Source organism: Hyperoodon ampullatus (assembly GCF_949752795.1).
Source record: "Hyperoodon ampullatus genome assembly, chromosome: 20".
In the NCBI taxonomy this organism is placed as follows: domain Eukaryota; kingdom Metazoa; phylum Chordata; class Mammalia; order Artiodactyla; family Ziphiidae; genus Hyperoodon; species Hyperoodon ampullatus.
Genome location: NC_136933.1, coordinates 24,746,970 through 25,035,327, shown reverse-complemented (window position 1 = coordinate 25,035,327; position 288,358 = coordinate 24,746,970). Strand labels below are relative to the sequence as shown.

General features: G+C 44.0%; 3 protein-coding genes across 3 annotated transcripts; 1 reads left to right on the top strand and 2 right to left on the bottom strand.

Moving 5' to 3' along the window:
• The first annotated feature begins 98,445 nt into the window (after positions 1-98,445).
• WWC2 (WW and C2 domain containing 2) lies at positions 98,446-243,234 on the top strand. Its single transcript, XM_079726726.1, has 23 exons — positions 98,446-98,824; positions 184,132-184,241; positions 187,916-188,119; positions 188,860-188,936; positions 193,676-193,755; positions 198,618-198,747; positions 201,808-201,954; positions 202,990-203,063; positions 205,924-206,166; positions 211,637-211,726; positions 212,868-213,487; positions 216,675-216,804; positions 217,518-217,598; positions 217,692-217,778; positions 220,505-220,697; positions 222,168-222,332; positions 225,695-225,816; positions 227,869-228,067; positions 229,895-230,059; positions 231,623-231,715; positions 234,684-234,926; positions 239,805-239,932; positions 243,018-243,234. The coding sequence occupies exons 1-23, from the start codon at positions 98,694-98,696 to the stop codon at positions 243,082-243,084; spliced, it is 3,579 nt and encodes a 1,192-aa protein (XP_079582852.1). The 5' UTR covers positions 98,446-98,693; the 3' UTR covers positions 243,085-243,234.
• Positions 243,235-243,490: 256 nt separating this feature from the next.
• LOC307068593 (claudin-22-like) lies at positions 243,491-247,817 on the bottom strand (the record flags this gene model as incomplete). Its single annotated transcript, XM_079726546.1, is given in 3 exon segments — positions 243,491-243,596; positions 247,103-247,724; positions 247,727-247,817. Coding segments are annotated over 3 exon segments (819 nt in total).
• Positions 247,818-249,697: 1,880 nt separating this feature from the next.
• LOC307068667 (putative claudin-24) lies at positions 249,698-250,489 on the bottom strand (the record flags this gene model as incomplete). The annotated part of the gene is made up of 1 exon (XM_079726661.1): positions 249,698-250,489. The coding sequence occupies exon 1, from the start codon at positions 250,358-250,360 to the stop codon at positions 249,698-249,700; it is 663 nt and encodes a 220-aa protein (XP_079582787.1). The 5' UTR covers positions 250,361-250,489.
• Positions 250,490-288,358: the final 37,869 nt, after the last annotated feature.

Sequence of the window (288,358 nt, the reverse complement as noted above, 5' to 3'; positions counted from 1 at the left end):
AAATAGAATTACCATATGACTCTGCAATCCCACTACTGGGCATATATCCAGAGAAAACAATAATTCAAAAAGACAATGCACCCCAATGTTCATTGCAGCACTATTTACAATAGCCAGGTCATGGAAGCAACCTAAATGCCCATCAACAGACAAATGGATAAAGAAGATGTGGTACATATATACAATGGAATATTAGCCATAAAAAGGAATGAATTGGGTCATTTGTAGAGACGTGGATGGACCTAGAGACTGTCATACAGAGTGAAGTAAGTCAGAAAGAGAAAAACAAATATCGTATATTAACACATATATGTGGAATCTAGGAAAATGGTACAGAACTGGTTTGCAAAGCAGAAATAGAGACACAGATGTAGAGAACAAACGTGTGGACACCAAGGGGGGAAAGCGACTGGGGGTGGTGGGTGGGATGAATTAGGAGATTGGGATTGACATATAAACACTAATACATATAAAATAGATAAATAATAGATAAAGAATGTTTTAAGTTAATATCTATCTATTTATTTTGGAAAATTTGAAGTTCATGCTGGCTAGAATTTGGCAAGATCATATCCCAACTATTCGTGCTACAGAGATTGTTCCAAAAGAAGACACACTTCTGATTTTCCCAGAACTGGGAAAGGAAAATCAAAACGGAGTCAGTATTGCTGAGAGAGTTCTCTAAAATGGAGCCGGAAGACCCTTAAGGAAGTGTGACCTAATGCATCTCTCAGCCTGGATGGAATCTCATCTTTTGACCTGATGAAGTCATCCAGAACATCTGCCAGAAACTCATGACAGCCTATCTACGTGTTGCACCCCTACCCTAAAACAACTTGTGATTCCCAAGGACAAATATTTTCTGACTCTCATCAGCATTAATTACAATTCTCACCAGGCAAGTTTTAACAACCTGTGGCTTTTTGTCTTTATAAGCCCCTGACTCTTGCTGTTCTCCTGAACACTCCTCTGGGGTTACCAAGTCTGTGTCTCCTGAATTGCAATTCTTAAGACCCCCCCAAAATAAACTCTTTTGTTGTTTGCAGCCTCCTGCATTATTTTTTGGTTGATAGAACAAATACCATCTTCTCCAAGTTTAACATTTATTTCATATTAACATGTGAACCAAAATCAATTTAAATTTTGGAAGATATCTTTTTCTTAGGCAGTAGAACTGGAACTACCCTGGGTTTCATATAGAGGAGGGGGAGCAGCTCTGCTCACTGCTCCTCCAGGTCTCTAGGGCTGAGCTCATGTCCCCCGAGCTCAGCTTACCCCTCTAATTGCATTGAAGAGCTCTTTCTGTAAATGCCTCTGTACCTAAAACTAGAGCTCAAGAATTCCCAGGTTTAAGCAGTCATGAGCAGTTTCTCTTTTTCTCAGCATTCCCTCTTCTGCTGTCCCGGGTAGTCTTTTCCCATAATATGCACAGATGCATGTCCCCAAACCTAGGAGGTGGGAACTCAGGCTATATAATATGGGAAAGGGGAGATACAGGGAGCTTGGAGGACTGGTAGTTAATCCCTGGACCCTAAGTGAGACACCTCTATGCATCTCCTGATCACTTTCTGAGTGTCACTTAGTTGGACAGAGGCCTTGGGACAGTTCTGTGGATCCCAGGTAGCCTCATGCCCTTAAGTCTCTTAGGGTATTTCCTATAGATGTTGGTACTTACTTCACTTTGCCAGCCATACATTGAATTTAGAAAAAAAAAAAGTATTTTTTTTCTTTTCTTTAGAAGGAGACTGCCTAAGTAAGCAGATTCCTGTAGAATGAGATAAAGTCCAGGAGGGCAAAGTTGGGAATGAAAAGGAGGTTCCAGTAAAAAGGCCATGTGTGGACAAGACAGTAAAGCAGACCAGCATGTGTCCCATAAAGGAAATGCTGGTGCTTCTGTTCAAGGGAAATATGAGTAACACTGAAATGACCCCTCTGGCCATACCTGATGAGATTTGAGCCATGTTAAGAGCTGGTCCTTATCTTGTCAGCCATGCTTTCACAAGGTTCACTCATAAGGATCCCTGGTACACTTGTCAAACACGCAGAGTCCTGGTGTCCATCACTGACTAGAGAGGAAGGGCCACTGATGAATTCTCATTTCCACATTCTGCAGGGGATTAATAACCTTTGAGAACGGTGTCTGGTGTTTCTCAAGCCTCACAAATGCACGTGTGGTGTGCATGCAGTTTTTCCCACACCAACGACCGATACTCTGACACCAACTGGATGTCCTACCTTATTCATTGGGCTGGAAAAAAATCTCTGGGTTTTGAAAAACCCATAGTGTGTGTGTCAGTATAGAATTGCATGGAATACTTCTACCCCAAAGCCACCCCATGAACTGTTTACCACCTGTGTAGTTTTGCCTTTTCCAGAATGTTGTGTAAATTGGTCACACTGTGTAGCCTCTTCAGAGTGGATTCTTTCACTTGGCAATACATACATAAAATTCATCCATGTCTTTGCATGGGTTGATGGTCCATTCCTTGCTGTTGCTGCATAGTACTCAACTGCATGGATAAGGATGAAAAATACTTTTCCCTATACCTTTCTAGGTTCTTGGCTTAGGCCCTCCTGTAATAAGTGAGAAAAAACAGAAGTTTAATAGCGTGTATACTTCTTGTATACTTGGGAGATACCCAGGAAAACGGAGTCACTCTCTGAAATGGCCCAAGCCATCACCTTAAGTGCCATCTTCAGCTAAAAACAGAAGAAAGATGTTGGGGGAAGGGGGTACCCAGTTAAGGAAGGTTATTGGGCAAAGCACAAGGTGAGGCCCCAGAGTGGGGTCTGAACCCACCACCCACCCAGGGTGACTGCCCACACCCAGCAGGTTCCACATGTCCCCTCTGAGGGGACCAGCTCACAGAGCCTCCTCTTAGGGGGATTCACTTTGCAAAACCTTCCCTTCAGCAGATTCACGTTACAAAACCTTTTAACAGGATTCGTCTCACAATCCTTTTTTTTGGGCAGGGCAGTCACGTGGGAGGCTTGTCACCCTGAAGTGGGTTCAGTCTCACGTCACCAGGCCAGCTTTCCTGGGTCACACTCACCACCTGCTTGTCCACTCCCAGCTTAGGCCCAGAAATGCCCCCTCGGTTCCCACCCCACGGCTCCACCTGGGCACTCACTCCTATCCTGCCTGGTCCTTCCCTTCCGTGTCCCCTGCAGGGTCACCAGGAGCTTCCACCTGCCCCAGGCAGGCTGTCTGTTCTGTCCTGGGGAGGCCTCTGTGGTGTCAGGTGGAAGAAACAAGAGGTACCCATGGGGCTTCCCTCATGCAGCACAGTGGCCAGCACCCGCCTACTGACCTCATCACTCTGGATGGGCCCAGGCAGGGGCTCAGGGGGCCCGCAGTAGCTCTTTGTTCTCATCTCACCCCAGCACCACCCACGGGGGAGTTGCTAAGCAGCTGTGCTGCCTGCAAAGAGAGGACGCTCATTCACATGCCCCTCCCAGCCCATGGGACTCTCTCGTGGGCAGGCCCTTCCCAGAATATGGAGCTCACCTGGGCAGGCACCCTGGCAGGGCTCAGCACACAGGAACTGTGCCCATAGCCCTTGTTGCAGAGCACAACCAGCCTGAGCACCTCAGAGCAGGATATGAACTAACAAACCGCAGCTCCTGGACAGGTCTGTGACCCTGGGCTTCACTCTGTGCGGCCTCCCTCTACCGGGTCTTCCAGAGGCTTCCACTGCAGCCAGGGCACCAGGCCTCTGTCTCCACCCACCACCCCTCCTCTCTCTGACTTCCAGATTCCTCTTGTGTGGAGAGGGTCTTCTTGAAGTTGTTTCCTACTCATGGGCCAGTTAAAATGATTAGAAAACAAGCCAGAGCTGCAGGCCCTTGTGTATCCTGACTCTCAGGACCCTACACCTGTTCCTTGGACCTGGCCGGTACAGCAAGGCCCATTTTCTGCAACTATGAGCCCCTGATGGGTGAGGATTGGCTGGCCTGGGCAGCCTGACCCGGCCGGCCAGCCAGCCCTTCCCAGGTGTGCCTGGGTTGAGGTCAATATAACCACCCCCACCCCACCCCTCCAGGCAGCAAGATTCCCTGCAGCTGTGCCTGACGCCATACTTTCTTCATCAGCAGTCGCGGGACTGGGCTGGTGGGAGGGAGTGAGCGACCATGGCCTTGTGGGTGTCCCAGCCTAAGTGGGGCTCTGCTGGACTGTATAGGAGTTGCCAGGCTGCCACCTGCTAAGGAAGAAGGTGTGTCGCCCATACATGCTGTTGAAATTTCTCCCCAGGCAGAGGTTAGGAAGCAAGAAAAAAAGAAGTAGGAGCCAGGACAGGAGGGGTAACTCAGGTAGGTAAATGTAAAGCTTCCCAAAGAGCATCTGGGCCAGGACCATCCCACATGGCCTGCAGGAGCCAATTCAGCAAGCGTGCTGTCCCTGGTGTGGCTCCAAGCCCTTTCCTCCAGCCTGTAAGGTCCTTGCACATATTTAGGTTTGCTTCCCTGGGAAGGGTGGATAAAACTCAGGAGCAGCTGGCCTGGGGTTCAACTAATGTTTACTCAGAGATGCCTCCACAGGGCTCACGAGCTTTCCAATGAGGACCCTCCTTGTGGGGACTGCTGGCTGCATGTGAGAAAATTCCCCACCTCCAACCATCTTCAGAATTGTTCATCGGTGTAGTAAGTGTCCTGTTTGGGTTTTCATCTGTATAACGGGCGGGTTCTTAATTAGCAACGTGAATGGTGACATTAAATAGCCTCAGTCAGGGTTGAGATACCTTCCCCCACATGTACAGGTGTAAGGACCTGGGAGGCCGTGGGCAGCTGGCACCCTTAGGGATGGGCTTCCGACTGACCCCTCAACATTCTGGTGTCCAGCCACTGCTTTAGGATTTCTGGGGGCCCAATGCTGACTCTGAGGATTCTGCAATCCAGCCTCTGTCTGCCTTTAGTGAGACCCACACTTCCAGGATCCTACCAAGCAGTGTCTGTGTGACTGTTCTGTGGCTTCTGTAACAAATGACCACAATGTACCCTAAACCTTACCCGTTCACTAACCCTAACCCTAGCCCTAAACCGAACCTAAACCACAACCTTACACATAACCCTAACCCGTACCATAATCCTAACCCATACACTAACACGAACCTGTGCCATAACACGTACCCTAACCCTAACCCGTACCCTAATCCTAACCCGTGCCCTAACCCATACCCTGACCCTAACACGTTTCCGTACACTCACCTGTACCCTAAAACTTACCCGTTCGCTAACCCTAACCCTAGCCTTAAACCTAACCATAAACCCAACCCTACCCCTTACCCTAACCCGTACCCTAATCCTAACCCGTACACTAACACTAAACCGTGCCCTAACACGTACCCTGACCCTAACACGTTTCCATACCCTCACCTGTACCCTAAACCTTACCCGTTCGCTAACCCTAACCCTAGCCTTAAACATGACCATAAACCCAACCCTACCCCTTAGGGTAACCCGTTCCATAATCCTAACCTGTACACTAACACTAACTCGTGCCCTAACACATACCCTGACCCTAACAGGTTTCCGTGACCTCACCTGTACGCTAAACCTTACCCGTTCCCTAACCCTAAACCTAGCCCTAAACGTAACCCAAACGCCTACCCTACCCCTTACCATAACCCGTACACTAACACTAACCCGTGCCCTAACATGTACCCTGACACTAACACGTATCCATACTCTCATCTGTACCCTAAACCTTAACCGTTCACTAACCCTAACCCTAACGCTAAACCTAACCATAAACCCAACCCTAACCCTTACCCTAAACTGTACCCTAACCCTAACCCGTACACTAACACTAATCCATGCCCTAACATGTACCTGGACCCTAACACGTTTCTGTACCATCACCTGTACCCTAAACCTTACCCGTTTGCTAACCCTAACCCTAGTCCTAAACCTATCCCTAACCCCAACCCTACCCCGTACCCTAACCCATACCCTCCTAACACGTACACTAACACTAACCCGTGCCCTAACACGTACCCCGACCCTAACACGTTTCTGTACCCTCACCTGTACCCTAAACCTTACCCGTTTGCTAACACTAACCCTAGCCCTAAACCTAACCCTAACCCCTACCCTACCCCTTACCCTAACTCGTACCCTAATCCTAACACATACACTAACACTAACCCGTGCACTAACATGTACCCGGACCCTAACACTTTTCCATACGCTCACCTGTACCCTAAACCTTACCCGTTCACTAACCCTAACCCTAGCCTGAAACCTAACCATAACCCCAACCCTACACATTACCCTAACCCGTACCCTAATCCTAACCTGTACACTAACACTAACCCCTGGTGTAACACGTACCCTGACCCTAACATGTTTCCGTACCCTCACCTGTACCCTAATTCTTACGCGTGCGCTAACCCTAACCCTAGCCCTAAACCTAACTCCAACCCTACCCCTTACCCTAATGCATACAGTAAAACTCATCCGAGCCCTAATACATACCCTGACCCTAACACGTTTCCGTACCCTCACCTGTACCCTAAAACTTACCCGTTCGCTAACCCTAACCCTAGAAATAAACCTAAACCCAACCCCAACCATACCCCTTACCCTAACCTATACCCTAATCCTAACCTGTACACTAACACGAATCTGTGCCCTAGCATGTACCCTGACACTAACACGTTTCCGTAACCTCACCTGTACCCTAAACCTTACCCGTTCACTAACCCTAACCCTAGCCTGAAACCTAACCATAAACCCAACCCTAACCCTTACCCAAAACCGTACCCTAATCCTAACCAGTACACTAACACTAACCCGTGCCCTAACACGTACCCTGAACCTAACACGTTTCCGTACCGTCACCTGTACCCTAAACCTTACCTGTTTGCTAACCCTAACCCTAGCCCTAAACCTAGCACTAACCCCAACCGTACCGGTTACCCTAACCCATACAAAAACACTCACCCGAGCCCTAACACGTACCCTGACCCTAACGCGTTTCCGTACGCTCACCTGTACCCTAATCCTTATCCGTTTGCTAACACTAACCCTAGCCCTAAACCTAACCCTAACAACAACCCTACCCCTTACCCTAACCCATTCCCTAATCCTAACCCATACACTAACACTAACCAGTGCCCTAACACATACCCTGACCGAACCATGTTTCCCGACACTCACCTGTACCCTAAATCTTACCCATTTGCTAAACCTAACCCTAGCCCTAAACCTAAGCTAAACCCCAACCATACCCCTTACCCTAACCTGTACCCTAATCCTAACCCATACACTAACACGAATCTGTGCCCTAACACGTACTCTGACACTAACACGTTTCCGTAACCTCACCTGTACCCTAAACCTTACCTGTTCACTAACCCTAACCCTAGCCTTAAACCTAACCATAAACCAAACCCTACACCTTACCCTAACCCGTACCATAATCCTAACCCGTACACTAATACTAACCTGTGCCCTGACACATAGCCTGACCCTATCAGGTTTCTGGACACTCACCTGTACCCTAAACCTTACCTGTTTGCTAACCCTAACCCTAGCCCAAAATCTAAGCATAACCCAAACCCTACACCTTACCCTAACCCGTACCATAATGCTAACCCATACACTAACAGTAACCCATGCCCTAACACGCACCCTGACCCCAAAACGTTTCTGTACCCTCACCTGTATCCTAAACCTTACCTGTTTTCTAACACTAAACCTAGCCCTAAACCTAACCCTAACCACAACCCTACCCCTTACCCTTACTCGTACACTAATCCTAACCCATACACTAACACTAACCCATGCCCTAACACGTACCCGGACCCTAACACTTTTACATACGCTCACCTGTACCCTAAACCTTACCCGTTCACTAACCCTAACCCTAGACCTAAACCTAACCATAACACCAACCCTACACATTACCCTAACCCCTACCCTAATCCTAACCTGTACACTAAAACTAACCCCTGGCATAACACGTACCCTGACCCTAACACGTTTCCATACCCTCACCTGTACCCTAATTCTTACCCATGCGCTAACCCTAACCCTAGCCTTAAACCTAAACCTAACCCCAACCCTACCCCTTACCGTAACCCAACCCTAATCCTAAGATGTACACTAACACTAACTTGTGCCCTAACACGTACCCTGACCCTAACACGTTTCCATACCATCACCTGTACCCTAAAACTTACCAGTTCACTAACCCTAACCCTAGCCCTAAACATAACCCTAACACCAACCCTATCCCTTACCCTAACATGTACCGTAATCCTAAACCATACACTAACACTAACCCATGCCCTAACACGTACCCTGACCCTAACATGTTTCCGTACCCTCACCTGGACCCTAAAGCTTACCCGTTCGCTAAACCTAACCCTAGCCCTAAACCAATCCCTAACCCCAACCCTACACCTTACCCTAACGTGTAACCTAATCCTAAACCGTACACTAACACTAACCTGTGCCCTAACACGTACCCTGACCCTAACACATTTCCGTACACTCACCTGTACCCTAAAACTTACCTGTTCGCTAAACCTAACTCTAGCCCTAAACCTAACCATAACGCCAATCCTACACCTTAACCTAACCCGTTTCGTAATCCTAATCCATACACAAATACTAACCCATGTCCTAACACGTACCCTGACCCTAACACATTTCCGTACCCCCACCTGTACCCTAAACCTTACCCGTTTGCTAACCCTAACCCTAGCCCTAACCCTAGCCCTAACCCCAACCCTACCCCTTATCCTAATGCATACAGTAAGACTCATCCGAGCCCTAACACGTACCCTGACACTAACACGTTTCCGTACACTCACCTGTACCCTAAACCTTACCCGTTTGCTAACACTAACCCTAGCCCTAAACCTAACCCTAACCCAAACCCTGCACCTTACCCTAACCCGTACCCTAATTCTAACCCGTACATTGCCACTAAACCGTGCCCTAACATGTACCCTGACCCTAACACGTTTCCGTACCCTCACTTATATCCCAACATACCTGTTGGCTAACCCTAATCCTAGCCCTAAACCTTACCCTAACCCCAACCCTACACCTTACCCTAACCCCAACCCTACACCTTACCCTAATGCGTACCCTAATCCTAACCCGTACACTAACCCATGCCCTAACACGTACCCTGACCCTAACATGTTTCCATACACTCACCTGTACCCTAAACATGAACCATACGCTAAACCTAACCCTAGACCTAAACCTAACCCCAACCCTACCCCTTACCCTAACGCGTACCCTAATCCTAACCCGTACACTAACACTAATCCATGCCCTAACACGTACTCTGACCCTAAAACGTTTCCTTACACTCACCTGTACCCTAAACCTTACCCATTCGCTAACCCTACACCTAGCCTTAAACCTAACCATAAACCCAACCCTACCCCTTAGGGTAACCCGTACCATAATCCTAACCCATAGACTAACACTAACTCGTGCCCTAACACGTACCATGACCCTAACAGGTTTCTGGACCCTCACCTGTACCCTAAACCTTACCCGTTCGCTAACCCTAACCCTAGCCCTAAAACTAACCCTAACCCCAACCCTACCCCTTGTCCTAACCCGTACCATAATGCTAACCCGTACACTAACACTAACCCGTGCCCTAACATGTAACCTGACCCTAACACCTTTCTGTACCGTCACCTGTACCCTAAACCTTACCCGTTTGCTAACCCTAAACCTAGCCCTAAACCTAGCATGAACCCCAACCGTATCCATTACCCTAACCCATACAGTAACACTCACCCGAGCCCTAACATGTACCCTGACCCTAACACGTTTCCGTACCCTCACCTGTACCCTAAACCTTACCCGCTTCCTAACCCTAACCCTAGCCCTAAACCTAACCCTAAACCCAACCCTAACCCTTGCCCTAATCCGTACCCTAATCCTAACCCGTACCCTAATCCTAACCCGTACGCTAACACTAACTGGTGCCCTAACACTTCCCATGACCCTAACAAGTTTCCATACCCTCATCTGTGCCCTAAAACTTACCAGTTCGCTAACCCTAACCCTAGCCCTAAACATAAACCTAACCCAAAGCCTGCACCTTACCCTAACCCGTACCCTAATTCTAACCCATACACTGACACTAACCCGTGCCCTAACACGTACCCTGACCCTAACACGTATCCGTACACTCACCTGTACCGTAAACTTTAATCGTTCGCTAAAGTTAACCATAGCCCTAAACCTAACATGAACCCCAACACTACCCCTTACCCTAACCCGTACCCTAATCCTAACCCTTACACTGACACTAACCTGTGCCCTAACACGTACCCTGTCCCAAACATGTTTCCATACCCTCACCTGTACCCTACACCTTACCCGTTCACTAACCCTAACCCTAGCCCTAAACCTAAACCTAACCACAACCCTACCCCTTACCCTAACCCACACACTAACACTAAAACCTGCCCTAACACATACCCTGACCCTAACAAGTTTCCGTACCCTCACCTATACCCTAAACGTTGCCCGTTCCCTAACCCTAACAGTAGAACTAAACCTAACCCTTACCACAACCCTAACCCTTACCCTAACATGTACCCTAATCTTAACCAGTACACTAACACTAACCCATGCCCTTACACGTACCCTGACCCTAAGACATTTCCATACCCTCACCTTTACTCTAAATCTTACCCGTTCCCTAACCCTAACCCTAGCCTTAAACCTAACTGTAAACCCAACCCTACCCCTTACCGTAACCTGTACACTAACACTAACCCGTGCCCTTACACGTACCTGACACTAACACGTTTCCATACCCTCATCTGTACCCTAAACCTTTCCCGTTCGCTAATCCTTACCCTAGCCCTAAACCTAACCCTAAACCCAAGCCTAACCCTTACCCTAAACCGTACCCTAATCCTAACACGTACACTTACACTAACCCGTGCCCTAACACGCACCCTGACCCCAACACCTTTCTGTACCGTCAAGTGTACCCTAAACCTTCCCCATTTGCTAACCCTAACCCTAGCCCTAAACCTAGCACTAACCCCAACCGTACCCATTACCCTAACCCATACAGTAACACTCACCCGAGCCCTAACACGTACCCTGACCCTGACACGTTTCCGGACACTCACCTGTATCCTAAATCTTACCCGTTCGCTAACCCTAACCGTAGCCCTAAACCTAACCCCAACCCTACCCCTTGCCCTAACCGTGCCCTAATCCTAAACCATACACTAACACTAACCTGTGCCCTAACATGTACCCTGACCCTAAAACGTTCCCGAACCCTCACCTGTACTCTAAACCTTACCCGTATGCTAACACTAACCCTAGCCCTAAACCTAACCCTAACCCTACCCCTTATCGTAACCCGTACCCTAATCCTAACCCACACACTAATACTAACCCATGCCCTAACACGTACCCTGACCCTAACAGGTTTCCGTACCCTCAAGTGTACCCTAAACCTTAACCGTTCGCTAACCCTAACACTAACCCTAACACTAACCCTAACACTTACCCTAACCCGTACCCTAATCCTAACCCATACACTAACACTATCCCATACCCTAATACATACCCTGACCTTAACACCTTTCCGTACCCTCACCTGTACCCTAAACCTTACCCGTTCGCTAACCCTAACCCTAACACTAACCCTTACCCTAATCCTAACCCGTACACTAACACTAATCTGTACCCTAACATGTACCCTAACCCTAACACGTTTTTGTACCATAACCTGTACCCTAAACCTTACCTGTTCTCTAACCGTAACCCTAACCCATACCCTAACCCTAACCCGTAACCTAATTGTAACCCGTACCCTAACACTATCCCTAATCCTAACTCTTAGCCTAACATGTACCCTAATCCTATCCTGTACCCTAATCCTAACACTTACCATAAGCCATACCCTAACCCATACCCTAAATGCTAGTCCTTACCCCTAATTTTTTTTGTATTTTCAACAATATTTTTCTGGGGTTAAAACTAATTAGTAGAACAACAAAATAAAACAGAAAGTAACCTGAGTGTCCTTCAAAAAGCTAAGTATGAAATCCTTGTTACATCTGTTCTATGGACTGTTATGTAGCTTATAAAATGTTTTAGAGCTAAATCTGTTTTTCTACAATGAGAAACGTGATGTTCCAATTGTATAGAACACCTGGATAAAATGAGAACGCTACACATTATGCTGGTTTCAGGGAGTGGGAAAGGATGCCAAGTGGTAAAATATTATCTTTTCCTTTAATCTTTTTAAAGTTCACTTGTTACAAAGAACTTGAATTATATAACTGTACTTTTAAAAAGTAACAATGTTAATTTAAAAGAAAAATATATATATTGTGTTTAATTACATTTCATAGAATTATTATCCATGAATCATAATTCTGTCAGTACATCAGTATAGAGATTTTTTCTTAATATTTAGTTGAGAACCATTTCCTTCTGTTTTAGAGAAAAATTCTGTAAACTCATTTCCCGTAATGGCACTTTTCCCCAAACAAAGGTTTAACAAGGGAGATGCAAGCAGAATTATCATGGAAACACAAAGCAATACAACAGCAACAAAAAATTTCTAACTTCCAATAACAGCTCAATTTAGAACAGGGTTTATATCTTCAGAACAAAAGCATCCCTCCTTGACTTTCTAACCAGTAAAAATCTGCCTATTCTACAGAAAAACTGTGATGTTATTCCCATAAAATTACCGTTTACTGCTTCTGCCTCCATTAGATTTCCTAAGCACTACTATTTTAATGTACAGGTAAAAAACAAAATCCTAATGTGATTTATTTATAATGTGTATTCTTTGTCTTATCCTAGTGTCTAAAGTCTTCTCCATGGCTGGACCCCAAATAATATTCCTTTACGTGCTAAGTGATATCTGGAGAGTCGGAGAGGTTTAATAAATACCCTAACCCTAAAGCATTCCCTAACCCTAAGTCTAAACAAACCCGTATCCTAATCCTAACCCATACCCTAACACTAACCTATACCCTAACCCTAAACCTAACCCTTACCCTAATCCATACCCTAATCCTAACCTGTACCCTAACATTAACCCATACCCTAACACATACCATAACCCTAACCCGTATCAATACACTAAACTGTACCCTAACCCTAAACCATACCCTAACCCTAACCCAAAACCATACCCTAACCCATAACCTAATCCAAACCCATACCCTAATACTAACCTGTACCCTAACCCTAAACTGTATCCATACCCTAAACTGCATCCTAACCCTAACCTGTACCCTCACCCTTACCCTAACCCATACCCTAACCCTAACCCGTAACCTAACACTAACCCATACCCTAACACGTACCGTAACCCTAACCTGTAGCCATACCCTAAACTGTACCCCCATCCCGTACCCTAACCCGTAACCTAATCCAAACCTGTACTCTAACACTAACCCATACCCTATAACCTGTATCCATACCCTAAACTGTACCCTAACCTGTACCCTCACCCTAACCCATACCCTAACCCGTACAGTAACCCGTACCCTAATCCTAACCCGTACACTAACCCTAACCCGTATCTATCCCATACACTAACACGTACCCTATCCCATACCCTAACCCGTACCCTAACCCATACCCATACCCATACCCTTACCTGTACCCTAATCCTAACCTGTACCCTAAACCTAACCCTAACCCTAGAGAGTGGGAGAAGTTTAATAAATACCCTTATCCTAATGCATACCCTAACTCTAATACGTACCCTAACCCTAACCATACCCATACCCTTACCTTTACCCTAACCCTAACCTGTACCCTAACCCTAACCCTAGAGAGTGGGAGAGATTTAATAAATACCCTTATCCTAATGCATACCCTAACCCTAACCCATACCCTAACCCAACCCTAAACTGTACCTGTAGCCTAACCCATACCTGTTCCCTAACCTGTAACCGTACCCTAACCTCTACCCTAACACGTACCCTAACCAATACCGTACCCTAACTATAACCCTAACCCATAACCTAACCTGTACACTAACCCTATCCTGTACCCTAATCTGTACCCTAACCCTAACCCTTACCCTAACCCATACACTAACCTTTACCCTAAACCCTAATCCTTACCCCTAACTTAATTTTTTTTTATATTTTAAAATATATTTTTCAGGTGTTAAAGAAATTAGCGGAACAACAAAATAAAACAGAAAGCAACCTGAGTGTCCCTCAAAAAGCTAAGTCTTAAATGCTTGGTACTTCTGTTCTATGGACTGTTATGTAGCCTATAAAAAGTTTGAGAGCTAAATCTGTTTTTCTACAGTGAGAAACATGATGTTCCAGATGTAAGGAACACCTGGATCAAATGAGAAAGCTACACATTATGCTGGTCGTTTCAGGGAGTGGGAAAGGATGGCAAGTGGTAAAATATTTTCTTTTCCTTTTATCTTTTTAAATTTCACTTGTTACAAAGAACTTGAATTATAATTGTACTGTAGAAAAGTAACAATGTAAAGTTAAAAGAAAAATATATATGTTTAATTACATTTCATAGAATTATTATCCCTGAATCATAATTCTGTTAGTACATCAGTACAGAGATTATATCTTAATATCTAGGTGAGAACCATTTCCTTCTGTTTTTGAGAATAATTCTGTAAACTCATTTCCAGTAATGGACTCTTCCCCAAATCAAATGTTTAACAACGGAGATGCAAGCAGAGTAATAATGAAAACACAAAGCAATACAACAGCAACAAAAAATTTCTAACTTCCAATAACAGCTCAATTTAGAACAGGGTTTATATCTTCAGAACAAAAGCATTCCTCCTTGAATTTCTAACCAGTCAAAATCTGTGTATTCTACACAAAATCTGTGATGTTATTCCCATAAAACTTCCCTTTACTGCTTCTGCCTCCAATAGATTTCCTAAGCACTAGTGTTTTAATGTATAGGTTAAAAAAAGAATCCTAATGTGATTTATTTATAATGTGTGTATTCTTAATCTTATCCTAGTGTCTAAAATCTTCTCGATGGCTGGATGCCGAATAATATTCCTTTACGTGCTAAGTAGTATCTAGAGAGTGGGAGAGGTTTAATAAATACCCTAACCCTAATGCATACCCTAACCCTAACCTGTACTCTAACCCTAACCCGTACCCTACCCTAACCCGTATCCTAACCCTAACCCGTACCCTAACCCTAACCCTAACCCATATCCTAACCCTAAGCCATACCCGCACCCTATCCCGTACCTGTACCCGTACCCTAACCCATACCCTAACCCTAACCCATACCCTAACCTGTACCCTAACCCTAACCCGGACCCTAACCCTAACCTTGACCTGATGCTGGTGCTAACAATAGCTAAGTGTCTTGACACAACCAATAGATAATGTCCTGAATTGTACCTTACTGAGGCCCTGACCATGTCCTAACTAAAGCCCTGACACTGCTCCTAACGGAGGTCCTGAAACTGGTCCTCACTAAGGCCCTGACACTGGTCCTAAATAGAGGATGAGGAAGTCAATAACTAAGGCCCTGACACTATCCTTAGCTAATATCTTGATGCTGTTGATAAATAATGTGCTGAAGCTATCCCTACAATACTGATGCTATCCTTAAGTAAGCACCGACACTGTCCCTAACAAAGGCCTTGATGCTAGTCTAACTCAGACCCTGATACTAGGCCTAACTCAAGCCCTGACACTAGTCCTAACTCACTCCCTGACACTGTCCCTAACCCAGGCCCTGACACTGGTCCTAAGGCCCTGACACTGTCCCTAACATAGGCCCTGCTGTTGTCAAGAACTAAGGTCCTGACACTAACCATGGCTAATGTCATGATGCATCCCTTACCAAGGCCCTGACACTGTCCCTACCTCAGGCTCTGAAGCTGTTCCTTACTAAGGCCCTGATTCTGGTCCTAACCAAGGACCTGGTGCTCTCACTAAGATCTATGCTATCCCCTAGGTCATTTCCTGACAATGTCCCTAGCTAATGTCCTGACTCTGAGCCTAACAAAACCCCCGATGTCCGTAACTAAAGCCTTGAGAGTATTCCTAACTAAGGCCCTGAGGCTGTCTCTATCTAAACTCATGATCATAGTCTTAACTAGAGTCTGATGCTGTCCCTAACATAGACACTGATGCTGTCACTAACTAAGATCGGGACACTATCCCTACTTAATTTCCTGATGCAATCTCTAAGGCACTGACACTGTATCTAACTAAGGCCCTGACACTGGTCCTAACTAACACCCTGATCCCATCTTTCAATAGTGGACTCACTGTTTCCCTGACTATGCCCTGACATTGGTGCTAGCAAAGGCCCTGATGCTGTCCCTAGCTAAAGCCATGATGCTTGTCCTAACTAAGGCCCTCATGCTCTCAATAACTAAGGTCCTGACATTGTCCCTAGCTAATGTCTTGACTCAGCCTAACAGAGGCCCTGACACTGTCTCTAACTAAGGCCCTGACGCTGGTCCTAACACTCTGATTCTGTCTCTCAGTAGTGGACTCACTGTTTCCCTAACTATGCCCTGACACGGGCACTAACAAAGGCCCTGAGAGTATTCCTAACTAAGGCCCTAACAGTGTCTGTAACTAAGGACATGACAGTGGTCCTAACTAAGGTCCTGAGGTTGTCTCTAACAATGGCACTGACACTGTCCCTAACTAAGGCCCTGATGCTCTCCCTAGATAAGACCCTGACACTGGTCCTAACTAAGGCTATGACACTGTCAGTAACTAAGGTCCTAATGCTTGTTCTAACTAAGCCCTGACGCTGTCCCTAACAAAGGCCCTGACACTGTCCCTAACTCAACCCCAGATGCTGGCCATAACTCTGGCCCTTCTGCTATCCCTAACTCAGGCCCTAATTCTTTCCCTAACTAAGGCCCTGACACTGTCAACAATTAAGGCCCTGACTCTGTCTGTAAATAAAGCCCTGATGCTAGTCCTAACTCAGGCTTTTCTGCTGTCCCTAACTCAGTCACTGTCGCTGATCCTAAGGCCCAGAATCTGGTTCTAACTAATGCTTTGATGCTCCCAATAACTAAGGTCCTGATACTATCCCTAGCTCATTTCCTGACACTGTTCCTAGCTAATGTCCTGATACTGATCCTAACAAAAGCCCTAAAGCCATACCTAAATAAGGCCCTGCCACTCTTCCTAAACAGGACCTAAATGTGGTTCTGAAGCCCTGAGTCTGTCTCTAACTAAGGCCCTGATGCTTTACCTAAGTAAGGTCCTGATGCTGTCCCTAATAAAGGCCCTCAGGCTGTCTCTAATAAGGACCATGCTACTGTCACTAACTAAGGCTCTGACGCTGGTCCTAATTCCCGGACGCTGTCCCTAACTCAGGCCCTAACGCTGGTCCTAAATCAGGCCCTGACACTGGTCTTAACTAAGGCCCTGATGTTCTCAGTAACTCTGGTCCTGACATTATTCCTATCTCATTTCCTGATGCCCAATCTAGATAATGTGTTAACTCTGATCCTTATTAAAGCTCTGACGCTGTCCCTAACTAATGCCCTGATGCTGTTCCTAAATAACGCTCTGACGCTAGTCCTAAGTCCCTAACCCTGTCCCTAACTCAGGCCCTGACCCTGGTCCTAACTAAGGCTGTAATGCTCTCAATAACTCTGGTCCTGACACTATTCTTAACTCATTTCCTGATGCTGACCCTAGATAATGTCCTAACTCTGATCCTAAATAAGACCCTGATGCTGTCCCTAACTAAGGCCCTGAAGCTGTCCCTAATTAAGGGTCTGACTCTATCCCTAATTGAAGGCCTCACGTTGTCTCTAATGAGGACCCTGATGCTGTCCCTAACTAAGGCTCTGATGCTAGTCCTAAGTCCCTGACCCTGTCACTAAGAACGTGCCCTGATGATGGTTCTAAGTAAGTTCTGATGCTGGTCTTAACTGCGGTCCTGAGGCTGTCCCTAACAAAGGCCCTGACTCTGGTCTTATAAGGCCCTGATGCTGTCCCAAACATGGGGCCTGCTGCAGTCAATAACTAAACCCATCACTACCCTTAGCTAATGTCCTGACCCAACTCTTACCAAGGTCTTGACACTGTCCCTAAGAAAGCCCTGAGGCTGTCCCTAACTCAGGCCCTGAGATTTTCCATAACTAATGTGCTAATGCTGTCGCCAACTAAGGCACTGACACTGTCCCTAACGTAAACCCTGAGCTCTCAATCACTAAGGTTCACACACTACAAGTAGTTAATGTCCAGATGCTGTCCCTAATTAAGGCCCTGACGCTGGTCCTAAATAAGGCTCTGATGCTCTCAGTAACTAAGGTCTTGACACTATCCCAAGCTCATTTCCTGACACTGTCCCTAGGCTATAAACTAAACCAGTCCATAGCTCCTGCCCTGCGTCTTATGCTAACTAAAGCCTTGATGCTGTCCCTAACTAAGGCCCTGACATTAGTCCTACCTCAGGCTGCGACACTGTCCCTAAGTAAGGCCATGAAGCTGTCCCTAACGTCAGCTTTGTTGCCGTCAATAATTAATGTCCTGGCACTAACTTGAGCTAATATCCGGACCAATCTCTTACCAAGGTCCTGACATTGTCCCTTTCTAAGCCCTGATGCTGCCCCTAAGAGAGGCCCTGGGCTATCCCTAACTCAGTAAGAGATGCTGTACCTAAATCATACCCTGAAATGTCTTTCAGACCCTGACGCTGCTCTTAACTCATGCCCTGACGCTGTCCATAACTAAGGCCCCAACACTTGTTATAACTCATCCCCGAGGCTAGGCCTCACTCAGGCCCTGACATTGTCCCTAAATAAGGTCCTGATGCGGTCCCTAACTAAAGCCCTGACACTACTCCTAAGTCCCTGACACTGTCCTTAACTAAGGCCCTGCTGCCGTCAATATCTAAAGTCCTGACACTATCCGGAGCTAATATCCTGACCAATGTCTTACCAAGGTCCTGAAACTGTCCCAAAGTAAGCCCTGACACTGTCCCTATGTGAGGCCCTGAGACTGTCCCTAACACAGGCCCTGATAATGTCTTTAACGAAGACCCTAATGCTGATCCTACAGAGGCCCTTATGCTGCTCCTAAGCCTTGCCCTGGCACTGTCCCTAGCTAAGGCCCTGACACTGGTCCTATATAAGGCCCTGATGCTCTCAGTAACTAAGGTCTTCAAATTATCCCTTGCTCATTTCCTGACATTATCCCTAGCCAGTAACCTGACTCGGTCCCTAGCTAATGTCCTGTCTCTTATCCTACCTGAAGCCCTAATGCTGTCCCTAACTAAGGCCCTGACTTGTCCTAACTAAGGCCCCGACACTGTCTCTAAGGCCCGGAAGCTGTCCCTAATATAGGCCCTGCTGCCAGTAATAACTAAAGTCCTGACACTATCCTAAGCTAATATACTGACCCATCTCTAACCAAGGTCCTGACACTGTCCCTAAGTCAGCCCTGACGCTGTCCCTAAATAAAGCCCCGAGGCTGTCCCTAACACAGGCCCTGAAGCTACCCCTGAGGCCTTGATGCTGTGACTCACTCAGGCCCTGATCATGTCTTGAACTAAGACCCTAATGCTGATCCTACAAAGGCACTGATGCTGCTCCTGCATCCTGCCCTAACACTGTCCCTAGCAAAGGCCCTGACATTAGGCATCACTCAGGCCCTGTCGCTCTCCCTAAGTCAGGCTCAGGAGCTGTCCCTACCTGAAGCCCTCATGCTGGTCCTAAATAAGGCCCTGATACTCTCAATAACTAACGACTAGACACTATACCTAAGTCATTTCCTGACATTATCCCTGGATATTAACTTGACCCTGTCCATAGCTAATGTCGTGCCTCTTATGCTAACTAAAGCCCTGATACTGTACATAACTAATGCCCTGAAATTAGTGCCAAGGCTGTGACACTGTCCCTAACTGAGGCCTGGGTGCTCATCCTAAGTCAGGCCCTGATACTGTCTCTAACTAAGGCCCTGACACTACACATAACTCGGGCCCTGATACTGTCCCTAAGGCCCTGACACCACTCCTAATTCAGGCCCTGACACTGGCCCTAAACTAAGGCCTTGACACAATTCCTAACTCGGGCCCTGATACTGTCCCTAACTAAGGTCCTGACACTGTCCCTAACTAAGGCTCAGACACTACTCATAACTCAGGCCCTGACACGATACCTAACAAAAGCTCTGATGCTAGTCCTAACTAAGGTCTTAACACTACTCCTAAATCAGGCCCTGACACTGTCCCTAAGGCCATGACTCTAAACCTAACTCAGGTTCTGACACTGTCCCTAACTAAGGCCCTGACACTGTACCTAACCAACGCTCTGATGCTAATCCTAACTAAGGCCGTGAAACGGTCCCTAACTAAGGCCTTGACACTACTCATAACTCGGGACCTGATACTGTCCCTAGAGAGGGGAAAGATGGTGGAAGAGTAAGACGCGGGTATCACCTTCCTCCCCACAGATACATCAGAAATACATGTACATGTGGAACACCTCCTACAGAACACCTACTGAACGCTGGCAGAAGACCTCAGACCTCCCAAAAGGCAAGAAACTCCCCACGTACCTGGGTAGGGCAAAAGAAAAAAGAATAAACAGAGACAAAAGGATAGGGACGGGACCCGCACCAGTGGGAGGGAGCTGTGAAGGGGGAAAGGTTTCCACACACTAGGAGCCCCTTCGCGGGCGGAGACTGCGGGTGGCGGAGCGGGGGGAGCTTCGAAGCCGCGGAGGAGAGCGCAGCAATGGGGGTACGGAGGGCAAAGCGGAGAGATTCCCGCACAGAGGATCGGTGCTGACCGGCACTCACCAGCCCGAGAGGCTTGTCTGCTCCGCCAGGGCGGGCGGGGCTGGGAGCTGAGGCTCGGGCTTCGGTCAGAGCGCAGGGAGAGGACTGGGGTTGGCGGCGTGAACAAAGCCTGCAGGGGCTAGTGCACCACGGCTGGCTGGGAGGGAGTCCGGGAAAAGTCTGGACCTGCCGAAGAGGCAAGAGACTTTTTCTTCCCTCTTGGTTTCCTGGTGCGCGAGGAGAGGGGATTAACAGCGCTGCTTAAAGGAGCTCCAGAGAGGGGCGCGAGCCGAGGCTATCAGCGTGGACCCCAGAGGTGGGCATGATACGCTAAGGCTGCTGCTGCAGCCTCTAACATGTTTTTTTAATGGATCTCCCCCCAGAATAGTTATGATTTAAATTATTTACCGCAATAAAGTTCAGGAATGACATTATTAGAATGAGCTGTAAGACACCGGATGCCCCCCACAATGATCTATTACTTGGAGGATTTAAAATTCTAATGAGAAAACACTCACTCTCCTCTCCCTCTTGGGCATCAGCACAAGGCGGGAATCAGCTGCATTCTTTATTTATCCCTCTAATTTTCCAGAACCTTTCCTTCAAGGAGAAATCTCTGGGCTCTGCGGGAACTGTGAGTGGTGACCATCAGGTAAATCTGAGACTGAAACGCAAGAGGAAAAGAGATAGAGGAGGAGATGAGAATCGGTGATGGGGAGAAGCAGGGGCATCCCCGTTCAATCGCAGGCCGAGAGTCTGGGTTAATCTCCAACGAAGCTAAGGACCACCAGGATCTGACCCCACTGGACTTGTCACCTGGTGTGGGGACTAGGGGCAGCCAAACCACCATGGCCACTTCCAGAGAAACCAAGAAGGTGGGAGGGCACCCCTGAGAGCCAGATTGAAAATGGCCATGCTGTGAAATAATAAGATGCCCTTTTCAGAAAAGTGAGACTGTTCTCTTGGTTCTCAAAGACTCGCAAATACTCGCAAATACTCTGTGTCCTTCTGGAGGCATCCTGAAGCCTTCAGCCTTTGAGGGTTGTAATGGGAGTGAACCTGGGCTCAAAAACAGCACTCACTCCTTGAGGGTGCTGAGGATGACCAGTGTCCACCCCTTGGGTGCTGTGGGGCCTGAAATCCCCTTATCACCTAGGACGGGAGGGGCCACACAGACACTCCACTGGACCACCAGGGGCTTGGCTGTTGGGCTACAGTCCTTTATCATATACATGGTTTGCAAGCATCTTGTGCCATTTTGGATGGTGGATTACCTTATTCCTTGCTCCTTTTATACACAACTGTTTTTCATTTTGAGGAAGTCCAATTCATCTATTTTGTCTCTTGTTGCTTGTGCTTTTGGTAGTAGATCTAAGAAATCATGACCAAATCCAAGGTCATGAAGATTTACTCTCATGTTTTCTTCTACGAGTTTTATAATTTTGGTTCTTGCATCTAGGCCTTTGGTCCATTTTGCATTGATTTTGTATACGGGGTGGGGGGAGGTAAGGGTCCAACTTTATTCTTCTCCATATGGGTATCCAGTTGTTCCAGAGCCTGTGCTGACTCTTTGCAAGAAAATACCTGCAAATGATGTGACCAACAAGAGCCTAATTCTAAAATATACAAACAGCTCATACAACTCAAAAAAGAAAAACAATCAAAAAATAGGCAGAAGGTCTAAATAGACATTTCTCCAAAAACATACAGATGGCCAATAGGCACATGAAAAGATGCTCCACATCGCTAATTATTAGAGAATGCAAATCAAAACTACAGTGAGTTATCACCTCATAGTGGTCAGAATGACCATCATTAAAATGTCTATAAATAAATGCTGGAAGGGGTGTGGAGAAAAGGGAACCCTCCCACACTACTGGTGGAAATGTAAATTGATGCAGCCACTATGAAGAACAGTATGGAGGTTCCTCAAAAACTAAAAATAGAACTACCATATGAACCAGCAATCTCACTCCTGGACACGTATCCAGACAAAACTATATTCGAAAAGATACATGCACCCCAGCATTCACAGCAGCCCTATTCACAATAGTCAAGACATGGAAGCAACCTGAATGTCCCTCAACAGATGAATGGATATAGAAGATGTGGTACATATATACAATGGAATATTACTCAGCCATAAAACAGAATGAAATAATGCCATTTGCAGCTACATGGATGAACCTAGAGATTATCATACAAAGTGAAGTAAGTCAGACAGAGAATGACAAATACTATATGATATCACTTATATGTGGATTATAAAATGAGACCCAAATGAACCTATCTACAGAACAAAAACAGACTCACAAATATAGAAAACAGACTTGTGGTTGTCAAGGGGAAGACAGGGGAGAGGGATGGATTGGGAGTTTGGGATTAGTAGATGCAAATTATTATATATAGGATGGATAAACAAGGTCTTACTGTACAGCACAGGGAACTATATTCAATACCCTGTAATAAACCATAATGGAAAAGAATATGAAAAATATGTATATATGTATGTATATATATATATGAATCACTTTGCTGCACAGCAGAAATTAACGCAACATTGTAGGTCAACTATACTTCAGTATCAATTAGTCTGAAGGCACTTTTATAAATTAGGTCTTGTTTCTCTTGTCCTTTCATCCTGGGACAAATGTATAACAGAAACTAACCTGGATTACTCCGGGATGAACTCATATCACACAGAACTTTAATTGTTGAACAAACCATTAACACCAGTTATACCATGGGATATCCTGATCCAATATGAAGTTTGTAAACCTTGTATCAAGCCTGCAGAGTCCACTAAATTTGGAAATTCAAACTGAAATGAAGACAACTATCCCATGACTTCTCTACAACTAGTTATACAACATCAATTGGAAACCATATACAATCAAATGAATGTAGAAAGAAACAACTATAGCCATCCTTTCTTTTCCTTTTAGATGAAGACGGTATTTAAGGTGATGTCTTGGGCCATTTCAGGGTGTTACTCAATTTCCTGGGTATTTTCCATGCACACAGGAGGTACACATGTTAGTTAACTTGTTTGTACAACTATATGAAGGTAGTTAATACCACAGAACTGTATACGTAAAATGAATTAAATGCTAAAGTCATGTTTTGTATTTTTAATGACAATGAAAAAAAGTGTAGTGCTGATATTTGTTACAAAAATGAACATTAAAAACATTCTTAGTGAAAAAAGCCATATAGAAAAGGCGACTTAGATCCCATACTCATCTTGTCTGCTTCAAATCCATCAAGGTTGTCCAAATGAGGGGGAAACTCAGTAATGGTTCCAGAAAAAGAAAACTGGATCAGGATGGAAAAAGACATTTTCATACAGTTGGGACAACAGGTGAAAGTTGAAGTGGGGCTGAGTATTAAATTATAATGTGGACATCAGGATTTCCTCATTTAGGGGTTATGTGCTGGTTCCTTGGGCAAAGCACACTGAGCATTTTGTGTGAAGTGGCAAATGTGAGTACTTCTGGCCATTATTGAAACTTTTCTGTACATTTTAAATTACTGGAAAGTAAATTACTTTTCTAGACAACCATGTCAGTATCATGCCAGAAAATCAGATAATACAGACATCAAATTTTGTTATAGAGGCTAAGACTTACCCAGACCAAGTTCAACCAAAGTTGTGATACTTATTTCCCTTGTAGGAGTCCACATGGTATTAAGAGGCACCGTGGGAAGAGTATATTAGTAGCTACTATGTCTTGGTTCCTGTGGATTACCTGGGATGCAGTAGAAACAGTGAGATTTTAGTATTGCAATTTTTCACATTACTGCAAAAAATATGTTAAAAATAAATTCAGTAAAGCTGCAAAATATGGAATCAATATACACAAATCAGTTTTGTTTTTATACACTAATAATGAACGACCAGCAAGAAAAATTAAGAAAACAATCCCGTTTACAATTCCATCAAAAAGAACAAACTATTTTGGAATAAATTTAACCAAGGACATGAAAGACCTATACTCAGAAAACTATAAAGCATTGACAAAGAAATTGAAGACACAATAGAAAACAATATTCCATGCTCATGCATCAGAAAAAATACTATTATTAAAATGTTTATTCTACCCAAAGCCATCAAACAACAGTGCAAGGAAAACTAGACACCAGACTCCAAAGAAAGACAATGGTCACCATCTACACTGCACATAAAACTAACTAAAAGAGCACAGTATTCCACATTAAACCCTTTCTCTCCTGAGTCCCCTGAAGATGCACCCCACCCACCCAGCAGTCAGCTGCACAGGAAGATTCTCCACACTTACTCATTTTTTCCTCTTGTGGAGTCTCCTCACCAGTGGTTCCTGAGAAAACCCAGCTCCTGTCAGTGTGGACAATGCCTCATGGTCCAGAAACCTAAGCCCTGGCAGGAGATAAAGCTCCTGTCTGCTTGTCACAGAGCAAAGTCTGTGGGCAGGGTGCACCTGTGCCCCCAGAGTCAGACAGGTGGGTTCGGCGCCCCCTGTGGGACGTCAGAGAAGTGCCAGGAGCGCCACACACAAATTCAGAGGCCTCATTCGGAAGGCAGTTCTGCTGTATATACTAAGTTTGGAAATCCAAACTGAAATGGAGCCAAGTATCTCACTGTATCTTCTCAAAAGACTGTTAAGGAACAATTAATTACAAACCATATGTAATGAAATGAATGTAGACACAACTTTACAACTTAAACCAAAATTCACTCAAAATTACCCATAGACAAACTTAAATTACCAAACTATAAAAATCCTAGGGAAAAAAAAAAAGAAAATCTACATTACTTTGTGTCTGGTGACCTTATTAAGAAAACCGAAAGACAAACCACAAACTGCAAGAAACTATTTCCAAAACACATATCTGATAAAGGATTTGTACTCAAATTATGCCAACAACGCCATTAAAATTTGGTAAAGATTGAAACACACATCTGGCCCAAGAAGATAAATAGGCAGTAAATAAGCACACAAGAATATACTCAAGATGCTGGTGGAATGCATGTACAGCCAACTCTGGAAGACAGTTTGGCAGTTTTTTCCAAATCTAAAAAGTCTCACCTTAAGATCCAAGAAGTGTACCTCTTGTATTTAGACAACTACTTTGAAAAACTGTGTTCAAACCAAAACCAGCATCAAGTAATGCACAGCAGCTCTATTCATAATGGCTAAAAACTTAAAGGTATCAGGATGTCCTTCTGTAGATGAATTCATAAGCAAATTAGGACACATACATGTCAAGGGGAGCAGAATACACCACCCCAAAATATGCTCATTTGACAAAAGGATTATTTTGGACTGATTAATTTAGGAAACAGCAGACCCAGGAGAATCTTTCAAAACCAAGCAGAAAATGCCCTTGTATGAGGTAAATTTACATTTATTAAGGATATCTCCATTTGTAAGGGTATGTCCCTCTCTGGACCAGGAATTGAATGATGACTAAATATCAAGAAAAGCTTGTTGGGACTTCCCTGCTGGTCCAGTGGTTAAGACTCCATGCTCCCAGTGCAGGGGACCAGGGTTCAATCCCTGGTCAGGGAACTAGACCCCGCATGCTGCAATTAAGAGCCCGCATTCCACAGCTAAAGATTCCACAGGCCTCAACTAAGACCCGGCACAGCCAAATAAATGTTTAAAAAAAAAAAAAAAAAAGCTTGTCAATGAAAGAGGCCTGGATGTAAATCTCTGTAACAACCATACCCTTGTTTACTGTGCTTTGCCTAATAACATCCCTTAAATGGCTTCCTCCATTCCCTAACATCTTTCTTTTGTTCTCAGCAGAAGATAGCATTTAAGGTAACAGCTTGAGCCATTTCAGGGAGTGACTCAGTTTTCCTGGGTATCTTTCAACTATACAGGAGGTATGCATGGTATATATTAAACTTCAGATAGTTTTCTCCAGTTCGTCTCTTTTTCATTACAAGGGAGATCTCAATAAAGAACATAGAAGGGTAGAGGGAAAACTATTTTTCCTCTCATATACATGCAATGCAATAGTATTCAGTGATATAAAGGAATGGACCATCAACCCACGCAAAAAAAAAATAGATGCATATAACACTTACATTGCTAAGTGAAAGAATCCAGTCTGAAGTGATACACACTGTATGACGTCATTTATATGACATTCTAGAAAAGGCAAAACTGACATGGTAAACAGTTTACGGAATATGTGGTTGAAATAGTCCATATGATACTTTAGTGGCAAATACCTGTCACTATGCATTTGTCTACACCCACAGATTTTTACAACCCAACAAGTAATTTACAACCTATTCAAACTTAGCTACTTAGGATATGGGAGTGTCAAAGGCTGGAATACAGAATGTAACAAAGAATCTAACTGATTCAGAAATGTATGAAAAAACTCACTGTTGGTAGTGGGACAAATGGGCTGACCTAAGTTAACTTTCGAAATGTACAGAATCTGTAGGCCAAAGACAAAGCGTGCCATACATACACAGTGGACTCTAAGTTCTTTCCCATGAGGGGTAGTAGCTAACTGTACTGAAACTACTATATCAGTAACCGAATGGAACAAGCACTGAATTTAATAAATGACAAATGGTGGAAGCCAGGTTTCTTACCACTGGAGTGGGATGTTACAGTCAAACAAAGGGAGAAGGTTACAGTATCCATGTCATAACAGATCCGGTTGGAGAAATCAGTATAAACTATCTTTAGCCTACACATAGTTCCACATGGAAATCTTTATAATTATGTGTCTATGCATAGGCTAGGATACATGCATATATTTATATGCACTGTCAGCTGAGCATATTTAGCTCCCACATGTAAGTTTTTAATACCATTCTCTAATAAAAGGAACAAGGGCTCTTCGAAGAAAGGGCTGATGCTAGCACTGAGACAGTAAATATATGAAGCAGGATAATCTTAAAATATCAGAAAGTAAAGGAGTACCAAAAATTTTAAAAACCCACAAAAGAAAAATTATGTAAAATGAAAACAGGAGCAAATGGAAAAAGCTCTCAACAGCCAAAGCAAGAATTAACTAAGCAGTCTAATAATGTAGTGCTGGATTATAACCAAAAGTTTACAATAATTATTCACGTGTCCAAACTGGTAAAAATAAATTACATAGTTTTTGATGAATGGTGTTAAATAGAAATCTCCTATGCAGAAAGCTTCTAAACAATTCATATAGACACTCAGCTGTCCATCAAGGATGTGAAGCTAACCCCTCTCTCCTCAAGTGTGGGTCCAGCATTGTGACTTCCTCCTAAATAAGACACACAGGATGGACATGGGAAAAAATTAACCTCACTGTGGGAAAACTTGACAAACACTACCTCAGCTAGGTGACCAAAGTTAAGAATATAAGTGAGAAGTGCCCTTAAGAGCCTGTCCTCTTGATATATAGTGAAGAGGAAGCACTTCACCTCTGTGATCTGCTTTTTCAAAGCCAAGTCTAACCACGACAAAAACACCAAGCAAATCCCAGTGCCCGCCAGTCTATAAAATACCTGACCAGTCCTCCTCCACATTGTCAAGGTCATGGAAACAAGGAGAGTTTGAGAAACTGTCAAAGCCCAGAAGAGACTAAACAGATATGATGACCCCATGTCCTTTGAGATCCTGGAACAAGGAAAGGTATAACAAAAGGAACATGAATAGGGACTTCAGTTAATAATAGAGTAGCAATATTTGTTCATTATGTCATGATTCTGTAGAAAATTAGACAGGAAAAATTAAACATCAAATAAGAGAAACCTACTGTAACAAACTGGAAGTCTAGAGGAAACGGGTGATTTTTTTGTAAAAACACATTACCAAAATGAACACTAAATTAAGGAAAATAGAAAAAGACCAATTAATCACTGAGGAACCTCTTCCCCATACTAGTTATCCTATCACTGTTCCAGGGTTTCCCTCTCCGAGGACAGGGAAGGAACAGGGACAGAGCTGTCTGGCAGCTCCCCTAGTATATGACCCACCCAGTGTCTTCATCTCCCCCAGTCACACCTACCCAGGGAGGACATCTGAGGAAGGATCGGGGATTATTGATCCAGATGTGTCAACTACGACTTCTTCTATTCCCTGCAACTGGACACACTTACTGAAGTAAAATAAATTAGTATTTATTGTAAGGGTAGAAATAAATTAATACTTGCAAGTGGCAAGTTGAAGAATGGGTTTGGACCTGGCAGGTCCAGTGGCTCACACTGTCTCAGTGTGACCTTGCTTCTCTCCAAATCTTTGTCCCGCTCAGTGCCTTTGGGGGACCCCATTCACAGGCACAGGCTCTCTCACTGCCCTTGGACCAACAGCAATTCTAGGCTGACAACCACTCACCATCCATTTTCCGAGAAAGAGTTCCTCCTTTTCTTGGATTCCAAGAAAGTCATGGCTTTAAATGCCTTTGATCTGGCTTGGGTGGCATTCTCATCCTTGACCCAACACCAGAAGATGGAAAATGGGACTGGCTAGATGTGGGTTGTAAACCCTTCTTCGAGCTGGGTGGAACATGGGGTCATCCTTCTGCAACTGTTTGGACTGGAAGCTGGTGAGATGTAATTCCCAAAGGAAAATGAGGCACTTGGGCATGAGAACAGATGCTGGCTGGGAGAAAGCCACAGATTCTAAGTCAATGCCAGCTCACTGCACAGCACAGAGTCTGACACAAAAGGAAGAAAGGGGTTCACTTAGGGTCAGGGGCTGCAGCTACTCATCCAGCGCTCTTACTGTCCTCCCAAGACTGCAAGAAGCTCTTTCACTTGCTGAAAAGGCAGGATCATTGGTGGTGGTAAACTCAAGTCTCTCTCCTTGGGCATCAGGCCCTCACATCTCAGAGGCTGGCCCAGAACAGCCCATGTGCCCTCAGAAGACCCACAGACCTCATTCCTGCCCCTGAGAGGTAGGAGCCCTTGAGTTATGCCATCTCCCTGGCCATATTAATTGCCCATCCCTGAAAAACAATACTGCTCCTTTTCCAGTTTCTTCTCTCTCCTTTACTAAGTGAAGAAACCAAATTCTAGGGTGGTAAGGAAACTCTTGTGCAATGAAGTAACGGGAGGCTCAAGAATTATTCCATGCCACGGAACCCATAATTGGCAGGTTTTCCAGAGGCCACGTGGATGCATATGGCTCTCCAAGACAATGCAGTCTCAGTGTGAACCTCCCATTGGGAGGCCCAGTTACTCCCATAACTTTGATTCTTAATGAATATGAATGTCAAAATTTCTAACAACTGAAAAGACAAAGGATTGCAGGGCCATGGTCTGCTGTATGGTTGTCGTGTCAGGGACACACTCCAATGTTTAGAGGATTATTACTTCTCTTGGCAGCCTATGAGCCTGTGAGCGGGAGGCCTTTTTCTCAACCACATGGATGTGGGTAGTTGAAACTTCTCAAAGGAATGTCTACACTTCCCAGGTAGCTGTTGAATTGCCCAGCATCATGGTCAGCTCCGTAACTGTACATGAGGGCCTGACAATGCCCAGGCTGGACTGAGCTAGAGGACCACAGATGCCTGCCTGGATAGTCAGAGGTCAAAGACTGTCCTGCCTGAGACTTGATCATCTATTCATGCCCACTCAAATGGGACAAAGGATGCCTCCAGTGCCAGGAGGACCCCACCAGCCCTTAAGAAGGCAGCATCTGGGGGCTAGCAGGTCACTGCACCCAGTCCTGTATAAATCCACACGTGTCCGCTGAGTGCCCTCCTGTCTGGGCTGTGCTGGAACCTGGGGCTGCCCAGGCAGAGTAGGGCCAGCATCACCCTTCCCAGGTAGGAGGGCAGAAGGAAACCATGCATGACTTCTGACACCCACCCCAATCCTTGACAGAGGGTGAGTTGGATAAAAAACAGTCCGAGACACGAACAGACATTTCATTCTTCTCTCAGAGCCCAGGACTGGGGGAAGGGAGGCCAGAAAAACAGTTATTGACCTCAGCTCCCTGACTCCTGTTTGACCCTGGGCAAGTCCTATCCATTCTGGAGGCTTCAGAGAGAAGGAGAGGGGAGGGCAATGAGGGCCAATTGTGCTTAAACCTAACTCTACCCTTTACCCTAAGAACCCTAACCTCTAACCTTAACCCCCTAACAACCCTAGCCCCAGACCCCTAGACCCTCACCCCCGACCCCTAAACTCTAAGCCCCAACCCTGACTCTTTATCCACAACCCTCTACCATGACTCTCCAACAATGACCCATAACCCTAAACCGTGGCCCCTGAACCCTCACACTGACTCAACCCCAGGCCTAAAGCCTGGCCTAGTGGGTACCGAGGGATGACTGTATGAACTTCTCATATAAACCAAGGAATTAAAGCTTCCTGACCATGAATGTAGCAATGGTTTCTTAGATTTGACAGTAAAGCATAAGAAATGAAAGAAAAAAATAGATAAATTGGATTTCCTCAAAATTACAAACCTTTGTGCATCAAAAGAGGCTATCCAGAAAATAAAAAGACAGCCCACAGAATGGAAGACAATATTGGCACATTTTATATATGATAAGACTCTTTACCTAGAATATACCCAGAACTTTTACACTTCATCAACAAAGAGACAAACAATAAAATTTTTGAAACAGACAAATGACTTGCATAGACTGCTCTCCAGGCAAGACATACAAATGGTCAACAAGGACATGAAAAAATGTCAAACATCAGTAGTCATGATGAAAATGTAAATTAAAGCCACAATGTGATGCTCCTTCACACACACTAGAATAAAAATAAATTTTAAAATATAAAAATAACAAAGGTTGGCCACAATGTAGAGAAATTGGAACTCTTAAAAGTTACTTGTGGAGATGTACAATGGTGTGGTCTATGTGAACAAAACTTTAGCATTTACTCAAAAATATAAAATATAATTACCATGTGGTTCAACAGCTCCACTCCTAGATATATACCCCAAAAAATGGAAAACAGTTGCTCAAACAAAAACTTGTACACCAATTATTCATAGCAGCACTGTTCACAATAGCCCAAGGTAGAAAAGATTTAAATGTCCATCAGCAGGTAAACGGATAAGCAAAATAAGGTAGATCCATAAGTTGCATTATTCTGTCATATAAAGGAATAAAGTAAAATTATACAGCCGCTGTGGAAAACTGTATGGTGGCTCCTCAAAAACATGGAAAATGTATGATCCCTTGATTCCGCTCCAGGGTGTACACCCAAAATATTAGAAAGCAAGGACTGGAACAGACATTTGTACCCCATATTCATAGCAACATTATTCACAATAGCCAAAAGGTGGAAGCAACACAACACATCCTTCAACAGATGAATGGATAAGTACAGTGTAGTATATACACAGTGGAATATGATTCAACCTTTAAAACTAAGGTAATTCTCACACATGCTACAATATGGATGAACCTTGAAGTCATTATGCTAAGTGAAACAAGCCAGACACAAAAAGGACAAACGTTCTATAATTCCACTAGTATGAGGTATCCAAGTAAGTCAAATTCAAAGACAAAGTAGAATAAGGTTGCCAGGGGTTGAGATGAGTTCGTGTTTAATGGCTACGGTTTCACACGGGGAAAACAAAGTTCTGGAGATGGATGGTGAGGATATTTTTACAACAATGTGAATGTAGTTAATGCCACGGAACTGTATACTTAAAAAGGTTTAAATGGGGCTTCCCTCGTGGCACAGTGGTTAAGAATCCGCCCACCAATACAGGGGACACGGGTTCAAGCACTGGTCCTGGAAGATCCCACATGCCGTGGAGCAACTAAGACCGTGCACCACAACTACTGAGCCTGCGCTCTAGAGCCTGCAAGCCACAACTACTGAAGCCCGTGTGCCTAGAGCCCGTGCTCCGCAACAAGAAAAGCCACCGCAATGAGAAGCCTGCACACGGCAACGAAGAGTAGCCCCTGCTCGCCGCAACTAGAGAAAGCCTGCACACAGCAACAAAGACCCGACACAGGCAAAAAATAAAAAACAAATTTTTTAAAAAAGCTTTAAAAATGGTTTAAATGGTAAATGTTATGTGTTTTTAATCACAATGGAAAAAATGAATGAAATAATGATCAATGTTACAATGTGGATAAACACTGAAAACATCTTAAGTGAAAGGAGCCATACAGAAAAACCACCCAGATCATGCTCATCTTGCACACTTTAAATCCAACAAGGTTTTTAAAGTGAGGAAAAGCCCCAGTGATGGTTCCAAGAAACGAAAACTGGATTCGAATGGAAAAATACATTTCCACAAAGCTGGGGCAGCTGGTGAAAGTTGAAGCAGGTCTGTGGATAGGATTATAATGTGGAAACCATCATTATTCCTCATTTTGGGGTTATGTGCTGGTTCCCTGGGAGAGTGGTCCTCCCGCTCTCACAGGGTAAAACAAACTGGAGTATTTTGTGAATGTGGAAAACTTTATACTGCTATTTAAAGTTTTTTATACACTTGAAATTTACTAGAAAATAAAGTACTTATCAAAACAACCATGTCATACCAAGCCAGAAATACAGACATCAAACTTTGTTATAGAGGCCAAGCCCTACCCAGATTCAGTTCACCCAGAGTGGTGATGCTAATCACCCTTGTAGGAGTCCATGTGCTACAAGAGGAACCGTGGGAAGATTATATAGGGAGCCACTATGTCTTGGGTGCTGTGGATGACCTGGATGTAGTTGAAACAGTGGGATTTCTGAATTCTAGTTTTCCACATTCAACCACCAAAAAACTGTTACAACTAAAAAATGAATTCACTAAAGCTGCAGGATACAAAAAAAATCAACGCACAAAAATCATTTGTGATTCTATACACTGATAATGAACCATCAGAAAAAGAATTTTTTAAAAAATCCCACTTACAATTGCATCCAAAAAGATAATTTGGAGTAAATTTAACCAAGGACGTGAAGGACCTGCACACTGAAAACTGGAAGACACTGATAAAGGAAACTGAACAGACAAAAATAAATGGAAAGATACCCCGTGCTCATGGGTAAAAAGAATATTGTGAAAATATGCATTCTAAGGTGGGACTTCCCTGGCGGTCCAGGGGTTGGGACTCTGCGCTCCCACTGCAGGGGGTGCAGGTTCCATCCCTGGTTGGGGAACTAAGATCCCGCATCCTGCATGCCATATGGTGTGGCCCAAAAATTTTTTTAATTTTAAAAAAAATGCATTCTAGCCAAATTAATGTACACATTCAACGCAATTCCTACCAAAAGTCCAATGACATTTTCCATAGAAACAGAACAAACAATCTTAAGATGTGTGTGGAACCACAAGGACCCAGAAGAGCCAAAGCGATCCTGAGGAAGGAGAACGGGCTGGAGGCATCTCGCTCCCTGACTTCACACTTCATTAGGAAGCTCCAGTCCCAAAAAAGTGTGGAATTGGCACAAAAACAGGCACGCGGACCAGAGGAACAGAGCAGAGAGCCCGGGAATCAACCTACAAGTATGTGATCAGTTAATTCACAAGAAAGGAGCCAAGAACATACACCAGGGAAAGGACAGTCCCCTCAATAAACGGTGCTGGGAAAACCGGATGCCACATGACAAAGAACACTACACTCTGTCTACACCACACACAAAAGGGGCCAAAAACCCAGTTTTCCATATCAAGCCCTTCCTCTCCTGGGTCCTCTGAAGACAGACCCCCTCAGCGGTCAGCCACGCACGGGAAACTTCTCCCCACTTTTCCTCACCTTCTCCCTCAGTGGCATCACCTCCCGGCAGGTCCTGAGGAGACCAGGCTCCTGTCAGCATGAACTGGACCCCCCAGTGTCCCAAAGCTGAAGCCCAGTGGGTCCTGAGGAGACCCGGCTGCTGTGAGTGTGGACTCGACCCCGGGTTGTCCCAAAGCCCGGCCGTCAGCGTGGACTCAGCCCCACGTGTTCCAGAAGCCAAAGCCCCAGCGGGTCCTGAGGAGACAGGGCTCCTCTCAGCATGAACATGACAGCATGATCTGAACAGACATCCTGCCAAAAAAGATGCACAGATAGTAAAAGTCATACAGAAACAAGCTCAACATCATATACCATTAGGGAATCACAAATTAAAATCATGAGATATCACAGCACACCTATTAGGACTGCTAAGCTCCAAAAATAGGACAATTGCTAGAGGGTGAGGAACAAAAGGAACTCTCCCTCATCGCTGGGGGGATGCGTGTGCAGCCACTTTGTAAGACAATATGGCAGTTTTTTCCAAAGGTAAACAAGTCTCATGTTGGGATCCAACAATCATGCTTACAGTATTTAGGCAACTGCTTTGAAAATCTATGTCCAAATGCAAACAAGCATGCAATTACGCACAGCAGCACTTTCATAATGGCTAAAAACTTGAAGAAATCAGGATATCCTTCAAAAGATGAATGCATAAGCAAATTGGGGTACATCCATGTCAAGGCAAGAAGAATATGCCACCCCAAAATATGTCCCTCTGGCATAAGGATTATTGGTCTGCTTTAAAAAAAAGGGGGGGGCTTCCCTGGTGGCTCAGTGGTTAAGAGTCCGCCTGCCAATGCAGGGAACACGGGTTTGAGCCCTGGTCCGGGAAGATCCCACATGCCGCTGAGCAACTAAGCCTGTGCGTCACAACTATTGAGCCTGCGCTCTAGAGCCCGCGAGCCACAACTACTGAGCCCGTGTGCCACAACTGCTGAAGCTTGCATGCCTAGAGCCTGTGCTCCACAAGTAAAGCCACCACAATGAGAAGCCCACGCACCACAATGAAGAGTAGTCCCTGCTCGCCACAACCAGAGAAAAGCCTGCACGCAGCAAAGAAGACCAAATGTAGCCAAAAATAAAATAATGAATTAAAAAAAATCTCAGAAAACTGAGATTGCCGTTTTATGAGGGACATTTACAATAGAGAAATCTCCATTTATAAGGGTATGTCCCTCTTTGCACCAAAAATAGAAGGATAATTAAATCTTAAGTAACTGTTTTCAATGGAGAAGTCCTGACTTAAATGTGCAAACAATCATACCCTTGTTTACTGTGCTTTGCATGATAACCTGCCATAACTGGTCTTCCCCCCTTCCCCAGCATCTTTCTTCTGTTTTTAGCTGAAGACGGTATTTAAGGGGATGGTTTTGGTCATTTCAGGGAGCGACTCAGTTTTCCGTGGCATCCCCCCTGTATTCAGAAGGTATACACGTTATTAAACTGCTTTTCTCCTGGTAATCTGTCTTTTATTACAGGGGTAGGGGGGCCTCAACCAAGAACCTAGAAAAGTAGAGGGAAAATTGTTTTTCCTCCCATCCACATGCAGTGGAATACTACTCAGCAGAAAGGAATGCACCATCAACCTATGGAAAGACATGGATATATCCTCAGTATATACTGCTAAGTGAAAGAATCCAGTCTGCGGAGGCTGCACACAGTATCACCCCATTGACGACATTCTGGGAAAGGCAAAGCTACATAGATGATAAGCAGATCATGGGGTGGGGTTTTGAAGTAGTTCATGTGATACTCTAGGATGGATACCTGTCACTATGCAGTTGTCTAAGCCAACAGATGTGTATAGCCCAAGGGGCCAATCATAATCTATTCAAATTTAGTTATTTAGAATGTAGGAGTGTTGCAGGATGGAATACATAATGTGACAGAGTCTAACTGTATTAGAAATATATGAAAACAACTCACTGTAGGGGATGGGATAAAAGGTGCTGACCTTAGTTACCTTTGGAAGTGAATGGAATCTGTAGACTAAAGGCAAAATGGACCGTATATAAACAGTGGGCTTTATTTTACGAAGTTCTTTCCAGGGTGTAGTAGCTAACAATTCTGAAACCTCTGCACATGTAACCTGGAAAGGAGCAATGCAGATAAATGGCAGATGGTGGGAGCCAGGCTCCTTGCTGTGGGAGTGGGAAGTTACAAGTAAGGAAGGGGAGAGCCTCTGCCCTCGTAATCCTGGATCTGGGCTTCCTGGGAGGATGCTGACTGGCCAGGGGAAACGCACAGATCTTCACGCTGCAAAGACCCTGTAGACATAGGAACTTCCCACCCCATCTTTCCACCCATACCTGCTGGAAACACTCAGCCCTCCATAATCAGTCAATTGCAGCACTTAAGACATTCTCACCCCCAGGCAGATAAAGGAGCATGAGGGTCTTGCTTACCCCTAAGCTGTCCCAGAATCCAGGCCCTGGGGGTGAATCCAGGATGGGGGTTCCTGGGCCTCTGACCAGCAGGTGAGAGGAAGGAGGAAGACCAGTCCTGAGGACAGAGGTTCCCTCAAGTCTGTGAGCCCAGGAGCCCCGATGGGATTCATTTCCAGTGAGGACATGGGTGGGGCCTGCAGTGGTTCTGTGTTCCCCCTGGGCCCCTTTGATGAAGCCATGGCAGCACTGGGCCCAGACGTCTCCTGGCGGTGTCTCAAACTCTGACACGGCGGTTTTACAAAGGAACAAGAGAATGGAGCTGAGCCCCTGACGGCCACTCCTTTCTGGCTCTGAGTTGCTTCCAACAGGACCGCAGTCACCTGCATGTAGTCTGCTGTGACCCATCTGCCCCCACTTTGCCTTTCCTCTCCCTCCCTGCGATGATTCCAGTGACATTCCCAGCCTGGACCCCTCTCCCAGGCCAGACGCCTCTGTCCAGCCACTGCATCCCCATCTCACCTTGGGGGCTAACAGGCCCCTCAGAGGACTGTGATACTGAAGCTCTCCACACCCGGGAGCAGCCCCACCTTCCCAGGCTGCTGAGCCCAGGCACCGGGTGTAACCAAGCAGGACCCTATGGGGCCTTTCCAGGACAGAGCCCTCCCCCACATCCTCTGCTGTAGGTCCTCTCTGAAGTACCTGGATAATAGTATCTGATGCATGCTTCCTGAGTTGTGTTACAGATGCTAAAACCACCACCAAGTGGAAGAAATTAACTACTTGATGATCATGAACCGGTAGCCCCGGAGCTTCTGGTGCCCAAGAATTTACAACGTTAACTGCCCTGTTACCTCACCATCAACCAGAGAATTGTGCACCAGCTGATCACATACCCTGCGACCGCCCTCCTTCACTTGGCCTTTAAAATTGCTTTGCTGAAATCCTTCAGGGAGTTTGGGGTTTTAGAGCACAGGCCACCTGGCCTCCTTGTATTGGCACTTGTACAATTAGAGCTGCACTTTCCTTCACCACACCCGGTGTCAGTAGACTGGCTTTACTGCACTCGGGCAAGCGGACCCACGTTTTGTTCGGTAACACTGGGGTCTCCCAGGCTCCCACCCTCCTTGTGCCCCACTGACTGTCATCTGCTCCTCCAGAGTCTTGTTGCAGCACAAATAGAAATGAAGTTTTCCCTCCCCTGAGAACAAGGAAAACAAAGGGGACAGTGAACAGGCTAGAGAAGAAACATAACCTGGCCTAAAAGAGTTCGTCACTCCTTGTTTTACTTTATCACTCATTTGTAGTAACAAGATTTGTACTTTACAAAACTAACCTCACTCCCTGACACTATGTAATTTACCTTTGGCACCCATCACCCCTGCCTCTGTGTGAGTTACATCCCCGGCCTCTCACTCCCTCACCTTATTATGTCCAGCACTTACATTCTATATGCCCCTCATAACAAATCACCCCCTATAGTTTTTCATTTCAGAAACAAGGTCACCGGTTGATAAACCAGAGGCAAACGGACGCAATTACCAGACTGTGGGACCCCAATTACCGGGCAGCCTGACACCAACTATGACTGTTTTGAAATAATGCAAAGGAAAGGAGGAATGCAAGACCTTCACTACTTTGATCCTCATCCTATACCCCGGACTGCGAGAGCCCCACATATAAAATCTTCCCTGATTCTCAAGGAGGGGTGCCCAGTTCTTGAGGCGCTAGCCGGCTATGTCTTCCCTGCTGCCTGGCAGAAAAATAAAGCCATCTCTCTCTTCCTCCAAAATCCCTGTCTCCGTATTTCTGTTCGGCCTCGGCGCACAGGGAAGCTGATATTTCGACAACAGCCAGTTCCCACACTAATTCCCCTCTACGCCCACAGCCCTGGCCCAAGCCTGATCTTGTGCCTGGTTCCTCCATCAGGCCCTGGCAAAGCTCCCTCCCCGCACGGTGCGTCTCACATCCCACCCCAACATGGTCTTTCTGAAGCATAAACGAGACTGTGACTCTCTCCCACCTGTAATCCCCCAAATGTTTCCCCACTTTTGCTAGGTACCTGCCGGGAGAGACATCTGCCAAGGCCCTGAGAGTCCCCGGCATCCCCACTAGGCTGCTGGCTCCTGAGTTCCCTGACAGTGAGCACCTCAGCAGGCCAGGAGACACGGCAGGAAACCCCAGAACTGCTCACCTCAGGAGGGGACTGGCACTGCCACTGCCTGATCAAAGAGAGCAGAGAAGGGTTTCCCAGCTGGGACACAAACTCTGCACAAGTGGCCTCTCCTTGAGCCATTACATCACCTCGTGTGACTTGAGGGAAGGAAGGACCGAGGTACACTTGGCTCCTAAGGAGGATGACACAGGCTCAGTCATTTCCCCCAAATTCACATGCTGAATCCCTAACCCCCAGGATCCCAGGATGTGGCTGTATTTGGAGATGGGATTTTTAAAGAGGTGATTAAGGTAAAAATGACGTCACTAAGGGTGGATCCTAATCCAATAGGATTGATGTCCTACAAGAAGAGATTAGGACACAGGCACAGGGGGAGACCATGTGAGGACCTGGGGAAAAGATGGCTGTCTAAGCACCAAGTAGAGAGGCCTCAGGAGAAGCCAGCCTGCAGACACCTTGATCTCAGACAGCATCCAGGACTGGGAGATAGGTCTGTTATTCAAGCTGCCCATTCTGTGGTATTTGTTACGACGGCCCCGAGCAGACTGGCACGCAGGGTAACTCAGGGCTCTCTCAGGTAACTCTCCATCCCCCTGTACGTGAGTTACAGGAGCCCCAGGAACTGAGGAGGGGGTCCCTGATGGGAGGCACAAGATAGAAGATGCTAGGCATTAACATGACTGCATTCATGTTAAACGTGCCTGAAGTCCATTCACGCAAGATGGTTTCATCCTGCATGTACGCCCACATCGGCGCCTTCAGTCTGAACTGCAGATCTTTGGCTTCACCAGCTCCACTGAGGTCATTAGCTTCACCTGCTGTGTACCGTCTCCTATAGGATTTCCAGAACCACAAAGTATCGAAGCTTCACAGGACCCAGAGTCTGTGCGCTAGCATCCAGGTGACCCTCACAGGAGAGCCGTGCAGCTGCCCATCAGAACCCATTTCCCTTTTTCCTGTTCACGGCTACCCTGCACCTCCCAGCCTTCACACCCCTTACAGCTGGGGCACAGTGTCTCGTGTTACCAAGGGGAAGGGGTGGAGGTGGTGAGGGCCTTGGCCAGCCTGCATCCTAGGATGGAGTGCATGATGCCCACCTGGTCACCCACCCTGCTGGTTGGAGCCCTCACCTGGAAGCAAGGAGGAGAAACAAGGGGAACAGAGCCTGGGACCTGACACCCACATGCCCTGGACGCTCACGAGAAGGGGACAGAGACATCTTGAGCTTCAGCCCAGTTTTGGGAGACACTTTGTTCCAGCAACAAACTTTGCCTTAAAAGCCAAGGTGCTTTACAAACCCCTCCCCAGCTGTCACAGAAAGTCAGGCTTAATCTCATCACACTTTTCTCAAACCCCAGCTCATGCTGAGACCACCTCTCAGGTGATGGTGCTTCAGAGCAGCCACTTTAAAAGATCCCTGGAGTTCAGCTCTCCCAGCCCTGCCTTCAGTTTAAGGGAGAAGTTTCCTTGACAAACCTGCTCAGTTTCCTTGACAACCAAGCTTCACAATCTCCCAAACTCTTCTCCTTCAAACATTCCTATTCTAGGCTTGATGAGCCTAAAGTGACAGTACTGTCATTATGTGCCAGAGAGTGACTCCTCCAAGCCCGTAGTTACCGGTTACGTGATGCTATTGATGATGAAATCCCAGAAGAGCCAGCTTTGCAACATAACCATTAATGGACTCGGCACTGGGTCCCTTTCCACGGGCAGAGTGGAGTGGCTGTTTCCACGGGCCCCGTGGTGGGGGCGCTCACCTATTGCAGCCAGGACTTCATCCTTTCCAGGTGATTCCAGGGTCCTCACTCTCCCCAGACCCCCACCCACATGGCTGCCGTCTGTGCCAGTCTATATGGGACCTTGGTAATCTCCTAAAATGAGGGTTATTTTATACACAGGTAATGGGTTGAATGCTGGCCCCAAAAGATGTGCCCCCCAAGAACACATGAACAGGACCATATCTGGGAAAAGGGTCTTTGTATATGTAGTTAAAGATCTAGAGGTGAGGTCATCTTGGGTTAGGGTGGCCCTCAATCCAATTGACAAAGTCCTTATAAGAGACAAAAGAGGAGAAACACAGACATAGAGGAGAAGCCACGTGAAGACACAGGCAGAGATGGTAGGGATGAAGCCTTATGCCTGGGGACGCCTGGAGCCCCCAGAAGCTGGAAAAGGCAGGAAGAACCCTATCCTGGAGCCTTTGGAGAGACTTCCGTCCTGCAACACCTTAATCTCAGATGTCTGGTCTCTAGGACTGGGGGAGAATGAATTCCTGTTGTTTTAAACCACCCAACTTGTGGTCATTTGTTACAGAAGCCACAGAACAGTCACACAGACCCTACTCTGTAGGATCCTGGAAGTGCGGGTCTCATTAAAGGCTGACAGAGGTTGGATTGCAGAACCCTTAGAGTCAGCACTGGGCCCCAGAAATCCTAAAGCAGTGGCTGGACACCAGAATGTTGAGGGGTCAGAAGCCCATTCCTAAGGGTGCCGGCTGCACACGGCCTCCCCAGGTTTTTACGCCTGTACCTGTTGGGGATGAGTATTTCCATTCTGAATCAGGACTTCTGATGTCACCCTTCACGTTGCTAATTAAGAACCCACTGGTTACACAGATGAAAACCCTATCATAACACTTGCTCAAGTGGTAAACAATTCTGAAGTTGGTCAGAGGTGGGGAATCGTCTCCCATGCAGCGCCCCCCGCAAGGAGCGTCCTCACTGCAAAGCCGGGGGACCGTGCCGAGGTGTCTCTGAGTAAACGCGAGCTGAGCCCCAGGCCAGCCGTGTGCAAGGACTTGAAAGCCTAGAGGAAGGGCCGTGGAGCCACACCAGCGACAGCACGCAGGCCGACTTGGTGCCTGCAGGCCAGCCAGGATGGTCCTGGCCCCGGGCGCTCTTATGGAAGCTTTCCATTTCCCTGCCTGAGGTACCCCTCCTGTCCCGGCCCCCACTGCTTTTTTCCTTCCTCACCTCTACCAGGGCAGAAATTCCAGCGGCAGGTATGGGTGACACATCCTCTTCTTTAGCAGGCAGCAGACTGGCAACTCCTGCAGAAAGTCCAGCAGAGCCCCACTCACGCCGGGCCACCCACAAAGCCGTGGCCGCTCCCTCCCTCCCAGCAGCCCAGCCCAGAGACTGCTGACGCGGCAGAGAATATGGCGTCGAGCACAGCTGCAGGTACTTGCTGCCTGGAGGGGTGTTTATATAGACCTCAACCCAGGCACACCTGGGGAGGGCTGGCCGGCCGGGTCAGGCTGCCCAGGTCAGCCAATCCTTGCCCATCAGGAACTCAGAGCTGCAGAAAATTTTCCTTGCTGCACCGGCCAGGTCCAAGGAACAGGTATTGGGTCCTGAGGGTCAGGAAAGACACGGGGCTGCAACTCTGCTTGTTTTCTCAACATTTTGTTTGGTCCATGAGTGGGAGATAACTTCAAGACCCTCTCCTAATGAGAAGAAGCCAGGAGTAAGGGAGAGGAGGGGTGGTGGGTGGAGACAGAGGCCTGGTGCCCCAGCTGCAGTGGAAGCCTCTGGAAGACCCAGTGGAAGGAGGCCGCACAGAGTGAAGCCCAGGGTCACAGATCTGTGCAGGAGCTGCCGTTTGTTAGTTCAGGTCCTGCTCTGAGGTGCTCAGGGTCAGCTCTGACCAACAGGTGGGCTGGGGGTGCTCTGAAATGAGGGCTACGTGCATGGTTCCTGTGTGCCCAGCCTTGCTGGGTGCCTGCCCAGGTGACCTCCATACCCTGGGAGGGGCCTGACCATGAGAGCCCCGGGGGCTGCTGGGTACCTGCTCAGGTGAGCTCCATATCCTGGAAGGGGCCTGACCACGAGAGCCCCGTGTGCTGGGAGGGGGGCGTATGTATGAGCGTCCTCTCTGTGCAGCCGGCACAGAAGTTGCTTAGCAACTTCCCTGTGGGCAGTGCTGGGATGAAATGAGAACCAGGAGATGCCACGGACCCCTTGAACCCCCATCCGTATAGAGTGATGAGGTCAGTAGGCGGGTGCTGGCCACTGTGCTGCATGAGGGAGACCCCACAGGTACTTCTTGTGTCTTCCACCTGACACCACGGAGGCCTCCCCAGGACAGAGCAGACAGCCTACCTGGGGCAGGTGGGAGCCTCTGGTGACCCTGCAGGGGACATGAGAGGGATGGACCAGGCAGGAGGGGGTGGGAGCCCAGGCAGAGCCATGGGGCTCGGGGCCGAGGGGGCCTTTTTGGGTCTGAGCTGAGAGTGGAGGTGCAGGTGGTGAGTGTGATCCAGGAAAGCTGCCCTGGTGACGTGAGGCTGAGCCTGCTTCAGAGTGAAAAGCCTTCCAGATAATCCCAAAACAGGATAGTGAGACGGATCCTGTTAGAAGAAGGTAAGTGAATCCCCCCAGCAGGAGGCTCTGTGAGCTGGTCCCGGGAGGGGGCGGAAGGGAACAGGTGTGGAAGCTGCGGAGAGTGGACAGTCCCCCTGGGCGGGCGGCGGGTGCAGTCCCCACTCCGTGGTCCCACGTCTGTGCTTCCGTCTGGATTACTTGGCTTCTCGGAGCCTCCGCTTCCTAGTCTGCTCGTGGGGTGATGATGCTGAGTGAGATTCTCCGACTCTTTTTCACTGTCTGCCTCTCGAGCCTGTGAGAAATGGAATATTTCTTGCCATCTCAGTAAACAAAGGAGGTCACAGTCATCAGCCCTTGCAGCCCTCCAGTGTGAGCCGCGGGCCCTGAGGAGCTCAGGATATGCAAATACAGAATGCAGGCCCCAGAGCGCTGAGGTGCGTATGAAAGGAAGGAATTCAGGGAGCCCAGACTCTGGCATCTTCGCCTCCAAAGAAAAGCGCTGCATTCCTCACGTTGGGAGAGCCGGGTTTCCTTAGTTAACAATCACCTGCTGATGGTCCCCATTACCTGCGCCAGTCCCCTGCCCTGTCAGGGAGGAAGGAGCGCAGAGGGACTCGCCTGAATAAGGGGCCTGCGAGCCTCGGGAGCAGTGTTGAGCCGCTTTCCCCGCAGTCGGGAGGAGGCGCGCTGACGCTGCGGCCGGACCCTGCGCCTCGCTTGCCCCGTTTCCCCTCAGGACGCTCAGGCCGACCCCCTCCGACCCCCTCCCCACGCCCCCCCAGGCCCCACGAGCCAGGCCGAGGGCAGGGACGAGAGGAGGGACCGAAATTCCCCGGACCAGACGCTGGGGGCCGCCCTTTCTGCACAGCAGCGGCGGGTGGCATCGAACCCCTGCCCCTCAGAAGCTGGTCTTGCGCTGCCACCCGGGCACCGGACCAGGCGGAGGGTCGGCGCCCACTTATCCGGCCCGCCGTCCCCACGACTGTCGCGGCTTCGGCCGTCGGGGCCCCTCCAGAGCCGGCAGCGTCAGTGAGGCCGGCCTCCCCTCGGGCTCCGGGGCAGTTCCGTGACGGCGGGGGGAAGAGACCCCGAGCCGGGATTTCCAGGTCCTCGGAAACGCGGGCTCCGTTCAGGCAGAGGAGGGTGGAAATTCCAGAGAATTAAGCAACTCAGCCCCACCCCAGTGGCCCCCAACGGGAGACTGAGAAAGTATTCTGTTCCACACTGGCTCCCAGTGGGATTAAGCTCTGCAGCCACAGTGGTGATCAGCCTGATGCTCCACCCGACACAGGCTGCCTTCCTGCCCTGTCTCACTCCGCTCTCCTACCCGGGTAGGAGCTTCCAAATAACGACTTGCTTCGCACCTTGTCTTCGTTTTTTCCCCACCCTCACAGATTACTTATTAATAACAAAAGAAATCTGGCAGACCCCACCCTAAGTGAACAAATTTAGCATCGCCAATAATGGGACAAAACTGATTCAGTTGGAAGTACCCCACGTCACGTATGAAATATTCTCGACAAAAATCTTCCAGCTCAATTCAATCATAAGAAACAATCACACTATTACAGGTTGAAGTGTTTCCCTCAAAATTCATATGTTGAGGCCCTAACCCCCAGTACCTCACAATGTGACCTTATTTGGAAATAGGGTCTTTGCAGATATAATTAGTTAGATCAAAATAAGGTCATACTGGAGTAGGGTGGACCCTAAATCCAACAAGTGGTGTCCTGATAAGAATACCATGTGAAGACACAACGGCAGAGATTGGAGTTATTTTACCCAAGGCCAAGGAACACCAAGAGCCCCCAGAAGCTGGCAGAAGCAAGAAAGCATTCTCCCCTCGAGCCTTTGGAGGGAGTGTGGCCCTGTCAACTCCTGGATCTTGGACTTCTAGCCTCTAGAACTGTGAATCAACAAATTTCTGTTGTTTCAAGCCACCTGGTTTGTGGTACTTTATTACAGTAGCCCTAGTAAACTGCTGGCACCCAAATTCAGATTGTAGGATAGTCTACAAGACAACTAGTTTGATTCTTTAAACATATCCATGTCATAAACAGCACCAACACAAAAAAATAGGTGGGGACTGTTCTAGGTTGAAGGAGACTAAGGAGACATGATAATTAAATGTAGTGTGTGACTCTTGATTAGATCCTGGCTATTAAAGGGACAACTGGGGAGATCTAAATATGGATAGATGAGATTACTATACCAATATGTATGCTTCTTGGGTTTGCTAATGCTGCTGTAGTTATACAGGAGATTTCCTCATTCTTAGGAATATGTGTCATGATGACTACAACTTATTTTCAAATGGTTCCAAGAAAACTATTTTTAAAAAAGTCCCCACATACAGACTGATCAAGCAAATGTGGCTAAACAACTGGTGATTCTAGATGAAAGGTAAATAAATACACTACTCTTTCAACTTTTCTTTAGTTTTGTAAATTTTCAAGATAATACGTTGAAGGAACTAGTATATTTTTTGTGGGTGGTGGTTTATGTCAACCACCATAAACTTTCACAGATATGATGCTTACACTTATTTTCTAACAAATTAACTAGTTGTGAAAAACTGGTTGACTTTTGTTCAATCCACATCTTGTTTAAGTGGGTGGCTATATGGGATATAAGAATGCATCCCCGGGACTTCCCTGGTGGTCCAGTGGTTGGGACTCCACGCTTCCACTGCAGGGGGCACGGGTTCGATCCCTGGTCAGGGAACTGAGATCCTGCATGCTGCATGGCTAAAAAAAAAAAAAAAAAAAAAGAATGCATCCCCTTTGAGAAACCAGAAGGAAACTGAGCAGATCTTCTAAAACTTATACCCCTTTGGGAAGTGTGTACCATTTCCTGCTCATATATGCCATCCTGCCTCTTAGGCAATCTAGACTCTAGATATGTCATTGGGCAGACATCCCATAAAACCGACACACACCCATACACACACATGCAAGCACCACATCTAGCAAGTAATTTTTTGAATTTCAACTAACTTGTATTTCAGCCCTGAAAGACTAGTATCCCAGTTTTAGATTTCAACATTCTTTTTGAGGTTATTATAAAATGCTGTGACCTTAACTCATGGAATAAACCTTTTAAAATGTGTTTTTCTCATTCAATTATTTAGATTCAACGTTTAGGTGACAGTGTTGAGAACTCTGAATATGTTTCCATCATATTCAAAGTACTTCTATTCTCTGGACACCTCAGGGTAATTTCTGACATTATGACAAATATAAAAACCCGAATGGCTGAATTTGTGAGTGCAAAGTAGTTATATTATGGCATTATAAAGAATCTGTGAAAAGGATCCTTTCAGTCATATATTAGAGTTCATTTCTAGAACATGGAATTTCATTTTTACACCGGGGAATCTCAGAAATAGCTGCTCTATATGGTTCCAGGCTTTGCTTCAAGCACAATAAGAAACAACGCCTCTGGCATAACCATAAGAATACAAGAGTGAAGATGTACTGGTCTGGTCATAATTGTTAGCTGTAATGTCTGTAATTTGACCATGTATATTTTAAGTAATTTATTTAAACATAATATTTTTATACTTAGTATCTAATATGAATAGAATATAAATTTCAATTGGTCAAAAAATGACCAATGAGGGTGAGTCAGGTACAGCCTCTGTCTTCCTAGTCACTGTTGACTGTTTCCACTTTTGGAAACTCCTCCTTCACTGGCTTCCATGATACACATTCTCTTTGTTTTCTTCTGACCTCTCTGTTTACTCAAGTTTATTCTTCCTTTGATGGTTCCTCTTCCTCCAATCACTGCTTAAATATTATCTTTCCCTGGAGACTTTACCTGTTTCTCTCTTCATTCTACACATTCTCTCTGAGGATCCTACACATGGTTCCACCTACCACTGACGACACCCAAATATTTCCTTTGAGCCAACATTGCTCTTCAGAGCTTCAAAATCAAGTATGTTTCTTCCTGCTGGACATCTCTGCTTATATGACCCATAGGTACTCAAGCACAGCATGTCCAAAACTCATATTACCTGTCCCCCCGCTACGTTCCTCCTTCTGCACCCCCATGCTCAGCAAGTGATATCTTTTTCACACACAAAACTTTGGGATTATCTGAGACTTTTCTCTCTTCCTTGCCCCAAAATTAATTGTTCATTATGTCTATTGAAACTATAGCGTAAATATCTTTTAGATCTCTTATTCTCCATCTTCACTTTCAATGACTTGACTGATGACTCAATATTTCTGTAATATTCCAAAATCATCTCCCTTTTTTGCAACTATTTGTGAATCTACTCCTTACATTATTGTCAGAAGGACTTTCTTAATATGCAAATAATATCACGTCCCCTCACTGCTCACAGTCCTTTAATACCTCCCCTTTATTCTCAGGGAACATCCAAACTCCTTAGAGTCCCCTACATAGCTCTTTCTGATCTTGATTTTTGCCCATTCATACCTGTTATGTCACGATAATGAACTGTATTTAATTTCCAAATTTTGCTCTGCTGTCTCACACCTCTTTGCCCCTGCACACACTGCTTTCTTTCTCTGCAATGACTTTCTTCCATTTGCTTTCCTAGCTGACTCCTACTGTCCTTGAAAGAGTGAGCTGAAGCATCAGCTCATCTGGGAAGACTGTCCCAGTCTGATTAGGTACTTCTCTATGTGTTGACATGCTATTCTGTTTATACGTCTATCATGCAATATAATATAGTGATATTAGTTTATCTTCTTGTCTGTGTCCTTCACTGGATCATGAAATTCCTAAAGTCAGAGTCTGTCTTTTTTATTTTTATTTTTTTATTTTTTTGTGGTACGCAGGCCTCTCACTGTTGTGGCCTCTCCCGTTGCAGAGCACAGGCTCCGGACGTGCAGGCCCAGTGGCCATGGCTCATGGGCCCAGCCGCTCCACGGCATGTGGGATCCTCCTGGACCGGGGCATGAACCCGTGTCCCCTTCATTGGCAGGCGGACTCTCAACCACTGCGCCACCAGGGAAGCCCTTTATTTTTATTTTTTAATAAATTTATTTATTTATTTTTGGCTGCGTTGGGTCTTTGTTGCCCCACGCAGGCTTTCTTTAGTTGCAGCGAGCGGGGGCTACTCTTTGTTGTGGTGCATGTGCTTCTCATTGCGGTGGCTTCTCTTGTTGTGAAGCACGGGCTCTAGGCATGTGGGCTTCAGAAGTTGTGGCACGAGGGCTCAGTAGTTGTGGCGCACAGGCTTAGTTGCTCTGTGGCATGTGGAATCTTCCTGGACCAGGGCTGGAACCTGTGTTCCCTGCACTGGCAGGTGGACTCCTAACCACTGCACCACAAGGGAAGCCCCCAGACTCTGTCTTTTTAATCTCTGTATCTGCATGGCCTGGGATATAACATTTGCAAACAAATATTTATTAAATGGAAATCTATGTTAAAAACTTGCATCAAAGAAGAATTTCAGTGCACTGAGTGATTCAAGTGTTACAGTTAATACTGAAGTTGAACATTGGGGGTGAGATCCACAAACACTAGTTTTTCTCAGTGTCAAGTGACCAGAGATTTGTTGCCATAGAAAGGAAAAAGTAAGTTTTAAAATGATCTACTGGAATTTGCTATAATGGTTGTAAATTATCTAATGACATTACAGTAGAACCATTGATAACAAGATATTGTTCTGTTTTTCTAAGTTCTCAATATATTTTTACTTATATGAGAAACCTAACTATTTTTCAACACTCTGGATGTCACTTAAGCTTTCTACTTTGCATTCAGTTGAACTGCAGCTAGCTGGAGATTTAGAGAGGAAACACTCTTTCATCATTTATATAACAAGTGCTGCAGGTTCTACAATCTTTATGAGATTCATGTGAACCACTGATTTGTGACAACATCAGTTGACATTTTATAGATCATCAGAGTCTTCCTCAAGGCAGAAATTTACAGTCTTGTTTCTAATAGCCAATAGTCACAGAAGTATTCATGTAGCTGCTAACACTGATATTCTTGAGCCTCACTGTACAACTTCATTGTACTGTATTATCTTTGACAGTACTTCCTTCACCTATTTTCAATCATTCTTGGTTATGAAGCTATACAATTAAGAACACATGAGTATTAGAATCTTCTTTTAACTTCTTCCTTGACTGTGTTTTTCCAACAGAGAAATGAAATGATTCAGCTAATATGGAGACTTTCTTAAACCCTCCATTTCTTTTTATTCTCAGTCTGCTTCTTTCCAAGGAAAAGAGATACTTTGTTCTTCAGTATGGAGGAAAAAGAATCTTTACTCCTCTGGAATTCCATATTAGGAGCTAGAATCCTATTGAGAGTATAGTCTATAGCATTTCCTTTTGTTGAAAAAATATGGAGGAGGGACTTCCCTGGAGGTCCAGGTCGTTTGGACGTGGCACTTTCACTGCCGAGCGCCCGGTTTCAATCCCTGGTTGGGGAACTAAGATCCCACAAGCTGCGCAGCGTGGCCAAAAACAAACAAACAAAATAAACAGGAGTTGTTTTTTTGTTTTTTGTTTTTTGTTTTTAATATGGGGGAAAGTTACACAGGAATCCCCAGTATCCAAAGGTCAGGAGATACAATGATGTGGTAATGTGCAATCACAGTTCAGCACCACGGACAGTGGAACAGCACTCCACTGCCCCCTCTCTGATCTTTAAAAATATTCTGCCTACATGTAATTACCCAAAATGAGTTGCACTAAATGTTCCTTTGGGATGGCAGAAGAATTTCCATTTATAATTATTTTTATCTAAAAAAGTTTAAAGTTAAGCTTACTTAATATTAAGTATATGTAGAGATAGGAGTACACATGTATAATTTATAAATATATATATATACTATATATATATATATATTAGGAGTGCATGCTCAAAATACTTTTACTGATATGTATACAATCAAATGAGTTCTGAGATTACTACTAGAGATGATGGGGCACGACTGAAAATTTTGGCCGGGGAAATGACATGATGAAAGGAGAATCTGGGGAAAAACCATCTAAAAGCAGTATAGGGGTTAGATTGGAAAGAGTAAATGTTGAAGTTAGAAAGACTAGTTAGGAGGCTATTGCAAGAATCTAAATATCAACTAGGGTGGTGCCAAGGGGGAAGCAGAAAGCCATACTTGCAAGAGATGTTGTAAAAGAAGAATCTTAAGTATTAGGAATGAAAAAATGTCAAAGAATAAGTGGAAATTTTGAGCTAGGCTGGCTGGGAAGAAGCAAGGGGAATCAGTTATGAGACATGAACCACACTGTAATTGCCACTGACAAAAAGGCCCACATAAATAATGCAGAATCTACAGTATTATCTTCTTGAACAGGATAGTTAAGATCCTGAAAAAGCCCATAGTAGGAGATACATAGTTGAATAACTTAAAACCTTATAGGAAAAAAACAGAATTGTGGGGCAAGGATTGTACCCAAACTTGTGAAAGCTGTATGAATTTTTATGTTCAGAAAAATAAAATAATAAATACTGAGACCCTTCTGAGTAGTTTTGTATCCACAAAATAAGTAATCAATATTAGTTAAGAAACAGCAATCAGTTAAGGAAATATCAATAAAATGTACATATATATGTAACTGGTAATAATAATTACTATAAGTTATTTTCATTTGCCAGCTATAATATACTGGGAACTTTTCAGGTACTTCCTCTCCCATTTTCAAGACGTGCCTTGAAATTTGTTTTTATTTTTTGTCGGACAAATGCATAATAAAAAAATTCTTTTTTGCTGTTGAGTCTTATCCTCCAAATTTCTTTCTGATTTTTGACTTGGATATGTTGCTTTCTGTTTCTTGGACCCCACTGTGACTCCAAAGATACAAAGTAATTGGGATGTTTAAGGTATAAAATCTTTGGGTGTCATTCAAATCACCTTAACCTTGGCTCTGCCCATGATAAAGTAGGGCTAAACTACCTGACACCAGTGCACCTTAGACTTCTCCCACAGAACCTCTGCTAGCCTTTGTGCAACTAGAAAAAGTCCTCCCTTTGTGTAGATGCAGCCCTGAAAATCACTGTGTGCATTTCAGTCTCCATTCTCACCATTGGCCAGACACCAATGTACAGTGCACAATTTCTGTTGTTATAAGCCACTCGGTCTGTGATATTCTGTTACAGCAGTCCTAGAAAATGAATTCATGCACTATCACCTCTCTCTCATCTCACACCTATGGCCAGTTCACCAGAAGAAAATATGGGCTGGCTCAAAGATGAGTCAACAGGCTATGTTGAAGTGAGCTAAAGCAGACAGCTGCTGCCCTGCAGATCCACTCAGAGATGCCCTTGAAAGGCAGCGATTACACTGGGCAAAGCAATGAGCACTGTACCTAGTGATCCCTCTGTATCGAGAGAGAAGTGGTCGAAGGTAAGTATATTTGTGGACTCTAGGGCAGTGGTGAAAAATTTTGTCACATTGGTTATGGGCATCAGAGGGGTAGGTTTGGAAGGGGACAAGGAGGTCTAGGGAAGAAACATATGGATGAACCTATGGAAGTGGACACAAGGTGTGAGGCTCTTTCCATTGCGCAGTAATGCCTATCAGAGAGCTTCTGCCACATACAGGGCATTAACCAGCCAGACAGATGGTATGGCTCACCCAGCTGATGTTGTTAGCCAGCCTCTATCCTTGCCACCCCAGTGCTTGCAAAAGGTTCATGAACAAAACAGCCAGGTAGCACAGATGGAGACTGTTATGGAATTTGCTCTAGCTGTTCCCTCTTCCTGGAAGAGTCTTTTGCAGATTTCTCTGTCCTTCAAGTCCTGGACAAATCTTCCCTTCTCAGTGAGACACACCTGCAGAGGCAGTGATGTGTGAAGCTAGCGAAGTTTCAGTCGCCGGACACATCACTCACACAAGCCTCCGCGAGGGCTGGAAGTTGCTGGTAGTCGAGTGTGGAGAACAGGGCACGGGTTTACAGTTAGGAAGCATTTCTTTTTTTTTTTTTTCTTTTTTTGCGGTACGCGGGCCTCTCACTGTTGTGGCCTCTCCCGTTGCGGAGCACAGGCTCCGGACGCGCAGGCTCAGCGGCCACGGCCCACGGGCCCAGCCGCTCCGCGGCATGTGGGATCCTCCCGGACAGGGGCACGAACCGGTGTCCCCCGCATCGGCAGGCAGACTCTCAACCACTGCGCCACCAGGGAAGCCCAGGAAGCATTTCTATGTAAACATTTCTGATAAATGGTTTAATCAGAAGATAGGGACCTACAACTCTGATGTGACTAATTTCCTATAATCTTTTCTCATTCCACAAATCTTCACTTTGGAGCCTAAGTTTTTAATTCCCAATTTTGCATTTAGTTCTTAAGGAGGAAGCCCCCCAAACTTCACAAGCTTTGGGTACCACAAAACCTGGCTGTCCCTGCCTCTTCCAACCACTCTGTTTTACTGCTTTAGTGCCCTTTCCTTCACGGTGATCTCATTTACCCTGCTTTAATTTTTCTTTTCTTTTTCCCATAGCTCTCATCACCTTTGAACATACTATTTGATTTACTGCTTGTTGTTTATGCTTTGAGCCCCCTCATTAAAATGTAAGCTCCAAGGAGGCAGGGGTCTTAGCGTTATTCCTGGACTCCATGTCCTAATGCAGTGCTTTACACATAGCAGATACTCAACAAATATTAGTGGAGGAGAAGACAGAAGGGAGGGAGAGAGACATGGAGGAAGGGAGCAAGGAGGGAGAAAGGCAGAAAGGAAGGAGTGAAGGAGGAAGCAAAGGCATAAGGTGGAAACCATTAAGAGTCACAGCTTCAGAAACAGCAAGAGCTGAGGTAGGATTGAGACGGCACGGGACGACCACAGAGCCCTGACCAGCCGAGAGGACAGACCACAAGCTCGTCAGCCACAGGTGTCAACAGTGACTGCCAGCAGTGCGCAGGCAGCAGGCGATGGGGACTTCAACCCCCAAACCAGCAAAGGCTCAGAGGACAGCGCAGGACCTGAACTTGAGGACCTGAGGCCTCCTCTCCTGACCACCAAGAGGACACTGAAGCTTGTCTCTATACCTAACATCTGGAGGAGGAAAAAGCAAGGGGGAAAAACTCTGAACCCCTGAGCAGTTACCTGGAGGAGTGTATTTGAACAGGAAGAGAAAGCATTCATTGGCAAGTCCTTCCTCCTTCTCTCCCAGAAGCCTGCTATACACATAGGCTGGAAGTTTGAAACAAGATTATAACAATTATAGGAATAAACCATGTATTCTTGGCATGTCTGAGTTGTAGTATATAGCCTTTTAAAGACTAGGAAAAACTAGTGACACAAGTACACAGAATAACTGGTAGTGTTTCAATATGCTTTATTCTAAAGGTCTGAGAGTGTCCACAAAAAGGAGAGTATCCATCAATATTTTGGTCAGTTTTATAAAACAAGTCTTTCGGGCTTCCCTGGTGGTGCAGTGGTTGGGAGTCTGCCTGCCAATGCAGGGGACACGGGTTCGTGCCCCGGTCCGGGAGGATCCCACATGCCGCGGAGCGGCTAGGCCCGTGAGCCATGGCTGCTGAGCCTGCGCGTCCGGAGCCTGTGCTCCGCAATGGGAGAGGCCACAACAGTTAGAGGCCTGCGTACCGAAAAAAAAAAAAAAAATAAAGAGAAACAAGTCTTTCTTAGTATTTTTCCTTGCATGTGTACTTACTTTTGACTAATGACAGCATATACTCAAATAAGAGACACCTGGTGGTTTTTACTGTGTGCTACTTTGAGAAAATCTTGTTTTAGATGAGTTACTATATCATTTATAGCATTTTTGTCACGCAAGCTTCTGGCATGTAGCTTCTACTATATTAAAACTTAGATTAAATTAATTGGGTTTTAAATAATTTGTAAAACAAATTAATGGAACAAATAGTACCTCTACTACACCTTTTATTTAGTCACATTTATATTCCAGTCACAAGATAAGGGATACATACTATGTACACAGACACACACACAGAGTCTTAGCCTTCGATGCGGAAAATCATCCTCTTTGGCAAAAGAATACATTTATCTGGAATTTAAAGAAGCTAAAAATAAAAAATATTTGTTTTTCTGGAATAAATAAAAACCAACATTGCCTTAGGCATTCCCTTCCAGACATGGCGAGAAGCCTTTTCAGTCAGACAAGGGCTAATTGATCAATAGAAAATGCCAGTGAAGCTCACTGTAATGGGATTCTAGCCATCTGTAATTTCCATTCCCAGAACCCTTGGTGGTAAATGGAAATGTCTACAGATTGTCAGCTCACAGCAGTGAGAGGCCTGCATACCACAAAAAAAAAAAAAAAAAAAGCTACTCTAATTAAGATAGTGTGGTTTTAGTATAAAGATAAACATTAGATCAATGTTACAGATATAGAGTCCAAAAACAGCCATATATACATATTATATAATATATACATATTATATATATATATAATATATATATATATATATATATATACAATCAACAGATTTTTGACAAATATGCCAAGGTAGTTCAATGAGGGAAGAAAACAATCTTTTCAACAAATGGTGTTGGAATAGCTAATTATCTACATGGAAAACAAGATAAGACTCAATCCTTCCCTCACAACACACAAAAATTAGCTCTAAATGAATCATAGACCTAATTGTAAAAGCTAAAATTACAAATTTTCCGGAAGAAAACAGGAGACAAACTTTATAATCTGGGGGTAGGCAGAGCTTTTGTAGCCAGGACACAAAATACGCTAAACAGAAAAGAAAAGTTGACAAATTGGACTTTATGAAAACTTTAAAATTCTGTACTTCAAAAGACACAGCTAAGAAGATGACTGCAGACTGGGGGAAAATATTTTTGATATATTTATATGACAATGAGATTATACACAGAATATATAAAGACCTCCTACAATTGACAAGACTGAAAAAAAGATAGCAGTAAGATTAATAAAAGAAAGACAGGGGGAGACAACTAAACTAATCAAGAATTAATGTGTGGACATATTAAATGAGGCCGGAGACAGTAAACAAGATATAAACAAATTTGGGCCAATTAATTTGAAAACCTAGAGGAAATGGATACATCATTTTATGGGCTGAATTGCGTTCATTTGCTGAAGTCCTAACACCCAATACTTTGGAATGTGACTGGATCTAAAGTAGGATCTTTAAAGAAGTAAGTATAAATGGGATCTTCAGGATGGGCCCTAAACCAGTTAGACTGGTGTCCTTATAAGAAGAGGATGTTAGGACGCAGACAGACACAGAGGATAGACCATGTGAAGACACAGGGAGACGACAGCCATCTACGAGCTAAGGAGAGAGGTCTCAGAAGAAAACAACCCTGTCCACACTTTGATCTTGGGACTTCCAGCCTCCAGAACAGTGAGAAAATAAATTTCTGTTGTTAAAGCCACCTACTCGGTGGTACTTAGTTATGGCAGTTCTAGCAAACTATAACACATCCCTAGAAAAAGTCTCAACCATTAATAAAACTAAATTTATAGTTTAAAAATCTTGTCACAAAGAAAACAGCAGCCTCAAATGACTACTTCTAGTTCTACCAAATATTCAAATATTATATTCTATTCAGATAATTTCTCTTCCAGAGAATAGAAAAAGAGGTTGTAAAACTAGCCTGACATACATATAAAAGCTTTAAATAAAATGTAGACAAATCAAATATAGTGATATATAAAAAATACAGTACCTGATTATCTTATTGGGTTGATCCTAAGAATTCAAGGCCAATTAATGTAATTCACAATAATGTAGCTTTAAATCAGAAAAACAAAATAATGGAGAAAAATCATTTGATAACATTCAATGTTCTTCATAATAAAAATCCAGCAAGCTGAGAAAACAACTTCCTTAACCTTGATAAAACACACCCTCATAAAAAGAAAAAAAACACCTGAGAAAATACCATATTCAATTATGAAATATTAAAAACACTCCCTTTAAGATCAGAAACTAACATGAATACCTGCCATCACTCTTTCTCTTTAAGATCGTTTTGAAGGGGGCTTCCCTGGTGGCGCAGTGGTTGAGAGTCCGCCTGACGATGCAGGGGACATGGGTTCATGCCCCGGTCCTGGAGGATCCCACAAGCCGCGGAGTGGCTAGGCCCGTGAGCCGTGGCCGCTGAGCCTGCGTGTCCGGAGCCTGTGCTCCGCAACGGGAAAGGCCACGGCGGTGGGAGGCCTGCATACTGCAAAAAAAAACAAACAAAAAAGATTGTTTTGAAGGCCTAGCCATGTGGGAAGAAAAGCAGAAAAAACAGGAAAATATAGAAGGATTGGGCAGAAAGAAACAAGACTGTTATTACTTGCAAGACGATACAACTGTCTACATAGAAAACTCCAAATAATCTATAGATAAATTACCATAATTAATAACAGGATACAGCATGTTTGCTGGACAGTATCAATCTACAAAAGCCAATATATTTTAACACATTGGTAACAATCAGTTAAAATACCATTTACAATAGTAAGAAAAATATAAAGTACCTAGGAAGAAATCTTACAGAGGATGTATAAGACTTGAGGGGCTATGTTTTAACAAGATCTTTAGGGGATTTGAACACACATTGAAGTTTGAGAAGAACTCTTTAGTACAGTGGTTTTTACCCTTAGCTATATGCAGTATAATAGAATCAAAACTATTATATTATATTATATTATATTATATTAGAATAATTCCCCATTCTAATGTGTAAGCAGCACTGGCATCAGTATGGTTCAAAAGCCCCTCAGGTGATGCTAATGTTTAATGAGGGCTATAAACCACTCCTCCAGGGGAAAACAGTAGGAGGTACTGGAGGAAGGACATGTGGGCACTAGAAATGTTCTATTTTTCCTTTGGGTGATAGATTCTTTGGAACACTGGTCTTTGTCATACATATGTCTTTTATATTCTTTGCTGTATTTTAGATTTCAGTGTAACACAAATACCCCCTTACCAGTAGTGGCAGTGCAAAAGTTTCATTATTTAATCATATCATGATCTCTCTAATGCTGTGACACAGTCATTTGCTGATTTTCCTAATCATCGCAATTTGAGACTGCTTGAAATCCTACCACTCGTCACACAAAGTTAAGCAACATCAGAAACAAAACACAAACATCTGTGCCTACCATTTAGAACAAATGAACCCCTCGCAGAATCAGAGGACCCGGATGGCACATTTCACAGGATCAGCCTTTTCTAACATAAGCTTGGCCAAGATTTTAGCTAATAAGAAAGTATACTTTAAGTTGGTATTGTCTTTCTTGCAAATCAAAAATTCCCATCAATGGGTTTTCCCAATGGCCCTAGAAATTTTGGTCAGCCTTCAAGCACTGTTATACCAAGAACTATGATAAACATATAGTTTGAACTTGGAACTCTAGGCCCAATATTCAAATCACTTTTTCATGAAAACCTGAGAAATCATATTTATCTCACAGTAGCCTTTGAGAGGAAAATAACCTATGACTCTGTACAGACATAAAATCTTATTTTCTGCACTTAATTTTATTTCAACTGCAGGGAAATTGGTATCTTCGTACAGTCAATTACAGACACTCACTGGACCTGCCCAGCCTTTGGGAGGCCCCCAATGTCTTTCTCTTTCCAAGGGTGCTTTTCAGACCTCATAATGTTGAGAGAGGTGAAACCACGGAAACTCACAAGTGCTAAGCAAATAAGCAAAACCAAAAACACCCAGTGGAGCTGCTGAAATGTTGCTAGATGTTCAGTAACTGGGAACAAAAAGTGAAGAATTATTTCAGGTTTTTTGAAAATTACTGGATTCATTAAAGGGGCCAGATTAAAAAGGAGTCATCAGTGTTTAACAATAGCATAGTATCAAGGTAACTGTTACTTCACAGGATTACAAAGCTCTAAGTAATTTAGAGAACACTGAACTCAAATGTCCTTAGGGAAGCTATGTGTCTGAGAGGCTAAAGGTATTTTTCAATATCACACATTATTTATGGCAAGATTAGGATTAGCACCCAGGTCTCCCAAATCTTCCTGTACTGCCACTACTCCAAGGTCTCAGGGAACTCTGCACTGGTGAACTGAATTCAGAACACATAGGAGTTCTTATGTGGCTGCAAGTCCCACGTCCCAAGTGGAGAACAGCCACCCTGGGTTAGTGACATCTACTTTGTTACTGTCTTTGGCTTGACATTAAGGACTGCACGCTTGATCTCACTGAAATAATGTCTCATGGGAAACAATGCTCACTGGGTATCTCTCACCTGCTACCTGACTGTCCAGATACCTACTGTTTGGAGACTATAAACGGCAACCAATGCCACCGTGGAAACTATAACCTATTTCGAACTATTCAGTGTACAGAACCAATTTCATATAATGCCCAATAAAAAAGCCACATAGGTTTAAGGTACAAAAAATATGGGGAGGGGGGAGAAAAACAGCATGGTAGTTCCTCAGAAAATTAAACATAGAATTGCCATGTGATCTAGCTTTCCACTTCTGGGTATACAAAAGAATTGAAAGCAGAGACTCAAACAGATACTTATACACCCATGTTCATAGCAGCATTATTCACAATAGCCAAAAGATGGAAACAATCCAGATGCCCGTCAACAGATGACTGGATAAATAAAATGTGGTCTATACATACAATGGAATATCAGTCACTCTTAAAAAGGAATGCAATTCTGATACATGCTACAACATGGAAGAACCCGGCAGGCACTGTGCTAAGTGAAGTAAGTCAGACGCAAAAGGACACATGTTGTATGATTCCACTTTGATGAGTTACCTAGATTAGTCAAATGTATAGAAATTCAAAGAGTAGTGGTTATCAGGGGCCGGGGGTTATGAGGTTATGGGAAGAATGGGGAGTTGGTACTTAATGGGTACAGAGTTTCAGTTGAAGAAAACAAAAAGTTCTGGAGACGGATGGTAGAGATGGTTGTACAACAATAGGAATGTACTTGATGCCACTGAACTGTACACTTAAAAATGGTAAACTTTACGTTATGTATATTTTGCCACCATAAAAAAGGGGGGGATTTCTACTTCACATTTGGAGTTGGTGCAGAGGAAGACATTAGTGAAACAATACATTATTAGCAAGAGCCCACTTCTAAAGAAACAGGGTATTTCACTAAACCCTTAATTGTGTTTGCTCCTTCTCAAAAGATCAGAAAGAACTGATGTTGAAATTTAAAGCATTCCTTCCACCACAGTGGAAGAATATTGCAAGGAAAGCACTGTTATCTTGATCTCTGTACCTGAACAAATCTTCTTCTCATGTTTGTTGTCACACTTTGATGTGTGCCCCCCAGCCAGCAAGCTACCCTGTTTGGCTATGGAAACTCCCCGTCTTGCCCTCGACCTCGGGGGTGACCTGGTGCGTTAGTGACTCCTGGCTGAGGTAAATGATACGGCACGGTAATAACGGCACTGTCAGATCTTCCCCTTTTATCCACCTCCGTTCACTGTGAAGTGTCTCTCCCCCACTCCCTCCTACCAGGTATCAAAAAACACAGATAAAGGGGAAGGGAGTTATCTGACGCATCGTGTGCCCCCTGTAAGATATCCAATCATTTATGGTCACTGGAGACATTTTCTTTTAAGTGTGTTAGTGAGTGACCTAAATGTATAGTTTTCCTCCTACCCTTGACAGAGTCTTCCTTTGTCTTGCACTTAAAAATCTTAAACAGTCCTTTCCCTTCCTCAAGACAAAGACAGAAGTTTGTGAAACCACGTCGTACCCCATCACAATGCAGAGAAGGCGCAGGCACTGGAGCCCTGTTCTTTAGTTTTCATATTGCACCATTTTTTTTAACTGATCCTAGGACTACAGCTAATGTCATTTTTGAAATGACGGTTGAGCAGGACCATAATGCAGAGGATGCCTGCCATAAATGCTGCTCTGTCAAGGACAGGGAAGTGACACAAAAGAATTCCATCTTTGCAGCCACTTCCGCTGTCCCCTGTAGGAGTGAGAGGGTAAACCCCTGAGCTCACAGGGGAAAAGCTTCAAATCCCACTTGGGTGGAGGAATCTTTAGGTGGACCTAAAGATACATTTCATTCTCTGAAAAGCCTTCCACCTACCTCACCCTTGGAGCCCACTACACCAAAGCAGTTGGAGAGCTCCACATGTGGCCTGATCCAGAGGTTCTGTGAACTGGATGGATGTGAGGGTCTTTGAATCTTTGCCCCAGTGAGTGTTCCCACTTCAGGCGTCCCCACGCGGCTTAAGGAAAGGAGCACCTGTTCATCTCCTCCAAGACATTTTGCCATTGCTGTGTGGGATGAATCCACCAGCAACGTTCTCAACAAGAGCTAAAGAGTGAAAGGTCTGGGTTGCATCTAGCACCAGACTCTCTGTACAGCCATGGCCTGTGCCTCCTCTGGACTTCCATGTTCAGAAGGGGGAGAAAGAGCTGGAGGACCCCGGGGCTCCAGATCACTCCCCTGTGGAGGCTCCAGACCATCAAGTGCACAACAGCCGGTCTAACAGCCACCCATGCCTCTACTCTTTCCCTTTGCCCCGTGTTCACAACCCTTTTCATCATTATCATAAGGAGTTTTTTAGACATTTTTTTCCTAATCATTCCCCTCCATGAAATTTTAATAGTATAGGTATACTAGATATCTATTTCTGTACTATATGTATACTCGTACTTTATAATAACTATGAGGTTATTGTTCCCAAAAACCAACTGCTGCATCCTTGGGGGCAACATGGTCCCTGTTGAAGATGCACGCCCTCACTCCTTTGGAGAGCCAGTTGGACTAGATGTGACTTGAAGACAGAGCTGTGATGTGGCATCTCCCTGTGGCCGGTCTGGCAGATTGGCCAAGCGAGCCAGCTCTGGAGTGAAACTCACCAGGATCTGCAAGCAAGTGCCACCCTTCCCTAGTGAGAACAGCTGGCTGAATTTAGGAAATTCCCATATTTTCTCAAGGCTCAGACTCCTCATCTATAGAATGGGGATCTTTTCTACCTTCAGAGCTGTAGTGAGAATTACAGGATGAAATATGTATCAATATTACAGCAGCGAGCGCCCATCACGTTAAATGCTTAGCAAATCTTGAGCTTTCCTCTCTCCCTATTCCCTTTAGTTTCTGTCAAAAATAGAATATTCTGGTTTATGAGAGCTTTCTGTTCTTTAATAGGATTTTATTCCCTTTTCTGGAGATATACTAGATTGGAAGCTAATTTGCAAATGAATGTAACATGTGTTGCTGCTACAGCTGGTGTGTAAATGTTAACGATCAAGAGTGAAGTAAGACAGGGGGTTTCCCTGGTGGCGCAGTGGTTGAGAGTCTGCCTGCCGATGCAGGAGATACGGGTTCATGCCCCGGTCTGGGAGGATCCCACATGCCGCGGAGCGGCTGGGCCCGTGAACCGTGGCCGCTGAGCCTGCGCGTCCAGAGCCTGTGCTCCGCAACAGGAGAGGCCACAACAGTGAGAGGCCCGCGTACCGCAAAAAAAAAAAAAAAAAAGGGAAGAAGATCGTTTTTTATGGATGGGCTCCTCTTACACCTTTCCTTTTATTATGTAGACAGTTTCCGAGACAGGTTTGTTGATGCTACTGTGAGTTACAGATTCACTTTGAACATTTAAAGTACAAAATGGTTCACAGAAATTAAATGTTTCTGCACTAGAGAGGCAGACTGCCAACAGTTTACAAGAATAGGTTCCGGACTTCCTTGGTGGCGCAGTGGTTAAGAATCTGCCTGCCAATGCCGGGGACACAGGTTCAAGCCCTGGTCCAGGAAGATCCCACATGCCGTGGAACAACTAAGCCCATGCGCCTCAACTACTGAGCCTGCGCTCTAGAGCCCCGGAGCCACAACTACTGAGACTGCGCGCATAGAGCCTGTGCTCCGCAACAAGAGAAGCCACCACAATGAGAAGCCCGCGCACCATAACAAAGAGTAGCCCCCACTCGCCGCAACTAGACAAAGCCCGCAAGCAGCAACGAAGACCCAACGCAGACAAAAATAAATAAATTAGAAAAAAAAAAAAAAGAATAGGTTCCGGCAAACCCCTTTCCCAAGACCCTATGAACCAGGTGTTCCTTGTGTGGAATATTTATTATAAACTCCTGACACACTGGAGATGTCAATTGCTCTTCAGAAGACCTGTTCTTTAGCACTAAGTTATGTACAGTGGCTGTCCCCAAGGGTCTAATTTTATCCTTTCACAGGTCAGACATACACGCACTCACGTTTCTAAAAAAAAACAAAGTCTCTGGAAAAGACTCTTTTTTAAAAATTTTATTTTATTTGTTTATTTTTGGCCGTGTTGGATCTTTGTTGCTGTGCGCGGGCTTTCTCTAGTTGCGGTGAGTGGAGAGCTACTCTTCGTTGCAATGCGCGGGCTCAGTAGTTGTGGCGCACGGGCTTAGTTGCTCCGTGGCACGTGGGATCTTCCCAGACCAGGGCTCGAACTTGTGTCCCCCGCATTGACAGGCGGATGGAAAAGACTCTTGTTGGGCTCAATTCTCTCCATATAGCCAAGGAAGGAGAAATAGCAATAGAAAGAGAAAGAAAAACCAACCCTCCCTCCCCGCCATTGATGTGCCTCTGCTCTGATCAAGAGAAAGAAAAGACTTTTCTAGTTCATGAAAGTCAGTATCTTAGAAAGGTCTGGGCGGCTCAAGGGGAAAATCACCATGGCAAAACATTACAGGCTCCATCTTCACGTTTCTCACAATGAGTAAAATGCCATCATGCTTTTTATTGACGCTTTGAGCCATATAACAGATACAAACGTAGAGTTTAACACAAGCACAAGTGTAACAATGACCCAAGTCAAGAAACAGCAAATGATGGTTGTCAGAGAGCAGCTCCTTCGCCATCATTTCCTGGTCGACCCCCCCAACCCCTTCCTCCCTATGCAGGTCACGCTCTCATTATTTCCCCCCAAATACGCATTCCCAACAATACAAAATAGCTTTGCCTATTTATGAACATCATATGGACTTTTAAATAAAATCATGATGTTTATATTCTTTTGTGACATGTTTCCCCCTTAGCATTGGTTCGTCCAGGTTGTCATGTGTAACTGTAATTCATTCATTAGCGTTGCAATATAGTAATCGCCCTCTGACTCTACCAGGATTTACTTCCTTATTCTATTGTTGATCCATCATATTTTATGGCGATAACCTCCTCCAGATCCTTGATGTTGACCATGTGCTTCCCAACTCCTCACCCCAGGGGACAGCATCCAGCTCTTTAGATGCTGTGGGCATGGCATGGATTATTTTGGTCTTTCACACTCAAGAGAATCTGAAGTTGTTTATATTTTATTTGAAGTTCTTGGAATGCAAAAAGTTGCTCGGTTACTAGTGAATAATATTTTTCAAGGTTGTTTTTCACCAGAAATCACAGCATTCATCTCAGATAAGGCACATGGTGAGTGGCCAGCAACTTCTTGTGGGTGATAATACTGATGACGCCTGCCTGGTTGGTCACCAGAAACACTTTCAAGCAGAGTTTTGAGTTAGATATTTGTTAAGCACATCTTTCCTTTCCACGCTGAACTGAAATTATTTAGGTTAAAAGAAATTCACCTGATACTTTTTAATTTTTTATGTATTTATGTATGTATGTATTATTTTTATTTTATTTTTATTTTTTGCTGCACCTTGCAGCTTGCGGGATCTCAGTTCCCCAACCAGGTTCTGAACCCAGGCCACAGCAGGGAAAGCCCTGAACCCTAACCACTAGGCCACCAGGGAACTCCCCACCCGACACTTTTTAACAACCGAAAAATGGTGAACGTAGCAGCGTCATGAAGAGGAATGAAGGAAAAATCAGGCTCCAGATCCACTTTGAAGCCCCGTCTGCTGGTGGTCTGTTTAGCTCTGTCACCTTCCCCCACAATGCCCGGCAGCTTGTGTGATGTCACTTGCTGCCAACTCCAAATCCACCAGGGCCAACGGACAGGAGAAATCTTACAGCTAATTTGGTGGGAGGCTGTGAGGTTTCCAGCAAACCATTAGCTGCTTTTTCCACAGTATTGTCTGATTGAATAATCTATAGCAGTAAAGTGCTTTTAACTCTTTCTTTTCCTTCTTTTTTTTTTTTTTTTTTTTTTTTTTTTTTTTTTTTTTGTGGTACGCGGGCCTCTCACTGTTGTGGCCTCTCCCGTTGCGGAGCACAGGCTCCGGATGCGCAGGCTCAGCAGCCATGGCTCACGGGCCCAGCCGCTCCGCGGCATATGGGATCCTCCCAGACCGGGGCACGAACCCGTATCCCCTGCATCGGCAGGCGGACTCTCAACCACTGCGCCACCAGGGAGGCCCTCTTTTCCTTCTTAACTATGAAATATATCAAATATAAATGATACCTAAAATATCTGTACAGTTCAAGAGAGTAATAAGGCAAACATCCGTATATAACCTGAACCAAGAAACAGAATGTAGGCGGCACCCAAAAGTCCCTCCCTCATCCCCTCCTGTCCCCAGTAGAAACGATTGCCATTTATTTTGACGTTTCTAAGAATCATTTCCTTGCTTTTTTTTTTTTGCAGTTTTACCATCTATGAAAGCATAGTTTTGCCTGTTTTGAATTTTAGGTAAGTGGAATTTTATTGTATGTATTATTTTGTGACCTGCTTCTTTTTTTTAATTGTGGTAAAATACACATAGTATAAAATTTACCACCTTAACCATATTTACGTGTACAGCTTGTGGCATTAAGTACAGTCACATTATTATGCTATCATCACCACTGTCCATCCACAGAACTCTTTTTGTCTCACAAAGTGAAACTCTGTACCTGTTACACAATAATTCCTCATTCCCCACAGGCTCCTAGCAACCACCATTCTACTTCTGTCTCTATGAATTTTACTAATCTAGGTACCTCAGATAAGGGGAGTCATACAATAGTTGTCCTTTATTGACTGGCTTATTTCGCTTAGCATAATGTCCTCAAGGTCTCCATGCTGTAGCATGTAGCAGAATTTCATTACTTTTTAAAGCTGAAAAACTTTCCATTGTATATATGTATACTGCATTTTGATTACCTATCTACCCATTGATGGATACTTGGGTTCTTCCACATTTTGGCTGTTGTGAATAATGCTGCTATGAACATGGATGGACAAATATCTCTTCGAGTCCTTGCTTTCAATATTTTTGAGTATATATACAAAAGAGGAATTGCTGGATCACACGGTAGTTCTAGTTTTAATTGTTTGAGGCACTGCCACGCTGTCTTCCACAGCAGTAGCACTGCTTTACATTCCCACCAACAGTGCACAAAGGTTCCAATCTCTCCACATTCTCATCAACACTTGTTATTTTCTGTTGGTTTTTTTTAAAATAGTGGCCATACTGCTGGATGTAAGGTAGCATCTCACTAGTGTTGATTTGCACTAAAGATTAATAATGTTGAGCATTTTTTTCATGTGCCTCTTGCCATTTGTGTATCTTTTTTGGATAAATGTTTATTCAAGTCCTTTCTCCATGTTTTAATTGGGTTGCTTGTTTTTTTGTTGTTGTGTTGCAGAAGTTCTTTATATAGATTGGATATTAACCCCTTATCAGATATATAATTTGCAAATGTTTCTCCCATTCTGTAGGTTGGTATTTTTTCTCTCTAATTTTGTTATTTGATGCACAGAAGTCTTTAATTTTGATCTAATTTTTTGTCTTTGTTTTTGGTAACATATCCAAGAAATCTTTGTCAAGTCCAGAGTTCAAGAAGCTTTCCCCCTATGTTTTCTTCGAAGAGTTTTATAGTTTTAGATCTTAGTTTTATAGTTTTAGGTCTTTGATTCATTTTGAGTTAATTTTTGTGTATGGTGTAAGGTAATACACCTGTCCTTTTCTCATTGAATGGTTGTCGACAATCACTTGACTGTACATATAAGGGTTTATTCCTTGGCTGTCTATTCTATTCCATTGGTCTATATCTCTGTCTTTCTGCCAGTACTAAACTTTTGTGATTACTAGAGGTTTTTAGTAAGTTTTGAAACCAGGATGTGTGAGACCTCCAACTTTTTCTTCTTTTTCAAGATTATTTTGAGTATTCAGGGTCCCTTGGGATTCCATATGAATTTTAGGATATGACCTGCTTCTTTTGTCAAATGTCAAATGCTTGTGAGTTTCTCCTGGGTTGCACATAGTGGTAGTTCATTTGTTTCTAAGGCCACCTTTATCCAGTCTACTGTTGTTGGACATTTGGGTCCTTTCCATTAGGGCTACCAAGAACAAGGCTGCTATGCACGTTCTTACACAAATCTCCTGGCACAGATATGTAACAGTTTCTCTAGGATGAATGCCTAGGCATGGAATTAGTGAGTCACATGGTATGTTCATATTCAACTTTACAGAGTAGCGTCAAACTATTTCCTAAAGGGTTGATACCTATTTACGCTCCCACTAACAGTATGTAAGAAATCCCACTGCTCCACATCTTCTTATATTTACCAAATTTTGTTTATTACAGCAAAAATATTAGAAGCAATTTAAATATCTATCAATGGGCAGTTGGCTAGATAAATTATGATAGTTATAGAGTGGGATATTTTTCAACCATTAAAAATGACAAGGACAGCTAAGCTTTATCAAGCTAGGCACTTTACATACATCATCTAATTTGTTCCTTACAATAGCTCCATGAAGTAAATATTATTATTCTACCCTTGTTACAGGAGAAGAAACTGAGACACAAAGATAAAAAATTGCTCGCCCAATTTCACGTAGCTCATAAATAGAGGCCAGGATTCATCCCAAGGCAAACTGACTCCATAATTGTTATAAAATGGTCCAAAATAAAATTTTAAAATCTAACAAAAGTAATCAAGAAAACCAGAAATAAGCAAATCCCTTTAGTCTTCAGGCTACCTAAACTTTATACGCAATTCTGTGGATTTCTTTTCACTGAAGCTCACAAAAAGAAATACAAATTTTCCTCCATGGCCACTCTTTGAGGCACAATCAAAAGGGTTATGTCATTCGAAGAGTTACTAAAAGTCAAAATAACACTGGAAATATATTTCTCATGCCTAACAACAGGGCCATTCAAAATCCTTTTTGTTTGCCAAATACTCAAAATGTAATACATTTATGCTTTGTCAATCAGCTCCAACATGTAAGTAGTTTTTAGAAACTGTAAGAGGACTTTCCTGGTGGTGCAGTGATTGGGAATCTGCCTGCCAATGCAGGGGACATGGGTTCAAGCCCTGGCCCAGGAAGATCCCACATGCCACGGAGCAACTAAGCCCGTGCGCCACAACTACTGAGCCTGCACTGTAGAGCCTGCGAGCCACAACTACCGAAGCCCGCGCACCTAGAGCCCGTGCTCCACAACAAGAGAAGCCACTGCAATGAGAAGCCCACACACCGCAACGAAGAGTAGACCCCGCTCACCACAACTAGAGAAAGCCCGCGCGCAGCAACGAAGACCCAACTCAGCCAAAAAAAAAAAAAAAAAAAAAAAAACGAAATTGGAAGAGCCGCCAGCTCCTGTTTTAGAAATCCTCTCTGTCTGCCAATATCCCTTCCTTCTCACCCCGTCGTCTCCTCTTCTCAGCTGATGGCCTCATGTCCTGCTTCATAAAGACAGGCAATAGCCACCATGTGGGCACCACCCCACCTTCCTGTCCCCTAAAGTCGAAGCTCCCCGATCTGCTGCCCTCCCCTCCTCCTTCCACAGCAGAGAGCATCTCCCCCTGTAGCAAAGGTCCCCCCCACCCGCCGTGCTCTCCACCCATCACTTGCCGCTCCCTCAGGAAGCCCCATGCACCGATGATGCCCTCTCCTTCCAATTCTTCTCCATTCAGCCTCTCCCATAAGCGTATAGTCCTGCTCCGGTAGCTCCCACCTTAACAAACAGATAGACAGAGGATGAACTGGACGTCCGGTTAAGACAGTGCAGCGTGTTCGTGCTCTGACGCACTCTTTTTCTCAAAACGTATAGTGATGAGAGAGAAAATATAAAAACAAAAACCAGAAATGCAAACTGAGCTCAAAAACAAGCAAACATCACTATGGACCCAAAACAGAACAGAACTGCAAAGCAATAGGCCAGCTGGGCTCCAGATCCAGATGTGGGTGATGAGGTGGAAGGATGCTAAGCCAGGCCAAGGGCTAAGCCAGGCTCGGGGCTGAAGCTGCAACACCGCCGGCTCCTGGAAGGAGGTGGAAGCAAATTGTTCCTGAACCTTCTATCAACCACATCTTTTTTTTTTTTTAATTTAAAGAAGATGTTGGGGGTAGGAGTTTATTAATTAATTTTATTTATTTTTGCTGTGTTGGGTCTTCGTTTCTGTGCGAGGGCTTTCTCTAGTTGTGGCAAGTGGGGGCCACTCTTCATCGTGGTGTGTGGGCCTCTCACTATCGCGGCCTCTCTCGTTGCGGAGCACAGGCTCCAGATGCACAGGCTCAGTAGTTGTGGCTCACGGGCCCAGTTGCTCCGCGGCATGTGGGATCCTCCCAGACCAGGGCTCGAACCCATGTCCCCTTGCATTAGCAGGCAGATTCTCAACCACTGCGCCACCAGGGAAGCCCTCAACCACATCTTTTATTTGCTGTGTACTGATGATTTTGACCTCTGGGGCCTGGCTGACCTTGGCGAGACTGCCCCCCACCCAAAGGTTAGACAAATCCTAAAGATGGTAAACATCTCTACCAGGACCCAGTAACGTGCTAGGGACTTTCTCAAGGAGCATATAATTCTCTGCTAGGAATGGCACGGCCCTGCTCTGGAATCCCAGGGGCCTGCCCTGTGATTCTCCCACTGGGGCTTGCAGCAAGCTGCACACCGCATCTTTTCTTACCACTGACACCTCCAACTCCACAGGGTCTGCTGCATCATATGGCCCAAGTAAGGCTGCTTGCACCACCAGAGCCTGAACATGTGCCAGAGCCCTTTCTGCTCCACTCAAAGCTGGCAGCCTTCACGCCATCCAGTAGATGGAGGCGACAGTCTTCTCAGCTGTGGAATGCACTGCTTCCAGAACCCAAGGGTATCCCACCGGGGCAGTGCTTCCTTCCCTGTAAGGATGTTATTTTAGAGGAGAGGTCCCAGGATGTGCCAGGTCTCTGAGCTCTAAAGTCTTCTGTCCAACGGCAGGGTTCTGAGTCTTCACAGGATTCACTTCCCACCCTCTAGAGTATGTGTGTCTCACAGAGACTTCTTGGTCATCCTGTCTCATTGAAGTGAGACCATCCGTCCATCCCAGCATCTCCTGACTCTACCGTTGGCCTGGGTACCTCAGGCCTTTCCACTTAGCTGCATACTGGTCATCCCTTTCTCCAGGCTTCCAGGAGCCACCCCAGCAAGGAACTCTCCCCATCCCCTGGGGTCCTTGCCAGGATATTAAATCCCATCTCCCAAGAAATTACTTATCCAGTCCCACATTCCACTAGTCTTGATTGAGCATCTTTAAAATTTAATTCCAGGGCTACCCCCCTGGCTCCTGCCAGCAGATGCTGGATGCTTCCTGTCATTCTTTTGCTGTATGGTCTCTTTCCTCCCTTATCATGCCCAGTGCATCTTCAGCTGGGTTGCACTGGGATGTAACCCTAGTGATCAGTCTGGCTGCCAGGAGAAGAGGTGGGGACACCCAAGAGGGGACAACCGTTGCCTCATAGGCAAGGTCTCTGCAGTGTCTTCCCATCTAGCACAAGTGCTAACTCTGACTGGGGAAGGGTGGGCACCTCTGTAAGCCTGGAGGATCGAGGCGGCTGGTGGTCACAGAGCTGACACGCACAGGGCAGCCATTCAGGTGACCCCATCGTATGTTTCAGAGTCTCAGGTTTTCCCCAACGGCGCTCAAATTTTTGCGTTACAGGCCTGCCTTGGCCAAGCCTGCAGACGTCTCTAACAGCTGTCTTCAGCCTACTTGAGTGCCTGCCTCATTGCTGTAGCCCTGGCACTGGGGCATTTTTTCACATCACCACTGGTGAAATCGTTCGTAATTAAGCCTCCACCCTGTGCCAAGACGCTTCGTGCCCCACCGACCAACTGGGTTGGCGTCCTCCTGGTCCACTTAGCAGTGCATGGGGCAATCTCAAATGCACATTTCTCATCTACTGTCTTGGGTTATTCCTGGTACCACTTGGGCTAGTTGGGGTGCTCCAGGAAGCAGACACCAAGACAAGACTAGACATGCAAGAATTTATGAGGGGAAATGCCCGTGAAGGAAAATGAAGAGGCATAAAGGGAAGGGCGGGGGCTTAGGGACCCACCACACTGCAGTTCAGGCCCCTGTGAAGGAGACAGAGAAGGATGGAAGGGTAGGTGGGAGAGTCTTAAACTGCAATGCAGTGCTAAGAAAGTTCAGTAAGGCTGGAGGGGAGTGCTTGAGCCAAAGTCACCTGTCAAAGGAGTCTCGTGTCTCCTATAAACAGGTTTTCCTCCGGGTCCTTGCTGTGCCTGGACATGTCCTCTGCATGAATGTGGTCATGGGTACCAGAGCACAGCAGCTAGTGCCATCAGCTATTTATGCTCTTAATCGCCAGATATCTGAGAGGTGCATGTTCATGGCCACAAGAGAGACACCTCAGACACTGGGATGCCCAGGCATATGCTATGAAGCGACTGCTTTTATGCATTAAGGAGTAAAAAACTAGCTTGAAAATATCTCCAGGAAACCAGAAACTAGAAACATTACATTAACAAAGAAACAAATAGAACTTCTAAAATTGAAAAACTCTGTAACTGAAATTAATTAGTCAAAAAGAGTTTAACAGCAGGCTAGATAGAGCTAAAGAGAACATTACTGAACTGGATGTTGATGTTGGTCAGAAGAAATTATCTAGAACACAGCACAGAAGACAAAAAATACAGAAGAGAGGATTAAAGGCATAGAAGATAGAAGAGGAGGGTCTGAGATACATTTACTGAGAGTCTAGAGAGGATGAAATAAATAAGTAAAAGACCATATTTAAAAGGATAATAACTAATGACTAATAAAAGAGACAAATCCACAGATTTAAGAAGTTCATCAAATCATAAGCAGGAAAAAAGAAAATCCACATCTAGACACATCAAAGGAAACTAAAACAAAGCAAAAAAAATTTCTGAAAAACCCTAAAACAATATCAATTATTTTAAAATCCAAAGAGAAAGACCTTAAAACCAGCCAGAGGGGGAAACATGAATTACCTTGGAAAGAGTTATAGTCAGACTGAGACCTAAGTCCTTAACAGCAACAAAGGAAGCTTAAAGGATGAGATTTTTCAACGTGCTAAGAGACCATAATTGTCAGCCTAGAATTATTTCAGGGAGGAGGACAAATAAAGACATTTTCATTCAAACAAAACAGAGAGTTCACCACAGCAGAAACTCACTAAAGGAAATTCTAAGGGATATACTTTTAAATTTATTTTATTTATTTATTTTTGGCTGCGTTGGGTTTTCGTTGCCGCGCACGGGCTTTCTCTAGTTGCGGCGAGCGGGGGCTACTCTTCCTTGCGGTGCACGGGCTTCTCATTGCGGTGGCTTCTCTTATTGCGGACGGAGCACGGGCTCTAGGCACACGGGCTTTAGTAGTTGTGGCATGCGGGCTCAGTAGTTGTGGCGCACGGGCTTCGTTACTCCGCGGCATGTGGGATCTTCCCTTAACAGGGCTCGAACCCGTGTTCCATGCATTGGCTGGTGGTTTCTTAACAGCTGCACCAACAAGGAAGTCCAGGGATATACTTTTATTTTATTTTATTTTATTAATTAATTAATTAATTTATTTTTTTTTTGCGGTACGCGGGCCTCTCCCTATTGTGGCCTCTCCCATTGCGGAGCACAGGCTCCGGACACGCAGGCTCAGCGGCCATGGCTCACGGGCCCAGCCGCTCCGCGGCATGTGGGATCTTCCCGGACCGGGGCACGAACCCGTGTCCCCTGCATCAGCAGGCGGACTCCCAACCACTGCGCCACCAGGGAACCCCCAGGGATATACTTTTAAAAAGGAAAATAATCCCATTTGGAGGGCCAGAGATGAGGAAGGAATGAATAGCAAAGGAAACCATAAATGTTTGGATAAATTTAATAAACACTGGGCTTCCCTGGTGGCGCAGTGGTTGAGAGTCCGCCTGCTGATGCAGGGGACACGGGTTCGTGCCCCGATCCGCGAAGATCCCACGTGCCGCGGAGCGGCTGGGCCCGTGAGCCGTGGCCGCTGAGCCTGCGCGTCCGGAGCCTGTGCTCCCCAACGGGAGAGGCCACAACAGTGAAAGGCCTGCGTACTGCAAAACAAACAAACAAACAAACAAAAAATTTAATAAACACTTACTGTATAAACCAATAATAATGATGACTTTGGGGATTTAAAAATTGATACAAAGGTAATTGGTATAATCTCTATGGAGGGAAACTTGGCAGTATCTATCAAAATTACAAATGTACATGCCCTTTGATTTAGCAATCCCACCAAGAATTCTAGGAATTTATTTGAAGGTTACATAGTTCTTATTATAATTAGTCTTCCCAAATGTTTTGATTACAATAAGACTATTTCAGATATGTGCACACTTAGTGGAACTAACAGAATCCTGAAATTGTGTGATTCTTCCCAAATTCTTTGATTCTTACTGGCTCTGTGTTTACCCCCACTGGATTTATAGCAACTTCTATTTCTGAATGTTTTACAATCGAATCACAATTTAAATGCATTCAGGAGATCATGTTACTTAGAGATTCCGTGATAAGTTAATCTATGAAGTTACAAATCTTTTTAATATTACAAACAAAATAGCCCCTAATTTATGTTTTTTAATTGCAGAAAAGTCTCTTGTTGAAGCGGACTACATTTCAAAAGCTTTTAGCTACTTGTTTGAGTTCAAATGAATTTTTCCTAAAAGCAATTTTATCAGTGATGATTATGCTTACAAACAATCTCAAGCAAGCTGATATAACCCACAATTAGCTGAAAATAGAAAAAGGAAATTTTACTATGGCTAGAAAATAGAAAATCGATGAAAAGAATTAGAAATATTTTTCTTCAATGTTGGTGCCTCAGGAAAAATGAGTAAAAATAGTGTAGATGCAATTAGACGGGAAGACAAAAAGCGTCTTTTGTGAAACTCTGGGACCTTTTGAAGCCTTTAGAAGTCTGTGGAAAACTTATAAATTGTATGATTTCCTTTTTCCTTGGAACAATGTCTAACAGCATAACATTTTCGCTTTAAGTCATGGTTAGTGTCATTGGTGGTGCCCAAATGGAAGCTAAGAAAGAAGAAGAGAGCTAACCATTTCTAAAGGAACAGAGAAAGAACTGAGAGAGGATAGGGGGACAGAGAGGGTAAAAGAGAATGAGTCCGTTCCCAAGAACACAATTGCATGAGATTAAATAAACTAAATTGTAAATAGTAAAAAAGGAAAAATAGACAGGGACAGGCATGTCCCCCGAGGAATGATCACAATCCCTGGCCCTCATGTAAGCTCAATAAATGTTTACTGAACACAGCAGACCTGGACTGAACTGAATGGAGGATGCCCGGGAGTGAACAGCTTGGGGGTAAATGTTAGTTACCCCTGTTGACCACCAGGTGGCAGCAGCATCTCATAACCTCTCCGGTGTCCCAGGAAAAACCCGGAGGGCAGGAAGAGGGGTCCGTCTACAGGTTCTGAATTGTGTGTATGAAAGTTCATCAGTCAAGTGTTCATAATTGGGGAAGAACCTATATGACCTTTCTCAAGTCAGGTGAAGTGCACTGGAGTAATTATTGATGGAATTTTGGCCCCAAACTCCCTATCTAACTTAACCTAAAGTCATTGTTCTTCAAAAATTTGCACCGCCCCCCCAAAAAAACTACATGTGTACATTTCTAACCATTAATATCAAGTTTAAAACACATGGACTGGGTGACTTAGCAATAGTTTTGATGACCGACCTTCAGAAAGAACTATTGCTACAAGATGTTACCTTTTCAGTGGCAGCTGTGAACTGACCTATTTCTCCAAAATACAATTATTCCAAGCTCCATTATTTCAGACTGATTCATATATGAATATTCCTCTGGGTATTACTAAAATAAAAATCAAGTGAAACAGATTAAAAACTATATTTAATGATCCCCAAAGAACCCCTTTTTTAAAAAACCTTCTCTCTGCCCATGCTAGAGAATGATACCAAGATAGTTTAAAAGTTTAAAGCAAGCTAAGCAGAAAGAAAAACAAAATGTTCTTAGAACGTGTTGACGAAGATTTGGATAAATCCTTAAGAAGACAGAAAACATAACTGAGAGATAACGTGTTTTTCTTTTTCTCTTTTTTTTCCCCTCATTTTTTTCTTTTTTCTCATTTATCTAAGCACTGACTGCTAGATTGGGATCACTTTTCATGAATTCTCCTTTCTCCGTGTGCACACTGAAGGTTCACGCCTCTCTTCTCCTTCTGTACTCCCTGGCTGACGATCCATCCTTCAGCACAGTTCTGTTTATCTCCTGGGGGAAAACTCCAAAATTCTAGCCCTCACACAGATCTCCCTTTCCCTGCCAAGACTCTATCCTTTATCTGCTGAACACCTGCTACTGGGAATCTGTGAATCTTGGATTGCCCCATGAACAAGACTGAACTGAGGTTTCATTTCCTTTCCCTTACTAGGCAGGATTTCACATATGAATTCTAACATTTATGCAAGGGTCCTTCAGAACATTTATGCAAGGCTCACTGGAAATGCATTTGATTGCAATGGACTTGAGTCTTGGACTCTTGACACTTTCCAAGGAGTGCTTCTGGGCCTTGACCATTTGCAGTAGTGGGTGCAGGGCCATGGTATCCTTGAAGTTTTATACATCGACCTAGGATGAATGATGAATGCATACACCCAAATTATTATCCTCAGGTCTACAGTTTAATGTGGATAAATGTGATGAGGGCAAAACCACAACGAGATATCACCTCAGGCCTGTTAGGACGGCCATCATAAAGAAGCCAAGAGGACCGATGTGGGCGAGGATGAGGAGAAATGGGAACCCTTGTGCACCGTTGGAAAGATTGTAAATTGGTGCAGCCACTAACAGTATGGAGGCTCTTCAAAACGTTAAAAATATAACTACCACATGATCCAGCAATTCCACTTCTAGGAATATATCTGAAGTAAATGAAGACACTATGTCAAAGAGATATCTGAACCCCCAGGTTCACTGCAGCATTATTTGTAAGTGGCCATTTACAGATGAATAGAGAAAGAAGTTGTGGTATGTGTGTGTGTGTGTATATATACACACACACACACATATACATGTATTTCAGCCATAAAAAACAAGGATTTGCAGCAGCATGGATAGACCTTGAGGGTATTATGCTAAGTGAAATAAGTCAGACAGAGAAAGACAAATACTGCATCATCTCCCTTATATGTGGAATCTAAAAGACAAAACAGGGCTTCCCTGGTGGCGCAGTGGTTGGGAGTCCGCCTGCCGATGCAGGGGACGTGGGTTCGTGCCCCGGTCCGGGAACATCCCGCATGCCACGGAGCGGCTGGGCCCGTGGGCCATGGCCGCTGGGCCTGCGTGTCCGGAGCCTGTGCTCCATGGCGGAAGAGACCACGGCGGTGAGAGGCCCGAGTACCACAAAACAAAACAAAACAAAACAAAACAAACAAACAAAAAAAAAAACATAAAAGACAAAACAAAACAAAAAACCCAACAACCTCATAAGAAAAGAAATCTGACTTGTGGTTACCAGAGGCGGAGGGTAGGGGAAGGGGAAATTAGAGGAAGGTGGTCAAAGGAACAAATTTCCATTCATAAGGTAAGTAAGTACTAGAGATGTCATGTACAACATGATGACTACTGTGTGATACGTAGGGAAGCTGAGACAGTAAACCCTAAGAGTTCTCATCACAAGGAGAAATTTTTTTTCTTTTTCTTTTTTTTTTTTGTATCTACATGAGATGATGCAAGATACCTAAACTTTCTCCGATGATTGTTTCTCAACGCATGTAAGTCAAATCATTAAGCTGTACACCTTAAACATATATAATGATGTGTGTCAATTATATTTCAATCAAAGTGGAAAACGACAACAATAACAAAAGGTGTGATGGGAGTCCATGAAATTAAAAATAGCATTTATAAAAAATATCAGAATTCCCCTTTGTTCCATTTACCATGTAGGGCCTACTTTGAAGGGAAGTCTTGTAATATACAGAAGACAAGGGCAATATATTTGCAGAATACAAACGCTTGCTTTCTGCAGGTTCGACAACCTACACTGATTCTGAAGTAGTCTGATATGGCAGCAGTGTAAAGTATATTTGCTGATTTTGTGGATATTTTTTAAAATATCCTTTAAAGTTGAAAAGGAAGGCTATTTAATAGATCATAGAAAATCATGAATGCCAATGGAAGTAATTTGGGCTTTATTTGTTAAATTAGGCAACAAAGGGCCACTAAGATATCTTGAGAAGAAAATACTAGCATTTGTGTTTTAGGAAAATAACTCCTTGAAGGATGTAGATCCACAGCTGAAGTCAGGGGAAGTGAGGAGTAATTGCAAAATACTGGGCGACTGCTGATGAGTCCTGGATTTGTGAAGTGACTGGGACAGGTGAGAAGCGTGGAAAACTTTGTGGGAATTGAGTTTATGGGACCTGGGGATAAGGGAGTGGTGAGGGAAGGAAATAAGTGATGGTTGGGTGGTTTCATATTTTGGGTCTCTAAGAAGATAATGAAGTCATTAAGGGAGGGGGCAGGGCAAAAGAGGAGGAAAAAGTATGAAAAGACAGTGGGTTTGGCTGGAGGATTTACTAGTAAGACACGGCCGTGAAGATGTCTAACAGGCATCTGAAGAGTCTGTGTAAATCTCGGGAAGAGTGAAGCTAGAGCTATAGACTTGGAATTCTTCTGTGTGAAGGCCAGAGGTGGAGCCGGGAAAATGGATCATCACCTTGTGAGAAAACGTAGAAAGAAAGAGAAGGGTGCTGAGAAGGAACCTGGGGAGCATTTCTATTCTGGGGTGCAGAGATGGCAGAGGAGCCAGTGGGGAGCAATGAGTAGCCAATGAGTTCAAGGACAGGAAACCCAAGACCGCAGCCAGTTTCAAGGACAAAGCTTGAGACTGGGCTGTGGATTCGTTTGCTAAGGCTGCCATAACAAAGCACCAAAACATTAGTATTTACCACAGACCAAGTGGCTTAAACGACAGAAATTTATTTTCTGAAGTCTGCAAGTCCAAGATTAAGGCGTGGACAGCGTTGTTTTCTCCTGAAGCCCTCTCTCCTTGGCTTGTAGAAAGCCACCTTCTCCCTGTGTCTGCACAGGGTCCCTCCTCTGTGTGTGCCTGCGTCCTAATCTCCTCTTCTTATAAAGACACATTGGGTTAGGGCTCACCCCCATGAGCACACTTCACCTTAATTTTCTCTTTAAAGGATCTACTACTTTCAAATACAGTCACATTCCGAGACACTGGAGGCTAGGACTTCAGCATATGAACTGGAGCGGGACACGATCCAGCCCATAACAGGCTGGGAGAACTGAACATTGCTCACTGGCCAACTAAGGGATATGGATTGTAATGGCCAGAGTTAACCCTTACTGAGCACAAACTACACGTTGGGCCACATCGGGAGCATCTCACATGTGTTAACTCATTTTAGACTCATAACCACCCTATGAGGAAGGTGATAGTATAATCATCACCTCTTTCTCCAGAGCAAGACACAGAAGTACCGAGAGGTAACTTGCCCAAGGTCACACAGCTGGTAGAGCCCCTCAGCTCAGTTTCTATGCAGTGGATTTTGGTCAATGATTTCTTAGTTTACTATCAGCAGCATAGATCTGCAGAAGTAGTGATGTTTCTGAACACTAAGTAAAACAGAAGCATTTTCCCATCAGCTGACACTGATTGCAGGCTTTCTTTGGAGTGAGGTGAATTCTGGTGGCTAAATGCAGCAGTTTGAGGAGAAAGGAAAAGAAACGATAACTAACAGATGGTTCTGATCAAAATGCCTCTGATTGAAAAGCTCAAAGAAAGTAACCCTATTATGACTTCAAATGTATTACATCTATTATGACTTCACACTTATTTAAATTGTGCTTCTTACTGGTGGGGCTGCAATCCAAGAAAGTACTGTAAAATGCGGGGAGCAAATATTCAACATTGCACTTATATGTCTACAAATAAGGGTATTTAAAAATTGTGGTATGTGCAAACTGCTTTTAATCCTGGATTTTCTAGTGATTTGGACTTTATTGGTTTTTAATCAGAGAAAACTGGGTCAACTCTTTTTGACTCCAGATTAGACTATAATGTGGGAAGGCCGAGGAGAAAGAAACACGCACTAAGATACACACACATACACAGTCAAACATGTACACTTGGAAGTAAAGAAGTGAGAGGAGAAGAAATAAAATCAGGTCACTAAAAGAGAAATGCAAATCAAAACTACAATGAGGTACCACCTCACTTTGGTCAGAATGGCCGTCACTCAAAAGTCTACAAATAACAGATGCTGGAGAGGGTGTGGAGAAAAGGGAACCCTCCTGCACTGCTGGTGCGAATGTAAGTTGGTGCAGCCACTGTGGAGCATAGTATGCAGGTTCCTCAGAAAACTAAAAATTGAATTACCATATGATCCAGCAATCCCACTCCTGGGCATATACCCAGACAAAACTATAATTCAGAAAGATACATGCACCCCTATGTTCATAGCAGCACTATTCACAATAGCTAAGACATGGAAACAACCTAAATGTCCATCGCCAGATGAATGCATGAAGAAGATGTGGTACATGTAAACAATGGGATACTACTCAGCCATAAAAAAGAATGAAATAATGCCATTTGCAGCAACATGGATGGACCATACTAAGTGAAGTAAGACAGAAAGAGGAAGCCAAATACCATATGATATCACTTATATGTGGAATCTAAAATATGAGCCTATCTATGAAACAGAAACAGAATCATGAACATAGAGAAGAGACTGGTGGTTGCCAAGGGGGAGGGCGTTGGGGGAGGGATGGAGTGGCAGGTTGGGGTCAGCACATGTGAGCTATTATATACAGAATGGATAGACAATAGGGTCCTACTGTAAAGCACAGGGAACTATATTCAATATCCTGTGATAAACCATAGTGGAAAAGAATATGAAAAAAAGAATGTATATATATATATATATATATATATATATGTATAAGTGAATTAGTTTGCTGTAAGCAGAAATTAACACAACATTGTAAATCAACTATACTTCAATTTAAAAAAAGGAAAAACATCAGGTTACTAAAATTAAATTTCAAGCAGCACCCACCAGTGAGGGTTCCTAAGAGAAGGTGGTAGCCTGTCACTTTAATCTAGGAGAGAGATTCCCCAGGCAATGGCTCAAAAGATGGGAAATGGCTCTAGAAATGTCTCGGACACAAGTCCCTTCTTAGACCCCTCTCCAGAAGAGCTGCCTAAACAGAGAAGGCAAAAGAGCCTGGATGAAATTGCCTGAGGGTGAAAGTCTTCTGCGAAGACCAAGACCTACCGCCCCTGTTGAATGCCTGACCCATCACTGGCACAACAAACCCTTTACTATACCAGATCTCAGCACTACCTGCAGAAGGGTGTTGCTGCTGCTCTAGCCCTCCTTGCTTCTTTGAACCACAGTCACGTTCCATTGGGAGCATCTGATGGGCTGAGCCCAGTTCAGTACCCCATTGGGAACGTCTGACTGGCTGAGCTAAGTTAACGTACCGCCTGTACTTCCCTCCTGGTTCCCCTAGCGGAAGGCAGAATTCCCTGCCTTCCATCAAGGCTCCCAGAGTGGGGCTGCATCCAAGCTTAGGAAGAGGGTTCAGAGGTTGGGAAAAAAGAAAGTCCACTACAATTTTTAAACACTTGTTGGAGACACTGACAAGTTTGAAATCATGAGATGTCTAAATTAGAAACCTAAAAATTCTTAACGTATTCAGTAAGGACCAAGTCCTTTAAAACATACTTTCTTTCCAAGGTAATGCAAATTACTTTTTGGGGTAAGGAGTTAAATGCGGAGGGATGGCAAAGAGAGACAAGACTGTTAGAGGCCAGAGAAGAAAAAGTGAACCAACTCTGGTGCTGCCCTGTTGTCTCAATGCTCCCTGCAGTTTCCTGAGGTGGGTGCTTGAGTCCCCACGTCACAAAAGAAAATCTGAGCTCAGAGTAAAGTGGTTGTTAGGGTCACCCAGCTAATATGTGGTGCAGCCAGGAATGCAGCCAAGATCTTCCTGACCCCCCAACATTCGGGCTTTTCCCCAAGGCTACTGTAGCTTCATCTAGTGCTCCTAGGAGAAGCTACTGGGCGTATGTACACACACACACACACACACAAAACACAGTCAGAAAAAGAAGAGAAAAAAGAATACACACATGTGCCTCCGTATTTACGCACATGTCCATTATCTCCATGTTCACTGAAAGAGAAAGTAAAAAGGGACAAGACAGCAGATTCTGAAACGATAGTCAAACTCTCTAGGTATATCATTCCATATACCAGGGTCACCCATCCTGTTCCTCTTCCTGGACACTTTCAGAAACTTACAGCCCAGGGAGTGACTGATTCTTAATGAAGCCAGGGTAGCAAAGGCATTCACACGCCAGGAATCCTTGAATGGAGCCAAGAACAGGACTTAATCAAATAGGTAGAAGGCTGCTTCACCTGTTTGTAGGGAGAGTCTTGTAGCTTGCACCTTGGACTTTTCAAAAGAGGCCAAGAGTGCTCTCTGCTAAAAAGAAAAGTCCCCTTTCTCAACACACTTTTTTTTGTCACTTGTCAACACACTTTTTTTCTTTTTTTTTTTTTTGCATTGAGAAACCAGAGCAAAACATAGAAGTGAACTTTGTAGCTGTTTAACTCAAAAACCAAAGACCAGCCAGACTGTTTAGAAGCCAACAGTGATCAGATGACCATGACTTTTAGCTGCGTGTTTGCAAACACACGCATATATTGCTTTGTGTATATTCACATGCAAAATCACTATAGTACACACAACCTTTCTACAGTTCAACGTTAACCAGTACTGGCCCTGTGATACATTTTTCGGCCTTCACGGAGTTAAACAGAAATCCATCAGGGGGTTTAGCTAATATGTGGCTGTACAGAATATATTTAAGTCAAGAAATTCTCAATATAACATTTCTCTGGGCATTGAGCCCAAATTAGTTTCATGGAGCTTCATCTCCCATATTTATTTTTAAGTAAATGCTTTATAAATTATTATTCTATTATCCATGATATAAACTTTGAAGCATCAATATATAAGAGTGAAAAAGCAGAAGGCTGTGCAACTTACAACCACAATGGCAGAAAAACGGACTTTTCATGCCAGCTACAAAATAAGAGCCAAAAGAGTCAGGAGAATTTTCTGGGCTTTATGGCAGCTCAGAGTCCATCTGTTTCATCTGCTATTTGGCTGTGAGAACGGTTGGACTTTATTTCCTCTACATCACACTGAACTTTTTTTTTTTCCACTAAAAGCATCTTTATAATGGAAAAAATAAAAAAACATTAGTAGAAAGCTTTAGCCATCTAAAAGGTAACCTTAACTTAGTCCATCTCCTAGCATCACAATTTTGAATCAGCTTATCTTTTTAAAAAAATCTTTATTGGAGTATAATTGCTTTACATTGTGTTAGTTTCTGCTGTATAACAAAGTGAATCAGCTATACGTATACATATATCCCCATATCCCCTCCCTCTTGTGTCTCCCTCCCTCCCTCCCTATCCCACCCTTCCTATCCCACCCTTCTAGGTGGTCACAAAGCACCAAGCTGATCTCCCTGTGCTATGCGGCTGCTTCCCACTAGCTAGCTATTTTACATTTGGTAGTGTATATATGTCCATGCCACTCTCTCACTTCGTCCCAGCTTACCCTTCCCCATCCCCGTGTCCTCAAGTCCATTCTCTACATCTGAGTCTTTATTCCAGTCCTGCCCCTAGGTTCTTCAGAACCTTTTTTTTTTTCTTTTTTAGATTCCATATATATGTGTTAGCATATGGTATTTGTCTTTCTCTTTCTGACTTACTTCACTCTGTATGACAGTCTCTAGGTCCATCCACCTCACTACAAATAACTTAATTTCGTTTCTTTTTATGGCTGAGTAGTATTCCATTGTATATATGTGCCACATCTTCTTTATCCATTCATCTGTCAATGAACACTTAGGTTGATTCCATGTCCTGGCTATTGTAAATAGAGCTGCAATGAACATTGTGGTACATGACTGTTTTTGAATTATGGTTTTCTCAGGGTATATGCCCAGTAGTGGGATTGCTGGGTCATATGGTAGTTTTATTTTTAGTTTTTTGAGGAACCTCCATACTGTTCTCCATAGTGGCTGTATCAATTTACATTCCCACCAACAGTGCAGGAGGGTTCCCTTTTCTCCACACCCTTTCCAGCATTTATTGTTTGTAGATTTTTTGATGATGGCCATTCTGACTGGTGTGAGGGGATACCTCATTGTAGTTTTGATTTGCATTTCTCTAATGATTAGTGATGTTGAGCATTCTTTCATGTGTTTGCTGGCAGTCTGTATATCTTCTTTGGAGAAATGTCTATTTAGGTCTTCTGCCCATTTTTGGATTGGGTTGTTTGTTTTTTTGATATTGAGCTGCATGAGCTGCTTGTAAATTTTGGAGATTAATTGTTTGTCAGTAGCTTCGTTTGCAAATATTTTCTCCCATTCTGAGGGTTGTCTTTTCATCTTGTTTATGGTTTCCTTTGCCGTGCAAAAGCTTTTAAGTTTCATTAGGTCCCATTTGTTTATTTTTGTTTTTATTTCCATTTCTCTAGGAGGTGGGTCAAAAGGGATCTTGCTGTGATTTATGTCACAGAGTGTTAAACAAACAAAAACTTTTAGCCAAAGATTGGGCACAGATGTGTTGCATTATGTATTGAAATAGGCTTTATGTGCACCTCCTTTATATATCTTAAATAATTTATTGTATTTGGTCTTTAGAATCCTATTTCTTTGAGCATTTAACCTCCCAGTTCAATGTCTAGCACAAAATAGTGATTCAAGAATACTGGATGTTTGAAAGGCATAATCAGTCCACATAAACTGGAAAAGCAAGCAAAATTGTTTATAATTAGTACTACTTAAAGATTTTTGTCTGGTGTTTAAAAAAATTCTAATCATTCTTTTTTTTAAATAACATCTTTATTGGAGTATAACTGCTTTACAGTAATCACCCTTGTTTGTACTAAAAAATGTTATTTCATGGGGTTTGATTGTATCATACAATAAAGGTTGTTACATACGAAATATACAATATTTCAAAACAGCCCATATGACATATATTTCTTGGTATTCATAGATTACTAGCCAACGTTGTGTGAATTGAATTAAATAAAATTCCTATCAAGTTGGAATCATAGATCTGGAAGAAATCTCAAGACAGCAAACAGTGCAGCCTCCTCCCATATAGGTAGACCAACCAACCTCCTGTAAAAGGCAATGATGGTCTTTGCACATTTAGAGATATCTCCATAAAGACACCCTCTAGAAGGGCTGCCAATGTGGTGAATCACTGAAGGGAGGGGAGACTCCAACAGGGAGGCTGATTGCCCACGGCCGTCTTCAAGGCTGTTGGGTAGGTTGGACTTGCCCCCAACACGGTCTCATTGGAGGAAGCCTGTCCTTGCTCCTTTTGTGGGGGAATTTTTGCCTTATCCTAATCAGCCTGGGGTCACTGCCTGGAACCTACGTTTATTGAATGGGGGAAACCAGGTTTGGCCCAGTGGACCAAGCTGTCCAGTGTAAGGCAGCAACTAGGGAATGAGGGCAACTGCCAACCTAGACTTCAGCACCTAAGACTAATGAGGTTGACTGCAAAGGTGTGTGCCTTTGAAGTCCTCTTACAATCTAGGTTGGAATACCACGGCAGCATACAGCAGACACAGCATACAGTGGTGACAGCTAAAGCACATGCACACCAGCAGCCAGCGTGTCTTCCCAGGCAGAACTGGCTCTTGGGTGAATTCAGTTTGCAAGCCAAGAGCCATCTAGAGGCATGTCCCTCTATAGAACACTGAGTCACCCTGCTCATCGTGCCAATTGTGTTAGAATATACCTGTGGGATTTTAACTCATGGAGGTGACTAAGTGAACACGGAGAGGCTAATGCCATTGAAAGAATTTGTTACTTACATTTTCCAAAAGAAGGGAACACACTACAGCACACGGGGCCACATGGGGAAGCATTAGGTTTGGTCAGGGCAGAAGCAGGAGCATGGGGAGAGCACAGGCTACAGAATTTACTGGGGTTTCCCTGGGAAAGGCAAAGCTTAGGGTTAGTCTGAATAATTCTAGCATGGGCTTTGTTTTTAATTTATTTATTTATGTATTTACTTTTGGCTGCGTTGGGTCTTTGTTGCTGCACGTGGGCTTTCTCTAGTTGTGGTGAGCAGGCGCTACTCTTCGTGGGCTTCTTATTGCAGTGGCTTCTCTTGTTGCGGAGCACGGGCTCTACGCACGTGGGCTTCAGTAGTTGTGGCGCACGGGCTTAGTTGCTCCGTGGCATGTGGGATCTTCCCGGGCCAGGGATTGAACCCATGTCCCGTGCATTGGCAGGCGGATTCTTAACCACTGCACCACCAGGGAAGTCCTTTAGTATGGGCTTTGAAGCCTAGGGGATGTCCTTGGTTGTCTGGTACCTGGCCCTGGGTTGATATAGAGCTGGGGAAATATTGCCTTGGTGTGTGAGAATTAAATAAAAGAGGTGGTGGTGGGGCTTCCCTGGTGGCGCAGTGGTTGAGAGTCCGCCTGCCGATGCACAGAACACGGGTTCGTGCCCCAGTCCAGGAAGATCCCACATGCCGCGGAGCAGCTGGGCCCGTGAGCCATGGCCGCTGAGCCTGCGCGTCTGGAGCCTGTGCTCCGCAACGGGAGAGGCCACAACAGTGAGAGGCCCACGTACCGGAAAAAAAAAAAAAAAAAAAAAGAAGTGGTGGGGGATATGGATCTGGGATTGGTTGGAGGGTTTGTAATACGATTTTTCACACACCCACAAAAGCTGGATGATACGGGAGATGAAAACAACCTTGGCTGTTTAGTTTGGCCCTGTGATGATTGAATGCCAAGTGGACAAATACAGAATCTAAGAAAATACAATCGTAACAGTTGCCTCCTATGTCCCTTTGATACATCCCATTGTTTTGCTCTCTGGGAACTTCTTTACTTTCTTGTACTACAAGATGCTCCAGGCACATCTTGTATTTTCCCTGCTCTCTCCCTAGAATCAGGCACTTCTCCAAGGATCCCTGGTTCCTTTTATTGGAAAATGGTGTTAGAAACCAAGACGTGGATGCTTGTCCTTGGTACTGCATCCTTAGTAGCAAGTTCTTGCTACTGAGGTGCCATTGTTTCTAGGTCCTCTAATGATACAAGCCAGGAAATACATGTGCGTAGATAAACCCATGGATACACTCATATTTCTATCTATCTATCTACTTCCCTATCTACCTATATTAAACTAAACATGAAAACTTGAGTTCATACTGATGTCTCCAACACTATTCTAGTACCACAGGGTTCACTCTAGATTTCCCCCTTGCTTATTTGTAACTCTTTTTATTTTTTTGGACAGTGAGAAACCTGGCTCGGGTCTACCTAAACGTTTGCTAATAATAATGACTCAATTTTGAATGAAGACAGAAAGTAAAGGAAGCAATGTGCTCTTCATAACAATTGTCCACACTAACCACCACTCTGCTGTGATGTGGCCAAGAACACAGGTCCCAAAGTCAGTCCCCTTGGGTTTGAGTTCCAGCTTCATCACTTAATAGCCATGTGTTTGTGGGCAAACAAGTCAAGTGATCTGTGCCTCAGTTTCCCTCCTCTCAAAAAGGAGTCATGAAAATACATACTCCATAGAGTTGATGGAAGAGAAAATGAGTTTACAGAAGCAAAGCGCTTGGGACGGTGGCTCATGGTAAGTGCGAAATAATTAACTTTTTAAAAAATATTTATTTATTTATTTTTGGCTGCACTGGGTCTTCGTTGCTGCGAGCAGGCTTTCTCTAGTTGCAGCGAGTGGGGGCTACTCTTGGTTGTGGTGCACAGGCTTCTCATCGCGGTGGCTTCTCTTGTTGCAGAGCACAGACTCTAGGCACGCGGGCTTCAGTAGTTGTGGCATGCGGGCTTCAGTAGTTGTGGCGCTAGGGCTTCAGTAGTTGTGGCTCACGGGCTCTAGAGCGCAGGCTCAGTAGTTGTGGCACACAGCTTTAGTTGCTCCGTGGCATGTGGCATGTGGGATCTTCGTGGACCAGGGCTCGGACCTGTGTCCCCTGCATTGGCAGGCGGATTCTTAACCACTGTACCACCCAGGAGGTCCCAATAAGTAACTTTTTTTAAAACGTCTATAACAGAAGATTTATTTGCCCAAAATATCCAACAGCCAACAGTGACCTGATGACTTCCAATTTTAAGAGTGTCTGTAAATATGACTCATAAATCAATATAATACATAAAGAAAAATCACTTCAATATGGAAAATCTTCAGTTTAATATTTGTTTTAGATGAATCAGTGCATTCCTCTGCAGCAACCTCTTTAACCATAACTTCTCCAAATTACACATCATTCATTTAGTGTGGTGTCATAAGATCTACTTTCAATCCCCTTTTATCATTATTACTGTTTTCAACTGGGCTAATTTCCTTTTCACTGAGAAACTTGAGAACTTCAGAACTTTCTTTTACTTGAAGTCTGATCTTCCTTTGGGTTTGAAGTTGTTCTTTTATTATGTAGTAGTCCATCTCTTTAATAATCCCGATGAGAAAGCAGCACAGGAGTATTAGTGTGCCACCTTGACATTTTAGGAATATTTTAAATCTTTGCAGTGGCAGTTTCTTTAAAAATGTAAAATTATCTGAAATATTTAGCCTTCACAAAGATGTAAAAGACATGTCTTGAATTTATCATCCACATATATCTTATTTGAGCATTATAGCTGCTCTGCAGACAGCTTGTACTTTTTCCTCTAAAGTTCACGGCTACTGGTTCATAATTAAACAAGGTCTTGTACAGTCAGGTGAAATTAAAATATTATAGAACCAGAGGGAACATTCAAAGTCGATCAGAGCAATATTTACAAAACTCACTTAGTCAAAGGAGTGATGTGGAACTTATTCAAGAGAAGCTCGGGATTATTGTTAAACACACAGATGCCCAGTCCCTTCCCCTAGAGAGTCTGATGCAGTAGACCTGATCCGGCAAATCTGGATTTTTAACAAGACATCCAAGTGATGTTCATCATCAGGAAAGTTTGGAAGCACTGATTTAATCCAAGATCCTGATTTTATAAGGAAACTGAGGCCCAGGGAAGAGGATCCCCAGCTCTACCCACCCACCCAGTGCTCGTGAAGCACCTCCCCTGAGAGGGGTACGCTGAAAGGTCTGGGACAGTGCACTGCTATGCACGGCCAGTGGAACCACAACGTGGTACAGCCTTTCAGGCAGACGGTTTGGCAATACTTGTCAAGATATTAAACGTGCTTATCTTTTGATGCTGTTATTCCAGATGAAAACAGAATTTCTTAAATTGTCACTCAGACCACTTGCATCAGAAGCACCTGTTGAGGATGTGGATCTCACCATCTCATTTCAACTGACTGAATCATAATCTCCGGGAGTGGATCCCAGCAATTTGCTTTTTTTTTTTTTTTTGCGGTACGCGGGCCTCTCACTGTTGTGGCCTCTCCCGTTGCGGAGCACAGGCTCCGGACACGCAGGCTCAGCGGCCATGGCTCACGGGCCCAGCCGCTCCGCGGCATGTGGGATCCTCCCGGACCGGGGCACGAACCTGTGTCCCCTGCATCGGGAGGCGGACTGTCAACGACTGCGCCACCAGGGAAGCCCCATCTGCATTTTTAACAAGGTTACCAAGAGGTTACCAAGGTTCTACTGAAGCTGTGAGAAATGCTGCTCTTACGAGTGTGAGAGTCAGAGCCCTAGCTGGGGGGACGTCCAAGCAGAGGGGCAGTCCCCCTGGTATGGGATGTGGGACTTAACCAAGAGGGGTAAGAAGAGTGTGTGCTTGGAAGGGCAGTAAAACAAGCAGCACAGAGATGGTGTCCTCGTGGAGGTGCAGCCCAGCGTGGGGTGTCAGAGCCGTAGCAGATGAGTCCTTTGAGGGCGTCGGGTGCCCTGGTGTGGGGTGTGGGAGCTTGAGTGGGGTGAGGAGGGCTCCTGCACGGCAGAGCGGCCCGGCACCGGGTGCGGGAGCCCACAGAGGGTAGGAGAGGCTTCTGGGAGAGCGTGGGCCAAACGCGAGGTGTGCAGGCCACGGGGGCAGGTTGGGGGTGGTATCATCGGGGAAGGCACAGTGGCAGCCTTGGGAGGCTGGTTACATTCAGGGGTATCGATTAAGTACATAAATACACCGAGGAGAAGGAGAGTCAGTTTTCTCCCTGTTCGAGAAGGGCGTTACAAACACGGAACGGAAACAAAACTGGAGTGAGTGCTGCGATGTTGAGTTTGAACTGAAGGAATTCATATGAACTCGTGGTTTTTGACAGAGAAATAGATAAGCATGTAAATGTATCTACTAAGAGGGCCTGCGTGACCCTCCAATATCGATGACTTCACCTAGATGCCCAGATGTTAGTTTCTAAATACCATTCACTGCCCACTAAAAGGACCTGGGGTCCTTGGAGAAATGGCTGAGTCAAGCTCTGGGACAGGGAAAGGATTAAAGGGAGACTGGAAAATCTTCTTGTGCCAGAAAACAAGGAAATGCTCAAAGAATGATGGGGATATGGGACTTCCCGGGTGGTGCAGTGGTTAAGAATCTGCCTGCCAACGCAGGGGACATGGGTTTGAGCCCTGGTCCGGGAAGATCCCACATGCTGCGGAGCAACTAAGCTCATGCGCCACAACTACTGAGCCTGCGCTCTAGAGCCTGCGAGCCACGACTACTGGGCCTGCGAGCCACAACTACTGAAGCCCGCGCGCCTACAGCCCGTGCTCTGCAACGAGAAGCCACTGCAATGAGAAGCCCACGCACCACAACAAAGAGTAGCCCCCGTTCGCCACAACTAGAGAAAGCCCGCGTGCAGCAACGAAGACCCAACACAGCCAGAGATAAATAAATAAATAAATTTATATTAATAAAAAAGAATGATGGGGACATGTCAGAGAACACAGGAAATAGAATGAAGGAGCTCCCATAGGCCAAATCTAAGACAATTTGAGCATAAAAAAAAAAACATGGTGCAGCTGCCAGGAATGGGGAAGAGGGGAGCATGGGGACTTAGTGTTTAAGGGGCACAGAGTTCACGTGGGGAAGATGGAGTCCTGGAGACGGATGGTGGTGACGGTTGCACAACAGTGTGAAGGTACTTAAGGCCCCTAAACTGTACACTTAAAAATGATTAAAATGGTAGGTATTACATTTATTTTACTACAGTAAAAAATGCTGGAATGGATTATAACACACTAAAAAATAATCCATGTGTCCCTAGTGATAAAAAAAATAACAACCATCATGGCAGAAAGAGATAGGGAAAGTCCTTCACATAAAAATGCTGGCTGGTAAATGTAAGGAAAAAACCCACCATTTTGGAACCATGAATGTAATAATTGATGTATGTAAGCACGGCTCTTGAATAAATGCCAAATGCAGTGGGTGAAAGATTTGTTTGGGAAAAGGACATTCATATGGTCTTAAAGTATAACCCCACAGACAGCTATTAGTACAGAGGAGAAAAGAGGCCTTTGCAGTGGTATCAGATACACCTGTCAGATGCCACGTTGCATCATTCAGTGGTGCATGGGACCGACGACGGGACAAAACTGACATCACAGGCCTCCTGATGTGATGAGGTGGGAAGTATAAACCTAACCATGGAGTTTTCTGGACAAGGATTTTCATCTGACTCTTGAGGAAATCATCTAAACCCAGATTGTGGGATATTTTGCAAAACTGCCAGCCTAGACTCTTCATCATTGTCATGAAAGATTTAAAAAAAAAATAAAAAGCAGGGGGATGTTCAAGATTGGAGGAGACTAAAGAGACAGGACAATTAAGTGCCACGTGGTGTCCTTGACGGCATCCTGTTTAAAAAACAACAAACAGCTGTACAGGACGCTTTAGGGTAATTGGGGAAATGTGGATATGGACTGTATATTAAGTAGTATTTATTCTATCAATTTTAATTTGGGGGGTTGATAATAATACTATGGTTATATCAGAGAATGTCCTTATTTTTACCTTCAAATGGTTGAATAAAAAAAGCCTTTATCGGGCTTCCCTGGTGGCGCAGTGGTTGGGAGTCCGCCTGCCGATGCAGGGGACGCGGGTTCGTGCCCCGGTCTGGGAGGATCCCGCATGCCGCGGAGTGGCTGGGCCCGTGAGCCGTGGCCGCTGGGCCTGCGCGTCCGGAGCCTGTGCTCCGCAACGGGAGAGGCCGCAACAGTGAGAGGCCCGCATACCGCAAAAAAAAAAAAAAAAAAAAAAAAAGCCTTTATCTACAAACAGAGATATAAAAGAGATCGTAACATGGCAACATGTTAATATCGCCTGGTGAATCTGGAAGATGCTTACACAGGTATTCATTTTATTATTCTTTCAATTTTTCTGTAGTTTTCACATTTTTCAAAATAAAAAGAATCTAAATTTCTTGGGTGTGTCTCAAGAAGTAAATGGCTCCAATTTTTTATTTTTTAAATATTAAAATAACAGTATTATACCAACAAAATTACAGATATTTAAAGACACAAAAACAGCACAATGCATGGGAATACCCAAATACTGAGAATCAGTACTGTTGCAATCGAGCAGGGACCTTGTTCTTACTCAGCCTTTAGTTTTCAGAACTCTGTTCATATTAAGTGTGCAATAGAAGTTGAATGGATGAGTGAGGGACTTGTCTTATTTTGTGATTTGGTGGTCTAGGTAAATTCTAGAAGAGGTGATTTGGATGTTTTCTACAAAAAGAGTTGAGTGAGCTGAAGGGTAAGAGCTAAAAAAAACTGGCGTGCACAGCACAGTTCAGTAAAGTCGGGCCCCCGCTGGCCTACCCGCTGCCCCTCCCCCTCCCCCCAGGACACCAGTGGAACAGTAGTCAGGCCATTTTAAAACTGAAAGTGTTGGGCTTCCCTGGTGGCGCAGTGGTTGAGAGTCCGCCTGCCGATGCAGGGGACACGGGTTCGTGCCCCGGTCTGGGAGGATCCCACATGCCGCGGAGCAGCTGGGCCCGTGAGCCATGGCCGCTGAGCCTGCGCGTCCGGAGCCTGTGCTCCGCAACGGGAGAGGCCACAGCAGTGAGAGGCCCGCGTACCACAAAAAAAAAAACAAAAAAAAAACTGAAAGTGTTTAGTAGCCAGACAGAATATTGGTTGTGTAGAATTACTGTTGTGCATAATTTATTATGGTTTTAAGAAGTTCTGGTACAGGATATGAATTTGAAGGATATAGCTTCGTTTTACAGAATTATTGTAATTGGATCTTATTTGTATATATGTCTCAACATCTGTAAATAAACAAATAAGGGAGCTTACTCTATTTCAGAAAGAATAACCTTTAGTGGGGCATTTGCATTCACACACTGAATGTGCTAATTACAAGTACAATTTTCATCTGTTCATTAAAGCAGGTTTCCCAGGTCTTGGGTATTCCCCATGCTTCAAGATAAAACTATAGTATTTCCGTGTGTGTGTGTGTGTGTGTGTGTGTGTGTGAGAGAGAGAGAGAGAGAGAGAGAAAGAGAAATGTAACATACATACAGAAAAGTGTATAAACATGTGCATATAGTTTAACAAAAAATATAAAGCAAACAGGTTAAAAAAACCTCAGAACATTCACAGAATTCCTCTCCCCATGTCCTTCTCCCCAAGTTCAACATTATCCCTCCCTTTAGACGTAAGCACTATGTTGACCTCTGCGGTACTTATTTCCTTGTTTTTCTTTATACTTTCACCTCTTACATACACATCTCTAATCAATATAATTTGGTTTTACCTGTTTTTGTGAGCTTTACGTGAATGAAATCTCTCTGTACAAATTCTTTTGTTTCTTGCTTTTTTTATCCAACATTATATTTTTAAAGATTTACCGAAGGGGTTTTGTGTAGCTGTAGTTCATCCGTTTATCACTGCTCTATTGTATTGCATAAATAAACCACACAATATATTTATCCACTACATTCTTTATCAGACATTTGCATGCTTCACTTTTAGGCTACTGTAAATAATACACCCTCGGGCTTCCCTGGTGGTGCAGTGGTTGAGAATCTGCCTACCAATGCAGGGGACACGGGTTCGAGCCCTGGTCTGGAAAGATCCCACATGCCGCGGAGCAACTAGCCCCGTAGGCCACAACTGCTGAGCCTGCGCGTCTGGAGCCTGTGCTCCGCAACAAGAGAGGCCGCAATAGTGAGAGGCCCGCGCACCGCAATGAGGAGTGGCCCCCACTTGCCGCAACTAGAGAAAGCCCTTGCACAGAAACGAAGACCCAACACAGCCATAAATAAATAAATAAAAATTAAAGTAATAATAATAATACACCCTAAACATTTCTTGTACGTGGATCTGGAGCATATATGTGTGAATTTCTCTAGGGGATATACCTAGGAATGGAATCACTAGGTCCCAGGATGTGGATATCCTCAGTTTTCCTAGATATGGCCCAATTGTGTCTGTACCAATCTGTATTGCCACCCATCACTGATGACAACACCTGTTGCTCCACATCCTTACCAACACCTGATTTTTTTTTTTTTTTTTGCGGTACGTGGGCCTCTCACTGCTGTGGCCTCTCCCATTGCGGAGCACAGGCTCCAGACGCGCAGGCTCAGCGGCCATGGCTCACGGGCCCAGCCGCTCCACGGCACATGGGATCTTCCCGGACCGGGACACGAACCCGTGTCCCCTGCATCGGCAGGCGGACTCTCAACCACTGCGCCACCAGGGAAGCCCAACAGCTGATATTTTTAAACTTAAGTTTTTGCCAGCGTAGCAGCTACATGAGTATCTCACTGTGGTTTTAGTTTTCATTTCACCGGTTCTTAATGACGTTGAGCAACTTTCCATACGTCTATTGGCAAAATACACTTCTTTGAACATGTTTTATTACACAGTTTTTTCTCCTTATTCAATTTGAATATCCCTAAATCAGACAAATTTGGGAGATTATATTGCAGTTAAATTTCTTAAAGCCAAATTCACAGCATTGAGTCAACATCAGGAAATCAAGAACTAAGAGAAAGAGAGAGGATGAAGTGGAGAGAGAAAGACTGAGAAATAATAAGTAGAAATAAAGATTTTAATGGAAAATTCAGAGGGATAGGAAAGGAGATATAAAATAGTTTTAAAAGATAGGGATGAGGGAATACCATCCCATGTTTTAAAGAAGCTGTTTTTCGTGGATTATAAAGTTGGAATGGGGAAAAATGCAAATTAAAGATGGTAAAAGGAAAATGGAACCTTATATTTTTTCATATGTAAGAAAGAATGTCAGTGAATATTTATTCTAAGAGTCTACCCCACAGAGTATACAAGAGGCACCCTCTGAGAGCCTCACACATACAAGCATGGCATTGGAACTTTTGTTCCTTTTAGTTAATAAGACAGCTATTAAATGTTTTCTATCTCTTTAGCAACCACAGCATTCGCTCAGTGTGGGTCTCCCTCTGCAGTGAGAAAGGTAAAATCTAACCTGTTTGATGTTGCTTACTGCTGAACTGAAATGATCGCTGTTGCCCAAGGTGTTGCTATAATGAGTAACTGGCAGGGAAGTGGCTGCGGTTATCGAGGTTTCTGGTCTGGCCTGGCACTGGCAATTCTTAACGCTCATATGCCTATCTTTTTCAGGACTGTCTAGACAATAAGATTTAGGAATTGTGGATTAGGGCTACTGATTCCTAATACCTAGAGATGTTATTTATTTTAACATTTCGGTTGCAGAAGAGCAAAAACAAAAACAAAAATGTCACTAGTTTGACTCAGGAAAGAAGAAGTTATCCTTATTTAGATGTTCCAGTTTATATAATCCCTGATCTCCTTGAGGAGACAGGGGATATTAAAATATTGAAAACCAGTTCATCTTGTCCTACACATGAGCTGACTCAATAGCTTAAGCTTAGTTTATAACAATAATTCATTCAGAGATGGATTACACGCTAGTAACGAATTCTTACACACATCACTGAAAATGGAGACCACATTTTACAAAGAAATAAATTAAATCACATCAAATTACTGAAGAATTACAGGCCAAATACAGGACTATAGATGGGTTACTTAATGCTATTAGACTTGTACTGATGTTTCTTTCCCAAGATTCAATCCTGAATCCTTAGCCCTTTACAGAATTTCAGATGGGTGACATTCGACCACATATTTCCAGTTCTGACCTTTTGTTTGAGCTTGAGTCCCGACCTTTAACTTTCTGCTGGGTATCTCTAATTTCTAAAATCAAACCCCATATCAGATCCCCCTTTGGACTTCCTCATTTATTTCAGCTATTTGAGTCTCTCTTGATGGCCTAAAATCTTGGACTCATACCAGATTCCTCCTTGTGGTCGACTTACTGCTTAATCTAATCAGTAGCAAATTCTTGCCGGATCATTCCTTTTCATGCCTTCCTCACTTTATTTCTAATCCAGACCTTTATCTCTCTCATACCTATATTATCACGCCAGCCTCCTAACTAGACGGCTCCAGCCAGTCTTGGGCTCTTGCACGCCAGATTCACCTTGGAGTTTCCAATATCCATTTCCTTCTACAAGCACGCCCTGCCACGCCGGTCCATTTTGGAATCATGTCCACTCATCTCGACCCCATCCCTTTTAATGATCGTTTTCCTTATGTATACTGCTTTGACGAGACCCTTCTGACAGTCCCCATTCTCTTAATTTACTGTCTGAATTCTCCCTTTGACACTAAGGAAGTATATAGGAGGCTGTGTTCTTTAAATTTTATGATTGGCTCCACCTCCGGTGAAGTTAACAAGCAAGTGGTTTTTGCACCTTGCTTTTTTTCACTTAAAGATCCTGGACATCTTTCCAGGATCAGCACATACATTTTTATGCAATGCTTTTAATATGCCTGCTGAGTATGGATAATTCATTTACTTAGTCCCTTAATGATGGATGCTGGTGGTTTTTTCCAGTTTTGTTATTATAAAGCATGCTACAATGAACATCCTTGCAAATCCTGAGGAACTTTAGTATCCGTAGGTAAACCTGTAGCACCGGGATTGCTGGATTAAAAGTATACATATTTTAAATTTGGATAGTTATAACTAATTATCTGTTGAAATAAATTTCGCTGCCTACTCCCATTTTTGATACCGCTAATTTTCCTGCCACGCAGGATTTGGACGTTGACGTGGGAGCTTTGTTTAATGGCAGCTCACCCCCCCACACACACACAGACTATTAGTACCAGAGAAAATGTAAAGCTGGGAGAAAAGGGAATTGAAGGCCAGAAAACAGACTCTTCAGCGGCTAGTGGTACCATAGGCTGTGGTAATCTGGCATCCAGGACAGCAGACAGCATCATCCTTCTCTGCCAATGATCAACTGGAACCAAATGAAATCTAAATGTATCCATCTATAAACTAGGGATAATCTTGACCACTAGGAATTTTCCAAAGGGATGGTACTATGTAAACTGGGTGAACTCAGAACAGCAGAGTGAAAACTTGATCAAGACAAAAAACCCTGCAGAGGAGCCATTTTCCTTTCTGTCATCTTAACTGCTTTTGTGTGACCAAATGTTTCCTGTGCCACCCAGTGGGGGAGAAGAAGCGAGCTTGTCTTTTAAATGCTTCAGAGGTTTGTTTGTCTATTTAGGGTCTCTTTTTGAAGTCTTGAGATTTATAGAACAATAAATGTCATTTACCGCTGTGTGCTATTTTGGACTCCTCATCGGTTTTAGAAGTTGGGTAAGAATACTTACCTGAAAGCTTAACAAATGTGAAATAACACCGAGAAGTATTGGGCAGTAGTTCATCCCAGTGAAACAAACTAAATTGTGGCAACAGCAAAGTGTGCTACTTTTTTTTTTTAACAGTAGGATGCAGACATTTTAATATAATACATGTTTTCTAATTGTTTGGGTGGGGGGAAAGCACAGCAGGAAGCAAGGTTTAAACAAGAATGGCTTGGCTGGGTCGTTCACTCAGTGGTGTGAGAGATTAGTTTTAGCCAGGTCTCATCTTTTTCACAGCATTCAGAAGTACAACCTTAAGATTACCCACTAGGATGTCACATCTCACCTGGAACAGGAGAAGCTTGCCTTGTGTTATCACTTCCTGATCAGTGGAGTGGGGCTGAACACAGGACCTGGCGGCGGGGGCTTCCCTTTGTTACGGGCGAAGCCTAGTTTCCTGGGTGTAAACGAGGAAGACCTAGAAAGATACAGTAAGCGAGTTCATCTTGGGCGACTCCGTTCCCCAACTCCTGCGACCTCTGGTAGCTCCTTCCCAGGAGTTCTCTCTAGAGTTTCTAGTAGTTAAAGGTTTCTGCCCAGATGCTCCAAGTACAAATACAACTCCTTCTAAGGCCCTCGCCCGAGACGGCAGGTCCAGTCCCCCCCGTGAAGCTGTTCCAAGCCTGACCCCACGTCCTTCCTCTCCAGGACCACCCTCCTCCACCTTCGAGATTGACCGCAGATGCCCCGACGGCCTGGAGAACCAAAGGCCGTCCCCAGCCTCCAGGGCAGCTGCTACACTAACCGCGCAGCGCCAGCTCCGCGCCTTAGAGAATCTCAGTTCACCTGACTTCCTTACCGGTCTGTGCACCCAGGAGGGGAGGTGGACGTTGTTCCAAAACCCCTGAAAGCCCTTGCTGTGCGCTGCGTCCCGCACAAGGTGGGGAAGTCTTTACAAATGAGGCGGCAGGATTAAGCGAATTCACACCAAAAGGTGAATGATCTCCGGGTCTTCCAACGTTTTTTGTTTTTTACTCTAAAAGCAGCTGCTTAGTAACACAGAAGAATATGAATGGGGGACGGTGGTGTAGACCTGGCTGGAGAGGAGTCTGGGGACTGGGAGGCTCCCTCCCAGGCCGAGGGGCTGGGGGCACAAATGCTGTGTGTCCGGGCCCTGCCAGGCCTGCGGCTCGTGGCACCGTCCAGTCCGGAGCCCGACGTCCGGACCCTCCTCAGGGCCGACCAGGGCGTAGTAGCTGCTGAATAAATAAATACTTGTGGAAGGAGAGAAAGTCCACGTTCCTCCCCGGACACATCCAGGGGCTAGGAAAGCCTGGCCGCCAGGCCGCCGCGTTTTCCTGCCAGCGGGCTCGCCCACACCTTCTGGGCCTCGGCGGGGCTCCGGGTGGGGGACTTCCCGGGGCGCGGGCGGGGGACTTCCCGGGGCGCGGGCGGACGGAAGGGGCTGGCTCGCGGGCGCGTGCACGTCCAGCGCGGGGCCCCCGGGTGGAGCGCCCCAGGCCCGCGCGCGGCGGACGACGACGACGACGACGGCCGCGGCGGGGGGGGGGTGCGGGGAAGCGGGGGTGCAGTGGCTTCTCCGAATCTGGCCCGAGTTTCCCCCGCGCAGCGGGGCACCGGGGCAGGCAAGTCGCGGCGCCCTCGGACCGCGGGATCCGCCTTCGCTTTCCGCCGCGAGGCTGAGGTCACGGAGGGCCGGGCGCCCTGCAGAGGCCCCGGGGGCGACACCGCCCCGGACGCGCCACTGACGCGCTTTCGAGCGCTGGCTCTGCTTTTCACACTTTCCCACCGCCCGGAACGCCCCGGGGTCCGAGGGGGCGCGGGGGAGCCTTTGTGCCTTCTCGGTTTGCTGGGACCTTGTCTTCCGAAGAGAGCCTCCCCACCCCTTTCCTCTCGAAAGTCTTGTGGTTTCCCTAGAAGTCGGAAGGCGGTGGAGAGGGCTGTGGGGACTTCTCTTTAGCCGCCTTTGCCGTCCCGAAACTCTAAAACCCCAAGTGTTCGGCCGTAGGGAGGGAGACATTTGGGGTCAAGGGGAAGCAGCGAGCAGCGCATTCCTTCTCCGTCTTCCCTCCCACCTGGCCCGCTGCTCCCTTCCGCCCCTGACTCGGGCCGGCGCCCCGGCAGGCGCAGCGTGCCGCGGGAGCGGCAGGGTTAAGCCCTGGAATGTGGCGGCGAGGAATGTGCATGCAGATGAGCCGAGCGAGGGGAGGAGCGGGTGGGGGCGGGCCCCGGGCGGGGCGCATGCTAATCGCATGCAAATGAGGAGACCGTCGCCGCCACGGCCGCAGCTCCGCGGAGCTTCCCGGATCCGAGCCCAGACGGCGGCGGCTCGGGCAGCCTGGGCGCCGCGACCCTCGGCGGCCACAGGGGGACGGGGAGGAGGAGGAGGAGGAAGAGGCGGAGGCAGCGGCGGCGATCGCGAGGAGGAGGAGGAGGAGGGTTCGCTCGCCTGCTCCGACGCAGACATGGTGGACTGATCCCCGGCGGGGCCGAGAGCAGGGTTTCCTGAGGCGCCCCCGCGCGTGGCCCCGCCGCGCCCCGCGCCCCGCAGCCCCTCGCCGGCGCCCGGATCGGGCCGGGCAGTCGCGTTCCCGCCGCGTCCCGCGCCCGGTCCCTATGGAGGCGCCGCTCGCCGGCGAGGCCGCCGACCATGCCTAGGAGGGCCGGGAGCGGGCAGCTGCCGCTACCCCGGGGCTGGGAGGAGGCCAGGGACTACGACGGCAAGGTCTTCTACATCGACCACAACACCCGGAGGACCAGCTGGATCGACCCCCGGGACAGGTGGGCTGCCGAGCCGCGGGTGGGCGCGGGGACCCGCCTCGGAAGCGCGGCGGCGGCTGTTGTCCGGGAGACCTGGCCGAGCGGCGGCGCCCGCGGCGCGGGGGGCGTGGGGCGTCACCGGCCCAGGGTGCCGGGAGGGGTCCCGGGAAGGAGGCGCGGGACCGTCTGCCGGAGCCGGGGCTGCGTCAGCCGGCCAGGCGCCCTGGAGGGGGCCGGTTGCAGCCGCCCCTTCCAGGGCCCTCTTGGCCACCCGCTCTGCGACGGCCCCGGGACCTTTAGACACTCTGGGCGCAGAGGGAAGGGTGGAATTGACGCCCTGGGCGGTCACAGTGTCCAGTTCACGGACCCAGAGGGGCCCCCTGAGCCCTGCTCCGGGCTCGCCTCCGCCTGAAGTTGGCCAGCAAGAGGCTGGAGGGTCCATTCGGCCTGGGAGGCGGGGCCCGGCCCTGGGCCTCCCGGAGGAGGAGGCCTAAGTGCCAGGCGGGGCCAGCCAGCCGTCCAGGCCACCTGTGGCATCTCTCTGGCCGTCCTTGGCTCCCAGCCTTGCCTGCACGTTCTTGACGGGGCGCGCCATGGTCGTGCCAGAGGCCCTGGGCCTGAGGGGGCCCCGGGCACCCTTCCTTGCTGGGCCCTGGTGGTGGGTGTAACTGACTTTGCCCCCCAGAGTTTCGAGACGCTTGTTTGGGGGTTTACTGCTTAGTGTTTATCTTCACCTGAAAACTTGAACTGACTCTCAGATCTTGAAAAGGCAGATGCTGTGTTGAAGTAAGAAGTGGTGAAATGGACAGTGGAACCGAACCTTGGTTATTGAGGAACGCTGACTTGAGCTTAGCGTGGTTTCTTGTAGTTTTCAACACACTTTTTATTCCTGCTCAGAAGTGAAGAGGAGAAACATAACAATATCATCATCTAAGAAGTTCAGGAACTGAAGTTTAGCTGAATGTTCACAAATGTTGTTTCTCTTTTCCATCTTTCTTTTTACCCTGAAAAGGAAAATTTCTTACAGTTAGAATTATTGGAAGAATAAGAGGAGATTTTCCTAATTGTAAATTTGTAAACTATTAAGGAGGTATTCCTATTTATAAATTTAAATAATATACCATTAGGGATAATTCCAAATTTTGGATGTTTATCATTTATGAAATTTCTTTCCCCCTTTTTATGGAATGTGGCCTTAGGGGTTTATAACCTTTTTAGGTCCTTCTCCTATTAAACATTCCCCCTTTTCTCAATTTGAAGCTGAAATAGTTTCATACTTTATGTTCTCAGTTACTTTTATCTTAAGAATATTGTTTTTGAATGCTACTAAAGAGCAGTTATAAGAAAGTCACAAGTGACATTATAAATTTATGGAACAATCCTTGTTAAATTATCCATGAAGGTGTCGGTTTAGGTTTCCCTCTTGAAATGAGAAAAGACACCTGTGCTGAGGTCCTGTCTTGCTCTAGCCTGGCTGCGTGTTGCTGACCTGATGAAAGTTATGACAAGCATCACGCCTTCACAGTCTCTCCAGATGTATTAGTTGTTGTCATAAACTTCACGCTCCAAGCCAGTTATTGCACTTTGAAACTACTTAACAGATAGTAAATTTCAATGATGATAGTGTGCACCCAACAGTGGCTTTTAAGGCACCTGTATAAATATTTGACTTTTACAGTTGTATGGTAATTATTTCTGCTTTCTGATACATGGAGTTTCAGGTTATTGAAACTGCAATGCATTCTTGAAATATTTAGGCATTTTAGATTCTCTTTTACTTCAATTTACATGTTTTGTTAATATCATCTCATTTGTGTTTACTAGCAAGGATTACAAGACTGTGTAATGCCTGGGTAAAGCAAATAGAAAGTGAAATAAAATTATATGGCTTGGCTTATCTTTATCACTACTTCTTAAACAAGTTAAGCATGTCTTTTATTTAAAATTGTTAATGGATTAACAATTATCATGAGCTCTGTTTTTAAGAAACCGGGTAACCAATTCATTTGATGGGGACAAACAGTTTTGACTAAGGTGATTTGTTATTATTTCCAGTTTGCTGTTGGATCTTTAAGTATTTATAAATTTGACTGGTTATACATATTTCTGGATCTCAGTATTAGAGCTTTAAAAGACATTCTGTGAGATGAGTCAACATTGACATAGTTTAAATTTGGTTGTGTTTTATTTTAGGGCAGTGAAGTGTCTATAAGTCTTGCTAACTAGTGTAAGAGATGGTGGAAGAGGATATTTGGAGAACTATTACCTCTAGGCAATTTTGTTACACACTTACCAAACATATGGGCAGAGGTGTTGCACAGGCCAATTGGAATGTGCCCCTTCTTTTACAGGATCAAATTACAAATCCTGAAAAAAAAGTGACTTGATAAACTGTGGGTCTGCAGTACTTTTGAACTTTTAAATCCGTTTCATTAAGATGGGCATGATGATTTACCCAGTCATATTTATGTTAAGAAAGATAATTTTGTGTTTTTCATGGTCTATCAGAATTTGTGAAGTATTTCTGATTGTATAGGTTATTATGCAGATGTCATGGGGGAAGGCTTGGAGATTTCACAAGAACATAATTTTATTCAATAAGTAGTGATTTTAGAATATTGAAGTATTATTTTTAAATGCTTTTAAGCTTTTGGAGGTCCATTACATGATGCAGACTCTGCTGCAATGTGATCAAAGCTTTCCTTGCTCCACCTTTATTAGATGAGAAAGCTTAGATGAGTGTCTGAACCCCTCTAAAGCTCCATCCTTTTTTTTTTTAAGTTCATTAATTTTTTTTTTTAATTATTTATTTATGGCTATGTTGGGGCTTCGTTTCTGTGCAAGGGCTTCCTCTAGTTGCGGCGAGCGGGGGCCACTCTTCATCGCGGTGCACAGACCTCTCACTATCGCGGCCTCTCTTGTTGCGGAGCACAGGCTCCAGACGCGCAGGCTCAGTAATTGTGGCTCACGGGCCCAGCTGCTCCGCGGCATGTGGGATCTTCCCAGACCAGGGCTCGAACCCATGTCCCCTGCATTGGCAGGCAGATTCTCAACCACTGCGCCACCAGGGAAGCCCTAAAGCTCCATTCTTCAAGTCTAAAGTGAAGATCATACCACCAACCCCATGGAGATGTTTGGGGGCCCCTAACTACGGCCTCACCAAAGAGTAGTAGTTGTAGTGTTGTCATTTCAATTTAGGAACTGACGGATAGTTCCAGTTACCCCTGAAAATAGTAGAGGTACTGCACACATTTTCTCAGTGTTTTCTGTGTGAGAGCCACGCTGCTAAGCTCCTTAACTGTGATCTCATTTTATTCTCCCAGAAGTCCTATGAGGTAGGTGCTGTTATTATCTTCCAGTTACAGATGGGGAAATGGAGTCTCAGGGAGACTGCTATCGTAGTTAAACGTGGAGCCAGGATTCAAAGCCAGATAGTCTGACTCTGGAGCCTGTGTCCTTTGTCATTCCTCTAGTCTTCCTGGACATCTGGGCATGCTCAGGGGTTTCTCGATGGAGGAGAACCTCTTTGCCCAGGGTTGACTTTTCAGGCTGATTGACCAGTCTTTTTTTAAAATTTTTTACTTTTATGCAATTTTTTTTCATTTTATACAATTTTCAAAGGTTACTTTCCATTTACAGTTATTACAAAATATTGGCTCTATTCCCCATGTTGTACAATACATCTTTTTTGTTTTGGTTTTGGTTTTTTTTGCAGTACGTGGGCCTCTCACTGTTGTGGCCTCTCCCGCTGCGGAGCACAGGCTCCGGACGCACAGGCTCAGCGGCCATGGCTCACGGGCCCAGCCGCTCCGCGGCATGTGGGATCCTCCCGGACCGGGGCACAAACCCGTGTCCCCTGCATTGGCAGGCAGACTCTCAACCACTGCGCCACCAAGGAAGCCCTGTACAATACATCTTTGAGCCCATCTTACACCCAGTAGTTTGTACCTCCCACTCCCCACCCCTGTGTTACCCCTGCCCCCCGCCACTGGTAACCACTAGTTTGTTCTCGGTATCTGCGAGTCTGCTTCTTTTATGTTATATTCACTAGTTTGTTGTATTTTTTAAATTCCACATAAAAGTGAAATCATACAGTATTTGTCTTTCTCTGTCTGACTTATTTCACTTAGCATAATACCCTCCAAGTCCATCCATGTTGCCACAAATGGCAAAATTTTGTTCTTTTTTATTGCTGAGTAGTATTCCATTGTATATCACATGCTGTATACCACAGCTTCTTTATCTGTTCATCTGTTGATGGATACTTAGGTGGTTTCCACTTGACCAGTCTTTCTTGGTCTTCAGAGGTTCCTGTCAACTAGGTAGGATGCTCTGATCCCTGAGCTGGCCACGTAGGGTGAATGCCTTGGGAGTGTGGGTTGGGGACCCATCGAGCTGACCCCATTGAACCACAGTACTAGTCCACGTAGAACTTGGAAGTTCAGTGCACTCTTGAGCACATTAGAAGTTCAGTTTGGGGCTCTGTATCAACCTGCATAGATTACAGTTTTACTCTAACAGTCTTGACTTTGCCCTTCCTCTCCTCCCCACCCCCGCTCAATCCTGGGGAAAGCTCCTGTCTGTGACTCCTTGGCAATCCTCCCCACCCTAGGTAGGCCAACTGTTATTTTGCAGGTCTGCTCCCTCACTCACCTCTTATTTTGCTCACCATGGGCACCCTTTGACCGCACCAAATGGTGTTTATGGTGGGCTATAGATCATGGCCAAATGGCCTGGTGCTTTAAAAAAATAAAACTGTATTCAATGTGGGAGAAAAAGGTGGGATGATGGATTTATTTGCCTCTTGGAGGAGTAGGTGGCTAAGGTGGGCAGGGCTCAGAGACAGGATGAGTGGTTTTACGGACTCCCAGTGGAATTCTGTTTGCTTTCCATCCTCGGATTGGACGTTACCCAAGGATACAATAACTTTGTCTAGCTGAACTTAAAAGAGTTACCACCACACAAAATGACTTTACATTAAAAAGGGCTGATAGGCCATAATCTCTGGTTTATGGCTTGGATCAGATGTTGAGCAACCTGTACTTTCTAATTGAAGGGAAGAAATCCTGGGGGCTGGGGCTGGGGGACAATGAGGAGGAAGAGGATGTCAGCTGGGTGTCACCAGTGTCTGAGTTAACTTTGGCTCTCCACGCCCAGTTTGTGGCACCTGGTTAGGCTGTATGCAACTCTCTGCTGTCTTTCTTTCAAAGTCAAAGCAAGTAATTTTGCTAAACCTACTTACTGCTGGAGTGTGAATTCTTCAAAAGACCTAATTGCTTATTCCTGCTCTCTGTATCCTTTGTATCCGGTAGATGTTAAATGAATGTTGGTTAGGCCAGTTGATACAGAAAGTTTGTGAAGTTGATGAAAGAATACTACTAGTTGAGCTACTCTTGTTTCCAATTTCTTGTTGTTGGGTTTTCATAACTATAGCCATAACCACCAACAACCAGAGACAATTGATTTTCCAGTTAGATTAAAAATAATGAGAGAATTAAGCTGCCACATTTTGACTAACAGTATAAATATGTGAATCACTTATAAGAGCAGAGAACGCAAAATCAGCCCCAATAGTTTTAATCACAACCGCCCTTGTCATAGATTGCTGGGAGTCATCCCTCTCCAGGCTCTGTCCAAGTCTGGGTGCCAAGTGGTTACTATGATTTCAGTGATTATGGTATTTGAAGTGTGGAGAGGTTCTTAAAAGAAGGTTTTTTTTTTTAAAAAAAAAATCACTTTGGGAAGCCCTAATTTAAACTAAACTATGCTGTCTTCCAAAAATTCCCGACAGAATATTTCTTGTTTTCAACAGTTTGCTGTGATGTTAGCTGGAGTGAGCAGTGGTTGCCTAGTCCATGACTGAGGTTTCTTCTCTGACTTTACTAGTCCATAGTTTGCACCTTAATTTTGTTGGAACTCTCAGGACAATAATTGCATTGTCAAGAAAGACTATTATTTATAAATAAGTAATTTTTTCTTTTTTTTTTTTAGCAGCAAATCACTAAGTTGTGAGCTACATAATCAGCCACTGTGACATGTGGCCTTCAAGCAAGCCAGGATTTCAGTTTTCTGTGGGCAAGCCCTGGTGGGCTGGCAAAAGTGTAGAAGCCGCCCTGCAGCCTGACCAGGCTCTGTGCTGCCTGCCTCTGGGGCCTGGAGATATTGCCTTGTGGATGGCACTTGCTCAGTTTTTCGGAGTAGTTGTCTGTAGGAAAATGATGCCACCACTCTAGAGGAGTGTGACCAGCCTCATTTTGCCGATGGGAGTTACCGAAATGTAGGAAACGGTGTTAGCCCTAATGAAGTGTAACTTCCTTGAGATAGGGGCCCTAGGCTTGTGTATGCTCCGGTCCTATGAACTTGACTGAAATTGGTTGAACTGATTTCTTGTTAGAATTTTGGACTAATTTCTTCATCCATTTCTTTTTTAAAAAAATAAATTTATTTATTTTTTGTTTATTTATTTTTGGCTGCACTGGGTCTTCGTTGCTGCGCGCGGGCTTTCTCTAGTTGTGGTGAGCGGGGGCTACTCTTCGTTGCGGTGCGCGGGCTTCTCATGGCGGTGGCTTCTCTTGTTGCAGAGCACGGGCTCTAGGCGCACGGGCTTCAGTAGTTGTGCCACACGGGCTCAGTAGTTGTGGCTCGCCGGCTCTAGAACACAGGCTCAGTAGTTGTGACGCACGGGCTTAGTTGCTCCGTGGCATGTGGGATCTTCCCGGGCCAGGGCTCGAACCAGTGCCAATCCCCTGCATTGGCAGGCGGATTCTTAACCACTGCGCCACCAGGGAAGCCCTCTTCATCCATTTCTGAAGCTCCTGTTACTGGAAAAATCACCACAGAAGTATAAAGAGTAGGAAAGGGATTTTTAAAGGCACAGTGTGTGTATAAGTTGTGGGTTAAAAATGATTTCCTAAATATATAGCTTCAGAATGTTTTCAGTGTCTTCAGTGGCTTTTTTCCCCAGTTATTTATTTTTTATTGAGATAAAAACATCACATAAAATTAGCCATTTTAAAGTGTACAGTACAGGATTTTTTTTTGGTATATTCACAGTGTTGTGCAACCATGATCATTATGTAATTCCTGAACATTTTTATTACCCCTAAAAGAAACCCTGTACCCATTAAGAGCTCACTCCCCATCCTTCCCCCACCCCTGCTGCCTTTGGCAACCCCTAATCTACTTTCTGTCTCTATGTTTTTGTCTTTATGTTTCTGCCTATACTGGACATTTCATGTAAATGGAATAATACAGTATGTTTCCTTTTGCATCTGGCTTCTTAATGACATTTAGCATAATGTTTTCAGGGTTCATTCATGCTGTAGCATGTACCAGTATTTCATTCCTTTTTATGACTTTGAATAATAACTTGTATGGCTATACCACACTTTGTGTATCCATTCATCGGCTGTTGGACATTTGTGTTTATTCTACTTTTTGGCTATTATGAATAATACTGCCATGAACATTTATGTATAATTTTTATATGAATGTATGTCTTCAGTTCTCTTGGATAAAATACCTAGAAGTGGAGTTGCTGGGTCATATGTTAATTCTATGTTTAACTTTTTGAGGAACTGCCAAACCTCCACAGCGGCTGCACCACTTACATCCCCACCAGCAGTGTATGAGTGTATGAGTGTGTGTGTATGAGTGTATGAGTGTGTGAGTGTGTGAGTCTGTGAGTGTGTGAGTGTATGAGTGTTCCAGCTTCTCCATACCCTCACCAACACTTGCTCTTTTCTTTTCTTTTCTTTTTTTAGCATTTCTGGTGGGATGAGCTAGTATCTTACTGTGGTTTTGATTTGCATTTCCTGCAGTGTTTTGATAGCCTCAATATGACCCAAGTTTTCCTCCTTTATTCTAGCCTTTTAGCCTTTGCCACTCTACCCACCTTTTTTGTGTCTCCTAATAGGCAAAGGAAGAAGAGTTAGGGTGAATTAAAAGTAGAATCTACTGGCAAAGTCCATATTAATTTTTGTCTTCATTTCAAATATAATATATTTTAAGAGGCATAGATGTGAATCGCATAGATAATGAATCATAATGTGTGCGTGTATGTATACAGCCAGCTTATTCAAGATCATTTGCTGTATAAAAGCTTTAAACTAGTAATATATAGTAAGAATTAAAACCATTTTTATTAATTTTTTTTAAAGCAGTTGGAGGAAACCTAACAAACATAGCCTCAGCCAGGTGATCAAGGTAAATATCAACAGTGATAAGTCGTGTTGATGTACCATTGATATGATGTGATGACCACTTTTTCTTTACGATCTTTCTCCCAAAAAACTATCAAAACCCCAGTCTAATCGTGAGAAAAAACACCCACTAAATCTCAATAGAGGGCGTTTCACAAAATGTCTGACTAGTATTCCTTAAAACTGACGTGGTCATCAAAACCAAGGAATGTCTGAGAAACTGTCACAGCCAGGAGGAGCCTAAAGAGACAGGGTGTCCTGATGGGATTCTGGGACAGAAAAAGGACATTACATAAAAGATAAGGAAATCTGCATCTTAGTTAATAACAATGTATCAATGTTGGTTCATTAATTTTAATAAATGTACCACTGCAATAGGGGAAACGGAGGGTGGGATGTATGGAAACTGTATTAACTGCGTGCTTTCTGTAAATCTAAAACTGTTCTAAAAAAATTAGTTTACTTTAAAAAAAAATTACAGAAAAACACACAAAACAGTTGGAAGTGTTTTTCTTTAGTCAAAGTGGCCGTACTATATAATTATGGTTTTTTGGTATACTTGAAAAGCAGGGGTGGGCTAACTATGGCCCAAGGGCCAAATCCCAGCCTGCAGCCTTCTTTTTGTGTAGCCCTCCAGCTAAGAATGGGTCTTACATCATTAAAGGGTTGTAAAACAAACAAATAAAAACAAAGAAGAATATGTGTCCAAGATTGTATGTGACCCATAAAGCCTTAAATATTTACTCTCTGGCCCTTTCCAGAGCCTCTGATGTAAAGTGAGATGATAAAGTCTTTGAAATATTTTATTCAAACATTTAAAAGAAATATTAGTCTTATATGATAAAATGGCATGTTGATCAGTGATCATTGATCATAGCTTTCACAAATCACTTGGACTCTAGGCACTGTTGTATAAAAATAAATCAGACATGGATGCCGAATTGGAGGAGTTGCTTTGCTTCTCTTATTACTTTTCTTCTAATGACATGCAGCATGCTACTTAAAGTTTTCCAAGCCCATTCTTCTCTGATGTAACTGGAATTATACATAGGGACAGGAGAGAAACAGGCAAAAAACCCCACAAACTTTTGGAAGTACCATAGTTGTTTGTTTACAGTTTACTCTTGGCAGTATAAATGTAACAGTGATCTGTTTTGATCGTTGGAAACACTGACTTTCTTGGGACGTATTGATAGTATTTATAAAATCATACAGTTGGTGATGATGATCAAATAGAAAATAATTCCAGGTACTATCTTTACAAAGCTGGTGCCTGTCACAGTTACAGGTGTTCCAAGGATGCCCTGAGGGGCTAAAACTGTTTCACACTGCAAATAATTTCTCCTATACTATTAACCCGGATGTCAGTCAAGAAATCATGGTTCTGAGAAGACAGCAGTGAGTAGCGTTGAGAACGGAGCCCACTGGGAAGTAGACCAGCAGCAGAGTAACCGAGCTAAGCCCTGGGAGCTGTTGCTTTACTCCTGTAACACGGGAGGAGCTACAGTGGTCCCAGTAGAGAATTTGCACAGAGATGTACATTTAACCTGCTTTGATCTCACTGGGGGTGGAGGCAGGAGATTTCGTTTTGAAGAAATGTAGACATTATTTTGACTTAATAGTGACTTTTAGCTAAATAAGTCTCCCTAGTATTATATTTCTGGAAAAATGAGTGTGTTGGGATTTAGCAGGCGGAGAGGCTTTCCTCAGAGCCACTGGTGCCTCTCTGCTCGTGCTGTTTTCTCTTGGGTTCAAACTTGAGTAGTGACCATTCACGTTGTAGGAAAGGTTGACCTAAAGAGATTTGTGCTATCAACTCCTGATGAAGATTCTGACTCAGTGAGCGACCGTGGAATTACTTTACTGATACTGCTCCGTTTTATGCAGGAGGGTAATTTTATTAAGTGGCACTGATATTCAGTAAAGTAAGTTTAAAGCATGGTAGGAAATGTTTACTCTCAAAACTTTGAAGAGCACACAGTTTCATTTAGTACCGAAATTTACTTTGCAGTTTTCTTAGTGTTTTGGTTTTAAATAGAGATAAATTTTTTTCTCTTTGAAATTATGACAGTGAAGGAATGTGTGGAATCCGTATTGTACGTGGTATCCCTGGGTTGTCAGTTTTGCCAGCTTCTCGGTCCAGGTTTGCTAATTTTTGGCTGGTCAGTAATACTCTCTACACTTATTCTTTCCCTTTTTGCTGATTTTCAGGGTGTTTGAACTTGTTAGAAACAGGTCATGAACTTCCTCCCCTCATTGCCTCCCCTCCCCCTTTTCTGCTAAGTGACACAGCTAGTGACAGCTCTCAGAGGACAGTATGACTCTAAACCGGTGTTTAACTTGGCTGAATGTTTAACATAACATTACTGTCCTGTTTTGCTGTTGCAGCTCCGAAGACTACAAAGCTAACTTGATTTTCTAATACCCCTTCAGTCCTTTTCCCCTCTAAAGGTATGCCTTTAGATTGTATGTGGATACATTCCTGAGAGATTTCTTGATGTCTCGTATGTAAGGAGCATCCGTGTGTCTGCATCAGTTATGTTCTCATAAATTGATTTCAAGTCAGTTGGGGATGGAGACCTGCTTTGCATGTGTACTGTTCCTTTGTGCCCCCTGCTTAGCCTGCCTGTCCCCCCAGGGACACTTAGGAACAGTGCAGAGCCCATACTCATGGAAATGAAATGCAAGTTTTTGAAGGACCCTTGCCTTCTTCCAGAAGCTTCCACAATCTGTCCCCAGCCTACTTTTACTGACTTGGCCTCCTAGCCATCCACTCACTCATTCATTCATGCAGCCATTCATCAAACATGTATTGAAAACTCTATGTGCCAAGTACATGTATCTTAGGGACATAGCAATGAATAAAATCTGCAAGGTCTCTACTTTGATGGATTTTATATTCTAGTTTGAGGGAGACAGATTATAGAGGCAGTACTGAATGTGTCTTGACGAAAATAACCAAGGTGCAGTGATAATGCTGTCAGTGGGAGCTACTTTGAGTGGAGTGGTCAGGCCTTTCCGAGGATCTGACAGTTTAGCTGAGCCATGAGGATAAGAAAGCACCGTCCACGTGAAGATCTGGGGGAAGAGTCCAGGCAGAGGAGCAGGTTAGGTTCCTAGCCCTGCTCTGTCTAGTATTCCGTGTGATAGCTGCTAGGAGTATGTGGCTCTTTAAATGAATCAAAATTAAATAAAGTTAAACATTTAGTTCCTCAGTCTCACTAGCCACATGTTAAGTGCTCAATAGCCACGTGTGCAGATATAGAGCATTTCTGTCGATACAGGAAGTTCTGTCGGACTGCACTGTCCCAAAGTGCTAGGGAGGTTGGTATGTTCAAGGAACTGAAAGGGAGCTGGTGTGGCTGCAGTGCAGAGATGGGGGTGGGGGAGTGGGAGGGCTTATGACAGGAGGCAGAGAGGTCAAAAAGGCCTGTATGTATGCCTTGTAGACCATCAACATTTTAAGGGCATCCAGGAGCCATTGGAGAGTTCTCAGTTGAATGGAGGAATGATGGTGTGTGTGTGTGTGTGTGTGTGTGTGTGTGTGTATGTATGTATGTGTAAATATGTTCTTACCCATTTTTAAAAAAAGAGATCATTGCTCTGTGGAGACGGAATCATAGCAGCTATTACAGTGATATAATCTAAATGAGAAATAATCAGGCCTTGAACTGGAATGGTGGCTTTGGCAATGGATTGGGGATATGTTTTTTAGGTGAAGGTGAAAGAACTTACTCATGCTTTAGATATGTGAGGCATAAGGAAAAGAGAGGGATGAAGGATTTACTGATTTACGGATGGGAAAAAGACCAAGGAAGGAATATGGTTGGTTGGTATCCAGTTACATCAGCGATCCAGAGTTCTGTTGCAGATTTATAGGTCTGAGATGCCTGTTAAGACATGTACGTGGAGATATCTGATAGGCAGCTGGATATAGAGTCTGGAGTTTGGGAGACAGCTAAATTTGGGTATACATAGATCGTATTTTTAAATTGTGGGATGGGATGAGACTCTTGGGAGAGAAGGAAAAGAAGAGGTCCCAGGACTGAGCCCTGAAGCATGCCAGTGTTTTGGGGGGAGTGAAACCTTGTTCCAGCCAAGATGGTGTATTTGTTCTCACTGGAACATACCTTATACTTTCCACCACTGTGCTAAAGATGATGATGATAATGATGTATGCACCATTTGTTGAGCCTTCATATATGTCGTTTCAGGCTCCATGATGGCAGGTCCTGTGTCTGTCTTGTGCACTGTTGTATTTCAGTTCTGTGCAAGCTCTTAATAAATACTTACTGAATAAATGAAACCTTTGACAGGAACCATTAGCACCCCCATTTTAGGAAACTGAGCTTAATAGGTAGTGTCTTATCTCAGGGCACAAAGCTGTTAAGGAGAGGTGGAAGGCCTCACCTATGTCTGTCTGACTTCAAAGCTGTGCTTTTTGCTGTGTGTGACCTCCAGGTACTACTCAGAAGAGCCCTTGGCCTTGGGTTTGGGGTTGGAGGTCACAGCTCCCCTGGGGACTTAATTTCAACACTTGAAGCTTTCCTCGGCAGCTCAGCCCCAGATCAGCTCTTCCAGATTCTTTAATAGAACTCTCTCTTTTCCATTGATTTAAATCCTAATGGGCAATCTGTTGTCTGAGATTGCCTTGGTTTCACAAATGTGTAAATACAGACCTTGACTGGAATTCTTTTTTACCTTGACTCTTGTAGTTGAGCTTAAGTCCTGAGGGGAAAAATCATCTCCTTCTGTAAATTGCCTTGTTAGAGTTTGCTTTACACTACTTAGATTTGTATTCAGGCTCTGGCCTTGGTAAAAGGGAAGTGATAGAAACTTAGTGAGAGTATGGTATATTTTTGTTTGATTTATTTATGCTGTGAAACTTACCTGGAAGAATATAACCACTTCACTAAAATGGTGGTTATAAAGGAATCTTTAAACCTGTACACTCCTTATCCCTGTCACAAGCTACCCTTTTTTTGTATTTGTGATAGCTGAACAATATACTCTGTAACTGCTGCTATTTGGGAATCTAGTATTCTTACATTTCTACTTTTGACTCCGTTTGAGATCCAAGTTTGTGAATTTTAATTAAATGCTTAGATTATGCATGTGAAAAATCTTTTGTTCCTGTGTTGCTATGAGCAACAGTTGTTAAAGTTAATCTTCCTTTTTAAAGGAATTGTGGGCAAATAAATACATGAATTTGAACAGGTTAAAAAAGGTCATCATTTAATGTTGTGAATGTTCTGCCTATAAAATAGTTACTATGACCATAATGATCATGGTGAAGGGAAGAATGCGGTAGAAGTGAATAATCATCCGACACTTTGACAAAACATTCCTAAAATACTATTCAAATGAGGAAAGACTACAGGCTGCAGCCGAGTAGCCAAGCGTTGAGTCGTCCGACTGCGTTTACTATTGTGGCCGAAAAGAAGCCGTGTGTAGTGGTTTGCATAGAAAACCCATGATTTATCTGAAATTTCCCAACTTTCTTTTTTTTAAAAGCTGTCTCTCATCCTCCCCTCACCATGCTTTATCTCCTTCCTAAAGACTTCTTTTGTCCCGATGGTATTTGTTTCATTGCTCTCCACCCTACTTCAGCCTGAATTTTCCTGACTCCTGGTGACTGCTTGCTATTTGACTCTGCTGTGTGATTTTTCAATTATACTCCTTTGTGCTGGTTAAACGAGCAGTGTTTACCTAAATTAGCAGCGGTAGTGAAGGCACAGGTTGGCCCATCTGAAGGGGAGTCCAGAGCTGGCCTGGCAGTGGAGGCTGCTGGATGGATTTCCCTGAGTTCACTCTCCGGAAGGGCGCTAGGAATCGGGCTGGACTGCGGAAGTCAGCTCCCCAGCTAGAGGCACGAGGGCTGGGAACGGGCCGGTTTAGGGATTTATAGTGATAATGTAATTGATTCTCCATTGGGGAATGCAGGACTCAGTGAAGAGACACCCTTTGTCCTCATCCTGCATTCTCGCCTCTTCCCCAGCTCACTCTTGAGAACAAACCCTGAAGCACTAGCCCTTTACACAGTTTGCAGGCACAGGCATAACTTTCTTCTTTAAGATTTCAGCAGAACCTGCGGAGCCCCTGCACCTTGAGGAGGGGATCAGGCACCTCCTCCCAGGCATCTCTAGGTCACCATCTGTGCCCTTTTTTTAAAGATTTTTTTTTGATATGGACCATTTTTAAAGCCTTTATTGAATTTGTTACAATATTGTTTCTGTTTTATGTTTTGGTTTTTTGGCCACAAGGCATGTGGGATCTTAGCTCCCCAGCCAGGGATCGAACCCACACCCCCTGCATTGTAAGGCGAAGTCTTAACCACTGGACCGCCAGGTAAGTCCCCCGTGCACCTTTGCATGTTAGGAAACAGTGATTTCTTTTTTTGAAACAAAAGTCTTATTTTAATTTTGAAAATTTAAATTGGATTTTTAGATTTTTAATATGTCAGTTTTAAAAGCACAGATATAATGTTAGGATGTTAATTCTAAAAGATATTCTGGGATAAGAGTGAGAACTTAAATGAGCATGTAATATTTGAGATGGGTATTCACTTAACTCATTAAGGAAGGTTTTTATATGTAAATCATGGAAAACCATGCCTCTTGTATACGAGGCTCATTACCTTTCCACTATTGTCAATTCTTGTTCAGAGTTCCATATTTAACTCAGAAACTCAGACAGTCATTCATAGTGATAATTATATAGTTCTTAAGCAGTCCATTCAAGGAACTTGCATTTGTTTGTTGAAGCGTTTTAAAGAAAGTCACAACAGAAATAGAAGTCGCCTGAACCTCTGGTTTCATCACGATATCAGAAGTAATGTCCTAGTAATGGAGGTAAAGTCACCTTTGGAAGTATAGAAAGGACACTTTTAGTACTTTAAAATTAAATCCTTCTAAGTTAGTTAATAATTTGGGGATTTAAAAAAAAACAGGAAAGCTGGCTTTCCTTTTCTGGTCTTGAAGGGTCCCGTTTGTTGAAAAACTAGTTATTTTAGAATTTTCAAGGTCACAGGGTCAGCTGCCTGAAGGGTTGTGTGTATGTACGTATATATATAAATTTTATTGAAAAACACCTTTATTCATGTTAAATAATCATGACGCATAGAATGAAATACTATGAATTGATAAAGAAATATGGGTACTGAGACACAAAGATCTCGACTATGATTCCATTTGAGTTAAAACACACACACCCTCAGGCTTCCCTGGTGGCGCAGTGGTTAAGAATCCACCTGCCGGGCTTCCCTGGTGGCGCCGTGGTTGAGAGTCCGCCTGCCGACGCAGGGGACGCAGGTTCGTGCCCCGGTCCCGGAAGATCCCACATGCCGCGGAGCGGCTGGGCCCGTGAGCCATGGCTGCTGAGCCTGCGCGTCCGGAGCCTGTGCTCCGCAACGGGAGAGGCCACAACAGTGAGAGGCCCGCGTACCGCAAAAGAAAGGAAAAAAAAAAAAGACAAAAAAAGGGAGACAGTGTTGCACATAACTAATCAAAAATTAGTATCCTGAATGAATAAAGGTCTGTAATTCAGTAAGTAAAAGAAAAGATACCAAAAATTACAGCCAGTTCTAAGAAGAAGAAAACAGATTGGTTAATGAATGTATGGCAGAATCTCACTTTCACTAGTAATAAGGGAAATGCAGAGGAAAACTCCAGTGAAACACCAACTCATTGTCATCAGATTTACTAAAATTAATAAGCCTGATAACACTCAGATGTGGAGAGGATGTGGGGAAATAGCTTTCATCACTGCTGATATAAGTGTGAATTGATAATACTACTAAGATAGCAACTAGCAATGTATGTCAGTTTAAACATTTGCGTTCCTATAAGCCCAGGATGCTACTTAGTATATCCGAGAGAAACTCTTGCACTATGTACAAGCAAGTTCATTGTAGCATAATTTATAAAAGCAGAAAATTGTTTACAATCCAGATGTGCATCAATAGGGGACTGTATTAAACAACTTTCATGATTTAGTCATATAATGGAATGCTATACAGCAGTTAAAATAAATGAACTAGAATCTTCCTACATATATCAGCATAGATAAATCTTGAGGATAGGGTTTAGAGAAACAGGGCAAGTTTCAGAAGTATATGTATAGTATAGCATTCATGTTAAATTTTTAAAAAACCTGCAGAACTAGAGTGTATAGCATTTAGGGATACATATGTATGTGGTCAAGATTTAAAAACAGGAATGGTCAGGACTTCCCTGGTGGTCTAGTGGTTAAGCATCGCCTTCTAAAGCGGGGGACTTGGATTTGGTCCCTGGTGGGGGAACTAAGATCGCACGGGACAACTAAACCCGCTCACTGCAACTACTGAGCCCACGCGTTCTGGAGCCCACTCGCCACAACTAGAGAGAAGCCCACGAGCTGCAAAGAAGAGCCTGTGCACCGCACCGAAGATCCCTCGTGCCACAACTAAGAGGGGTTTATTTGGCTGTGCCGACACAGCCATGTAAATAAATAAATAGAATTAAAAAATGAAATGAAATGAAAACAGGAATGGTCTACCCTGACATCAGGATAGTAATTGCCTCTAGGGAAGGAAAGGTGTAAGGGGGTCTGTCCTGAAAGGTGTCTATAATTCTTTATATTTTTAAATCTGAAGGCAAGAATGGTAAAATATCATTCCCGAAATCTTGGTATTGTAGATATGTATGTTCATTTGTGGGTTTTTTTGGTGTTGTTGTTATATATTAAATACACATATTGAATTTTTTCATATACGTTTTTACTATGTAGAGATAATTTGTACTTTAAGCTATTAATATAATGAATTTTATTAATAGATTTCCTAATTTTGAATTTTGGTATACAGCCCACTTGGTCATTTAAAAAAATGTATTGCTGTATTCTCTTTGCTAGTATTAGGATTTTTACATTAATATTCATGAGAGTAGTCTAATTTTCTAATTTTTTTCTTCTCCTCTTTTCGTGCTCCCTTGATCAGATGTTGTTCTAATGTTATGCTGACTTCCTGAAAAGAATTTGGAAGCTTTCACCGTTTTCCATGGAACAGTTCAACTATCATTGAAATTGTGTGTTCCTTGCAGTTTGGTAGCGTTCACATTCATGACTTATTTGATCTCGTACTTTTTCTGGAGGATTAGTTCTTGGATAACCGTTTTGGTATCTGTGTGACTGATTAGATTTTTCCCTGTCTTCAGGGATCAGTTTGGTATTTATATTTTCCTGGAAAATCATCAGTGTTTTCCAATTTATTGGACAAGATAATCCCTTAACATTCTTTTCCTTTCTACTGTATCTCTGGTTGTTTTCCTGTTCTCATTTATTACCTAGTGTACTTGTACTTTTTCATTTTTTTCTTTTCAGTTTAGGTTCCCTAATTGCTCAGCTTTTTGTGTATTTCTTTTTAAAGTAACCAACCTGAGTTTATTGTTATTAATTATTTTTCCAATTCAGTACTTTCTGCTTTTTATCTTTATTCCTTCCTTCCGCTTTTTTCATTTTTTGTAACTTCTTGAGATTGTTTAATTTATTTTCATTATTACTTAGTTAGTAGTATTAGCAGTTAAAGCTCTGGATGTTCTTTTTCTCTGCGGGATTCAGGCACACACCTGAACCTATCATATTCTTCCACGACCGTCAGCTCTTCATCAAAGTTAGTATAAAAATAACGGGTCTGACTGTTTCTTTGGATCTTCATTTCCTTCTGGAAGGCTCCCATTGTCACATAAAACTTACTAACTAAATTTGTGTGCTCTTCTGTTAATCTCTCTCCGTTTAATTTTTAGACCCTACCAGGGACCCTAAGTGAGTTGAGGAAAACTTTGTCCTCCCCTACAGATTACAGATCCCTGCTGTAGTTGTATTCGAGCTTCTGAAATGTTATGATTTCATGGTTCTTTTGTACTTAATCATCAGCATTCAGTTTGAATTCCTCTTTACGTCAGAATTTAGAATCTATGGTAGCTCAAATCTCTCCACAAAAGCTTAAAAATTACTAGACGCACTAAATTTTTCAGATGCAGCGGGTGGCCAAAGAAATCATCCCAAGTGTGGGAAATGTCCCCAGTGCTACACCCCCGCCAAGGTGAGCCTGACTGTCCTCAGAGTAGCTGAGAAGCCCCCGTCTTGGCCATTCAGGTGTTCAGATAGCTTTTGTCCACTGCAGAGCAGAACTGGGTGAGAATCAGTTATTGTTCTGGATTGCTTGAGAGATGATTCCGGTGCTGCTCTTCCAGGGTGATGTGTGCAGTAGTGAAGACTTGCTCCTGGGAGCTTGCTCCTACGTTTAATGCTCTGGAATCCTATTATGGCAGAGAAGAGCATCAGATGCAGTGACCTTGGTGACCTTCCCAACCCCACAGGCATCCTGGGGCTCCTCTAAATATCCAGTACCTGCCTCAAAATATGACTTGGTGGCTGATATGTGATGTTCTTTCTACCCACTCTTGTCATTTTCAAGGCAGATAAACCTAGACATTTCTTAGGAATAGCAGAGAAACTTTAGAACTTTGTAGGATTTACATATTACTGTATTTTCAGGTCAAAGGATAGTTTACCTTTTACATCAAACCTGGTTGCGTGAATGCGAAAAATAACCGTGGTTTGGAAAGTCTTCCATGGTTTATGTATGCACACGCTAGTTTACTTTTATTTATGTGTGAGAATGGGAGAAGAATTGTGAGAAGGAAGCAGAAGCTGTATCAACATTCTCTATTATGTTCTACACTCTAAGATTTGTTGCATTTTGAATTAGGTGCAGGGTTGAGTGTGTGCCTGTTTTTAGTATTTCAGGTCTTTATTGCTCTACACTTAGTGGCTTAAATGGGTGCTGACTTGACTAACACAAGGCGTTGTGTGACTCCCATGCTTACTTCACCTTGGACTTCCTTTGTAGTATGATACCATGTTTTTCTAGCCAGAGCGGTTTTTCCAATGTCTGTGTTATGTTTCAGGCTCTCCACTCTCTCCACTTGGAATTCTTGTATCCCTCTTCCTTATAAGCCACGTCCTGTGGATTTGTTAAGAGATAGTTTAAGTGTTCAGTCTCCTGAAATACATCTTTTAATTCTTCGTTCGGTCTCGTCTGCCTCGGATACTTAGTATATGCCAGTTGTGGAAATTCTGACCCTTCTGTTGAAGACTGGTTCAGGAGTGGACATGTGGCCTATTCTGGCCTGTGGGAGGTGAGGGGAAGTCCGCCTGAGGCTAGGAGACAGCTAGAGAAGGGCACAGTTTTTCCTGTTCTCCTCGATGTTGTTTTGCCCAGACGTGTGGCCGGGAGCCATGGTCCCCGTCTTGCTGCCAGCCTAAGAATGAAGCCAGCACGGAGGACGGCGGAGTACAGATGGACTGAGATGAGGTCCTTAGTGGCGTTGTTGAGCCACTGAAACCATCAACCCTAGAGTCCCCAGCCATCCTTGTGTGAGGCGAGATGATAGCTTTTCTTATTGTTTAACCAGCTTCAGACCAAAAGCTTTCACTTGCAGCAGAAACCTCACCCCTGCCCCTCTGTGTCGTGTTGTGGTTTTGGAACCTGACGGAATCAGAATGCTGGTTCTTCTGTTTACTTGGTAGCTTTGTGATCTCGTGCAATGGTGATATTAACTATGGCTTAGAGAGGGCTTAACTTTGTTTTGGTGCCAACATAATATTATCAGTTAATCCTTTTATGTTACCATTTCATAGATGAAGAAAACTGAGGTTGAGAGTAATTGAGCTTGTGAGTGAGTAGGGCCTGAAACAAAACAGATCTATTTGACCCAGTTTCTCAGAGCCTCACTGTTTAATGTGAAAAATGGCGATATTATGTGTAATGCCAAGCTCATAGGATTGTTGGGAGGATTAAATGAGATAATTTAGAGCATTGTAGTACAGGGCCTGTTACATAGACATCATTCAATAAATAGCTGCTATTATTATTACTGCTGTTGCTGTTATCACATTCCTTGTTGTGTGCCCGTCACTTAGCTTGGTGGGCATGTTTTGGGCTCTTGATAAGTATTTGCCGACTCATGAATGATTCAATGACACATTTCGCCAATTCTGTCAATTATAGCGTTCAGGCATATGTGCCTCATCGTGCGTGCCATTTGACTGCTTCCCTGAGATCTCTGGCCTTTCCTGTGATGTTAATTTCATGTTCCTTGAGAGTAGGGAGCCAATACTACTTGGCTCAGTGCCACCACTGAAGTTTTTTAAAAATCTAGTACTTGGCATACTAAGAAGTGTTTTTCAAGAAGCTTCTGTTTGCAACAGTTGGCCACTTTTATTCATTATCACCATTTTCATAGGAATTGAAAGTTTTTGTTTGTTTGTTTTTTGCGGCACGCGGGCCTCTCACTGCTGTGGCCTCTCCCGCTGCGGAGCACAGGCTCCGGACACGCAGGCTCAGCGGCCGTGGCTCACGGGCCCAGCCGCTCCGCGGCATGTGGGCCTGGACCGGGGCACGAACCCGTGTCCCCTGCCTCGGCAGGCCGACTCTCAACCACTGCGCCACCAGGGAAGCCCAGGAATTGGAAGTTTTGTAAACTATCGCACTGTTAACCAGTTTTGGGGACCAGATTAATAGAATGAAGAGAATTTACTTATGGATCACTCCTTAAGTGTCTCTTTTCCTTGTATAACACTTCATGTCAGAGAAACTAAAAACATTCTTTATAAACATTTCCTTTATTCATCAGATTTTCACTGAGGCATGAAAAGGATTATAGTGTCTCCATCTCATGAGTTTGTCAGTAACTTCTTTTGCTTCTTGAGAGACACCTGAATCAGAATTCTAGTCTGAATTTCTGACTTCTAGCTTATTCTTTTCTTATTCACTACCTCAAACTTTCTCTCAGAAATTATACATATGGGACTTCCCTGGTGGCACAGTGGTTAAGAATCCGCCTGCCAATGCAGAGGACATGGGTTCAATCCCTGGTCCGGGAAGATCCCACATGCCGTGGGGCAACTAAGCCCATGCGCCACAGCTACTGAGCCTGCACTCTAGAGTCCGTGAGCCACAACTACTGAGCCCATGCGCCTCAACTACTGAAGTCCGCGCGCCTAGAGCCTGTGCTCTGCAACAAGAGAAGCCCCCGCTCGTCACAACTAGAGAAAGCCTACGTGCAGCAACAAAGACCCAGTGCAGCAAAAAAAAAAAAAAAAAAAACAGACATTATACGTATGTGTTTTTTTCTAAGACAACACACAGGAACAGTGGCCATTCCATTCTGTCTGCCCTCTGCATAAGAAGATCATGGTACAGGTGTGTGAGACCTTGCAGGGCTAGATTAAGATAAATGGGGCTGGAACAGCCCAGTAAACTCAGTTTCTTTATTTTAATCCATTGCTTTATTGTTGTAGCAGTCTATTTTTTCCCCCTAAATTACAGTTCTATACCGTATAACTCTGCTATATTTGTATTACTTGTAGAAAGGGAAGGCATTTTGTGTGTAGGCTTAATAAATTCACAAATGCTTTTCAGGCCTGGTTTTGTTTTATTCTGTTTTTAGGTATTTTATGAGGAATATATATGCATTTTTATGAGGAATTAGCTCTGATTTGCTAATGATGATGTGCGGTTGTGATATATGACTGTCTTTTATTTTCTAACTATGCTGAAGACCTATGGCAACACTGGTGGTGTCCAAGGAGATCATGGGTCCTTTTGATCTTAGGGTTCACGACTGAAAATGACTTGTGAGCCCTTGAAATACCTTAATATTTCCCTTCTTTCTTTTAACCGACCACCTTCTTGAAGTAGTTCTTCCACACTCAACATTCAACCGATATTTCTTGGGCATATGCTCAGTAAGTGACGTGACTGATGGCTGACCACTTCTTTTTTTTTTTTTTTTTTTTTTGCGGTACGTGGGCTTCTCACTGTTGTGGCCTCTCCCGTTGCGGAGCACAGGCTCCAGACGTGCAGGCTCAGCGGCCATGGCTCACGGGCCCAGCCGCTCTGCGGCATGTGGGATCCTCCCGGACCGGGGCACGAACCCGTGTCCCCTGCATCGGCAGGCGGACTCCCAACCACTGCGCCACCAGGGAAGCCCCCTGACCACTTCTTTTTTTTTTTTTTTTTTTTTTGCGGTATGCGGGCCTCTCACTGTTGTGGCCTCTCCCATCGCGGAGCACAGGCTCCGGACGCGCAGGCCCAGCGGCCATGGCTCACGGGCCCAGCCGCTCCGCGGCACGTGGGATCCTCCCGGACCGGGGCACGAACCCGTGCTCCCTGCATCGGCAGGCGGACTCTCAACCACTGCGCCACCAGGGAAGCCCCTGACCACTTCTTGTTTAACGCCCTCTGATCTCGTTTTCCGGTCCATTGCTTTACTACAGTCTGACTTTGCAAAAGCAAACAACGGTCTTCTTAATAAATCCAGTGGAGTGGCAGTCAGGGTCCATTCAGGAAAACAGGCTAGTCTCTGTATTCTAAGGGATAAAGGGTCTAACGTGCAATCTGCTGCTTCCTCACCTGAGAGAAGAGTGAGGAGAAGCTGCTCCTGCGGGTTGCGGAGGCTGGCAGGCCTGGGCCGGAGCCCGGGGGGCGGACCTGGGAGCTGGCCTGGGCAGGCTGCAGTTCCGCGGGCTCCCACAGTGGCCCGTCTGCCCTGCGGGGACGGGGTAGTTCTCAGGCTCTGGGCAGGGAGCTGCTGTCAGCCTCGCCCGGGGTTCTGCCCTCTGCTTCACTTCTGTCTCCTCTTGTGGCAGACTCACCAGGAGCCACGCTGGCCAGGGGCTCTGAGGAGTGGCCCCTGGCCTCTGCAGGGTCCCTGAGGGTGGGGTGACCCGGGGAAGGCGGCACAGGGGGCCCTCACCCGCCCCCCTTCTTCCCGGGCTTGCTTTCATGGTGACACTGTCACATCCTTCACCTGCTTGAGACGCTTCAGCCGTGGCTCCCATGAGAGTTTTTGTCTCCGATTTTGTCCTCTGTCCCTGCGCTTGTGGCCCTCCTCCTACCTGGACTCTGAGACGTGTGACGCAAAGCTCGACGTCAGAGCTTTAACGTGCTTCACGTATATTTCCCATTTAGATTTTATAGAGTTTTATGATGTTTAATGTTTTGAATTTTTATTTTATGTGTTTATCCTTTTGGGTTTTATAAAATGCCTGGAAAGCCTTTTTCTGTGTGAAGATTATGAAAATAGTCATTACTTTTCTTCTAGTCTTTTTTTAAAAAGGGATTCTTTTATACATTTAATCTTCAAATCACTTTCCCATCATTATTTAACATGTTCAAGGCCAAACTCACCATCTTTCCTTTGTAACCAATTCTGCCTTTCGACGACCGCCGTCCAGGCGCAGGATCTTCTTTGATTCTCCCTTCATCAAGTTTCTTTCTCGGCTGTTTCTATAAAACATCCTCTTTGTTCCCCACCTTAATCTTTGACTCCCTACTCCGTTTTCTTATTGGGTCTTCCTCTAACTCCTTAAAAATGAGTGTTTTTCAAAATGCTGTGTAGGCAGGGCATGTACCTTGTTACCGTTGTGTGACCAAGGCAGCCACAGCTCTTGGCACATACAAGAACCTGTATTTATTGAATGACTTGGTGAATATCAGTGGGTGAATATACGTCTGTCCTGTTCTCTATTTTCAGGATATTTCCACATTGACATCCAGATGTTACCTGCAGAATAGAGTGTCCCAAAATAGTCTCATGCAGTGGACATGGTACATTTAAGCAAGATATTGTGTCACATTCTTATGAAGAACGTGGTGAAATATGGACTTGTTAACCTCTTAGTTAGACATGCTAGTAATTGAGTGACCTTACCTAAAGGTGTCCATGAGGGATCAGTGGAATCTGAAGAGGAAGTTTCGTTGGGCTAGTTCTAGGATTTTGGCGATAGCTCCAAGTTCAGTCTTTTTTATTAATATCTTAGAGGAAAACATAATTTTATCAGACTTGCAGATAGGACAAGGTGGGGAAACATAGGGGTCATGAGAGAATCAAGACCCTAATGTCTCGTAGACTACTTGGTTGAAGTAATAAACTAAATGAAATTTAATGCAACACTGAAAGGCCTTGCACCAGGGTCTAAAAATCTATCGTGTAAGTACAGGATTGCCTGGTGGAAACACAAGGGGGGAAGGACAGAAAACTTTTCACTGGTAATTTGAGCTCAGCATAAAGAGTGTGACCTGATTTCTGAAAATGCTAAGGTGCTCTTATATGATCAGAAGAATAAATTCTGATTTTTCCTGTGATGTTACACCTAGAATACTGCGTTTGGTTTAGGGGTATCAGTCACCTGGAACTTGTTCAGAGCTAAGGACTTAGGGACTGTGAAGAGCCTGGGGATAATGTCCCAGGAGGAATGAGTGGTGGGAAGGCGAATGCTGAGCCTGAAGAGGAGCGTATTTTGGGGGGGTGAGGAGGTGTCTCAGAACTGAGTGGTCATATAATTTATTGTCCAAACCAGGACTCTTTGAGAGTGAAAGAAGGTACTATTAGTAGTTCTGCTGGGATGATGGGCATACACTAGGACTGTCCTGGGCAGATGGGAACATGATCACCTAATCATAATCATCTTAAATATTTGAAGGTCTGTTATATGAAAGAACGACAAGACTTCACCTGTGCAAGTGATAGGACTAGTGGATACAACTACAAGAAGACCTGCACCTTCTTCCTCATACTGAACTCCTGTCTGATTTCTTCAGTGGTTGAAGAATGGAATAGGTTACCTTACAAGGTGGTGCGTTTCCCATCACCGCTGATGCCAAGAATTTGTATAGCTGCCCTTTCGAAGTCTTTACAATATGCAGATCAGGTGAATCAACTTGTACCAATCCCTCAAGTACTTGTGTACTTACTCTTCCCGAGTACTCGGCAGATGTCCATTTTCTCATTACGTGTGGCGTAACCATTTGTATACCCCTAGCCCTGTGCCTGCCACTAGAGGAGGTTGGGATCTGTGGCTTTGATGGCTTTCACAAGAGGCCTGGCTCTGCAGTTGGTTGATCTCTTGTCCCAGCTACAGACTCCATCCGTTCTGCGTCAGGGCATAGTGGCCTCTACTGCTGTTGTCTTGTTCACTATAATGCCTTCCCGATGCCTACATGCCTCTCTTTTTATTTTTGTCTTGGTTTTTATGCTAAATAAAAGATGTCTCCTCTTCCATGGGCCAGCAGCCTCTTACATGTTAGGGACCCCAGCTTTGGGTCAGCTCATTTCTTGCTGTGAGTGCTGTGGACATTCCTTGGCTTCCACGGGGCACTGATTCCCTGCTTGAGTCTTTGGTACTTTCTTTAGTCCTTTACAGCAAAAGAGACAGATGTGACTGTTTCTATTTGATAAATGAGGTTTAGACAGGTTAAATAATCTGCCGGAGGTGACCCATCCCGTAGGTGTCTAAACTGGATCCAAGCCCAGGTCTCCTCATTTGTCCACTTATTTATTCATTCAGCCAGGGTCTGAGCGCCTGCGTGGTGCCAGGCGTGGTGCCAGGTCCGTCTGCTGCTCCAGATTCGTGACGAGTCACCTTCCCCTCTCTCCGCAAATACACACTCCAGTCACACTGCTCGTTCTCCTGGACCTCCAGGGGGCCCTGTTTCCTCCTGCACGGTCAGTAAAGGCGGATGCGACCACCGTCCTCCTGTCGTTTGGATTCTAGATGTGTAAACAGATACAGAAGAGTAGTTTTCTTTTTGTTTGTTTGTTTGTTTTTCATTTCTTTTTGATGTGGATCATTTTTTTAAAGTCTTTATTGAATTTGTTACAATATTGCTTCTGGTTTATGTTCTTTTGGTTTTTTGGCCATGAGGCATATGGGATCTTAGCTCCCTGACCAGGGATCGAACCCGCACCCCCTGCATTGGAAGGTGAAGTCTTAACCACTGGACCAACAGGGAAGTCCCTAGAAGAGTAGTTTTGTTTTAAACATCTGAGTATTAAGAAGAGAAGCACAGGGCTTCCTTGGTGGCGCAGTGGTTGAGAGTCCGCCTGCCGATGCAGGGGACGCGGGCTCGTGCCCCGGTCTGGGAAGATCCCACATGCCGCGGAGCGGCTGGGCCCGTGAGCCATGGCCGCTGAGCCTGCGCGTCCGGAGCCTGTGCTCCGCAACGGGAGAGGCCACAACAGTGAGAGGCCCGTGTACTGCAAAAAAAAAAAAAAAAAAGAAGAAGAGAAGCACAGGGTGAAGTGGCGGTGTGCTGTGTGGCCCTTGACTTACTCTGGGAACCAAGGAAGTGACATTTAAATGGAAACCTGAAGGGTAGTAGGAGTTAGCTAGAATGGGGGGTGAGATGAGACCATTTTGGGGCACAGAGGAAAGAGCATGTGCAAAGTCTCTGAGCAGGGAGACACTTGATGCCTTGGAGGTTCAGAAAGAATCCAGGGCATGTGTGCATGTGTCGGGAGTGGAGGGCAGAAGATGACTTGATATAAGACTGGAGAGTTAGGGGCTTCCCTGCTGGCGCAGTGGTTGAGAATCTGCCTGCTAATGCAGGGGACACGGGTTCGAGCCCTGGTCTGGGAGGATCCCACATGCCGCGGAGCAACTAGGCCCGTGAGCCACAACTACTGAGCCTGCGCATCTGGAGCCTGTGCTCCGCAACAGGAGAGGCCACGACAGTGAGAGGCCCGCGTACTGCGATGAAGAGTGGCCCCCGCTTGCCACAAGTAGAGAAAGCCCTCGCACAGAAACGAAGACCCAACACAGCAAAAATAAATAAAAATAAAACTTCATAAACTCCTACCCCCAACATCTTCTAAAAAAAAAAAAAAAAAAAAAAGACTGGAGAGTTAGGCAAGGGCAGGGTCAAGGTCTTGGCAGTTTATCCTGAGACAAAGATATTTTGTCCTTTCCTTTTTGATCTTATTTGTTTTCTGAATAGGTAATCACATAATTTGATATTTAAGGGCACCAAAGGGTATGGCAGTCTTGTCTCCTTTCCACCTCTGTCTTCCTGCCATCCATTTCCTTTCCCTAGAGACAATTATATTTTATTTCTCATGTATCCTTCCATAGATGTTCTGTGCACATACTGGCAAACACATAACTATTTTTCCTCACCCTTTTTCTACACAAATATGAAGGTTCTGTATGCCTTAGTTTTGAACATAGTTTGGATACCATTCCGTGGCAGTATAGAAAGAGCAGTTTCATTCTTTTTTAGGGATGCATAGTATTCTGCTGCAAATATGTACTCTAATTAGATTTATTAACAAAAATAATATAATATAATAATAATATAATAAATTTCTTAATTTATCTGTTAGATAAATTAGATTTCTCTAAATAGGTTGATGGGGTAAGGGCAGTATTGCAGAGGTAGAAGATAACTAGTAAACCATTTCAGTAGTTGAGACAGGGCGTGATGTTGACTTGGATTCATATAGTGGTAGTGGAGATGGCGATTAAGTGTCTGTATGTAGGAGATCTAACACTAAGATCAGTTGATTGATGAGCTGTTAGGGGTGAAGCAGAGCTGTGACTTCTAGCCTTTCAGGCTCAGCAGTTGGGTGGATGATGATGTCATGTAGCAGGCTGGTTAACACTAGAGGAAGGGCAAGTTGAGTTTAAGGCATTCGTGAGACACGCAGGTGGAGATGTGGGGTAGGCATTTGACTTTGCAAGTCTAGAGCTTAGGAGAGAGGGTTAGTCTTAAGATAGAAATTTGAGAGGAATTATCGTACAGTAATGCACACTTACAGCAGTGGTAATTGAAATATGGGGAATGGTTGACATCACCATAGTCAGTGACCTGGTCAAAATGTTGATGTAGGGCTTCCCTGGTGGCGCAGTGGTTGAGAGTCCGCCTGCCAATGCAGGGGACACGGGTTCGTGCCCCAGTCCGGAAGGATCCCACATGCCGCAGAGCGGCTGGGCCTGTGAGCCATGGCCGCTGAGCCTGTGCGTCCAGAGCCTGTGCTCCACAGCGGGAGAGGCCACAGCAGTGAGAGGCCCGCGTACCGCAAAAAAAAAAAAAAAAAAAAAAATGTTGATGTAGTGGAAAGTGCTTAAAAAAGACATGTCTTTTTAATCTTTGAGAAAATGATAAGTGATTCTACAGGGTTGTTATTAAAGCTTACTGAGTGAGTTTGTAGAGATTATTATAATTTGCTGTTTGATAACAACAGTTAGCACATTAGTAAAGTTTGTTGAGGAATTTAATTTAGTGTCCTGCCTAGAAGTTGGCTGCCACACAACTTTGCAAAGCTTATTTATTTACAAATGCATAGTAGATAGTTGGAATTTTGCAGTTTTCTTCTAACCATTCCTTTATTCATGTAACACATACTGAGTGCCTACCTTGCATAGGGCAGTGTTCAGGAAGAATATTCATATTTATCATTGTCTTGAGGTAGTTATTGTTTCCAATTGCTTCTTTTACTTTCTAACTATTAATTTCAGTTTGCTGAGTGTCATTGTCTTCAATTTAGTCCTTTGGGTTATTTTGTTAACTCAATGTTGTGATGCACATTTACAGCAGTGGTATTTTGTACCCATACTTTTCTAGTAACAAAACTTCAGACATACATGAATTGTGCTTAAAATATATATACATATATACATTTATTGCTAAAACAGGGAAGTATATAGTATAATAATCCTCCCAGATTTTTCTTCTATAGCCAGAAGTTTCTGTTAGTCCTGAGTTCATTTTCCACAAAAGAATAGAAATGCTGGGTGGAGGAGGTGGCTTGTGAGGAATTTAACTCTTTAAAGGTGGCTACAAAGAAATTTCAGAGCCATTGGCCTAGTATAATGGCTACCAACTCTGACCTAAGCATTAACTTAAAAGAATTATAAGTTAATAATTATAAAATTTATGAAATTATGAATCAATAAAAGATCTGTCCTTATCCTAGAAAGAAAAGAAACAAAATGGTATAGAAATAAAAAACATTATAGAAAACAAAAACACTATATAACTGTTTATGAACTATGAATATTATGATAAAGTATAATATTTTTAAAAGGAAAGTAGTATGGTAGATATAAAACTTATTATTTGATTGATATATTCTCTCTTTTCAGAGTCCTAACTTTCTAAAAAACTCTTCATTTTGACCATGTTAAAAACTGACCTCTTTCTTACAACTCAGTAATAAGAAAACAATGAACCTAATAAAATATGAGCAAAAGATCTAGGCAGAATCTTGACCAAAGAAGATATGCTCTTAGAAGCTATATGCATAAAAGATGCTAAGAAAATATTAGTCATTCAGGAACTGCAAATTAAAGCCATAATGAGATAACCACTACATCTATTGGAATGGCTGAATAAATAAACAAACTTGATAATATCAAGCGCTGGTGAGGATGGGGAGCAACTGGAACTCTCATACGTTGCTAGTGGAAAAGCAATATGATACAGCCACTTTGGTAAGCAGTGTAACCTACCTCTCAATCCAGTGATCCCACTCCTAGATTTTTGCTCAAGAGAATTGAAAGCATGTACCATCAATTATGAATGGATAAACAAACTGGCATTTTTTTTTGGTTTTATTTATTTATTTACTTTTAATTTTAAAATTTATTTTACTTTTGGCTGCGTTGGGTCTTTGTTGCTGTGCGCAGGCTTTTCTCTGGTTGCGACGAGCGGGGGCTACTCTTTGTTGTGGTGCACGGGCTTCTCATTGCGGTGGCTTCTCTTTGTTTCTGAGCATGAGCTCCAGGCGCGTGGGCTTCAGTAGTTGTGACACTTGGGCCCAGTAGTTGTGGCTCATGGGCTCTAGAGCGCAGGCTCAGTAGTTTGGCTCATGGGCTTAGTTACTCTGCAGCATATGGGATCTTCCCGGACCAGGGCTTGAACCTGTGTCCTCTGCATTGGCAGGCGAATTCTTAACCACTGAAACACCAGGGAAGCCCAACAAACAGGCATTTTTATACTAAAATACTATCAATAGTTAAAAGCAACAAATTATTGATAAATGAAGCAACATAGATGAATCTCAAATGCATTATGCAAAATCAATGATTCTCAACCTTTAAAAAATTATTATACCCTGCAGCCCTTTTACATATTTTCCCTAGTTGCCCATTCCCCTTATGAAATTTTAATACCACAGAGGTATTGTCTATCTGTTTATGCACTGTAGCCCTTTGGCAGACTCAGACCATTGAAATACCTAAGGTTTTTACACGTGCCAAGAATCAGTTTTCACCTCTTTGGGGACAGTAGGGGACCTTCACTCCCCCATTGACAATGCGTGGACTTAGGAAGGAGGCCAAATTCAAGTGGCTACGTACTGTGTGGATTGATTTATATGACATTCTTGAACAGGAAAATCTATCAGATCAGAGAACAGATCTGTGGTTGCCAGGGGTACAAGGAGGGACTGACTATATGAGGGAAGAGAGAGCTTTTGGAGGTGGTGGAGATGCTCTGTTTCTTGACTGCAGTGGTGGTTGTACAGTAGTGCGCATTTGTCAGAATTAATAGAATTGTGTCCCCAAAGGGTGAATTGCATGCTGTTTAATTATACCTTAATAAGCCTGACTTTCCCAGACATAGTGGCCTGGGTTGAACCTGGAATGGTTATGGGGAGTGAGAAGATTGGAAGTATCAGAGGCAGATCATTCTGGAATCTTCCATCACAAATTGTGGACTGTATGCTGACAGTCACATATAAAATAATAAATAAACCCATAAAACTTTCTTTTTTAAAATTGAAGTATAGTTGACATATATATTGTGATTTGATATTTTTGTGAATTACATACCATACAAAGTTATATTTTTATTGACCCTATTCCCTGTGCTGTACATTACCTCCCTGTGACTGACTTACTTTATAACTGGTAGTTTGTACCTCTTAATCCCCTTCATCTATTTCACCCTTCCCCCTCCTCCCTCCCCTCTGGCAGCCACTAGTTTGTTCTCTGTATCTGTGAGTATGTTTCTGTTATATTTGTTTGTTTTGTTTTTTAGATTCCACATATAGGTGAAAACATACAGTATTTATCTTTCTCTGTCTGACTTATTTTGCTAAGCATGATACCCTCCAGGTCCATCCATATTGTTACAAATGTCAAGATTTCACTTTTTTATGACTGAGTTTTATATACATGTATATGTATGTGTGTGTGCATGTGTGTGTGTGTGTGTTTGTATCACATGTACTTTATCCAGTCATCTATCAATGGATACTTATGTTACTTACCTATCTTGGCTGTTGTAAATAATGGTGCAACAAACATTGAGATGCAGATATTTTTTCCAATTAGTGTTTTTGTTTTCTTCATATAAATACCCAGGAGTGAAATTGCTGGATCTTAGGTAGTTCTATTTTTAATTTTTTGAGGAACCTTCGTTCTCTTTTCCATAGTGGCTGTACCAATTTACATTCCCACCAACAGTGCACAAGGGTTCCCTTTTCTCCACATCCTCTCCAACACTTGTTATTTCTTGTCTTTTTGGTGATAGCCATTCTGACAGGTGAGGTGTTATCTCACTGTGATTTTGATTTGCATTTCCGTGATGATTAGTGATGTTGAGCATCTTTTCATGTACCTATTGGCCACCTGTATGTTTTCTTTGGAAAAATGCCTATTGAGGTCTGCTGCCCATTTTTTAATCAGATTGGTTTTTTGATATTGATTTGTGTGAGTTCTTTATATATTTTGGATATTAACCCCGTATCAGATATCACTTGCAAATAACTTCTCCCATTCAGTAGATTGCCTTTTCATTTTGTTGATGGTTTCCTTTACTGTGCAAAAGCTTTTTTTTTAGTTTAATGTGGTCCCATTTGTCTGTTTTTGCTTTTGTTGACGTTGACTGCGGAGACAGATCCAAAAACTATTGCCAACACCCATTGTATAAAACATACTGCCTGTGCTTTTTGTTCTTTTAAAAAATAAACTTATTTATTTATTTATTTTTGGCTGCCTTGGGTCTTTGTTGCTGCGTGCGGGCTTTCTCTAGTTGCAGCGAGCAGGGGACTACTCCTTGTTGCAGTGTGTGGGCTACTCATTCAGTGGCTTCTCTTCATTGCGGAGCACAGGCCCTAGACGTGTGGGCTTCAGTAGTTGTGGTGCGCAGGCTCAGTAGTTGTGGCTCGCAGGCTCTAGAGCTCAGGCTTAGTAGTTATGGTGCACAGGCTTAGTTGCTCCACGGCATGTGGGATCTTCCCAGACCAGGGCTCGAACCCGTGTCCCCTGCATTGGCAGGCAGATTCTTAACCACTGCACCACGAGGGGAGCCCCTGCCTATGTTTTCTTTGAGGAGGTTTGCAGTTTCAGGTTTTACATTTAAGTCTTTAATACATTTTGAGTTTATTTTTGTGAGAAGATGGTCTAGTTTCATTCTTTTATGTGTAGCTGTCCAGTTTTCCCAAAATCTCTTATTGACGAGACTGTCTTTTCCCCATTGTTATATTCTTGCTTCCTTTGTCATAATAATTGTCATAATTTTTCATAACCATTCACTATATGTGCATGGGTTTATTTCTGGGAGTTCTGTTCCATTGATCTATGTGTCTGTTTTTGTGCCAGTACCATACTGTTTTGATTATGATAGCTTTGTAGCATAGTTCACAGTCAGGAACCATGATACCTCCAGTTTTGTCCTTCTTTCTCAAGATTGCTTTGGCTATTTTCAGAGAAACCTCTCTAGTAACGAACAGAAATAATCCCAGGAAGTATATCCTTAAACACTTAAAACTTTCTGGAAACACACACACACAATGTGAAACCCAAGATGCAATGAAAGAATAGTGTAAAAGGAGGTTGTCTGGGGAGTCTTTTGAGGGTTGATGGCCCAGCCTCCTTGGCACAGATGCTAATCTAGATTAATCAAGATTGGAAGTCCTAGTTTTTCCTTGGGACTTGCTAAAACCAGGTTGAGATTTAATTTGAAAAAAAAAAAAGAACAGAAGGAAAGCTGTCTTCTGTTTCTTAGTGGAAGCTGGCTTATTGTTTGTCAGTCTGACTTTTGGTGAAAGTTGCCCAGTTCCTGTGGAATCCAATATGGGAAAATGTTTTTATGCTACATTTGCTTTTTTATCTTTAAAGCTGAGACTTTTCTCCTTAACTGTAGGCTCCAACTGAAGTATGTTATCATCCTGTATCAAGAAGAGCCTGGAGAAGCAGGGGTGGTGGAAATACAGGTTTTGCTTTTGGAATACCTTTAACAAAGGTATTTGAATTTCTAAATGTTGCCAAGAAACGGAGTTTCCTCCTCCATTAAAGTTCTTATGTGTAATCATTTTATGTCATCTGATTCTGAGCCAAAATGTTATATTTTAAGTGGTCTGGTGACAAATAAGCTATTTTTCTTTTCTTTTGAAAGCCCTTACTGAATTGTCACATATTCTGGGGAGGTTCCCAGTTAGTGGTATAGGGAAAATCTGCCTTTTATAATCTTTATACTACAGTACTAGATATAAGGGTTGTAGTAAAGTCTGTTAACTACAGCAGATATTAAGGAGGCACCTTATGGGCTGTATCTTAGTGGATCTGAAAGTCATGAAGAAGATGTTACTGACTTCACTGATCACAGATAGGCATCTTGTCAATACCTGTTAGTTGACATTTACAGCATGCCTTCTGGGTTTAGAGAGCACTTTTTCTAGGAACACAGAGAATACAAATGAAACTGAAGACATGGAGTCTTCAACTTAAATCACGCTTTCAGCGAACCTAAGGTATCGTTGGCCCCTAACCTGTCATCTCCCACTGTTACCACAGGTGTTTCTGTAGGACTTATCACTGTTAATGTTGACCTTAATTCGGCTGAGGTAGTGTTGTGTCAGGTTTTTTTTTTTTAACTATAAAGTTCCTTTTTTCTTCCCTCTTTCCATACTGTCCTCTTGGGAAGGAAGTCAGCATGTACAGCCCACACTTAAGGACTGGGGAGTAATGCTGTACCTCCTTGAGGGTGCAGAATGTACATAAATTAAAACAGTATTTTTATAAGCTAACAGTGGATAGTTGGAAACCAGAATTAAAACAATACCATTACAAAAGTACACAAAACTGTAATCTTTACAGTACTTAAAACACCAGTGAAAGAAATCAAGGAATACCTAAATAAATGGGGAAATATATTCACAGATTGGAATACTAAATATAGTAAAGATGTCAGTTCTTCCCAAATTGATGTAATCAGTTCCAGTAGAAATCTCAGCAGGATTTTTTGTAGATATTGACAAGTTGATTCTAAAATTTATATGGAAAGGTAAGTGAGTTAGAAAAGAGAAAAAGATTTTGAAAAAGAATAATGAAGTTGGAGGAACACGCTGTCCAGTGGTAAGACTTACTGTGAAGCTCTAGTAATTGTATTAGTCAGGGTTTTCCAGAGAAACAGAAGCAATAGGAGATATATTTAAAGAATTGGCTTGAACGGTTGTGGAGCCTGGCAAGTCCAAAATCTTCCCCAGCAGGGAAGAATTGATGTTGCAGCTTGAGTGTAAAGGCAGTATAGAGATAGAATTCCCTCTTCCTCAGGGGACATCAATCTTTTTTTCTTTTAAGGGCTTCAGCTGATTAGAAGAAGCCCACCCACATTATGGAAGGTAGTATGCTTTACTCAAAAGTCTACCGATTTAAATCGGTAGGAAGTACTTTCACAGCAACATGTAGACTCATGTTTGACCAAATATCTGGGTGCTATGGCTTAGCCAAGTTAACACATAAAATTAACCACCAAGTAATTAAGACAGTGTAGTATTTGTGAAGGGTGAGCATATAGATTAGTGGAACACAACAGAGAATCCAGATATCGATCCACACAAATATGGACAGTTGATTTTTGAAAAAGGCTCAAATATACTTTATTGAAGAAAAGATGCTTTTTTCAACAAATGGTATTGAAACAATTGAACATCCATATGCCAAAAAAAAAAACCTCTGTAAACTTCACATTCTATACAGAAAAAAATCTCAAAACAGGTCATAGATGTAAGTGTAAAATGATAAAAATTTTAGAAAAAACAACGGAGAAAATTTTCATGATCTTCTGTTAGGCAAAGAGTTCTTAGACATGATACTAAATACATGGTTCATAGGAAAAATGATAACCTGGACTCCATAAAAGTTCATCACTTTTCTGAAAGATGCTGTAAGAGAATGCAAAACCAAGTTATAGACTGGGGGAGAACATTTGCAAATCACCTATCTGACTATATATTATATAAATTACTCTCAAAACTCAACAGTTAGAAACATAAAATCCAATTTTAAAAATGCCCCAAAGATTTGAATAGACATGTCACTAAAAAAGATATACAAATGGTAAATAAGCAAATGAAAAAATGTTCCACATCATTGGCTTTTAGGGAAATGCAAATTAAAACCACAATGAGATACCACTGCATGCCTATTAAAATGGCTAAAATGAAAAAATGGCGGCATTACCAAGTGCTGATGGGGATGTGAAGTAAGTGGAACTCTCGTCCATTGCTGATGGAATGTGAAACGGGACGGCTACTCTGGAAGAAAGTTGGCCATTTTCTTATGAAGTTACATACACACTTACCGTAAAACCGAACAGTCCCACTTGTTGGTACTTTTTCTAGAGAAGTAAAAACTTACTTTCACACAAAAACCTATACACAAATGTTTATAGCAGATCTGATCATAATCCCCAACTGCAAACAACCCAAATGTCCTTCAGTGGGTGAATGGATGAACAAATTGCGGCACTTAAATCTAGTTGAACACTGCTCAGCAGAGACAATGATGGCAACAGCTTGGATGAATCTCAGTGGCATTATGCTTAGTGAAAGACTTCTGTCTCAAAAAGTTCAATACTGTATAGTTCCATTTATACAACCTTCTTAAAAAGATGAGTTTATAGTGCTGGAGAACAGATTAGTGTTTGCCAGGGTTTGGGGTGGGGGATAGTGGGAGGAGGAGTGTGTGACTACAAAGGGGTGGAATGAGGGAGTTTTTGGGTGTGATGGAATTTTCTGTATTCTGACTGTGGTGGTGGTAACTTGAATCTATACATTTGTTACATTTCAGAAATTATACACTCTCCAAGATGTCAGTTTTACTGTATGTCAGTTAAAAAATAGCTTATGATTGGGACTTCCCTGGTGATCCAGTGGGTAAGACTCCATGCTCCCAATGCAGGGTGCCCAGGTTCCATCCCTAGTCGGGGAACTAAATCCCTCATGCATGCTGCAACTAAAGATCCCGCATGCCGCGACTAAGAGTCTGCATGCCGCAACTAAGACCTGGCGCAGCCAAAATAAATAAATAAGTAAATAAATAAATATTTTTAAAAAATAGTTTATGATAAAAAGAATACATTAAGGTCGATACACAATTAAAATTTAGAATTTATCCATGTTGATGACTGTTACTTACTTATAATTATCGCTGTGTGGTGTTACATTGTATAGATATAGCAGGTGGGCATTGGATTTGTGTCCGGTTTTTCCCTATTATGAACAGTGCTGCTCTAAGCATTTTTTATACATCTTCTCAGGCAAGAGAAGATTCTCCAGAATGTATATCTAGGAGTGGATTTGTTGGGTTATATGGTTGCATGTACACCTCTAGTAGGTAAAGCCAAATTTTCAAAAGAAAAAATTTTTTTGTAAAGCAGTTTACACTCTCCAGCAATAAATGAAATTTCCTGGTTCCACACATTCTTGGCAACATTTGGACATTGCCTAACTTATAAATTTTTTTCATTTGAGTGGGTTTGAACCTAGTACCTCCATGTGGTTTTAATTCTCTATTTCTCTAATTATGAATGAGGTTGAGCGTGTTTTCATATGTTTAGATGCCATTTGTTTACCTTTTCTTTGAAATTCCTGGGTGGGGATTTTTTTGGTTGCTCATTTTTCTGAATGGTTTGCTAGTTTTTTATTGATTCTTAAGAGTTTCTTATATATTTTAGGAACAAATTTTTGTGAGTTATTTGTGCTGGAAGTATCTTCTCCCAGTTTGTGGCTTATTTTTCCCTTTCTTCCTGGAGATTTTGATGAATGACGGTTCTTAGGTTAGTATAGTCAGATCTGCCCATCTTCTTATTTATGATCGTGCATTTGTTTCTTGTTTAAGAAAACTGTATCCTATATCCTGAGGTCATAAGGTATTCTACTGTATTATCTTTGCAAAGCTTTAGAGATTTGCCTTTTGCACTTGGGTCTTCAAATCACTAGGACTTGGTTTTTGAGTATGGGGGGTGGGATGAGACCAACTTCATTTTTCTCCCTACATGTCTAACTTGTCACTACAGTACTATGTATTGAAAAGTCCAACTTTTGCAACTGAACAGTAATACATCTTCCACATCAGTTTCTCTATCTCAAATGTCAATCTTTGTGTGGTTCTATTTTTGTGTTGCTTTTCAGTTCCTTTGGTCTATTTATACAGTCCTTTTGCCATTATCACACTGTCTTAAGTATTATAGTTTTATAATGAATCTCAGAATTTGGTAGGGAAAGCCTCCTAGGTTATTTATATGAAGACAGTGATAACATTTGCAAATAAGGACACTTTTGTTCTTCCTTGCTTATCCTTAATCCTTTTATGTCTTTTTCCTGCCATACAAGTACTAGCTTGGAATCACAATACAGTGTTGAATTGAAATATAGTAATAAGGGGCATCTTTGTTTTGTTCTAAATCCTACAAGAAGTGCTTTTAATGTAAATAGGCATTTTGTGGACACCTTTATCAGGTTAAGGAAGTTCCCTTCTGTTCCTAGCATGTAAGAGGTTTTTGTTTGTTTGTTTTGTTTTCCAGAAGATGTTGAATTTTATCAAAAGGTTTTCCATTCTTTTTGAGATAATCAACTAAGTTATCTTTTGTGAATGGCATGTTGCATTAAATACATTAATTGATATTTTAATGTTAAGCCAACCTTGCATTCCTGGGATAAACCCAAGTTGGTTATGAATTATTGTTAGGGTTTGATTTGCCAATACTTTTTTTTTTCAAATTTAAAATGCCATGTATGTAACATGCATCCCTATTTCAAGGATATTAATTTTTTTAAGTGGCACATGATGATTATAAAGTATCTTAGACTGTAAGGTGTATTTTGGTTTTAGAGATGTTAAAATACTTTAATGTATATGTCTTGATGCCAACTAAATGTCCTATTGTTCTGTTTTATGTCTATGTTCTTAAGTGAACTTGACCTATAATTGTCTTTCCTCATTCTTTTCCTGTCAAATTTTGGTGTTGAGGTTATGTCCCGTGATACAATGAGTTGGGGAATGTGCCCACTTTTTCTATACTATTGAATAGTTGATGTAATATCAGCCTTATTTCATTCTTGACTGTTTGGTTGAGCAAGCCTATCAAATAATATATGGGTGTAGCATTTTAACTGCTGATATAGTTTCTTTAATGCTTATGAAACAATTCAAGTTTTCTCTTTCTTATTCAGTTTTTTTGAGTTTCAGTTTTCAGGAATTTGTTCATTTCATCCATATGTCCAAATCTGTTAGCGCAAAGTGAGTCATGAGAAGTTCACATATGTTTAATATAGGTAGTAGCATCTATACTTGTGTTTCCTCTTCATTTCTGCTATTGTCTATTTGTGTTTTAATTTTTTTGCCTTTTTCTGTTTTTGTAGGAGGTTGGTCAATATTACTTTTTTCAAAGAAATTAGTTTTGACATGGACATTATTCATCCTCTTTATCATTTGCTTTCTGTTTCATTACATTCTGCACTTATTTCCATTCTTCTACTTTGGGTCAATTTTACTGATTTTTTTTTTTTTTTTTTTTTTTTTATGGTACGCGGACCTCTCACTGTTGTGGCCTCTCCCTTTGCGGAGCACAGGCTCAGCGGCCATGGCTCACGGGCCCAGCCGCTCCGCAGCATGTGGGATCTTCCCGGACCGGGGCACGAACCTGCGTCCCCTGCATCGGCAGGCGAACTCTCCACCACTGCGCCACCAGGGAAGCCCGATTTTACTGATTTTTTAAAAACTTCTTAAAAGGGATGCTTAAGATTTTGGTCTTTTCTCTTTAAAAATTGCACTTCATACATAGTAAATCTAACGACATGGTTCTTTTCTTGAATTTGTTTATGTTTTTACCTGTCAGGTTTTATCATGCTGTTTTACACATTTTATAGTTTTTAGCTGTTTTTTTTTTTTTTTTTACCCAAAACAAAGATTTGTCTTTGATTTTGATTTCTGATGCAGTTGGAGTCAGAGAATGTGTATGTATATTGCCATTTTAGTGAATATTACATGTGTGCTTGGAAATAATGTGTAATCTACACATAGTTGTTGCAGTGATTCTTTCCTATGCAATACTTGAGACCACTCTTCCGAGGGGAGAGTGGTCAAGTGCTGCTAATAGAGACCAAAGCAGACTCGCTTCATTGTTATTCGTGGAAGGTATTGACTCACATAGTCATAAACGTGAACTACTTACTCAGAACTTCTCAATACTTTGAGGAATATATTGAGATAACAGCTATTTTTAGTGCACACAAAGAAGCATTCTTTTTAATAAGCAGATAGAATTATTGTTTTACTGTTAGATAAAATGATTGATGAGACCTTATAAGAACAGCATTGGAAAGGAAAAATAAATTGCTTTCTTGATTAATGCCCACTTTTGTTTTCTTTACTAATATTATAGTGTGACATTAGTAATAAAAGCAATAACCTTTACAGGGTTTTCCCTGTGGGCCAGTCGCTGAGCTGAGAGCTTACACCCTGGGTTCAGACTGCCTACTTTCAAATCTTGGCTCCTCCACTTAAAACTGTGTGACCTTTCTGTCCTTCAGTTTCCTGAAACGAGGGTACTCGTCATACACACTGCATAGTGTTATTTTGGAAGTAAGACTGGATGGTCCTGCTTCCGATAATAGTAGCCAATATTATATGGCATTTACTCTGTGTGACATACTGCTCTAAACTTTTATCACAGGTTAGTTTAATTTTCACAAGCCCCTACGAGGTGTATTATTGATACCCCCATATTTAGATTTACCGAGGCTTAGAAAGACATGGAGATAGAAACAAAACCCTTTCAGAGCTGACTTGTGTTCCTGCAGCAGGGGGATCCTAACCAGAACAGCTCATCCGTGAGGATGAGACAGGTTTGTGGTGAACCACATGGGGGGGACTGAGCAGAAGAGGAGCCGGTTTCGAAGGATTTCAAGGCTGTTAAGCATCATCTGATTTTCGACTCTCTACGTGTTAGTTGTGCTGCTATAAGGAAACGCCACTAGTTCTGGAGGCTAGAAGTCCAAGACCAAGGCATTGGCCAATTTGATTTCCGGTGAGGGCTATCTTCCTGACTTGTAGATGTCCCCTTTTTCATTGTGTCCTCACGTGGCTTTTCTCCATCAGTGTGGGTGGAGAGAGAAGGATCTTTCTCTCTTCCTTTTCTTATAAGACCACTAGTCCTATCAGATTAGGGCCCCACCCTGATGACCTTATTTAACCTTAATTAACTCCTAAGGACCCCATCTCTAAATACAGTCACATTGGGGGTTGGGGCTTTAACATTTGAATTTTGGAAGGGCACAGTCTATAGCACCTCACCATCACTCCAAGGGACAAATATGGCATCTTCTGTGCCTGGATAGGTTCTCTACTACCTTCTAGTGAGTGTCAATTTTAGCAAAAATTATCACCAGAGTGACTAGGTTCACATTTGTATCACCAATGGGCTTATTTCAAAATATTTGGCATTTCTGTGGGCAGCCATGTGGTATGTGTTGCTAAAATAAGGCAGACTGCGGCATTGCTGGGGAGGCCTTGGGAGTACATCTTTCTGCCCTGGTTGGAGTGGGTTGTAGGCATACAAATCTGATATCTTCATGTCTCATATGATACATTTCTGAATAAATAGTAGTCATTCATTCCACAAATATTTAATTCTTCTGCTGTATCCCAAGCACTGTTCGTGGGCTTTGATAATATGTGAAAAGCATAACAGAACAAGGTGCTGCCTGTCTGGAGTGTTCACTGCAGGTTAGCAGGTCAACAGAGAAATGCATAGCACCATGTCTGTGCTGTGAAGAAGAAAGGCAAGGCGATTGGGGAATAGCAGTCTTGATGGGGTGGAGTGCTGTTTTAGAAAAGTGGTAGGAAAGTGAGGGCATGAGCCAGGGAAATACCTGAGAGAAGAACATTGCGGACAGAAGAGGCATCATACGAAATACAAAGGCCCACTACTAGTTGGAATATTCTTGGCAAGTAGTGGAAGGGTAACACCCCCAGATTCTGGGGTCATATTGCCTGGAAATACTCAGATGTTAAGTATCGCTATTATTGATGTGATTAGGGTGCAGATATAACTGTAATAAACAAAACTTTTTCTGCCCAAATGCACTTTTTTTTATTGGAAGCTGTTACCAAGATCAGCTTGCTACCTTTGAAAATCAAGAAAACTGTTACATTTTCCGAGTCAGTCCTCAGTTTTGTTTTGTTTTTTTTGCGGTATGCGGGCCTTTCACTGTTGTGGCCTCTCCCGTTGCGGAGCACAGGCTCTGGACGCACAGGCTCAGCGGCCATGGCTCACGGGCCCAGCCGCTCCGCGGCATATGGGATCTTCCCGGACCGGGGCACGAACCCGCGTCCCCTGCATCGGCAGGCGGACTCTCAACCACTGCGCCACCAGGGAAGCCCAGTCCTCAGTTTATGCACACTAATGGCACAGTGCTGTGTTTCTCTGAGCTTTCCACCAAAGTGTTCTGAATGCAAAGACTGAACCCAAGAGGGTATGTCTGTGTGTGTGTGTGTGTGTGTGTGTGTTTGTGTGTGCACGCACAGGTCTTTCCATAAAGGGAACATTTTTTGTAATCTCTTTTCTTCTAAAGATCCATGCCAATTTTGTGTTCTTCTAAATAATGCATCTGTGCCTACTTTAATACTGAAATTACATTTTAAATGCCAGGCCTGCTTTGTGGATTTGAATACCCTTGCTCCCAGGCACATTCCCTGGCTGCACCCATCGAGAAGCCCTGGAATAGAGCCATGTGGTGTATGTTCTGGCCCCTGTTCAGCAGCAGGCTAATGTTACCCAAGGGTATCAGGGTGTGGGCTGGGTGGTTTTACTGTTAGTATCCTGTAAAGTGAAACACAAGAATGTTCAACTTCCTTCCATAAATTATATATAAAGTGAAAACCAAGAAAATGCAGTTTTCTTCCCAGAATGAGCAATGTAAAGTGAAACATAAGAAAATCCAGTCTCCTGTCAGAATGAACAGTGAAATTCACTCTGGCACCATCAGAAGAGAATCACCAGATAGAAGATGTAGCAACAAGCGAAATTTTCCCCAAATCACTTTTATTTGGCTTTGGAATTCATAACGTGCCACTCACTTTTGCAGGCTAATTTTCTTTTTAGATTATGTTTTATTGAATTATTAACTTGGCAATCTCTGAATATTTATTAATAGTGGGCATAGGTGACTTAAGCATGGCACCCATGCTCCTGCACTCTTCACTTGCATCCCGGTCCTGGCTCTGTTGCATCAGAATCCTTCTCTAAAACATGCTCTGGGAGGTCATTACTAATTGATTAGGGTTGCCATAGAGATGAGACTCATTTGCTGTCTCTGTCATGTTAAGTATGTATGGACCTCTTTGGATAATTGGGAAGCAGCTGTAAATAATCTGGTGATCATTCTTTTAGTTTTATATATTTTTAATAGTATACAATCATTTTAAGATAAGAATTAGGTTAAGTTCTATTTCTAGAATATGAGATGAAATTTAATGAAAGTTCTTAATAAAACTGAAAATGCTGCATATTTTAAGTTATGAATTTGTATGGAGTTGATGTTCTTAGTGTGAGCTCTTAGTGAAGATGAAATTGAGATAATGGATTCAGAGCCACAAAGAAGGAAATAGTAATAAAATTTTCAAGCATCTTTTACAGGTGCCTGTATTTCAGAATCCTGTGTAAATCCACTTACAACCTGTGTAAATCCTGTGTAAATCCATATCAACCGATATCAATTTGCATATCTTCAGAACTTCTCCTGAATAATTAGTTTCCCACGTTTGAGTTACCTGGTATTTGAAATGTAGCAAAGTTAAGTTACCTTTTAATAATTGGTTAATTAACTTCATTAGTTTAGTTTTTAGGAATTTCATTAGTCCAAATCAGGGAGCTTTTCCTCTGGTTGGCATATATGTGTTGAAGTGGCTGCAGAGATAACTTAAGGTAATAATTTGGTGAAATGTGACCATTTTGACTTGAATAAGTACTAACTATTTACTGTGAAACCTTAGTATTTAATTGAGTGTCCTGTTTTGGAATTTCAGTTGAAAATTAAGAAAGTTTACAAATTTAGAGATTGTTTTACTAGGAGATTAGTACTCAAATGTACTAGAGCAAAGAAAACTGCTTGGTCTACTTTCATAATTTTGGAGCATTGCTAAATCATTCTTTTGAAGGTTAAAATTAATATTCGAAGGTACTAATTAAGGCCTTGGCTGCCAGGACTAATTGAAATGTTTGTAGAGAGAACATGTATGACCCCAGATGTCATTACCCATTCATGCTATGTCTCACTAATAAGAGGTTATTCCAGTTTCAGTTGTTTTCATACTATCTGCTTATAACAGGACAAGATTTGTTTAATGATGTTCATTGTACATGGAACGCTATTCATTGTAAACACATTGTATTCTAATTAGAGGGTAATATGCAAGCAAACATTATTATTTTTAAATATTGGGGAAAAGTGTCACCTCAGTAACATCTAGAGCATTCTTGAAGCCACTGTGCTTTTCTTGTGTTTCTAAGTACTGGCTGGATTTGGTTTTATTTAGCTGATGAAATCTGACAAAAATCACAGCTCAAGGAAGGATGGCCATAGACGAGATAGGGTTCCCATAGAACCCTCTGTGCTTCTTTAGAGTGAGGACTCCATAGATGGAGAGAAAGTTTAATGAATTTAGCCCCCCAGTTGAGAAGCAGAATGGCCTGGCTGTTGCGAGTGGTTTTGATTCTGGCATTGTGGATTCCTGACTGTGTAACCCTCTGGTAGGCTTCTCTGCCTGTTTCCTCAGAGGGTTGTTTTAGGGATTAAATGTGTGTTATAAAACATTTAGGATCACAACTGCCTCAAAGTAAGTGAATATAAATGAATATAAATGACTTTTACATAAATAAAGAAAATTTTGGGTAATATTTATCTTCAAGCTGTGTGAAAACATACCTGGCAAGCATGTTTTCTTTTATCATTGTTGAAAGATGATAGACCAGCAGTATTAAAGAATATTTGCTAATAATTACCCATATGCCCAATATTTAAAAATAATGTTTGCATATTATCTTCTAAGTATAGTTTATTTGCACGCACGTTTTATATTGTTGAAGTCATAGTGTATATAAGTAATCCCTCTGGGCAGCCGAATATGACTGGCCCTTCCTGGCCACATCCTCGCTAGGGAGCAGGTCAGGCACAGTGGTCCCCACCGTAGCCACATGGGAGGGGGCAAGACATCTTCCCTCTCGCAGATTAGGGGTGCTAAGCAGCTGAAGCGACAGAAATCCACTACAGTGCACAGTCGGCCTTCTCATACCGTGTGGGAGGGCTTTCTCGTCCAGAAGTATTTGTCTAGTAAATAGTTATGATGCTCTCAGTCCAGGCCAGTAACTACTGACATGTATACCTCTGGCAAGTGTCCATCATAACTGTTGTTTAGAGTATCTGTTTGCGAGAGTGTTGCTCCTTTTGTCTTGTCTTGAGACAGAGTGGTTGAAAGGACATAAATTGTAATGAGCTCCGCGACTCGGGTTTGGATGAGCATTTTCCACAGCTGGGTCAGGGAGGCGGGATGTGGGTGTGGACTCAGTTCTGGGAACTAGCCAGCTAGATCTGTCAAACCTTCCTCAGTTGACTTGTCAATTCCAAGCAAAGCCTTGAAAGTGAGACGTAGTTGTTGGGAGTTGCTCTCTGCCCCAGGTACCTTGGGTTGGCAGAATGATGCTTTTTCTGGACGGGAAGGATCACTCACTTGGGATTCAAATGGGCACAGTCCAGCCTGCTCCTGAGGGCACTGTACAGCCTGGGTGGATATCTGTCTGTCTGTGCACCAGGGTGGTGCTGGGGTGACGATGTGACAGTTACCTCATTGTCATCAGGAGAGGACTGCAGGAGGGGTGGCAACCAGCTGTGGTCTGGGAAGTGAGCCAGCGAAGTCAAAAGCAGAGTCTCCAGAACTGGGCAGTTGAGGGAGCTGGAGTGGCGAGCAGGGAAGGAGAGGGAGGTCAGGAAACGGGATAAGGAATCGCGAGGGGATGCTGTCTGTCAATATGCTGTGTTTTTGGAACAGTAGTTCTCAAACTTTAATGTTCTTAAGAAACACCTAGAAAGCTTATTAAAACCCAGTTTCCTGGGTTCATCCTGAGAGATTGTAATTTGTTAGGTTGAGCTGGGGCCTGTGCCGTGAATTTGCATTTTTAACAGGCTCACAGGCCGTGTCAGTGCTACTGGTCATGGACCACAATAGAAGAACCACTATTCCAGACCTAGAGTGTATCACAGGCAAACTTTTCTTACCTCTCCACTCTCAACACTTCTGATAAGAAAAGAGAAGGAAGTAGGAACTTTTGAGTTCTTACTCTATCTCAGATGCTGTATGTGTATAGCATTATTTAATTCTCACACATGTACATACATAATATAGTCTATTTTCTGTAAGGCTGTGGAGGCTCAGAGAGACTAAGTAATTTGCCCAAAGCCACACAGCTCATCTGTGTTATGACTGGGTTTCTGAGTTAAAGCCAGATCCTTATTATAACTCCTATTATTTTCCTTACAAGTAACTGCACAATAGGGTAAAGTTTGGGGCAGTGGAGGGAGCTTCACACCTGTGATAAGGAACAAACACTCAGATTACTCTGGTGTCATTGTAGCTTCCTAAAATATGGCAGTTTTACCAAGTGAATCTCAGAGATTTTTAATTGGTAAAACCTCTTCAACCTTTTGCTTAAAAATGTTGTAAAAGGATGATATTGAAAGCGTAATGAAATTTTAAAAGTTTAGGATCAAGCTGAAAATGGTACAGAAATGTCTGGCATGTTTTCATTTAGGATTTCAGTGTATTCTTGTTGTAAGAGATCTTGAATGATGTTAAAACAAAGGATTGTCCAAACAAGTTATTTCTTTTAAGTTCTGTTTTCCGAAACGTCATAAAGACAAACATAAAAGCAGATCAAGACAAATATAAGAAGAAAAGGTGAAACATTTTTCTCTGATAAAGTATATATTTGCACATGCTAATATGTCTCATTCTGTGTCATTGTTCAATATGGATGGGAACAGCCTTTATAAAACAAATACTTAGAATGATTGTACTGAATAATCCTTTAGTTTTGAGTAGTTAAAAAAATAAAAGTAGGTTATAAGAAATTTTAGAACTCTGTGAAATTATAGCTCTGCAGTTAGCTGATCTTACTAAAACTGCCCTTAAACTCTGGTTTACCTACTTGAGTACAAAAAGTATATGTAGCGAGTGAGATTGGTGGTTGTCTCACGGTACTTTAGGTATGCACGCTTCCCCTTCGTATAAAAATACCTGTCTTGGCCTAAACAGTGGTTTTTTGGATATAAAGTGATTTTTTGGATATTTATATATAAAAACTATCCAAGAATTAATCTGGTAATGACATATCCCATATTTATATCACTGCTAATGAATAGTGAAATTTAACAAACTTGGAATAGAATGCCTGTTGAACTTTATTTAAATTATATCTAGATCTTAGAGTTTTAACTAAGTGAACATATTGAGGATTATCATGCTGCTTCTATATCCTCCTCCCCATTTTAAAATTAGATGAAGAACATTGAGATACGTCTCTGATTTTTCTTCTTAAGCTAGTGTAATGTTTACCGAGCTCTGCTTTTATGTTCCCTGCTGCCTTCTTCATTTCTCTGTAGGTTAAATGTGGTTCCCTTCCTCTGCAAAGTTGGCACTAGATAAACGACATGAATAGGCTGCAGGGTTCAGGGAATGATGGAACATCTCTGCTCCTTTGTCTGTGTCCTGGCTCTAGCTCTTAGCTCATCAAGGAATTATCCATGTTCCTGTGCAACTTCTGTCCCTCAGTTTGAGCTCCTTGCAGCAGAGACTTTCTTATTCAAGTTGGAATCTCTAGAAGCAGCTCTCTCCCAAACCAGGGTGTCTTGAATGAGCTAGAAAAAGAGATCTGAAAAGCATTTAGTAAAGATGAGCAATTAAGAACAGACCCACAAACCTCCCTCTCACCCCCACATGAAGGTGAGAGATTTAGGTGTTTTTTTTGTTTGCTTTTTTTTTATTGCGGTACGCGGGCCTCTCACTGTTGTGGCCTCTCCCGTTGCGGAGCACAGGCTCCGGACACGCAGGCTCAGCGGCCATGGCTCACGGGCCCAGCCGCCCCGCGACATGTGGGATCCTCCCGAACCGGGGCACGAACCCGCGTCCCCTGCATCGGCAGGCAGACTCTCAACCACTGCGCCACCAGGGAAGCCCGAGATTTAGTTTTTAAGAAAAGGCAAGGCAAATACAAACCTTCAGGACCCCCAGGCATTGTAAAGATTATATGGTGTCCCTCCAGGATAACTCAAAATAAAGAGTATTCCTTTACTTAAACTCCTTTACTAAATAGTAAAGGAATTCTAAGGACCTCCTCAGAGTTCTGACTGTTTCTCATAGTGACCTCTTCATTTCATCTTTTTTTTAAAGTATTAAATCCAAAATTATTCTTTCTAATTGGAATAGGATCAGGAGACGAGAATTTTATTACTGATATTCTAAGCACTTTAGCACATACTTAGTCTGCCTGATGGCTAATCTGGAATTACCTTTAGAATCTCACTCTTCTTTTTAAACTCTTTTTTATTGTATATATGTGTGTGTGTGTGTGTGCGCGTGTGTAGGAAGAGAGAGAGAGAAACCAGATAAAACAAACGTACAGCTTAACGAATTGTTGTAAAGGGAATAGAAAACCCTTCTAGCACCACTCAGGACACTAGAACTTTGCCAGCCACCCCGGAAGGCTTCTATAGCCCCTTCTTATGAAGTAATTATCCTGATAAAACTACATGCACCATGGATTGATTCTTTATAAAAAAAAAAAATCCCTTTAAGTATTTTATAATCCACAGCTTGTCTTCATCCTTTTTTTCCTGATAGCATCCCCATTGTGCGATTTTATTTTTCTTGTAAATTGATAATAGATCTATAGGTTTGATCAAATTCAGGATACATAGATATAGATATATAGATATTTTAGTGATAGAAAGCATACAATGTCGGAGATATTTCTCTATGACATTGGGAAGAAAATTAGTGTTGTTGGTGCTGAGTGTCTAGATCTATGACAACTGGGGGTTGCAAAACGATGATGTCAGCCATTCCTTATTCATTTGTTAACTGAACTATTTCTGTAAAGAGGGATTTCCTTCATCTGCTCCTTTGTTAGTTCATGGGAGGCCTCTGGGGTGCTGGGACCTGTATGAGCCATGGGAGTTTTCTGCCCACCGGACCGCCTGAGAAGATGAACAGACCAGGAAAGGGCCATTTGATAGGCATTTTGGTTCTTGGGCTGGACAAGGAGCAAGTGGCTGGCCTGAAAATTGTTAGTTGTTACCTACTTGTTACCGTGAATCCTTTTTCAGGAGAATGGACTCTGCCTTTTCATTAGAGCTACTCATGTTTCTGGATCTGTTCCTGTTTGTTGACAAATTTAAAACATTATTTTGCTAAACAAACCACTAAATATCATCTGGTCCTGTCTCTTGCCTTCAGTGGGTAAGGTGAAGAGATCTCCATCTTACACAGTTTAAAGTCATCACAGAGGCTCACAGAGGCCAAAGTTGTCAGTTTAAAAAAAAAAAAAGATTTTTAAAACAAAATAATTTGAAAAGTTAAATTTTAAAGGAAATACTTTATTTTGGCGTAAGCCATCCATATAAATTGGAATCTAGATTTAGGATATATTAATGCAATTGTTTTCCTCAAAGTTTCAGAAAGGAAAAAGGGGGATGGAGAAACATTGCTTGTCCCTTGGACTCTGGAAAAACATCAGTATAGTTTGGACTTACTCAGGCACAGAGACAAAAAGTTATCTGTCTGTTCTTGTTTCTCTTATAACAAAGAAAAGGATTTAACATTTATTTACTTTAGGTATGCTGTCTTGTGTATATTACATTTTTTTGTCTTCCAAATAACTTGAGGTTGTTGGTGTTATTTACAAAGCTCAGAGGTTAAGTACCTTCCCTGAGGTCACAGAGCTGGAGAACGGACCAGCCAGGATTCCAGCAGTGCTCCAAAGCCTGTGCTTTCACCACCTCTCAGGAAAAGGAACAGGAAGATGGAGTCACACACCAGATATTTTTTCATGGTAATCCAGCTAAAATGTTCTATTTCATTTGTGTTTATTTCATTTTGGTTTTAACACCATAATTCATATTTATAACTAAAATATTTAAACATTTAAAATATGTACCTTTAAAAAATGATTATTGTTATTAAAGAAAAATCTCCATACTATATTAATGTTATTTTGATTAAACTAATAATTAAAATGTCAGTTTTTAGTCATTACGATTCCCCTACAAGTAGTTATAATTAATGAGCTCTCTATTTTTTTTTATTAGTTTCTGCTTTATAACAAAGTGAATCAGTTATACATATACATCTGTTCCCATATCCCTTCCCTCTTGCGTCTCCCTCCCTCCCACCCTGAGCTCTCTATTTTAACAGTAACTTAGGTAGCTTTTAAAAGCAAAACAAACAAAAAAAATTTTAATCATCATTTAATGCTGTTTAAATTAGACTGCATTCTAAAAATTAACCCAAAAGTATGCAATTAAAATATTATACTTTTTGCTTAATTCTTAGAATGCGTTTATTTCATCTATTTCGATATATTTGCATTTGTATGATGGTTGAAAGTGTGGACTCTGGAGATTGCCTGCGTTTGGACTCTGGCTCCACCCCTCTCTGGCTGTGTGATTTGGGGCAATTACTTAACCTCCGTGGGCCTCAGTTTCCTTTTATGTTAAGTCATAGGAGTACCTAACTCAGAGGTTTGTTAATGAAGAGTAAGTGATTAGATACCTGCTGGAAATGTGTTAACTATTACTACGATTACCTTGAATTGTGCAGACTGAATATTTGAGTTATATGCTATTCCTGAAGTTTCTGGCCTCCAGGGAATATCTGTGTGTGTGTGTGTGTGTGTGTGTGTGTGTGTGTGTGTGTGTGTGTGTGTGGTCAAAATGGTCAACTACTTTTACTACATTCTCACCATTCTGGCTAAATATTTATTTTCATAACAAACATTTATTGGGCCCATAATTGGGCTGGGAGCTGCAGATAAATAAATAAAAGGCAGTTTGCTGTCAAAGAGCTCAGTCCATTGGGGGAGCTGGGCAAGGGAATGAATGATTTTCATACATGGAAACATGGGAAGTAAAGGGTGTAGCTCGGTTTAGGATGAATTTTATCCTTGGGAGCTCTTTGGGGGGTTGCAGAATGTCATTACTCAAATGCTTTTTGTCTCTTTTTATTTTAAAGACTTTTCAAAGAGGAGAACACAGTTTAAAAATTTCCCCCTTTGAGCTGGGCTCTTGGTTTTGTGGAACTGGACTGCAATTACAAGAATTTTTCTTTCAAAAACATTAATTGATTTTAAACATTTAGATGTAATTGAGATATATCATATTATTAGTTTGAGGTACACAACGTAATGATTTGATATTTATATACATATAGTGAAATGATCTCCACAATAAGTCTAGTTGACATTGGTCCCCACACATGGTTACCCCCAGGGAATATCTTGAAATGACCTTGAAGCCCTTGTCCTGAATAAAGAGGAGGAAGGGGTCAGGTACAGCCTTGAGTTTCCCCCAGTGCATCCACCAACAGGATCTCTGTTTTTATAACCAAAGGCTTATATCTTCCATAGAGAATCTGTCCTGTGTTACTGCTGTACTTTGAAAATATGGCAACATTTCATTCATTTAGATTTACCTAATTATAACGGTTAATAACTTGAACCGGGTTAGGATGCAGTTCACACTTCTGTCTCTGGGGGCGTTGTATGCTGACCCTTGGTCCCTCCCCAGTTGGGATATATAGCATTGTACTGCCAATGGCCTGCGCTGGAAGCACCACGCTCCCCGGTGGCAGCGGCCCCCCACCGCTCCCTTCCCTGCGCCCTGGCCCCGTCTCTCAGACCACAGCACCAGTTCTTCCCGCAGCATTTTTGTTTCATGCTTCTTGGAGAACTGCAATAGTTTTGCTAGCTCTGTGCTCTCACAGCTGCTGTCCCATTGTATTATAAAATAAGTATGTGCAAAGCTGGAGCAATAAAGTGAATGAAAGGAGGGGGAAATTATGGGCAAAAAGTAGACAATTGATAGTCAAAAAATTCAGAACTCTGTAGGGCTTCTGTTTCCTTCCTCCCTCCTTCCCTCCCTCCCTTCCTTCTTTCCTTCCTTCTTTTGCTTTTTTTACTTACTTACATGCAGCAAGTTCTAATGACTACATCTTCCAAGGAGAGGGAAGCGGTTGAGTTGGTTGAGAACAGGCTTCATTGGAGTTCAGTGGACCCCCAAGTGGGGCTTTGAGGATCAGCAGGGAAAGCTGGGGGTCAGCACAGACACATGGCTAGTTTGGCTGAAGGAAGATTAGAGAACACGTTTGGAAAAGAAGCTGAAGCGTAGATGGTGGGAGACCTTGAATACTGAGGGTAAGATATTTGAACCTGATTCTTTATAAGTACCTTTCGAAGGGTTTTGATAAAGGAGTCACAGCATAGAAGGTGTGTAGAATGAAGAATCTGGAAGAGTATAGCTGGAGAGATTGAAGGGAGGAGTGATTGGAGGGAGGGGGACTAATCTGGACAAAGCTATAATGATCTAGGGATGATGAGGGCACCTGGGTCAAGTGCTGCTGTTGGAATGAAGTCATGTTAAGAGTCACTCCATTTTTCTTTCCTCTCTTAGCAGTTGGTTAGGCTATGTGCACTTGAAAGCAATAAGATGCACTTTAAGAAAATGTCACATAATATAACCTTTTTGCTTGGTCCTTCTCTCTATGTGAGTGTCTGCTGCTATACAGAATCAACTTACAGAGTCGTTGACTCAGGAACACCCAAGGAAAGGCTGAAAGAATTTTTCCCTGTGCTCCTTGACAGGGTTGGTGGTGTAAATCACACTTTTGCAACCTATATTATGGAGACTGATGCCAAGATTTTTTTTTAAATTTCTGAATTCAGATTTTAAGATGATGTGACAATATCATTTGTGAATTTCTAGTTCCCTTTTGGTCTTCATTCTTTACTTATACTCCCTTCTACTCTTTCTTGGCCTTGGTGTTCTTAGCGAATGAATTACGAACTTGACCAGAAAGTATAGATTGGAAGGCTGGGCAAAATTTATCTCTTTCTCTCTTTTTAGGTTCTAATTTTGAAATCATTACATACTTACAGAATAGTTGCAAAAAGAGTACAAAGAATTCTCATATATCCCTTACCCACATTCTTCAAATGGTAACATTTTCTGATGGTCAGTTTATCATCTCTCTGTCTCCCCCGCTCCCCTTTTCCCTCCCTACACACACACACACACGCACACACACACACACTCCCTTATATACATTAATTTTTGTTAACCATTTGAGAGTAAAGTACAGACTTGCTACCCTTCACCCTTAAACACTTCAGTTTGCATTTCCTAAAACAAGGACCCTCTCTTACACAGTCACAGTACAATGATCTATTCTATGTACTTTATTCAAATTGTGCTAAATTGAATTTGTGCCCCATTATTGCCCTTTATAGGACATGCCCCCCATATAATTCAGGCTCACCTGTTTTATTTAGTTGTAATGCCTCTTTATTCTCCCTTAATCTGGAATAGGTTCTCAGTATTTCTTGGTCTTCCATGAACGTAACATTTTTGAAGAGTATAGGTCATCTTTTTGGTGTCATGAATGTCCCTCAATTTGTGTTTGTCCAGTGTTTAATCATGATATATTCAGGTCATGCATTTTTGCTAGAAATATCCCAGAAGTGATCTGGTGTCCTTTTCAGTGCATGATATCAGGGGGTATGTGATGTCTGTCTGTCCTGTTGCTGGTGATGTCTACTTTGGCCTTTTGTTTAAGGGGGTGTCTGCCGGGCTTCCGACAGTGTCTACAGTGTGGTTGCTTTCCTGGATGGCTTTTGTGGGAGTAGGGAATGGGGGAGGATTTATGTGCCCCTAAGTTGTTGAAAAGTTTTTTCTCTTGCAGTTTTCTAAATTTCCCCTCTTGGCTTTTTTCTTTTTACCAGGAGGTGTCCAGAGTGCCTCCTCTTTCCTTTCTACCTAGTTTCCCCCCAAATAGTCGCCTTTCCAAGACTGCCTCCTGGTGTCTGGATGCACTTTTTTTTAATTAATTTTTTAAATTAATTTTTTATTGAAGTATAGTTGAATTACAGTGTTGTGTTCATTACTGCTGTACAGCAAAGTGACTCAGTTGTAGATACATATACATTCTTTTTCATATTCTTTTCCATATGGTTTATCACAGGATATTGAATATAGTTCCCTGTGCTATACAGTAGGACCTTGTTGTTTATCCATCCTATATATACCAGTTTGCATCTGCTAACCCCAAATTCCCAATCCAACCTTTTTCCTCCCCCCTCCCCGAGTCTGTTCTCTATGTCCTTGATTCTGTTTCTGTTTCATAGATAGGTTCATTTGGGTCATATTTTAGATTCCACATATAAGTGATATCACATGATATTTGTCTTTCTCTTTCTGACTGACTTCACTTAGTATGATTATCTCTAGTCGGATGCACTTTTAAGTTAGTTCCTTCCCTGTAGTCCTCTCCCCACCCCACCAGTATTTTCCCATTTAGGGGGACTTTCTCTTTTAGGCTGTGATTTCAGATTCATCTTAAGACCACAGCTACCACGCAGTTTTTCCCTGAATACCATTGTTTCTGTGATGACTTACAGTAGGAACCTGAGATGCACAGTCAGTTCTTCTGCAGTGCAACCTACGCGTTCTTCAACATCATCATGCCGTGCAGAACCGCACAATAAAAACCACAGGGTTTGTGGGAAAATGGGTTTGAGAGCATGTGTTAGTTTGCTAGGGCTGCTATGACAAAGTACCACAGACTGGGTGACTCAACAGAGGTTCATTTTCTCACAGTTCTGGAGGCTAGAAGTTGGCAATCAATGCGTCAGCAGGGTTGGTCTCTTCCGAAACCTCTCTCCCTGGCTTGTCGACGGCCTCTTATTCCATCTGTCCTCGCAGGGTCTCCCCTCTGTGTGCCTCTTTGTCCTTCTGTCCTCTTTCCATAGGGACTCCAGTCCTGTTGGATTAGGGCCCACCTTTATGACCTCACTTTATCTTAGTTACCTCTTTAGAGGACCTATCACCAAATCCAGTCACATTTGGAGGTACTGGGGATTAGAACAGCAACATACGAAGGTTGGGTGGGCGATGAGGGCCACACACACACAATCTATAACAGGGCACAATACTTAAATACCATCTATGGCTCATTACAAAAATAGGTAGGAACCTCATAAAAACTGTAGCACTATTTTTACCCATGTTAAGTCATTAGAAATATCAATCCAATAAGTATGGCACTTCACCTTGAGAACGACCTGAAATTTGCCTGTGGGGTGGCCTTAGGAAGGACTGTAGCTTTCGAGTTGTTTTATCGAATGGAAAGTTGGAAGACCAGGTGCGGATGGGTGGGTGCAGCTCATGGCTCCTGTGGTGAACTGAGGGAGCTGGTCGATTTTCAAGGCGGGCGGAGTGTGTTTCCTATTCCTACCAGCTTGGTTCAGCTGGGTGCAGTTTTCTGCATTCACCTAGTGTTTCTTGCAGATGAAGATGCTCATAAGCAAACTCAAAATTCTCATTATGGTCTCGTTGTTCCCTAACGTGACAATCATATTTGAACACCAAACTTTGCATTTTCAAAGTAAGTGTTACAGCAGAACTGATAGTCGCTCGCTAGGATTTGGTATTTACCTTCTTTACTTACAGGTAATTTGAAGTTACCCTGGTCTTCTGGTTATCCTGAGGGCATGGGTTTATGTAGTTTTATTTGTTCTTGCCTTTTAAAATTGTCTTTTTATATTTTGAAGAATTGTTGGAAGATTTGGCTTTACACAGCCGCCATTATTGCTGGTCCTCACATTCTTCTTACAGACAGAATTTCTCTTTTTAAAAAGACTTGCATCGCAATAAGTTAATTTTGTGAATAATTGTACTTTATAGTGAAATGTTATCGTAACCCTTCTCTTCTGCTTCCATATCCCTTATTTATATAATTAATTTCTCCGTATTTGGTCAGAGTTTAGGGCTCTTTTTATTTTCCCTAAAGTTTCATCGTTTCAGTAAGATTATAAAAATTTTAGCCTAATTTGGGCTAGGTAATTGTTAAGCAGGGATTGGAATGAAATAAGGCAGAACGCAACTTTGTACAGTTCTCATGTGCACATGTATGGTTTACGTAGGTAACACCAGTTCCACAGTGGCATGGTTCAGGTTTCAGCTACCAGGGTGTACTAACTGTAGCTTCGCAAAGTACATCCTTTGCTTCAGTCCACAAATCACTGCATAGATAACAAATGTGAATGATGATCAGTGATAAATCATATTACTTTTTTCAGTTCTGTCAGTGATTGTTCCCTGTGTGTTTGTTATTCAGTTCACACACAGACAACAAAGCGTGTAGTTGTATTGCTTCTTTATCTCCCAGTGATAAACCCACACATCATTTTACAAGAATGAATAATTGAAAGAGGGAATTGGCCAATAAAAATGAAAGCACAGAAATGAAAAGTGATAGTGCTAGAAGTGAAATTGGAAGTGATTAGAATATGTGAAAATGTTGACAGCAAAGCAAAGATGGGATGAGACCTAGGCCTGCATGAAGCATATTGAATACATCCTGTGAATGTAAAAACAAGGTGAAGTCGTTTCAGCATCTTTTAGTTTAAATTGTGCTAGGAACAGAAAGTTGCTTTTGGTTGAAATAGGGTGTTTACTTATATTTTGGATCGAAGACTGTAATTTTTAAAATCCCAATCAGCTTGATTATCGTTCAGGCCGAAGTATTGAAGTTAGTTGCCACATTGAAAGAAAATAGTAAATGTGTGGATATTGAAGAAATACTGTCTGTAAAGACTGGTTTCATCGTTCAGAAGTTGGCATGAATTGATTAATGTTAAGCCATTAGGTGAAGCTATAGCACAGGTAAGGATGCTGCTGGGAAACTTGCATCCAGATCCCAAGGATTTGTTAAGGCAGGTGATGATGATCCTCAAATATTTAATGTTAAAGGAGCAGGTTGGAAAGCAGCCCCCTCAGGAACTTGTGCCACAAAAGATGTCAGATCCCGATGTGATTATAAAGGAGTTAAAAACAGGATGACTCTTCTAGTAGGAGGCGATGCAAAGGGAGACTTTAAAACCTGTGCTGATCTATCAGTCTGAGAATCCTAGAGCATTAAACAATCATGAAAAAGCATCTCAACCAGTCATTTGGCATGCAAATAAAAGATCACGGGTCATGGTATCATTGTTTCAAAACTTGTTCCAATTGTGTTTTTGTCCAGAGGTATGCAAAATAATTTAACTTCTGAAGCACAACCACTACTGTTAGATAATGCTGTAGTTCACCCTGATTCTCTCAGGGACTTAAATGAAAATGTCAGAATTTGCTTTCTACTAGCTTTTGAAGCCTCTTATCTTAAATGGACTTTTCGACTCGTTATTGATGCTACAAGGGGATATCGTGCATTTTCTGTAGCTGAATTTTGGAAGAAATATGAGATAAAGCATGAATTGGAAAACATCCAAGCATTATATCAGGAAGTAACAGTGGGTAATATGTGTGCAGAATGGCAGAAACTTTTACCACACTGTGCAAATAACATTGCAGGATTTGAGTTGAACATAAATAGAGTTATAGAAGAAATAGTTGACCATGAGAACGTTGACAGTGCCACCATTTGAAAGACGAGATGTGTAGCCATAGGAATTTAATGAAGGCAAATGTTTTGGCTTAAATGAGGTAAGTGACTATGATGAAAAAGATGAAGATATCCCAGGATGCCTCCAAATATCTTAAACATTAAAGGAACTCTTGGAGATAATTCATGACATTGAAAGCGCAAAGGATAAAATGTTGGCAGCTGATCCAGACTTAGAAAGGAGTATGGCAATTTGTCAAGGTACAGAGAAGATTCTCTTTGAATCGTAAGTTATACAACGTGAAGAAGACAAGCTCTATTCAAACTACTCTTGATAAGTTTTTTACAAATAAACACTTTCTATTTCTAATGTTTTAAATTACAGTATACTAAATAAATATTAGTTTTACTATTTTTTCATTTCCCTACACATTAATAGAGAGCTTTTAATTTTTTTTTTTTTTTTTTGCGGTACGCGGGCCTCTCACTGTTGTGGCCTCTCCCATTGCAGAGCACAGGCTCCGGACGCGCAGGCTCAGCGGCCATGGCTCACGGGCCCAGCCGCTCCGCGGCATGTGGGATCTTCCCAGACTGGGGCACGAACCCGTGTCCCCTGCATCGGCAGGCGGACTCTCAACCACTGCGCCACCAGGGAAGCCCGCTTTTAATATTTTGATGAAAATTTTCAAAGGTCATGGAACGATTGAAGCCTTTTCCCATTAATTATTAAGATTACTTTGCACAATGTCAGCTTGCACATTCATTTTCACGGTCCTGTGCTACTGTGCCGAGTGAGGACTACCTGTACTAAGAATAAAAGTTCCTTATCTTCCAGTGCCAACACTTCAGCAACCATTATCAGCTGTATTATTGTCTATGTCTTCCTATATTCTTAGCCTCTTCATGGTGTTTCCCATTAACATGCTACCCGTTAGTCTACATGGTGCCTTGTTCTCCAGCTGCCCCGGCCTGACATTGCCTCATCTCCCTGGCCTTGTTTCTGGTCTACAGAGTTGAAAAAAAAACTGTCTTTTTTTTCTTCTTCTTGTTTTTTCTTCTTTTTTTTTTTTTTTTCTTCTCTTTTCTTTCTTTCTTTTTTTTTTCTTTTGTGGGACTTTTACGTTGTCTGACTCATGAGGAGCAACTCTACTACTCTGTCACCCAGCTCTTCTTCTCACCTCCCCCCCACCCCATAGCATTGCCAAGTCTGGTGAATCTAGTTAATCTAGTCCAGTGGTTATCTTTGGCCTTGCCTAGTTAATCTAGTCCAGTGGTTACCTTTGGCCTTGCCTAGTTAATCTAGTCCGGTGGTTACCTTTGGCCTTGCCTAGTTAATCTAGTCCAGTGGTTATCTTTGGTTCTGAGAGCATGTGCTTAGAGTCTCATCCTTAAACCCAAGGTCTTATCAAGGCCTTTGCCTTTTCAAATGTATTCATCTTTCTTTTGTGTTCCAAGAGCCATCATTTTTTTGTTCTTCATCAATTTTTGTTCTTCTCTATAGCACCTTGGTGAGAGGAGATGACTTCAAGGAAGAGAAGCCCTCGTACTTGAGAGAGTAGCAGTGAAAAGCCTTAGGATATCATGGTGATTTGCATTAGGGACCAAAGAGGACAGAACATAGCCATGAGACTATTTCCCCAGTGGACGTAAAGGAGAAACACTCTGGTTGGTGAAAAGAAGTGATGACACTAAAAAGGGAAGCAGGCTGACTCATCCACGTGGTCACAGAGAGGTCAGAAAACAAGAGTCTTGGGAGCCGTGTGGAACCTCATGTGCTGAGGTTGTGTTATGCACACCCCACGCTCCCAGCTCGCCTGGCCTGCAGGATTTGGTGACTGGAGCTGGGAAATCTCTCCTCTCAGAGGAGAGACCCAGAGCCCACAGCTGAAGGAAATAATCAGAACAGAATGACAAATCCTTCTTCCAGTAAAAAAGCTTGTCGTATGATAGGGAAGATGCCAGAGCTTTATTTACATAAACTGTGAGTTTAAGAGACTTCTGTGATCTGGTTTGGGGGCCTAAGCCAGTAAGTAACCGGAGCGCTTGAACAGCTGATTTACAAATGAGCTTTTGGAGCCTAACTCCAGTGTAAATTAGCATGTATCCTATTTCCTTTATTATTGTTCATTTTGATTGTTTGAATTGACCCAAGTTATAAGTCATGGCCAAGTTACTTTGGAAGTATCCTCTGTCTTGCTTGTGTTGCTGTATATGGATGGTGCTCAAAATTATTAAAATTAATTTAGATGTTTTCAGTTTTGTGAAGAGATGAGTATTTTCTAGGTCATTGTTCAAAAGTGATTTGTGATTTAGCTTATAATTTTATAACATAATTACACAGAGAATTGAATTATTGAGTAAGGTGGCAAGATAGATGGGAGTGGTTTGCTTTAATGTTGCAGGTTGTACTAATTTTAGAAAAAATGAAATTATTGTTCTAGTGGACAAGTGAGCTAAGTTACTGAATTACTCTATTCAATGGGCACTGACTCAATTTAACAAAATGGTACTTTTAGAGTTTTTGAGGGTAATGAGAAAATGGAACCGAAATTAAAATTCTCTCATGCCATGTGGACAAAATAATTTCTGTGAGCAGCAATTAAGAAGATCCATATAAGAAATTCACTTTCTGCTCTAAATTCCGCTTAGTAAGACTTCATAATCTTAAACTACCTATTACTTTACTTGTAAAATATTATGACTTAATGCAGGTCAGTGTCCTCTGCATTATGTGATTTAACAATTTTTTCTTTTTAAGTAATGGGAAAAGGAAGAAGAGATTGGGAGTTGGTCTTCAAAAGACAGAGAAAGTTAGGACAAAGAGATTCCTGCTTTTTTTAAAATCGAGAATATTTTAGGAAACTCTTAAGCCAGTCTACGCTGTTGGAGGAAATCTTTATGATACATATGGCTTTGGAGCTGGCAGAGAAGTAAGTCCTTTCTTGTGGGTATGGGTCCTGGAATTGATCAGGTTTAGGCCAGCTCGACCCATCTATCATGAGGCTGCTTCTCAGTGGAGCCAGACCTCCTGGGTATTCCTTGACCTTGAATGGCTTCTGGGGACATGGATAGATGTTTTCAAAAACCAGGCAAGTTGTGGCTGGCTGGCTGCCAGTTGTGTGTGACAGCCTCCAGTGTGGTGACATCCACATGCTCATCACCATAATGATTTATTCTGACCAATGGTACCCTGTAGAAAAGGCACATTTTGGACAGTTAATAAACCAGAGGTATTAATAACAGTTGCTGGGTACTGTTGCAGAGGTATTAATAACTAATAAACGTTAGCCTCATGTAAGCACCGTATTCACAATCTTTACCTCTAATGGACCATAAACAAACATTCCATTTGTTCCAGAGTCTTACATCTACTGGGTAAACATGCATGGGAGCTCAGACCGCAGTTGAGCAGAGTTGATGTGAGGGTGGGTCAGGGGGAGTGAGGGTGGGAGGAAGGGTCGGGGGGTGAAAGGCCTCTCCTGACTTGGAGAGTCAGAGAGACACGTTCGCGTCAAACGTTGGACGGGCCTCTTGATTAGGGTTTGGTATGTGGAGAATGGAAAGCCAAGTTGGTAGGCTTTCTTCTTTTCCTCCTAAATTCCACTCTGATAACAGCAGAAAAGCATATTTGACCTGCGTGGCATTGAAATATTTAAGCATGAGGGGTCAGGTGCTAGCCTAAGAAGCTGCTGAAGCCAGGCAACATCCAACTTTCATGGAGATGTGGTGTCCAAACAAACCAAGGAATAGCACGCCGCTTCTGTTAGTAGCTTGGGTTTAATTTGTAAGGGACACAGCAGGCCTTTCGAAGGCAGTTTAAGGAATGGGTGTGGAACGGGGTGTGGGGGAAGGAAGTCTCAGCAGAATGCTTTTAGATATTTCCTGCTTTATAAATGCTACATACTTCTCATGCCTTCAGACTCAGAGCAAATGGGAATGAAGCCTGTTGAGGCTTAAATTTAACTGTTGTTACAAAGAAAGAACATGGAAACCGTATGGGTAATGAAGGAACTTTAAAAACTGGCACAAAGTACAAGTTTTACTTTTTCATCCAAATCCTATGTGTGGCATTTGAGTACGGTATAATGAAACATACTTGGACAAAAAATGAGTGTGTTTGATTTTTTTAAAATTCTTTTGTTTAATTCATAAGACTTCTGTTTTAGTAGAAGGCTCCATCTTTAGGTGGACATTCCAGATGATAAAGTGCCTCCTTTATTGAGTCCCCGAAATAACTTGACGCATCTGCATGGCAACATTGTGATGCCTGCTTGCAGCGCACCCAGGGCTACGCTGATACCATGACACTCCACGCTTCCTGCTTCTAAGATTTGTAATATGTTAAATTCTCTCTTTCTCTTATTTATGTTTCTTTTTCTTTTCTTCCCCCTACTCTAACTTAGCCAGGTCTATCTATACTAGTGGCTGAAAGAAGCAGCTAATGAAAGATTTTTTTCCCTCTCATTTTCAGAAAATCAACAGAACTGCATAAAACATTTGGGGCAGTTGTGCGTCGTAGCCTGCAGCATCAGGGATGAGAATGATATTTTCTGTTATGTAAATGCCGTATCTGTCAAGTTCATTGCAGTGTCCTGTGGGGACCAAGGTAGTCCTAGTGGTCAGAATGTCTGGATTTCAGACCTGGCTTCTCACTTAGCAGCTCATTCTGGACAATGCTGTTTATTTCTGTGAACCACAGTGCTTCATAAAATGGGGACTTCTTGTATCTACCTCACGGGGTGTTTTTACACGTCAAGGAGTTGGGCTACGTCGTGAAGCAGGCCTGAATCAACGTGTGTTTGAAGCGTGCCTCCACAGGGCCACGGGAATCCTCATTCTAGTTGCTGTGTGAACCTGGGACATCCCTGCGGGAAATGGCTCTCTTTGGGGTGACCAAGGAATGTGGCTCTTCTCTGTGTGAACTGTGCTGCTGATTTTAAAAAGGCATGTACTGACTTGAAAGAACCTAATGTCATGTACAGAAATCTCACATACCTAGGAGCTCACTCATTTATCAGATGTTTACTGAGCACCTACTATATGCCAGGCATTGTGGGGAGTATAAGGCTGAATCATTTCATGACTCAGACTGTTGTATACATAACTCAAATACACAGCAGAAGTGATCATCAAAAGGGGATACAAATTTCCAGTGTGTTGGAGGTTTAGGGGAGAGATTTTATTTCCAGTAGATGTGCACTCCAGCTGGACTTTATGTAGAGCGATCACATGTCCCAGTGTGTTGGGTGAGCCCCAGTTTATTCCTGGCATCCCATCCAATTAACATCCCCTTTCACTGTCAAAATTGCCGCAGTTTGGATGATAAATTATACGGTCCCCCTAGCTTTGAGGATCTGGTCAAACTTGACTCTGTGGAGACGGAGAACAGTCTAGGTAAAGATAATACCATGAATAAAAAACATGGGCACCGGGAAGACTTTGGAGTGGTTAAGAAAAACATGTTTGGTTTGACTGTAGCTTTGGCAACAAGAAAGGGAATCATTGGAGATAAAAGTTGGGAAGGTGAGTTGAGGTCAGATTTTGAGTATCCTGAATGCCAGACCACATCCCTTGGATTTTATGTAGTTGGCAATAGAAGTCAGTGAATGATTTTTTTTTTTTTTAAGTTTTAAAAAGGTCCTTGTATTTCCTGCCAGATATAGTAAAGGGCTCTTTTGGGGGCACAGGGGTTTGAAACAGAATTGTTAGGGGCCACTGCCAATTAAGGATCATTTAGATTTCTAAGTCAGTGAGAAAATAAGATATGAATTACGACACTCTACAGTGAAGGACTGCAGAATCTAAAAAATCATTAAGCTTTAGCGCGTGAATTGACTTTGGGTCTTTGAATCAAACCCTGTTGTTTTATAGTTGAAGAAAACTAACAATCGAAGAACTTGCTAAATGTTAAAGCTCTCCCAGCAAGCTATTGGAAGAGATAGGGTCAAACCCAGATACTCTGATTGTTGGTGTAGTAGGTTTTTCAGTTCACTATAGAGCTGTCTTTGGGGGACTCTACGATTACTTTTGGCCCAGTCACATCATTGTCTCTGTGTCTTGGCTTAGTTGTGATGAAGTAAAAACGTCTACTCCAACGTCAAGGGTGTCAAAGCTTATTTTTTTTTAAGTGTCTAGTGCGTAGAAATTCTTTGAAGAAAGCAAACGTTAAGGAGGAGATTGTTAAGCCATTCATTCGAATCCTCCCTGTCTGTCACTGAGTGTCAGGGTGCATGCTGGCTGCAGTGGAAATCATCAAGGACAAAAATCTAAAACAAGGATGATAGATACCATTTTCACACATTGAAATAGGATTTTAAATTATGGCATGTGTGGAAATACAAGAGTTTTTAAAAATTATCTTTAAATATGAAATGTCATCTTTTTATGGCATAAAGTATTATAAAGTCTATATCTATTTTTAAAAACATTTGGAAATATTAAAATTAACAAAATTGATCCAGTACAAGCATACAAATCATTGGCATGAGAGAACTTTATTTTACTCTAATTATACCTAATCACATTATTGATACTCATTGAAATTAGATGAGTTACTGTAAAGCTGTTAAGGTTTGAAGAAGGAAAGACAAGTGTGTTTTGTATATTTTTTATTTTTATTATTATATTTTTAGATGTCCATCAGAGAAATCCTGAGGAAATACAATTTTGGAATGATCCTCATATACCCAAACAATGGGGTGAATATCTTGATGCATACAAACCAGAATTGTTTATATCACGTAGTTTTTGTATTAAAGGAAGTAATTTTGAAGATTCAAGACCTGGTGTAAAGAAACAAAGTGCTAAATGCTACAACTTTCTCTTGTAAACCAGTGAATTACTGAATATCTAACGGTTGAATACTCAGTTTGAATATCAATATAATATGTTTTCACGCCAGAAACTTTTGAAACCCGATTCTAGCTTACTTTAATATAAACAATCAGGTATTTGTTCACCTAAGTAGGGAAGTGACTATGAAATCAATAGTTTCTCATGGACACCAATCTGAGCTTCAAAAGAAGAGCATACTTCAAAAGGATGATTTTTTTTTTTTTTGGAAAATAGATTTTCAAGGTACTCAGAAAAGACAGTAGTAGGTTTGTTGGACAAAAAGAGCATAAAGCCACAGCAGAAGTAATGATGAGAGGAATATTCCAGATGGCACAATCCAGATGCTTATTCGCTTAAGAAGACAAAAACATTAGGTTAACAGTTGCTGTGCTGGCCAGAGAATGATTTCCACTCTAGAAAATAGTGGGTCCTTTTTGACCCATCAGGGCTGAAAACATCCGATTCAGGAGGCAGACACTTGAAGTCACAGCCAGCCTGAGGCTCGGAGGGTGTAGAAATTAAACATTCAGAAACCTTCATGAGGATGATCTTCAGGTAAATGACAAGAGCTGCAGAGGCTCCAGGGCAGACTTTGCGGCTCTGAGGTCCTGGAGTTGTAGTCATCTGGAAGGAGCTTGTGGTAGTGGATGGGGAAAGGAGGAGACACTATCGCCAGGTTAGGGGCAGGCACGGGGAGAATTAAAAGGAAGTCCTGGAGGTGCAACACGCGGATGTGGAAGTGCACCTTGGGAGCATAGTAAGAGTCATTTCTTCAGATTAATTTGTTTTTCTGCTTTATAAAATGGAGAGAGAAGGTAACTGATGAGAGCGTAGCGTGACAACCACCGTTTCAGATGCAACCAGACGGAAACTTTTTCTAATCAACTGCCTTCATTGCTTCTTTGTACCATTCACATGGTTCCTAGCACAAACTGCCTTTTGTTGTGTATGTTTCCGCATGTGCCTTATCTTTCCAGTTAGATTTCAGCCTCTGGGAGAGGAGGGTCAAGTGTTCAAAATGAAAATAAAAGCATTTATGCACTTTCCAGAATATTTTTCATATATATTATTTGGTATCTCTCAACAGTGTATTGAATGTAACAGGGGCTTCCAAATAAAACCCAGAAGAACAAGGTATAATATTTATATTTTCTGTTTTGTTTGATTCACTAGAACTTAGTTTCTACTAAAAGATTACACTGGTAATAATTTCTGATTTTTAGGTGACGTGCTTTAGCGTGCCTGGGAAAAAATACTTTAAGCTCTGAGCAAATGTAACTTTAACAAACTGTAACTTCAAAAAACTTAAAAAATGTAAAACTTGGGCTTCCCTGGTGGCGCAGCGGTTGAGAGTCCGCCTGCCGATGCTGGGGACATGGGTTCGTGCCCCGGTCCAGGAAGATCCCACATGCCGCGGAGCGGCTGGGCCCGTGAGCCATGGCCGCTGAGCCTGCGCGTCCGGAGCCTGTGCTCCGCAGCGGGAGAGGCCACAACAGTGAGAGGCCCGCGTTCTGCAAAAAAAAAAAAAAAAAAAAAAAAAAATGTAAAACTTTAGGTGAGATTTCTTTAAGAATAAATTTGAAATCAGTAAAAAGAGACAGTACAGAAAGTTTTCTGATTTCTGGAATTAAAATTGGAAACTTATGGGAGATTTTACAAGTTTATTTTAGCCAGAGTTCTATCTGTAAATGATGAATGAACATTATAGGCTCTCAAGCACATCGGCAGTCCCCGACCCACTGCTCTTCCCTATACCTGATTCTCTCTCCCCAGAGTCAACCACTTTTACGTATTTAATGGTTTCTTTTGGTATTTACCTCTGTATTTTTAAATAACACTTGTATATGTCTTGATCTTCTTAGCTGTAGATTTGGAGAATTGACTTCCCACTCGGGGTGAGGATTCAGCTCTCCTGGGCGCCCTCTCCGTGTACACATCTCCCTTCCCTTCATCATCCTGGAGTGTTATATCACCTTGTAAATAAATCAGTATTCAATACTTACATTTTTATGACTATGTAAATATTGTTTCTGGATGACCAATCTAGTGTACTACAGATGAATTCCCTTTGGTTTTCTCTGTAGTTAATAATTGTCTCTTTTTTTTCCATTGGCTTAATTTTCTATGTCCCCATCACCAACTTGCTGCCAGAATTGTAAATCTCCTTTCAGTACATTTAGACACAACAGGTATCCTGTCAGTTTCACACCTGCTGCTCCTTCTATTCTTGGTCTCCAGTTCAGCCTGGTGAGTCACGTAACTGTAACTGCTGCACGGGTCATACACGCGTGGGATCTCCATTTACTAGAAATTAAGATACTTTAATTTTTGAATCCCATGTCTTCCAGTTTTCTTGCTTTCTTCTCTCCTTTTGGTAGAGTTGCCTTAGAAAGGGGGCATAGGAGAGAAATTTGTTGAGTCTCTGCATCTCAGAAAATGCCACATTATTCTCCTCTCACACCTGATAGACATTTTACCTGGGGATACAATTTCAGATTGGAAATAATTTGTACTGAAAAATGGGACCATGTTTCTCTACTGACTTGTAGCCTCCAGCCTTGTGTTTGGGAAGTCCGGTACCTTTATGATTCTTGTTTTCCGCAGTTTTACTGAGAAATAATTGACATATAGCACTGTATAAGGCATACAGCATGATGGTTTGATTTACACGTACTGTGAAATGATGACCACCATAGGTTCGGCTATCTGGTACTGAATCTCATAGACACAATAAAAAGAAAAGGAAGAAAAGAAAAAAATTGTCTCATGATGAGAACTCTTAAGACTTACTGTCTTAACAACTTTCCTGTGTATCACACAGCAGTGTTAGCTGCTAGCTGCTAGTGTGGTCACCGTGCTGTACATGACATCCCTAGTACTTGCTTAGCTTGTAACTGGGAGTCTGTACCTTTTGACCACCTTCCACCAATTCCCCCTTCCCCCCACCTCCGCCCCTGGCAACTACAAGTCTGATCTCTTTTTCTTTTTTTTTTGCGATACGCGGGCCTCTCACTGCTGTGGCCTCTCCCGCTGCGAGCACAGGCTCCGGACGCGCAGGCTCGGCGGCCATGGCTCACGGGCCCAGCCGCTCCGCGGCATGTGGGATCTTCCTGGACCAGGGCACGAACCCGTGTCCCCTGCATTGGCAGGCGGACTCTCAACCACTGCGCCACCAGGGAAGCCCTCTTTTTCTTTACTATGAGGTTTTTTTGGTGGTTTGTTTGTTTGTTTGTTTGCAGATTCCGCATATAATTGAGATCATTTATATGTATTTATCTTTCTGTCTGACTTAATTCACTTAGCCTAATGCCTTCAGGGTCCATCCATGTTGGCACAGGTAGTAGGATTTCCTCATTTTTTTTATGGCTGAATAATATATATATATATAATATAGTTGTGCTGTATATAGATAGATAGCACAACTTCTTTACCCATTCATTCATTGATGGACACTTCGGTTGTTTCCATGTCTTGGCCATTATAAATAATACTGCTATGAACATGGGGGTACAGATATCTTTTGGAGTTAGTGTTTTGTTGCCTTTGGATGTATTCCCAGAAGTGGAATTGCTGGACCATATGGTAGTTCTATTTTTAATTTTTTTGACTATTTTCAATAGTGGCTGTACAGTCCCACCACCATTGCACAAGGGTTCCCTTTTCTCCACATCCTTGCCAATATTTGTTATCCCTTGTCTTTTTGATGATGGCCGTTCTAACACTCATGAGGTGATATCTCATCTCAGTTTTAATTTGCATTCCCTAATGACTCGTGATGTTGAGCATCTTTTCATGTATGTGTTGGCCTTTTGTATATCTTCTTTGGAAAAAGATCTATTCAGGTCCTTTGTCTATTTTTTAACTGGCTTATTTGTTTATTTTTGCTGCTGAGCTTTATGAGTTCTTTACATATTTTGGATATTAACCCCCTATCAGATATATGGTTTGCAAATATTTTTCTTATTCCATAAGTTGGCTTTTCCCTTTGTTCCTGGTTTCTTTTGCTCTACAGAAACTTCTAGTTTGATGTAGCCCTACTTGTTTATTTTTTATTTTGTTGCTTGTGCTGGTGTCATATCAAAAAAGTCATTACCAAGACTCACATCAAGGAGCTTTATTCCTCTGTTTTCTTCTAGGAGTTTCATGGTTTCAGGTCTTACATTTAAGTCTTTAATCCATTTTGAGTAAATTTTCCTGAGTGTTGTAAGGTAGGAGTTCAATTTCATTCTTTTACATGTGAGTATCCAATTATCCCAGCACCATTTATTGAAGAGACTGTCTTTTCTCCATTGAGTATTATTATCTCGATTGTCAAATATTAGTTCACTGTATATGCTTAGGTTTATTTCTGGGCTCTCTATCCTGTCCCTTTGTCTGTTTGTCTGTTTTATGCCAGTACTGTACTGTTTTGATTACTATAGCTATAGTATAGTTGGAAATCAGGAAGTGTGATGCCTCTGCTTTGTTATTCTTTTAGGATTGCTTTGGCTATTCAGGGTATTTTTGTGGTTCCATTAAATTTTAGGAGTATTTTCTCTACTTCTTTAAAAAAATGCCCTTGTTGTCTTGATAGGGATTGCATTGAATCTGTAGATGGCTTTTGGCAGTCCTGACATTTTAACAATATTAATTCTTCCAATCCATGAAAACAGGATACTTTTCCGTTTATTTCTGCTGTCTTCAATTTCTTTCATCAATGTCTTATAGTCTTCAGAGTAGAGATCTGTCACCTCCTTGGTTAAATTTATTCCTAGGTATTTTGTTGGTTTTGATTGTAAATGGGATCAATTTCTTTATTTCTTTTTCAGAAAATTTGTTCTTAGTGTATAGTCTTTCTGATTCTTGATTTTTCTTTTTCTTTTTTTTTTTGGTGACCTGGTTCCTCTCGAAGCTTTTAGACTCTTCTCGTTGCCTCCACGTTCTAAAATTTCACAATATTGTGCTTTGACGTAGGTCTTTTTTTTAACGATTCTTCTGGGTGGGCTGTTTATATTCAAGAAACCAGTCATTCAGTTAAGAGAAATTTTCTTGTATTACATCTTTGATAATATCTTCACCTTCATGTATACTTTGTTCTCTCTTTCTGGAACTGCTGCTATCAGATAGTAGACCCCCCTGGACTGGTCCTCCAGTTTTCCTGTCTTTTCCTTTCTATTTGTCTTTCTCTCTGGGAAATTTTCTTAAGTTAATCTTCTAACACTTCAATAGATAGGTTCATTTCTTCTATTGTATTGTTCATTACCAAGGGTTTTAAATTTCTTTCTCCAAATATTTATTTTTTGATGGTCTGTTATATCTCTCTGAAGATGCTATTGAAATTTTCTTCAGTTTCTCTGAACAAAATTGAAAATTTCTTCCATGCATTAAATTGCCTGATTCATTGTTTTAGTGTGTTTGTTTTAGATTCTGCTTTTATTTTAGAGACCTAGTGTTCTTAACTTATGCATTAGAATAGCTCATACTGATCATTCTGGTTCTTCCACTCCTTCCAGGCACATGAGGGGATTAATTTCCCTGCCTCCATGTGATGTGTTTTGCCTGTGGAATGTGAACAGTATGGGTGTACATGTATCCCCAGCCCACAAGATTGATTGACTGAGATCTCTCTATCTATCTATCAGTGTATCTATCTATCTACCTACCTATCTACCTAGTATCGCAGTGGAGGTGCCAGTCACCCAAGATGCATCCTGGAATCCTGAGCCATACTGTGGAGGCCAGCTGCCTGGGAGAGTCATCCAGAACCACTTTGAACTTGGCTTGAGTGGGAAATTAGTGTTTGCTGTGTTCAGCCACTGAGACTTTGGTATTGTTTTTTATTAGAGCATTACCTAGCCTGTCCTGACTGATACAGCTATCAGTCATATTTAAGAATGAACCATAAAAAGCAGTTTGGAAGCTCTATATTGTGGGTGAGGCTTAGTCATGTAGCCATCTGGCCCACCCTTCCTATTAGGGCACTCCCAGGTATTAAAGTCAATAAATCTCTTCTGAGCTTGTTAGTTTTCCCAGGAAAAACGCCACCAATCTCTTGCTTAGCAAGTGTAAGCCCAGCTACCAGTGGTTCTGAAAACTGAGTGGGGAAAGCGGGTCCGGGAACCCCACTGGTCAGTGCGTGGACAGTCCCTTAATCCTCCTGTTTTCAGTAAGGCACGCCTTCTTTCAGCTGTACCAGCTGCCAGGAAGTCCAGAATCTTTGTAGTTAAGTCTCTCTAGAGAGGAAACCTTCAGTTTCACCCAGATTGGGCAAAGGCAGGCTGAGGGACTGGCTACTTCTTAACAGACTTCCGGCCAGTCCTACACAGCCACACCCAGCTGTCTGAAGTCCTTGATGCCGGAATTCCAGAGCCTTTCAAGGGTTTGCAGTATGAATCAATCAGCTGCTGGGCTTTCTGTTGCTGACTTAGGTTTCCTGTTTCTCGGGTCTGCTAACTCAGTTACCACTCGGCTTTCCACAATCCCAAATTTTGTGGCTCCTGTCCTCTGAGCTGCCCTTTTGTCCTTCTGTGTTTATGACTTTTTAACATCCTTTTTCTGCAATTTTCTAGATGGAGTGTAGGCAAACACATGTATACAATCTGTTGTGTTTACTGGAATTTCCTTAATGAGGGATTTTTTTCCCTCCTAACTTTTTATTATGAAAAATTTGTAGATCTGACAAATAATTTATCACCACATTTCTTTTATCCTCTCTTCCCTCTCTCTTTAAATATATGAATGTATGGTATTGTATTTATTTTTTATTTTGTGTGTGTGTGTGTATTGTATTTATGTTTACTGTTTTTTGCTGTAACATTGGAAGGTAAGTTACAGATATTATGACCCTCCACCATTAAATAATTCAGCATGCATCTTCCAAGGAAAAAATATTCCCTTACTCACCATACATAATATCAATTATTACAACTATGGAAAATTTTTAAAATCCTGTCATGTCATCTAACATCTATCATCCAATATCTAGTATAGCATCTAGTATAGTTATTTATTTATTTTTTATTTATTTATTTATTTTGCGGTACGTGGGCCTCTCACTGCTGTGGCCTCTCCCGCTGCGGAGCACAGGCTCCGGACGCTCAGGCTCAGCGGCCATGGCTCACGGGCCCAGCCGCTCCGCGGCATGTGGGATCCTCCTGGACCGGGGCACGAACCCGTGTCCCCTGCATCGGCAGGCGGACTCTCAACCACTGCGCCACCAGGGAAGCCCAACATCTAGTATATTTAAATTACTCAGTTGTTCTAAGAATTCTTTTATCTTTTTTTTAAAATTAAAAATTGGGATCCATTTGAGATAAACATGCTACAATTGGTTGTTATTTCCCTCTTTTTTTTTGTGGGGGGCGAACCATGCAGCTTGCAGGATCTTAGTTCCCTGACCAGGGATCAAACCCGGGCCCCAGCAGTGAAAGTGCTGAGTCCTAACCACTGGACCACCAGGGAGGTCTCTGTTATTTCTCTTTTGAACTAAAATAGTTCCTCAAAGTTTTTGGTGTTTGTATTCTTTCTTTTAATTAATCTTGAACAGTACCAGCACCTGTAGAGCTGGATTAATAACTAAAGATGAGGCCCTGTTAAGGAGATGTTAGTGAAAGTATATGGGAATAGGACAAACTTTATTTTATAAAGTAATTTTAATGGTTTGTGTTTCTAACTCAGGTGCTACCAATTGAAAACGTCACCGAGCAATGCTTTGCACCTTCCGTGTATTAACATTTTCGATAACGAAGCAGTATTTGTCTTTGCTGCGATGAAGAACTATATTTAGAGCCTTCCCAGCCCACCCCACAGCAGCCTGCACGCTTTGCCAGTACTCAGCCTCATGACTTTTGTTTGCTTCGAGTTGAATTTGAGCGAGCTCAAAGGGCATTTCTGTTTATGACTAATGGCTGAGCTCTGAAGTTAGTGTAGTTATCAGACATTCCTGACATTCCATACGTCTAATTTTTAGTGCTTGGAGGATCTGGTGCTGTGCCAGAGGAAAACAGAGGCTGGAAGGCACAAGGAAATACCACCAAAGAAAGTCTTCCTATAAGTTACAAAAATCCAATCATGTGTTTAACTAGCAAAGCAAATGCTGGGGATGGAATTGATTTGTAGCATGTTAGCACCATTCCTTGGGCTGCGTAAGAACATTTCTTAGTTTTCTGATACTTGATTCTCAGAATTCCAATCCTGTAGCTTTAAAAAAAACAAAACAAAACCGTGATTCTTTTGGTTTGTGTTAGTTGTATTCAGAGCCAGAATGAGGTGCTTTTCAGTGCAAAAGCCTCGTATCCTGAGAGGGATTTAGAGTGTGGTTGCCAGGGATCCATCAGTGCAGATGCATTGGTCCGCGGAAAGGACAGTCATTGAGCACGTGTTGGATGAGTACCAGCCATTGTTCTAGGCACCAAGGACTCCAGAAGTGTACAAGACAGGTCGTAGGGAGGAAGGAAGAAAGATAAATCAGTCTTTAGACGACATAGGTGTACCACAAAAACATGCTAAATAAAAGAAACCAAACACAAGAAAGCACAAATTTCCATGCTTCCATTTGTATGAAATTCCAGAAAAGGTAAATCTATAGAGACAGAAAGTAAATTCGTGGTTGCCTGGGGCAGCGGGTAGGGATGGGGCAGGGAGAGACTGCAAATAGGCATAAGGGATCTCTTTGGGGTGGTCAGAATGTGCTACACTTAGATTGTGTGGTGGTTTTAACTCGATACATTTACTAAAAATTTCTGATTTGTACATGTACAACGGGCAGATTTTCTGGTATATAAATTAAACTTCAGTGATCCTATGAAAAACAAAAAAAGGCTAGACTTGGGATTATTGAATTCCAGCATGACCTGTAACTGCTTCCTGTGGTCAGCGTGATCAGGGGCGTGAAGATGGGTAGTTAACCATGGGCTTAGTGTGTGGAAAGGAGAGAGATGGAGTCCCTGTGGGCTCTGTGCAGCTGGTTTTCCTGGCCTCGGAAGGTTACTTCCCTCTTAACAAATATGGAGTCTCTGCACTTAAAAGACAGAGAAATGGGTGCTTTGGTTCAGGGAGTCTAGCCCTGTGTTGTCGTTACGAGGACGACTTTGTGTTCCCCTGCCCTCCACCCAGTGTCAGAAAGACTAGCCCACGGGTATTAATCCACGGTACCACAAAGAGGCACCGTCCAAGTGCATTTGTCTCCAAAGCAAACATTGAGCTACCACTGGGGAAGTGATTTATGCCACCCCGCAGCTCCCACCTAGAGGACAGGCACTGTTTGTCTGGAGAAGCTGCTGGGGACGAGAACCACGCTTCTCACGACTCGTGTGTCCCAGCACACGAAAGAGGCTTTCAGTAAACGTTGGGTGACCTCATGGACGCATGAATGAAATGTTCCTTTGTTGGTAGTTTTATTATTATTACTTCCTATTGGCAGGAATGAAAAGATTAGAGGCTTGAGTGGGTTGTTGTTTTTTTTGGGTTTTTTTTCCTCTTCCAGTTGAAGTCAGTTTCCTCAGCATCCTTAGGTCCCATTAAATGTGGGCACATCCCAAGGCCTTGCCTGGCTCATTAATCTCATCCATTATCTGATCTCCACGTGGAAATTTTAGTCCTCATTTTACCTGCATGTCCCTCTGGCGCCTCACACACAACATTTTTTTTTTTTTTTTTTTTTTTTGCGGTACGCGGGCCTCTCACTGTCGTGGCCTCTCCCGTTGCAGAGCACAGGCTCTGGACGCGCAGGCTCAGCGACCATGGCTCACGGGCCCAGCCGCTCCGCGGCATGTGGGATCTTCCCGGACCAGGGCACGAACCCGCGTCCCCTGCATCGGCAGGCGGACTCTCAACCACTGCTCCACCAGGGAAGCCCTCACAACATATTTTTAAGTTAATTGTTCCTGTTCATTCTGCTTACCTATGCTGATATCACTACTCTCCTTTGAAACTGCCAAACCATAAGCATTGTAGACTTTCTCATTTCTGCTTTCACGTTTAGTGAGTGCCCTGTTTCAGTAACACCCCCAACTTTTCGTTACCCAGCTTCTGCTTTCAAATATCCAGTGACTTGGAGGCCTGCCGTCACTAGGAGCCTTTTCTCCTCGGCGGCAGACTCGAATCCGCTCATTTCCTTTCCCGCAGCCCTCCGCGCTGCCACCACCTTGGGCACCTTTCTCCTCGTCATTGCAGTTGCTTACTCTCTGATGGTAAAAGGGAAGGTTGAGGTCTGTTTCAGCCTCTCCAGCCCAGGAGCTCTCACAGGCATGAGAATCACGTGGAGACCTTGGCCATAGCCTCCCAGTTTCCAATTTAGTAGTTTCGGGGGAGGAGCTTGATCATTTGCTTTTCTACCCAGTTACCAGGCAGTACTGATGCTGCTGGGTCAGGGACCACACTTTGAGAACCGCTGCTTTATGCTGCTCAGTGCGTCACTCTCAGGTTCACTTTCCTAAATTAAAATTTGTCCCAGGTCTGCCGCTCCTTGCTGGGTGTCTTCCATTGACCTAGGACCATGGTTCCCAAGGTAGGTGCAGTGGAATAGGAACATCCCATTAAGTAACTTCTGGTCATTTTTTTTTTTGTCTCTTTTACTTTTCAAGTCTTCTGATTAGATCAAGGAGAAAGTCTGTTAGGTGCTACTATGTCTTTAGCACCTTTCTGACACTTAACTGCCTTTTCAACCAAGTGAGCAAGCCATCAGCTCCAAGCTGCTGCCAGCAATTCGCTAAAATTTTAGAGTATGATTTTGTTGTCACTGTATTCATTTTCAGTGGCAAGTGTTTTAAGGGACTACAATTTGAAACACTGGGTTAAGGAGTGCAATCCAGAAGGCCTAAAGAATTCTTCTATATCTTTTCTTCTAGTGGGTTTCATACTTCAGTTAGTTTCATGTATCATGTATAGATCTTTTGATTTATCTGGAATTAATTTTGTTGTAACAAAGTGGTAGGATCTAGCTTTTATTCCCTAACTGGCTATCCAATTAGCCCAACACGTTTAAATAATCAATCTTTTACTCATCATAAACAAAGTTTATGGATAAGTAATATCCTTGGAAAAAATATTTGCCACTTGACAAAGGATTAATACCAAAATATGTTAAAAGTTGCTACAAATCATTAAGAAGGACAAACAACACAATTTTAAAAAGGACAGTTCACAAAAGAAGCAAATAAACGTACAGAAAGGTTACAAACCTTACTAGCAATTACTAGATTGCTCCCCCCTCCAACAATCATATTGAGACGTGGTGGAATGTGGGTAAATGAGCCCTCGCTTACCTTGTGGATGAGAGTGCAAATTGCTAAAGCCCATGTGGAGGAGACTATCAGAATGTAAAAACGTAAATGCTAATATGTCTTTAACATCTCTTTAATGCATGTTGAGATTTTGAAATTTAAAAAGGGTGTATATTCTTTGACTCTTCCAAGGGCTTTATTGTAAAAAATTGCACAGCTGAAAACATTTACAAGCAAGTTCTTTGAAGCATTAGTTTCTCTTGAAGGAAGTTGCACCTCATGTCTATTAATTGACGAATAGTTAAATAATGGACTGTAATACACTCAGATAGTAAAAGATTGAGGTAAACCTATATATATGCTCATTGAAAGATTTCTTACTTGTATTGCAAACTGAACAAAGTCATAGAAAATGCACATAGTATGAGCCTGTTTGCATGTTTTGCAAAAGTATATGAATTTATAGGTGGACTATAAGATACTAAAATATTGCAGTATGTAGCATTCTACAGGTAAATGAAGGAGGGACTTTAATAATAGCTTATCCTAGTTTATGTATTCTTCATAATGAGAATGTATTATTTGTGTTTTTTTAAGGTAGGACCCAAAACTATAGTATATGTATAGTTTATTTAGTTTAATTCCAATCTTGTAAAGATGTGCATAATATTTTATGTGCATCGGTATACATATGTATATATTTATATAAGAAAAACATAGCCTAGAATGAAACATATTGTTAACTGGGGTTCTCCTATAAGGTCACAGGGATTAAAAAACATCTTCCCAGTTCCCTAAGTTTTGATAAAAGTAATACTGGTTCATTTAAATCACTTAATTGACCTCTCTAAGAGAGAGGTTGCATCTAACAAGGTCCTGTCCACGCCGAGGGGTGGGTGGGTCGTGTGTCAGTTCTCTGTTGTTGTGACTGGGGCACATTCTCTTGCGTGAGTGTCCCGTCCCGTCCTGGCCCTTGAGCAGTTATTATCTGTGATGAAATCCCTGATGGTTGTGTGTTGTTTAAAGTCTAGGGAGGAGGACAAGACAGTCTTGGTGGGTTTTTGTTTGTTTGTTTGGACAATAATCTCTTAAGCCCTCTTCCTCTTTCAAACATTCCTACCTTCTTTGCCAGCATATCCACTTAAATTCTCAAACTATTTTCCAAAACCAAATAATCCAACAAGCAAACATTTCTTGGCACTTAGGAGAGAAATGAGGTTCAGGTTAAAGTGTTTGCTGACCTCTCTGTTTTCTTCTGTAGGGTAAGATACTTTTTTAAAAAAAACTTGCTGAATTATTGAAACACCTGAGATAAATTCTTTTCCCTCTTCGTAACTAAGAATCTGTTCCCTGTTCAGCTATTCATTTATGATACATAATATAATTATAGTAAACTAAAATAAATTATAGGACCAGATATTTTTATGCAGTTTTGAACGATTTTTTTCTCATATCCTGCCTGTCCCATGGTCAGGAAACATGTTTGTCAACTGTCACCTTAATATCAACCTTCATATTGTTCTCTTAGTAAATTCATTTACCATTACATCTTTGTAAATTGAACATTTTTTTAAAAATGACAATTCTTCCATGGTGTCCTTGTTTTCATTTCTGTCTTCCTTTCTAACCTGCACCCACTCAGTCAACGTTGATTCTATGCCGACTGTGTACGAGGAAGGCGTTGGGCTAGAGATGCAGAGATGGGTCCAGAGGCCCTGCCTTTGAGAAGCTGGTCGAGAAATGAGAGTGTAGTAAAGATGCCGGAGGTGACTCCTGAGTCTCTGTGGAGGTGGTCAGGCGGGACAGGATTCAGGGGACACTGTGTAAGAGTAGCATTCCTGGGTTACGTGGAATCAAGACTTTAATGGTTTTTTAATATTCCCAAACTGTTTCTTAAAAGGATGTATCAAGTTACAGAATCACCAGCAATAAATGAAAGTAACTGATTTCCCACATCCTCACCAGAACTGAATTTCATCCTTAGGACAAAGCAAAACAAAACAAAAACTTGATATCCTAACAGACTTAAAATTAAGCCTCATTATTGTTTTATTTGGCATTTCTTTTTATTAGTGAAGTTGAACATTTTCCCATATTTTTATTATTTTACTTACTCCAAATATTCACTTGGAGTCTTGGCATTGTTATAACTTGTTACTAATTTTTTAAAACAATTTATTGAGGTGAACTTCACATAACACAACATTAACCACTTTAACGTGAACAATTTGGTGGCATATATGCGTTCGCAGTGGTGTTCAGCCACCACCTCTGTCTAGTTCCAAAACATTTCCGTCACTCCAGTACCCGTTGAGCACTTTCTCCCCATTTGCCCCTGGCAACCATTGATCTACTTTCCATCTGCATGGATTTATCTATACTGGATATTTCATGTACATGGAATTATAATACGTGACCTTTGTTCTGGCTTCTTTCACTTAATATAATGTTTGCAGGTTCATCCACACTGCAGCATGTATAGGTACTTCATTCCTTTTTATGGCTGAATAATAGCATACCACATGTCGTTTATCCATTCATCCACTGATGGCAGTCTGAGTTCTTTCCACCTTTAGACTATTGTGAATGGTGCCGCTATGAACATGTGCATACATGTAATTGTTTGGGTACCTTTTTTCAGTTCTTTTAGTTACTTGCCTCGGAGTGGAATGGTGGGGTTATGCAATAATTCTGTGTTTAACTCTTTGAGGAACTTCCAAACTGTTTTCTATAGAGGCTGAATCATTTTACATTCCCATCAACAATGCGCAACATTCCCATTTCTCCACATCCTCATCAACACTTGCTGTTTCTGTTTTTTTAATTATAGCCACCCCAGTGGGTACATTATTGTGGTTTTGATTGCATTTCCCTCATGACTAATGATGTTGAATACTTGTTACTATGTATTTCATATATGAGAGAAAAAGAAAGCCTTTCTTTTTAAGAACTTATTTTAAAATTATTTAAACGTTCCTTGAGGGAAAAAAGTTTACTTAAAATTAAATGAAGTGGCCCAAATCTGAGAATTATTAAGCCATTAATTTTGTCTAAACATTTCACAGTTTTCATAATAGAGATATTTCTGAAACATAGGCTTTTGCCTTCAGGTTCCTTTTTTTAATAAATTTTTTAAATTTATTTTTTGTTGCATTGGGTCTTCATTGATGCGCGAGGCCTTCCTCTAGTTGCGGCGAGTGGGGGCTACTCTTCGTAGCGGTGCGCGGGCTTCTCACTGCTGTGGCTTCTCTCGTTGCGGAGCACGGGCTCTAGGCGCGCGGGCTTCAGTAGTTGTGGCACGTGGGCTCAGTAGTTGTGGCTCGTGGGCTCTAGAGCGCAGGCTCAGTCGTTGTGGTGCATGGACTTAGTTGCTCTGCGGCATGTGGGATCTTCCCCGACCAGAGCTCGAACCCATGTTCCCTGCACCGGCAGGCGGATTCTTAACCACTGCGCCACCAGGGAAGTCCCAGGTTCCTTTTTAAATTCAGTTTGTTTTCCTTTTCTCCATCACCTGGGTGTATTAGGCTGTAATTTGTGCCCTTTAACCAGTGGTTCTCAAAGTGTGGTCCAGGGACCAACAGCATGAGCATCACTGGGGAAGCTGTTAGAAATGCAAATCCTAGTAGGTCAGGCCCCACCCCTGATCTGCTGAGTCAGAAGCTCTGGGAGTGGGCCCAGTAATCTGTTTCAACAAGCTTTTCATATGAGTGGGATGTGCTCTTAGGTCTGAGAACCACTGCTGTAACTCAACCTTTCTGGGCCAGTGTTGTATTAAAGAGCCCTTGTGGGAGATGGCATCCACAATTTTGGCCTTGTTAGCACCAACCTTTCTTTTCCTTTTTTTAAATTTAGTTTCTTTATTTCTTTCTTTATTTTTTGGCTGTGTCGGGTCTTGGTTGTGGCGCACGAGCTTCTCTCTAGCTATGGCGTGCAGGTTTTCTCTTTTCTAGTTGTGACGCATAGGCTCCAGGGCGCGTGGCCTCTGTAGTTTTGCGGCACAGGGGCTCTCTCGTTGAGATGCGCGAGCTCAATAGCTGTGGCACGCGGGCTTAGTTGCCCTGCGGCGTGTGGGATCTTAGTTCCCTGACCAGGCGTGGAACCCGAGTCCCCTGCATTGGAAGGCGATTCTTTACCACTGGACCACCAGGGAAGTCCCCCACCTTTTCTTTTTAACTAAAGGAGGCAGACAATATAAACAATTAAATTGAATCATATAACCTCCTGTTTAAGAATTACATACTATATGTATAACTCATATAGTTTTACCTAGAAAGTGCTATTCAGTCTACAAATCATGCGAAGAGAGTATTTTTTAAAAGCTGCTTTTGATTTTTGGTCAGATCCCTAAAGAATTTAAGAGTTGCGTGTCCTTGGTGTGCATTTTTCCTCTCTCCTGTGATCGGGTCCTATTTTTTACTTCTTTGGAGCCTCTTCTGCGAAGGTTTCTGGTACGTAGGCCTGCGATGGCGCGCGCGCAGCCGTGGACGTGCTCAGGCCGCAGTAGCACTCTGTCCCTCATCTGCGGCGCTGTCTTAAAGCCCAGGCCCCTTCCCACCTCCTCCCTCCAGGACTTTTTAAAGGGACTCCTTTCTTGCCATTTCTTCAAGAAATTGGTGGCTAGTTAATCCAAGTAGCATATCAATAGTTAAATCTGTGCCTGGAATGACAGTAGTGATGGCCACATCCTGCACAGGAATGGAAGCTTCATGGCTGGAAACCACAAACTTTGACTAGAGAGAGAGAGGTGTGTGCAGTACAGTCACAGGCTTGTTTCATTACAAGTAAGTTGGGGTTTTTTTTTTTTCCTGCACAGGGTATTCAAAGGGCGATAATAATTGTATCTACTTTGCGGAGGTTTATGGGGATTTAATTCACACATTTATAGACATTAAAGCATGTGTGGTACATGGGGATCACTCAGTGAATGTTTTATATTATTAGGATAATTATGCAAAAATTGACCTTTTTTACATAGAATATTGTTATTGACATTTTTACAAGTAATGTCTGGGTCCCCAAAGCAACAGCACAAGCCGTGTGCACTTTCGAAGGTGATTACTCACAAACGTTGCCTTTCAGGAGTCTCTTCATGAAGGAATTAGAGAATTAGGTTAGGTGGCATAAGGGAGATTTTAGGTCCTCCAGATCTAAAATCCTTAGGTCAGAGAGACTGAACGGTTAGGAAGCAAATGTCAGAAGAGGAGCCGGGAGATCGGAGGGAAGGCGTTTTGAAGGGTAGGGGGATTGAGTCCTGTGTATCTGTAGGTGAGGGAGAAGGCATTAACTATGTGAGAGGAGATTAACCCTTGATAATAACGGATGGAGTGAAGTTGCGGAGCAGGGAGAAGCGGATGGGATTAAGGGCGGGAGATGGGCAGGCTTTTGAGTGGAGGAGAGATACGAGAAACGGTGAGGGGAATGGGGCATCCGGGTACCGGGCGAGCAGACCTGGGAAACAAGATGGTTGTGTTTAAATATTTGAAAGCCCATCACGTGGAAGAGGGATTAAACTGATGCTCGTTGGCGCCAGTGGGTATAAACTGTAGGAAGACCAGATCTAGAGCCCACGTAGAGGAGACCTGTCTGAGCGCAAGGAGGTCCAAGAGGACATGATGGACTCAGTCTAAAGAAATGAGCCCGGTTAGACGCCACTTACCAGCTAGTAACCCTGCATGAGCCGTTCAAACCCAGGGCAGCAGTCTCCTGCCTGACCCATTGCCCCAGGTCCAGGCCTGCCTATCTGGCAGTTCTCTCCTGTCTAGTGTGACCCTTTGAGAAGAACTTAAGCGAATTTCCCCAAAGACCCAGAACTAACTGCGTTACCCTCCTCTGAAGAGGTTTGTATTCTTAAAAGCCGGTTTCTTCCTGCTGCGTCTGTTCACTGATCCCTGGCATTCCCCTCATTTTCTTCCTTTGCGTTGCCCGTTTCCCTGCCTAGGATAGTGATCGAAACAGATAAGAAGTTGTTTTTAGGGGACTAATCAGCAACATTATAAATTAAAATTCTCTCAAAGCTATGGAGAGATTTCTGGTATTTTACCCTCCCTGTGAAATTCACATTGTGAATCTCATCTTGAATTCCTTCCCCGTTCTCTTGGAGCAATTCAGGCGGGTTTGTGTGGGCCGGTTCTGTAGCGATCAGAGACCTAGTCGACGATGCGAACTCTGCCTTGAGTTTCAGTGAAACGACGGCAGCAGCAGATGCTGTGAAGGAAAAATAACTCTTCAGACCTTTAACATTCAAGCTAAACTGTACATTTGGGAGGCGGAACCGTGGCAAGAGTTTTATTAACCTGAAAATGGTTTTCTCTGTCAAGTGCCATTTCGTTTAGTGCAATAAGCACAAACTCGGTTGCAGTTAGCACAAAGTCATCGTTTCTGGATGTGTGCTTGCACACACAGCAGTATTCATCGTCGTGTAATTGGGAAGAGTAAATTCATCTGTGTGTGGCATCTCATGTCACAGGACAGGGATCCGTGGCCTGACAATAAATACTAAATGGCGGGTTGTATAAAAGAATGATATAATGCCCACAAGGAGAGGAAATACCTTGCAAAGTTCACATTTTGTATGTAAACTGTGGCAAAGCGCTGCAGTAAATTGCCATTTTCTTCACATTAGTCACGGTGCAAAGGAAGACTGTTTTTTAAGCAAAGAGTAATCTCTGGAATTTCGCATAAAGACGGTCCGTAATTTCAGGCTTTCTGCATGCTGTTGCTCCTTTGTGGGGAACCAGCAAACTCCGCCCATTTTTTACTTCCTTAACATCAAGGGAAGACTGACTGTTTCAGAGATTCCTTATGCAAAACAAGAGGAAGGAATTTAGAGCTAATCAACATTTCTGCTCACCGTATTTGTTCTAAGTCATGTTTGTTTCTAATTTTGGAATACATCTGTTATTTCTTTTTGTTTCATGTTACTTCTTAGTATATCATAGTAATATGTTTTCTTTATCAGGATAGCAGTATATTTGAGTGATTCATTTTGTTTGGTATCTGAGAATGTTATTCTATTTATGTTTTATAATTTGGATAAGAATTAAAAATTTGAAATTTATAAATATGTATTTAATGGTTTTACTTATTGATAGGCTGTGGAGAAAAGATCTGTATTTATCCAGATACAGAAAATACAGTATTATATTGATTTTTGCAGTAACACTGCAAGGAAGCTTTTATGTTAAAATTCCAGGAATGGAAACATCTGAATTTTTTTTTTATGTTTTATACAGCAGGTTCTTATTAGTTATCTATTTTATACATATTAGTGTATATATGTCAATCCCAATCTCCTAATTCACACCACCACCACCTCACCACTCTCCCCACCTTGGTGTCCATACGGGAAACGCCTGAATTTTAAACTGAGTTCACTTATAGATGTAATTCTAGTGTTAGAACAGTGACAGTTAATAAAGTGCTTATTATCTGTTGAACAATAAACAGGAGAAGATGGATTATTTCCAAGTGTAATCCAGTTACCATAACTTGTAATCATAGTGCGTGTTCTGAAACTTTTTTGACTTTTAATTCTAAAAGTAATAAGTATATTCATATCATACTCATGCTTAAACATGTTGCTTTGGTGCCAGGACAAAACTTGTGTAATGTCTCTCTTTTGTCATTTATACGTACCATTTCCATGTCTCCTTCTTCTTTATTTCTTTAGGGTTCATGTGCCTTTTGGACAGCAGAGATAGAGGAGTTTAAGGAAAGAGAATCGTCAAGCAGAATGATACGCAAGGGGCTTTTGTCTAATCAGATGGTCGAAGCTCAGTCTTACAGAGTATGAAGACAAGGCCACTTTCCATGGTGTGGGGAGGGTTTTTTTAAATAAATTTATTTATTTATTTTTGGCTGCATTGGGTCTTCATTGCTGCGTGCGGGCTTTCTCTAGTTGCGGCGAGCGGGGGCTACTCTTCGTTGCGGTGCGCGGGCTTCACATTGCGGTGGCTTCTCTTGTTGCAGAGCATGGGCTCTAGGTGCGCGGGCTTCAGTAGTTGTGGCTCATGGGCTCTAGAGCACAGGCTCAGTAGTTGTGGCGCACGGGCTTAGTTGCGGCATGTGGGATCTTCCCAGACCAGGGATGGAACCCATGTTCCCTGCATTGGCAGGCGGATTCTTTAACCACTGCACCACCAGGGAAGTCCCAGGGGAGGTTTGATGTACATAGTATCTAATTCCTTTGTCAAAAGAAAACTCAATTTTCCTGCCCAGTTTTTATGATATAAAGTGGGATTTGAGCATAATCCTAAGAGCCAGTTTTTGGACTCAGATTAAGTTCAAATCGACTCCAGGTTTGCAAAGCGAATATGGCAAATTGCCATATCTGGATGCATTGCTTAACATGTCTGAGATTCATTTCGCCCGCCTACTGCATGTGGAAGCTTCCACTTATCAGGCATTACGCCGTTTGGTTCTCATTTAAGCTTCATGATCTCCCCCAGTCCCTACCTTTTTAAAAATAATAGATTGGAAAACAGGGGCCTTTAGGGTTAATAACCTGCCCCATGTTGTAAGATGGCAGAACAAGCATTTGAATCCAGGTCCCTTTGATCTCAGATTTCAAGTTCTTAACTTCTGAGCCAAATTCTCTAGAATTACCTGGAAAGCTCGATTAAACATACATTGCTGGGCCCTAGAGTTTCCGATAGGCATATGCTATACTAGAGGGCCCAAGGATTTGTTTCTAACCAGTTCCCAGATGTGGACGCTGCTGGTCGTGAGGACTAGACTTTGAGAAACACTGCTGTGTGTTGTGCTCCCAGGCTTGGTTCCTCTGGAGAGTGAAAGAGAGAATCCACATGTGATGCTTGGATTCATAGTCACTAACATTTACTGACTGCTTAACCATGTCCTAGACACTTTTCTGAGTTAATCCCTTTTCACCCTCCCATTAATCTTAGCAGGTAGTTAAATTGCAGGGAGAAGATAGGGCGTGTGATCACCACTTAAAATGAAGAGAAGGAAACTGAGGTAGAGAGAGCTGCCCAGTCAGGAGGTCTCACAGTGAGTCAGTGTGGTGACTGTCAGCCGGTGCTCGTGAAGGCCAGGATCCCTGCAGCCGTCTCCAGAAGCGGATTTCATGCTTAGGGAAGGTTGAGAGAAAAGGAGACACTTCTTTCTTTCATCCCTTGGTGTTTTACGTCCTTGGAGGAGGGCTGTTGGCAGGCCACACCTGGGAAGAAAGGGTTTCCCTCCTTTTCATGTTTTTCTCCCAGCGTCCTGAAGGGTACATGACATAGTTCAATCATTATTCTGATGAGTGATGTGATTCTGGGAATGACCTGTATTTCAATTGTGCTATGAAATCATTGATATTCACTAGCATGGATCACAGAGACTCCAGGTGATTTCATATGTAGGAACTGTGCTGGTGGTGCCAGTGCATTAAATTAGCAGAGATGTCACCTGAAGTTGGCCACCCCACAGCAGGGCGGTCACCAGTCTGTGGTGCTGGCCTGCCTGCAGCTGCTTTAACAGCCAGGGAAAATCTCAGATGCGAAAATGAAGGAAGGGAGAGAGAAAATCAACCCATAATTAACTCTGAAACCTGTACTCTGCTTAGGTAACTAGTTTCCCGATTCGTTTTAAGGCTTAAAGAGAAAGTTTAAGGCAGTTTCAAAAGGTGAGATCACATTGATAATAGAAATATTTTGTGTGTTTTATTCCATTAAATATTTTGTTGAGAGACTGTTAAGCACAGGTATAAAAATATAAGTATAAAAATAAGATCTATTGTCTCTCCTCTCAAGGAGAGCTCTCTGTGCACCTTGCAGGCGAGTTAATATACAGAAGAGCGTCCAAATCTGAAGTTAGTGTAGCCTGATGCATATCTTGTCTTAGAGGTACTGATATGATGATTCCCATGATGCTGGTGCTCGAATCCTGGGACAAACTTTTCTTTTCACTGAGATGGCTATTTAGCTGCCGAGCTCAAGCTAGATTCCAGCCCTCCTGACCCTCAGCTTGGCGTTCTCCCTGATTTAAGATGGCCTTATTTATTTATTGTACAGATTTGTCTCCCAATCTTAAGCTGTGAACTTTCCAAAGGGTATTATGACTTACTGTTACTTTTTTGGATATTCATCTCTGCATTTCAGCCTTGTTGTTTTTTTCTTTAAAGATTTCAAACACAGTAGCGCAAACTCTAGAAACAATCAAGAACAAAAAGGAAACACAGCCTGGACACTTGGCACGTGGGGAGGGTGCTGGATTTAAACACATGCGGCTGGACGGAAAGAATCACCTGTACCTTTATTCTGGTTTGTTACAGGCTAACGAAGCCCTTGTCGTTCGCTGACTGTGTTGGTGATGAGCTCCCGTGGGGCTGGGAAGCCGGGTTTGACCCTCAGATTGGTGTCTACTACATCGATCACATAAACAGTAAGTTTTCCTCTTTGGTACGAGCAAGCATATCGGAAAATCTAGAGTCCTACAAAAGAGTAAACGTTTTACAAAGTGAATTTCTTTATTTTAAACCCCCGCTTTCTAGTGACTAATATTTAACTGAAACGTCCATTTTGGAAGTTGGGTCACGTGTGTAGAGTTAGGCTGGTGGGGGCAGAGAGGGAGAAGGGGGTCTGTCTGCCTGTCTGTCTGCCTGCCTGTCAGGGCGTGAGTTTTCTTCAGCGCACGTCTAGGGCCTGGGGAGACCATGAGCTGTCTGTCTCTTCTTTCCGTGGCCACTGGGCCTTCAGGGTGGGGGTCCCCCTTTCTTGTCCTTGCCATGGAAAGAGGCGGGCACGGGTGCAGCCTGGTCTAATGGCGCAGCTGCGTGTGTTCTGGTGGGGTCCAGGGAGGGCTTGACACTCACCAGCGACTCTGGAAGACGCAGCCGTAGCTGTGGCGAAAAGACCAGAACCTCGTCTCGTTTCTGTTTCCTGATTTCTTTGTGGTTGGAAGGGGGGCACCTCTCACTGTAATAGCGTTTAGGGCTGTCACATCCCTGTCCTGGTGAGCCTAGGGCAGAGGATCACTGTGGCTGGAAACCACTCTTTAAAACACGTACTTGAAGTAGTATTTTTTGTATCTTTGTTTATATTGTGTATGTGTTTATATTTCTATTTAGCTCTCTAGCCACCCCTATAAAAAATGTATTCAGTGGTCGAATGTAATACTCACTGATATTCATTTTGCTTATTTCACTTAAAAATAATTTTTTTATTTTTATAGGTTCTTAGGAATGCATAATGAATTTATACTCCATTATCTTAATATTCTTAGGTCTATCGTTACATTAAAATTTTATTTAATAAGTACTCATTAATATCTTTAGGAACAATATCATTACAGAAAAGTGTTTTAATTGATGTTCATTTACGAGTGATGGCTTGCAGCTGCCCTTGTCTAGATACATGATAAAGATTGTGAGAGGCACATGTTTATAGCAGAGATCTCTTAGAAATCTAAGGATGTGAAATACGTGAAATATGTTCACATCACGTGTCACATTTGTGACAATATCCTCGCACAGATTCCCTGTCAGTATCTTTCTTTACCTGTGCAAATACTCCTTTCCCAGCATGACTGGGAGGGTTTCCAGAAGTGACTGGGCTGCTCCACTCTGAAGTCTGCAGAGGTCGAAGGCCATGGGGCGGACGGCCAGTTGGATGGGAAGGCTGCATGCGTGCCTCCACGTGATCTAGTGTGAGGCTTCAGTGAAAGGGAGTTGAGATGAAGGACTCACTTCCAGTAATTTACACTGAAAGGGGGTGCTCTGCCTGGAAGACCACCAAGCACGGATAATAAAAGGCTCACCCCACCCGGAGGCAGCCAGGGAGCCAGAGAAGCTGACTCTTGAGAAGCCCGGCGTGCTGAGTGTTGCTTATGCCTTGGGGCGGGGGGCGTACAGGTAATAGTGTGAGTAGCTTAGTTGTGGTGGAATAGGTTCAAGGGCTGTGAAATTGTCTAATTCTCACAGGTAGGTGAGATAGAGGGTTTGAAAGGAGCAAGGTCTTGGAGGTATTAAGTCCGTTTTTCAACGAACAGACATATGGTTATTTAAATCTCACTTTTATACTTATTTTATATGGATAAAAGCTTAGCTTTTTTTCCTTAAATAATATTTAGGGAACCAGAAACAAACCTTCCTCTCCTGATTCAATGGAAATAAGTTCTCTTGGCACCAAAATGAGAAAATGAATTAGATCAACTTCCCTCCCACTGCCGGCGGTCTCTTCAGCTTCTAAACCCACCTCCAGGGCTCTCTGCTTTTCCTCAGGGGAAGAGGTGTTCTTCTGAATCACCCACCTCAACCCCCAAGACCCTGCTTAATAACTTCTGTGTCCCATCCTTCTCTCCTAGGTAGTATCTTTACCAGTTATTTTCTGGTTATAAAAATTTCTCCCGGGCTTCCCTGGTGGCGCAGTGGTTGAGAGTCCACCTGCCGATGCAGGGGACACGGGTTTGTGCCCCGGTCCGGAAAGATAGCACATGCCGCGGAGCGGCTAGGCCCGTGAGCCATGGCCGCTGAGCCTGCGCATCCGGAGCCTGTGCTCCGCAACGGGAGAGGCCCCAACAGTGAGAGGCCCACATACCGCAAAAAAAAAAAAACCACACACTTGACTATCAGAACATAAATATTTAAGTCTCGCATTTTGCTTTGGTACAGTAATGGTACCCCAGTGACCTGATGGATTTACTGTGCCCTAAAGTGCCCCAACTACCCACAGCAAGTAGTTTTCCCACTAAAAGGGATCTGGTTCGTTATCTCATTAATCTTAAAGACATTCCTATGAAGCAGTTAGGGAGCAAATTGTATTATCTTCTCTTAACAGCTGGTCTACACATATGTTGTGTCTTGACATTGTATAGTTTCAGCATTATTTTCTCCTTATTTCAATAAAAAAATGAAATTAAGACTGCTTGGCTGTTTAATACTATTTCTGTGTAACACTGTTAAATATCTAGAAGTAAAAGTTTTGGCCTTGACAGTGATAGTTATTTTAGGCCCTAAGTGTTTTGTGATAGAATTCACCTTTTAGTGGCTGTGTGTGCGGAGTCGGGGTGTAGATATTGATGGGGGTGTTTGTAACTAACTAGAAGGTAATTATGAAGTACTGTTTGTAAGGTTTTGATAGTATCACTACAACCAGAAGCAAATCACTTTTTTTTTTTTTTTTTTTTTTGCGGTACGCGGGCCTCTCACTGTTGTGGCCTCTCCCGTTGTGGAGCACAGGCTCTGGACGCACAGGCTCAGCAGCCATGACTCACGGGCCCAGCCGCTCCGCGGCACGTGGGATCTTCCCGGACCGGGGCACGAACTCGCGTCCCCTGCATTGGCAGGGGGACTCTCAACCACTGCACCACCAGGGAAGCCCGCAAATCACTTTTTGATAGGGTCAGAGTTGTACCTTAACTTTTTTGTCTTTTAGTAATTAAGGTCTTATTTACATATAAGAAAATGCACAGATTTTAAGTACGTATTTCAATGAATTTTGACAAATGTATACGCCTTTGTAGTTGCCAGCCAATCAAGATACAAGATATTCTCACCCCGCCCCCAGAAAGTTCTCTCCTGCCCCTTGCCAGTCACCCCCTCCCCACTGCTGCAAATTGTTTTGATTTCTATCATCACACCTTAGCTTTGCCTGTTCTAGAATTTCATGTAAATGGAGTGTGTGTTCAATTTGTGAACGGAATCTTTTACTCACGGTATTTTTAAGGAATATACTACTGATACACACAATATCACAGATGAATATTCATTGTACACATATCTTATATATCCATAGACAGGATGTATAGGAACTGCTGGAAATCAACATTAAAAGGACAAACAAACCAATTTAAAAACAGGCAACAGGGCTTCCCTGGTGGCGCAGTGGTTGAGAGTCCGCCTGCCGATGCAGGGGACACGGGTTCGTGCCCCGGTCCAGAAAGATAGCACATGCCGCGGAGCGGCTGGGCCCGTGAGCCATGGCCGCTGAGCCTGCGCGTCCGGAGCCTGTGCTCCGCAGCGGAAGAGGCCACAGCAGTGAGAGGCCTGCGTACCGCAAAAAAAAAAAAAAAAAAAAATCATTAAATTCTGAAAAATAACCCACCTAATATACTTTCAGAAACCACACAGATCGAAGATCCAAGGAAACAATGGAGGGGGGAACAGGAGAAAATGCTCAAGGACTATCTGTCCGTGGCTCAGGATGCCCTCAGGACGCAGCAGGAGCTGTACCACGTGAAAGAGCAAAGGCTGGCCCTGGCCCTGGATGAATACGTCCGGTTAAATGACGCCTACAAGGAAAAGTCGAGTTCTCGCACCAGCTGTAAGTACAGCGTGGCTGTTCAGACCTGAGAAATGGGGACCAAGTAGTAGGTAATAGAAGGCCACTTGGGTTTCTGTGGGACTTTGTTCTGAGTCCTGTTCCTTCCCGGGCAGGAAGAGTCCCTCAGAGCCACGTGAGGCTGAGGGCACACATCAGATTTCTCAGTAAAACCCCTCGACCCCATTCCAGATAAAAGTCTCCTCACTGGGGGATTCATGTTTACCTTTTCAGATCAGGGCAAGTAATTTGGCCCTTGTGCTACTCTTGTACAATGTTTGCAGTGGGACTAAACTAAAACTAGAGCTATTAACTAGAATGAAGTTTCTGTTGAACACCTGAGTTGACCGACCTCCCTCTGAGCTGGCCTTGTTTAAAGAAGCATCTGTGATGGGCCCAGAAGTGCTACTTAAATTACAAGTTTCTGGATAATGCAAAGCTCTGATAAACTGGGTCTGCAGTAAGATTCTCTAAGATGTTATCCGTAGATATAAAATTCAGAGGAAAATGAGGCACTGGGGTCTTTATAACATTCCTTTTTCTTGAAAAAAATTATAAAGGTTTGAAGATGACTTTTTATATTTAGGTGTCTGATGAATGACAGTAAAGGAGTTATAAAGTTAAGTAAGTATCCACAGAAGCATGTAAATCTTGTTGTTTTTAGAGTTTGTAAATTCCAAGTTGACAACTAGTTATGCAACTTGTACAAGTTACTTTTTTTTTTTCTTTTTTCCCTTTGAAAGTATTCTCAGGATCTTCATCCAGTACTAAATATGACCCTGATATCTTAAAAGCTGAGATCTCCACTACGCGATTAAGGGTAAGACTTTTTTATTGTGGTTCTTTGTGGAACGTATGCCTAGAATCTGGAAGGGGCCTTTGTGGTCATCCGCCCTCTCCATTCAGCGCAGGAACCCTTTCAGTTTTCCTCAATGGGTAGTCTTTCTGCTTTTGTTAGAACATGTGAGTGATTGAGATTGTTCTTTCTATTGAGAGGGAGTGTGTTCCTTTTCTGGGCAGTTTTATTATTTGCAGTTAGTAAACTGCATCAAAATTTGAGTCTGGAAAACTTACTTTTCCTTACTGTGCTGAAATACACGTCCAGAGTTGAGCCTAGCTGCTCTTTCATCAGACAACCTGATATTTCAAGATGCCCACGGTTCACATCACCACGTCACTTCCTTTTCTAGGTCAGATTTTCCTAGTGCCTCACACTTCCTCATGGGTTGTTTGCTGATCTTTACCCTAAATCTTTTTGACCACACTGCTGTTAAGGTCACAGCTTGTTTACCCTTGATTTTTGGAGTCTTACAGACTGTTCACCAAGTAAACAAACTCATGCAACCAATACATAGGTCATGAAAGAGATTATTGCCATGACCCCAGAAGCCCCCATGGTATCCCCTCATCATCATCCTTCTCCCTAAAGGTGACACTAGGTGACCTTTATTGGCAGTACTCTAAGTTGATTTTCTGCCTGCTTTGAACTTTGTGAAATTGGAATGCTACCCCATGGATTACTGATGGTTTCTTTTGTTCAACATTTTGAGATTCATCTACATTCGCTTTTATTGCTGTAAAGCAGTCCACTTTCGTATAGATACCATGAATTCTTTATTTCTTCTACTGTCGATGTACATTAGAGTTTATTTGAATTGCTGGTAATTAAAAATTATGCCTTAGTGTACGTGTCTACTATACATGTCTTTGGGTGTACAGATGTACACATTTTTGTTGGTTATGCACCTAGGAGTGGAATTGCCATGTCAAAAAATATACATAGGGCTTCCCTGGTGGCGCAGTGGTTGAGAGTCCGCCTGCTGATGCAGGGGACGCAGGTTCGTGCCCCGGTCCGGGAAGATCCCACGTGCCACGGAGCGGCTGGGCCCGTGAGCCATGGCCGCTGAGCCTGCGCGTCCGGAGCCTGTGCTCCGCAACAGTGAGAGGCCCGTGTACCGCAAAAAAAAAAAAAAAAAAAAAAAGAATACTGACGTTTCTAAGGTAGAATAAGGGCCATAGGTTTTATTTAGGTCATTTTGCTACAGTTCTAGTTTGTCTTTGATCTTATATATATTATCATGCCATTAATAACTAAAACTTTTATAACTGTAGTTTTAAAACATTCTCCTGGGTTCTAGACCACTCTCTGCTGCTTAGTAGCAGGGTAACCTTCAGCAGATTACTTACTTTTCTCTTTAGGTCTGAGATTCCTCATCTGTAAAATAAGAATTAAAGCTGTATCCATCTACTAGAGTAGTTGTGAGGGTTGAAAGCACAGTGCCTGGAATACCTGAAGTGCTTGGCATTTTAGTTCTCACTGTTGCCTCCAAGTAGAGTCCACACTGTGCTAAACGGGCAAATCAGCATTAGCGTAACCCTTAGCTGGGATCTAAGGACATTTGTTTTCATGTTCTTTGTCCTACATCTGAAAGTGGGTTGGAGAATGAGAGTAGAAACAGTGATCCTCCAATAGCTAACGATGCCAAATGGTTCTCTGAGAAGAAAGGGTGTTGAACCGTTAAGACCAAACTCTGAAAACCAGAAACAATCAGAAATAATGTTGGGTTGGAAATAGTAGTATCTGTTTTCACTTATCATTATAATAGAATCAAACTTTTTCATCCTTAACAAAATAAAATGCACATTGATATTTGGCAGCTGAAAATCATTCAGGTAATCCACTCAGAAGACTCCCCAAAATAAAAGCAGTGCCTTTCAGCCAACTGTAGGTGAAGTAAATAATGTGGAAGAAAACACAGGTGTTAGCCTCCTTTATCATTGTCACCCAACATACAATAAAATCTCACATCACTTAAGCAGAGAAGAGTCTGAATTGTCAAAAGTTAAATTTACAATGACCATTTTTGAAAGAAAGCAAATGGGTATGTCATCGCAGCCCCAATGATTTTAAATGGAGTGCTGTTTTATGACCATGAGATACACTAATGGTTTTAATTCAGTTGTTCCAAGAGGGCCTGATAGTACCATTGTTGTTGGTTTTTTTTTGTCAACTGTGTTTTCAAAGGTAGAGACAGGTTTCAGCCCAGTTACTATTGATTTTTGGATTTCTGTTGTTATTTTTAAATAAAAGTGTTAGTCTTTTTGGTAAAAAGCTTTTGAGAGTGCTGTCAGAAGTAGAATTACATGTGGAATGAGCTCTCTGTTACTGATGGCTCCTGACATGATGACAGTCTGATACTAAAACTGAAATGTCTTTACTGGACGCTGTGAGTGAGCTTGTTGCTATGCATGAATATTAAAGCACCTTCAAGATCCTCCTCTCTGAGGGCAGCCCTCCTCCCCTGGCCTAAGTAGTCGTCCCCTCCTCTGGGTTCCAGTAGCATTGTTTGTACCTCTCTTTTAGTTATGAATTGGGCCTTGCAGCACAATTCTTTCTATTTCCTTCTCCCTAATAAAACGTAAGTGCCTTAGGGCACAAACTGTTAAGCCTTCAGATTAACTTAACAGATAAATTAGTGAACATTACTGTATCCAAAATATTGTGCCTCATGGTCTACAAATGTGTCACAACAGCCCTTGTCCTTGTCATTTGGTTCCTCATAGGGCCTTGTCCCCCGGTTTACTTTTTTCCCGTCTGTTCCACGATGCTCTCTGTTTTCCTCTGACTTCTCTGGCCTCTGCTTCGCAATGTACTTTGTCTCTTTCTCTCGTTGACCTGTGAGCAATGCAGGTGCCCGAGGTGTTCCTGAGCTGCCTTCCCTTCTCCGTACACACTCTCTAGTTGATCTCATTTATTCTCGTGCATTTAAAATAGCGTCCTTATGTCAGTGACTCTTTATTTTACATCTCTAGTCTAGACACTTCAAGTCCACATATTCCACTTGCCTTGAAGTGCCATGGGTGTCAGAAAAATAAATGTCTTACAGAAAACCCTTTATCTTTCCCCCTCCCCAGGAAATCACCTTCACATACCCAGGATTTTGGAAGTGATCTTTGACATATCTTCTCCCTCACCCTCCACCTTGAGTCCATCACCAAGTCCTGTTGATTCTACCTCTAAAATAGATTTTTCCTATAGCACGGCCCGCGTGCCAGGCAGGATGGCCCCTTTGGGCCCCTCTGGTCCAAGCACCAGAGGTCTCCACAGTGACCTTTCAGAAGCATAAAGCGGCTCATACTGTACAACCCCTCCTTGATTCTCATTGTTCTTAGGAGGAGATTTAGAAATCCTCAGCATGGCTTCAGGTTCCATGTAATCAGGCCTCCTCTTCCATTCTCACCCCATTCCACACACCACCTCTGTAATCCAGCAGTGGCGGCATTCTTTAAATCCCAGAGACTTGCTGAGTTTCTCCTCCCACAGTTTAGGGTTTGTCCACAGGCTCTACCCTGTGGGGACCCCTTCTATCAGTGAAGCCCACGAACCCTCTCATCTCCTCAACCCCTCGGACTAAATTAGGTCCCGTCCCCCTTTTAGATCGTGAAGTATCCTGTGCTTTTCTTTTATATCACCTATGGCAGCTGGAAAGATTTATTTTGTTGGACAATTATTTGCTCCATATCAGGCTCCCTCGTTGTCCTGTAAGACGCATAAGGGCAAAGATTAGGTCTGTTTCGTTCACACTTTCAGACCCAGGACTTGACACATTGTGCAGAATCAATAGATGTTTGTGGAATGGGTAGAATAAATAGGAAGTAAAAGTGCAAAACACATGGAAATACTATACAACAGGATGTGCTTAAAACTTAAGGCTGTAACTCACTATATGGAAATAAGTTTCTGACACCCATGAGAATACCTTCAGTTTGTGACTGAACCAGGCTTGAGCCATTTTCCTGACCTGCCAAATTTTAGTATTCTTATTACCAAAGATAACAGGAAAAGAACAATTTTTATCAGTTTGACAACAAATATTTATTGATCCCCTGCTGTTCACCTGGTTTTATTTTACAAGCTTGGGATACAGCTGGGTGAGGCTGCTCACTTTCCCATGGGGGGACAGACAGGAAACAAGTACAAAGACAATTTCAGCTCCTGGAAAATGCTGCGAACTAAACAAAACAGACCAGTGGCCTGGGTGCAGTGGCCAGAGAAGTGCTGTTTGCAAAGGTAACATGGAGCTGAGGCTGAGTGACAGGGAGTCAGCTAGCGAAGAGCTGAGGGAAGGGCCTTTTAGCCGAGGGAACAGCACGTGCCGAAGCCCTGAGGCTGGAACAGCCTGGCCTGTTTGGGGAACAGAGGGGTGGCCAGGGGTCCTGGAGAGTCAGGAGGAAGGGCAAGCACAGAGCCCGAGAGACCCTGGCTGACTGTCCTGCCTCCCCCCGTAGTGGCTGTTTGTCACAGAGCGCAGACGATCGTGATGTCCGGCTCACGGCAATGTTGCTACATCCGATGATGAGAGGAAACTTGAGTAATAATTAATGCACATCACTGATAATCTGCCTTCCATAGAACTTATGTCCAGGAGAAGCTAGTCGAGTAAATGTCAAACTAGTGGCTGTGTTTATGTGTTTAATGGTTTACTAATAGATTACCTTTTTAAACTGTGTTGCTGCTTATTTACAAACATTCATATTTACATTGGTTTCTCACAAAAGGTGAAAAAGCTGAAGCGAGAACTGTCCCAGATGAAGCAAGAACTGCTCTATAAAGAACAAGGCTTTGCAACCTTGAAACAGTGAGTATGAAAATACTGAAAGTGACTCTCGAATAATCCAAAGCCCCTGAACCGATACAAAGAAAATAGAAGTATAGATTACATAAGAGTTTTCTCCAAGAGAAGTAAAATGCAAAGTGCAAAGCTCCGCACCAAAAAAAAAAAAGCAATCAATTGAAGAACAAAACAAAAAAACTTGGGAGAATCTATACACTTTGAATAGGTGTGAAATGTTCACTAATCTTTGGAGATCCGAGGAAACCAAAGTGAGAAACTTAGCTTCGTCTCTGGGCCCGCCAGCCTGCTCTCAGTTTGAGGCGGAGCCAGGGGATCGAGCCCAGGAAGGGCCTCCCCATTCTCTCCGGAGGCTGGGTGGGCTCTGTGAGCCTGCGCCCGCCGAGCCCCGGGCTCGGGGCCTGTCCGCCTCTGGCAGCCCCGGGGGAACCTAACGCTGTCTGATCTCAGGGAGCCGGTCAGGGGTGTCTGCAGAGGAGCTGAGTGAGTGCCTCGGCTCCTCTGTTCCCTCTGCCCTTTCCTGCTCTGTGCTGAAGTCTGCTGGACCCCGGCTCCAGCTTGAGCTGGGTCAAATGAGAACGGAGATGACGGAAGGTAGCAGGATCTGGAAATCCCTGCCCCATTCCCAGCCCCTGGAAGCCACTGCTCTTCTGCTGACGAGGCCCAGCCTAACTGAACCCCAGCAGGCACACCAAGACCTTCCAGCTCCCGCAGTGCCCACCCCAGGGTCTCCGATGCAGGGAAGCAGCGATGGTGCATCCAGCACACAGCCACAGGGAGGGTTGAAGACATCATCCCTTGAAAGGCATCCGGCTGCTTTTCCCTTCCCTCCTCCTTGCTGCCTGGTTCAGTGCCCCCAGTAGCAATGCAGGATTCATAGGGGCTTCCCTGATCGGCGGGTCTCATGTTCTTCCTTGTCTCCCTTAGCAGTATCCAAGGCAGCAAGGCGTTACCCCGTTAAAGATCCCACGTGTTCGCTGGCCAGGCCACATAAGCTGATTGTTCTGTATGTTTGGTTGACGAGTTATATTTCGGGACCCCAGTCACTCCTCTTGACCACCAGCCACATGACTTTCATCTCAGACATTTGGTTTACTGGATCAGTTTTGGTTTTGACACTCACCTCATGTGATCATGACCATGATATTCTTCCAGATGCTCCCATCCTGATGGTTCTCTAACCTGACTGCATATTGGAATAATCTGAGGAGCTCTTAAAAATCCCTGTGTCTTGTCTCCACCCCAAGTCATATTCTGTGAGACCCCCATGTGGTTCTCAGGTCCAGCCCTGTTCAGAGAACCTCAGCTGGTTGCAGAGTGCCCCAAAAAACTCAGCAGACCTGGAATCACCTAAATGTATTCTTTAGTCGGTTGTACATCAGCATAACAGAGGTCTTTGTGGTGGGAGCACCACGAAGCGTTTAGCCACACGTTGCATACTTTTAAGGCACATGAAATTATAACTCATTCACCACTGGGATTAAAGGTTAGCCAAACTTGCTGTTTTCGTTATATTGATGTAACAATGCTGTATTGTTTCAAAGCAGTTTGCTTGCAAGCAATTTTTATAGGAATCCAAGGCATGTTTAAGAATCTGTCAATAACATTCCACAAGAAAACAATAGACATTTGTTGTAGAAGTTCAGGCTTTCTCTTGCAGTGATTCTAATCCACTGAACCAAGAGCAGAAAGATAGGATATCTAACATCAGATTCCTCCTGTAGATCAAAATAAAGCTATAGACAAAATAAAGCTGTTTTCATCCAGATGTTCAACACCATACTACTAGAAGATTGAATAATAATTGATTGAACCCAGAAACCATACTTTTCAGGAAACCTCATTCCTGGTACTATAAGGGGACTTTTTACTTGGGTTATGACAAAATATATTTCAGGAAAAGATTTATACAGAATCCCACTGCAGGATTCTGTAACTTTTCACTTATTCACAATAAAATGGAATAATTTTGTGGAATCTGGAATTATGATGTAATTTAAACCCCGGTTTTTATTTTACTTGATGCAATAGTTTATGCTGGATGAATGAATGTAGTTTTATTCTTTACATTATTCATTTCAGACTGTGGTCCCAAAGTTGACTTTGGCCTAAGCGATAGTGTAGCTTATGTGTAGGTGGATGCCAGGAAGAGAAGCATATTTCCGCTTTGCCACCTCCAGTGTTCACTCAGAATTGGAAAATGGAAAGGGCTGAAACACCCAGCAAGCCAAGAGTATATACAGAATCTATGAAAGTTTGGCTCAGGGGGTACACATTTTCCAGGGAAGGCATGCAAATGGTAAGATATAGGGGAAAAATTAACTGTAGGGTACCCAGAAACCAAAAAAAATTTTTCTTTAATTTTTAAGGGATGAAAGTAAAATTGTATTTCTCAAGAACAAAAAGCACAGTACATACTTTGTTTTTTTAAAAAAAAGTCAGCAACTTATGCTGATATTTTATTTTATGGTCAGTTAGGGTCAAAAGAGAGAAAAAGGAGGAGATGAAAAGTGGAGGAGAAAAAGGAAAAACGTGGAGGTAGAGGGCAAAAGCAACAGTTAAGTAAAGTAGAAAGGTTTGGGAAAAGGGAAGGAAAGACCAAAAGGGGTTCCGTGGTGAGTGCTGCATGGAGGTGGTTCTTGTCGTATTTAACATTTAATTGAGCAGTGGCTGTCCGAGAAATTCTCATCTATTTTTAAAGCTCTCTGAAATTTAAATTAGCAGTCTTGAAGTAGCCCTGCTTTTATTTTTAAATATTAAAGTTTATTTCTGAAAACTGCTCACTGGCTTTTATTTTCAAATATCAAGGTTGATTTCTGAATTAAAGATTTGTTTTACTATTAAATTCTGAAGGTTTTATACAAATCGGAAGAAATTACTTGGGCTTTAGAAACTGCCTTTGACAGTTCGAGATACCTATATTACTAGCTGTTTCATGAAATCTCACAGATTCTTTTTCTTATTAAAATAAGCTTTTTGGCTCAACTAAGTGAGTAGATATAGTACTTAAGGATGTCAACAATTTCATTGATAAAGCCCTCCTGAAATAAATATAATCAACCAATATTCAAACTACTTCTGGGGTTCTTATCAAATATTCTAAATGTAATAGTCATAAGAGCCCCAAGCCTAAGTCTTTCATATCGAGGACAGTTGTGCTACTTAGCTAAGTGTTTATGCAATTTAGAAGCTAAATTTGCATAGACTTTCTGGTCTCAGTTTCTTCTGGAAGAAACATGACTAGGTAATCTCTAAGGTCCCTTCCCATCACAAATACTCTGTGTATGTGTGTGCACGCGCACGTGTATATGTTTAATTCAGTGACTTCATTGGTTATACTTTTTTATAGAATGACCTTATGATAAAATTAATTTTATTCTGTTAGGTTCTTTAAGACTTTAATTATTTGTTCAGCATCATAAAATCTTTTCTAAAATGGTACTTGTTATCTACAAGTACCATTTTAGTTATCAAGTTATCTACAAACTGCACTTGTTTGGGTAAACTTTGGAAGAGTGAATAAGATAATAATTGTGTTAGTTTTTTTTTTTTTACTTTTGAGACTATGCCCTTCATGTTGAAATAAATACAAATTATTAAGTGTTTTAAACCAAATTAGGTCAGAGCCAGTTTTCTGTGATTTAATAGGTGCCATAACTCTGGAGAGTCTGTGAATAAGACAAGGATATGTCTGAGAACGCGTGTAATAACGTTGTTGGCTGGTGGGCAGAGATGTGGCATGTGTCCCTGAAGGGAAGCCCAGGTTCTTTCCTAATGAGTCCCAGGCAGCATAGGTGGTGGGGAGAACCAGGAGGGTGATGGTGAAGAAAATGTTGAACCGTTTTTTTTTTAATTAGGTAATTTGGTTGGGCCCTTCGACCACAAAGATTAGGTTACATGAAATCCTCTGACACAGGGTGACCCTGTGAACTGTAAGGACATTTGGGGAGCAGATCTGCAGGGGCAATAAATAAGCTCATCGGGGAGCTCTTTATTCAACGTCAGTGGACAAATGAACACATCTGCTGCCCCCTTGTTCCTAGACTTGAACTCATTCAGCAAGGCGAGCAATTTATTTTGACTCATAACTGTCGTAAAAAAAGAATACATTTCATATATCTAAAAAGAAATAAGAAACTAACCAAGCAATCCAAATATTACAGGATACTCACTAGTATAAATAAAAATCACTACCCTTTATTAAAGATCACCAAGCTGTAGGCACTGTGCTAGGTTTTGCACAGACATCGCAGCATGTAAAATTAGGTGACAGTGATGAATCCTGAGGTTCCTGTGCTCGCCCAGTTTATTGGCATTTCTGTCCTGCTTCCCCGTGTCCTTAACCTTTGTCAGGATCAGCATGAGATGAGGTTTGAGTTCAGCCAGCAGTGGCATCACCCAAACAGACTGAAAGCAAAAAGCCTGAGCCTGAAGGTGATTACAGTGGACTGGGGGATGAAATGGGGGATGGAAGGGCTCTCAGCTCCAAGTGATCAGAAGAGAAAGGAAAGACCATCAGCTTGAAACTCGTGTGTGTGAGTCAAGTAGTAAAAATCAGCCAACTGGGCTTCCCTGGTGGCGCAGTGGTTGAGAGTCCGCCTGCCGATGCAGGGGACACGGGTTCGTGTCCCGGTCCGGGAAGATCCCACATGCCGCGGAGCAGCTGGGCCCGTGAGCCATGGCCGCTGAGCCTGCGCGTCCGGAGCCTGTGCTCCGCAACGGGAGAGGCCACAACAGTGAGAGGCCCGCGTACGGCAAAAAAAAAAAAAATCAGCCAACTAAGACAACCCCAAACCCAATTCCTATCTCTTTAACTTGTACATTCGGTCATTCTTTGATTTTTCTTTTTTCCTTTCTTCTTTTAACAGAATTGATAAAAAAATGTCTGGAGGCCAGAGTGGCTATGAACTTAGTGAAGCCAAAGCCATCCTAACTGAACTGAAGTCTATCAGAAAGGCTATTAGCTCAGGAGAAAAAGAAAAACAAGATCTGATGCAGGTATGTGATGGAACATTTTTTCAAGTCACACTGCTACCTTCTTGGGCCTCAGAAATTTTCCTTGAGGCAGAAGTTCTCCATCGGAGTCTGGAAGGCCCTTTACGACCACACAAACCCCATTTCTGCCCCATCCATACGGAATTTGGTCCCGTAGGAGATTGTTATAGGCACTGAGCCAGCCGCCTGCCTTGGAAGAAAACAGATCGGTTCCAAGGTTCTGATACGCTTATTTGAAGGCAGACTTTGGATGACCTTTGAGACAGGGGCTGCTGGGTCCTGGAGCCCATCTAAGGAGATTAGCATCTTTGTGTACCCTGTAACTCACTGCAAACTTCATGCGGCGCCCTGATAAGCAGGGTTATCTAACTCAGTGATCCTCAGCCCAGGATACAGAAAGAGTATGTCACCTGCTGTCAGTAAGTAGATGAGATGCCTTGAGGAGAGGGGGAAGGGGTGTGAGGAACTTAGAAAAGCTACTCCCCACCCCAGGGGATTCCGAGGTGCTAGCTGGGCGTGGCAGGGAGAACGCTGACCCAGCTGGGGGACATCTGTATAGTCACCCTGGGAGAGATGCTAATGGCAGTAGACCCCCTCGTTACACCTGTACACTTCTCACCTTATGGGTCTGAGCTCCAGTGACCCAGCCTCATGTGTAGAGAAAACAACCATTCAGCGATCAATATTCTGCATGTTGAGTATCTATATTTAGCAGATACAGTCAAGTTTTTTTAAGAGCTATCTCTTCCTCCTCTTCCCTCCCTTCCGTCTCATAATTATCACAAGCACTGAGAAGTCTTTGTAATATTTCAGATATTTGGAGTTCTTTACCTAGCTGGGTGAGGATTTAGTCTGTGTCTTTCAAAAACTGTTAGAGCCCGTGGTAAACAGAACCTCTGCATTTAAATACCAGATTCAGCTACTTCATGTCAGTTTCCAAAACGCTGGTTGAATGTGGGTGAATATTCTTGAACCCATATAATTTTGCATTTGGGGAATTCTGAAATAACTTGCAAGAAGCGATCAAATAGAAAAGACTGACTCAAAATACTGACTCTGTGCCAGGCAGTCTTCTGCCTGCCTTGCATAGAAATACTTCATTTAATTCTCACAACAGCCTAAAGATAGGCTCTGTTATTATCCTCAACCTGTAGACAAGAAAACAGCAGGGCGGAGAAGTTGTTACTTGGTTAAAGTCACACAGCAGGTGAGTGGCAGCACAGAGGTTCAAACCCAGGCAGTCTTGCTCTAGAATATGCGGTTCTAACGTCTGTGTAACACGTACAGAACTTCACTTGGATGTACTTTTTGTTGTTGCTCTACAGTGATCCTGCCAATTAAATCAGTCATTCCTGAAAAGCACAGAATAAGTCCTTTGAAAAAAGTTAATGGAACTTGAACAGAGTTAAATTGGAACCTCATAATTTAGCAATTTCAGGTCCTCTTTGATTCTTTCTGTAAACTTTGGATTTATACATAGGCCACATTAAATTTAAAAATTAGATTCCTTTTTAATTACTAAAATATAAAAAATAATTAATAAATACAGGAATCTGGGCTTCCCTGGTGGCGCAGTGGTTGAGAGTCCGCCTGCCAATGCAGGGGACACGGGTTCGTGCCCCGGTCTGGGAAGATCCCACATGCCGCGGAGCTGCTGGGCCCGTGAGCCATGGCCGCTGAGCCTGCGCGTCCGGAGCCTGTGCTCCGCAACGGGAGAGGCCACAACAGTGGGAGGCCCGCGTACTGCAAATAAATAAATAAATAAATAAATACAGGAATCAACAGTAGAGCAGAAAGGGACATTAGTTATCTTCTATGACTTTTAAACCTCTTTGGCTGTGACCCAGAGTAAGAAATACGTATATTTTACATCAAAACCCAGTAATACAACTGTCTTTAACCATAGATACACACACCAAATTTCACAGAAATATGCCTGCTTTTAATACTAGTAATATACTTTGATTTTACTTTCTAGTCTCTTCTATTTCATTTAAAAACATACTAGTCATGACCTACTAAGTTGATTGAGTGCATGGTCATAGGTTTGAAAAATATACGTCTTTTCACCGTTCCCATGAAAAAATAGAAAAGACTTGTCCAAAGTCCCTAAGAGGTTTCTTCGTTCTTTTCTGTAATATATTATTTGATGTGACCATTTAAGTTTTATCCCTCATGCATATACATTTTGTATAAATATGCCTTTGAAAGAAAATAGAGAAGGTTAGGTAAAAAACAAATATCAGATCTCTGATATTTCTGATTTCTTATCATGAGAATTTTAAATATCAGGATTAAATCCTGGCTCTTCTTAACGTTGATAATAATGAGCTTCTTACATTTTAATTAGTGTTTTGTACGGGGGTTCTTTGGTAGCAATTTAAATTTTTTCCTTTTTAATATTCTCACTGACTCACATCCTCCCTCTAAAGTAAACTCACTCTATTAAAACCTGGGTGCCGACACCAGTCGTGTTCACTTGTAATTAGGCACTTTCCCAAACCAAACATCACCGCAGGTACTGATGGACTGTGGCTTCTGGGCCTCCATTTCCTAATCTCTAATCTATGTGAGCTAAATAATCTCTTGGATCCTATCCACATATCAAATGGCATAACTGTAGAAGTCTTCTAAGTAGGAAGTTTGCCTGCTTTATCTAAATGAGATTGCGTTACAGGTATCCTATGCTTCCATAATTCCTACTGCATAAAGTGGGTAGTTCTTATTAAAATAGACTTCTTTTTAACAGAATTTTAAAAATAAGAAATGAATGTATTAAATATAAAGATGCCACTAGTCACAGGGTGAATAATTCCCAGGCTGTCTTGGGAAAGATAAGATAACCTGTTTAATATGATCTTACATATTTTCAAAGTCCTGTGTGTATGTGCAAAAATTATATTCTCTTATTTTTGTCAAGAATTTAAAGTGATAAGTACCTACTAAGATAAAGTAGTTGTTTTTTCCATTGAGATTAGCTCTTTCGACTTAATTTTACCTGGTGGGGAAGTTTCGCGCTCTTAAATGTTCGGCTTCATGAAGTACTTTGTATTTCCTGAACAGAGCCTTGCTAAGCTGCAGGAGCGGTTTCACTTGGACCAGAGCATTGGCAGATCTGAGCCAGACTTGAGATCCAGTCCTGTGAACTCTCATTTATCTCTCTCCAGACAGACCCTGGATGCCGGGTCACAAACAAGCATTTCCGGGGACGTAAGTTATCCATGTGGAAGGGCTGGCCCCGGCACTGTCCTGACGGGCCCTGATTACAATACCGATGGCAAATGGAACAGGGGCCAGGAAGGTGGTGCGAGTTCCAGCTGTGTGCATTCAGCATTTCATACTCATAAGATTGGATTTAAAACTCTTAGCCTTATCTTTTCTACCTCGGTGCCAAAGCATATCAGAATTTGTCCATATGAATAGCTTTGTTCAAACTTTCTCATACTGTATTTATTCAGAGACTCTATTGAAAGGCGAGAGACATGAAAATTTGAGTTTTTCCTATTAAGTTTAGAGTCTTAGAAATTAAGGTCCTTCCAAATTAACATTAAGGCTAATGAGAAACAAATATATGCCTTTAAAAACTAACCCAAAAAATTGTTTTTATAAATCTGAACTTGATTATATTAAAACATTTGATTGGTGGTTTATACCTGGCATTTGAAAATATTTAATGTGGCTTGAATATTATTACCAGTTTGTATTCTACCTTTTGGGACACCATTAGTAGATATTGACTTTTCAATAAGTTCCAGTTATTTTTGTATTCTCTATGCTTCTTTGAATTCTGTGCTATGAAAGTAAAACAGGTAGAGACTTAGGGCTTACCTGTTTAAAAAATTAATTTTCGAAGTCATTTATTTTATGTTTATGCATTTGAAAGTTAGACGATGGAAATTTTGGCTCATAGAGACAAGGACATTAGTTCCAGTTCATAAATTTTATTGACCGGTACACCCTTCATAAACTCTTAGATACCAGAAACATTCACCTGATATTTTTTATCTTGAATTTAATGTGTGGAGAAAGGACGTTAAAGTCTTTGAAAAACAGACAAGCTTGAATTAAAAAGAAATGTTTTGTCCCTCCTGAGACTATAAAGTAAGTGCCTGTTCAAACTGGTGCTCCCCATTTCAGTACCATCTTCTTTAGCTTTGCAATTACTTGCACTTCCTAGAAACAAAAGCAGTTTACTTCATTCATTAGCAGAGTTAATTGACTTTTTTCCCTTTTGTTTTTTACTAGATCGGAGTGAGAAGTAGATCAAATTTGGCTGAAAAGGTCAGGCTGAGCCTCCAGTATGAAGAAGCCAAAAGAAGGTAACCGCAGGGGAGCTGGGGGTGGTCAGTGGGTAGCGGTCAGTGGGTAGTCAGCTGGCTCACCCAGGTTTCCTTTTCCAGAATTCATCTTTACTCACGTAGGGACGTCTGCTGGGCGCTCACCACCGTTCTTACCAAGGTCGCCCTTCAGATCTTAGAATATAAGGGTTATGGGGTCCCCTCCCCCGAAAGCTGAAGAACAAGGAGAATTAATGAGAAGGGCGGGAATGAAACTTTCCCCTTCATTCTGGAAGGAAGAAGCTTTGAGCTTGTACGGTACTTTCTTACTCACAATTAAAAGTGAGGAGGTTGGTTTCTCAGATAGAAATGTGATACAGTGGCTCACGTGCAGGGCTGGGTAGCAGCTGAGGAGTTTGAAGGTAAATAGCTTCAAGCATCTTCCTTGGCTTCGAAGGGAAGACCCCCTGCTGATGTCCTGGGGGATGCTGAGGTGTCTGCTGTGTCACTCACTTCAGGGAGTGTTTCCCTCCTTGACCCTCTCAACTCTTCTTCAGCCCTGCCTCGATACCTTTTTCTTACCTTGTGACTCTGCTGGGGAAGGCCTGGGAGACTCCTCTGTCCTTGCCTCGGTGACAGACTCAGCTGGTTTTCATAATGTAGGAACTGAATTGGTTCTGAGAGAGAGGGTCATACTGATACATTTCATTATTTTCCTTTTAAGAGTGTAAAAATGCTGCTGTTTTATTATTTAGGAAGGCATTGGGTGACAAACCTGCATTATCGTGACTATGAACAGTTCGGCTGAGAACATGCTGGAGCATCGTGGCTTCCCACCACAGGGAAGCCCATAAGATTGATACTGAAATATATCCATTATTACTGGTGATGATGAGAATTTAAAAGTCACTGGCCAAAGTTCTTAGAGGTTGTCTGGCTTTAACAGAGTCGTTATTTGATCTGCCTAAATATAATATTTGCCTCTGGGTAGCCTCTGTTACTAATATTAATATTACTTGGTTCTTTGATTTACTGAAAGAACCCTAAGCTTTGTTCCATAAATCATTAACCCTGGGAGCTTGAGCAAGTCACTTAGTCTCTCCGAGCAACATTGCACTCGGCTAATTTTAATGCCTATAAAATTTCCCAGGTAGATTATAAATGGCTTGAGGGTAGGAAACATTTTGTTTACTGTATTGTCTGCTTCTCACATGCCAGGCTGTTGCTTTGCCCTCAGTAAGGACTGAGAATTGCTTTGTGCTTTTGTGGCCCAGTGATGTGGAAGCCTGTTTGGGGCCCTCTGGCTATAAGCACGCCAGTTTCTGAGCTGCCAGAACTCCTAGGTTCTGATGTAAACAAAGCCAGGATCTGGTTTTCTGGTGTCTGGTTTTCTGAAGGAGAATGGCCATAACTCAGAATTAATCTTGGGGAGCCAGGCCTCATGCCCCGGGGTCCTTGGGGTTTGACTCAACTTCCCTTGGGCCAGCTTGAGCTTCTGCTTTACTTTGGCTCCATGTGGAGCTTACACAGCACTTCTCTTCCTAGGTGTTCCCGGAAACCTTCATGGTTTCTTGCCCAGAAAACTATTTCCAAATAAAATTCAAGACCTACCTAACGCCTGATCCCACAAGTAATAGGTGCTGTTCTTTCCTCACTGCATCGTTGCTGTCAGCTCAATAGGTTAATTCAGTCGCATCAAAACTTAAGACATTAGTTCTTTCCCATTTGGTTGCATTGCTGTTCTATTACCATTCGGGGTTTTATTTTAAAGTTACTAGCGATTCTGACAAGAAGGTAAGTCTCAAGGGTTTATGCATATGTTGAAAACGCTTTTTCTTCCTCAATTCTGAATAAGGGGCGGGTTGTGTTCCTCTGAAACCTGTTTTCTCCTCCAGCCTTTGTTTTATGTGCTTAATGAAGCTAATAATATCATGCTTATTTAGCATTGTGATGATTAATTTTCCAGTACGTTGAGACAGTTGTTTATGGTTTTGTGGTTAAAGCTGACGAGTAGCTGATGTTACATCTATCATAAGTGCAGACGATGGGTGAAAATCAGAAGTACATTATGTATGCAGCGCAGTTTAAGATGGCAATTTTATTTTTAACTCAGACAAGAAACTTCAGGCCCAAGAATGTGGAACTACTTCCCTCTTTGCCCTGACAACATTTTTTTGTTTTGTTTTGTTTTTAAATTTTATTTATTTATTTATTTATTTATTTTTGGCTGCGTTGGGTCTTCGTTGCTGCGCACGGGCTTTCTCTAGTTGCGGTGAGCGGGGGCTACTCTTCGTTGCGGTGCGCGGGCTTCTCATTGCGGTGGCTTCTCTCATTGCGGAGCACAGCCTCTAGGCGCACGGGCTTCAGTAGTTGTGGCACGTGGGCTCAGCAGTTGTGGCACGCGGGCTCTAGAGTGCAGGCTCAGTAGTTGTGGCGCACGGGCTTAGTTGCTTCACGGCATGTGGGATCTTCCTGGACCAGGGCTCGAACCCGTGTCCCCTGCATTGGCAGTTGGATTCTTAACCACTGCGCCACCAGGGAAGCCCTACCAGAGATTCTTTAAAGGAAGCTCTCGGGTGTTCCTCCCGCCACCTCACACAGGCAGGCACATGTCAGGGCTGACCGCCCACGGCCGTCTGCTTTTTAAGCTTCTGTGTACTTTGACCTTCATCCTTTTTTCAGGCAGGTAGGTATGCTTACTCAGATATTAAAGGTGGGGAAGAAGTAAGTGTAGCTTCCGCCAACACCCCAGGACCCCGGACCGGAGCCTCACACCAGCCATCACGCCCGTCCCTGGGGGGTTGATCCCGAACGAACGTAGCCCGCCTTGTGTTTTCCCTTTCTTGGGACTTCTGACTACGTGCACAGCTATGTTATTTCATTTTGTCTTATTTTATTTTAGTATGGCCAACTTGAAAATCGAACTGTCGAAACTGGACAGTGAGGCCTGGCCTGGGGCGCTGGACATTGAGAAGGAGAAGCTGATGCTGATTAACGAGAAAGAAGAACTTCTGAAAGAGCTTCAGTTCATCACCCCAGAGAAGCGCACCCCGGATGAGCTGGAGAGCCTGGGTGCCGAGAGGCAGCGGCTGGAGAAGGAGCTGCTGTCGGTCCGGGGGGCGCCCAGCCGAGCTCTGGCCGAGAGGTGCGTTCCCCTCCCCGGGCCCCGGGTGGCTAACCCCTGGCTCAGCTGGGCCTCCAGGCTGTTCTCCCTGGTCTGCGGAAATCTCAGAGGCCTCAGCCCTTAGTGGACTGAGGACTTCTTCCTGTAGAGCAGTAAAGCACACCCTCCTTAGTCCCCGTGGTTCCCCTACGCTTTTGGGGAACGTGAAAATGCCTGAGACAGATGTTGAATAACTAAGGAATGTTGACAGAAAACCAGGAATGCAGTCCATCGCTGACCGAGGCTGATAACAGTGGCTGTAAACTATTGCACTCTGATAAGAGAGATTATCTGGACTGTTAGAGCAGCTGAAGCTTCCTATTCTGGGTTTATTACTCACAAGAATGCAAAAGTTTATTGCTTTTCATTTCACAAGGAAAAGACAACTTGCTCCCTTTGATATCGCAACAGGTCACAAAATGTTCACTTGGATTTTGTTTGTCAATTGAAACTCTCCTCTGAAGCAGGAGAAAATATAAAGGAAAATGCTTTAAGCAATTTTCTCATCTTTCTGTGGGAAAGTATAAATTGATCATTTAATCTAAAAACTCCAGTTCTGTAGGCAGATCAACTGGACTCTTAAGCAGGGAACGCCTGTGTGTGTTTGCCGTGAGGACATCTGCACAGCAGCCCTGTGTCCAGGCCTTGCTGACTAATGGTCAGACACCTGTTTACCTGTTTCAGCCATAGACCATTTGGCCCTTTAGAACCACTGCGCATCCATCTTTTAGGCCAACAAGTAAGGAGCAGAATGAAGGGAAAGAGATTCACATTTGCGTAACTTCAAGTGACCTGGGAATAAGTTTAAAACACCCACCCATAATCCAGTCACTTTTTTTTTTTTTAACTTCTTGGCTTCTTGCCTTCTAATTCCTTGTCCTCTATAAATGTTTAAGGTTGTGTGTCAACATAATATCAAAACATTTGAAAAGTGTGGTGGTGGAGGACATGCGGGAGGGAAGAACCTCTGACATTCCTGGTGAGGTATTAGCGTGAGCACTTGTTCAACCGTGTGCGTTAAAATGCTGATGGAGATAATGCATAGCTACAGCATCACAGCTTTAGGGAGCGTGAAAAAGTATCAAAGGGGGAGCCCCCTACAGATGACATCCTTTCACCATCTTAAATAATTCTCATCACCCACCTGCCCCTGCTTCTCCTCCCCTCCCGCTCTGACATCTCTAGAAGGTGTGAGCAAGGCTGGCCAGGTAGGGAGCCATCCAACCAAGACCACAAGGAACAAAAAGTAAGGGCGAGAAGGCAGAATTCAGTTGTTTTCCTGAATTACCTTGATGTTGTATGTGAGTGTCTGTGTTTGTGTTTCTTAAATTCCGAGGATAAAAGTTTGATAATCATCAGCAGATATGATGAAATGGTTAGCTTTGTGTGGCTCATAGATAAAACACCAGTGATCTTTTGTGTTATGTCGCCCTTAATAAATGTCATATAATTATACCTGTGTAACGTACGGACATCTGACACCTCAGCTGTCCTACTCTGAAGTATCTGAATCAGGGAAGGGCCCTACCAATGGACTTTAAATTTTTTCTGGGAGAGGAAGAAAACAGGCGTTTGTTTCTTTGTTTGAATCAGCTTTTACATGCATGATGTCTTGTCTTTTTTTTTTTTTTTTTTGGCCGGGCCATGTGACATGCGGGATCTTAGCTCCCCGACCAGGGATCGAACCCGTGCCCCCTGCACTGGGAGCACGAAGTCCTAACCACCAGACTGCCAGGGAAGTCCCTTGTTTGTCTTTTTTATTAGGGCTGGAGCTTCAAAAATGACTAATGAAGTAACATTAAAAATATAGTTTAAGTGCCTAGACTTTGGCTTTTATACTTTTGTTTGCACACACATAATAACTGTCAAAATTCCAGCAGAAACAGTAGGCTTGATCTCATCCGGAAGAGGAGCTATAAAATATTTATACAAAATAATTCTCTATCTGGTGAGATCCAGCCATGGGGTTTGAGTCGCACAGGGAGTAATGGGGGCCGTCCACAGGTTTGGATGGCCTTCTGACTTACGTCCTCGCATGGGCCCACGTCCCACAATTGAGATCTTAGCAGGAAGGGAAATGTGTATGTTTCATATTTGTGATATGTTGGCTATCTGAGTTGTTTGGAAGGGTCAAGTCATTTAGCATTACAGAAAATGGACACCAGCTCCCTCTCTGCTGTCCACAGCCAAAAGCAGAACCCCATGATAAAGCAGGGTAAGGCTGAGGGATTCACACTTTCTTGCTGGAGCAGCTTGCAGTTTTCTCACTGCTATCCTTGGCTGCAAAACGGCCCAGCATTCCCTGTGCAAGAGAGCACAACCCCTGCGAAGTGCACCCGGAGTCCTTTGTTTCCCGGTGGGCACAGCACGGTGTGGCTTCGGGCTTTGTTGTTGGTGGTGGTTTTACTTTACTCCCCATATGCGCTCCCCCTTTCCTACCCTTCACCAACCTCCTCGTTTCTTCCCACTGCCTGTGTATATTCCTGCTGCGCTTGTCGTTGCTGTTGAGCTGAAGCAGGGTCATCCCCCCAGCCAGAAGGCCCGAGAAGCCCTCTGCAGGCAGTGTATTTCCTCAGTGCTCCAGCAGGAGGTCGAGGGAGACACCTCTGGGAACTTGACATTCACTGTGTCAGACTTAGTTTCATCGCAGAGCAAAAGGTGCTTCACCGACCCCAGACCCCCTCCGTTTCTTCTCGGTACCTACACGCCTGTCAGACAAGCACTTGCTGCTTCCCCCAAATTATCCTGTTTTCCACTTACATTGTGGGCTTCTCATTATTTCAGGGGTGGCCTCAGGCGAGATTCTGGGTCTTCGTTTCTGTCCGAGGGCTTTCTCTAGTTGCGGTGAGCGGGGGCCACTCTTCATCGCGGTGCGCGAGCCTCTCACTGTCGCAGCCTCTCTTATTGCGGAGCACAGGCTCCGGACGCGCAGGCTCAGTAGTTGTGGCTCACGGGCGTAGTTGCTCCGCAGCATGTGGGATCTTCCCAGACCAGGGCCCGAACCGGTGTCCGTGCATTGGCAGGCATATTCTCAACCACTGCGCCACCAGGGAAGCCCCCTAATTTTTGACATTCGCTAGGCCTCCGCAGGGCCTTCTTTAAGCTTCTTCCAATGACATGTGATCTAGACACCTGCAGGGAGGGGACCGGGGAGGGGCGCCAGGCTTTCCAGGCAGCCTGGGTAGAGGAGGGAGAAAGAGCCCGAGCCTGCCCTCCAGGACATTAGGGTCCAACTGGGGAACACAGGCCAGGCCTCAGTTCAAAGCAACCGGGAAAGGGCTGGAAGGCCAGCACCTGAGCCATCGCCAGAGGAGGGCATGGGGGACCATCACATGTGACTGACTGGAATGGGAAAGATTTGGATTTAAATTTCAGCATGAAACACACTGTGTTGCCCTGAAGCCTCCTTACCATACCAGAAAAGCCTTCATTTGTGTGTGTGGGACTTGGTTTTAAAACTTACTTCAAAAGTATTGCTCCGGGCTTCCCTGGTGGCACAGTGATTAAGAGTCCGCCTGCCGATGCAGGGGACATGGGTTCGTGCCCCGGTCCGGGAAGATCCCACATGCCGTGGAGCGGCTGGGCCCGTGAGCCATGGCCGCTGAGCCTGCGCGTCCAGAGCCTGTGCTCCACAACAGGAGAGGCCACAACAGTGAGAGGCCCGCATACCGCAAAAAAAAAAAAAAAGTATTGCTCCTGTATCAGGAGACATGGGTTTTAGTAGATTCGGGGACTTTCTCTGGACCTTTATGTACCTTCTAATTCAGTTAATCTACTTTGAATTCATATTTTTTCCTGGTTGAGTTTTAGTTTATATTTAAGAGATTAAAAAAAAATTAAGGGGCTTCCCTGGTGGCACAGTGGTTGAGAATCTGCCTGCCAGTGCAGGGACACGGGTTCGGGCCCTGGTCTGGGAAGATCCCACATGCCGCGGAGCAACTAGGCCCGTGAGCCACAACTACTGAGCCTGAGCGTCTGGAGTCTGTGCTCCACAACGAGAGAAGCCACGACAGTGAGAGGCCCATGCACCGCGATGAAGAGTGGCCCCCGCTCGCCGCAACTAGAGAAAGTCCTCGCACAGAAACGAAGACCCAACACAGCCAAAAATTAAATAAATAAATAAATAAAAATTTAAAAGCTTAAAAAAAAAAATTAGGGACCGTACTCCTTTTCAAAATACATGTTTGAAAGCTGTGAATTAAGAATTTATCACCCTTTGAAGTAACAAACAAAATGACAAAAATTACTTTTTTATTTTAACATATAATGAAATTGTGTTGGTGACGCATCAAAGGATAGTATAAGTATACTATAAGTAAAATATGGGCATGTTTCCTTCCTGCCTAAAACATACATAACATTTCAAAGAGGTTGAAAATTAGGGAAGTTTTATTTTTCTCCAAAGAAGAGGAGCTAATTTTTGTATCGGCACCTTGCAGGGCGCGCCGAGGCTTTGAACGCGGGAGACTGGCTTTGCTGTCTGCAGAGACCTTTCACATACGTAGCTCCAACTAATCCCTTGAACAGCCTTAGCAGGTGGACACAGTAGGATTATAATCACCATTTTGCAGATGAGGAAGCTGAGACCCGCGATGAAGTGACTTGCCTTAGGGACAGATGAGTAAGACCGGAAACGTGGTGGTTTTCTGGGTCCCATTCTGCTCATTTCAATGATGTCTAAAAATCCTGACACAGACAGTATGCTTGATGTATTTAAAAATGGCTTACTCAAGTACACAATTCCATAATACTCAGATTTTTTTTCTAAAAGATCCTCATAAAAACGTGTTCAGCTGAATGTGGATGAAATTTCATGAAAATCCAGTACAGGTGATGAGAGGTGCCGTTGATGGGAAAGGAAATCACTTCTATGTCTTTTTCTTGCTTAAACAGTTAAGCCCAAATTAGCTCACACCGGCAATATGGACTAATTTGTTTCTTAATTGCCAAAATTCTCATCAAAATAAGGTTGGAATTTTTATCACTAGCTATGATTTTGCAACAGCCCTTACCAAATTCAGTACTCAGATGATCTTTTCTAATTCCCTGTTATTGCAGTCAAATGTTTTAGTAACGGAAGCTGAAGTCACAAGCCTGCAGAAGGATCTTTAATCTTTGTTCGGCTTTTTTGTTGTTCTTTTCCTCCCCACTGTCTTTCCCTAACTTGTAAGAGCGTGAGGTTTTCTTACCCATTTAAGAAAATTGTAGAATACCAAAATTTTACAGGTTCTCAGTAGCGCTGGCCATTTGGTACAGCTCTCCCCGTTCGCTCAGTGGCCATGGACAGCTCTGCCCACTTTCCTTCTGGCAGGTGGCTCTGTTTTCTCTGTGTCGAGTTCATTTGGATCTCACAAGGGGAAAATAATAAGGATCTTTCTTTTCTTTCAGAACCTTTCTTTTCCTGCTTGATCATAGTTATGTGAAAATAAATTCATTTCTTTTTCTTGTCTAGATTGAAATTGGAAGAGCGAAGGAAAGAGCTGCTACAGAAACTTGAAGAAACTACTAAATTAACTACGTATCTGCATTCACAACTTAAAAAGTAAGCCTGTTTGGTTCTTGAGGGGAAAATTTTTCTTGACTGCATTCAGGCATGTTGTAGTTCATCTTTGATTACTTTTCTCTTTATTTTCAATGACTTAAAAGTAGGAAAATTGGGGCTTCCCTGGTGGCGCAGTGGTTGGGGGTCCGCCTGCCGATGCAGGGGGCGCGGGTTCGTGCCCTGGTCTGGGAGGATCCCACGTGCCGCGGAGCGGCTGGGCCCGTGAGCCGTGAGCCGTGGCCATTGGGACTGCGCGTCCGGAGCCTGTGCTCCCCAGCGGGAGAGGCCACGACAGTGAGAGGCCCACATACCGCAAAAAAAAAAAAAAAAAAAAAGTAGGAAAATTGTTATACTAATACAATTAAAACTCGGATGACCAAATTTAAAGTTGCAGGGATTTGGGTTTGGTTTTTTTTTGTTTCATGAATCCCAAGGTCCTTTTTGGAATATGTTTGAAATGTGTTAGGAGGAAGATATATTTCAACTATCAGGACATACTTAGGAAAATGACATTTCTCCACGTCATCCCTTCTTTTAAAAAGGGAAGGTGGGACCCAGACCAGCCTAAATAAATAAATGAATGAATGAATGAATGAATGAATGAATGAATCAGTGAATGGAAGGTGGGGGAGATTTGCCCTAAAACAGCCACAGATTCATTCCTGAAATATACATAGAGGAGGAAGGCGAGTGAGCCCAGGGGCCTTAGTCTTTAGAAGCTGGCCTCTTCTTTTCTCAAAATAAAAGTTTGATTCTTTAAAAGTAAAGTCACTGCATTAACCCTTCATGCTGTTTATACCTCCCTCCCACTTCTGTATTTTTTTAATTGCATAATTGCTTCTGGATATTTATGCAGATAGATTTATCAATAGGTATTTGATCCCTTTTTAGATTTTTTGTAACTTTTGCACAAGGGGGATGATTCTTAATGAGTAGGATTGCTGCTTAAAGAGTCTTTTAGAGAGTCAGGTTGGAAACATTCACGAATAAGCATGGAAACGTGTGGGGTGACAGCACGTTCTCTCACCCCGGTCGTTGACTCCGCTCTTTGGTGTCACTGGGTTTCTTCCCTCTCGGCCCGAGGAGCCGGCAGGGGTTTCCGCGTCGTCCCGGTTTTCACAGGTGTGCTTTCCCCTCCCAGCCTCTCCGCCAGCACCCTGTCCATGTCGTCCGGGAGCAGCCTGGGCTCCCTGGCCTCCAGCCGGGGGTCTCTGAACACGTCCAGCAGAGGGTCCCTCAACTCCCTCAGTTCCAGCGAGCTCTACTACAGCAGTCAGGGCGACCAGCTGGACCCGGATTATCAGTATAAACTGGACTTCCTCCTGCAGGAGAAAGGTGGTTACATTCCTTCCGGACCCATCACCACCATCCACGAACACGAAGTGGCCAAGTCCCCCAGCCAGCCTGGCCAGAGCGGTCCCTGCGGGGCAGCGGCCGCGGCCCCGGGCCACGCTCCCGCCCTGACCGAGGCCCCCAAGTCCGTGACGTCCCTGTCCTCCCGGTCCTCCCTCTCCTCCCTGTCCCCGCCTGGCTCTCCCTTGGTCTTAGAAGGCACGTTCCCCCTGTCTCCCCACGACGGCCCTCTCCATCAGTTCTCTGCTGACTTTGAGGACTGTGAATTGAGCAGCCACTTTGCAGACATCGGCCTCGGAGAAGACCAGCTGTTGCTGGACTCTGACCCGGGAGGAGTGCCCCCGTCTCTCTCAGAGGATAAGGACCTCGCCGAATGCGCCAGGGAGCTGCCGCATGAAGGGCCTGCAGGTAAACGGAGACCCTTGCTCTCACGTACCCCTCTTGACCGTTTCAAGGAGAGTGACTGGAGGTTACTTTTTCCCTGGAAACAAAGGGTATATGTCCCCCTTCTCTTTCTGCTGCTCTTTTTTCATTTTGGCTTCATTTGGGAAAGAATTTTTATTAATAAACCTACACATTGTTTCTTTATCAAATGCAAATCCCCTTCCATATTTGATAGATTTAACCACTGAGCATCCGTTCCGTTTTGTAGAACCCCACTGTGTACGGCATCTGCCCGGGAACACATTGTGTGAACCTACTTCGTGCTTCCAAATAGGTTCTGGTTCTGAAATAGCGAGAAAGGGAAGAGGACCTTCTTTTCAAATTTGGCCTAAGACAGATGAAAACCAAGGCAATTAGCATACCAGCTAATTAGTACCAAGGTTCAATGTTTAGGTGGCTGTGGGAATTCTATATAAATACGATGAGTTTTGTTTCAGGCCGGACTCTCCCTCTCTGCGGAAAGTTAATGGGGAGAGAGCCGGTTCCCATGCGTGGTGTCACCCTGCCCTCTTCTGGCCACGGGACTAGTTGCAGCCCAAGAAAGCGCAGTGGCCTGAGTTCTTAGTATCTGTGCTCACAGAGACCCAAACAGAGGGAGAATTTAATATTTTTAATTGTTTACCTTTGCAAGGCAGAAGGTTTTACTATACTAGATGTGGTTGTAAGGAGAACGGGTTGTACCTTGTTTGGCAAATGATCGCAGTTGGGCTCTGAGGAGCCAGCCCCAAACCAAATGAGAAACAAAGTCCAGCGCTGGTCCCAGGAGGCCTGCTCAGAGCCACACAGGCCCCTGCGCATCCACAGCGCAGGAGAAGACAGGCTCTTTAGAAGTATTTTCCTGCTGTTTCCGTAAGCATATTTATTTTGTACTCTTGGTCCTAGGAATTCTAAGTATTAATTGATTGGCCATTTCAAATGTTTAAAGAGGTAAAGGGATCCATCTCATTTGTGTGGTTTCCAATACTGCAGACTGAACCACCGCCTGCCAGGGGCCTGGGGCAGAGACAGAACGCAGGGGATGCTGTGTGGTTTGTGTGCTGCCTGCCTGCCTGGCAGGTGCCAACAAGTGATGTGTTATTGGAATAATAACCGCAAAGAAAATGGCACAGGAGTGCTGCTTACCTAATGGCTCCAGCAAAGCAGAAACCTGCCTTGGGGCCTCACGTGTGGCCCGGTGCATGCTGCCCCTGAAGCCAGCCCGGACCGCCCTCGCGTCGCAGTGGCCCCGCAGGCCGGCCGTGTTCTGGCGAGCACGTTACCCGGTCTCTCAGGCTTGTTGTTCCTTATCTGCAAAGTGGGCACGAGGCAGGATCTACCTTGTGGGGTGCTGGAAGGGTTAGTGCTCTCATAACGCATCGGAAGCACCCAGCCGTGCCTGGTTCTCGGCACTCAGGTCACAGTCATTAATATGAGCTGTGTGACACTGAGGAAGACAAAAACTCTGCTAAACCCGGTTCCTGTCACAAACCAGCGACATTCACGAAAGGAGGAAAGAGCGAGGGAGAGAGAAGGAAGAAGGCGGAGTGGCTTTCATGCCAGTTCTGGGCTTCGGACTGGAAGGACCTGACAGCTCTTGAGCATTTCAAAGCTGCTTTTGCTCTTCATGTACTTGGACTGTTCTCTAGTGACCACTTGTCCACGTTCAGTCCGTTTGGAGGGGCCAGTGAATGAGGCTGCATGCTGGCGAAGCAGGAGAACCTCCCGAGGTCTGCCCCGCCCGGCTGTCCTGAGGCACCGAAGTCCCTGCGCTTCCCTCAGCGTCCGATGCCTCGCTCCCTACCCTTGACCTGCTCCTGTGTCTGCCTGAGGGGTCTGTGCCTGCAGAACGGGATCTCCAGAGTGTCCATGAAACAACTTTTAACTTTTTAAATGCACGCTCGTTAGAACACAGCTGTTAAAAAGTCACCCTAGGGGAAAATAGATCCAAGAGCTTGGTTTGCAAGTAATATTCAGTTTCACATGTGAAAACAACCGAAAGCATATATTTAACCCTAGAGACTAATTCTCTCCAGGCCAGGTCAGCGACACTCGGTCTGTGGGGGGGATGTCTGACCTTGGCATGGGGGCAGGTGGCTCACGATAGTGACACTGGCCACCTCATCAGTGCCCTAGACTCTTGTTCAGCTAAAGTTGAGTTCCTTTTATATACATTGGACTGTCCAGCACCGGTCCCTGCTGGATGGCAGAAATCAAGTTGGAATAACTCCGAAGTCCTTCCGCAGTCAGTCTCTGTCATTGTCAAAGTCAATTTCAGGCTGCTGTGGTTATTCCTGGGGGAAATCAATAAATCATGTCATCACCTTCACCCCTCACAAAGCGGGGTGGGCAGAGAGAAGGCACTTCATCATCGGGGAAAAAGCATTCCCACTGCCAGAAATAAAAGGGAAAATGCAGCAATCAAGCCTGTAATCTGAAGCCTTAAAATTTAAACATCGTAACAAGGTGTAAAGTCATGACTCAGAAAGGGGGCGAAATGCATACCAATATGGATCCCGCTAGCCTGCCTAAGGATGAAAGAACGCCATGGGCTTGCAACCTATTACACAGGAACAGAGCTTGAAATGAGGCTCCCTGCTCTCTGCAGGTTTGCCGGAGTATGAATGTGAGTCAGAGATAAAAGTTTAGTGGTCGTTGGTGAAGATTCAGTAGCACAAAGTTTTTAATGGTATTAGCCAGTGAGGAATTCTGTAAGTCAAAGACTCTCTCTTTAATTTCTATTAGAGCAGCAGCTCAGGAGGAGGCTGGAGAGAAGGGGCGAGCAAAAGAGGCAGAAACCTTTCTCTCCATTGAGCGCTAGAAGCTCTCTTACAGAAACGTTTCCAGTACTTGAGGGAGGCAGACAGCTTCTCACCCCCGACTGTGTTCTCTGCAGCGAGTACTGAGAAGGGGGAGGCAAGGGGTCCGGGAGAAAGTGTGCAATTGATCCCTTCCCTTAAAATATCCAGGACAGAGGAATAGCCGATTCTTTCTCAAATAACTGGCATCCCAGGAATCTTATAAGTCGAAGTGCCTGGAATCCTTCACTTCTGTCGATTTGAATAGTAGCATCCTTGATTCTCAGGTCGAAAGTTTATTGTGGATTTCTCAGAACCAAACTATGTGTGCATTTTGTACTTAACTTTTTCTAATTAGTGCTGTCTCCCCTCCCTAGATGTGGAAAAATCATTACCAAAAAGGAGAGGAATCCACTTGCTTGGGGAGAAAACCACTTGCGTGTCGGCTGCGGTCTCGGATGAGTCCGTGGCTGGGGACAGTGGTGTCTACGAAGCTTTCGTGAAACAGTAAGGACCCAGCCCGGTGCCCCCTCCGTGCAGCCGGGCGTCGGGTGACAGACTGGGAGCGCACTGCCCTTAGTCCACTCTCTGCAGGGGGAAGGGCTTTAGGCACTAAAGAAGTGGCAGGCTGAAAATTGCAGGGATACCAGAACATCCCATCAGCAGGGGAGTGAGGAACAGGCCGATGTGCTCAGACAGCCGAGCCTCTTAGAGATGTAAACTCGTTTTTAATGAGAGCATTGCAGGGCTTGCCCAGTGCCTGTGTGGCGCGTCGTGAAGCGTTTTGTGTATGCAGGTTTTGGAAAGCCTTGTGTATCTGGGGTGCCGTACACCCCGGGGAGGCTCTGGAAGCCCAGGCACCAGAAAGTCATCCCCCTCAAGGCCCAGGCGCAGACTCCTCTTGACAAGCTGAAGCAAGACTTTTAAAAGGGAGCTTGCACTGGGGTCAGGTCCACTGGCTAGTAGAGGAGTGCTGTTTTTTGTTTTGTTTTTAGCTATGCCGTGTGGCTTGTGCGGTCTTAGTCCCCTGCCTAGGAATGGAACCCGTGCCCCCTGCTTTGGGAGTTCAGAGTCTTAATGACTGGACCACTAGTGAAGTCCTGAGGAATTCTGTTAGTTCAGGTTTCCATTCAGAATCAGTAAGTGGCAGACAGCAGCCGTAGCTCTGCATGTTTCCGTTCACAAACGTTCAGCTGCACCTGCTATTTCCCTGTCCCCAGGCCCAGTGAAGTCGAAGATATTCCATACAGTGAGGAGGATGTTGCCATCACGGAGACGGCCCAGGTGCAGATCGGACTCAGGTGCGGACGTGCGTAGGAAGGGGCGCGTCTCGACTCCGCACGGTGACAAGTGGCCTGTACCCTTCCTTATCTCATCAGCTTTTCTTTTGACAGATATGATGCAAAAAGGTCAAGTTTCATGGTGATTGTAGCACAACTCCGAAATCTTCATGCCTTCCTGATACCTCACACTTCAAAAGTGTAAGTAAAATCAGTGGAGGACAAATCAAAGAACTTAAAATTTTCCGTATGAGAATTTTGCATCATAAGGTAGCAATTCATCCAAGTGAAGATGTGAGAAAGACATAGCAGGACTGATTGTGTCTTTTTTTTTTTTTTTTTTATTGCGGTACCTGGGCCTCTCACTGTCGTGGCCTCTCCCGTTGCGGAGCACAGGCTCTGGACGTGCAGGCTCTGTGGCCATGGCTTACAGGCCCAGCTGCTCTGCGGCATGTGGGATCTTCCCGGACCGGGGCACGAACCCGCGTCCCCTGCCTCGGCAGGCAGACTCTCAACCACTGTGCCACCAGGGAAGCCCCCTGATTGTGTCTTAATCAGCACTAGATAAAGGCGAAGAGGGGGTATTATGGGCCGATCCCCTCCTTTGGTTTTATGAACCGTGCAGGGAGGAGGGAGGGCATATGGGGGAGTGGCTTGATCACCCCAGAGAGCCCGCTTCCCAGCACTGAGGTTAGGGATACCTGTTGGTAGTATTCAGGGAGGACCGGCTGGCGATACTATCCGCGACTTCTCCCTCCTGATAAGCACGCTGAGATCTCGGAGCGCACTGTGGACAGCCTTGTAATCTTCCAGTGGCCTGGCAGGGAAAAGACAGATCCGCCAGGGATCGAATGTGTGAACAGGGAGAGCCAACCCCCACGTCCAGGCAAAACTACAGAATCCCCCAAGAACACGAACTCGCATGAAGCCCCTGATGTCGGGATGGGGCCGGCGGCAAACGCCCCGCCTCTGCCAGAGCGGGGCACACACAGGAAGGCACAGGTGCCCTCCAGAGTGCGAGGACAGGCCTCTGCTCCCGGCTGCCCTGCGGTCGCTCGTCTGCCTGGCCTGACCCTCCCTGAGTGCATGGCAACGTGTTCTTAAACCCGTAACGAAAGCCTTGGCCTAAATATTGGCACTGCTCAAGACAACTAGCATGAAATATCCTCAGAATCGTTGTTTCTTTCTCCTAACGTCAAACCTTTTTTTTTGATTATTGATGACGACAAGCAGAGTTGATTCATCAGCAGGTTGGCAGCGGCCACAGGGTCTCTGTGAGTGACCCCCAACCCCTCCCCAGCAGCAGAACGAGAGGAAAAGCACCCCGACCTTCCTTCCCCAACGCCTTTGGTTCCTAACCCTGTAAAACCTCACTTTCTTCACTTGGAACCATTTGAGGATGGTGTGAGTGGTTAGGCCACCGGGACAAGGTGAACTGAGTCTGGAGAAACAGAACATCCCATCCCTCCCGCCCGCCTCTCTAAAATACCTCCCTTTGTTGCTTTTCCATGAAGGCAGGGAAAGAAGCTTTCTTCTGCTGCATCTCCAGCCTTAACGACCGTGGCCCAGGGTCCACTAGGATTTTAATGCTGAATCTCCATAATCAACGTTGATACAAAATACAGAAATAATATGGCCTTCCTCAGTTCTTCATGTGAATTTACAGTTTTTATAATTGGAGAAAGATGCTCTTTAGAATATGAATTAGAAAGCCTGGAAATGGGGGAGTTGGGAGGGATTTAATGGGTGTTCTCTTTCTGGTATTTAAAAGAAGATACCTCATGCTGTTGACAGGAATTGTCAATCCTCATGTAATGCGTGCTCAGAAAACTCACTTTTAAAGTAGTATTACTACCAAATGTAAAATAGATAGCTAGTGGAAAGCAGCCCCATAGCACAGGGAGATCAGCTCGGTGCTTTGTGACCACCTAGAAGGGTGGGATAGGGAGGGAGGGAGGGAGACGCAAGAGGGAGGGGATACGGGGATATATGTATATGTATAGCTGATTCACTTTGTTATACAGCAGAAACTAACACACCATTGTAAAGCAATTATACTCCAATAAAGATGTTTATTAAAAAGGGTAAAAAAATAAATAAATAAAATAAAGTAGTATTAGAAGTTATTGTTTTTCTCTGACTCTTCCTCTAAATATGACAAAGCATAAAACAATTTGTCATATCTGAGACTCCTGAGATGTTAGGCAGTGCTTTTTTTTTTTTTTTTTTTTTTTTTTGCAGTACGCGGGCCTCTCACTGTTGTGGCCTCTCCCATTGCTCACGGGCCCAGCCGCTCTGCGGCACGTGGGATCCTCCTGGACCGGGACACGAACCCGCGTCCCCCGCACCGGCAGGTGGACTCTCAAGCACTACACCACCAGGGAAGCCTGGCAGTGCTTTTTTTGAACTGTTAAAATTCATCTGTTTTAAATTTTCTTAACAATGTGCTACTAGCGTTTCTTTTCCTCTAGTAGGATAATGTATTCCATTCCTGGGGAATGACCATCAGCAGTTCTTGTTTAATACGCAGGATGAGTGTTCTTTGGGACAAAGTCACCCGTGTCTACTTGGTGTGTTCCTGCTTTCCCAGGTTCAGATGGCAGTCACTGTGGAATTGTCAGGACACGGGCACGTGGGACGTAAATCCGTCTGCCCCGTGGTCTTCGTTCCTCTCACTTCCCTACCACGTGCCTTTGCTGCAGCCCCGGGGCGGGCGGCAGGCTCAGCCTTGCATGATCCGGAGCACCGGCGGGTTAAGAGCAGAGCCTCTGTGCCCCTGAGCATGACGACCATGGTGGCAGCAGAGCTTTGGGTGGAGAGGAAGTCCGTGTCCCTGTGCTTCTCTCCCAGGCAGATAATTTCAGACACCAGCTGTGAATCCAGTATAACTGAACCAGTGAAATCCATCTCATCCTTGTTCTTTGCAGATACTTTAGAGTTGCCCTGCTTCCCTCCTCAACGGATGTCAGCTGTCTGTTTCGAACGAAAGTCCATCCAGCCGCGGAGTCCCTGTTATTCAGTGATGTGTTCAGAGTGGCCATCTCCCAGACAGCCCTGCAGCAGAAGACACTGAGGGTGGATCTGTGCTCTGTCAGTAAACACCAAAGGGAAGAGTGCCTGGTAGGACTTTGCATCATCTCCATCATCAGATAACACTGTCGGATATTCTGAGAATAACTTTCTAGTTGTTGTTTTGCCAGCCTCGATACTTCTACCAATCTGTCCAATGCCTCAGACACACCCAACAGTGGCTTCATTTTTTTTTTTTTTTTTTGCAATACACGGGCCTCTCACTGTTGTGGCCTCTCCCGTTGCGGAGCACAGGCTCCGGACGCGCAGGCTCAGTGTCCATGGCTCACAGGCCCAGCCGCTCCGCGGCATGTGGGATCTTCCCAGACCGGGGCACGAACCCGTATCCCCTGCATCGGCAGGCGGACTCTCAACCACTGCGCCACCAGGGAAGCCCTAGTGGCTTCATTTTTTATCTGAAGTAGTGATTTCTGGTTTCCATTCTCTTATTCCAGACCTTTCAAATTTGGTTAGAAATTATGATTCCCTGTAAAATCTACTTTTTATTTCTAACCTTTAGATAAAGAAGAACTTTGGCCTCTGTTACGACCATCACTGTGGAGTATGCTTATTATTCCCAATACAAGTCTGGTGCTGGGTGTTTTGTATACATTATCTCATTTAATCCTCTTGACAATCTTATGAAAAGGGTATGATGACCCCTATTTTCAGATGCAGAACTGCTTAGAGAAGTAATGCATCCAAGGTCACACAGCTCATCAATGATGGATAGATATCAAAAGGACATCCCGCACCTAATTGACTGCTACGGATTTAAGCAGGACACTGAGTATAGTTCCTTCATTCAGCTCGTTCTCCCAGCCATGGTGTTAGAGCTTCTAGGAAGTCTTAAGTGCTACTGTTTAGAGCAATAGGATATTTAAATACTAATGCAGAAGACTTCACACATAACTAATAGCAAGTTTAACACATCATTGTGCACAATGACCAGAGCAGCATTACATACCAGTAGAGTTTCATAAGGTGTTCAAACGCAGGTGTCTAGAGGTGTGCCCAGGTGTTCAAGAAACACTGCAGTCTCCAGTTGAAACCCGTGTAGTTCTAGGGTCAACCGTAATCCCAATCTAAAAACCAACCCTGGGATTCTTTTGTGGTCCACTTATACACAGATTTTTTTTCTTTTTTCACTAAATTCACACTATAGTACTACATGATCCGTGGTTGGTTGAATCTGGGCATGTGGAACCTGACACGTGGAGGGCCAACTGTAAAGGTAGACATGGATTTTCGACTGCAGGATCAGGGGTGGTGTTGGCGTCCCTAACCCCACACTGTTCAAGGGTCGGCTATATTTCTTATTTAGTCACACCAGAAAATATAAGACATTGCCAGGTTTTAAAAAAAATCCACCAGTGCTATATATCATGAGTATTGCTTTTTTTTTTTTTTACCTTAAAACAAGCTTGTCCAGTAATCGTAATTATATCAGAGGGAGCAAATATGAATTGAAACATTTTATTTTCTCTTGTTTTTTCTTTTTTTCCCTTTCGTTTCACATAGGCGGGAACTCAGATCAGCCTGGCAGATTTACCCTTTTCCAATGAGATTTTCACTCTGTGGTATAACTTGCTTCCTTCAAAGCAAATGCCCTGCAAAAAGAACGAAGATGAAACTGAGGATTCAGTGTTTCAACCAAGCCAGCCGCTAGTAGATTCTGTAGACTTGGTGAGTCAGAGTTGGAGAAACACATCTAATTAAGACATTTAGATCTGCAGTCCATCTGAAATTAATCTTTGTGCAAGGTTTGAGGTAGGGGTCAAGATTGTTTTTTACCCATGTGATAGCCAGTTGACCCAGGATCGTTTGTTGAAAATACTTCCTTTCCTAGCTGCACTGCACTGTCACTTTTGTCATAAGTCAGATATCCTCTACGTGTGTAGTCTGTTCCTGAACTTTCTATTCTGTTCCGTTGACTTAGTCATCTATCTCTGTAGACAGTACTGTGCTTTTTCAAAGTGAAGGCTTTCAATAATTCATCATTTAGAATGGTTTTTCTGAGGCTGTTTACAGATAATTGCTATCAGATTAAGGAAGTTTCCTTCTCTTTCCAGTTTGCTAAGAGCTTTATTATGCATGGATATGGAATTTTATCAAGCATTTTTACTGTATCTCTTAAGAAGATTATGTGGTTATCTTCTTAAGATTATTCTGTTAATGTAGTGGATTATACATTGATTGACTTTTGAATGTTAAATTGCCCTTGGATTCCTGGAATAAAACAGACTTCATTGTGGTGTATTTTATATGAATTTTTATACATATTCAATCATAGAGAATATTGAGACTGGCATGTGTTCAGTTTTAGTAGAAGTTCCATGTGCTCTTGAAAAGTGTGTATTTTCTGCAGGTCAAGTTTGTTCATTTTACTTTTCAAATCTTCTGCATTTACTGGTTTTTCAATTTGCTTATTTTGTCAATTATTAAGAGGTATAATAAAATCTCCAATTTGTGATTATAAATGTCTCTTTCTCCTTTTAGTTCTGTTAATCTTTGCTTTATGTATTTTGTATCCAGGCTATTAGGTGAATATAAATTTAGCACTATGTTGTATCTTTCTGTTCAACTGACCTTTTTATCATTATAAATTATCCCTCTTTATCTCTAATGACCCTTTTTGTCTGGTATCAGTAAAGCTGTATCAGTTCTTTTTTGGCTAGCATTTGCATGGTTTACCTTTTATTATTCTTTTACTTTCAGCCTTTCTGAGTTCTTATATTTAAAGTGTTTCACCTGTAAGCAGTACTTAGTTGGTTTTGATTCCTTATCCAGTTTTTAAATCTTCATCTTTTAATTGAAATATTTCATTTATTTACACTTAATGCTATTAGTGATATATTTGGCTTTGAACCTGTCATCTTACTCCTTGTTTTCTTTTAGTCCTATCTCTGTTTCTTTTTGATTAATCAAGTATTTTTAAATTTTGGTTTTTCCTTCTCTTAGACCATTAGTATTACAGTCTTTTCTTTTTTGCTGTTTCCCTGATGATTACATCATGCATCCTTGACTTAGAAACTGTGTTAAATTAATGCTTTTGCTTTTTTTCAGACAGCGCAAAGATTTTTTTTAATTGAAATATACTTTAATTAATGTATTTTTAATTGACATATATACACTAATATGTATAAAATGGATAACTAATAAGAGCCTGCTGTATAAAACAATAAATAAAATAAAATTCCAAAATTCCAAAAAAAAAAAAAAAAGCAGCTGTTGGATTGCCTAAGGTAAAACTCATGGACATATAATATTCTCTCCTGTAAGATTACTTATAAGAGAAATAGTGCTAGGGAAAATAGGTAGATGCAATGAAAAACAAATTAGGACTCAAAGTGAAACGTGTAAAAATTTAAACAGCCTGATATTTTAAAATTTCTATATAATAAGAAGGCTTCATTGACAACTCTGTGTGTGTGTGTGTGTTTGTGTGTTTAACAAGCAACACTGCCCAGTTGGTCCAACAGTGTGGAAGAATTGACACTGATATGCCATCAAACAAACACCTTTCTCAAGACATTTTCATTTGCTCCATCCCTAAAAAAAAAAACAAAAGAAAAAGAAAAGAAGTACATTATTTTTTTTTTGATGTGCAAAGATTTTTAAAGACTTAACTCCATGATTCCCTTTCCTCCTTGTGTGCAATTATTGGTCATATATTTTAGTTACATTTATTCTAAATCCCACAAGACATTATTATTATTGTTTTATTGACAATCGGTATTTATTTAGATTTTCCTATATCTTTACTCTTTCTGATGTATTCTTTTCCTTTCTGCATTATTGTGCTTCCAGTTTGGGTCATTTTCCTTCTGCCTGGAGAATTTCCTTTAGTATTTCTTTTAGTACAGGTCTATCAGCATCTTTGTTTTGATTTCATTTGTGAAGGACTTTTTTTCCTGCATATTCAGAATTCTAAGTGGATAATTATTCCTCTGAACACATTAAAAATAACATGTCATCTGGTTTCCACTGACTCTGTTCAGCTGATGGAGGAGTCTAATTGTTGATCCTTAAAAGGTATTACATCTTTTTTCTTTCACTGTTTGTAAAATTTCCTCTTTTTCTTTGATTTTCAGCAATTTCACTCTGATGTGCTAATGTGTTTTTCTTTGTGTTCATCCTAGGGAAGTTCTCCATTGTTTCATTAGTTTTCTTGAACATATTAATTATAAAGTTTTTAATTCCTTTTCTAAATAACTGTAGTATATGGATCACCTATGGGTCTGCTTCTTTTGCTTCTTATTTTTCTTGGCTTTCAGTCATTGGGCCCTGTTTCCAGTGGAATGCTGGATATTATGTATGGATTGTAGAGGATCTGGCTGATAGCTTCCTCCAGAGAGGATTTAATATTCTTCTGGAAGGCAGATTACAATATGGGCAGATCACCTGGATTACTTGAGGGACCTGAATTCCAATTTTTCTCTCCCTAGGACCATGAGGCAACTGAGGTATCTGCTTACTGTTTAGCCTCCTAGCAGCTGGTTTTGCTTTCTCGGCTTCTTGCTCTGCACGTATGTAGCTTAGGAAGGGCAAATGTCCCAAGAGGAATATTGTGCAGAATATTGGGCTCACTTCACAGTTCATTTTCTCTGGCCCCTTGTATGCTGGCTACCTTGTCCCCAACTCAGTTTTCATCTCTGCATCCTCCCATCACTGTCACAGCCCTGGGCAGCCACAGTCTGTCAGCCTGTGTGCCTCACTGCTGGAACTGAGACATGCCCCCCAAGGGAGAAGAGTGGCAGTGATGGTCCCTTCACCTCCTTGCATTTCCCTTCTCCCTGGGATCTTGGTCCTCGAGTGCTAATTGCCTTTGTTGCTCTTCATTGCTTTAAAACAGCTGGAATTTTTTGTTTGCTTGTATTTTGCTTTTTATTTTACTTTATTCAGCCTTCATATTTATTCTCAGCAGGAGAATTGGGTCTCATACCTCTTCTTTTTCACAACTAGAAGCATAAGTCCCCATCTGATAAGTTTTTCAATCATTTCTCGAAGTATATGGTGTTCATTGCCACGTGTTTTACCTTCTCCAGGATGCAGTGTCAGCCTTACTTGCAAGAACATCAGCTGAGCTGTTGGCTGTGGAACAAGAATTAGCCCAAGAAGAAGAAGAACCAGAGCAGGAAGAAGAGCAAAGGGGTCCAGATGGACATTGGTAAGATGGACATTGGTAACACAGCTATTTCCTTTCGCGACTGGGATCTCAAAGAGGATGTGTTTAGATTCTCAGAAGAAACTTTCAGGGAAACCTTTATAGGTTTAGACCTTATTCTGGAATTAATGGAAAGTAGTGCAGCTTCAGGGGGCTGCCCCTAGGGAAAGTCTTTCCTTGGTCATTAGAGAGTTGAAAGGGGTAGTGGCGAGTTTGCGGACAAAGCCCATGAGCAAGATTCTTTGTTCTTGCTTCAGTAATTCTGACACTATTTCTTGGGCTTTTTTTTTGGTTTTAAGTCTAAACTACCTATTTTGAAGGGTATGGTAGTTTACTTCAGAGTCATAGATAAATTTAAAAACTGACTCTTTTTCTGCAAACTACCAGAAGTCCCATTTAGGCTCTGGGAAGTCAAAGCAGATATTTAGAGAATAGCTTCTGAAGAGCTCTTTTTCTGTTTGTTGCCACTTTCACCTTCTTTTTCTGTTTCCTTCTCATTTTTCATACCTCATTGTTTTTAAAAAAGAAAAAAAGGTTATTACAGCGTTTGTCTAGATTCACATATGTATAAAGAACTATCTTTCCGGGTTTGCACTGTTTTCTCTAAAACAAATTTTAGCAAATGCATGCTTTTTTAGTATATATGTAAAGTCATTTGGATTAATTTTGTATGTATTGTTGCTTATTCTGTTATGTTTGAACTACTGTTGACACATATATGCATATACATATATAGCAGCATTTGTGTGTATGTGTGTATATGTAAAACTTCTTACAAACTTGCAGTGACAAGATATAAATAACAAAATTGTGGGCATTTGGAAGGAACAGCTTACTATAGTGATGTGAAAAGCAGATATACTTTGTTCTTATCAAAAGTCCTTTATAGGGCTTCCCTGGTGGCGCAGTGGTTGAGAGTATGCCTGCCGATGCAGGGGACACGGGTTCGTGCCCCGGTGTGAGCCATGGCCACTGAACCTGTGCGTCCAGAGCCTGTGCTCCGCAACGGGAGAGGCCACAACAGTGAGAGGCCCGCATACCGAAAAAAAAAAAAAAAAAGTCCTTTATAGTGAATAAAGTTCAGAGCACCGAAAAAAAAAGTAAATATGAGAGTGATTATGAGGATCATCATATCTTGAAATACTGAGCCTTCTTTGCATATGTAAAATATGCAACTTGTTTCACCCACATTTCAAAAAATGCACTTAGAATGTCATCTAAAGGAATTGATAACTTACAGTCCTCATTGCTAGTCCCCCCGTGTTCATTTCATGACCAGGTGTTTAACAACTAGTCTGTTCCAATCTGTCAGTATATCACCAGTCACAATTAAAGCTTGACTTTTCATTATCAGTGGAAAACAATGTGCCCATTATGAGAATATGAAACTCAACAAAGAGTGAGATTTTCTTACCCATCCTGGTACTCTTGCTTTCCTGTCAGTACAGTTTATACAGAATATAAACCGCATTTGTATTCTGGAGCCTCACTTGTAGTGCCATCCAAGCCCAGGCCATGGCTTTTGTTAAAGACAAGATCATAGACTAGACCATTCAGAGTCTTCTGTTAGTTCAGTCGTAAGACTCCTCTACCCAGGGTTCCACCTCTGCTAGACCATGAGCACAGTTGATAATGGATATTTTTATTCACTCTTAGCAGAGAGTCACTGCATTCTATTGTTTGAATAATTTTACAGTAAATGAACAACTGATACCAAATTATATTATAGCGAGTCTCAGTATTTTCAAACCGTGGGTTAAGCTTTATATGTGATTTTTTAGCATATTTCTATTTAATATTTAGGAATTAGGTCAAATTTCATGAATTTAACTTTTCAGTACGAAATTATGATTTTGCTTCAGATTGCTGGAGAGTAAGGTGATAACTTTATTTCTCATGAACATTTTAGTAAAAGTTCCAGCCAGAGAACTGGCTTGAATCGTGATGTGTGAGTCTGTTCATCGCCCAGATAACGGGTTAACATGCCCAGGTTGCACCGATCACAGAGCACACCTGCTTGACCCTGAACGGTATTGTGTGTTGTTTCACCCATAGGTTAACCATGCAGAGAGAGGCCTCTGATGAAATTGTGGCTGAGAAAGGGACTGAAGTGAAATTGGCAGAGGGCAGTTGCTGTGCAGAAGATGTAAGCTCATGCCCGAGTGTGCCTGAGGTGAATGAGGACACAAGTAAGACAGAAAACAACTGTGCCAACGACCCTGGGAGTCAGCCACCTGTAGGAGTGCCCGCCCTGGTGAGTGTTCTCAGCTGTCCCCTCCTGAAACTGGTCTCCTAGAGGCACCACGCAGACCAAGTCTGTCTCTTCAGCTATAACTCCATGTTAGGATTTTGTGCCAAAGCTGATCAGGATGGGCATTTGTGGGAGTAAGAACATAAGAAACATTGTAAATGCCTTAACCTTTTCAAATGGGCCGCAAGTATTCATTGTCCAATTAAGTTTCATGTAAGAAGATAAATAGTGGCGTTTAGGGCTTCCCTGGTGGCACAGTGGTTGAGAGTCTGCCTGCCGATGCAGGGGACACGGGTTCGTGCCCCGGTCTGGGAAGATCCCACATGCCGCGGAGCGGCTGGGCCCGTGAGCCATGGCCGCTGGGCCTGCACGTCCAGAGCCTGTGCTCCGCAACGGGAGAGGCCACAGCAGTGAGAGGCCCGCGTACCGCAAAAAAAAAAAAAAAAAAAAAAATAGTGACGTTTATCTCTCTGTAAATGTTCTGTGAATATTTACTGAAAGCATTTTCAGAATTTCCTGAATAACACCAGGATGCCTACTTAATTATATTAAGTCTCATAAATGTTATAAGTTTATTTCAATTTCAAACATGAGGTAAACGTGTAAAGCTCATTTTGGTTAGATGGGGCTCTGATTGAAACCAGTTCAGGAAGGTGGCAAATGACTCGGTTTAGGCACAGATGCCATGTTACTAAGCAGGTAACTTTGCTGGTTAGTGACGACATGTTGAGACTGCCATCCCCAAAGGGGGAAACTCATTTTCAAGGTTTGAGGATGCTGGCAAACTTGGGAGTTTAGAAAATAACAGTTATTTATTTCTAAGAAAAATAATGTTATACCCTGACTGAAGACTTCATGTGTGTACATATATACATACATACATACACACACGTATACATACATACAGTCGGCCTTCTGTATCCGCGGTTTCTGCCTCCGTGGATTCAACCAACCGTGGATCTGATTCAACCAACGCGGATAGTAAACAGTACACGATTGGCTGAATGCGAGAATGTGGAGCCCCAGATACAGAGGGCCAGTTGTGCGACTTGAGCACCCACAGAGTTTGGTGTCCGGAACCAATCTCCCACAGATACCGAGGTATGGCTGTATATATAATTGCATGTTCTGCGTAAACCTTTTTTTTTTTGGGGGGGGCAGTACTCGATATACATCATACATTTATTATTAGTGAATATCCCTCTGAAATCAGCAATATTAAAAAAAAAAGTAATGATTGCACTACTTGGTCAAGCAGAACTAGCAAGTTTCATTTTTAAAAAAGTACAAATCTGTTAAAAATTTCAATCAGTATACACATATATAATACAACATACTAGTTATGTTAAATGGTACAAACCACTGTGAATCCAATGGAATGGAGAAAACCACACATTTAAGCTTTAAGAACCAAATAACTAGTGTATTTTCATTTTCTTATATTTAGTTACTTTTATCGTTTACTCTGAAAAAAACTAATCAGAAAGTTGAATAACGTTCAGTGATGAAGAATTCTCAAGTAAGCTTCTTTATAGAAGCACATTTACCGTCTGTAAATCTAAAGCTTCCTTTTTTTAGGTCTCATCTGTTAGAGGTGGTGCTACCACTTATGGGTAACCCTGTTGGACAGATATTATCCTACCCTACCTGAGGGTAACTTCCTAAGAACTAAGTAGAAAACCACCTTCCCATCAGGAGAAAGACAAAGGCCGTCTCACAGAAGTGGCCCTGGTGCTAGATGAGTCTCTTGTAAGATTAGGTATTTCTTTCATACTTAGAAGAAAGGAGCAAGAAACGTCTCTCCGCTCCTGACATATTACTGACTTCTAGGTTGATAAAGAGACAAATACCGACGAGGCGGGCAGTGCCAGTGTGGCGGTCCGCCCCAAAGACCGCAGCGGCCTGAGCGCCCGGCAGCGCCCCTTCGTGCGGAGCAGCGTGATCGTGCGCTCGCAGACCTTCTCCCCCGGCGAGCGGAGCCAGTACGTCTGCAGGGTAAGGCGTCTGCGGGGCAGGCATCTGCAGGGTGAGGCGCGCAGTGCTCTTAGGGGGCTGCCGCCTCTCCCCACCCCCTGCCAGGGGATGGCCCATTAGTGACAATAGACAGTGCCAGGGGATCTTCAGACTCGACTACAGATTCTAATGGCTAGAAATGCCATAAAATATACATAAAATATCACACTCTCACTCGTTCTTTTTAGTTTGGGTTGTGGAATTTTTTTCTCTCCTTTCTTTCCTCAAATTTATTGTCTCTTTGCTTCTAATGCCATTTATTTGGCAAATAAGTGACATTAAGGACCAGGCTGCTAAGTCTGTCTGGACCTCAGTGTGTATTTAGAAACTTAAAGTGACTCAAGATTTATGATGTCTTGTATATTTCTGCTGTATATCATGCATACTTCAAACCGCGTTAGTCAGGCTTCCCTGGTGGCGCAGTGGTTGAGAGTCTGCCTGCCAATGCAGGGGACGTGGGTTCATGCCCCGGTCCGAGAAGATCCCACATGCTGCGGAGTGGCTGGGCCCGTGAGCTATGGCCGCTGAGCCTGCGCGTCCGGAGCCTGTGCTCCGCAACGGGAGAGGCCACAACAGTGAGAGGCCTGCGTACCGAAAAAAAAAAAACCATGTTAGTCCTGCTGAGTCAAAAATTGTGAATTGGGTTTTAGGACAAAAATCGCCTTTATTAATGCCTCCAGACACTGAATCAGATTTCTAGTTCTGTGGAGAATATTATTTGATTTGCATCAGTTTACCAAATTCTAGTTCCATAAGTATTTATGATTTATAGTAATTTAGATTTAACATTATAAAGTGGGTTAGAAAATACTTTCGGAATTCTAAACTTATTCATTCAGTTCACCAAACATTTTTATTAAGCACCTGCTATTTATTAAGCACATTGCCAGATCCTTGGGATTCGTCCGTGAACCAAAGACCCAGAGCCCTGTCCTTGCGGGGCTTAATTTCTTGTGAGTTGAGCCGAACAGTAAACATGATGAGTAAACTGTGAAGTCTCTCGGGCAGGGACCAGTGCTCTGGAAAACAGTAGAGCAAGTTAAGAAGGGATGGAAATGTTGAGGATGAAGGTCGAAAATTTAAGTAGCTTCAGAGTAGACTTCACTGAGAAGGTGACGTTTCAGCAAAGGCCTGAAGCAGGTGAGGGAGTGAGTGTGGGCTGCCTGGACTGGGCGTGTTCCCAGTTGTACATGCTGTGACTCCACTCTGACCTTGAGCTCTGTGCACTACACAAACCTTTCTTTTAAAGAATGGATAGTGCATATTAGTTAAAATTATTAGGGATAATTTTATTTCAAAATGTATATAATTTTCTTAACAAATGACTTATGATAACTGTAACCAAAAGGCAATTATTGAAAGAAAATCAAGTTATTTAAGAAAAGCAAGAAAACAGGGAAAAATTTGTTTGGGGGGGATTTTCTTAAGGAAATAAACTACCTTCTTTCTGTGATAAAGTTCTCAATTCCAAGCTTCCTCTAGCACATTGGTACCCACTGATTTCCTTTTCTTTTTTTTTTTTTTTTTTTAATCCTTTGTTGCCAGTTAAATCGAAGTGACAGTGACAGTTCAACCCTGGCTAAGAAATCACTATTTGTGAGAAACTCCACCGAACGGCGAAGTTTGAGAGTCAAAAGGGTATGTATTCCCTCAGCGGCATCCCGCTGTCCTGGACCCACCCAGCATCTTGCCTATCAGACCATGAACACCAGGACTGCTGGGTGTCCTTGCTCCGTGCTCTTGGGCGCTGGGATGAAGCCACTGGGATTACGGAGACACAGCTGTTGTGTCAGTTATGGAAAAGGATGTGCTGGAGAGCGTTTATTCATCACCAGTGTGGAACCTCTGATAATGAAGGGTAAATCCACTTTGCAGCGTGGATGGAGATGGGCCTGCCGAGTCACGGGGAGCATCTCTGCTGCCGGCCGCCTGGTCTCCACACCACGGCCGGCTCTTGAGCAGCTGTGGGGAGAGTGTAACACCCGGTGCCTTTCGTGAGGGGCAGACGTCCGGGAAAAGGAGGACACGGTTTTAGTAGCTTGCTTAAAAACAGATATTTTTAGAAGATTAAGATTAATGTAGATGGGAAAGCTCAAGTCAGGTTTTCCTGGAAGCCAGAGGTCTCTGGATGAGCTCGAAAGGGAAACTCTGGGAGAATTTTAAATAAATTAAAAGGTTGGACTGTTCAGAAATTCCTGTTTATTTACCAGCAACTGAACTAGTAATGGAAAGTTATTTGTTTACTAATAATTTGTTTCGTGCTAATTTCCGAAGCTGCTCTATTTTGGCTTAAAGCATGGTGTTCAGTAAGAATGCAGCGCTGTGCACACCGAGCTCTGCAGTGACGGGCAGGACCTCCCTGCCTGGAGGAGGTCTTCCGAGGGCACACGGGCGACTCCAGGTGCAGATCGAAGGGCGGAGTGAGCTCACCTGGTCGGGAGAATCAAAAACGCTTCGTGGGGAAGGTGTCTGGCCTTGACACCCATATAAAATTCCAAAAGAAACTGGTAGCTTTGTTTCAGGGATGGAGATGGATACTGGGTGCTGTTGGATGGATACTAGGTGGCCTGACATGGCACAGGGGCAGGGAAGCACATTCAGAGGATGAGGAAGGACCCAGCTCGGCCAGGCTTGGGCCCCGTGGGTGGGAGTGAAGGCTGGAGGGTAAGTTGAGTCATTATCCTCACCAGCGGCTCTGGTTTAGTGCCGCTGTGGGCAAAGTACTGGATGTGTGACTGGGCAACATGTAACTTCCTGGTTTAACTTCCTAGTTACTTGACAGTCATAAGCATATTTCTTTTTTCTAAAGGTAAATATGCAAGCATTTCTTTAACCTCGGCATTTTCAGGACCTTTTGAAACATAGATCTTTCAGATTACCAAACTTTGTGCTTTAAAAGCACCTAAATTTCCATCATCTTGAATGAAAACTCTTCTCAACTCTTTTCTAAGTCCCCTGCATTTTTAAAAGCACATACTTTTAGAGGGTGGTAGCACTCTTCAGAGAACTTTTAACCAGCAGTGTTTATGAATTGAGTGGAGCTGAAAAACAGTCGGGTTACTGATAAACTTAGTTTAATCCTGAAACACTGTTTAGGAGATCACTGTTAATAGCTTTTAAAGTGGGCAGATAGAGCTTGGTAGAAGTGAATGGGGAAGTGTATTCTGATTCAGGAGTTATAGCATGAGAACCGTGTAGAGGTGAAGCATCTCTGGAGATCAGTGGAAGGCTTCCTGGCTGGGAAGGCGGCAGCCCGGCCAGCGAGGCATGAGGTTGGGGGGACCCATCGCCCCATATCTCCCCAGTTCAGCGACACCACACTGACAGCCTGAGAGCAGTCATGGCGGGGAGCAGTGACGCCAAGGAAATGGGCAGATCTTACAAACCAGGGAGCCCGCTGTTACACACTTACCAGCAGGCCGTGCCCGTGGGAGTCTTTAGAAAGCCTCCATGTACCTGACAGCTGGGAAGGATTTCTGATCTTGAAAACATGAGTAGTACAGTCGAAGAGAGTGTGTGTCTAGATGATTCTTCTGTGTAATAAGTTTGTTAGAGCAGAGGTTGAACAAAGGGAAAGCTACTAATAAGAACATTAGAGAATGTTGCAGCAGGATATGTTGGGCAAGGAGAAAGAGGAATCCGAGGAGACAATGAAAGCTATTCAGACCTGGGCTGCGGCTCTGAAATGAGAAGAGGGACAGACAGGCCCCTCCTTCCTGTCCGTCATGAGCACCACCATTGTTCCAGACCTTCCAGCTGGAATACCTGTCAGGTCTGAGCCCTTCTGTCTTGTATCAAATAGTACCCGTTTTTATTAGTAATCTCTTATTTTCCATTCCCACTGCCAACAGTCTAGGCAAGAAATGCCCTCCTTGTTTCCCTCTGCTCAGGCAGTCCTGCCCAGCCTCGTTTGAAGGCCTTTCCTCAAGCGAGTCTGACCCAGCCCTGAGTGAGCTCTCCCTCCCCTGACTTCCTGTGACACAGAAGCCGCCGCCAGCGGACACGCATTCATACATATTCAGTAATTATTTCTTGATAAGCGGATAAGCTTGGCCCCAGAGAGAACACAGTGATTCAGGGGTGAAAGTACTGAATAGATATTAAGCGATGGGAAACCGAGGAAGGAGTCAAAACCCTAGCTCCCCTGAGCAGCTGTGTCCTGGCCAGTGCGTGCAGAAATGATAAGAGAGAGGTGTGAGCTGCGGGGACGCAGGTGCGTGGCCTGAAACAGAGCAGATGTGAGTTTCTTATGATGTATTTGTCGTTCACAGAGGCCGGTTTCTTGCGGTAAATTGGTCCGGCTAAGCTAGGCTCTACCACGGTGCCAACTTCAAAACTCTCTGCGGTTTAAAACAATAAAGGCTCGTTTGTTGCTTACCTGCATGCTCAGTGCAGGGGGGGACAGGGGGGCTCTGCTTGTCCTCCTTCAGGACCAAGCCCCCCGGCCTCCCCGCTCTGGGCCTTTGCTGCCCCTGTAACAGGGGTCAGGAGGTGCCACATCACTGCCACTCGCCCCTCATCGGCCAAAGCAGGAAGCAGGGAGAGTGCCCTCCTGTTAGGTGACCAGCGACGTAATGAGGGTGTCGTGTTGTTTCTAACCCTCCAGACGGTGTGCCAGCCGGTGCTCAGAAGGACAGCACCCGAATGCCCCGTGCGAACCTCTCTGGACCTGGAGCTGGACCTGCAGGCCTCGCTGACCCGGCAGAGCCGCCTGAACGACGAGCTGCAGGCCCTGCGGGGCCTGAGGCAGAAGCTCGAGGACCTGAAAGCCCAGGGCGAGACGGACCTTCCGCCGGGTGTGCTGGAGGACGAGAGGTTCCAGAAGCTCCTGCGGCAGGCCGAGAAGCAGGTACAGAGCTCGGTGCCGCCGTGAGCTCCGGGGCGCTTACGTGGAGTTCATGTTGCCTAAAGCCCGCCGGGTGGAAGGTACTCAGCCTACACCTCAGTCTTGCTCGAGTCTTCAAGTCCTTTTTCTAGAACTTAGAACACATTTGTTCCCATTGTGTTTCCTCCTGCCCGGTGGCAGCCCTCGCATCCAATGATAGTGAAGAAAGAGCCCACAAAGCGAGGTGCGTTTGTACCGTTTTGAGAATAATCTGATTCCCCTGAGTACAGATTTTTTTCATCTTTATTTTTACCAACTCTGTACGTCTAGATAGATTATTGGAGTTACGTGCCTTTTTTTCTCATCCCTGAGGTCTGTGCTCACCCGCTCTGTGAAAGAGAAACTGTTACCAATTGTGCGCCTTTCATTCTGGCCACAGAAGTTGGTGAGAACCATTGGCTTCTCTCCTGCTTGCTCTTAAGCCCCACGTCCACTCCTTATACACATGTGGACACACTGGTGCACATGCACACACACACATGCTGCACTTTCACATCCACCTTCCTCCCCGCCCACAGTTGGGGATTTGTGAGATTTTCAGCACCGTGGCCATAAAATGCCTAACGATGAGCAAACAGCCTGCCAGTGGCTCCCGGGGAAGCTGTGAACGGAGTCCAGCAGCAGAGCCCAGCTCTGCCTGCCTTGTTAGGAAAGCTGTCAGGCCTCTGCGTCCCTCTCCATAACCTTCCTCCTTTGTGGTTGAAAGTCTGTTTTGTAGCTCAGAATAAAAACTGAATCAGAGTTAGTGTCCTCGTGGATAGTACAACCCCCTTAGGAAGCAGAGAAGCCCAGGACTGTAATTAGGACGGATTGTGTTCCTTCCTCTGTCAGGCTTCTTAACGTGACGGTAAATAAATCACTGGACCTTCCTGCAGGTCAGGCCCCCATCACATAAATTGAAGGTTAATCACACTCTCCTGGAATCTGGGGCATAAAAACTGGCTTCCGATCCTCCTGAACCAGGCAGCTTATCGTGACTTGTTGGGTGAGAAGGGGAGAGGCGTGCTGAGGAAGGGCTGGTATTTTTCCAAAGGAGCCTCAGGTTACTTACAAAGCAGAAATTTCTTTTTCTTCCTCTGAGTGTTTCCCTTTCAAAATGCCAGTTCTGTGACGCTAGGCTTCTTTTTTTTTTTTTTTTTTTTGCGGTACGCGGGCCTCTCACTGTTGTGGCCTCTCCCGTTATGGAGCACAGGCTCCGGATGCGCAGGCTCAGCGGCCATGGCTCACGGGCCCAGCCGCTCCGCGGCATATGGGATCCTCCCAGACCGGGGCACGAACCCGTATCCCCTGCATTGGCAGGCGGACTCTCAACCACTGCGCCACCAGGGAGGCCCGCTAGGCTTCTTAAAAGCTTAAAATAATACAGATGTTAACATTTGTAAAAGTTAGAATCTGCTAAGAAAATTATATGTCAGAAACATTAATACAGCTCATTCAACAACAGAACTCAGTGATTACAGTGAAGTGTTCAGCACTGAGCCTCGACTGCCTGCAGAGCTGGCGGCTATCGATGATTAACACCTGATGAAAATTTTATGATATATTTTAGCACCCAGACTTTTGGAGGGAGATATAGACCCAGGTACAGATATAAATACATAAACACAGAGACAGGGGCTTCCCTGGTGGCGCAGTGGTTGAGAATCTGCCTGCTAATGCAGGGGACACGGGTTCGAGCCCTGGTCTAGGAGGATCCCACATGCCGTGGAGCAACTAGGCCCGTGAGCCACAACTACTGAGCCTGCGCGTCTGCAGCCTGTGCTCCACAACAAGAGAGGCCGCGACAGTGAGAGGCCCGCACACCGCGATGAAGGGTGGCCCCCGCTTGCCACAACTAGAGAAAGCCCTGGCACAGAAACAAAGACCCAACACAGCAAAAATAAATAAACTCCTACCCCCAACATCTTCTTAAAAAAAAAAAACACACACACAGAGACGAATGGAGTCTGCAGTAAAGTGTGTCCTTCCTCAGCAGGCAGAGGAGGCTCTTCGTGTGTTGCTTGGTGGTCGGTCTTATTTCACACAGAACAAAGCCAAGTTTCACAGTGACTCTGCAGCCACCACATAAATGCTGGTAGTTGGAAACAGCAGCAGCCAGCAGGCTACTTCGAGGGACCATCTTAATAGTGTGTACAGGGGGATAAAATAGGCCCCACACTTCCATTCATACGGAAGGGAACAAAATACTGAACAGGATCCCGGGGGCCTGTTGTATCTCTGATCTGGTACAATACGCTTTCTTGGGGAAACCGGGCCAGGTTTTCTCCCCTAAGTATATCCGGCATGTACCTTCCTTCGCTGTTTTTTCCTTATCTCTCCGTTTGTTCAAGTCAGTAAGGAGATGGCCATTTTAAGATTGGTTTGTTCATCTTACAAGTTCCCCAAAATTAGAAGAGCAGCAACATTTCAGTAGAATTACTAGTTTCCTAGTTGGATGTACCACATCATGGTAGTAGAAGTCATTTCTTTGTGTCTACTAAGTCAGTAGTTCCCAACCTGGCGCCTAGTGAAAAATCATCCATTCGCTGAAGGTAAGACTTCACAAAGTAACTGAAATATCACATCTGTCCCCTTTGAATTTGAATTACACACATTCAGAAGCTCCGAGTGACAGCTCACCTATCTCATCAATTACAAAAGAACCAAGAAAGAACTGCTACTTAAATATAGGCCACTTTTCTAAACAAAATCATTCAAAACGAGGAGAGGAAAGGGAAGCAGTAAAAAATATCTGGAAAAGGGATCCTTTGTGGTGAAAAAAGTCAGAAGTTACTGCAGTAGAGTGTTATTAGCAAAGTACTAACCAGGTTATGCCCCATTGTAGGCTATGTAGCTTTCCGTAAAGCGGTGTGAGTATAACTGAATCTTCATCAGTACTTGGCTGAATAAATAGTTTTTGTAAAATGTCATCTTTCCTAAAAGTGCCACAAGCATTTTTGCTTTCAAATTTAAACTGAGTTTAGTGCACTTTGTGTGTTGAGAATATTTTAAAATTTAGAAAGTTTTTTTTAGTTAAAAAACTAACGTGTTGTAACAAAGCCAAATAATGCAGAAGTATATAAAGCAAAAAGTATTGATAGAAGTGCCCCTGAGTCCCACTCCCCAGGGATGACCTCTGTTGACTGTTATATGTCCTTCCAGCTCTTTTTTATGCCATGTATATGTGTCAGTGTTATTTGGAAGAGTTACAGAAAACTAGGGTCTGAAGACATACTGTTCTGCAACTTATTTTTTTCCCCACTTAATTCTAGTCATGTAAGATGAAATATTTGTATATGTTGCTGAAATGGATTGTTCTAAGGCATTTGTAATACACATTATGAATATATCATATCATATTTATTTAATCATAAATATATCATAACTATTTCATTATTCTACCAATGATACTTTCCCAAATTTCAGTCATAGACTGTGGAAGTGAACACTCCTATACATTTTGGGACACCTTTCCTGTTTCAGTAGCGTTTCCAAAGCACGAATAGAGTTCTAGTAGTAGAATTGCTGTTTGTATCTGTTCGGCTGTGAACCAGTCAGACTCTTTCTTGTCTTTGTCTTGTCTCTTAAGCTGGAAGACCTTGCCTGTTACTCTAAAGTTTATAGCTGCCTGTGTTAACAACACAAGCACAGCAGTCGGCTTTTTCAAGTGCAGAAGGGTCCCAGTGATGGGACCACCAGCTTGCCGCAGGCTACAGGTACCACCGTCAACAAAGCCACTTTTCCGTCCATCTCTTTGTGCCGACTGCTTAGTTCTGATCCCGAGCTGATCTCTCTTGTAAGACTTGAAGCTGCAAACACCAGTATTCTAAATTTCCTCACCCATTTCCTTCACAGGTCCAGCTGCCCCACCATGACCAGTGGCCTCCACTGAGCAGGAAATTCTATTACCGTAGCGCCCCACTTGGAAGGTCATGAGGAGAAGGTGCCCAAATGAGTGGAGTCTCCCCAACCCCTGACTCAAATTAATAGTGTCCCCTCCCAATACACACGCCCGCCCCTCCCTGCCAAAGGCTGAGCACAACTCACAACGCGTCCTCCCGGGAGTAGAAGCCTCTGTGGAAACTTCCAGACTGGGACGTGCTCTGTCCTCTCCCTGGGGTGTTCACAGTCTGGTAGTTTCGAGAAGAGTGTCACTTTGTAAGAAGCTCTTTGAGCTGCACACGCGTCCGTGTGCACTTTTTTGGTATGTCCATTCTACTTCAGTAAACAGCTTTTCAAAGGGCTAAGACAGAAAGAAAAGGGTTGAAAAGATGAATAAGAGGTTGAAAGTGTGTATTCTCCAAACTGTTAACAGTAGAGATTTCTTGGACATGGTGCTGTAAGTGGTTTTTAATTTCTTTTTTGGTGGGTGGAGAGGGGGCAGTTACCAGGTGCTCCAGATGTAACAAGATGATCCCATAGCGCCTATGTGGTAAGAAGTTTACAATGCATTAAAACACACTTGCCCCAGGGCTTCCCTGGTGGCGCAGTGGTTGAGAGTCTGCCTGCCGATGCAGGGGACACGGGTTCGTGCCCCGATCCTGGAAGATCCCACATGCCGTGGAGCGGCTGGGCCCGTGAGCCATGGCCGCTGAGCCTGCGCGTCCGGAGCCTGTGCTCCACAACGGGAGGGGCCACAACAGTCAGAGGCCCGCGTACCACAAAAAAACAAACAAACAAAAATAAACCACACTTGCCCCGACCCAGTAGCTGCTCCCTGTCGGCATGAGGTGGACGCATGGGTGTCGTCCTGCTGGGCTGGCCTCCTGACCTGAGCCCGGCGTCTTTCAAGCCTTAGAGCACACCTTTGGGAATCTCTAATTAATGTTCTGGGGGGGGTCTGTGTTTTCACTTCCTTACCAGGCCGAACAGTCCAAAGAAGAGCAGAAGCAGGACCTGAACGCAGAGAAGCTGCTGAGGCAGGTCTCCAAGGACGTGTGCCGGCTCCGGGAGCAGGGCTGGAAGGTGCCCCGGCAGGTGCAGTCCTTCAGGTGGGCGCCCGTGGGACGTGCGGGGCTGTGCCCGTGTGGCTGAGTCACGCAGGCCTGCACTGCAGGGCGGCTGGCAGGTGGCACGTGTTAGGATGTGGGACACCAGGCCCTCTGCTTCCGGTTCGATGTGTGTGTTCCCCTGAGCTCACAGACCCTTCCGGCCACAGTCCTGACTCCGTTTGAGCCCGGCGGCCCGGGCACCCGGGGTGTCCCCAGCTCTTAGAAGCAGTTAGACATCTCATTGAGAAATCTTAACGCAGAAAACAAAAAGGTACAGAAAAGTCACCTGTCTTCGGGGTTTTGCTGTTGCCTCCCTGGACTGTTCCTCAGGCCCCGTGAGCCATGCACGGGGCTGGGCCCGGGCACCCAGAGAAGGGCAAGCGCCCCTGGCCTTACGGAGGCTCCGGTCTGTGTGAGGGGGGCGGGCAGTGCCATGCGGAAGGAGCCCCCTGAAGGCCAGGCGGGGTCCCGTGAGGGCAGACGCTGGGCCTGCGGGAGCGCACGGGAGTCTAAGAGGCCGTACACGGTGGAAGAATGGGTGTGCGTGTGTCAGGCACCAGGGGTGGTGGTTTCGGAAAGGGCATCGGGGCAGGAGGGACCCGCAGGGACAGAGGCACAGAGCCTTAAAGGTCAGTGCCAGCGGGTGAGCCTGTTGACCACACAAGGCCCCGTGTGTTGAGTGGTGGGGGACCAGCAGGGGTCTCCAAGCGCGGGAGTGAGTGAGGGCGTTAGAGGCGTTGTGGAGAGCGGCCGGGCAGACCCTGGAAAGGGGAGGCCAGGCAGGCGGTAGGAGGGTGACGGGAGGTGGGCGGACGGAGGGACGCTGGGGGGCGGGGAGAGTTCTGCTTTGGGACATACCAGCCTACCAGTTCCCGGAGGCCAGCTTGGGAAGCCATGTCAGTAAATAAGTAGAAATAAACACCTGAAGCCAGGATTAAGGATCAGATGGGGGATAAAAATGGGAGTCTTCGTCTCACATGTGGTGGTTCCACAACAAACATGGGTCTGACATCCCGGAAAGTGTGAGAAGGTGACCAGGACAGGAGACCGCTGAGATTAAGAAGGGATGGCCGGCGAGCTAGGAGGAGAACCGGGGAGCGTGGTCCTGGAGCTGAGCGGGGAGGGTGACGGATGCTGTCGAAGGCAACAGCACAGAAGGACTGAAAGACATTCCCCAGGCTGGGGGCCACTGGTGACCATCCAGGGACAGTTTCAGTCAAGTGAGAGGGGGCGACAGGAGAGGTGTGGTTTTATTGGTCTGAGGTGTGCGTGCGTGTGTGTGTGTGTGCGTGCGCGTGCGTGTGTGCGTGTGTGTGTGTGCGTGCGTGCGCGCGTGTGTGTGCGCGTGTGCGTGCGTGTGTGTGTGCGCGCGCGCGTGTGTGTGTGTGTGCGTGCGCTGTGGAGGAGTCTGTAGGAGGCTCTTGAGCTGAAGTGGGAGAAGCCCAAGGAGCATGTCTGACGTGCGTGCGGGGCAGACGGGGTATGGGGTGGAGAGGGCTCGTTAGGAAGGGATGGGTTTGGTGCCAGAGGACGCAGTGGGAGTTCCTGCTGTCCTGAGTGAGTCGGGTGCGGGGGAAGGAGACGGGTCATGGCAGGCTCAGACTCTCTTTAACATGATGGTTTATAGTAAAGAGTCAGCTTTTTCCTGTCTCCACTCAGCTCCAGGGTTGCTCTTGTAACTTTCAGAGGATGCTGCTCCTTGGATTTCTAGAACTGCAGGGTGGTGCGGGGAATCCTCTCGTGCCTTTGGTGCAAGAAACAGTGTCCAGAGGAGAAGTCATCCAACCTCAGCTGCTGCTAAAACCCGAAATAAATGTTTATAAACACTCCCTTAGCACCCAAAGCCAGGCATATCACCAGGCAGGTGATGAAGGAGAGGGAGATGGACTGGGATACGGCAGCTGCTCTGGAAGCGTGCAGGGGCCTGGGACACTCTCCCTGAGCTGCTCTCTCAAAGCCCAGGGCTCCCTGCTCTTCCGATTTGCCGAGGGAAGGTAGAAATCAGGAACTGTATGTGAAATATCTCAAGCGTAGACACTGACAACTAGTTTGTGTGTTTAAAAAGCACCGCGTGAGCCAAAGTAATTCGCTTGCGGGAAGTGTCGAAGCAAAGACCCCAGTTTGGGGTTCTGCCTTCAGTGACATCGTGACTACTTTCACTCACCCCTTTAATTCTTAATTTTATCTCATAGAATTGAGCAAACGGGAAGGACGCTGTAGCACAAAAATAACTCTCCTTCCACCTTGCCCGGGGTTTTCACGCTTCCCTCCCTCTCTCTCCTTTCCTTAGACGCAGAGCTTTTCCGCCTCAGTTCTTGCATCACAACTCCACGCTCCTGCACCATCTCACTCCCAGTTTCTCGAAGGAGGGCCAGTGCTTTATTCCTCCTTAGGGCTTCCAGCGTGTCCCCACGTGGGGAAGCCCCTCAGCAGCCTGTGTTGGGGGGAGACTGTTCGGTGTGAAGGCTTCTTAGAGGCTAGACATACTGCTCCTGCCCTTGGCGGCTCTACAACCCTAAAAGCTTACTTTCTTGACACTCTCCTAAGCTCTGAAGACCCTCCCGCCCCTTCTTTCTCAGCCTCTCCCTCTCGGGTTGTTCCCACTTATCCCCGCGTCGGGATGCCTTTAAGACGCTCAGGCTCCTTCTCTTGCCTCCTCTGAGCTCTGGGACCCATTGCTCATTATCTTGCCCTTACCTTAGCATGGTATTGAGTTTAAGGAATTCTCCCCGGATTGTGTACTTTCCTGTGAGGATTCTGGCCCCTAGAATCCTGTACTTCCTGGTCTAGAAATGCTCAGACCTAGACTGACACGCTCCCTCCACAGCCCCGCCCCAGTGGTTTAAAACCCGTCTCAGGTTGGAAATGGCTGTGGAAATACCGTGGGTCAGAGCTGCTGTTCTCCTTCATGTCCTTCCGTAAAAAGGCGAAGACAGTCTTGATTTTAAATGGAGCTCTAGCTAAGGACCAGATCTCCCATCCGGGCCTGTGGAGACAGCGCTGGCGTTCTTGGGACTATTTTTAACGGGCATAGAGCATTTTCAACATCCTATTGAAGTCGGTGTATTTCTCACCCCGGCTCTAGGGAGAAGATTGCCTACTTCACCAGAGCGAAGATCAGCATCCCGTCCCTGCCGGCTGATGACGTCTGATTACATCGCTGACGAGATCGTGTTTTCACCTCTTCATTTCTTTGGGAGGGCAAAAGACTGAACGTTTTCTTGTTTGGGGTTTTGTTTTTTGTGTTGGGGGGTTTTTTGTAATATAACTGTCAATTCTTAAAGAGCTTTTATTTCACATCAGATTTTCAACATGTTAATTTGTAAAGTACCTTGAATGTAATTCTTACATGTTTAAAAAAGAAAAAAAAAATCAGATAACCAAAACAGGATCATCTGGTACACAGATGTGCAGTATACGTGTATTGCCAATGGGCTTTATTTGGTAAAAATGGAATAGAGGCGGGACCCGGCGTGTGTCCTATTGAACCGACTGTTGAGAAATAACTCAGTTTAGCAGCAGGCGGTTTTCGCTTTTCCTTTGTTTTCGCATGGGCGACTATGAAGCTGGCAGTGGCGCCAGGTGATACTTGGTGCTAGAGGGCAGCTCGTTCAGCGTGAGGTTGAACTTGAGCATGAGCTTCAGTGCAGAGTCCCGGGTCCACCTGAAACAGGTGCTGCGTTCATTTCCATCACCTCTGTTGGAACACTTTGTTTCCTTAAAACAACTGCCTTTTTTTGTCCTTTTCCATTTGTCTAAAGAAAACAAAAACAAAGTGCTGAGTGCAAGAAGGCAAGAATGCAAAGGAGCAGTGCTCCCAGCCACACTACAGATCCCGTGATTTAGGACTTTAAGGGTAGGGAGATGAAAGGAGAAAGCCAGTTCCCCTGAAATACACTAAAATCAGCAGGTCAGTGAGCAGCTGCTGCTTCTCACTCAACCTGACTGTGCATCAGTGTTCAGACGTGAGTGTCTGGCTTGCGCCAGTCATGCTTCGTCCTAGGTGTGAGGATGGTACCCAGTGGGTGAAGGTAGGGGCCCAGGGTGCTGAGGACAGACAGTGCTGGTACTGTGGAGGGAAACACATGAGCATCACTTGCTGAAACCAGGAACAGAGGAAAGGGTATCTTGATTGAATCAAGGTTGCCAAAAATTTTTTAAATACTTCAGTAAACAGATTTCTGACATTTACTAGAAATTACTTTGCAGCCGTCATTTTTAGGGAATCCTATCTATAACTTGTGGTAAGCAGTTGGGAGGCAAAGAGAAGAGAGTGCCTGGGGAGATTATTCATTTGAAGTAAAAGCTGAGTCGTTTGTAAAAATATATATATATATATATTCCAGACAAACAAGATGGAAACTGACTAAAGTTTCCTCCAGTGGAGAATTTTAGCTTACCCAACCCAAGCACTTCTTAAAAGAAACAAATCCCCAGGTTAGCTCTGCCAGCATAAAAGGCTTTTAAAAGAAAGAGTTTTATGCAAGTTAAATCATCCATATTACTCGGTCTGTAATCCTGGAGGAGGCAAGGTTTGGTGAGCCATCTTATGTAACAAGTGAAATCAATTTTTTTTTAGAGATGAAAACATCATCTTAAAGGAATGGGCCCCTTAAAAAAAAGAAACACAAGTTCTATCCCTAAGCTAGAATCCTCACTGGTGAGAATATTTATTTGAAAGTAATTACACATGTTTTGGAAGGTTCATTTTATCAGAATCAAAATTCAGATCAAGCCACTTCTGAGCCTAGAACTGTAATGACTTTTTCCTAAGTGTCCCACCATTTATATACAAAAGTCCTTGAAGGAATAACTGGACGCGACACTACTTTGAACAAAAACCAGCCTCGTGAATTGCCTGAGCACAGTCCTTGCAGGCGGCCCAGTTCATCCTGTTAGGTGACCAAGGAGAACTGGAGGGAGAGCACCGTTCATCCTTGCCGAGGTCAAATGTGAAAAACAGAAGTTTATTTAATGTAGAGTTAAATGAAGGTCAGCTGTTTTCAGCTTCTTAGTTTGACCATGAAAATGTTTATAGGATTATGTGTGGTTGTACCGTACGATTTTATTTTCTTCATTTATTTATTTACGGTCTTATTTATGTTCTGTTTAATATATAGTTCGGTTCTGGCCATCTTAAATGTTTGACACAGAAGAGGCTATATTGGAATATTTACAGCTTTATAAATTCCATCAGATTAGCTGTTAACTTTTTGTACGACAAAGAGTTTCAGACAAGCGTAAAAGAATAAAATCTGTCTCAGGCTGGTAGTTAGCAGTTGTGACCAAGATGCTTTTGGTTTTATTTTACAGCATTTGCTCATTTCTAACATGAGAGACAAACTTAATATAATCCTTTTTCACTCTTTAAAAATCAGCAATAGTGTTATGTATTTATAGGCAGCTTTTAACAATCCTGTCATATTTGTACTAACCCAAATGATTCACAGTGACAAAACATTTTAATAACTTGCTTACAAAACCATATGGACAACATGAATTTTAATATTATAAGTACTATTTTTTAAAGGTAGAATTTATTCTTCACAGGGTAAAAAGAATGTAATATTTAGTTCTCAAGTTTGAATTATCAGTATGTTATTACAATTTTGTATATCAGAATCTAAGTGTTACAGGTACAAAAAAATATTGCTAGCCAAATGAACAAAGTTTAGCTGAATCTCTGTAGCATGCAAATCAAATAAATTTAAAATCTTTTTTTTGCTATTACTTTATATTGTATTAAATATCAAAAGCTCAGGACTGAACTAAATATTTAATCAGGTTAAATTCTGAATATGTTTCTGTTTTAATTTGTCTTGTTTGTAAAAGTATGCAAATACATCACATAGATTAACTCTGGTTTCTGCACTTTTCATGTGTTTATGGGTGGAAAAAAATTCAGTGTTTTTTTTTTAAACAAAGATACATATTACCTAATATTTTATTTCAGTGTCATTTATTGTTCAGTGAATTTCCCTGACTGGCGCAAACAGAAAAGTTTACTTGAACTATATACCAAACAAATATAAAGTCTTTCATGAAGAATTCCCCAAGTTTGGTGGCTTCCCTGGTGGCGCAGTGGTTAAGAATCCACCTGCCAATGCAGGGGACACGGGTTTGAGCCCTGGTCCAGGAAGATCCCACGTGCCGCGGAGCAACTAAGCCTGTGCACCACAACTACTGAGCCTGCGCTCTAGAGCCCGTGAGCCACAACTACTAAGCCCCCGTGCCACAACTGCTGAAGCCCACGCGCCTAGAGCCCGTGCTCCGCAACAAGAGAAGCCACCGCAATGAGAAGCTCACGCACCAAAACGAAGAGTAGCCCCCGCTCGCCGCAACTAGAGAAAGCCCGCGCACAGCAACGAAGAACCAATGCAGCCAAAAACCAATAAAATAAACAAATTAAAAAAAAAAAAAAAAGAATTCCCCAAGCCAGCAGCTTGCTGTGAATAGTTCTTGGTTGGACCATATATATTGCTGATTTTTTTTTTAAAAAGGGGGTGGGGGGATCTCCCCACGCCCCCCAGTCCCGACCCACAGTCCCCTTGTGGCTGCACCATCTACTGCAGAGCACAGGACACAAGCAAAAGCACGTTGGTGCGGTAGATTTTACATGAATCTTTAAAACACAAGACTGCCCTCCTCTGCTTCTGACACAATAAAGAAGACATGAATGAATGGAAAAGTCTCCATAGAGGCACTGAAGTCTCCAATTTAAAAAGAGATGATGTGTCCCCCATGTGCACCTCTCAAACTTTCAGAGAGCCAGCAATTTTTAAAATATAATCAGATGTCATACCTTTTAAAAAAAATAAGCAGCCAGACTTCAGTTTCAGTGTAATAGGTGATCTCAAACACTTGAAAGAAGTCAATGATGAGCAGTGACATTTCCAATTGCCAGATGATTCATCTTTATTAAATAACACCTTCAAAAGATGTGGAGGTACTAACACAATGTTTTATCTGCCGGTTCTGTGCAATCGCTGAATCTATTTTAAAATTGAGAAAACTCATCCCCAGTAATGAGTATGATTACTGTTAAGTCTTGATTGGTTTTGGTCTCAGAGTAGAAGATAAAAGTGGTTTACCATCTTAGAAAGAAATGACAGTTTCAGAAGCGAAGGGAAAATGCATTTTAGAAAATCGAAAGCATAGTGAATGGGTTACTGTGTAATAGGAAATCCTACCAAATCATCTGAGGGCACCGCTGATCCCTTCTGGCTTAGTTTCAGGTGAGTGGTTTTCATCTCCAGGTGTAGACGGTGTGGCGGCGTTTCTGCCACTGCATAGTCACCGGAAGCCAGGGGAATCTGGGTCCTGCGGGCGGCCCAGTTTAGCAGACACCCTCCAAGCAGGAGAGAAAATCCAGCAAACCAGCTGATAAAGAGGACCTCCCCAAACTCCCACCTGGGCACAATCTCGGGGATGGTCTCATCCCAAAACTCCTGGACTGTCCTGTGGGCGACCCAAGAGACAGGAACAAGGGCTGTGACGCCTGCTGTCCAGAACAGAATTCCTCCCAGGATTAACAGCTGCTTCTTGACATCCTGCTGTCTCTCTCCAATTCTCAAGCAGTCCAGGCCAAACCCCGAGACCAGCAGGCCCAGGAATCCCAGGCCGTTTGAGAGGAACATTAAAATCCTGGAGATCCTGAGCTCAGCAGGCAAAGCCAGGAAAGAATCGAAGTCCTTGCATTGCATCCCCACTTCCTCTTGGGTGACGCAGGTCTGCCAGAGTCCCATGGTCAAGTTTTCCATTTCATTTAAGTCCAGGTTGAGATTTTTCCACGTGGCAGGTAGTTTGTAAGACAGGATAAAACCCATCCCAGCAAAGATAGTGAAATTCTCGCTAATTGTGCCACAGCTCTAAATACTAAAGCCATTATAAAATCCTGTGACCTTAGCCAGACCAACCTCTGCCTTTCAGTGGCTATGAAAAGAAGTGTGACACTTGTGTTATCACCTGCAGAGCTCAGAACTATTTTTTCATTGTGTATATAGGAGGATTCTTGCCAGAGTTGCTATCGTTTAATTCTATGTTGAATAGTTTTCAGAAAAGGATAGGGAAGTAATTCTGCAAACCAGTAATGACAAGGTGTGGCCAAGATCACGTTCACGTCCTACGGGCTGCATGTTGTAGTAGGCAGCTTGTCCCCGAAATAACATTAAGTCGTAAGAATCCTCTCCTTGTTAAAGTATAAATGGCTTTCACGTTGTCCCCGACCTTTCTGTCAAGTCAAAGAATTAAGAAGTCTCCGTGCAAGATGTTTAATGGACAGTTTGGTTCAACTCCTGCTACTTTATATCTTACTAATTGCACCTATCAGATTTTCATCTGTTAAGAGGTCTCATTTCAATACGCATACTGTGGTTATAACTGGGTGTTATCATTTTTAAAAACAGGTTCAAGCGGGAATAAAGACACAGACCTACTTGAGAATGGGCTTGAGGATATGGGGAAGGGGAAGGGTAAGCTGTGACAAAGGGAAAGAGAGGCATGGACATATATACACTACCAAACGTAAGGTAGATAGATAGTGGGAAGCAGCCGCAGAGCACAGGGAGATCAGCTCGGTGCTTTGTGACCGCCTGGAGGGGTGGGATGGGGAGGGTGGGAGGGAGGGAGATGCATGAGGGAGGGGATGTGGGAACAGATGTATATGTATGACTGATTCACTTTGTTATAAAGCAGAAACTAATAAAAAAAAAAAAAAAAACAGGTTCAAGAAAAGTATTTCTTAACCAAATAAATCAATCTCAGGAATCTCTTCTGTAGACCTTAAATCAGGTGTTTCTTTTTTTTTTTAAATCTCTTAGGCTACAAATACCCAATAACATATGAAACGATTCTGAACTAAACATCAAGTCTGTGTACTTCCACGCCTTCCTGACAGCTTCACACACAGGGACATAAGTACTCGCTATTTTTTGTTTCTTTGCTTAAATATGCTTTCTATGCTGTGGAAAAATTAAGCAGTAGGACTGCGTAGGTTAGAATCAATGCCTCTGTTGGTTCATCCCCATGCGTGTAACTTTTAACTGAACAAAGGAAAATTTTTATTAGGGCAGATGAGCTGGATATCAAGCAAAATATTTTTGGAATTGTTTATCTTTTTAAAGTACGAAGCTTTTGAGGGAAGAGACGAGAAGAGATTGGCCAGTATTTTAAATCTGAGAATTTCACAGTGTACTGAAAACCTTCAGCCTCATAAAGTCCTGCAGCACAGGCTTCCTAGCAATTTCCTAGACACAAACCACCTCTGTTCAAGAAAGACCAAATCATTGTTGTGGAAATAGCACTTTGGATAGGCTTAGCATGTGGTTTTGCTAGTGCAGAATTCTTAAAGGATTTCAGATTGTTAGGTTTTTTTCTTTAGGAAACAGGAACTAATGATCAATTTCAGCTACCAGCAAAACCAAAAAAACATTTCTAATATCAAATGAACACAGTAAAGCTTCATAGTGCTCTCTTGGACAACCGCCACCAAATTTTGATTTAAATAGCCAGATGAATGAAATTTTGTTCTGTTCATACCTATGTAATGCTTACCACAATAATTTTCTTTTAGATATAAGATTTGCCTCTTTCTTACTTCTCCAGGTTTTGGGGGAATGGGGTATCTAGGATAGAAAAGTCATTATTTAATGTATTTAATGAGAAAATGTGAGCATCACAAATATAGTTACATAACAAAGAACCCTTTATCATGTAGACCATCACAGTCAATATAGGGAGATACACCTCTCTGGTCTCATCAAAGTCTTACACTGAAGGATTGGCAGTTCCATTTTCCAGGTATGAACACTGAGTTTGCATTTCTGCCACTGCATAGTGGCCGGAAGCCAGGGGAACCTGGGTCCCGCAGGCAGCCCAGTTTAGCAGACACCCTCCGAGCAGGAGAGAAAATCCAGCAAACCAGCCGATAAAGAGGGCCTCCCCAAACTCCCACCTGGGCACAATCTCAGGGATGGTCTCATCCCAGAACTCCTGGACTGTCCTGTGGGCGACCCAAGAGACAGGAACAAGGGCTGTGACGCCTGCTGTCCAGAACAGAATTCCTCCCAGGATTAACAGCTGCTTCTTGACATCCTGCTGTCTCTCTCCAATTCTCAAGCAGTCCAGGCCAAACCCCGAGACCAGCAGGCCCAGGAATCCCAGGCCGTTTGAGAGGAACATTAAAATCCTGGAGATCCTGAGCTCAGCAGGCAAAGCCAGGAAAGAATCGAAGTCCTTGCATTGCATCCCCACTTCCTCTTGGGTGACGCAGGCCTGCCAGAGTCCCACGGTCCAGTTTTCCATTTCATTTAAGTCCAGGTTGAGGTTTTTCCAGTGTGGCAAAAAAGTCGTAATAATGGATAAAACCCATCCCAGCAGAGATAGCAAAATTCCAACGAATTGCATTGCTACTCTAAAGACTAAAGCCATCGCAACAAATCTTAGGACCCTTGCCACCTCTATAGGAGCTGCTGTCTTGTGGTGGACAGTAGTGTGACGATCTTGGTTCGATGCTGCCTGGGGAATATAAGTTTTGGTCGTTAACCCTTTGGGCGCTCTGAAATGCGTTTTTGTTCTTCTTGAATATAATGTTTCATGTAAAGGACGAAGGACTCTGTTAAAACTATGAGTTAGGCTTTCTGATAAGGATTTGATCTGTTACCTTCCAATTTGCTTGGTAAAATTATATCCCCAATGCTTGATGATTATATAAGTCTAAGGATGAACAAAGAGGGCTCTATGACCCCTCACCCTAAAATACAACAGAAATCTTTGTGCTTCAATATGGATTAATTAGATTTTAAGTGGTGATAAAAGGCCAGCTCTTTCTACAACAGGACCTCATTGTAATAGCTGAATCTGAGATTTCAGAGATGCAAAACAAGACCTTGTAAAGAAAGGTAGACTGTTTCCCTATAATCTTTATTATTCTCGGGCTTCCTTAACCTACACAAGAACCTGGCCCAGGTTCTTGAGTGTCACAGGGACTCAGTTGGGACTTGGCAGAAGACTTTCCCTCAGATTCCTTTGCAAGGTAGAGGCTGGTTCACTGGGTGAAGTAAACTGACGAGGCTGAGGCTGTGCCCATAGGTACTGAGGGGAGATGGGGTATCTCAGGAAGCTCTGGATTTCATTCTGAGATTTTCTCCATCCTTGTTAAGGACTTGGGGTAAAGCGCAAAATCTTAGTGTCCAGGAGGTGTTGTTTTTTGTTTTTGTTTTTGTTTGTTTTTTGTTTTTGTCTAGAGCTGAGCTGTCTTCACTGTCATTTAAACCACAAAGACAAAGCAGCACCAGGCATGACAACTCCTGCCAATTCCAAGACAAAACAGCCACCATGGGGCTGACCTTCGAGGTGTCATCTTGTTTGTGGTGGGTTTTTTTAAAATAAATTTATTTATTTAATTTATTTATTTTTGGCTGCATTGGGTCTTCGTTGCTGTGCGGGGCTTTCTCTAGTTGTGGCGAGCGGGGGCTACTCTTCGCTGCGGTGTGCAGACTTCTCACTGCAGTGGCTTCCCTTGTTGCAGAGCACGGGCTGTAGGCGCGTGGGCTTCAGTAGTGGTGGCTCACAGGCTCAGCAGTTGTGGCTCACGGACTCTAGAGCTCAGGCTCAGCAGTTTTGGTGCACGGGCTTAATTGCTCTGAGGCATGTGGGATCTTCCCGGACCAGGGCTTGAACCTGTGTCCCCTGCATTGGCAGGCAGATTCTTAACCACTGCGCCACCAGGGAAGCCCTTTGTTTGTGTTTTTGATTGAAGCCACACCTGAATGCATGCTTCTGCAGAACAGGACCCTCACTGCAGGGCCTCACAGGCCAGGAGGAGAGACCACGCCCCCCATTCCCAGGGCTGCTCCTGTCCCCAGGGCCACCGGGCTCCTGTACCCACAGCCAGAGGCAGGACCTGATGTGCCCGCCTGGAGCAGGAAGGACATGCAGGTTCCTAAAGTGGAGCCACTGCCCTGGAAGATTCTAATCTGTGAACCAGCTGCCCATCACATTTCTAGTCCAGGATTGGAGAAGGTCCTTTACGATGTCTCTCAACAGGGGATCAGAGACACAGCACCCCAATCCCGACACACCAAAGTGAGCACAGGAGTCGGGTTAGATGTCCCTTCTGCAGCATTTTCCAGCATCGTACATGAAACAAGAAGATGAATTCTTTCTCAACTTTGACAAATGTTCAGAATCCCTTAGGATTGATGGCTGTCCTCAGTGTACTGAAATAAGCTGCTCCAGTTTGCACAAAGGCACAAAGGTCCAGAAAGGGCTAGAGACTTGCCTGGGGCCTCATCCCAGGAGGCGGGATATGGGTGACCTAGAACTTTCCTTCCAGGGAGCAGTCAAGTTAATGAAGCTCTCAAGAACAATCATGAACAATTATGGAGAGACGGTTCTTCATATCCCACTGAAACATAACAGAAGATGGAACGGGACAGGCTGCTCTGTGAGGCAGGATCCTCCCCATCTCCGAGGTGTTAACGAGGTGATTCTCACCTGGGCTACAGGGAGGAAATTCCTCTGTGGTGGGGAAGGGACCGGATAACCTCCAGCTCATTTATTCTTGCAGCATGTAAAACAAACAAATAAACAAACAAATAAATAAAATATTTGAGGACCTCCTCTGGGCCAGGCAGTCAGTGCTGAAGACACTACCAAGACCAGTCTGGATACAGGCGCTGCCCCTGCCTCTGGGGGCTCACGTTCCAGTGGGAGAGGCCATCGGGAAATAAGTAAATCCGCTCATTCAAAGAAATAAAAAGAGTGGGGTGTGAGGATTGCAGGCAGAGGAAACCCTAGTGCAGCTGCCCTGAGACTGAAAGCACAAAGGCCACCCTCCCCTGACCTGGGGCTCCCGTCTCCACGTCTCAGTTCGTGGATTAGCCGCTTAGACCACGGTGTTTCCAGGGGGGGATGGGAGTGAAATTCAGCCAGGAAACAAATATTACCAGCCGGTCGTTCCGCATGTGGAGGTCTGCATTCTCTCTGTCTCAGGAACGTTACTCTTAAAAAACAAAAAACAAAGACAGACAAACAAACAAAAAAAACCCACACAATCATAAACAGAACGCGAGAGGTCAGCAGATTATGTACATTCTTAACAAACAGAAGGTGAGGGTTATCAACCATCCCAGTTTGCCCAAAGCCACGCATCGTGGGAAACTTCTCCGTCCAGGGCAAGGGTTGATAAACGTCCCCAAATGAACCATCCCAAAGTGTAGCTGCTCAGACCAACAAGCACGTATGTGGATTTTGCTCAGGAATCTGCAGTCGGTGGGGATGGTTTGTCTCTGCCCCTAGCAGTGTCAGCTGAGGCTGAGTCTCCTTTTGTGGCCAAGGCTCCGAAGTCACAGAGCATCCCTTCATAGACGAGGCAGATCAGGGAGAGGGAAAATAACACCAAGGTCCTGGAAGAGCTTGTGAGACTGGGAGTACTTTTGTGGCCATTTTTGGAAGACAGATAAATCATGAAAAGTAAACCAGATGGACCTGTTAACGAACCGTTGGGCAAATCTAGATTCCAGGAGATGCATGGCAAGCACTGTATAGAAAAGCCAGCCTTTCTTTCTCTCCTTGGCTTTCTGCTTTCATGCTCCAGATTAAGTTTGTGGTCACAACCCAACTACCTGGGCTGTGAAGACCTTGACACATTTTACACAGGCTCTTGCCTCTGCTACCCTGTGCTAGTTCACACGCAGTCGTCCTGCCCTTTCTACTGGTCCAGGGCTGAGAGAAGGAGGGCTCAGGCTGGCTCACTGATTCAGCCTCACCTGTCTGCATCTTTGACCACACGAGAGCCAGGGGTGCAAAGATCTGTCCTCAAGCGAGACTGGCCCAAAAAAAGGAGACTGTGTAAAATATTCTCTTGGACGTGGCACTAAGGGAGAGTGGCTATTGCGGGAGAGGAAGGCAGATTTTGTTTTTAATATCAGAGCACAGCTGGTTAGCAATGCTGTGTTCATTTCAGGTGTACCGCAAAGTGATTCAGTTAGACATATACATACATGCACTCTTTTTCAAATTCTTTTCCCATTTAGGCTATGACAGAGTACTGAGCAGAGTTCCCTGTGCTATACAGGAGGTCAAAGTTGTCTTGCAAGGAAGGGTCGCTCCTGGAAGCTGGTGGGGGGAACATGGAACAGCTGTTAGCCGGGGAGAGCGAGGGAGCCTCCAGGAACGAGGCTGGGTTGCAGGGCACGGCTACGTAATGCCAGATCATCTGGATTTTAGGACATAGATAATTAAAAGCCTTTGAAGGATTATAAGCAGGGATTTGACAGGGTTGTTTTTGCATCTTGGAAACCTGACTGGTGGCTCCAGTGATGAGCTCCTTTGTATCATCTAAGATACAGAAGCCACAAGGATGAGGCCACCCGAAGCCAGACAGTAGCCTGGCTGCTGCTGGAAGTGCTGGTGGCCCCTGGGCAGAGCCTGCTCGGCCCTGTGTCTTCAATCTGGTGTGGGTGGCCCTGCTGCTTGGGAAGGGGCCCAGGAAGAGGGGCTGAAGGAGGCAATGGGGCGGGGAACTAGATGTCCTCTGAGAGCGTGAGTCTAAAGTCAGTGGAGAGGCACGAATCCCACGTTGTCAAAATCACCCTTAAAAAATTCCCTGGAGATCCAAGCAGACCTCCCAGTGTCCAGCACGCCGGCCTCTCCAGCGATGGGCCAGGTCCCCCCACCTGGTCCTGGGTCAAGCACAAGATGAAGCAATTGGCTTGGTTTGGGATCTTCTAGGATAAACACCCACTGAATCTTAAGACACTAGAATCAGCACTGTTGTGAGAGACAGGGCCCTGGGGACAGCTAATCAGAGAAAGAGCAAACGTCCCGACCTCCCCAAGGAGCATGGTTGGATCGACCTTTCTCCTGACAAGGGCTTCAGGCAAGGGGGTTCTTCCCGCCACACACAGGTTTTTTGATTAAAAGGAACCCTAGAGTTTACTTTGTGTTTCTTACTATTCCTTGTCCTGCTAAATAGTAATCCTCACAACCAACCCCGTGAGCTCACTAATCAGAACAAAACACCCGGTAGCCTTCACAACCCCCAGAGCACGCCTTGTATCTACTAGGCTCTCAACAAGCATGTGTCTAACAAATGGACGAGGTGCCTCCTTCTAGCTGATAGTGAATGTTTGCCTACAATGCCAGCACTGGAAACGCAGATCCCCTGGCCAGTCACCTGTTCTCATGACGACAGGCCATGCTGGCACCTGAGCAGAACCAACGGACTCTCAAAGATGTGAACTTGATCAACCACCTATAGTGGGATAGGAAATGTTGCCCTAACATCATGAGTTGGCCATTCCCAAAGGATATCGAGATGGACATAGTCTAGGTTTCGGGAAAAGATGAGAAAGCTGGAGGCGAACCAGTATGCTCACAGGGTTCTAGAGAGGGATGCTAGTTCTTTTCCTCATTTTCATTATATTTTCTAAATTTTCTACAAACCATGTAGGATTCTCCTAAGAAGAAAAAAAATTACAAAAGAAAGAAAGATAACCTGCTGAACTAAGTTTTTCATGTTTCGTCAGATCATAATAAATAGGCAGCAATGATCAAGTGCCTTCTACTTACCAGGCACTGTTCTGAGGACTTTAACATATATTATCTCACTTAATCCTCACAGTCACCCAGTGGGGCAAGACCCTATGAGCAGCGCCGTTTCACAGGTGATGGAACTAAAGCACAGGAAGGCAAGTGACCTGCCCAGGATCTCAAAGTCATTTTAGTGCTTTGGATGAAGGTGCCTCAATTCTCTCCCAAGAGCACAGAGACAGTAGGCCACTGGGTCCCCTGCATCTACACTTAGCAGTGTTGTTCCAAGAAGAGCTTCTGTCTAAATCAGAACAACCTCAGGGGATTATTCCAGCTTGACTTGTGGGTTCCACCCCCAGTGGTGTGCTCGTAAATGTTTATCAGCTCTTCTCAGGTGGTGGAGCCCTGGTTTATGGACATTGCCAATTTCCAGTATGTAAATACTCTCGCCAGGCTACCAATGTGAATCACTGAATGTGGAGTTAGGAAGAGATGTGCCATAACCCACCATTATATAGTATTCTTACCATAGAGATACATTGATGTAAATAACCTCAAGAGCATAGATAATAATAAGGAATAAAATAATCAGGAAGTGACATTTTGAGTATTAATACTTTGGTTTTTTGGGTTTTTTTAAAAATTAATTTTATTTATTTATTTTTGCTGTGTTGGGTCTTCGTTTCTGTGCGAGGGCTTTCTCTACTTGTGGCAAGCGGGGGCCACGCTTCATCGCGGTGCGCGGGCCTCTCACTATGGCGGCCTCTCTTGTTGCGGAGCACAGGCTCCAGACGCGCAGGCTCAGTAGTTGTGGCTCACGGGCCCAGTTGCTCCGTGGCATGTGGGATCTTCCCAGAACAGGGCTCAAACCCGTGTCCCCTGCATTAGCAGGCAGATTCTCAACCACTGCGCCACCAGGGAAGCCCAATACTTTGTTTTTAATATAACTTATTTTTAAGTTTATATCATATAATTCAATTTTAATGATAACTATGTTTAACAACCAACTCCCCAAATTCCTGAAAAATTAACCCTCAGCTCTCTCTTTTTTTTTTTTTTTTTTTTGTGGTACGCGGGCCTCTCACTGTTGTGGCCTCTCCCGTTGTGGAACACAGGCTCCAGACGCGCAGGCTCAGCGGCCATGGCTCTCGGGCCCAGCCGCTCCGCGGCATGTGGGATCTTCCCAGACCAGGGCACGAACCCGTGTCCCCTGCATCAGCAGGCAGACTCTCAACCACTGCGCCACCAGGGAAGCCCCCCCTCAGCTCTCTTGAGTCAGCATGAGACAGCTCCAGCTCATCACTGGGACCAGCCCAGACTTTACAAATCAGAGTCTCTCAAAGGAGCTGGGGGGAAGGATTCTGGAGTTTAACAAGCTCCTGCAGGAATTCACAAACACGCTGAGGTTTACCACGGGGGAACCAGACCCCTTGACATTGCTGCCAGCTCAATCTGAGACCCATCAGAATCCTGGGCTGACGCCACGCCCACCACTGAAGCTCAGCCTCAGGGCTGCGGAGAAGGCAGGAGCACGGCTGGTCTGGTCTGGGTTTTGCCAGCCCTTTCTATTCATTCCATCTACCTCTTGATTTTTGCTGTTTTACTCAAAGTGACTTCTCTCAGATATAGCTGTGGTCCCTTATGCCTTTCTGTTCCCTGAAACACCACCAGCTCTATGACTGTGAGGCCTCTAGACATTTAAGACATTGGTGGTTAAAATTTTTAAAAATAATGTTTTAGGGCTTCCCTGGTGGCGCAGTGGTTGAGAGTCCGCCTGCCGATGCAGGGGACGCAGGTTCGTGCCCCGGTCTGGGAAGATCCCACATGCCGCGGAGCAGCTGGGCCCGTGAGCCACGGCCGCTGAGCCTGCGCGTCCGGAGCCTGTGCTCCACAACGGGAGAGGCCACAACAGTGAGAGGCCCGCGTACCGAAGGAAAAAAAATAATAATAATAATAATGTTTTAAAATTCGGAACACATCAATTATTTGGATTGATTTGATTTATAATTGCCAGGCAGTGTATTGAATGGCCCTTGAAATTTAATCAAAGGGTTTGGGGGGAAAAAAAGGGTTTTGGGGAGAAAGAAAAAGAAAGCTCCCATCCTTGCCCACTGAAGTAAAAAAAAAAACAAAACCCACTTTGCTGGACATCACACGACTGTAAGGAAACATCTATCAACAAGTATAAACTAATATGCTCTGCAGTTTTAGCATGCGTGCCCAGGTCTTCACACTTGCAGCCAGTGGCTTCCTGCGTCAGACGATCTTGCGGGGCTCAGCACCAGAAAGTTATTCCCACTGGCCTGACACGTTTTGCTCAGGACATTCTGGGGGTGAACGAACTGAGAGCAGGTGGCAGGAGGGCGGTCAGCCCAGCGGAGCAGCTAGGGGACGGATCCGGGAGGATTATGTGGACCCTTCCCTGGGGGCTGCCCTCCAGGTCCCAATGCAGAGGGGGTATCCGAATGTCCACACCAGGATGCATCGCCCACACGTAAGCACCGGTGTGTGAGAGGCTGCAGGTGCCCTCAGTCAGTTTCAGGTGATGGCATTTAAAAGAAGTAGGGAAACCTTGGAGGAACAAGTGGATTCCCAGCACCGGGTCTGAACGCCCTTTTCATCGCTGGGTGTGTGTGGGTGGAGTGTTTCTGAAAGCCCCGTTATCTGATGTTTCTGTCCTCTTAGGGTCCAGCTGAGATTTTGTTCCAAGCCTGAAAAGGACTAATATTTAAAAGATATTGTAAGATCTGAGTTCTGAAGAATGAAGGGGACACGCTGTCATGCAGTGACCGATGGGACTGACGGACACTTTAATATTAAAGTATAATAGTATATACTTTATAAAGTTTACTATTAATATTAAAGTCTAATATTAATAACCAGTGTTTACTGAGCACTTACTGCTTGCTGGACGTTAGGAGAAGGGCTTGATCAGTGTTATCTTGCTTATCCTCGCGAGAACCCTGTGATGAGGCGCCATTATTACCTCCATTTAATAGATAAGGAATCTGGGGTTTAAACAAGCCAACTAGCTTGCCTTACGTAGGGAAGATTTCAGCCCAAATCAAACACTGAAGTCCAAGTCATAATCATTTTATGCTGTGAAGAGCGACCTTTGGCCACTATCGACCCTCCGTTTTGTCTAGAAGTGTTACCTGCTCACCCTCGGCACCCACTTAGCACAGTGTCGCCCCCTTGGACCAGAGTCGGGCGCTGAGTGCAGGGGGGCTGAGCCACGGAAGCTGGGGCTGGCTTTTGGCTGTAGAGTTAGAAACTGTATCAGCAAAGGGCCTTTACAGGGAGGACTGTGGGGACTGTCCTAGCCAGGGGCTCTGTCTCCACCCACTTTGCAAATAGAAATGAAAAGCCTTCTATCTCGGGATTAACTAGGTTCTTTCTTCGTAAATCCTTCCTAAGTATTCATCTAGGCTCGCAATGCTAGTGGCTAAATTGATTTCCATTTAACAGATGGGAAAAGCGTTGCAAATCAGCGACAGCTTTGGCACCTCCTCTTGAGGAGGTGAGTGTCGAGAGAGTCCTGGAGTCCGGGGTCAGCCCACACCTCAGACACCACAACAGCTTCATTTTATAGGAAGCTGAGCCCTGAAGAAACAACACACCTGGTTAGGACCAGTGTCAAGACGAAGACCTGACCTCTAGACACGTACTCCGGGGATCTTTCTGAAACTCTCCCACACTCCCAGGCTCTGGCAGGAATCCACAGCCTTCACCGGGGCCCTGGCCATCAGGGTATTTGCCCTTTCTCCGGGAGAGAGACCAAATTCCATGCAAACAATAACCATGCACCTGCCACGCACTGGGAAGTACTAGGAGCTGGGGGAGGGCCAGAAGCCAGGAGGGTGGCACGCCTCCAGGTCGGGGGGACCGGGCAAAGGCAGGGCCATGTGTGGTGCCCAGCCTGGGACCACAGTAGCCCCTCTTCCCAGATCCCGGCTGGAGGGAGGATGAGGTGGGCAGTGGGGTGACAGGAAGTGACACTGGACAGATAGGCTGGGGTCGCGATCATTCAAGCTATTCCACGAATGTTTATTGAGCAGCTACTACGTGTGAAGCCCTGTGCCAGGCCTTGAGGTTAAGAAGGCGATGAAGAAATGCACAGTCCTCGTGGGCCATCCGTCAGGTATGGAGACAGACAATACAAGAGTGAAAGGGAGAAACCAAATGATGGAGAAGCTGGTGAGATTCATGATGGGTGGTCTCCGTCTCTCTGAGAAAGCAACACGTGATCCAAGAAGTAACCAGTGAGAAAGTCAACCGAACGAAGGCCTGGGTGAACCATTCCAAGCCAACGGAACGAGAGCGCGAAGCCTAATGGGAACACGCTTGGCGTGGTGAAGGAACCAAGCAAAGGGCACGGTGGCAGGAGACCTGTGGGCAAGTTGAGGCGGGGCCAGGGCGGGGGCGGGGGCCACGCTCAGGCCCGAGGGCAGAAGGAGAGGGTGAGATGGGGGCTCCCGCGGTGGAGGCGATCGGCTCGGCCTGGGGAGGGACTAGCGGGGATGTAGGCATTCAGGTACATCCCCTGGAGAGGGCGCGGGCAGGACCTGCCGATGACTGGCAGGTGGCGTGGGGATGTCGGTGGTGCCACTGCGGATTGTGGTTTCAGCCTCTGGGTGGCTGGTGACAACGTGTCCTGAAATGGGACAGACCCAGGGAGACGGCGCGGGAGAGAAGAATTGAGTCCTTCGGGGTCTTTTCATATCCGAGATCCTATGAGTCATCCGCATGGCGGTGCCGAGTAGGTGGCTGGATAAACGCGTCCGGTGCTCAGAGATCCGAGCTGGAGACCTATATTGGTAGTCCCGGGCCTTCAGAAGCAATTTAAAGGTCTGGACCCGACGACCCATCTGAGCAGCCGGCTGTGCCCCAGGGCCTTCAGAGCCAGCCTGGAGCACCGGACGACGGCCACTCCAACCCAGAGCCACGCAGGCGCTACCCAGCCCGGAGGGGCCGAGTCTGGGGAGGAGAGAGGGTCCGTGGGTGGGGAGTGCACCTTGGGCCTCCCCATCACAGTGCACCTGCCGCTGCCAGGTACCCGGCTCCCCAGACACAAGGCTCTTTGTTCTCTCAACAGCTTGTTTCATTCAGGTTTCCCCAGAGCAGCGTGCTAAGGGGTCTGAAGGAGATTTCTCTTGTAAATTCCCTTGCAAAGGAAATCCTTGTGTCCCAGTGATATTTTTGGTCTTGACCTCTCTTTCATAAACTCTTTGTTATCTGTTAACACACCTGTTCCTGCTCAGAAGCTGTAGCAGCCCACTTCCCTGGCTCCAAGGGAGGAGGTGGTAGCAGCCCCCGGACCCTGTGGTGGGCAGTTCCGTAAGACGATGCTATTTCACCGAGGCAATAGGAAGGGCTTTTGAAAATCCCCGCCCAATACTCATAAAATGGTCTTATTTCAGAATTATTGCATGAGTTTCCTTCCTCATCCAAGAGAACGAGATTTCTCCATAAATCAAAGATTTATTTAAAGAAAATGCAAGAGCTTGGGCTCTGGAATCGGAAAGACCTGGATTCAAACCCTTAACTCCGCTACTTACATTTCTGTAATGGAGACAACCTACTTCACTTCTCTGAGCCTCAGTCCCCTGATCTGTAAAATGGTGATAATAGTAACAGTTCACCAACAAGGTGACTGAGACAGTTGGGGATAATTATGGAAATTGAAAAGCACACAGGAGGCTCTCAGTAAATGGGAGTTTCTATTTTTATTTTGTATTTTGTCTTTCAAACCCATGTTCAGAGGATGATGGGGAACGGCGTGTCTTCTGCAGCTGGGTGGTTATTGTACAGTGGCCAAGACAGGTGCCCTTCTCCAAAGTCCTTCTACACCTGGAGTCTTCTAAAACTGGGGTTTGTGCCATCTGAAAAGGCTTGGCAGGTGGGTTTGGCTTGGGCATCCTGCCGGTGAAACCCGTTCTTTCTCCTCAGATGCGCGTGAATGGTCCTCTCATCGGGTTGTTCCTCTCACACGGCACCGTCCATGAGAGTTTTGTGTGACTGTCTCCTCTGCCTTCAGATTAGGAGGATCAGATGCCCCAGTCATCAACTGTGGTTCCTGTGGCCACCAGCCCAGCGGCTCCACCTGTGGCCAAGCCTGGGAGGCTGAATCCAGAGTCAGTGTTTCTTGCCAAGTTTCCCCAGGATCCTGCTTTGGGAGAAGGGCTGTTGATATTATCAGCACAAGATTTCCATCAGCCTTAGCTGGAAGGGAAATTTTATTTCCAAGAGGAGAAGAATTGATTAAAGTCATTGTAAATGTGAACTACTTTGCATCTGCCCTGAGTTTTTTCATCATCCATCCACCCGTCCACTCTTCCATCCAACCATCCATCCATCCGTCAACTCGTTCCCTCCTGCACCAGGTATCTCCCTCCATGTTGCATTCCTATGATAAGCTAAGTTAGTAAAAATGTAATTTTTTCCCATTTGGAAGAGCCCCTTTCTTGGAGTTCATTGACTCCAAGCATTAGAACGCCTGGTCCAGCTTGATTACCTCCTCCTTCCCTGCCCCCTCCAGCCACTATAGATTCTGACGTATTTGTTTGTGTTCATTGCCTTCCTGTCTTCACTAGAATGAGAGCTTCCTGCAGGCTGGAGTCCATCTGTCTTTTCACCTCTGTATCCTCAGAGCCTGTCAGAGGCAAGTCTCTGCGTATACTAGGTTCTCTGTCAATGTTTGTTGAATGAATGAATGAGTCACGCCACCCTAAGGATTTTAGACTTTAGAAAGGGATTTGAGGGTGGGGGTCGGAGTGGCATGATGAGATTTACCTGCGGATTTCCAACAGAGTGTGAAAAAAATCCGTGGTGTTACCGATGCTGCGTCATCTATTCTGGCCCAGAGGAGGAGCCAGGATGGATGCAGAGTGACTCTGGTGCTTTTGAAGGTTATGTGATGAACTTGTCACTCCTATCATCCATTCATTCAGCCGATGTTTACTGAGAACTGATCAGATGAAAGGCACTGCAGTAGGACCTCTGACTCCCGCAAAGATGGGTAGATATGGTCCCGTTGAGTTTAGAGCATGGCCCACATGCAACATTTCACATTCAAGAACTTACTTGTTAATTGATTGAATACATACATAACCGGTGCTGTGAACGCGCTCTGGGCAGTTGGATGTGGTTCCTCCTTAAAAGACAGTATACGATCTTACAGGGAGGACAAGACATCCACTTAATAACTAACATAGGTAAAGATGGGGCGGGCCATAGGCCAGAGACAGATGAAAGGAGATGCATCGAGGGGAAAGAGGAGGGTCAGCTAAGGAAAAGGAAGAAATAGGCTGATGTGGGGATGTGTCGAGGAGAAAGTGGCATTTGATATCGTATATTAACGCATGTATGTGGAATCTAGAAAAATGGTACAGATGAGCCAGTTTGCAGGGTAGAAATAAAGACACAGATGTAGAGAACAAACGTATGGACACCAAGGGGGGAAAGCAGGGGGAGGGTGGGGGTGGGGGTGGGATGAATTGGGAGATTGGGATTGACATGTATACACTGATGTGTATAGAACTGATGACTAATAAGGAACTGCTGTATAAAAAAAAATTATTATTATTATTATTTTTTTTTTTTGCGGTACGCAGGCCTCTCCCTGTCGTGGCCTCTCCCGTTGTGGAGCACAGGCTCCGGACGCGCAGGCTCAGCGGCCATGGCTCACGGGCCCAGCCGCTCCGTGGCATGTGGGATCTTCCCGGACCGGGGCACGAACCTGTGTCCCCTGCATCGGCAGGCAGACTCTCAACCACTGCGCCACCAGGGAAGCCCCAAAATTAAATTTTTTTTAAAAAGAAAGTGGCATTTGAGTTTAGCCCAGGAAGTTGGGCAGGATTTGAATAAAATTCACTTTAAATGGTTTATTCCTTGCCAGTAGAGACTGATCCCAGGTCGGAGTTCTTTATCTTTCTCCTTGATGTTTCTTTATTAAAGATCCAGCTCAAACCATCAGACATTGTGAATAAACCTTCCTCATCTGAATTTTATCCCACGTGCCCTCAGCATTCGATTGGACTGCTAAAACAGTCATGACTCCTTCATAATTTGAAAGTTATTTTTATAAAGGTGAAGCTTTCAAACAGTTCCATGATCCTTATTGTAAGGAAAAGACAAAGATATTTTACTTCACTTGTGACATTCATGCAAATCTTACTTGAATCTTTAGTAACAATGGAGAAAATCATGGTCTTGGGGAAAAAAATACCAAACACCATGTTTCTTGACAAATTTAAAACCTGTCATGGAAAAACAAAACTGCTTTAGGAAATAAAAGTAGAAGCAAATCTTTAACAACCAAGGACTTGATTAGTTGTCAAAGACATACTAGAAAATATGAGATAGAGTGTTACTATGTCATCAATCAAAAGAATCAGAGAAGAATGGACTTTGAATTATAAGGATATGTAGTATAGCAAATGTTTCTTAAACTTGAGGAATTTACAGGGAAATAATTTTTAAGTCCTCTTAGAATTTGCTCATGAATCCCAGTTTGAGAAAACAATGACTTAAATCAAAGTCTTTTTATGAAAATACCAAATGTAAATTGCCATCATCAGTTTTCTCTTTATAATCGTTAATTTAAAAAATTTTTCACTTAGGCAAAAATACAAAATTAAAATCTTGCAGATGTTTAGGCATCTGTGATTCCCAGTTTGAGGAACTTTGTATTTTAGAAAATTACAGTTAGAGTAAGCAGGATATCTAGGTGCCTGAGAAAGAGTAGTTGCTGTTGTCTTTACATGATATACTGAAAAAAAAATTAAAATTTAATTATAAGTGGCTACAACCTATGATAGAAAATAGTAGAATCCAGGGATTCTATTTTTACTTATTAATTTATAATTTATATCCTACCTAACCTACTTCTCTAAAGAATCTGATGTTGGCAAAGACAATTATAAACTCTGCACAGCAAAACAGTTGCAAGAATTTTTCCTTTTACTGATTTATCGCTTTTCCACCAGAGTACGTGCAACTTTAAAATTTTGAAGATTACATGAAAAGCTTGGTTTATGCAACCATCTTTCATATCAAATTCATACAAAGTAAACTCTTTGCTTAAGCAAAGAGTGCATCCTGTCTAAATTATTAGATAAAAAGTTACTGTTAACATATTTACCGTCATTGCAACAAGAAAATTGTCATGGTTGGGAAATAATATTCACTTTCACCAGTGCATTCTGTGTGCTGTGACCTGCTTTTTTGTCTGATTTCCCTGTTGGTTGGATGTTTGGGAAAGTCCTTAAAGGCAGTGGCCATATGCTATCCCTTTCTGGAGGTTTCTTTCTATTCCTGGTGCATTGGGCCCTTCAGAGACTGTCTTGCTGTGGCCACTCAAAACGAGGCTTCGACCACTCAGCCTCCTCTTGCCCAGTGATGCCCACGCCCTCTCTTCTCTGCCAATCCACCCTCGGTATTGTCCTTGTTCTTAGGCCTAGCTTTCAGCACAATTCTCAGCCCTAATTTTTTTTTTGGGGGGGGGGTTTGTATTCCTTGCAGTTGCCTCAGATGAGAATTTCTGTACCCACCCCCAATGCAAGGAACCCCAGCCCTGGTCCCCCAGTGTGTCCAGAACTTTGCGGTGGCTCATTTATGTCTGTCAAGTAAACAGAATGAAGCGTTGCTAAGGACTCGAGGACCTAAAATGGGTTGTGATACATTGTGATATTTTGTGAGGTCTTTGTAGAGCAACATAAAAGAAAAGGAAATCTGCTTCCTCACAACAAAGTTTTGATTGATAGTTTTTGTTTCTTTTTAATTTTCTGGCCTCATTCCATAAAGGGATTCTGAGGTCACTAGAACAAAGACTACAGTCCAAAATGTGTTTGGAAGAAATGCTTCTAATTTTACTAAGGCTGAGAGATAACTAGAGACCCAGCTGCCTACGAGACCCCAGAGCACTCCCCTTGCTGCCGCAGCTGTGGGTCAGGGTCCCCCTCATCTCCAGGTTCTGAGATAAAGAGAACTCAAGGGCTCACTTGCCTTGGATGCCTCACAAGTTTCTGGTCCAGCCCTGGATTGATGCAAACCATAGGCCCCGGTGGCCACTGTAAGTACCAGGGTTAATTACTTCCTCCTTTCATCATCACATATGTTCATTCACTCGTTCCACAAATTGAGCCATGCCCCAGGCACTGAAGACGGGTCAAACACATTTCCAGCTGCCACGCACGGTCCAGCGTGATGTGTGTATGAAGGAGAAAAGGGCAGGATGCTATGGGAGCTCAGAATGGCAGCTCCTGACCCAGAAGTGGGAAAAGATGGCATTGAAATGATGACCTATCATTTCAATGTGGAGGAAGCACAGAGCAAAGATGGAGGAAGGCCTCTGGGCAGAGGAAACAGCAGGTCTGGGGCTGGGAGGCAAGAAGCCCTATGGTGTCCCGATGGCTCTCCAGTCGGGATCATCTTGGGCTGATCCTGAGAAGCTCCACAGGCAACACCATGCCCCAGAAGGAAGCAGCCTCCCATCTAGGGCCACCCAACTAAGCTCATCTGGGTTCAGTTGTACCTCCATCTGCAGGGACCTCAGGGCTCAGTCACCTGGAATGGCTCCAGTTTGCGTGGAAAGCTGTTGTTTGCTGGAGGTGTTGGATGCATGGGAGCCTAAACCTCCACACACATACAGGGTGGAATTTTCTCTTTTTGCAAGTGAGGAAAGGCAGAGATAGAGCCACGCTCTCAGTCCCTGCGTGGTTTCCCAGAGCACCCCTCCAAGGCCAACAGAACTCCATTTAATCTGTACTTTCATAAAGACCAACTTGTCACACGAACCCCAGCCATCTTCTGTAAAGGTGGGTAAGGGAGATTTTGCTGATCCAGACTAATACAAAGAATTCTTGAAGTCTTTCCTCAGGGACAAAACATGCCTCACATGTGTGGTACAAGCCTCCTTAGAAGTCACTTACATTAAAGAGAAGTGACTACCGGGCACTGGCAGGGCTGCCACCCTGGTGACCTATTGACTCTTCCCTGGGTGCAGCTGGCTGCATTTTTTTTGTGCTGGGAACCCTACACAGACCTGTGGCCACCTGGCCCAATCCCAAGCTGATGGATTTCGAACCCCCAGCAATGACAGAAATATCACTTAAAACAATCTCCCATCTATTAAGCTAGCACAATTTTTCTTTTTAAAGAATAAAGCACAATGCTGGCAGGACTTTAAGGAAATAAGCACATTCATACCCTGCTGGTGGCCCTTTATAGTGGTTCCTCTCTTTCTTGAGAAAACTTGGACAATGTGTAACAAGAGCTAAGAACGGTTTAACCCAGTAATTCCACTTTTGGGAATATGCTACAAGAAAATAACTCCAAAAAATATACAACCTAATATGTACAAATATATACACAGCAGCTGCGGTTCAACACAGTATAAAACTGGAAACGGGCTGGACACACACAATAGGGGAAACCGCTAAGCAAATTATGCATTGACGTGAAATACCCTATGGCCATTAACAACGACAAGTGCCCTGGACCATGCCAGCGTGATCAGATCTGGATATTTAAGCCATGATAGAATGTAAAGCGGTATGCCCCTGCTGAGGGTGACTATATTTTTTAAAGTATATAAGTATTCTACAGGGCTTCCCTGGTGGTGCAGTGGTTAAGAATCTGCTTGCCAATGCAGGGGACACAGGTTCGAGCCCTGGTCTGGGAAGATCCCACAGTTGCTGCAGAGCTACTGAGCTTGCGCTCTAGAGCCCGTGAGCCACAACTACTGAGGCTGCATGATGCTACTGAAGCCCGTGTGCCTAGAGCCCGTGCTCCGCAACAAGAGAAGACACCGCAATGAGAAGCTGGTGCACCGCAATGAAGAGTAGCCCCAGCTCGCTGCAACTACAGAAAGCCCGCGTGCAGCAAAAATGACCCAACGCAGCCAAAAATAAATAAATAAAATAAATATTTTTTTTTTAAGTATCCTACAAACCTTACAAAATAACCTAAAAGGAAGGAAGTTTCATTTAAATGTTCCTTGGGTCCTTTCCTTGTAGAGTTGCTCAAGTTCATCATTTACGAAGCATGTTTTGACGATCAGATGTATATGGAGCTCTTTAAAAGGAACACCACCCCAACATGGGATCGAGGGAGCCCTGCGGCCCTGGCCAGGGACCGCAGTGTCAGGACCTCCGGCTGCTGGGTTTTTTTGTTTGTTTGTTTGTTTTGCGGTACGCGGGCCTCTCAATGTTGCGGCCTCTCCCCTTGCGGAGCACAGGCTCCGGACGCGCAGGCTCAGCGGCCATGGCTCACGGGCCCAGCCGCTCCGTGGCATATGGGATCCTCCCGGACCGGGGCACAAACCCCTGTCCCCTGCATCGGCAGGCGGATTCTCAACCACTGTGCCACCAGGGAAGCCCTCTTTTTTTTTTTTTTAATGTAGAAACTCTAAATAAATAAAAACAAAGAAAAATCATCCAGGACCTAGAGAATACTATACTTAGCAAGGTAAGTCAGACAGAGAAAGAGAAATACTATATGTTAACATTTATATGTGGAATCTAAAAATAATATGAATGAATCTATATACAAAACCGAAACAGATTGACAGACATAGAAAGCAAACTTATGGTTACCAAAGGGGAGAGGGAGAGAGGGAGAGACAAATTAGGAGTCTGGGATTAACAGATACAAACCACTATACGTAAAATAGATAAACAGCAAGGATTTGCCGTATAGCACAAGGAATTATATTCAATATCTTGTAATAACCTATAATGGAATATAATCTGAAAAACAACCTCAATCACTTTGCTGTATACCTGAAACTAACAATATTGTAAATCAACTATATTTTAATTTTTAAAAAAAGAAAGAAAAGAAAAATCATCCATAATCTTACCACAGATCAAGAGCCATCCTGAACACTTCTGGATGTGCTCTTGCAATTATTTTTTTATACCTCGATATACACATGTGTGGTTTTCCTACAAAAAAATGGATAGGAGGGCTTCCCTGGTGGCGCAGTGGTTGAGAGTCCGCCTGCCGATGCAGGGGACACAGGTTCGTGCCCCGGTCCGGGAAGATCCCACATGCCGCGGAGCGGCTGTGCCGGTGAGCCATGTCCGCTGAGCCTGCGCGTCTGGAGCCTGTGCTCCGCAACGGGAGAGGCCACAACAGTGAGAGGCCCGCGTACTGCAAAAAAAAAAAAAAAAAAAAAGTCTCCATAAGCATCTTTTCTTTTTTTCCAATTGCCTGGATTCAACTATATTTAAGGTTAATGAGAACAAAAAATCCATAAGTTTAATTAAGACTGTCAAGGAACTTATTCATTAAAGACAAATTAAAACCATGGAGTTTTATTTATATAAAATTGTAATCAAAAACCTAGGAAAACGTCCAGGAATACCCTGTTGATTAGTTTGTTCTTGAGATATAATTGACACATAGCATTATATTAGTTTCAGGTGTACAACATAATAATTTGATTTTTGTACATACTGTGAAATGATCACCACAATAAGTCTAGTTAACATCCATCACCTCACATAGTTGCAAATTTTTTTTATTGTGATGAGAACTTTTAAGACCTACTCTCTTAGCAACTTTCAAATATAGTATTGTTAACTAAAGTCACCATGCTGGGCTTCCCTGGTAGTGCAGTGGTTAAGAATCTGCCTGCCAATGCAGGGGACATGGGTTCGAGCCCTGGTCTGGGAAGATCCCCCATACCGCAGAGCAACTAAGCCTGTGTGCCACCACTACTGAAGCCCACATGCCTAGAGGCTGTGCTCTGCAACAAGAGAAGCCACCACAATGAGACGCCAGCGAACCGCAACGAAGAGTAGCCTCCACTCACTGTGACTAAAAACAAAGTCCCGGGGCTTCCCTGGTGGCGCAGTGGTTAAGAATCCGCCTGCCAATGCAGGAGACACGGGTTCGAGCCCTGGTCTGGGAAGATCCCACATGCGGAGGAGCAGCTAAGCCCGTGCACCACAACTACCGAGCCTGCACTCTAGAGCCTGCGAGCCACAACTACTGAAGCCCGCGCGCCTAGACCCCGTGCTCTGCAACAAGAGAAGCCACAGCAATAAGCCCATGCACCACAATGAAGAGTAGCCCCCGCTCACTGAAACTAGGGAAAAGCCTGTGTGCAGCAATGAAGAATAGCCAAAAATAAATAAAATTAAATGAATAAATTAATTAAAAAGTGTATTATGGCAACCCATTCAATAGTTTAGCTATTAAAAAAAAAAAAAAAAAAAAAAACAAAGTCCCCGTGCAGCAACGAAGGCCCAATGCAGCCCTAAATAAATAAATTTATTTTTTTAAAAAATAGTGTTAAAAAAAAATAAAGTCAACATGCTGTACATCACATCCCCAAGATTTATTTTATCAGTGAGCATCTTATAGTCAAATCATTTGATGGAGCCATGATTATTTAAGATAAATTTCTAGAAATGCATTAATTTGATCAAATAATTTTAAATTATCAACAACTTATTTAATATTACTATTTAATATTAATTTCTACTTTATTAATGATTTAATCCAAAAACTCTTGATACATAGCATAAAATTGCTCTCTAGAACTGTTATATCAACCTATAATCCCATCACGAACGTAGGAGAATACCTATTTCCTTGCTCCAGCTCTCATCAACCTTGTTGGATAATTAAGGAAACCCAAAGATCTAGTTGTCTCAGATTTTGCTGCTACAGAAATGCAAAGCTGTTCATTGAGAATGTGAGGGCAAAAGAAATGAGCTTTCTGAGCAGTGACTAGAGCTTCCCGGAGTGGAAAAGCATCCTAGATGACAGAAAAACAGGCGGTACCTCTACTTCAGGGCTATCAGGAGCTTGTCTGAAATAGTTTGTAATGAATGGTTTAGGTCAATGAGAGGGTGATTCCAATTAAGGAATTTTAGCGGAGAGAGGAAGGCAGCTGCTGGCTTGAGTAAGTGAATGGCCATTATTGTCTGAGATTAAAGCAGCAAACCCTTGAGATAAAGAACGCATTGTTTGGAAGACCTGATGTCTGAAAACAGACGTCAGTGTATAGGGGAGGGTTGTTCTAACTATAGAGTTTGTGATTTACACCATGACATTGACCTTATCTTGAGTGAGTTATGATATTTTCTGGGTTTCAGCCAAGAGATCTCTCATTGAGCTGACCTCATTGTGATAAAATGATCAGAGTTCGGGTTTGTCAATGCCATCTATCTGGGCATACCCAGGAAAAATAATAAACGAGCAACTGTGTAGTGCTTAGATAAAATCTCATTAGGAGGCCTTTGCAGTGAGATGGTGGGAACTGAATTATGGTGACCTAATTCCATAACCTATTCTGAAATCTCAGAATCATTCTCTGCTATTCCAAAAACAATTCTGCCTAGAATTAAAATATATCTGTTGTAAAGTCACTTTGTGTTTCAAGTGGAATCACGAACAGATCTGAACTATGCGATGTTGGACGGGTACAGATAAGAGTTGTGACAAAAGTCCTCCCACCCTCGTGCCCCTCACGCCTTCCTGACCGCCCCCCCTCATCCCTGTCTCCCCCCACCCCACAGGCACCAGATGAGGCATCAGGCTCATTGGAGCAAGGGGCTGAGCTCTGGTGTCTGTGACAATAGAACTCTAGCTTCTCTTCCTCTCCTTCACTCTCAAGAAATAGCATCAAGAAGGATGTCTCCCCATCATGTATCTATCCATCACTCAGCCCAGCATGGTGTTTAGAAATACAGGCTCAGCAGGACATGGAAGCAACCTAAGTGTCCATCGACAGATGAATGGATAAAGAAGATGTGGCACATATATACAATGGAATATTACTCAGCCATAAAATGGAATGAAATTGAGTTATTTGTAGTGAGGTGGATGGACCTAGAGACTGTCATACACAGTGAAGTAAGTCAGAAAGAGAAAAACAAATACCGTATGCTAACACATATATATGGAATCTAGGGGGAAAAAAACGGTTCTAAAGAACCTAGGGGCAGGACAGGAATAAAGACGCAGATGTAGAGAATGAACTTGAGGACACTGGGAGGGGGAAGGGTAAGCTGGGACGAAGTGAGAGAGTGGCATGGACATACATACACTACCAAATGTAAAACAGATAGCTAGTGGGAAGCAGCTGCATAGCACAGGGAGATCAGCTTGGTGCTTTGTGACCACCTAGAGGGGTGGGATAGGGAGGGTGGGAGGGAGACGCAAGAGGAAGGGGATATGGGGATGTATGTACATGTATAGCTGATTCACTTTGTTGTAAAGCAGAAACTAACACACCATTGTAAAGCAACTATACTCTAATAAAGATGTTAAAAAAAAAAATACAGGCTCGGAAGTCCAGCTGCCTGAGTTCAAATCCTGACCCCACCGTAGAGTATCTGTGTGACTGACCTTGAGAATGTTGCCCCAAATTTCTGTGCTTTATTTTCCTCCCTTGTAAAATGAGTCTGTTCCTAGTCTGGGGACGGGGCTACAAGGCTTCCCAAGGCTGTTGGAAGGACTGAAGGAGGTAAGGCATGTAAAGGGCTTGAGGTCAATTCCTGGTACATAGCAGGAATACATACATGTTGTCTCTTATGAGCCATGTAATGTTTATCAAACACCTACCGTGTTTCAGCAGCAGGGAGATGGCCCCTTCCCTCAGCCTCCTGGAAAATAGACAAGAAAGCCACACAAGACGACCAGCACAGCCATCAGTGCCAGGGGAGCAAGGCAGGTGACCATCCAAGCCAGTCTGGGGCAGAGGATGAGACTCAAGGAAGACTTTCCAGAGGGAATGACCCGTACATTGAATTCCTACAAATATTCACTCAGTGAGAAACATGGGGACAGGAGTAGGGAGAAAACACCAGAGAACAAGAGATATTTGCTGGTGGTTCTGTAAGGTTAGAGCAGATCATGAGGCCTCCTGGTGGCGGAAAAGACACAGCCTAACCAGGAAGGGTCTTTTCTGCCATCCTAAGGGATTTAAACTTTATCCTAAAAGCCAAGGGAAGGCCCTCAAGGATTTTAAACAAGCCGACCCCCCGAAGGGTTAACAAACCAGCATTCTACCATCCACCCTAATCTTTATAGTGTATCTGAAGGAAAACTTGTGTTTTTCTTTTTCATCTCAAAAGCATTTGTAGTAACACTTGTCTGGGTCTTCAATGGTGGCCGATTTTTCCTGCAGCAGTAGTTACGATTTCATACAGACAACTAGCTAGATGATAAATGCTTGCTCCCGCGAGATTTTTTTCCCCATTTCTTTTCTCATCTTGTGCAATCATTTCCAAAAAGGGCCCACCAATTTTATTTCTTCATCAGAGGTCCCCGATGTGGATGGACATGAGGTGGGGCCTTTTGCTGCATTTAGGGTAAACCACTTGGCTGAGCTGTCAAGTCAGTGAGAAAGTAATCAGCAGATTTATTTGAGGAAATGTATTTATGGTACTAAATGGCTGTTCTAAATGGGGCCATTATCTGGCCTTTTCGCTGTTGCTATAAATGTCCCTCCAGAATGTGGGTACCCACAATAAGTCTATCATGCTTCCCGGACATGACTTCGAGACAATATTTATGCTAGTTCCAGTCAATGCACACGCATGTGCTTGGGTAATTTCAGTCGTGTTTCTTGAACGCTTATGCACAGACTCAATGCCAGATGCTTTGTAAATGTTTCCAGGGCAATCAAGGGTAGAAAGGGGAAAGAGCAGAGATTCGTTGAATAGTCAATGGAGTCTAGGGGTTGAAATGCAACCCTAAATTATTCATAGCTTGGAGTAAGCCAAGAAAAAATCATAACTATACTCCGGGGCCACTTCAAAGGATACCATCTTTCTTCTGGACCTGGGGGTGGGGGGTGCCCGCTCCACTAGAGTTGAGTGAGAAAGAGCCCAGCTGAGCGGGTAACTTCCAGGGGACCATCTGCCAGAAGCGAGAGGCCAAAATGTCTTAGGCTGAGCCCCGGAAGGGTAGGCACTGCCCTCCAAATGGAAACTCCTAGCTTCCATGGTTCTACACCCCGCCCTGCAAATACACTCTGAGGCATGGCTGCTGTGAGAGTTCTTATGAAATGTCTGGGCCAAACCCCAAAATAACTTTTCCATATGTTCTTGTTTTGCTACCCTACCTCTACAGTTTGTACAACAGAAACGGGGACAGATTCTGAAAGAATGCACCAGTTTTGATTTATTTAACAAACTAATTGTGTACGTATAGGGATAAGCATGGGTATACAGAAATGTAGAAAATATCCATGCAGTTAGGTGCCTCCGACACCTGATATCTATGCATGAGAAGGGGAAATTAGTATTTTAAAAAAGTAAATTACTATAGAATTTTTGCATTCTAGGAAAAAAGCAGTACTCAAAGCATGCACATACGCATAAGAAAAGATGCATGGGCCTTTGGGTAAGGAAAGGTGACATCCCCTGTCCAGCCTCTATGGGTTGGGATTAGGCAGGCAGGTGAGGGCAGGAGTGAGAGAAAACAAAATTGCTCTGCTTAATAGACTACGGGGAAGGCAGGCACACTCGAAAAAGACTTTGTGGGTCTGGATGATGGAAGGAGGAACAGATATGGAAGAAAAGAGGCATACAGAGAAAACATGACAGCAGACACCAACACCAGCGGGACAGCCAGTGAGAACCCCATAGGCGGGAAGGCAAAGGAACTTGAGGGTTGTGATATTTGATATACACAGTCATCCCTCAGTATCCAAGGGGGGGTTGGTTCATTCCAGGAGCCCCACAGATACCAAAATCCATGGATGCTCAATTCCCTTATATAAAATGGTGTATTATTTGCATATAACTACACACATCCTCCCATTTATCTTATTTTTATTTATTTATTTTTGGCTGTGTTGGGTCTTTGTTGATACGTGCGTGCTTTCTCTAGTTGTGGCGAGCGGGGGCTACTCTTCATTGCAGTGCACGGGCTTCTCATTGCGGTGGCTTCTCTTGTTGTGGAGCATAGGCTCTAGGCACGTGGGCTTCAGTAGCTGTGGCATGCGGGCTTAGTAGTTGTGACTCACAGGCTCTAGAGCGCAGGCTCAGTAGTTGTGGCACACGGGCTTAGTTGCTCCGTGGCATGTGGGATCTTCCCGGACCAGGGCTCGAACCCGTGTGCCCTGCATTGGCAGGTGGATTCTTAACCACTGCGCCACCAGGGAAGTCCCCTCCCGTTTATTTTAAATCATCTCTAGTTTAAGAAAAATGGTATAGATGATCTTATTTGCAAAGCAGAAATAGAGACACAGACGTAGAGAACAAATGTATGGTTACCAAGGGGGAAAGGGGACGATTAATTGGGAGACTGTGATTGACATATATACACTACTATGTATAAAATAGATAACTAATGAGAACCTACTGTATAGCACAGGGAACTCTAGTCAGTGCTCTGTGGTGACCTAAACGGGAAGGAAATCCAAAAAAGAGGGGATATATGTATGTGTATGGCTGATTCATTTTGCCATACAGCAGAAACTGACACAGCAGTGTAAAGCAACTATACTCCAATAAAAAAAAAATCTCTGGTTTACTTATAATACCTAATACAATGTAAATTCTATATAAACAGTGGTAAATACTATGCCAATAGTTGCTGGTGTGACAAATGCCAGGTTTGCTTTTTTGCAACTTTCTGAATTAAAAAAAAATTATTCTCTACCTGCAATTGGTTGAATCCACTAACGCAGAACCCGTGGATACAGAGGGCAGAGCATAGCTGCAAGTCTTTGCCTATTCTGAACAGCGCTGTAAGAGTCTTCTTAGGGCCTAAACATTCATCAGGTTCCAGTGCTGTTGATGCTTTGGGGAATGAGAGAGAGGTATGTTTAGGGTGGGCAAAGCAGTGTGGGTAGACAGAGCAGCCTTAGGAAGCAACAAGATGGATGGATCACCCAGATTCAGTAAAAGTAGGAAACTGTACCAACAGGTGACTGTGGGAATAGAGTGCATACACCCTTCCTCCAAATCTGGGGGAGTCATCAGAAATCTTGGTGAAACCATGAACATTCTATAGCCAGAACTTAACATAGGGCCTCAAGCAAGTCTGTTTGGATATGAAAGAAAAAGGATGATTTGCAAAAGCCTGGAGGACTTAGAAGCATCCAGGCAGCTGACACTGGTTACAATTTGGCATAATTATGTGTGTGAATCAAAAGGAAAGAAGCCCTCGTGATTCATCATTTCCAGATTTGCTGTTCTGAGTGTTCATTGGGCACCAACTCAACCTATAGCCTGTGATGCCATTTTATTTCTCTGACTTTTTAAAAAGTCTTTTCAGTTTTTTTTGTCTGCTACAAAGGAGAGCACCTTTAGAAGACAGAATTCCTTCTTTTTAATTCCTTCAATTAATGATGTGCTATTTTCTCGTGTTCTCTAATCGAAGCCATTTTTCCTCCTTTCACAAGTGCAATGCATAATTGCCCTGTATATGGAGAAAGGCCAAATGGGAATGAACAATTACATTCTTTTCAAAATGGAAGTGATTTTCTTGGCTTTTCACACTATAAAAGGAACTTTTTAAAGAAGCTTTTGTTAAATCAGACAATACAGAAAGCTAAAAAGAAAAATCAAAATACCTGATTTCCTACCAGACAACTTTTTTTATTTTACAAAAATTCCGTGATAGATGGTGCACAGTTGTGCAATTGGCTTCGTTTCTCTCTAGCTCTGTTTTGTGAATATCTTTCTATGTCAATAAATGTGGAGCATCATTCTAAATGGCTGCATAGTATTCTGTTGGATAGAGTCCCTTCATTTATTTAACCAGTGTCTCATTTGTAGACATTTTAGAAGCAATGAAGAGATAAATGGCCTTTTACCAATATTTTTCCACATTTGTCCTATTGTGTCCTGGGGATGCATCCTAGAAGTGGGAGGTAGTGACTAATTCATTAACACACGTATTGAACGCCTACTAACACACATCTCTATTGGCACTGAGAATAGAGCAATGATCTAGACAGACAAGGTCCCTCCTTCAGAGGGGTGAGTCTGGTAGAGAATTTGAGTATTAATTAAACAAGGAATTCAAATAAAGTGCAATGAGTGTTTTCATGGGGGAGGTACAGATTATTCTGGTTCAAAGGAAATGCACTTTTTAGAAGGTTCTTGGGCTTCCCTGGTGGTGCAGTGGTTGAGTGTCCGCCTGCCGATGCAGGGGACACGGGTTTGTGCCCCGGTCCGGGAAGGTCCCACATGCCGCGGAGCGGCTGGGCCCGTGAGCCATGGCCACTGAGCCTGCACGTCCGGAGCCTGTGCTCCACAACGGGAGAGGAAGCTGGACCCTGTCCCCAAGGGCTGCCACCAAAGGGAATCACCCTCTGACAGTGCAGAGAGGGACCCGTGACTACTGTTCTTATCACAGCTCTTGCTGAATTTTTACTCTTCAATGGGAGAATAATATCATTCTTTGATTTAATTATAGTAGAGCTTTGTTCTTTCCAAGCAAGAAATCCTTCGCGATAGGGCCCAGTGAGAAAATATAGGGGCTGTTCTCAGCAGCCCTGATAACTGGGACCCAGAGCCACATCTGAAGGGCAGTGTCTCCGGTTTTTGATTAATTTCAATACGGTTCCTGTATTATTGTATCTTCCTTGTGTTTCCGTGAATGAATTTTTCACGGATGATTGGGTTATTTGCACTCTCGCTCTGACAGGAAAGCTTTGGGCCCTTGCACAGGAGCCACACAGCACGCCCAAACCTGAAGCCAATCAATGCAGAGATAAACCTAACACCGGGCCAGTGGTTTGTAATGGCTCTGCCGACAGACGGGCAGCACGCACGCACTCTGCCATTCAGACCATTCAGTGCTGGGACTGAGCAGCGGGGACAAATCAAACCTCGGCTCCAGAGTTGGTCGGTTGGTGTTGAAAACAAATTGTTGGGATTCGGAAAAAGATGCAATCCTGTGTGAGTTATTATAGCGTGACAGTCCTCATGATTGGTTTGTTGACTTTTATTTTTAGACTTTAAAACTCTTCCCATTGCAACCCTTCCGGGCACACAGACAGTAACAATAAAATTACACAACCAGCAAGCTGACAACGGGCAGCCAGAGTGCCAGCTTCCGAAATTGTTCAAAACCAATCTCACTGTGGCCTCCTCGCGGATCAAATCCAGAGTAAACATGCATATTCTTTGCTCTCTGTCACCAAAGGTCAGAATACACCTCAGACATGGGAGGCCGGCAGGATCAGTGCAGTTTTGGACTGAAGCTGGGTCTACAGTACAGCAAAAAGGAGAGCTGAGCCGTCCTCAAAAGTTTGCTGGTTGACTGTTGACGGCTAGGAACAGGAGTCCTCACCTGGGTACCAGAGAATAACGGAGACCAGAAACAGGGAGTCAGAGGCCCCGGTCTGGAGCTAGTCTGGAACTTACCAGCCATGCAATCTGAAAGAAAAGAGGACTGGGAAGGCGGAGGGAGACTGGCCGGACTCACCACTCATCCAAGGCACGTTTATTGGGTCCATGCGTGTGCTAGGAATTGTGCTAAGCACGGTGGATACAATTGTGAGCAGCAGAGACGGAGGCCCTGCTTTCCTGGTCATGTTGGTGATATGAGGATGAGCAGACAATGTAACAGTGTGACAACTAAGGCCGAGGAGAAATTCAGGAGGCCGCGGCCCCGACACCGATTGGGGGCCGGGACAACCCTCCCGAGCAAGGCTTCCAGGCTTTCGCCTAAAAGCTGGATGGGGGCGGCCGGCCTGGCGTTGGCAGGGAAAGTGCTGCAGGCGCAGAGGAGGGGACCGTGGGTGCCCGGGCCCGAATCCGCAATCCCGGCGGGCGGAGGGCGGACCAGCGGGCGACTCCTGCCTCACCCCGCTTCTCCCCGCGCCCCAGCCCCCGGGCCGCCCCCGGGGCCCCCGTCTGCTTGCCGGCCGGATCGCTCCGCCTTTACTGCGGCCCGGGGGAGGGTGGCCCGGCCGGATGAACTTGGCCCGGGGAGAGGGTGGCCCGGCAGGGGGAGGGTCCGGGTGGGAGTGGCCCGGCCAGGGGGAGGGTGGCCCAGGTGGGGGATGGTCCGGGGGGCGGAGGCCCTGCCGGGTGAACTTGGCGGACGTGGGCCGCCCGGGGAGGCGGAGAGCCCGGGCGGCGGGGCGGGGGGCGGCCGGCAGGCGGCGTCCTCTCCTCTCGCTGGGGCCCCGGGCTGCCAGTTTCTCGAAGGCCCGGCGGGGTCAGGGGGAGGGAGTGGCTGGCAGCTGACCTGACAGGAAACCCCGAGCGTTCGATCGTCCTGTGAGTTGTTTTGGGGTCTGTGATTTCCCGTAAGTTATTTGTTTCTCTGTTAGGTCCGGAGGATATTTGTGGACAATTTAGGAGAGCTTCAGGATCTGAAAACAGTCCCCGCTGACCCGGGCGGGGAGGCGCTTGCGTAGCCCCGAGGCCTTAGGTAACCACCAGACACAGCCCTCCCCCCGCCCCGTCCGGGCGCGCCCTTCCTACTCCAGCGCCTTTCCCTCCTCTTCCTCCCTTGGAGCTGACCTGGCTGCCTCCTCCCCTGCCCTGTACCCAGTTCTCCGGCAACACCCTGGCCTCCACGCAGCTGGGAACATGGAGAAGAACAGCCCTGCGCTCGTCCGGCTTTCAAGCCCTGGTCAGGAACGTCTAGTGGGCCAGGCGCTGCCCAGGGATCCTGCCTCCTGCCTGTGAGTTCACTCTTCCCTCACTTAGATGGCTGTTTTGCTAATTGTCTCCCTCCCAGACCCCCAGATCCTCTTCTGTGGATCTGATGGAGGCATCCAAAGAGGACTTCCGGAAAGGCCCCCACACACCCACCCAGCTCCCCATAAACCTGGTCCTTCCCAACGTTACTCTGGGCGAGCTGCCGGTGCACCTCCCTGGGGCCAACCCGTCGTTGGTACCCTGATCCCACCCCGCTCCTTGTTCAAGGACGTCACACCAGCAATCAGCCCGTCTCTCTCCTGCATCACCAACGGTTCCCTTTCTGTTGGACCAGTTATTCCCACCAATGCACAGACATTCTTCGCATCTTAAACAGACAAACAAAAACAATAACCAAAACCAAAAACAAAACCGAGGAAAACACATGTCCCTCCCGGCCTGCGCCTCGGTTCTCCACTCCCTCCATTCACGGCAAAACTCCTCAGAAGAGTTGTCTCTGTCTCCAGGTCCAATCTGTAATCAAATCTTGTCGGTCCTACCTTCCAAATGTACCTATAATAGGATACCTCACTACCTAGCCCTTCTGCAGCCAACACCCAGGTCCAGGACCCCATCGCCTGGGTTGCGCGGTAGCCCCCTGTCTGTCTCCCACTGGACCCGTGCTCCCTTCCAGCGGACAGCACCGCACCAGGGCCTTCCATTCACACTCAGAGTAAAAGCCTCATGTAAGTAAAAGGCCTATGTAACCCTCACAGCCCCCCCACCCCTCCCTCCACTCTGACCCTGTCTCCTAACCCCCCGACTGAGCCCCAGCCAAAGGGCCCCCTTACTAGAAAGCTCTTGCCCCACCAGGGCCCTCCCCTCCTTCGGATCTCTGCTTCAGTGTCCCCTCATCAGGGCAGCCTTCTCTAAGAGCCTACTTAGCATTGCTTCCGCACACACATTTCCTAATCCTCTTCCTGCTTACGTTTTCTCCGTAGAGTTTAGCACTGTCTGATATCCCATATATTTTCTTATTTACTTTATTACCTTTCTCCCCCACTAGTTCTGTGAGAGTGGGAATTTTTAATTTGTTTTTGCCCAACTCTGTCTCCAGTAGGTGATAGTGCAATTGCTCCATGAATGGCAGATATTATTATTATTATTATTATTATTATTATTAAAGTGTTCCCAGGAATACAACCAAAATAGGTAGCTTTAACTCTAACCCACTTTATAAATTTGAGATACATTAAACACAGTAGCTAAACTCCAAAGATGGGTCTCTGATGGGCTACAACGCCTGACGTCCATGCCTGTGTATAGTCCTGTCCCCTTGAATCTGGTTTGGCCCTGTGACTTCCATGTAAACAACAGAATGCAGCCTCAGTGGCACGGAGTTCCAAGGCCAGGTCAGAGGAACCTCGCACTATCTACCATCCTCGTTGGCTGGCATGCTCTCGGGGCAGCCACTGCCAGAAAGAAGGTCTACCATGCTGAGATCGCTATGCTGTGAGGAGTCCCACGCTCGCCATGGAGAGAGGCTTTGGGGAGAGAGAGGCACCCAGCCAGTCCCCAGCCCTGCAGTCATCCCAGCCTACACACGACATGTGACCAGAGAAACCTTCCTGGACGTCCAGCCAAGTGCCTTCAAATGACTCCAGCCCCAGCCAGCATCTGATGGCAAGCTGCATGAGAGACCGCAAGGGAGAATCACACAGTCGAACCCAGCCAAGCCGCTGAACCATGTGAGAGAAAAATATATTGTTGTTTCAAGCCACTGAGTTTTGGGACGGTTGGTTACACAGCAATAAATAACCAGACAGAGGACAACCCCAAAGTCAGCACTCCTAGTGCCTGTACAGCAGTCAGATTTGCCCAGGCTCATCAACATGTGTGCTCTGCTTAAAGAAACTCCAACATGAGAAATTTTGTTTAAAAGAAATAAATTAAAGCCTTATAAAAAGCATTGTCTTTTTACCAATGCAGCTTCCAATGGACGCATTCATTAAGAGGGTAACGGCTACTTATCAGAAGCCTATGAGCAGAAAAACAGAAAGAGAAATGTTGGAAATAACTACCTTTTAAAGGTAATTAGGCACCAAGGTAAAGCATTCTAAAATGTATAGTGTAAGGAAATGGGAAAATTATGCAGTGACCAAAATTGAACTAACACACAACCTTCCAGGAACAAACACAGATATCAGATCACGTTAAGTATACTTATACTTCAAAAGTTAAATCTTACAGCCATCATAATCCAAGTTGCTTCAATCCTCAACCTGCTTCAGCTTCTGTTAACCAGCCTAGGACAGGACCAAGGAGAAACTGAATTGAAAACTGGATTTTCCAGGCCGGTGGTCTATAGAGCCCCACTTCACCAGACTGTTGCCAAACTTCTACTTTATCTAACACCTCTGAAGAGGAGCTTCTACTATTTATGCAAGGCTTAATAATTCCATCGTTCAGGGCTTCCCTGCTGGCGCAGTGGTTGAGAGTCCGCCTGCCGATGCAGGGGACATGGGTTCGTGCCCCGGTCCGGGAAGATCCCACATGCCACGGAGCGGCTGGGCCCGTGAGCCGTGGCTGCTGAGCCTGCGCGTCCGGAGCCTGTGCTCCGCAACCGGAGAGGCCACAACAGTGAGAGGCCCGCGTACCGCAAAAAAAATAATAATAATAATAATAATTCCATCGTTCAGTCAGGAGATCCGTTAACCCATGAAACCATCAACACGTGCAGAATAAAGTTGCATGTTTTGGAATATTGTGGAAAATTACTGACGAGTTAGAAAATGTTTACCCTTTGTGTTTGTAAATCAAGGTTTGTAAATCAAAGCATTTGCCAATTTTGGATTCTCTCAACAGAATCAGAAGAACTATAGTGAGTGAACAGTAGAAGAATGAATAGCATTCAGTTCAGGGCTAGAAAAAGGACTCCTTACCCCACAGGGAAGCCTGGTCAGTGTGTGGGCAGAAATCCGACGGTTCTAGTATTCTAATAAGGAAGTGGGCTGCAGGGTTGGTCTGTCCTGTGGCTGAGGAAGAATAAAATAAAGGCTTTGATGTTTTTATTTAAGGCTTTTGCTCAGTGATTCAATAAGAAGATCCATTAACCCATGAAACCATCAAAATGTGTCAGGAATACAATAAAATCACACACTTTTTAGATACTATTGAAGATTTAGGGAATATTTACCCTTTTGATAATTGGCATTTTCCCATAATCAGATGGATTGAACAAGCCCTCCACATGAGCTGGGCATGAATAAGAAGAAAATAGAAGTGAGTGAAATCTGTGAGATGTGGGATTTTCTTCCTCACTAGATGGTTGTTTATATTTCCTTTAAAAAACTGATATCCTCTGGCAAATGTCTCTAGGAGAAAAAGCAAAGCCTATTTCTGACAAAGAATTCTTCTACTTTAAAAGTGCTGTCCATGCTTAGATGTTGAGAATTGAAATGTGAAATCGTCTAGGTAAATGGATTGGTTCTGTCGAAAGAAAACTAATCAGGCTTCTGGAGTTCTCGGGTCCACCGTCAGCTCCAAGCAAGGTCTTGCAGGAAGGATGCTCCTGGTGCCTGCAAGATGGAACAGGATGGGAGAAGGACTGCGAGTTAGGAATGCTTTGCGGACTTTAAGAACTGCGAGACACTTTAGTAGGGAACATTTCAGAAATAAGATAGACCCAATAAAAGAACTAATGGAGGACAAATGATGGAATGGAGACCACTGGGGAGACAAGCTAAAAAGCCCACAAAGAATTGGAAAGAAAAATACAGCCAGAGAGGGCTTCCCAATTATTCAATACAAGTCAGAAATCCTGATTTTTAGGAGAAATCTCCACATTAAAAAAATTTGAAAACTATGCAAAAATTAAAACACTGTATAGGCCAACAAACAAAACATCTGTAGCCTGCAAATGTTTCATAGGTAACCAGTCAGCAAGCTCTGTAATTAGTCAGGTATTTGATTTTGTTTTGGTTTGGTTTTAGTTGTTGTAAGTGCTATGTGGGTTTCACAGCAAATGGAGAATTCTCATAAAGCATTGCATTTGAAGGTACAAATGTAATTAAGGCAATAACGCCAATAGCTCAAAGGAGATTTTATCCAGATGATAACCATCATTTGAAACTATAATAACGTACAGAGGGAGTGTCCAATGTTCTGGCATTTTATGAATCAGGCTAGCTGCCCGGGGCAAGCTCGCAGAGTTCTTGAATGAGGGTTTTCCATGTGCCGGGGGTGAGGGTTTCAAAGGACAAGTGGGAGCAGCCTATAAATAAAAATGTGTCCATTTTGGCTTCCAGAGTTACCTGAAGCACAGGATAGATTTGTCCTGGATCAATTATATCAGATTAAAGAAGCCTTCACTTCCTGTTTCCTTCCTATACCTTTTTTTTTTTTTTTGCGGTACGCGGGCCTCTCACTGCTGTGGCCTCTCCCGTTGCGGAGCACAGGCTCCGGACGCGCAGGCTCAGTGGCCATGGCTCACGGGCCCAGCCTCTCCACGGCACGTGGGATCTTCCCGGACCGGGGCACGAACCCGTGTCCCCTGCATCGGCAGGCGGACTCTCAACCACTGCGCCACCAGGGAAGCCCATTCCTTCCTGTTTCTATTTCCACTTTCTGTGTCCTTTCTTCTTCCCGATCAGTCAGTTCTCTCCGCCTCCCGGTCCAGGTTCATTCTACCTATGGTACAGGCAATTCTTCTTCATTACCTAAGCTAATAGTTTACATTTCATTCTCACATGCATTATTCTATTTTCTTAGGTTACTTACAAGATTAGCCTTAAATTTACTAAATTAAATAAATTTGAAACGAAATTTAATTAATAAAAAAATAAACCCTTAAAATTCGTCTTAAGGAAACAATGCTACCGCATTCTCACGCCAGTGGCTTCCTTCTGTTACAGAAACGCCCTGCTTCTCTTGTCTGAAACAAGGACAGCCATTGCCTGCACATCCCTGGGGCCATTTTGGGACTGATCAAAGGCACCACGTCAGCTCTGAGGGCTGACCATGGAATGGACTTCTGTCCTTCATCCTCACCTACTCTTCTTTAATGTGTTCCTCCTGCCATGCTCAAGAGTGAGACAACATCTCTTTTATAAATATGGAGCCATGCCCTTGAAACAAGTAAACAAAAAAAGAGCTGGAGAATCCCTGTGAGTTCAGCAATTCCGATGTGAATCCTTAAGAAATTTGATTTTCTGGAAATCCTGGTCCAGTAGTAGGACTCGGCACTCTCACTGCCAGGGCCCAGGGTTCGATCCCTGATGGAAGAACTAAGATCCCACAAGCTGCATGGCAGTCAAAACAGGAAAAAAAAAAAAAAAAAAAAAAGGAAAATTTGGTGTTCTCGTGAGCAGATATCTAGGAATAGGCTGAGTGAGGTAAGGGAAGTGTAAGATAGAAGAAATGAAAGAAATACTCTGGAGGTCAAGAAACAGGGTCAAGGAATTAGTGATTCATTATAGACTCCTTCAGGAAAAAAAAAAAAAAAAAAGAGGATCCCAAGGTACTGTGTTTGGTTCTGGAAATACAAAGATATGTAAGATGTTATTAAGATATCTTACTAACATAATAAAATAAATAAGATGTGCGCTCTGCCTTCAAGGATCTCAAAGTCTAGAAAACGGAGCAGTCAAGTAACTCACTACCACTTTGCTATGGTAATACAGTAGTAATAATACGCACTTCAAAGGAAGTACAGAGAAGCAGAAGTGAAACTGAGGGCGCAAGGTCAGGTTTTAAAAGAAAGTTTAGCTACTGGAACAGGGTTTTGAAAGAAGAGTCAACCAGAAAGGCTAGTTGGGGAAGGGCGCTTCGGGCATCATGAAGGGTGTGTGCCCTAGCAAGGCAGGCCAGGCCGACGAGTGAAGAGGGAGAACGCGAGCAGGGGAAGAATGCAGGTTGGCAAAGAGGAGAGAGGGGGCACTTGGCAGGTGTCAAGGCTCCCAAGGAAGCAGAACTTGGGTGCTGCGGGGGGGCTGGAGCCACTCTGGTCGGCTGGCAGCCGCGAGAGCCAGGAAAGGATGACGAACGAGGGTAATTAGAGCGGGACCCGCGGGGGTACAGCCTTCCAGCCCGGGTTGCCTCCTGGAGGGTGCGCTTCATCCAGACCAGGTGCGAGAGAAGGAAAGAGGCAGGGCGGGTCGCCCGCTGTGACGGTGAAGAGGAGGGCTGGCTGTGGGACCAAACCTGGCCCCGGTGGGCAGAAGCCGCGCTGTCAGGAAGAAGGAGAGGCTTACAAACAACACACGGGGCTTCTGCCCATTGCAGCCCACCCAGCGGACCCCCAAGCTAGAAGGGAACGCCAGCCGCCGGGCCGCGGGCAGCCTGGCGCGCCCTGCTCTGGGGCGCGCCCCTCACCTGGCCTCCGGAGCGGGGGCGAGGGCAGGAGCATCCCAGACGGGGTTTGCCCTCCCCGCGCGCCAGGCGGGCTCGCAGGCTGGCGCGGACCTGCCTCTGCGTGCCCTGCAGAGGCCGTTCATCGGCTGCCCTTTGTTAAGAGGCTGGCTTCAACCCAGGCAAAGCCAGGACATCTCTATCCTTAATCCTCGATTTGTTAATTCTTTAAACTGTGTGTGTGCGTTTAATTTCCTTTATTAAAAAAGCACACCGATCCTACTGGGACGGCAAGGCTGAAAGGGGCCGGAAGGGCACCCAAGAGAGTTTTCACTCTGAGAAGGAGCCCGTAAGCTGGTGAGTTAGCCGCCGACCACGCTTCTAGAGACTCCTAGCGATGAGAGTGAGCCGGATCCCCGCAGTTCCAGCCTTGGCTCCGCGCTCCGTCCACCCGCCCTCTCCCAGCCCTGCGCAGCCGGCCCTCCTGCAGGCCTGGCCCTTCCCGGGTCACCCTTGGGGCGGACAGAGCTGGACGCTGCTTCCCAGCCCTTGGGGGCAGCGCTGCCGGGGCTCTGTCCACTGCCCAAGCGCTGGAATTGTGGGGACCCAGATTTCTGCCCATCATCTTGAAGGTCCTTAAGAGATGGTGCAGGGTGGATGATAACAGGATAGTCAAGGTTTTCTAAGTACACACTCTGCGCCAGCCACAGTTGTTAGCTCTATGTGTTACCTCAATCACTCCTGACCTCATACCTCTGAGGTGGGTTCTACTGTTATCCCCTTTTACAGCTGAGGGATGGAGACACAGAGAGGTGAAGGAACTGGCCAAAGCTCACACAGCAACCTACTCCGGGGTCACGCCCCCAGCCACGCCCCTCCCCAGTCCCTCCCCCACCCCTCCCCCTGCGGGAGGAAGGCTGTATGGGCTTACTCCCACCAGAGCACCCAGGTGGATTGGACTTGACAGGGGAACAGCTGAAATCAGAAACGTGTGTGACCGGAACACGGATGTGCAGGTTTAGAGGAATCGAGAAGAGAAAGCTATCTCTAAGCATGACACAAAACCCCGAAAACATACGAGAAAAAATTGTCAGGCCTGAACACATAAAAATGTTTTAACCTAATCACTCTAAGACAGATGGGTTTTGACCTGATTGGTTGGTGACGTGTAGAGGACCACTAAAGCATCAGTACACTGACCACCTTCTTTTTTTTTTTTTTTTTGCGGTACGCGGGCCTCTCGCTGTTGTGGCCTCTCCCGTTGCGGAACACAGGCTCCGGGCGCGCAGGCTCAGCAGCCATGGCTCACGGGCCCAGCCGCTCCGCGGCATGTGGGATCTTCCCAGACCGGGGCACGAACCCGCGTCCCCGGCATCGGCAGGTGGACTCTCAACCACTGCGCCACCAGGGAAGCCCCTGACCACATTCCTTTAGTGAGCTCGTGCTGCCCTCATTCAAGAAGTAGTCACTGAGCCCCAATATGATGTGCTGGGGTTTGCAGGGCTTTGCAAAGATGTGTAAGTTACAGCCTCTGCCCTCAAAGATCTTGTATGTTTGAGGCCACGTGTTCAGATGGTATTGCAGACACAGCGTTCATATGATAAATTACTTCATTCTCTGGGGTTCAGATGACTCATCTGGGAAGTGGTACATCCAATCTCCTAGCACCAATATTCTGGGTGATTTCACAGTCACACCCCACTCTCTTGCACACTGACCTCACTCTCCTCCCCAGCACCAACCAGACCAGTTTCTGCCCCCGAAATGCACACGTTCACGCCCATTACTTAACCCCTACCCTCCAGCCACGGTCAAATATCCATCATCTCATGTAATTCTCACAGCACCTCTATCGAGGTAGCTATTTTAATCCCCACTGTTTAGATATTGACACTGAAACTTAAAAAGGGTCTTGCCGGGCTTCCCTGGAGGCGCAGTGGTTGAGAGTCTGCCTGCCGATGCAGGGGACGCAGGTTCGTGCCCCGGTCCAGGAGGATCCCACATGCCGCGGAGCGGCTGGGCCCGTGAGCCATGGCCGCTGAGCCTGTGCGTCCGGAGCCTGTGCTCCGCAACGGGAGAGACCACAACAGTGAGAGGCCCGTGTACTGCAAAAAAAAAAAAAAACAACGCATCTTTCCAACAGTCCTAAAAAATGGGGCCAAAATTTAAACCCAGGACCCTGGAGGATGTGCTCTTTCGTGGCTGCAGGCAGCCTCGTTCCCAACGTCTCCTTTTTCTCCATCTGCTGCCCGGCCTCCCTCACGGACTCCCCTGCCCTTCGTCTTTGATGATCTAAATTGTAGATCATCAGAGTCCCACGAAATCTCCCAATCCACCCATGCTAAGCTGTCTCAGAGGGAGCTGGGCTTCAGCTTTTCACGAGCTCATCTGGTGTGTGTTGATGGAGGCGGGAGGGATTCCCAGAGAAATCATTCCTGAATCCCAAGCTGATTGCTATAGCAACATCCCTGGACTCTCTTGTCCCCTTGGGTGGAAACTCCTTGAAGATAAATGTTCACGGGACTTCCCTGGAGTTCCAATGGTCAAGACTCTGCACTTCCAATGCAGGAGGCGTGGGTTCAATCCCTGGTTGGGGAACTAAGATCCCACGTGCTGTGCAGCACAGCCAAAAAATAAAAACAAAACAAAACAAAAGATAAATGTTCACCTCATTCACTGCACTTTAGAAATTCTTCCTGGTGAAGGCCATTCTGAAATCTGGTCAGATAGAGGCAGAGGGCGTGTGCATGTAAGAGACATTAATTCAATGCTTGCAAAAGGAAGACAATTCTATCAGGAAAACGTGCCTACTTGGTGTAAAAAGGCCACTGAGGTTCTCGGCACTGAGCCACTCTCACCCTGCAAGCCTTGGTACTGCGTATATTTATGTCTTTCGTTACCTTCATGATTGCAAGGAGCCAGTCCGCTGCCTGCCATCCTTCTCCCCTTTAGAGAATAGCCATGGGCGGTA

What these genes read in the sequence shown, in the direction of transcription:
- WWC2 (XM_079726726.1), top strand. Translation starts at nt 98,694, where the DNA reads ATGCCTAGGAGGGCCGGGAGCGGGCAGCTGCCGCTACCCCGGGGCTGG. An exon ending in TATGAAGAAGCCAAAAGAAG is followed by an intron (nt 203,064 to 205,923) that starts GTAACCGCAGGG and finishes ATTTTATTTTAG; the next exon opens with TATGGCCAACTTGAAAATCG. An exon ending in CAGGTGCAGATCGGACTCAG is followed by an intron (nt 217,599 to 217,691) that starts GTGCGGACGTGC and finishes TTCTTTTGACAG; the next exon opens with ATATGATGCAAAAAGGTCAA.